The sequence below is a fragment of the Gobius niger genome, assembly GCF_951799975.1.
Source record: "Gobius niger genome assembly, chromosome: 22".
NCBI classification, from domain to species: domain Eukaryota; kingdom Metazoa; phylum Chordata; class Actinopteri; order Gobiiformes; family Gobiidae; genus Gobius; species Gobius niger.
The window spans coordinates 6,705,973-6,972,751 of NC_136873.1; the positions used below are offsets into that span (position 1 = coordinate 6,705,973).

At 37.9% G+C, this 266,779-nt stretch overlaps 3 protein-coding genes across 3 annotated transcripts in view; all 3 read left to right on the forward strand.

Moving 5' to 3' along the window:
• The window catches only part of LOC306981569 (putative voltage-dependent N-type calcium channel subunit alpha-1B), a gene marked incomplete at its 3' end in the record, with an annotated part of 221,568 nt that extends 132,177 nt beyond the window's left edge, over positions 1 to 89,391 (forward strand). Inside the window, exons 23-45 of the mRNA XM_079581177.1 lie at positions 13,466 to 13,562; positions 20,463 to 20,623; positions 22,747 to 22,884; positions 25,801 to 26,002; positions 32,675 to 32,839; positions 35,895 to 36,005; positions 38,639 to 38,722; positions 42,871 to 42,987; positions 46,865 to 46,930; positions 53,247 to 53,338; positions 53,415 to 53,565; positions 55,623 to 55,750; positions 59,492 to 59,588; positions 70,577 to 70,682; positions 77,685 to 77,792; positions 77,896 to 78,002; positions 78,106 to 78,338; positions 79,568 to 79,697; positions 79,839 to 79,940; positions 81,171 to 81,209; positions 84,961 to 85,159; positions 86,630 to 86,850; positions 89,017 to 89,391. Of these exons, the coding sequence (XP_079437303.1) occupies positions 13,466 to 13,562; positions 20,463 to 20,623; positions 22,747 to 22,884; positions 25,801 to 26,002; positions 32,675 to 32,839; positions 35,895 to 36,005; positions 38,639 to 38,722; positions 42,871 to 42,987; positions 46,865 to 46,930; positions 53,247 to 53,338; positions 53,415 to 53,565; positions 55,623 to 55,750; positions 59,492 to 59,588; positions 70,577 to 70,682; positions 77,685 to 77,792; positions 77,896 to 78,002; positions 78,106 to 78,338; positions 79,568 to 79,697; positions 79,839 to 79,940; positions 81,171 to 81,209; positions 84,961 to 85,159; positions 86,630 to 86,850; positions 89,017 to 89,391 (3,229 nt within the window). The remainder of the gene's footprint in view (positions 1 to 13,465; positions 13,563 to 20,462; positions 20,624 to 22,746; positions 22,885 to 25,800; positions 26,003 to 32,674; positions 32,840 to 35,894; positions 36,006 to 38,638; positions 38,723 to 42,870; positions 42,988 to 46,864; positions 46,931 to 53,246; positions 53,339 to 53,414; positions 53,566 to 55,622; positions 55,751 to 59,491; positions 59,589 to 70,576; positions 70,683 to 77,684; positions 77,793 to 77,895; positions 78,003 to 78,105; positions 78,339 to 79,567; positions 79,698 to 79,838; positions 79,941 to 81,170; positions 81,210 to 84,960; positions 85,160 to 86,629; positions 86,851 to 89,016) is intronic.
• A 13,599-nt stretch (positions 89,392 to 102,990) lies between these two features.
• On the forward strand, positions 102,991 to 242,210 carry LOC306981570 (uncharacterized protein; the record flags this gene model as incomplete). The annotated part of the gene is made up of 30 exons (XM_079581178.1): positions 102,991 to 103,123; positions 156,183 to 156,327; positions 157,803 to 157,961; positions 164,282 to 164,474; positions 170,833 to 170,976; positions 171,093 to 171,170; positions 198,293 to 198,880; positions 203,176 to 203,220; positions 207,460 to 207,579; positions 212,603 to 212,641; positions 212,724 to 212,777; positions 212,839 to 212,892; positions 216,947 to 217,054; positions 217,129 to 217,182; positions 217,260 to 217,313; positions 218,914 to 218,958; positions 219,162 to 219,215; positions 219,999 to 220,043; positions 220,121 to 220,174; positions 223,180 to 223,224; positions 225,008 to 225,061; positions 225,133 to 225,177; positions 229,580 to 229,633; positions 232,670 to 232,723; positions 232,800 to 232,907; positions 235,575 to 235,628; positions 237,850 to 237,903; positions 237,989 to 238,033; positions 238,775 to 238,820; positions 242,165 to 242,210. 30 exons carry the CDS (start codon positions 102,991 to 102,993, stop codon positions 242,197 to 242,199), a joined length of 2,760 nt encoding a protein of 919 aa, XP_079437304.1. The 3' UTR covers positions 242,200 to 242,210.
• Positions 242,211 to 247,198: 4,988 nt separating this feature from the next.
• LOC306981627 (uncharacterized protein) overlaps positions 247,199 to 266,779 on the forward strand; it is a 37,313-nt gene continuing 17,732 nt past the window's right edge. The window contains exons 1-22 of the mRNA XM_079581245.1: positions 247,199 to 247,248; positions 247,540 to 247,593; positions 247,712 to 247,765; positions 250,785 to 250,829; positions 252,425 to 252,469; positions 252,893 to 253,000; positions 254,040 to 254,093; positions 254,167 to 254,220; positions 255,689 to 255,742; positions 255,821 to 255,928; positions 256,818 to 256,871; positions 256,940 to 257,047; positions 257,159 to 257,212; positions 257,324 to 257,377; positions 258,356 to 258,409; positions 258,484 to 258,537; positions 261,443 to 261,550; positions 261,638 to 261,691; positions 261,854 to 261,907; positions 261,990 to 262,043; positions 263,245 to 263,298; positions 265,539 to 265,592. Of these exons, the coding sequence (XP_079437371.1) occupies positions 247,201 to 247,248; positions 247,540 to 247,593; positions 247,712 to 247,765; positions 250,785 to 250,829; positions 252,425 to 252,469; positions 252,893 to 253,000; positions 254,040 to 254,093; positions 254,167 to 254,220; positions 255,689 to 255,742; positions 255,821 to 255,928; positions 256,818 to 256,871; positions 256,940 to 257,047; positions 257,159 to 257,212; positions 257,324 to 257,377; positions 258,356 to 258,409; positions 258,484 to 258,537; positions 261,443 to 261,550; positions 261,638 to 261,691; positions 261,854 to 261,907; positions 261,990 to 262,043; positions 263,245 to 263,298; positions 265,539 to 265,592 (1,380 nt within the window). The 5' untranslated portion in view covers positions 247,199 to 247,200. The remainder of the gene's footprint in view (positions 247,249 to 247,539; positions 247,594 to 247,711; positions 247,766 to 250,784; positions 250,830 to 252,424; positions 252,470 to 252,892; positions 253,001 to 254,039; positions 254,094 to 254,166; positions 254,221 to 255,688; positions 255,743 to 255,820; positions 255,929 to 256,817; positions 256,872 to 256,939; positions 257,048 to 257,158; positions 257,213 to 257,323; positions 257,378 to 258,355; positions 258,410 to 258,483; positions 258,538 to 261,442; positions 261,551 to 261,637; positions 261,692 to 261,853; positions 261,908 to 261,989; positions 262,044 to 263,244; positions 263,299 to 265,538; positions 265,593 to 266,779) is intronic.

Sequence of the window (266,779 nt, forward strand, 5' to 3'; positions counted from 1 at the left end):
GATGCGTTTTCATCACATATTTTTGTCACTTTGTCGTCACTATATTGTTACTGTTTCAGCACTTTTTTATCACTTTTTCGTGAATTTCTTGGCACTTTACTGTTGCTCTGCTTTGTTGCATTTTCATTCTCGTTTTCATCTCATTTTTGTTGCTATTTTGTCACTTTTTCTTCACTTTTTTGTCATTATATTGTCACTTTTCCTTCACTATTTTGGTCACTTTTTTGTCACTGTATTGTCATTATATTGTCACTTTTCCTTCACTATTTTGGTCACTTTTTTGTCATTATATTGTCACTTTTCCTTCACTATTTTGTCACTTTTTTGTCATTATATTGTCACTTTTCCTTCACTATTTTGTCACTTTTTTGTCGCAATATTGCCACTTTTTCATCACTTGTTTGTCATTTTTTCATCACTATTTTGTCACTTTTTTTGTACATTTTTTTGTCACTTTATTGGCACTTTACTGTTGCTCTGCTTTGTTGCATTTTCATTCTCGTTTTCATCTCATTTTTGTTGTTATTTTGGTCACTTTTTTGCCACTATTCTGTCACTTTTTCATCACTTTTTTTGTCACTTTTCATCACTTTTTTTGTCACTTTTTCGTCACTATTTTGTCACTTTTTTGTCACCAATTTGTCACTTTTTCATCCCTTTTTTGTCACTTTTTCATCCCTTTTTTTGTCACTTTTTCATCCCTTTTTTGTCACTTTTTCATCCCTTTTTTTGTCACTTTTTCATCACTTTTTCGTTACTATTCTGTCACTATTTCATCACTTTGTCGTCACTTTCTGGTCACTTTTTTGTTACTTTTTTGTCGCCTTTTCATCACTATTTCATCATTATTTTGTCACTTTTTTTTCAATATAGTCACTATTTTGTGTCTATTTTGTCACTTTTTTGTCACCTATTTGTCACGTTTTTTAATATAGTCACTATATTGTCACTATATCGTCACTTTGTCATCACTATTGTCACTATTTCATCACTATTTCATCACTATTGTGTCACTTTTTTCAATATAGTCACTATATCGTCACTTTTTCATCGCTATTGTCACTATTTCGTCTCTTTTTTGTCACTTTTTTTCAATATAGTCACTATATTATCACTACATTGTCATTTTTTCATCCCTTTTTTGTCACTTTTTTGTAAATGTTTCGTCACTTTTTCATCACTTTTCTGTTGCTCTGCCTTTTTTGCTTTTCATTCTCGTCATGATCTCATTTTTGTTTATTTTTGACACTTTTTTTAAGACTCTTTTAGATTTGGGTAAAGCTGAACTGGAGAAAATGTGCTCGGTCCAGGTCGGTGCGACAGACTGATTATAAATATATATTATCTATGGTGCATTTAAACCCTGATCCTGAAGGAAACCTCATTATTCCACAGTTCTTTAACCATGTCATGACTGCAGCAGAAATGACAGTCGGGCTTGTGTTTGCAAACAGCTCTACAGGCCGGTCCCAGAGCCAGCGTTATTTGCCTCACGCGTTCTCACCGGATGAGTCGGTGTTTGCGCAAATCATCGCAAACTATGAGTAATCAGGAACATTTCGATGACGGACAAACCCTCAGCCACTGGAGCGATATCAAAGCCTGGTTTCAGCCACTCTCAAGCTCAAGTTTTAACAACAGACATTTATCAGTTGATTAGATTATAGATATACCGAACTATATATATCTCATTGTTCATGGGGTGAACTCAAAAACATACATATTCTCTGTCTAAATCTGTCACCTCTCCTTTGCTAGAGAATGATTTCAAGTTTGCCTCGAGTAAGAAGAGGTCTCTGTTTCACACCTGCCCCCTGCTGGCCGGCCCTCACACCTGCGCAAGCAAACTGAGCGGCGCGGCCTGATGACATCACCACACAGCGCCAAGTCTGTTTGCAAAAAAATTATATACATAGAAAAAAATTTAAAAAAATAATAATCTTTTTTTTTCCGATTATGCTAGTTTTGTAATCGTTTAGTGTAATAATCGAAATTGTAATTGAATTTCGATTAATTGCACAGCCCTGTCTTGATCTGTCACTTTATTCGCCGCTCCTTTTGTAAACTTAAAGGGATATTTCAGGATTTTTGACATAGGGCCTCATTTCCTAGTTATCCAGATCCTGATTTCTGGAGATATTTTTTTTTGTAATTCACGCAGTTCTTATATTTGAAGAGTTTCGTGGCGCTAGGCTAATGCTAGGCTAGTGCATTTCTATGGTATCAGCTAGCCTGCATTAAAAACAGTCTGAGGCAAATCACTTATAACGCCAGACTAACCATATAAATGTCTGTGTCCATATAATTTTAACCATTTTACATTTAAAATAGCTTATATTTGAGCAGCATCAGCTTCGTGGTTGTATAAGCTACGCGGCGGCGGAGTGATCTGCGAGAAAATAGTCCCTCAAAATGCGATGCAAGGTCAGTTATATTCCAAAAATTACTCTATGGACACAGACATTTATATGGTTAGTCTGGTGTTATAAGTGATTTGCCTCAGGTGCTCTGTGGAGCGGGTCACACTGTTTTTAATGCAGGCTAGCTGATACCATAGACATGCACTAGCCTTGCATTAGCCTAGCGCCACAAAACTCTTCAAACATAAGAACTGCATGAATTACAAAAAAAAATATCTCCAGAAATCAGGATCTGGATAACTAGGAAATGAGGCCCTATGTCAAAAATCCGGAAATATCCCTTTAAGGTCAGGATTAGTGTTAGCTTGGGTTAGTTTAAGCTAGTAGAGAAGTGGTGCTAGATAATTTGCAGGACACGTGCAATAACTAACTAAGACAGACTCATGAACAATCTTTCAGGGATATGAGTCTGACAGATTGCCCCATGAAAAATGAGAGCAAAAACAAAAGTGTTACTTCTGTGTTGAGTATAAACACAAACAACTGGCTCTAACCATTAGCTAGAGTCATTTTTATGTGAGTAATGTACAGGAATAGGTTCAAAATTATATCTCGGAATACATTTTTCCCCCCTTTTCACCTGCAGTGTCTCGCCTCGAGCCAGATCTCATGGAGTTTAAAGCGAACGTGCCCCATGAGAGGATACAAAGAGGTTATATAGTTTCCCAATTCCGCAGAAAGGGGGTTTGAAGCCGTCAGTTTAACACGAGCCCTGGGGTGGCCCTCGTCCTGTGAACTCCTCTGCTGTGTTGAGCTGATGCGGTGGAAGTCTCAGCCACGACGTCTTATATCACACAGTAACCCCCCCCCCCCCCGTCCTGACCCCACGTGTCACCGGACGACGGGATCGCAGTCCAGGGCCGGTTTTGAAATGTGATCAGACGAGGCGTGTGTGCCGGGGCCCCGGGAGACTGACGATGCTGGATGTTTAAGCTTTGTTTTATCATTTCTGTTGTGCCACCTGAAAGTATGTGGCAAAGCATCAACAGCTTTTCCTCTTCCTTCCGAAATACGTCTTTGGTCAACGTTAGGGCTGGGTACCGTTAAACGATACCAGTACGATATCGAAGGTACTACCGGTATCGGAAAAATAAAAGTATCGAACGCAGGTACCGAAAAGGAATATAAAATCGTTATATTCGAGTTTTTATGCTGTTGGTTATACAAATTTAAAAAGAAAAAAAGAGTGAAAGACAAGTAAAAAATGCAAATAGTGGGGAAAATTTGGGTTAAATTTGGCAAAAAAAAATTGGGGAATCAAAAATATCAAAAAGGGAAATAACGTGGGGAAAAATTTGAAAGAAAAAAAATTGGGAGTAAATTTGGGGAAAATTAGAAAAAAAAGGGGAAAATTGGGAGAAAAAAAAAAAAAATTGGGGAAAATGTTGAAGAAAAATATACAGTATACAGTTGTTAAAGGGACTATAGGGAGTTTAAAAATGTTAAAATTATGTATATTCCTCCATTGCCGTCATGCACGAGCTTAATATAGAAGGTGCAGTTACACGTATGGCCTGAGGTGGCAGTAGTGAGTATAAAATGGCCAACTTGCATCTAGCCCCTTTAAGGAAGTTTCATCTCAAACAACTAATACAAATGTAAAAGAAATTAAATGGAAGGAAAATAATAAATTAACATTATTCATCAGTTTTATGGTTCTAAATGACAAATAATTAAGTATCGGTACCGAAAAAAAGTATCCTTCAGGTATCGGTACCGAAAACTAAGTATCGTTAAAGTACCGGTATCGGAAAAAATTTAACGGTACCCAGCCCTAGTCAACGTTGAGTCGAGCTGCAAAAAAGAGAGATATTTACAGTAGCTGGGACGTAAACATGTACTTCCTGTAGAGATAAAAAAGAAGAGGCGGCGTTCGATCCTAACCAGGGTTTCCGTTAGCCGGCTATGAAAAGCAAATGTCCGGTAAATATATGGTCGGTGACTGGTGTAACAAATCGCTCTGTCCCTCAATAATATTCCAGCAGTGATAGAATGAATCGCTTATTGCTAACTGCTAGCATGCTAACTCTTTGCAAGATTGGCTATGAATGAAAAGAGTTGGCGCATATTTCCCATGAACTTGAACAGTCTTTGAGGATCCTGACCAAAAATCCAAGCGTAGTCCTACAGCTACACCTAAAAAACACATTGCAAGTTTTCTGTCATTTTATCTTTTCATATAAGAACAAGATGTTTTATGCCTAAAAATGCCCCAAATTTCCCATCTTTTCGGCGACGAAATCTGAATAATGGATAGAGCTACATTCAAATTTATGGTTTAATTTTATTAATGAATGAGTTGCCAAGACTTTCTCAGAGGGGATTTTGGATTTCTTGTTTAGTTTTAAAATAAGCTGTTTTTTAGTGGAAAATTTTGTAAAAATGTAGTTTTCGCCTTATTTTTTGACATTCAAAACTACATAAATGGGGCTTAAGGGATTAAATAATAAAAAATCCCTCTGAAAAAATCTTCCAAATATTGTTCGGTCCAAGGCTGGAAAATGTGAAGTCTTTAGGTCCGACTGACGTGGACATAGTGTCGCCACAATGACAGAAAAATGTGTTTTGAGAAAAAGGCCCTTGAAATTGCGTTCTCCCATATAAGTCTACGGGGGAACATTGAATCAGCGCAATATTTAAACATGTTTTGGTGAAGATTAGGCATATTTTCTGTTTCCGGGTGAAAGCTTATATGTTCAGAGACCAATTTGGCCCAAAACCTGAAAACTGAAAAAATTGAGTTTTGCCTGTAGTGTCTCCCCTTAAAAAGGACAAGCTCTAACAAAGCATTTTCGTTCTCGCCTCATCTGTGACCGAGCACGTATTTCGGAAGACATTAGGACTCACAAGTTGTAGTTTGGTAAAAAAAAGACCCTAAATGCTATTTTGCTTAAATATGCCCCTCCCCCTCCCTTCTGAAAGCTATTGTGCAACAACAGATTTGGTCAGTGCTCCTTGACTCGTAAGGACAAGCCCTGACCATTGATGTTTTATCATTTTCCGACTGCATGCCACAGCAGCCAGGTCATCCGAGCATGAGAGCCGCATGTCATTTCCTTAAGACCTGGCAGTACGTTTTTTTTTCTCATCACTGACATGGAGAAACCCCCCACCCAAGCTGCGAATGTATGGAACCGTGCTTCTCTCCACAGGCTTGAGTAAAAATAGCCCCGTCGGGACTGGGCGCGGGGCTCTGCACGCGCTCCAGTGGAAATCAGGTGTCTCAAGTCATGTGTGAGCTTCCCTCTGACTGACTCTCATGTGCAGCTTCATTCTAGGACATGAGAGCAATTTTGTATTTACTCTTGATTTGAGAAGGTAAGTGAAAAAAGAAGTGGAATAAGAACATCTTTGCTCTTAAATCAAGAAAATACAAAATCTAAATGCACTTAAAATCAGATCCTCCTGCATAATTGTGGCCTATAAACATTATTTGGTAATAATATTTCATGTTTTATAACCTGATTTGTGTCGACACTGTGGAAGGGACAATGGAGCGCCCTCTATTGACAACAGTGGGAATGACATGTGGTAAAACAGTGGATACAGACGGCATCTCGTCATAGAAGGGGGCGTGGCTTCGCCGAGGGGGGAAAGTAGAATCTTTAGAGAAACACAATTTTCACTCTTTTTAGCCATTTTCTGGTGGAATATGAACTTATTTATCACATACAAATAAAGTCAAGTGTAAATCGGGCCCATATGGATATTTTCTCACAGCAGATTGTTCAGTAGAAGTGAAAAAACGGCAGTTGTAGCTAGCGCTAGCTAACTGTTGGTATTAGCCCGATGCTGTGTGACAAAAACTCAACAAAAATGTGACAAAAATTCAACAGAAATGTGACAAAAAAATGACAAAAATGTGACAAAATTCAACAAAAATATGACAAAAACTCAACAAAAATGTGACAAAAATTTAACAAAAATGTGACAAAAATTCAACAAAAAAAAGACAAAAATTCAACAAAAAATGACAAAAATTCAACAAAAATGTAACAAAAATTCAACAAAAAAATGACAAAAATTCAACAAAAATGTGACAAAAACTCAACAAAAATGTGACAAAAACTCAACAAAAATGTGACAAAAACTCAGTCTAAACTTTCTCTAATTATTCAAAAACTGCTTTTACAAATCGTTAGCCACATAGCATAATTGCCTCTCAGTTTTGTTTTGATTTTGGAAAACATGTAAAAAGACGTTTTATAGGAAACACATTGTTTTTCTCTTATTGCCATTTTAACAATACAAAATGACTTAGGCAGTTATGCTATGTGGCTAACGAAATGCTGAATTATGAACATAGTTTTCGAAGAATGCTAACATGAAGCATCAAGTTAGCATTCTCCGTTATTCATGTATCTATGGGCTGTTGAACCACTTTGCTCCTCCCCATGTCTTTGTATCTTTATTTAGAAGAAAACTATATTCATAATTCAGCATTTGTTACAGTAGTTTTTGAATAATTAGAGAAAGTTTAGATTTTTCTCCAATTTGTTTTTCCCCTTAACTGTTTTTCTACATGACCATATGTTAACAAACGCTGAATTATAAATATAGTTTTCTACTAAATAAAGAAACAAAGACATGGGGAGGAGCAAAGTGGTTCAACAGCCCATAAATACATAAAAAAACGGAGAATGCTAACCTTGATGCTACATGTTAGCATCGGGCTAACGCTAACGGCTAGCTAGCGCGAGCTACAACTGCCGTTTTTTCACTTCTACTGAACAATCTGCTGTGAGAAATGTATCTATGGGCTTTGAAAACAAGTAGCAGAGTCAGCAGTAGAAGAAGAAACTCCCGAAGTAAAGATGAACTTGACTAAATGTTCAGAAGGTTTGGTTTTGCTGGACATTTCCTTCAAAATCGTTTGTCACAGTTGCCTTGACAACGCACCAGTATGGGGTATGTTTCGGCAGACAAAAAAACCACCCTCCGTGATTTATTATCCGAAATGCGTTTCCCCCGTAGGGTGTCTGAGCGCCTTCGCCGGAGACGTGCGAGCAACTTAATTACCCAGAAACGGCTCATGGTAGAGCTGCTGTTCCACCATATGGAGAGGATTCGGCTGAGGGGCTCACGTCCCGATGGGAGGGTGACCAGGGGAGCTCTATAGGGACTGGTCTCTCATGTGGTGCCCCCCCCCCCTGTGAGAGCAGAGGAGTGAAAAGCCGAGCTATCTCTCCGACTGATTCCCCCACAATCTGCTTCGTCGTTGCATGTGCGGTGCTCCATTTGGAACCGATACCAGTTTTGTCTCGCAATGCCTTCAAAACACAACTTTTACCACCTCAATCTAAGTGAATATGGGCATTTTTAAGCAGTACTAAGTAACGTGTTTACCTTAATAACTCCTCTCCCTTGTCCCTGTGGGGGTGATACAAGTGTTTATGGGATGATTGGAGGGTCTTTCATCTCCCCCTGGTGTCTCTGGCCAGAAAACCATGTTTGCAACTTGTCTGCCACTGGACCGGAGTCACCAATACACACTAATAGAATCACGAAGAAGAAGCTAACAGGCTAACGGGCAAAGCTAACTGTGGGCTAGCGTCACTTTAAACAGTATTTACAGCCAAGTTTGAGTGAAACTGTGTACTTGGATGGATGTACAATATCCTTCTGTCCCTTTCTGTCGGCGTAGTATTTACTCTCCAAGACAATTAATAAGTTAAAAAATCGTAACTTGCTACGACACCTGCAGTTGCGCTTATGGCCTCTAGGGGCAAGAGTTACTTAGTGCTGCTTTAAAGGAGAGAATTTGTATTTATTTATTGACCTTTATTTAACCAGGATAGTCCCACTGAGATTAAGAATCTCTTTTTCAGGGGCAAATGCGCAAAATTCCGTGCTTAGCATCAGTATGCTAAAGCTAGCGGGAGCGAACGCTAATGCTAGCGAAAACTAATCAAGGCTGGGTCCGAAACTATGATAGAAATACCTAAAGTAGCCTAGTAAGGAAAACACTGATCTAACATATTTGTAATCAGTGTTAATTTTGACAACATATTTTATTTTAGTTTTAGTCTTAGTCTTTTTCAAAAAAAAACTTTCAATTTTAGTCTAGTTTTAGTCGACTAAAATTGCATGTCAATTTAGTCGACTAAATTTAAGACTAGTTTAGTCGACTTATATTTATAGTATTCATTATAATCATATTTAATCAGGTTCCTCGACTTAATGGAGCTTCTTCCACATGAACAAAGCTCAGACCTGTTCATTTGGCAGAGAATTTACATGATCTGAGGCTCTTTCAGACGGTTAATAGAAGTTTGGATAATTTTAGTCTCTCCTTTTCATTTTTATTTAGTCTTATTTCAGTCGACTAAAATATCTGGACATTTTAGTCACAGTTTTAGTCTCATGAGAAACTTTTAATTTAGTTTTAGTCCAATTTTATTCGTCAAAAATATCACTTTGACTAAAATTAAGACTAAATATTTTAGTCGACGAAATAAACACTGTTTGTAATGATCGGATCACTTTAAGTGAGTTGTTTATATTAATATAACCTAAACCCTGTCATACACTCAAGGATATTAAGTGTAGGAAAGTCCAGTGATCCTTGTTAAATTTTATCCAAGAGTTTATCAATAGATATTACTGATAATTGATCTGTAATATCATGACAACAAAATATTACTTGAATCTTAAAATGGAGAAAAGAATCAATTCAATTTTTCACTTATAAGAAAGTCTGTAGTATCGGTAAATATCGGATATCGGCAGATCCTCAAACAAAAAAAGCTGGATCGGTGCATCTCGACTTTTAATTTTGCCCCCTTGTCAATAAACGTTCCCCGAGTGGGAGTATTTTTGCTTCATCCTGGCACTTTGAATAATCTCTTTTACTTTGATCATTTCTTCTTCTTCTGCTGCTTCAATTTGTATTTTCAACATGGCCGTCTTCTTCGTATTTTTGAACTGAACAAATCGGCACACTTAGCTAAAAGACTCCAAAAGCAGGTTCATAAGCCACAATTATGTTTATTTCTCTGCTATATTAAAGTCCGTTGGAGACAATCCCCGAGTGAAACTTCCCCGCGACATCTGATACTCGGGCCTGGAGGATGTTCTGCCAAACTCTGTAGGAGGCTGCGAAAAGGACAGGCAGCCAAAGACGCGCCGGTCCACACTTTAAGAGAGGCCTATGGGACATGGCAGGACTTCACTGTGCAATTACTAATCAGCATAATCATCTGTTGAGCCAGCGAAGTTCCCTTTGCACAAGGACGAGAGCGAGTTGACATTGGAGATACACGTGTGGGTTTGTCTCTCCGAAAAGTCCAAAGATGTATATTCTCGTAACGGTGCACAGGCCTGCCGATAACCAACGTGAGGATTTTGCCATGGTTTGCTTCAAGGGTATTTATTTATCCGCTTTCCTCACACCGTGGAGACAAAACCGCTTAACTCTCACCTGAACCGAGCACATTTTCTCCAGTTTGGCTTGACCCCAGTCCAAAAGCTTCTGGGAAAAAGCGGTGAAAATAGCAACAAGACTGAGAGGAAAACAATGATGGAAATGTGACCAAAAAGTGAGAAAACATTGACAAAAAAGGGACGAAAAATTGATGGAAAAGTGGCAAAAATGTCACAAGAAATTGACAAGAAATTGACAAAAATGTGACAAAAATGTGACAAAAATGTGACAGAAAAATTCACAAATTGACAAGAAATTGACAAGAAATTGACAAAAAATATGACAAAAAAATGACAAAAATGTGACAAAAAATGTGACAAAAAATGACAAAAATTGACAAAAAAAAGGACAAAAATGTGATAAAAAATTGACAAAAAATTACAAAAAATTGACAAAAAATTGATGAAAAAATTACAAAAATTTGACCAAAAAATTATAAAAATGTGACAAAAAATGTGACCAAAAATGTGACAAAAAATGTGACAAAAATGTGATAAAAATTTGACAAAAATGACAAAAAATGTGACAAAAATGTGATAAAAATTTGACAAAAATGCTACAAAAAATGACAAAAATGGGACAAAAAAATGTCAAAAAATGGGACAAAAAATGACAAAAATGGGACAAAAAAAATCACTAATTGACAAGAAATTGACAAAAAATTGACGAAAAAATTACAAAAATGTGACACAAAAAAGGATAAAAATGTGACAAAAAATGACAAAAATGTGACAAAAAATGGCTAAAAAATTGACAAAAAATGACAAAAATTTGATTAAAAAAATGACAAAAATGTGACAAAAATTGACAAAAAATTCACAAAAAATGATGGAAAAAAAAATTCTGATGACGTGAGGAAAAAGATCCTCGGTTCAGAGTTAAGAGGTTAAAGGGACGAACACGGCGTGAAGCCAAAAACACTGTCAAACTTGTTTATTCCCAGAGTTAAGCCAACAAATCTAAGAAGATCATTCTCTAAAATGCTGCTGTTTGAAATGATCATGGAATGGATCAACCAGAAAATGATGCCTTATGTCAAAAAATCCTGAAACATCCCTTTAACTCGACTAAATCTCTTAATAAAGTCCCACCACTAACAAAAACCGTAGTGGAAAGCGTCCATGTTGACAGGCGGTGTCTGTTGTGTGCCTGGTTAATTGGGGGCCCTTTTGTCCTCGGCCCCCCTTCCATGTCAGTGTGTGTGACTGATGGCTCTGCTCTCTTGTTATTAGTGGACTGACAGCACGGGTTCCTGCAAAGAAAGACCCTCCCTTCTTTGCATTTTGGAGAAATTCTACCGACTCGGGTGTTGTTCTACAGAGATCGCATGTGGGGCTTGTGTAAAAGAGGATGTATTTGAATTAAGTATATCAGTTAAATTAAACTAGCGTCACATCCTGGTTACTGTGTATGCAGCCGACTGGGCAGTGCCGTACTGATAGCGGCAGCCATTTTGAATTCCGAAGCAGCATTATGCAGTACTACAAACATGTAACAATATCTCTACTCAGGATGAAAATGAAAGATTGACAGTGGCATTTTAATGGCCGTGGGAACCCAGGGTGCTGAGGGCGCTGCAGCACCCCCCCCTGGTGGATAGTTTGTGAACTACAGGCAATATCAACCCCTTAACTCCGGCCTGAACCGAGCGCATTTTCTCCAGTTTGGCTTGACCCCCAGTCCAAAAGCTTCTGGAAAAAAGGTGGGAAAATAGCAACAAAACTGAGACGAAAACAAGGATGGAAATGTGACAAAATAGTGAGAAAACATTGACGAAAGATTGAGAAAAAATGGACGAAAAAGTGATAAGAATTTGACAAAAAAATGCGAATAATTTGACGAAAAAGTGACAAAAAATTTACAAAAAATGACAAAAATTAACAAGAAAGTGAGAAAAATTTGACAAAAAATTGAGAAAAAATGGACGAAAAAGTGAGAAAAAATTGACAAAAAAGAAAGAAAAAATTGACGAAAAATTGAGAAAAATTGGACGAAAAAGTGACAAAAAAGTCATGAAAATTTGACAAAAATGAGATGACTGCCCTACAAAAAAAGTGATGGAAAAAAAAGGATTTACTAAAGATCTGCTTCACTCCTCAGACTAAATTAACACATCAAAGAGGAAACAGAAAACCTTTCTCTGTGATTTTTACAGTTTGTCATGTCGACAGAGTCTCAGTTTGAGTCAGTGTTTAAGCTGCTCAAGAAGTTAGCATGCTACCGGTTAGCAACTGTCATCAATCAACTGTCAATGGCTTCAATTATGATTACAGAAAAACAAGGAATCCTGGAAAGTGGAACCTAAAGTTTGGTTTGAACATCATCTTCCAAAAGTCACGGTTAACCTGTTACCACCCGCCTAAACCAAATGCATTCTGTCCTCTTTTGGCTGTGCAACACCTCATTTGAAAGCTAAGACCAACAAAACTGACCTTTTTGTTGCTGTGTTGTGTCACCTTTTGTATGTTTTTTTTTTTTTGTCACATTTTTGTTGAGTTTTTGTCAAATTTTAGTCAAATTTTTGTCAAATTTTTGTCACATTTTTGTTGAATTTTTGTCACATTTTTGTCAAATTTTTGTTGAGTTTTTGTCACATTTTGTTGAATTTGTGTCACATTTTTGTCACATTTTTGTCACATTTTTGCCACATTTTGTTGAGTTTTTGTCACATTTTTGTTGAGTTTTTGTTGAATTTTTGTCACATTTTGTTGAATTTTTGTCACATTTTTGTCACATTTTTGTTGAGTTTTTGTTGAATTTTTGTCACATTTTTGTCACATTTTTGTTGAGTTTTTGTCACATTTTTGTTGAGTTTTTGTCACATTTTTGTTGAATTTTTGTCACATTTTTGTTGAATTTTTGTCTGAATTTTAGTCTGAGTCAGTGTTTAAGCTGCTCAAGAAGTTAGCATGCTACTACACTGAGGAAATACTACAGTTCTGCTCTACAGCTGAAGCTAAATGCTAACCGGTAGCATGCTAGCGTCTTGAGCAGCTTAAACACTGTTTTTTTTCACATAAATGTGCGTCTCTAGGGTCATGTTTTTACTGTTATCTTGAGCAATGATTACGAGTAAATAAAAACGTCACTGTCAATCAGTTCATCCTGAGTAGAGATACTGTTACACGTCGAAGTACTGCATAATTCTACTTCGGTATTCAAAATGGCCGCCATAACAACAAAAGTCACATGACTGAAAAGCATGTATAGCTTTTTTCACTCTTTTTAGATGTTTTTTTTGGTGGACTATTTGACACACACACAGATAAAGTTGAGTCAAAACCTCACTGAATGTTTTGTCTCTGGCACTGGCCTGAAGTTAGCGTTAGCATTATGTTTAGCATTCTCTGTTGTTTACGTTTATATGGGAAGATAAACCACTTTGTACCTCTCTCTGTATCTTCATTTGGTTGAAAATACTAGTTGTGGAGCAGTAAGTGTAGTTCTTTTTCATCCTAGTTTTGAATGAAATATGGTTGAACAAAAATAGTCCAGACCACATGGGATCTCTGTAGAATAACGTTGCTAACCCAGAGCATGCGTTTACTAACTCTTGTTCCGTGTCGGCTCCTGAAATGTGTTGTGTTTTGTGCCTCTCTAACTAAACTGTGGATCCGCACAGAGGGACCAAAGGGAAAGACATCAACACCATCAAGTCCCTGCGTGTGCTGAGGGTTCTGCGGCCGCTCAAGACCATCAAACGCCTGCCCAAGCTCAAGGTCAGACACCCATTCACCGCTCAGTCATCGGGTTTACACAGCCGTGGTCAGAGATTAACCGAGTCTATGATACAATGCTAGGACATGCACGACCTAAACAAGCGTTATGATTACAGAAAAGCAAGGAATCCTGGAAAGTGGAACATAAAGTAACATCATCTTCTTAAAGTCACGGTTAACCTCTTACCACCCGCCTAAACCAAATGCATTCTGTCCTCTTTTGGCTGTGTAACACCTCATTTGAAAGCCACAAAACTGACCTTTTTCCCCGTGTTGTTGCTGTGTTGTGTCACCTTTTGTATGTTTTTTTTGTTTTGTTTTTTCAATTTTGTCACATTTTTGTTGAATTTTTGTTGAATTTTTGTCACATTTTTGTTGAATTTTTGTTGAATTTTTGTCACATTTTTGTTGAATTTTTGTCACATTTTTGTCACATTTTTGTTGAATTTTTGTCATATTTTTGTCACATTTTTGTTACTTTTTTTCAGAAATTTTGTTACATTTTTTGTTGAATTTTTGTTGAATTTTTGTCACATTTTTGTTGATTTTTTGTCACATTTTTGTTGAATTTTTGTCACATTTTTGTCACATTTTTGTTGAAGTTTTGTTGAATTTTTGTCACATTTTTGTCACATTTTTGTTGAGTTTTTGTTGAATTTTTGTTGAGTTTTTGTTACATTTTTGTTACATTTTTGTTGAGTTTTTGTCACTTTTTTTGTTGAATTTTGTCACATTTTTGTTGAAGTTTTGTTGAATTTTTGTCACATTTTTGTCAAATTCTTGTCACATTTTTTTCACATTTTTGTTGAGTTTTTGTCACATTTTTGTTGAGTTTTTGTCACATTTTTGTTGAGTTTTTGTCACATTTTGGTTGAGTTTTTGTCAAATTTTTTTTGCATTTTTGTCACATTTTGTTGAATTTTTGTCACATTTTTGTTGAATTTTTGTCACATTTTGTTGAATTTTTGTCACATTTTTGTTGAGTTTTTGTCACATTTTTGTTGAGTTTTTGTTGAATTTATGTTGAATTTTTGTTGAATTTTTGTTGAGTTTTTGTTGCATTTTGTTGAATTTTTATCACATTTTTGTTGAATTTTTGTCACATTTTTGTTGAATTTTTGTCACATTTTGGTTGAGTTTTTGTCAATTTTTTTTTGCATTTTTGTCACATTTTGTTGAATTTTTGTCACATTTTTGTTGAATTTTTGTCACATTTTGTTGAATTTTTGTCACATTTTTGTTGAATTTTTGTCACATTTTTGTCACATTTTTGTCACATTTTTGTCACATTTTTGTCACATTTTTGTCACATTTTTGTCACATTTTTGGTGCTTTTTTTCCCAAGAATCTTTTTGATTAGGGTAAAGCCAAACTGGAGAAAATGGGATCCGTTCAGGTGGGAGTCAAGACATTAACGAGTGAATTGTTTGCAATAAAATGACTTCTCGACATTCCCCTGAGCGCGCCTCATGAGAAAACAGTCAAAGTGATTGGCATCTTACAATATCCAAATGCCACATCCTAACGAGGTTGTGTTCATTAGCAGTGACGGGCCGGTTCGCTGGACTCCGTGTGCTTCGTTAGTCCTCATCAGAGCTTACAGTGTCATTGTCTGGATCCTGTTCATAATGAGCTCTGTCAGACAAGCTAACGAGGGTGCAGTACTTTTATAAATTCCTGACCAGACATAAGGCCGATATCATTTCATCATGGCATTGCAACAGAGCATTGTTATTGTTGGATTTGACACTCATTACGGAATGTGTGGGTTCTATTTAGAAATAAAACCACACATAACCTCCATAGTTAGAACCAGCTATGACAAAATGTGACAAAAAATGACAAAAATGTGACAAAAAAATGACAAAATGTGACAAAAAATGACAAAATGTGACAAAAAAATTACAAAATGTGACAAAAAATGACAAAAATGTGATAAAAATTTGACAAAAAATGGAAGAAAAAATGACAAAATGTGACAAAAAATTACAAAAATGTGACAAAAAAATTACAAAAATGTGATAAAAATTTGCCAAAAAATGGAAGAAAAAATGACAAAAGTGCGACAAAAAAATGACAAATATGTGACAAAAAAATGACAAAATGTGACAAAAAAATGACAAAATGTGACAAAAAATTACAAAAATGTGACAAAAATTTGACAAAAAATGGAAGAAAAAATGACAAAAGTGCGACAAAAAAATGACAAAAATGTGATAAAAACTTGACAAAAAATGGAAGGAAAAATTACAAAAATGTCACACAAAAAATTACAAAATGTGACTAAAAAAATTACAAAAATGTGACCAAAAAATGAAAAAAAATTGATAAAAATTTGACAAAAAATGGAAGAAAAAATGACAAAATTTGACAAAAAATGACAAAATGTGACAAAAAATGACAAAAATTTGATAAAAATTTGTCAAAAAATGGAAGAAAAAATGACAAAAGTGCGACAAAAAAATGAGAAATATGTGACAAAAAATGACAAAAATTTGATAAAAATTTGTCAAAAAATGGAAGAAAAAATGACAAAAGTGCGACAAAAAAATGAGAAATATGTGACAAAAAAATGACAAAATGTGACAAAAAATTACAAAAATGTGACAAAAAAATTACAAAAATGTGATAAAAATTTGACAAAAAATGGAAGAAAAAATGACAAAAGTGCGACAAAAAAGTGACAAAAATGTGACAAAAATTTGACAAAAAATGGAAGAAAAAATGACAAAAGTGCGACAAAAAAATGACAACAATGTGATAAAAATTTGACAAAAAATGGAAGAAAAAATGACAAAATGTGACAAAAAATTACAAAAATATGACAAAAAACATTACAAAAATGTGATAAAAATTTGACAAAAAATGGAAGAAAAAATGACAAAAGTGCAACAAAAAAATTACAAAAATGTGATAAAAATTTGACAAAAAATGGAAGAAAAAATTACAAAAATGTCACACAAAAAATTACAAAATGTGACAAAAAAATTACAAAATATGACAAAAAATTACAAAAATGTGACCAAAAAATGAAAAAAATGTGTTAAAAATTTGACAAAAAATGGAAGAAAAAATTACAAAAATGTCACACAAAAAATTACAAAATGTGACAAAAAAATTACAAAATGTGACAAAAAAAATGAAAAAAATGTGACCAAAAAAAGACAAAAAATTGATTAAAAAAAATGACAAAAATGTGACCAAAAAATGAAAAAAATGTGTTAAAAATTTGACAAAAAATGGAAGAAAAAATTACAAAAATGTCACACAAAAAATTACAAAATGTGACAAAAAAATTACAAAATGTGACAAAAAAAATGAAAAAAATGTGACCAAAAAAAGACAAAAAATTGATTTAAAAAAATGACAAAAATGTGACAAAAAAATTACGAAAATGACAAAAAAGTTGTTTTTTTTTGCACTAAATTTCTACAGTTGTTGGTTTTGTTCTACTAAAACTCGGCTTCTTCCATAGTTACCATTTGTTTTAATATAGCATGTTATTTGCATAGATAGTTAAAACAAAAATTACACCGATACTTCAGAGCAAAACTGTAAATGTCCACCCCTGATTAGATCCTTTTTAGTCCTTGCTCTTCATCTGTTTGTCTCGGACAGTTAGTCGTATGTGGTTTTCGACATCCCTGCTCTGAACAAAGGAGTTTTGGGAGGAGTCTATTTTTAACGTCCGGTGTTGAGCGGGACACAAGCTGAGCGTGATGACGAGGGGAAAACAGGCTGTGGCTCTGGTTCATTATTTTGTAGCACTAACTTTTCATTTGGGCTCAGAGTCCCAGAGCTACAGCCAAATCTAACCAACAGCCTGTGATTAACAACACTTTAGATTTATCCTTCATTTACTAGATCATTTAAAAATATTTATTGTACAATTTAGTCTATATTTGTATTTTACCTCCCATGTATTAAATGTGAGCAAATTGGAAATAAATTCACAGTAGTCTCTATATATAGGCCATATAACATTTTTACCTACATAAGAGTACCTTTAAAGTACTGGATCCATATGGAGTATCAATAAGAGTAGTAGTTTTGATAAATCCTTAACCCCTGAACTCCCACCTGAACCGAGCACATTTTCTCCAGTTTGGCTTTACCCCAATCCAAAAGCTTCTGGAAAAAAGGTGTGAAAATAGCAACAAAACTGAGACGAAAACAATGATGGAAATGTGACAAAATAGTGACAAAAAATTGATGAAAAAGTGGCAAAAATGTCACAAGAAATTGACAAAAAATGGAAGGAAAAAAGATAAAAGTGCGACAAAAAAATGACAAAATGTGACAAAAAAATGACAAAAAATGTGACAAAAATGTGATAAAAATTACAAAAATGTGATAAAAATTTGACAAAAAAATTACAAAAATGTGACGAAAAAATTACAAAAATGTGATAAAAATTTGACAAAAAATGGAAGAAAAAATTACAAAAATGTCACACAAAAAATGACAAAAATGTGATAAAAATTTGACCAAAAAAATTACAAAAATGTGACAAAAATGTGACAAAAAAATTACAAAAATGTGGCAAAAATGTGACAAAATGTGACAAAAAAATGACAAAAATGTGACAAAAAAATGACAAAAATGTGACCAAAAAATGACAGAAATGTAACAAAAAAATGACAAAAATGAGTTGAATACCCAACAAAAAAAAGATGTTAGTGATAGTTGAGTAGATGATAGATGATAGTTAAGAGGTTAAAGGGACTAGATGGAGTTGTAAAATGAGCCCAGACCTAGTCACCACAACTACTGCGAAAATCCTGCACTGCCACTCAAAACGAGCTTAATATAGAAACTGCAGTTACGCTTAAGACCTGAGGTGGCAGTAGTGAGTATAAAATGACAACTTGCATCTAGTCCCTGTGACAATAAAACCAAGACAGCCTCAATCTGAGAGTCAATTTGACCCAAAGCAACACATTTTACTGAAAAATATAGCATTTCCTATAAAAGTTATGTTACATTTTCCCCTTTTTTCAATCTGAAATAGTTCCCCGTACCCCCTGCTAGGTCCTCAAGTACGCTGATGTCTTTTGCCCCTGATCCAGTGCGTTACAGAGGAAAAGTGATGTCACAGTCTGGTTGCGCTGTGCAGGCCCTGAGTTTAAGCACAGCATTATTGTGTCAGTCCGTCAGTGCAGCAGCGGTGACAGAGGCTGTGGGTGTGAATGGGGGAGATGAGTGATTCAGATGGGACGTGGCAGCTCTGTGACGGACGGACGGACAGACAGACTGACTGGTGCAGGATTCACCATCGCACGGCTCACTCATGTCAACACGGAGCCCGGACGACTGACAGAGGGAGGCTGACAGGGGCACACGCGAGGACAAGGATGCATATGTTCAGAAGATCGAAATGTAGAGCTTCGATAGGAAAACATTCACAGGAAACGGCAGATGATGCTACAGAATCTACTCCTCGTCTGTCCTTTAAAATATCAGTGCTGAGGTGTATGATTAGTTATGTGTGATGTCTCCACTTTAACCTCTTGACTCCCACCTGAACGAATCCCATTTTCTCCAGTTTGGCTTTAATCAAAAAGGTGCTTGGGAAAAAGCACCAAAACAGCCACAAAAAAATGAGAAAATAACAAGGATGTAAACGCAACAAAAAAGTGACAAAAACTCAACAAAAATGTGAAAAAAATTCAACAAAAAATAACAAAAATTCAACAAAAAAGTGACAAAAATTCAACAAAAATGTGACAAAAATTCAACAAAAATTCAACAAAAATTCAACAAAAATGCAACAAAAAAATGACAAAAACTCAACAAAAATGTGACAAAAAATCAACCAAAAAATGACAAAAATTTTTAAAAAAAGTGACAAAAATTCAACAAAAAAGTGACAAAAATGTGACAAAAATTCTACAAAATGTGACAAAAATTCAACAAAAATTCAACAAAAATGCAACAAAAAAATGACAAAAACTCAACCAAAAAATGACAAAAGTTCAAAAAAAATGTGACAAAAATTCAACAAAAATGTGACAAAAATGTGACAAAAAATCAACCAAAAAATCAAAAAAAATCAAAAAAAAAGTGACAAAAATTCAACAAAAAAGTGACAAAAATTCAACAAAAAAGTGACAAAAATTCAACAAAAAAGTGACAAAAATTCAACAAAAATGTGACAAAAATGTGACAAAAATTCAACAAAAAAGTGACAAAAATTCAACAAAAAAGTGACAAAAATTCAACAAAAATGTGACAAAAATGTGACAAAAATTCAACAAAAAAGTGACAAAAATTCAACAAAAAAGTGACAAAAAGTCAACAAAAAAATGACAAAAAATCAACAAAAATGTGACAAAAATTCAACAAAAATGTGACAAAAATGTGACAAAAAATCAACCAAAAAATAAAAAAAAATCAAAAAAAAAGTGACAAAAATTCAACAAAAAAGTGACAAAAATTCAACAAAAAAGTGACAAAAATTCAACAAAAAAGTGACAAAAATTCAACAAAAATGTGACAAAAATGTGACAAAAATTCAACAAAAAAGTGACAAAAATTCAACAAAAAAGTGACAAAAATTCAACAAAAATGTGACAAAAATGTGACAAAAATTCAACAAAAAAGTGACAAAAATTCAACAAAAAAGTGACAAAAAGTCAACAAAAAAATGACAAAAAATCAACAAAAATGTGACCAAAAAAAAAATCCATAAAGGTGACACAACACAGCAACAACGCGAGGAAAAAGATCAGTTTTGTGGGTCTTAACTTTCAAATGAGGTGTTACACAGACCTATATAACAGCCTAAGAGGACAGAATGCATTTGGTAAGAGGTTAAAACCCGTGTTAATCCAGAAATCACGCACCCTAGTGTTCGCTCCAGTCGTGTCCAGAGTGCGTGAGTGTCCGTCTGTGTTGCAGGCGGTGTTTGACTGTGTGGTGAACTCCCTGAAGAACGTGCTGAACATCCTCATCGTCTACATCCTCTTCATGTTCATCTTCGCCGTCATCGCGGTGCAGCTCTTCAAAGGCAAGTTCTTCTACTGCACCGACGAGTCCAAGGGCCTGGAGAAGGACTGCAGGTAAACTCACCTACACTCGCCTATTTTTACATGATTATAGACCAGACATTTGGAAATATCAGTCAAAAATATCGGCCAAGCAATATCGGCCTGAGAAAAACCCATATGTGCTCCACCGTGTGCCTTTGTTTATTTTCTCAGCCTAGTTTAAGGTGTGCAGTTTATAATGAAGCCACCGCTAATGTTATTTCTTTTCTTTGAGTTGGCTGCCGCACATATCACTCCATTCAGAGTCCCGGGCAGGGTTGCCAGATCTGGGCAGCCAAACTCGGCCAATAAATATGACTTATTTTCAGTATTGTTTACTATTTAACCGAGCCTTGATTTTGTCATTCAAAATAGTGATTTTGATCAAAAATGATAAAATAACTTTAACCTCTTAACTCCCACCTGAACGGATCCCATTTTCTCCAGTTTGGCTTTGCCCTAATCAAAAAGCTTCTTGAGAAAAAAGCGCTAAAACAGCCACAACAAATGAGAAGAAAACAAGGATGTAAACGCAACAAAAATGTGACAAAAATGGAACAAAAATGTGACAAAAATGGAACAAAAATGTGACAAAATCTCAACAAAAAATGACAAAAATTCAACAAAAATGTGACAAAAATGTGACAAAAACTCAACAAAAATGTGACAAAAATGTGACAAAATCTCAACAAAAAAATGACAAAAATTCAACAAAAAAGTGACAAAAACTCAACAAAAATGTGACAAAAATTCAACAAAAATGTGACAAAAATTCAACAAAAATGTGACAAAAATTAAACAAAAAAGTGACAAAAACTCAACAAAAATGTGACAAAAACTCAACAAAAATGTGACAAAAATTCAACAAAAATGTGACAAAAATTCAACAAAAATGTGACAAAAATTCAACAAAAAAATGACAAAAACTCAACAAAAATGTGACAAAAATTCAACAAAAATGTGACAAAAATTCAACAAAAAAGTGACAAAAATTCAACAAAAATGTGACAAAAATGTGACAAAAACTCAACAAAAATTCAACAAAAAAGTGACAAAAACTCAACAAAAAAATGACAAAAATTCAACAAAAAAGTGACAAAAACTCAACAAAAATGTGACAAAAATTCAACAAAAATGTGACAAAAATTAAACAAAAATGTGACAAAAATTCAACAAAAAAATGACAAAAACTCAACAAAAATGTGACAAAAATTCAACAAAAATGTGACAAAAATGTGACAAAAATGTGACAAAAATTCAACAAAAAAGTGACAAAAACTCAACAAAAATGTGACAAAAATTCAACAAAATGTGACAAAAATTCAACAAAAATTCTACAAAAATGTGACAAAAATGTGACAAAAATGGAACAAAAATGTGACAAAAATTCAACAAAAATGTGACAAAAATGTGACAAAAATGTGACAAAAATGTGACAAAAATTCAACAAAAATTCAACAAAAAAGTGACAAAAACTCAACAAAAATGTGACAAAAATTCAACAAAAATGTGACAAAAATTCAACAAAAAAATGACAAAATTCAACAAAAATGTGACAAAAATTCAACAAAAATGTGACAAAAATTCAACAAAAATGTGACAAAAATTCAACAAAATGTGACAAAAATTCAACAAAAATTAAACAAAAAAGTGACAAAAATTCTACAAAAATGTGACAAAAATGTGACAAAAATGGAACAAAAATGTGACAAAAATTCAACAAAAATGTGACAAAATCTCAACAAAAAAATGACAAAAATTAAACAAAAAAGTGACAAAAATTCTACAAAAATGTGACAAAAAAGTGACAAAAATTCAACAAAAAAGTGACAAAAACTCAACAAAAAAAAGCCGCCCACCTGGCACCCCTGGTCCCGGACTGCTGCGTGCGTCTCCTGCACTGCTCACACAATCTCCTGTCGTGCCAATAATCTAGCCTCCGACTCGATCCACATGTACTACGTCCTACACACAGATGAAGATGAGCCGTGTGCTGCTTGTAAAGAGTAAAGAGTTGTCTGCCGCTTGAGGTCGTCCATTGTGTTTGTTTTGGATCATTTGTAGACGCCTTCTTTCTTCCACATGCGGTGTTACGTTCAACGACCTCCTTTTGCATGTTTGTACGATCCGTTAAACTCCGCCTGTGTCCGTGTCAGGGGGCAGTTCCTGGACTATAACCGCGACGACGTGGCGGCTGAGCCCAGAGAGTGGAGGAAGTACGAGTTCCACTATGACAACGTGCTGTGGGCGTTTCTCACTCTCTTCACCGTGTCCACCGGAGAAGGCTGGCCCCTGTAAGTGCAGCTTCACTCTCTTTGCAAACAGATACTTTACATCATGTTATTATGTCATTCCCTCATTAAAAACATGCCTGAAGTGTTGCCTTGGCACATTCACGTATTTTTGAGTAATCTGTAAAAACTCTGATGGCGGCCATTTTAGGGATAGGTTTGCCTGAGTCCTCCTAGGAACGCCCCCACCTCCTGGAGACGCCTCCGAGCTTTCGTCACCAGCCGAGTAACCAACCACTGCTCCTCAGTAGAACCCCCTCCCCACAGTGTCCAGCAGGGCCGTGGGAACCCAGGGGTACTGAGGGCGCTGCAGCACCCCCTGGTGGATAGTTTGTGAACTGCAGACAATATCAACCCCTTAACTCCCACCTGAACCAAGCACATTTTCTCCAGTTTGGCTTTACCCCAGTCCAAAAGGTGTGAAAATAGCGACAAAACTGAGACGAAAACAAGGATGAAAATGTGAAAAAAGTGAGCAAACATTGACGAAAAAGTGACAAAAAATGGGGGAAAAATGGACAAAAATTTGACGAAAAATTGAGAAAAAATGGACGAAAAAGTAACAAAAAAATTACAAAAAAATACAAAAAAGTCACGAAAATTTGACAAAAAAAGTGACAAAATGTGACAAAAATGTGATAAAAATTTGACAAAAAAATTACAAAAAATGACAAAAATGTGATATAATTTTGACCAAAAAATGACAAAATTGTGACAAAAAATTGATAAAAAATGACAAAAATGTGATAAAATTTTGACCAAATAATGACAAAAATGTGACAAAAATTGGATAAAAAAATGACAAAAATGTGACAAAAAAATTACCAAAAAATGACAAAAATGTGATAAAAAATTGACAAAAATGTGACAAAAAAATGACAAAAATGTGAAGAAAAAATTGACAAAAAAAAGACAAAAATGTGATAAAATTTTGACCAAAAAATGACAAAAATGTGACAAAAAATGACAAAATTTTGACAAAAATGGATAAAAAATTGACAAATAAATGACCAAAAAATGACAAAAATGTGACAAAAAATGTGACAAAAAAATGAAAAAAATGACAATAATGTGATAATAATTTGACAAAAAATGACAAAAATGTGTCAAAAAAATTACAAAAAAATGACAAAAAAGTGACAAAAAATTGACAAAAAAATGACAAAAATGTGACAAAAATGAGTTGAGCACCCAACAAAAAAATGATGGAAAAAAAAAATCTGATGACGTGAGGAAAAAGATCCTCTCGGTTCAGGCGGGAGTTAAGAGGTTAAAGAGACAGAGGCCTATTTCAAGACATTCAGCACCGCCATTTTGAGAGAGCAATTTTACACAAGGCAGTTTCTTTAATCTCCTGCATTTACAAACCAACAGAAGGCTGTGTCATCAAAACTCACAGTGATGTTCTTCTCTTTTATCGGTGTAACTGTCTGCCGTGAGTCATTCGCAGCCGTCTCACCTGCTGAGTGTAAATGATGTCTGGGTCGTAATGAGTGTATTCTCTGAAGTGGCAATCAGGACTCCTCACAGCTGCTCTTGTGTGGCTTTGTGAGAGCACTGAACACAGTCATCAGCAGCTTTTTGTTTACGTATCATCACCTGTAACACAGCTGCACACAGAGCCCTCAGTGCAGAGCTAATCAGTAATAAGACTGAGGCCCCAAGAGGACTAATGTTACCAAACTTTAGGTACTACGTAACTTGTTTACCTTAACCTCGTAACTCCCACCTGAACATGTTTTCTGCAAATTCTCCAAATCTAAAAGCTTCTTCAAAACAGAGGCAAAAAGCGAGAAGAAAATGAGGATGTAAACGCAATAAAAAAAAAGGTAAAAAGTAACCAAAGGAAGCGATAAAAATGACAAAAACTCAACAAAAAAGTGACAAAAATCCAGCAAAAAAGTGACAAATATCGAGCAAAAAAAGACAAAAATCCAGCAAAAAAAGTGACAAAAATCCTGCAAAAAAGTGACAAAAATAGGGTAAAAAAAGACAAAAATCCAGCAGAAAAAATGACAAAAATCCAGCAAAAAAGTGACAAAAATCCAGCATAAAAAAGACAAAAATTCAACAAAAAAAGTGACAAAAATCCAGCATAAAAAAGACAAAAATCCAACAAAAAAGTGACAAAAATCCAGCAAAAAAAGATAAAAATCCAGCAAAAAAAGATAAAAATCCAGCAAAAAAAAAGATAAAAATCCAGCAAAAAAAGACAAAAATCCAGCAAAAAAAAGATAAAAATCCAGCAAAAAAAAAGATAAAAATCCAGCAAAAAAAAGATAAAAATCCAGCAAAAAAAGATAAAAATCCAGCAAAAAAAAGATAAAAATCCAACAAAAAAAATGACAAAAATCCAGCAAAAATGTTGCAAAAATCCAGCAAAAAAGAGACAAAAATCCAACAAAAAAGTGACAAAAATCCAGCAAAAAAGTGACAAAAATCCAGCATAAAAAAGAGAAAAATCCAACAAAAAAGTGACAAAAATCCAGCAAAAAAGTGACAAAAATCCAGCAAAAAAGTGCCAAAAATCCAGCAAAAAAGTGACAAAAATCCAGCAAAAAAAGTGACAAAAATCCAGCAAAAAAGTAAAAAAAAATCCAGCAGAAAAAATGACAAAAATCCAACAAAAAAGTTACAAAAATCCAGCAAAAGAGTGACAAAAATCCAGCAAAAAAGTGACAAAAATCCAGCAAAAAAGTTACAAAAATCCAGCAAAAGAGTGACAAAAATCCAGCAAAAAAAGACAACAATGCCAAAGAGGAGAGAATGCATTTGGTTTTGGCGGGTGGTAAGAGGTTAAGGATGTGAGTAAGTCATTGTGATGTTTGCTGAATTATAGACACAGTCAGATCTGAGATGAGACGCTGAAGTTTCCACTGTTCTGATCCTCTGATATCTCATGGTTCCGTCTCTGTCCAGGGTCCTGAAACACTCCATGGATGCCACCTACGAGGACCAGGGCCCCAGCCCGGGATTCCGCATGGAGACCTCCATCTTCTATGTGGTCTACTTCGTGGTCTTCCCCTTCTTCTTCGTCAACATCTTCGTGGCTCTGATCATCATCACGTTTCAGGAGCAGGGGGACAAGGCCATGTCCGACTGCAGCCTGGAGAAAAACGAGGTATCGTGTGCGCAATAGTCCGCAAAGGTCTAAAACTAATCATTGATGCTGTGTTTGAGGAAATTGTTAATGTGGTAATAATGTTGCTGTCTTTGTTGGACATTATGGACTGATTTGGGATGTGAGAAAAGTGTGATTGTCCTCACTCCTTTTTAACCTCTTAACTCCCGCCTGAACCGAGAGGATCTTTTTCCTCACGTCATCAGATTTTTTTTTTCCATCATTTGTTGTTGGGTGTTCAACTCATTTTTGTAGCTTTTTTGGCCTTTTTTTGTCATTTTTTGCCACATTTGCCATTTTTTTGTCATTTTTTTATCACATTTTTGTCACATTTTTTGTCAAATGTTTTGAAGGTTTTTTTGTCAAAATTTTATTGCATTTTTGTATTTTTTTTTGTCACATTTTTGTCACTTTTTTTGTCAACTTTTTATTAAATTTGTGTCATTTTTTTATCGAATCTTTGTCATTTTTTGTCAAATTTTTATTGCATTTTTGTATTTTTTTTTTTAATTTTTGACACTTTTTTGTCATTTTTTGTCAATTTTTTTCGTCAATTTTTTATCAAATTTGTGTCATTTTTTGTCCAATTTTTGTCATTTTTTTAGTCAAATTTTTATCACATTTTTGTCCAATTTTTGTAATTTTTTTGTTAAATTTTTATTGCATTTTTGTAATTTTTTTGTCACTTTTTTGTCATTTTTTCGTCAATTTTTTATCAGTTTTTTGTCATTTTTTGTCAATTTTTGTCATTTTTTTGTCAAATTTTTATCACACTTTTGTCATATTTTTGCATTTTTTTGTCACATTTTTGTCACTTTTTAGTCATTTTTTGTCACATTTTTTTGTCAATTTTTTGTCAATTTTTTGTCATTTTTTGTCATTTTTTTTAATTTTTCTGTCAAATTTTTCTTGCATTTTTGTAATTTTTTTGTCATTTTTTGTCACATTTTTTCGTCGATTTTTGATAGAATCTTTGTCATTTTTTGTCACATTTTTAATTTTTTTTGTCACATTTTTATTGCATTTTTGTAATTTTTTTGTCACTTTTTTGTCATTTTTTCGTCAATTTTTTTATCAGTTTTTTGTCACATTTTTGTCATTTTTTTGTCAAATCTTTATCACACTTTTGTCATATTTTTGCATTTTTTTGTCACATTTTGTCACATTTTGGTCATTTTTTTTGTCAATTTTTTGTGAATTTCTTGTGACATTTTTGCCACTTTTTCATCAATTTTTCGTCACTTTTTTGTCAATGTTTTCTCACTTTTTTGTCACATTTCCATCCTTGTTTTCGTCTCAGCTCTGTCGCTATTTTCCCACCTTTTTTCCAGAAGCTTTTGGACTGGGGTAAAGCCAAACTGAAGAAAATGTGCTCGGTTCAGGTGGGGGTTGAGGGGTTAAACGTGTTAGAAGACGTCATTGAAAGTGAAGGTTTGCCCTCGTTGTGTTACCTTGTATGAGGCGGCACAGTCATGATGGTGTTGTTTGGAATGAAGAAAACAACAAAGAAATCGGCTTAAACATGAAGTCCTGTTGTCATATCAGGTTTGAGATACAAGCCAAGTGACAACATGTTCTATGGCTGAGTCCGTGTCCACAGGTTTGGCTCATAAGCAGCTCTGTCTGGCTAAAATAAAACTTCTTCCACCACTGATACCATTTTACAAGCTGCATAAAATGTCCCTGAAAAAGTTGTGATGTAAGCTATTCTATAATTCATAATCATCTATGTTCCTCAGCTCCCTCTGTGCTGATGTTCCCCAGAAGAGAGAATGTGGGAAAAGGCTTTGGTTATTTTTGAATAGGCCGTTTGAGATCAATATTACATTTTCTAACCAACGAAGTGTAATGATTTAGATGTGTTTGAGGTGATTACCAAATACCTGTAAAAAGCAAAAGTGTCACGCAAGACCAGAAACATGATGCACATTGACGTCATCAGATTTTTTTTCCATCATTTTTTTGTTGGGTATTTAACTCATTTTTGTCATATTTTTCTCACATTTTTCTAATTTTTTCGTCATTTTTTATCACATTTTTGTCACATTTTTGTCACATTTTTTGTCATTTTTTTGTCATTTTTTTGTCATTTTTTTGTTAAATTTTGGGACATTTTTGTCATTTTTGGTCTTTTTTTTAATTATTTTTTCATCCATTTTTTACAAAATTTTTGTCATATTTTTGTCACATTTTTTGTCATTTTTTTGTCATTTTTGTCAAATTTTGTCAAATTTTTGTCATTTTTTCGTCCATTTTTTATCAAATTTTGGTCATTTTTAGTTAAATTTTTGTAATTTTTTTCTCGAATTTTTATCACATTTTTGTCTTTTTTTTTGTTAATTTTTTGTCACATTTTTGTCACATTTTTTGTAATTTTTTTTGTCAAATTTTGTCAAACTTTGGTCATTTTTTCTCAATTTCTTTTTTGCATTTTTTTTTGTCGAATTATCACATTTTTGTCAATTTCGTGCAACATTTCTGTGACATTTTTCCCACTTTTTCATCAACTTTTCATCTTTTTTTTCTCACATTTCCATCATTGTTTTCGTCTCAGTTCCGTCGCTATTTTCCCACCTTTTTTTCCAGAAGCTTTTGGAACTGGGGTAAAGCCAAACTGGAGAAAATGTGCTCGCTTCCGCTGTGAGTTAAGGGGTTAAAAAATATCTGGCTCAAGAAGGCGGGCTCTTATTCTTACAGCAAGTTCAGAAGAAGCTCCAAAAGCCAGTAAGTCGGCGGCGCCTGAAGGGCCAGATGGACGCCCGCTCTGGGGGGGGGGGGGGGGGGGGGCTGGATTTGGTTCTTGTTTCACTGTTATTTGCATTCGCTCCCTCTCATGACACTGCTTTAGCGCCGTCACATTTTTTTCCATCATTTTTTTGTTGGGTATTCAACTCATTTTTGTCATTTTTTTTGTCATTTTTTCGTCATTTTTTGATCACATTTTTTGTCATTTCTTTTGTCTTTTTTTTGTAATTTTTTGTCAAATTTTGTCATTTTTTTGTCATTTTTTGTCACTTTTTTTTTTTTGGGTCAATTTTTTATCACATTTTTGTCATTTTTTTGTCATTTTTTTTGTCACATTTTTTGTCATTTTTTTGTCTTTTTTTGTCATTTTTTCGTAATTTTTTATCACATTTTTGTCATATTTTTAGTCCTTTTTTTTTTTATTTTTTTTATTTTTTCGTCAATTTTTGTATCAAATTTTGGTCATTTTTTTGTTACATTTTTGCAATTTTTTTCTCAAATTTTTATCACATTTTTGTCATTTTTTCGTCCATTTTTGTCACATTTTTTGTCATTTTTCCGACATTTTTTTATCACATTTTTGTCATATTTTTTGTCATTTTTTGGTCTTTTTTGTCATTTTTTGTCAAATTTTGTTTAAATTTTTTTCATTTTTTGTCACAGTTTTTTTCATCTTTTTGTCAATTTTTTATAAAATTTTGGTAGTTTTTTTGTTACATTTTTTCATTTTTTTTTGTAATTTTTTTGTCACATTTTTTCATTTTTTCGTCAATTTTTTGTCAATTTCGGGCGACATTTTCATCAACTTTCCGTCACTTTTTTGTCACATTTCCATCATTGTTTTCGTCCAAACCGGAGAAAATGTGCTCGTTTCCGCTGTGAGTTAAGGGGTTAAAAAATATCTGGCTCAAGAAGGCGGGCTCTTATTCTTACAGCAAGTTCAGAAGAAGCTCCAAAAGCCAGTAAGTCGGCGGCGCCTGAAGGGCCAGATGGACGCCCGCTCTGGGGGGGGGGGGGGGGGGGCTGGATTTGGTTCTTGTTTCACTGTTATTTGCATTCGCTCCCTCTCATGACACTGCTTTAGCGCCGTCACATTTTTTTCCATCATTTTTTTGTTGGGTATTCAACTCATTTTTGTAATTTTTTTTGTCATTTTTTCGTCATTTTTTGATCACATTTTTTGTCATTTCTTTTGTCTTTTTTTTGTAATTTTTTGTCAAATTTTGTCATTTTTTTGTCATTTTTTGTCACTTTTTTTTTTTTGGGTCAATTTTTTATCACATTTTTGTCATTTTTTTGTCATTTTTTTTGTCACATTTTTTGTCATTTTTTTGTCTTTTTTTGTCATTTTTTCGTAATTTTTTATCACATTTTTGTCATATTTTTAGTCCTTTTTTTTTTTATTTTTTTCATTTTTTCGTCAATTTTTGTATCAAATTTTGGTCATTTTTTTGTTACATTTTTGCAATTTTTTTCTCAAATTTTTATCACATTTTTGTCATTTTTTCGTCCATTTTTGTCACATTTTTTGTCATTTTTCCGACATTTTTTTATCACATTTTTGTCATATTTTTTGTCATTTTTTGGTCTTTTTTGTCATTTTTTGTCAAATTTTGTTTAAATTTTTTTCATTTTTTGTCACAGTTTTTTTCATCTTTTTGTCAATTTTTTATAAAATTTTGGTAGTTTTTTTGTTACATTTTTTCATTTTTTTTTGTAATTTTTTTGTCACATTTTTGTCATTTTTTCGTCAATTTTTTGTCAATTTCGGGCAACATTTTCATCAACTTTCCATCACTTTTTTGTCACATTTCCATCATTGTTTTCGTCCAAACTGGAGAAAATGTGCTCGCTTCCAGTGGGAGTCAGGGGGTTAAAAAATATCTGGCTCAAGAAGGCGGGCTCTTATTCTTACAGCAAGTTCAGAAGAAGCTCCAGAAGCCAGTGAGTCGGCGGCGCCTGAAGGCCAGATGGACGCCCGCTCTGGGGGGGGGGGGGGGGGGGTCTTCATTTCCGACGCTCGCTCCTGCTGCTTCACTTGTTTGTCTGACTGCCAGCCGAGCGTATTGAACCCCCCCCCCACCCCCCCGTCTCATCTGTCTCCGCTTCACAGGGATGGCCGTGCTCAAAATCACTCCGCTTTTGTCTCCCGCCGGATCAGACGGCGGTAATTTGCGGCCCCGTCTTTTGATATCGCCAAACGCCAGGGATTTTCGAATACAGCGCCATTGTGCCGGCCGGGCTTTCATGTTTTGTGAGAGTGGCTGTTTCGGCAGGATAAAAGATGACGGGAGCAGCGTTTATTCTGTCGGCTAATAATTTGGTCGTGGTTCGGTTTAACCCCTTACCGAACTGCCTGAACCGAGCACATTTTCTCCAGTTTGGCTTTACCCCAGGGCAAAAGGTTCTGGAAAAAAGGTGGGAAAATAGCGACAGAACTGAGATGAAAACAATGATGGAAATGTGACAAAAAAGGGACGAAAAATTGACAAAAAAATGATGAAAAAATGATGAAAAAATGATGAAAAAATGGCAAAAATGTCACAAAAAAAGACAAAAAATTGACAAAAAAAATTGACAAAAAAGAAATGACAGAAAGTGACAAAAACATGATGAAAAAAATTGACAAAAAATTATGAAAGAGGCAAAAATGTCACAAAGAATTGACAAAAAAATTGACAAAAAAAATTGACAAAAAAATTGACAAAAAAGGACCAAAAAAATGACAGAAAGTGACAAAAACATAATGAAAAAAATTGCAAAAAATTGCAAAAAATGACGAAAAAATGATGAAAAAATGATGAACATGTGACAAAAAGTGACAAAAAATTTACTGTTTGACAAAAAAAATTACAAAAAAGTTACAAAACTTAGTTGAAAACCCCCCCATAAAATGATGGAAAAAAAATCTGATGACGTGAGGAAAAAGATCCATTTAGATGAGTTTTGTAGGTCTTAGCTTTCAAATGAGGTGTTACACTGGCCTACAGGATATGGGTAAAGCTGAACTGGAGAAAATGCTCTCGGTTCAGGCGGGAGTTAAGAGGTTAAAAATATTCCATTTCATTTTTTCATTTATTTATTCATTTGAGCAGAAAAAAGTATGTCAACATTTTACAGAAAGAAAAAATACAAAACAAGACTTTGTGCTCAAAAGGATGCAAGAAAGCGATGCATGAGTCTGTGCTCACATATTGATATAAATGGTTTATGATCGTACAAAATGTCAAAGAATTTCATCATTTACAGTTACCAAAAAATGAAAATAAAGGATTCATCATTTACAGTCGTGAATAAATAAATACACCATATGGTACATAAGAGTTATACCAAGGCACATCTCTCTTTCGTTCTGATCATTATATATCGTGTTGATAGAATAATTTTAACCATTTTGAATTTAAAAGACCTTATATTTGAGCAGCATCAGCTTCGTGGTTGTATAAGCTACGCGGCGGCGGAGTGATCTGCTAGAAAATAGTCCCTCAAAATGCGATCATTGATGTGATGCAGGTCAGTTATATTCCAAACATTACTCTATGCACACAGACATTTATATGGTTAGTCTGGTGTTATAAGTGATTTGCCTCAGGTGCTCTGTGGAGCGGGTCACACTGTTTTTAATGCAGGCTAGCTGATACCATAGACATGCACTAGCCTAGCACTAGCCTAGTTTTAGTGTAGTTTAGTTTATTTGAGCAATTCCAAGTTCCAAGTTGTGAGACAAAAAAGAAAGATACACAATAATGCCCACAAAGGATTAGGCTGAAGCCAACAGTGCTTATTTATGCCGACTCCATCACTACTTTACAAACTTTACAGGTGCCGTTTGTTTACATTCTGGTTTGTTCTATGAAACCAACTCCTATGTTTCCGACCTTAAGCAGGGCTGTATTTCATCGTCTCTTTTTGTGTCTTCGCTTGCAGAGGGCTTGCATTGATTTCGCCATCAACGCCAAACCGCTGACCCGATACATGCCGGAGAACAAGCAGTCGTACCAGTACAAGATGTGGAAGTTTGTGGTGTCTCCGCCGTTCGAATACGCCATCATGACGCTCATCGCGCTCAACACTGTGGTCCTCATGATGAAGGTGAGTGCGGGTTACTGGTGTTGTTATTCAGGCCATTTTGAATACCAGAGTAGAATCATGCAGTGCTGAGAAGAAACCAGTGAGTCAGTGTTTAAGACCCTAGCATGCTACCGGTTAGCATCTAGCTTCAACAGCTCAGCTCTGACCGCCTGAAAGCCCTGAACCAAACTCTAAACATCTAGCCTTGGATACAACATGTGACAGAGGTCAGAGGTCACACATGTGTTTATGGTGTTGACAGTTGCTAACCGGTAGCATGCTAGCGTCTTGAGCTGCTTAACCTGTTAACTCCCGCCTGAACTGAGAGCATTTTCTCCAGTTCAGCTTTACCCAAATTTTGTAGGCCAGTGATTTCGCCTCATTTGAAAGCTAAGATCTACAAAACTCATCTAAATGGATCTTTTTCCTCACGTCATCAGATTTTTTTCCCCATCATTTTATTTTGGTATTCAAGTCATTTTTGTAACTTTTATTTCATTTTTTTTTTTCATTTTTTTCCACTTTTTGTCACATTTTTGTCATTTTTTCACATTTTTTTAGTCAATTTTTAGTCAATTTTTAGTCATTTTTGTCAATTTTTTTGTCAATTTTTTGCACTTTTTTTGTCAATTTTTTGCACTTTTTTTGTCATTTTTTTGTCATTATTTCGTAAATTTTTCGTCATTTTTATCATTTTTTTGTCACATTTTTGTCATTTTTTCACAAATTTTTGTCCATTTTTCGCCATTTTTGTCATTTTTTGTCATATTTTTGTCATATTTTTGTCATATTTTTGTCATATTTTTGTCATTTTTTCACAATTTTTTAGTCAATTATTGGTCAATTTTTCGTCATTTTTTGTCAATTTTTTCGTATTTTTTTTTTATCATTTTTTGTCATTTTTTTGTCATTTTTTTGTCAACTTTTTCTCACTTTTTTGTCACATTTCCATCATTGTTTTCATCTCAGTTCTGTCGCTATTATCACACCTTTTTTCCAGAAGCTTTTGGACTGGGGTAAAGCCAAACTGGAGAAAATGTGCTCGGTTCAGGCGTGAGTTAAAGGGGTTAAACACTGACTCAGACTGAGACTGTTGACGTGACAAACTGTAAAAATCACAGAGAAATGTTTGTAATGTAATTCTACTTCAGTATTCAAAATGGCTGCCAGAACTATGATGTCAGTGGAAACTCATGCATGTGACAGCATAGCCTGGTTTATGCTTTCTTGAATTATTATAATACTTTTCAATCAAACAAAGCTTCAATCAGGTCTTCTATCATATCATTTAACACGATTTTTTCCTGCCTCGATACATGGAACTTCTCATTCTGTCTGTGTGACCTGGTGTGTGCGAGCCGGACTCTGATCATCCGTACAGTCACAACAACACTCTGTCTGTTCCACAAACTCCGCACTAATGGAGCACAGTGGGCTTTGGCAACGCTTGATTTTTCCCTTTACACGGTTGCAACTAAAGGATTTGTTTTTTTTTCTTTCAAAACAGTGACCAATTAGAGCGTCCTTGCACTGCCTGACCCCCCGAAAAAGTCGCCATAAAGTCACGTAATGTAGCTGAACCTAGACCTAGACATATATATTTTTCAAACACCAATAAAGTCAAGACAAAATCAGGTCCAAATGGATGTTTTTTCATAGCAAATTGTTTAGTAGAAGCAAAATTACACTCTAAGCTAGCGTCAGCATATATAGCATAAAGCTAACCTCTTAACTCCCGCCTAAACCGAGAGCATTTTCTCCAGTTCAGCCTTACCCAAATCCTGTAGGCCAGTGTAAGGCCTCATTTGAAAGCTAAGATCTACAAAACTAAATTGATCTTTTTCCTCACGTCATCAGATTTTTTTTCATCACTTTTTTTGTTGGGCAGTCGTCTCATTTTTGTCAAATTTTCGTGACTTTTTTGTCACTTTTTCGTCAAATTCGTATAACTTTTTTGTCCATTTTTTCTCAATTTTTCGTAATTTTTTTCTCACTTTTTTGTCACTTTTTCGTCAAATTTTTCGATTTTTTGTTTTCAATTTTTTTGTCACTTTTTCGTCAAATTATTTGCATTTTTTCGTCAAATTCGTATCACTTTTTTGTCAATTTTTTCTCCATTTTTCGTCAAATTTTTCTCACTTTTTTGTCAAATTTTTGTCAATTTTTTGTAACTTTTTCGTCAAATTTTTCGATATTTTTTTTGGTCCATTTTTTTGTCAATTTTTCGTCAAATTATTCGCTTTTTTTCGTCAAATTCGTATCACTTTTTTGTCAATTTTTTCTCCATTTTTCGTCAAATTTTTCTCACTTTTTTATAAAATTTTTGTCCATTTTTTGTCACTTTTTAGTCCTTTTTTTTGCATTTTTTTGCCAATTTTTTGTCACTTTTTGTCACTTTTTGGTCAAATTATTTTCATTTTTTCATCAAATTCTTATCACTTTTTTGTCCATTTTTTCTCCATTTTTCCTCAAATTTTTCTCACTTTTTTGTCAAATTTGTGTCCATTTTTTGTCACTTTTTCGGCCGTTTTTTCTCACTTTTTTCACATTTTCATCCTTGTTTTTGTCTCAGTTTTGTTGCTATTTTCACACCTTTTTTCCAGAATGCTCTTGGTTCAGGCGGGAGTTAAGAGCTTAATAAATAGCATTTATGCACAGAAAAAGTCTTTTGGGGGGTACATTTTGTCCCTCAGCGCCCCCTAACTAAAATATCTTCCCACAGCTCTGCACCTGCCCTCAAACTGTAACAGAATTATGTAACGTGAAAGCATCCCCATTCCAAAGATGTCGTCTCTGGCCTGTCTCTATGGGGTTCGTTAAACAACAAAACTCCAAACAGAGCAATCGTGGCTCCTTTTATTCCACCTTATTAGCGATAGACGACAGACCGGACCTGCACAGATGCTTTCCTCTGCCTCGGCTGCTGCTCTCGTCCCTCCCTGCAGAGCTGACAGTGTTTTCTGCTCATCACATTACAGTGTTGTGTTGTTTTACTGTTGACTGTCTGACTGTTGTGTGCTTTGGTTTGCTTGGTGTGGTATATAATAATAACTCTCCACACACGTTGTTGTTCCAGTTCTACGGGGCCCCGGACTGGTACGTGCTCATGCTGAAGTATCTGAACATTGTGTTCACGGCCCTGTTCACGCTGGAGTGCATCCTGAAGATCATCGCCTTCGGGCCCCTGGTATGAGACGAGCACACGACCCAGACCAGGCTCCATACAGAACACATGTACATGCACAGGCTCGTCTACCCGGGGAGCTGCTTTTAAGCTCTGAACTCCCGCCTGAACCGAGAGCATTTTCTCCAGTTCAGCTTTACCCAAATCCTGTAGGCCAGTGTAACGCCTCATTTGAAAGACCTACAAAACTAAATTGATCTTTTTCCTCACATAATCAGATTTTTTTTCATCATTTTTTCAATTTTTTTTGTCCATTTTTTGTTCACTTTTTCGTCAAATTATTCAAATTTTTTTTGTCAAATTCTTATCACTTTTTTGTCCATTTTTTGTCACTTTTTCGTCTATTTTTTCTCAATTTTTTGTCAAATTTTTCTCCCTTTTTTGTCATTTTTGTACATTTTTTGTAAAAAAAAATCGATTTTTTTTTGTCACTTTTTTGTCAAATTATTCACACAATTTTTTGTCAATTTTTTGCCATTTTTTGTCAATTTTTTGTATAAAAAAAATCGATTTTTTTCTCAATTTTGTGTAATTTTTTTGTATATTTTTTATAATTTTTTAGATTTTTTTGTCACTTTTTCGTCCAATTATTCACATTTTTTTTGTCAAACTCTTATCACTTTTTCATCCATTTTTTCCTCAATTTTTCGTCAAATTTTCCTTTTTTGTCATGTTTTTGTTCATTTTTTTGTAATTTTTTTGTCACTTTTTCGTCAATTTTGTGCCACTTTTTTCCACATTTTCATCCTTGTTTTCGTCTCAGTTTTGTTGCTATTTTCACACCTTTTTTCCAGAAGCTTTTGGACTGGGGTAAAGCCAAACTGGAGAAAATGTGCTCGGTTCCGGTGGGAGTTAAGGGGTTAACCGTGTTATTTTATTCTAAAGTTAAACACTGGACAAGTAGATTTGGTTGTGGGGCACGTGAAAAGAAAGAATGGAGGTGATGGGAGGCGCTGATGGCAGATTGTGTGCAATGAAATGAGAGTAGTTACATACTTTTTACATTTTATTGAAAAAGATCGACCTCTTTAAAACGATAACTCTGAAGTCAAAGCTTTGTGCTGTGAGCTAAATCGTCCGGCAAAGAAGTGGAGTTTTCCTCTGGGCCCTTTAGATCAATAGGTTTCCTCACACTCCATTTGGCCCCACCTGTTCCTCTGTGCCCCCCCCTGACCCGCACGTCTGAGCTGGTCTTCAACATGCAGCTGTGGGACTCCGGCAAGAGCTCGGGCGTCTGCTCATCACCTGTTGGTTTGACCCTTTGTTCTAAATGGTGAAGAATCCAAAGTGTAGAAAGTGCAGACATTCAGACTTTTTAGACAGTTTGGCTTTACCCCAGTCCAAAAGCTTCTGGAAAAAAGGTGAGAAAATAATGACAGGATTGAGACGAAAACAATGATGATGATGTGAGAAAACTTACAAAAAGCTGACAAAAATTGACAAAAAAATTATGAAAAAGTGGCAAAAATGTCACAAAAATTTGACAAAAAATTTACAAAACAACTGACAAAAAAAATGACAAAAAAGTGACAGAAAGCGACAAAAAAATGACGAAAAAGTGGCAAAAAATGATGAAAAAATGATGAAAAAGTGGCAAAAACTGACAAAAACTGACAAAAAATGTACAAAAAAATTACAAAAAATTGACAAAAAAATTATGAAAAAGTGGCAAAAATGTCACAAAAATTTACCAAAAAAATGACAAAAAAATTACAAAAATGTTACAAAAATGTGACAAAAAAAGTGACAGAAAAAATGACAAAAAAATAGAAAAAAGTGGCAAAAAATTGACGAAAAAATGATTTTAAAAAATGATGAAAAAGTGGCAAAAAGTGACAAAAAATTTACAAAAAAAGGACAAAAAAATGACAGAAAGTGACCAAAACAATGACGAAAAACGTACCAAAAAATGACGAAAAATAGAAAAAAGTGGCAAAAAATGATAGAAAAAATGATGAAAAAGTGGCAAAAAGTGACAAAAAAATTACAATTTGACAAAAAATAGCAAAAAAAGACAAAAAATTGACAGAAAGTGACCAAAACAATGACGAAAAACGTACCAAAAAATGACGAAAAATAGAAAAAAGTGGCAAAAAATGATAGAAAAAATGATGAAAAAGTGGCAAAAAGTGACAAAAAAATTACAATTTGACAAAAAATAGCAAAAAAAGACAAAAAATTGACAGAAAGTGACCAAAAACGTACAAAAAAATGACGAAAAAATAGCAAAAAAGTGGCAAAAAATGATGAAAAAAAATGATGAAAAAGTGGCAAAAAAATTACAAACAATTTGACAAAAAATGTACAAAAAAGTTACAAAAATGAGTTGAAAACCCCCCAAAAAATGATGGGGAAAAAATCTGATGACGTGAGGAAAAAGAGCCATTCAGATGAGTTTTGTCGATCTTTCAAATGAGGCTGGCCTACCGGATTTGGGTAAAGCTGAACTGGAGAAACTGCTCTCGGTTCAGGCGGGAGTTAAGAGGTTAAAGTCGTCTTCCAAACGACCTCTCAAGTCGGAGGAAATAAGATGAAACACGTAATTAATGAAAACACAACTTGATGAGTAATAAAGTCGAGTTTATGTCCCTGTGTCCATTTTCCCTGACCATCATGTGACCGTGTTGTTGTTTCAGAATTACCTGAGCGCCGCCTGGAACGTCTTTGACTTCGTGACTGTGCTGGGCTCCATCACCGACATCCTGGTCACTGAGATCAAGGTCAGAGCCACACCTGCACATCCCTGTTTGTCTACAGCCTCCGAGAGCAATGAAGACAGGACACACACTCACTTTTACTGTGGATGTTCTGGGGAAGGTTGCTCTTTTAAAATGAAAGATGCTTGCAGTATAATCACAGAATTTTAAACATCGCTCTAATATAATGCAGAACAAATGCAAAAGACCTGAAGATGCTGAACCTGGTAAGAGTTTGTCATTATCCAGAGTGAAACAAGTCCTGTACTGAGAGGGAACTCTGCCAGGAAGAAGCTCTTACTCCAAAAGAAACATGAAAAAAACAGATTGGTTTTTCAAATAATAAAAAAAAAGGGATGAAGACTTGCATCCTGCCGTATGGTGAAAAAAACAAAAAAATGTGGCCATAATGACCATTGTCACGTTTGGAGAAAAAGGGGGAATCTTGCAAGTAGGGCTGTGCAATTAATCGAAATTCGATTACGATTTCGATTACAACAGTAAACGATTACAAAATTAGCATAATCGCAAAAAATCGATTATAATTTTCTTTTTTTTTTTCAATTTTTTTTTTCTATTTTTTTTTTTTTCAATTTTTTCAAGGTTTTTTTTTCTTCTAATTTTTAATTTTTGGATTGTTGTCACTTTTTTGATGGATTTTTGTCTTTTTTTGATGGATTTTTGTCACTTTTTTTTAATGGATTTTTGTCACTTTTTTATGGATTTTTGTCTTTTTTTTATGGATTTTTTGTCTTTTTTTGCTGGATTTTTGTCTTTTTTTGATGGATTTTTGTCTTTTTTCTGCTGGATTTTTGTCTTTTTTTGATGGATTTTTGTCTTTTTTTGATGGATTTTTGTCTTTTTTTTGATGGATTTTTCTCTTTTTTTGATGGATTTTTGTCACTTTTTTGATGGATTTTTGTCTTTTTTTTTGATGGATTTTTGTCACTATTTTTGCTGGATTTTTGTCTTTTTTCTGCTGGATTTTTGTCTTTTTTTGCTGGATTTTTGTAATTTTTTTATGGATTTTTGTCTTTTTTTTAATGGATTTTTGTCACTTTTTGGCTGGATTTTTTTAAAGGCAACAAATAATCGTTTGAATAATCGTGATTTCAATTATGACAAAAATAATCGTGATTATTATTTTTTCAATCATCGAGCAGCCCTACTTGCAAGCACCATAACAAGTGTGAAATACGGGGGGGCAGCCTCATGCTGTGGGGTTGTTTTGCTGCGGGAGGGACTGGTGCATTTCACAAAATAGTGGAAATATTGGAGCAACGGGAACCAGGAAGTTAAAGCTCGGGTGCAGATGGGTCTTCCAAATGGACAATTCCCAAAGCGTGTGGCCAATACTGGTTACAAAGTGGCTTAAAGGGACTATATTATGCTATTTTAGCCATTCGAAAGTAAACTATACGATGCCCGGTGTCCCGAGAGAAACAGATTAGTTTTCTTCCGGATTTAGTATTTTTTTTAAGTTTTCTCATAATATGCAGCCCCAGAAGTAGTAAAACTAATCCCTTTTTTACTTTCAGGTATCAAAAAGTCTAATTTCGTGATACGTTTTGCTTGCATGGACTGCTTTCTCGAGGCTTCCGCTGTCTATGCTGGTCTTCACTGTCTCTTCCTCCTGTGGTCACTGCTCTCGTTGTTTCTCTTTTTTCTGCCTTCTCATCGTGTGTGTGCGTGGTGTCGGTGTCGGTGTTGTGTGTCCGCCGCCGCTGCCGCCGCCGCTCGGCCTCCTCACGCACCTGCAGACGGTAAGTGGCTTCTCTTGTCGCGCTCTGTTTCCCGGCGTCTCCGCTCTGCCCGCTCTGAGGGGGTATCAGACGTGAAGCGCCGCCAAAGCAGGTCTATTGTTGGGGTTTTGTCGGATCAGCCGAGGAAATGTCACTCTAGGCCTCTATCCTAATCAGGGATGCACTAATCCTGTACTGGTGTCAGATATCGGAGCCGATACTGGAAAAAATAGGATATCGGTTTAACCTCTTAACCACCTGAACATGTTTTCTCCAAATTCTCCAAATCGAAAAGCTTCTTCAAAACAGAGGCAAAAAACGAGAAGAAAATGAGGATGTAAACGCAACAAGAAAACGCTAAAAAGTGACTGAAAAAAGTGACAAAAATCCAGCAAAAAAACAGCAAAAAATCCAGCAGAAAAAAGATAAAAATCCAGCAAAAAAGACAAAAAACAAAAATCCTGCAAAAAAATTACAAAAATCCAGCAAAAAAAGACAAAAATCCAGCAGAAAAAGTGACAAAAGAGCAGCAAAGAAGTAATTAAAAAATGACAAAAACACATAAGGGAAATAAAAAGTGTGGAAAAAATAGGATATTGGTTATTTTTTTTTATATTTAACCCCTTAGCCACCTGAACATGTTTTCTCCAAATAGGATGAGAAAATGGAAAGAAAATGAGGATGTAAACGCAACAAAAAAAACGCTAAAAAGTGACCAAAAAAAGCGACAAAAAGACAAAAGCTCAACAAAAAAGTGACAAAAATCCAGCAAAAAAAATGACAAAAATCCATCAAAAAAGGACAAAAATCCAGAAAAAAAGACATAAAATCCAACAAAAAATGACAAAAATCCAGAAAAAAATGACAAAATCCAGAAAAAAATGATAAAAATCCAGCAGAAAAAAGACAAAAATCCAGCAGAAAAAGGACAAAAATCCAGCAGAAAAAAGATAAAATTCCAGAAAAAAGTGAAAAAAATCCAGCAAAAAAAATAACAAAAATCCAGCAAAAAAAGACAAAAAAACAGCAAAAAAGTGACAAAAATCCATCAAAAAAGTGATATAAATCCAGCAAAAAAAAGACAAAAATCCAGCAGAAAAAAGACAAAAATCCAGAAAAAAGTGGAAAAAATCCAGCAAAAAAAGACAAAAATCCAGCAGAAAAAAGATAAAAATCCAGAAAAAAGTGAAAAAAAATCCAGCAGAAAAAAAAGACAAAAATCCAGCAAAAAAGTGACAAAAGAGCAGCAAAGAAGTAATTAAAAAATGACAAAAACACATAAGGGAAATAAAAAGTGTGGAAAAAATAGGATATTGGTTAATTTTTTTATATTTAACCCCTTAGCCACCTGAACATGTTTTCTCCATATAGGATGAGAAAATGGAAAGAAAATGAGGATGTAAACGCAACAAAAAAAAACGCTAAAAAGTGACCCAAAAAAAGCGACAAAAATGACAAAAGCTCAACAAAAAAGTGACAAAAATCCAGCAAAAAAAGGACAAAAATCCAACAAAAAAATACAAAATCCAGCAAAAAAAATACATAAAAAACAGCAAAAAAATGACATTAAAAACAGCAAAAAATGACAAAAATCCAACAAAAAAAATTCAAAAATCCAGCAGAAAAAAGACAAAAATCCAGCAGAAAAAAGACAAAAATCCAGCAAAAAAATTACAAAAATCCAACAGAAAAAAGACAAAAATCCAGCAAAAAAGTGATAAAAATCCAGAAAAAAATGGACAAAAATCCAGCAGAAAAAAGATACAAATCCAGAAAAAAGTGAAAAAAATCAAGCAGAAAAAAAAGACAAAAATCCAGCAAAAACGTGACAAAAGAGCAGCAAAGAAGTAATAAAAAGTTGACAAAAACACATAAGGGAAATAAAAAATGACGACAATGGCAAAGAGGAGAGAATGGATTTGGTTTTGGATTTGGTTTTGGTTTGGAGATTTTAAAGCAGTACTAAGTAACGTGTTTACCTTAATAAGTCCTTTCCGTAGAAAACCATGTTTGCAACTTGACTGCCACCGGACCGGAGCCACCAATACACACTAATAGAATCACAAAGAAGAAGCTAACAGGCTAACGGTCAAAGCTAACTGCGGGCTGGATTAATGACAAAGACCTGGGGAATTTTCTGTGTTTTAAGGCGTTCTCTCGAAAGTTACAGGAGAGGAGAGACAGGCCTCAACTCTGACCGTGCATATGACTGAAAGTATTTTATCTGCACTCTTGCCTTTCACTGTAATTGATGAATTTTATGTTGATGTTTTTATTGATTCTACTTGTTTTCTGTGAAGCACTTGTGTATGAATTGTGCTCTACAACTAAACATGCCTTGCCTTTCCAGTACCCTTTAACATGAGTCCTGGGAATTTCTTCATTGGAGATGATCAACCACATTGTAATCGTAGCCATTCTGTCTTTTAGGACAAGGGGATCAACCTGAGCTTCCTGCGTCTGTTCAGGGCGGCTCGTCTGATCAAGCTGCTCCGGCAGGGCTACACCATCCGCATCCTGCTGTGGACCTTCGTACAGTCCTTCAAGGTGAGGAAATAGGAAAAGATCGAACTCACACATTTGAACAGTTGCTTCGAAGGGGATTCAGTGCCTAAAAGCACCTCCTCCAGGGGTCAGGACGGATTAAAGAACCTTAGATGAGAGGGAACCACTTTGCGTCATTGTTACATTTAACCCCTTTACTCCCGCCTGAACCGAGCACATTTTCTCCAGTTTGGCTTTACCCCAGTCCAAAAGCTTCTGGGAAAAAGGTGTGAAAATAGCGACAAAACTGAGACGAAAACAATGATGGAAATGTGAGAAAAAAGTGAGAAAACATTGACATAAAAAGTTGACGAAAAATTGATGAAAAAGTGGCAAAAATGTCACAAAAATATCACAAGAAATTGACTAAAAATGTATGAAAAAATTACAAAAATTTGATAAAAATTTGACAAAAAAAATGACAAAATGTGACAAAATATGACAAAAAATACAAAAATGTGACAAAAATGTAAAAAAAAAGACAAAAATATGATTAAAATTGTACAACAAAATACACAAATTTGACAAAAATGTGACAAAAATGTGATAAAAAAGTGACAAAAATGTGACAAAAATGTGATAAAAAAGTGACAAAAAAGTGACAAAAATGTGATTAAAAAAGTGACAAAAATGTGACAAAAAAGTTGACGGAAAATGGATGTAAAAATGGCAAAAATGCCAGAAAAATGTCACAAGTAATTGACAAAAAATGGACGAAAAAATGACAAAAATATGACAAAATATGACCAAAAAAATTACAAAAAAATGAGAAAAATGTGATTAAAATTTATAAAAAAATTACACAAATTTGACAAAAAAAAGACAAAAAAGTGGCAAAAATGTCACAAGAAATTGACACAAAATATGACAAAAAAAATTACAAAATGTGACAAAAATGTGACCAAAAAATGACCAAAATGTGACAAAAAAAATGACAAAAATGTGATAAAAATGTGACAAAATATGACAAAAAATAAATAAAAATGCGATAAAAATGTGATAAAAAATTTGACCAAAAATGTGACAAAATGTGACAAAAAAATGACAAAAATTTGATTAAAAAAATGACAAACGTGACAAAATATGACCAAAAAAAATGTGATAAAAATGTGACAAAAATGACAAAAAATTGATAAAAATGTGACAAAAAATGACAAAAATGTGATTAAAATTTGACAAAAAAATTACACAAATTTGACAAAAAAAATGACCAAAAAATGACAAAATGTGTGAAAAAAAAAAAAAAATTAGTTGAATACCCCCCAAAAAAATGAGGAAAAAAAATCTGATAACGTGAGGAAAAAGATCCTCTGGGTTCAGGCGGGAGTTAAGAGGTTAACAGACTCACAGTTTTTACATAACTCCCCTGTGTTCCAGACAGACAGCTGTGTGAGGGAGAGACACAGAGTAGCAGACAGGCCCCCCCCCCCTCACACAGCTCTGATCTGCTGGTAGCTCACAGCTCAAATCCCGCGGGACTGCTGCGGTTAAGCGAGCCGGGCTAAGTGAACCCGGCCTGCCGCTCGCCTGGGAGCTTTAAGGCTGATGGAAATTGACACAAACGGCAATTTGTTGAATCGAGCTCGTTTTAGTGTGAAATCCCATTTGCTGTATGGAAGTGTTTCACGAAATGCTATTGAAGCGCCAGCCACGGGTCTGATCACAAACCAGCCACTGAACATGTCCCAGTACATACAGTGAACGGGCCATGGATCGAGCAGGTCTTGTTTTCAGTAGACCCTGATGACCTTAATTAACCCTTTCTACTCTTTGTTTATTATTTTTATTCTTAGAGCTTGGATCTTGGCGTTTGGTGCAGATTTGAGAACACTCTGAGTCTCTGTGGTCTGATTGGCTTCACTTCTCGATCACAGACTGAGAAGTGAAGAAGGAAGTCATGGAGATTCTGCTTTAGAATATTACACTTCTGCTGGATTTAACAATAAAAGATTGAAATTTGATAATTCCTTAGTAGTGAGTGTGAAAATCCTGAATTTATGTGATTGAAATGTCAATGTCATGACCCACCATGACCTACCACGACTCAGACAAACTGGGACACACATGACCCTACATCAGCTAATATATATGGATATTTCTTCAGCCTTTATAAGCATCAATTGTGTGATTTAAATAGTACGTAGAACTTTCATTTCATGTATTTACTACATACTTTAGTTTCAGAGTTGTCCACTTACAAGTTCTGTCTAAAGCAGAATCTCCATGACTTCCTTCTTCACTTCTCAGTCTGTGACTGAAGAGCAATGAGGCTTCAGCCTTTTACTGGAATCAAAGAGCTCACTGTATTTAGCGTCATGTTACTGTTACCTAAAGTCTAAGGCCCAATCTCAATTCTCTTTTCTACCCCTACCCCTTCCCCTAGTCCTAGCCCTTGCCCTTTCCCTACACCCTGAAACCAAGGGCGAAGGGCGAGGGTTGAAAAGACAGCCCTAAGAAATGGGAGAGCCCTCCACTTTACTGCATTTACTATTAACACAGATGATTATGGTTATGTAAAAAAAAATACAAATAATTAAGCCTACTTGTCTCTACAGCACGTTTCTACTGAACCAGTTCATCACTTGACTGACACTGTTTTGTAACGCCGAAACAACAGGACTCGTCTCATCCTAAACCCAACAGATTTTCATCCGTTTCTGCTTCATCCGGCGCTACATGCTCCTTCCCCGTCCGTGTGTTGGTGCTTCTACCGCGAGTCGCTGTGGCTGCTGCCAGAGCTGCAAGAGATCTGCTCATGTAGCGCACTCAGCGGGACAGGCACCCACAGCCTCCGCTATGAGCCCGGGCCTGAGCGGAGGCTGCCGAGGTGCGCTCAGACCAGGGACAGACGGCCTCGGACCCTCAGAGCACAGCGGCACGTTTAACGCAGTGGACTGTTCTAGTTGTTACACAATGCGAATAGTCATGAACGAAGAGTTCTGCAACTTTATAAATGTTGTAAGAGTGCTTAGTGATGATGTTCGTGAATTCATTTTGCAGCTTAGTTCCGTGTTTCGTCAAACTCCTCCTACCCCTTCGTCTGAAGTGTGCATCAGAAAAACCCTCGCTTCAAGTGGCCTCTCCCTCACCCCTACCCCTCACCACAAACTAGAATTGGGACACCCCTTCGTCTCTCGTGAACGTGCAAAACGAAGGGAAAGGGCTAAGCCAGGGGTGTCCAAACTTTTTTCCTGTGGGGCCGCATACTGAAGCATACACAGGGTGAAGGGCCATAGATCAGTAGTTAGTGCCGCAAAACCTTTGACTAGCAGAGGTTTAAATTGCGCCCCACACCTTTATTTCTGCTCAAGACCTTCATGCCAGCTCTGTCTCACAGTAAAAGGTTAGTTGTTTGGTTAGAATTGTATAGAATTATTACATTTCAAATAAAAAGGACCATCTCTGATGATGTGTCCCGATTCAGCAAGAAGGCAGAGGGCCGCCAAAAATTGGTCTGAGGGCCGCATTTGGCCCCCGGGCCGCACTTTGGACACCCCTGGGCTAAGCGGACGGCTAAGGGGGAGAATTGAGATTGGGCCTAACTCTGAAGAAAGTCAATTAACATTTACACTGAGAAGGTTGGAAGGGCGCCCCCTTGTGTCCCTTTGTATCCAAATAACTGGAACTGTGGCTCTTTAGAGTAGAAAGGGTTCTGTAGTAGTTGTCTTTATGGCCTGAAAAGAGATTCTCAAACACTTGCCCACAAATGCAGCCTGTCCTGGATGCAGTAAACCATCTCGGCTAAATCATGACCTCGCTGTCGTCAAAAGATGAAGCCGACACCAATATTTCCTCAGTGACTGTACACTTTCATGTTGTTTTACTGTGCTGCCACGACGTGCATCCCCTGAAAGGAAATGATTCATGACTTTGTCCACAGGCGCTGCCGTACGTGTGTCTCCTGATCGCCATGCTCTTCTTCATCTACGCCATCATCGGAATGCAGGTCAGTCTCCAAAGGTGCCACAGTGGGGTTAGAACAGTGAACTGAGCGATATACATTTCTTTGTCAGCTCTTGCCGTGCCGTTGCAGAAGATTGCGTAAGGTGAAGCTCATTAAAATAAAGGCAGAGACTTTACAGACATCGCAGCTCACTTTTTATCCTTACATCTTTTTTCTCCCTTGATGCATTGAACACTAAACGCCCGACTGCACCAAGAGCACAAACTGACTGAACCCAATTCTTAAAAGCATGTCTCTTGTCAAAAGCGCTCATGACTAACCTGGTCAGCCAGTTTAGCAAATAATTGACCCTGTGCACGAGAGCTAACGGTAACAACACTGCCCAAGAAGTAGCTTCCGGTTCCAGCACGTCAGAATAAAAGCACACTGATCATCTTATTCATTAGTTAAGCAGGTACTTGTTACATAACAAGAATATAATTAAATAGACACATTTTAAGTGCCGCTGTAACGCTATAGAGACACATGTCCGCTCTGACTTCATCCAGTGACAATAATAAAAAGAGGTGAAGCTCAGCAGCATGTTAAAGGAACAGGCCACCGTTTTTACATACTGAGATATGTTCTTACCTTAGCTTTGACGAGTTCTTTAGGACCTGTCTGGTCTTCCCCCGTGCCTTCAGTCACGTAAACGCAGCGCAGACGGCGTTAGCATTTAGCCTCTCCCTCTCTCCTCTATAGCTCCAAAACAGGTCAAGATAGAAGCTACCAAGCTCTTCCACGTTTTCCCTATTTAAATATGGTTACGTGAAGTGTTCCACTACAAAGTATAATTACACAAAATTAAACAATGTGGATTTTCTAAGCGGATAAAAGGGGGGACTATATTGTAAGGCGTAATAATACCAGGAGTAGTTCGAAATCCGCGCAGTAATCTTCACTTTACTGCGCAGATGTCAAATATTTCGCGACGATATCATATTATACATTTTTGGAAAGCTTTCAACGCACCCGTGGGGCTCTATATACCCCCCATTCACACTATATACCCCCATTCATTTTAATGCAATAATAAGTATAAAGGGTCTTAGTCTTAGCTTTCAAATGAGACGTTACACTGGCCTATAGCTCTCCAGTGAAACCTTTAGATGGTAAATGGTCTCAACAAAGCACTTTTCAACCTATGTTTGGTACTCAAAGCGCTTTACAACAAGGAACCATCACCCAGTCACTCCCTCATTCATACAGCAGTGTGCACAGACACTGGAGGCAAGTTGGGTGAAGTGTCTTGCCCAAGGACACAATGATACCTCGTCAGGAGGTGAGATTCGAACCCCTGACCTTCCGATCACGAGACGACGCGCTCTACCACTGTCGCCCCCATGTGGTGGAGAAAAAGCGCTCGGATAAAGGCTGTTTTAAGTAGTTTCTGACTTTATTGACATTGATCTACATGCAGGTGAACTTGTGTTGAGTCTCCGTGGACCGTTTGGCGTGAAAAGACTGCATAGTTTGACTCTCAACAGTCGTCTTCATGAACGTGTGAGACTCCTGCTGTTTTGGGGTCCTGGAGGGTCCTGCAGAAATGACGCGAGTCTCGGCACTAGGCGATTTTAGCCTGACTAAAAAGCTTTCGCACGATCCTGGGAGGTTAAACTCCACGACGTCCCCGTAGAAACGTGCCGTCTGTGGCCTCTTGGGGAGGTTTGAGGCTGAGGGTCTCCAGCGCGGCACATCACGGTCGTCTAATTGTTCATCCGTGTCTGACAAATCCATGACTTCTGTGACCTCTGTGAAAGATCGTGAAGATAAAAACAGAGACATTTTGTGCTAAAGGCTTAAGTGGCGTCGAGGAAGGGCTCAAAATGGCGGATCTGTGACTGAACTGATACTGAACTGATACTGTAAGTGAGTGCTGAGGGGCCAAGTGTCCACAGCAACAGAACTCACCATCCTAGTAACCAGCTCCACCACCTGCTATGACATCGCCACGTTCATCTCTGGAATCGCCCGAATATGGTCATGTTCAAAACAGCCAGAAAGGGAAATAAAGATGAAAAAACCACATATTACTCCACCGTTACTTCAACAAACACTGAATTATGCATATATGGGGGAGCAAAGTGATTCAACAGCCCGTAAATACTTAAAAAACGAACGTCGCTAACCAGGAAGTTAGCTTTAGCTCCATGCTACATGTGCTAACGTTAGCTACGGCCGCAGCTTCTGGGAAAAAGCAACAAAACTGAGACGAAAACAATGATGGAAATGTGACAAAAAAAGTGAGAAAAGATTGACAAAGAAGTGACGAAAAATGGATGAAAAAGTGGCAAAAAATGTAACAAGAAATTGACAAAAAATTGACAAAAATGTGACAAAAAATGACAAAAAATGGATTAAAAAAATGACAAAAAATTGAGGAAAAATGACAAAAATGTGACAAAAAAATTACAAAAATATGACAAAAAAAAATTATAAAAATGTGGCAAAAAAATTATAAAAATGTGGCAAAAAAATTACAAAAAAGTGACAAAAATGTGACAAAAAAATGACAAAAAATTGATAAAAAATTGACAAACAAACTGACAAAAAAAAAAGACAAAAAAGTTACAAGCCCGAATTCAGGTAGTTTGGGACATCAGATAATTTGGGACGGCACAAGCAAATGACCTATTATTAAGATATAAATGAGATATGGAATTAGAACATATCGCCTATAGATACAGACGGCATCTCTGGAATCGCCCATATATGGTCATGTTTGAAACCAGTTAAGGGGGAAAATGATTTTGAAAAAATGAAAATTTTCTCTAATTATTCAAAAACTACTGTAACAAACGCTGAAATATGAATATAGTTTCTACTAAATAAAGATACAAAGACATGGAGAGGAGCAAAGTGGTTCAACAGCCCATAAATACATCAATAACGGAGAATGCTAACTTGATGCTACATGTTAGCATCGGGCCAATGCTAACGGTTAGCTAGCGTGAGCTACAACTGCTGTTTTTTCACTTCTACTGCACAATCTGCTGTGAGAAAATATCCATATGGGCCCGATTTACACTTGACTTTATTTGTGATGTGATAAATAAGTTCATATTCCACCAGAAAATGGCAAAAAAGAGGGAAAATTGTGAAAAAAGATTCTATTTTCCCCCTTTTTCTTCTATGACGAGATGCCGTCTGTATCTATATCGGGATATTTCAAATTCAGATAAGCTATTAAGTTAACAAAGAGAAATCTCAAGCTGATTTATTTTATTTTAAAGTTTATCCTAACTGAGCGCTTGATTTTGTTATCCAGTTGAGAAGCTTTGAGATTTGGGTAAGGCAGAACTGGAGAAAAGGTTTAAGCTGTACTTTCCAAACTGAGTGAAAATAACCCACAATGAATCTTTCACGCTGAGACGCCTTTCTGCCTTTTTGTCTGCTGTAATCATCACAGTGGTTTATATCCACACGAACACTTACAAGTCCACTTCAAAGTGATCCTGCAGACTGATGGTTGGGACTTTAACAGCGTGCTTCTCACTTATCAGAGAGTTAACCTTCAAAAGCCCATAATCAAACGTACTTCTGGCAAGTGTAATTGGCAAGCACAGTGTTGAATAAAACTACAAAAAAGCCTGTTAAGAGTTTCCCTCCTGCGCTGCCAAATCTAACCCCATCTGCATTTTACAAAGACATGAAAATATAAGTATAAATCACAGCAACCAAAAAGGTTAGAAAGTTCATGAGACTTTTTTTTTTACACATGGTCATCTGGTGCATGATGGTAGGTCCAAATATTTCATACAAAGAAACATAGAATGGGCAGAATAGACTCTCTGGAGTGTTTTTTTGTAAGTCGGTCTCCATCTTTAGTGGATTCTTGAATGTGTTGTAGGGCTGTGCAATTAATCGAAATTCGATTACGATTTCGATTACAACAGTAAACGATTACAAAATTAGCATAATCGCAAAAAATCGATTATAATATTTTTTTTTCTTTTTTTTTCAAATTTTCTTTTTTCATTTTTTTTTCTAATTTTAAATTTTTGGATTTTTGTCACTTTTTTGATGGATTTTTGTCATTTTTTTGATGGATTTTTGTCTTTATATTTAATGGATTTTTGTCTTTTTTTGATGGATTTTTGTCTTTTTTTGATGGATTTTTGTCTTTTTATTTAATGGATTTTTGTCTTTTTTTTGATGGATTTTTGTCACTTTTTTGCTGGATTTTTGTCACTTTTTTGCTGGATTTTTGTAATTTTTTTGATGGATTTTTGTCTTTTTTTTGATGGATTTTTGTCTTTTTTTGATGGATTTTGTCACTTTTTTGCTGGATTTTTGTCTTTTTATTTAATGGATTTTTGTCTTTTTCTGCTGGATTTTTGTCATTTTTTTGATGGATTTTTGTCTTTTTATTTAATGGATTTTTGTCTTTTTTTTATGGATTTTTGTCTTTTCTTGCTTGATTTTTGTCACTTTTTTGCTGGATTTTTTTTTTTTTTTTGCTGGATTTTTGTAATTTTTTTGCTGGATTTTTGTAATTTTTTTGCTGGATTTTTGTCTTTTTTTTGCTGGATTTTTGTCTTTTTTTGCTGGATTTTTGTCACTTTTTGCTGGATTTTTTTTAAAGGCAACAAATAATCGTTTGAATAATCGTGATTTCAATTATGACAAAAATAATCGTGATTATTATTTTTTCAATAATCGAGCAGCCCTAATGTGTTGTATTCCGCATATTTTTAAGGTATTGTGGTAGATATTGTAGTGCATAGCCACGCTGACAGAAAAGACAAATGGACAGAGGGATATTGTTCATCCAAATTCACAATGGAGATTTTTTTCACTCAAACTTGGCTGTAAATACCGTTTAAGTGGGTTAGCATGTTAGCTTCTTCTTTGTGATTCATTAGTGTGTATTGGGGCTTCTGACCCGGTGGCAGGAAAGTTGCAAGGGCGGTTTTCTGCCCAGAGACACCAATCATCCCATTAACACTTGTATTACCCCCAGACGGGCTACGGAAAGGATTCATCATGATAAATAAGTTACTTAGTGCTGCTTTAAGGGAGGAAACAATCTAGACTTTCTCTAATTATTCAAAAACTACTTTAACAAACGCTGAATTCTGAATATAGTTTTGTACTAAATAAAGACACAAAGACATGGGGAGGAGCAAAGGGGTTCAACAGCCCATAAATACATAAATAACGGAGAATGCTAACATCATGCTTCATGTTAGCATCGTGCGGATGGTCACGCTTGCTAGCGCTAGCTACGACAACAATCTGCTGTGAATAAACATCCGTATGGGCTATATGCACAGTGACCCCACGTGATTTCCGCCTGGACAGTCAGCCAGAGGCTGTCCTTCCTGTCTGTCATCTCTTCCCATTAAAAATTAGCAGGTCCCACAGAAATGAAGCAATAGCTTAAGATCTGGTAAAGGACAGCGAGTAAAAGTTCGGATGTGGCTGGAGCAGGTTAAAAAATATTACGTGAGACGTAACGACTTCACTGGAGGAAACCTCCGTGTTCATAACGGTGGATGTTTTTGTCTTGAAGCTAACGCGGCTAACAAAATAAAAAATAAAACTAGCGCAAAGTTTTGAACGAGCCAGCGCAAAAAAGAATCGTCCTGTTAGTAGTTTAAATAATATTTACTTGTTTACATGTTATATTATCATTTTTCAACACTAGCCTTTAGCTCTAAGATAAAAGCTCCTACCTTACGACAGCTGGCGTTTCCTTTGGGTGCTGGATTCACAGCGAACATGATGTTTGTAATACGTTGCTGTGACTGTCCATCAGTAACTCGTTGTCCTTAACCAGATCCTGAGCTACCGCTATTTTTGTGTGAGAACCTGCTAATTGTGAACGTAAACGACCAGCGACAGGAAGTGCTGCGTCTGGCTGACTGTCCAGGAAGACGTCACGTGGGGAAACTGTGCATATAGCCCATTGACCCGATTTAGACTTGACTTTATTCGTATGTGATAAATAAGTTTATATCTCGCCAGAAAACGGTTAAAAAGAGTGAAAAATTGTGTTTCCCAAAAGATTCTGTTTTTCCCCTCGGTGAGACCACGCCCCCTTCTCTGACTAGTGCCTCAGTTCAACAATCTTTCAAAATGGCCGCCATTTATTCTTGGCATTTTCTCAAAGTGCGCCTCAAAGTAAGGCAGTCGACTGAAAAAGGCGGCCATTTTGAAGAATATATTTCACCTTTTTGTCGTTTCAAACATTATCTTCCAGAGAATCTACAATGAAAAAAGTCTTGAAATAAAGGAAAAAACAAAACGTGCTGACTTTGAAAGCTTGATGCTAACAATATTATCGCTCATCGTATCTTTGAACTGATTTTCACAGGTTTTCGGAAACATCAAGCTGAACGACGACACCGCCATCAACCAGCACAACAACTTCCAGACCTTTTTCCAGGCGCTGACCCTCCTTTTCAGGTCAGCCCCGAACCCGCTTCTCATCAGGGCATATTTACTGTTGTTTTTTTTTACCCCGCTGCTTCCGTGTCTGCAGGAGTGCCACAGGCGAGGGCTGGCAGGACATCATGCTGGCCTGCCTGAGCAACCGCCCATGTGACGAGAAGTCGGGAACCACCGGGAAAGAGTGCGGCAGCGACTTTGCGTATTTCTACTTTGTGTCCTTCATCTTCCTCTGCTCTTTTCTGGTGAGGGCGGCGCTCGACAACATACAACACTCCACTATTATATGAAAAAGCTTCATATGTGTATTTTATTTGGTGATAGAGTAGCTTAGGGTTTTTCAATTCCTTATTGTGTTTCAGTACTTTCTTATTCAAATCCTGCTATTTTGTGCAATCAAAGGTGTTTTATTTCCTTAAGGCGAGACACTGCAGGTGAAGAGGGAAAAAAAAAAAATGCGGAGATATCAATTTGAAACTTTTGCTGAACATCACAGATATAAATATGAGAAAAAAATGTATTGCATTTTTTCTGTCATTCTGTCAACGAAATCCAAATAATAAATTGAGCCAGATTAAATGTTATGGTTTTATTTTATTGACATACTAGTAACTAAGATTTTTTCCGTCAAAAAAGTGACAAAAAATTTACAAAAAAATTACAAAAAAGTGACAAAAATTTGACAAAAAAATGAGAAAAATTTGACGAAAAATTGCAGAAAAAAAGGACGAAAAAGTGATAAGAGTTTGACAAAAAAAAATGTGAATAATTTGACGAAAAAATTACAAAAAATTTACAAAAAATTGAGAAAATTTTGACGAAAAAGTGAAAAAAATGGACGAAAAAGTGTAAAAAAAATGGACAAGAAAGTGATGATAATTTGACGAAAAAGTGACAAAAAACATCACGAAAATTTTGACGAAAATGAGACGACTGCCCAACAAAAAAAGTGGTGAAAAAAAATCTGATGTGAGGAAAAAGATCCATTTAGTTTTGTAGGTCTTTCAATGACACTGGCCTAGATTTGGGTAAAGCTGAACTGGAGAAAATGCTCTCGGTTCAGGCGGGACTTAAGAGGTTAATAAATAGGATTTATGCACAGAAAAAGTATTTTGGGGGTAAATTTTGTCCCTCAGCAGCAAATTGTTCAGTAGAAGCAAAAAAACGACGTTAGCTAACGTAGCATGAGGCTAGCATAGCTTCCTGGTTTTATTTTATTGACATATTAGTAACTAAGATTTTTTCAGAGGGGATTTGGGATATTTTGTTTAGTTTTTCAATAAACTAATCATCAGTGAAAACATCTGTAAAAATTTCGCCGTTTTTTTTGTTTTGTTTCAAAGCTGAATAAATTAGGTTTGGAATTAGATATTAAAAAATCCTTCTGAAAAAACCTTCAAAATCTTGTTGTGTCTCAGACTGTAAAGTTTGGAGTCTGTGGGAGCTTCTATAAGGGCTCAGGCTCTGCCCGAGTGCGGCTTCTCTCATTCAGAGAAAACCAGCCCTGAAGTTTTGTAGCGAGTGCGCATGCTCGGCCCGTTCTCCGACTTTTCCGCTCCAGCGTCTTGTAGGAGGAAAAACACCATATTTGGGTGAAAGCGTCATCACGGGGCCCCTTAGCAGGACACGTGGATGTCAAATCTGTCAATATTTATGAATGAAAACCCGCGGGAAAGACGGAGTTTTGACGTGTCGCAGCAGCTACTTCCTGGTTAGCTCCGCCTCGCAGACAAAACATCATAAAATAAACATCATCATTTTTATATCTGACATGAAAACTAAGATGTAAAGGGAGGAAACTATATGAAAATCTCCACTTCGACCACTGCGTGAAAAATCAATACTTTCACCTGCCGTGTCTCGCCTTACACGTAGCAAAACTGTTTTGACGAAAATGGTGAAAAAACATCCTCAGGTTTGAGTTTGGCGAGCTATGGTTACCACGGTAATATTCACAGAGTAGTACATGTGGGTTCAAATGAAACACGACAATGTCTTCTTCACAATGATACCAAACGCAATGGTGTAAATCATTACATAATGGGCTGGAAATGGCCTCAACCAAAATATGGACCAGTGTCAAAAGCGACTTTTTTTGACATGGCGGTGGTTCACTTCAACAGCTGAAAACTAGGATAAAGCTGTAACTCTGAAAAGGCTATCGTCCAAAAATAAAAACCTCAGATATGCGCCTACTTAAAAATCAATGGTGGCATTAACGATTCATGATGTCGTTGGAAAAAACATGTCGGAAATATTCACAAAACATCTCACCCCCCCGTCCTTTTCAAAATGCTTCCAGATGCTGAACCTGTTCGTGGCCGTCATCATGGACAACTTCGAGTACCTGACCCGGGACGCCTCCATCCTGGGGCCTCACCACCTGGACGAGTTCATCCGGGTGTGGGCGGAGTACGACCCGGGCGCCTGGTAGGTTTATCGCGATCGGGGATCTCCTTGTGCGTTTCAGCTGAATGACTTTGTGACAGGAAGCTGAGGCTTTATCCCAGATATTGTCAGAGAAGAGTGTGGGGGGAACGATGGGACCCCTCTGTTCGGCCCAAGCACAAATCCACGCTCGTGCTCATTCACCCTCTCTCGCTAATCCTCCTCACTTCCACCACAGGAGATAAGATATAGATATAGGACCAAGCGTGTCTCCATCGGGTCTTTTACATATAAACCTGCTAAGCCTGAAGTTTGGTCCTCCACCAGTGCGGTTTGAAACTACGAAAGTCCCGCATGGATTCAGAATGTGTTTTTCAATGGGATTCCTGGCACCAGTTCTTCACGTTTATAGTGTAGGGCAGTACTTCCCACTATCGGGCAGCGTGAAGCCAAATAAATGAAGGCGTCACTTAAAGACTTTACACCCCAGTCACGCTGATGATCCGCTTGAGTTTTTTCAGGGAAAACGTGCCAAATATCGGCAACAATTATCTCGTTTTCTTGTGAAAGCTCCGGGGTCGGTGCCAGCTTCAGCCCGCGCTCCTCAAAGCAGAGGGGATTCCCGGTAATTTAGGGGAAATAATACACATTAACTGTCCGCATTTAAAGGGGGGGGTATTATGCAAAATTGACTTTTTTTTCTGAAAATAGCGACAGAACTGAGATGAAAACAAGGATGAACATGTGAAGAAAGTGAGAAAAAATTTACAAAATAATTTACAAAAAAGTGACAAAAAATTGACAAAAAATGAGAGAGAAATTTGACAAAAAAAATGTGAATAATTTGACGAAAAAAATGACAAAAAATTGAGAAAAATTTGACGAAAAAGTGACAAAATTTACAAAAATTTACAAAAAGTAATAGAAAAATTTGATGAAAAATTGAGAAAAAATTGACGAAAAAGTGATAAGAATTTGACAAAAAAATGTGAATAATTTGACGAAAAAATGACAAAAAATTGAGAAAAATTGAGAAATTTTTGACGAAAAAGTGACAAAATTTACAAAAATTGATAAAAAAATTTACAAAAAGAAATAGAAAAATTTGATGAAAAATTGAGAAAAAATGGACGAAAAAGTGAAAAAAATGGACGAAAAAGTGATAAGAATTTGACACAAAAATGTGAATAATTTGACAAAAAAAAGACAAAAAATTGAGAAAAAATGAGAAAAAATTGACGAAAAAGTGACAAAATTTACAAAAATGTACAAAAAATGTACAAAAAGAAATAGAAAAATTTGAGGAAAAATTGAGGAAAAAATGGACGAAAAAGTCAAAAAAAATGGACGAAAAAGTGATAAGAATTTGATCAAAAAATGTGAATAATTTGACAAAAAAATGACAAAAAATTGAGAAAAATTTGACGAAAAAGTGACAAAATTTACAAAAATTGATAAAAAAAATGTACAAAAAGAAATAGAACGAAAAAGTGAAAAAATGGACGAAAAAGTGATAAGAATTTGACAAAAAAATGTGAATAATTTGACGAAAAAATGACAAAAAATTTACAAAAATTGAGAAAAATTTGACGAAAAAGTGACAAAATTTACAAAAAATTACAAAAAATGTACAAAAAGAAATAGAAACATTTGATGAAAAATTGAGGAAAAAATGGACGAAAAAGTGATAAGAATTTGACAAAAAAATGTGAATAATTTGACGAAAAAGTGACAAAAAAAGTCATGAAAATTTGACAAAAATGAGATGACTGCCCAACAAAAAAAGTGCAGAAAAAAAATCTGATGTGAGGAAAAAAGATCAATTTAGTTTTGTAGGTCTTCCAAATGAGGTGTTCCACTGGCCTACAGGATTTGGGTAAAGCTGAACTGGAGAAAATGCTCTCGGTTCAGGCGGGAGTTAAGAGGTTAATAAATAGGATTCATGCACAGAAAAAGTATTTTGGGGGTAAATTTTGTCCCTCAGCAGCAAATTGTTCAGTAGAAGCAAAAAAACGACACTTGTTGCTAACGTTCGCTAATGTAGCATGAGGCTAACACAGCTTCCTGGTTGTTATTTATATATATATGGACAGTTGAGCCACTTTGCTCCTCTCCATGAATTAAAATACTTACACAGAGAAAATGAAGCCTATATGGGGCAATACCTGACTGACCTCCTCTCGACGGAATGAAATGATAAAACCCTGAGAAGAAGCCGGTAAAGAAGACGTGGAAAGGAATGGAAATGCCGACACAATTATCATATAAATGCGTAATAAACTGGAGGAGGATTGGAGAGGCTGAAAGGTGGAATGAAGCGAGCGAGGAAATGTGATGCAGAACATGATTGGGTGATTTAAGGGTTTAGACCAGCAAAGAGATGGAAATGTGGAGAATGGATCAGAAATGACGTCACTTGGGATTAAAATAGTTTGTTTTTGTTGTTGATTTGGCAGATTTTCAGTGTGATGTTTCTTGTCTTAAGTTATGTGATGTGGTGAGATGCTGACATGAGAAATTAACCTCTTAACTCCCACCTGAACCGAGCACATCTTCTCCAGTTTGGCTTTACCCCAGTCCAAAAGCTTCTGGAAAAAAGCTGTGAAAATAGCAATAAAAGTGAGATGAAAACAATGATGGAAATGTGACAAAAAAGTGAGAAAACATTGACAAAAAAGTGACGAAGAATTGATGAAAAAGAGGCAAAAATGTCACAAGAAATGGACAAAAAAATGGACACAAAAATGGCAAAAATGTGACAAAATGTGACCAAAAAAAAAGGTCAAAAAAATGACAAAAAAATGACAAAAAAACGACAAAAAAACGACAAAAAATTGATAAAAAATGACAAAAATGTGACAAAAAATTACAAAAAATTACAAAAATTTGATTAAAAAAATTTCAAAAATTGATAAAAAATTGATAAAAAATTGACGAAAACATGACAAAAAAATGTCAAAAATGTGACAAAATGTGACCCAAAAAAAACAAGAATTTGATTTTTTTTTAAATGTCAAAAAATGACAAAAAATTGACAAAATTTGATAAAAAATTGACAAAAAATTGACAAAAAAATTCATTTAAAAAAATGACAAAAAAACAACTAAAAATTTATAAAAATTGACAAAAAAATGACAAAAAATGACAAAAAAATGACAAAAATTTGATGAAAATTTGATTTAAAAAATTGACAAAAAATTGATTAAAAAATTGACCAAAAAATGACAAAAATGTGACAAAATGCGCTAAAAAAAAAAAGACAAAAATATAAGAATTTGACCAAAAAATTACAAAAATTTGACCAAAAAGAAAAAAAAAAAAAAAATAAATGTGAGAAAAAATTACAAAAAAATTACTAAAAAATTACAAAAAAATTACAAAAATGAGTTGAATACCCAACAAAAAAATGCTGAAAAAAAATCTGATAACGTGAGGAAAAAGATCCTCTCGGTTCAGGTGGGAGTTGAGAGGTTAATAACATGCCGGACCAAGATGGCGGCGTGCCGTCTGTATTCCGACAATGGAACGAAACCACTAAGGACATTTCACCTCTTTATTTCTCTGCTCTACTGTATAAGCCCAAATGTTTACAGAACTGAAAGGAAATGCACGTGAGTCATCAAGCGTATGCAGAAATGTAGAAAGTGTATCTGACCTAGAAAGGGCTGGAGAGCTGGAGATCCCTGCTCTGGGCGGACCAGGCCTCTCCTACACCACTTCTCTGAAACGGCTTCAAAAGAAGATCCTTCGTGCTCTGTCTAACACCATGTTGTTCTCTTGCAGCGGGAGGATTTGCTATCGGGACATGTACAAACTGTTGCGCTTTATCTCCCCTCCCCTGGGCCTGGGGAAGAAGTGTCCCAACAGAGTGGCCTATAAGGTTTGAGCTGCAGCGCCTCTCGCTCCCTTTAGATCCTAACGGCCCCCTGCGACCGATCGATCGATTCCTCCACTAACAAGCTGGCAGAAAACCGCCGCAACGGGCAAAACAATGCTCGCCGCGAATGTCGGGAGGGAAGGGATGAGGCGAGCAGCTTGAGCATTGTTTCCTGCTCGGTTTCTGCCATCGTCTGAGCATCGTCTTAAAGGGGCGGGGCCTCTCAAAGCACAAGGAGACTTTTGAAGGTTGGCAATCGTAAATCCACAAATGGTGCATTTTTTGGTAAAGGCCTGAGAAATATAGATGGAAAATGCTAAAATGAGGCAAAAAGCAGCTTATTTACATTGTGTGATTCTTACTGGAGGCGTTACATATGAATGAACACATGGGATTATGTATTTAAAGCAGTACTAAGTAACTCTTGCCCCTAGAGGCCATAAGCGCAACTGCAGGTGTCGTAGGAAGTTGCGATTTTTTTTTACTTTTGACAATGAAACAAATGACAAAAATTTGACAAAAATGACTAAAAAGTGATAACAATTCGACAAAAAAATGTGCAAAAATGTGACAAACAAATGACCAAAATTTGAGAAAAAATTGATGAAAAAATGAAAAAAATGTGACAAAAAAATTACAAAAAATGTGACACAAAAAAAAGACCAAAAAATTACAAAAATTTGATAAAAAATTGACAAAAATTTGACATAAATTTGACATAAAAAAATGTCAAATATGTGATAAAAAATGACAAAAATGTGACGAAAATTTGATTAAAAAAATTGCAAAAATGTGACAAAAAAATAACCAAAATTTGATAAAAAATTGATGAAAAAATGAAAAGAAATTGACAAAAAAATAACAAAAATGTGATAAAAATTCGACAAAAAAATTGCAAAAATGTGACAAAAAAATTACCAATATTTGATACAAAAATTGATGAAAAAATGACAAAAATGTGACAAAAAAGTTGCAAAAATGAGTTGAATACCCAAAAAATTACCAATATTTGATGAAAAAAATTGATGAAAAAATGACAAAAATGTGACAAAAAAATGACAAAAAAATGACAATAAAGTTACAAAAATTAGTTTTTTTTTACTTTTTAATTGTCTTGGAGAGTAAATACTACGCCGACAGAAAAGGCGAAGGGAGAGAGGGATATTGTACATCCAAATATACAATGGAAATAATAACTCAAACTTGGCTGTAAATACTGTTTAAAGTGACGCTAGCCCGCAGTTAGCTTTGCCCGTTAGCATGTTAGCTTCTTCTTCCTGATTCCATTAGTGTGTATTGGTGGCTCCGACCCGGTGGCAGTCAAGTTGCAAACATGGTTTTCTGGCCAGAGACACCAGGGGGCGATGAAAGACCCTCCAATCATCCCATAAACACTTGTTTCACTCTTGTCTCTGGCCAGAAAACCATGTTTGCAACTTCGCTGCCACCGGGTCGGAGTCACCAATACACACTAATAGAATCACGAAGAAGAAGCTAACAGGCTAGCGCCACTTAAACAGTATTTACAGCCTCTAGGGGCATGAGTTACTTAGTACTGCTTTAAACCCTTCAAAATGGCCACCTGTTATTCTTGGCACAAAAAATACTCAGTTTTTTCCAACACCTTCAAAAGTCTCAAAGTGGCGTGGCTCCTCCCTTTAAATTAACAAAAACATGCTCTTGTTTCCAACCTCATTTCTCCTCCAGGACCCTCCCATCCAGCCCGTTCCGAGGAATCCATTTTGGGATGGTATTCCAAAATCCAAAACCTAGAAACCTTTATTAACAAGGCTTTCTGTGTCTCCTCTTCTTCCTCCCATCTGACGGTTTTCCCCCGCACTTCCTGTCTTGCCGTAAACCCCGCCCCCTTTCCTCCGCCTTTGCCCCGGGAAGTGGCCGCATCCTTAACCGGGACATGTACCGCATGCTTCGGGACATGTCTCCTCCTCTGGGTTTGGGGAACAAATGCCCGGCTAGAGTGGCCTATAAGGTAGACACTCATTCTCCTCCTTTTTTTTATTTAACCCGACATCATCATGAAAAACACTTTGTTGTGGCTTTAACCCCTTAACTCCCACCTGAACTGAGCACTTTTTCTCCAGTTTGGCTTTACCCCCAGTCCAAAAGCTTCTGGGAAAAAGGTGTGAAAATAGCAACAAAACTGAGACGAAAACAATGATGGAAATGTGACAAAAAAGTGAGAAAACATTGACAAAAAAGTGACGGAAAATTGATGGAAAAGTGGCAAAAATGTCACAAGAAATTGACAAAAAATTACAAAAATGTGACAAAATGTGACAAAAAAATTACAAAAATGTGATAAAAATTAGACAAAAAAATGGCAAAAAAATGACCAAAATTTGATAAAAAATTGACCAAAAAAATGTGATAAAAAATGACAAAAAAATTACAAAAATGTGACAAAAAAATGACAAAAATGTGACAAAAAATCACAAAAATTTGACCAAAAAAATGACAAATATGTGAAAAAATGACAATAATGTGACAAAAATGACTAAAAAAATTAAAAAAAAATTACAAAAATGTGATAAAAATTCGCTAAAAAAATTGTAAAAATGTGACCAAAAAATGACCAAAATTTGATAAAAAATTTATGAAAAAATGAAAAGAAATTGACAAATATGTGAAAAAATGACCAAAATGTGACAAAAATGACCAAAAAAATTACAAGAAATGTGATAAAAATTTGACAAAAAAATCACAAAAATGTGACAAAAATGACCAAAAAATTACAAAAAAATTACAAAAATGTGACCAAAAAAAAGACCAAAATTTGATTAAAAAAATGATGAAAAAATTAAAAAAATGTGACAAAACTTACACAAAATTGACAAAAAAAATTACAAAAAATGTGACAAAAATGTGATAAAAAACTGACGAAAAAGTTACAAAAATGTGACAAAAAATGACAAAAAAAATGACAAAAAAGTTACAAAAATGAGTAGAATACCCAACAAAAAAATGATGGAGAAAAAAACCTGATGACGTGAGGAAAAAGATCCTCTCGGTTCAGGCGGGAGTTAAGAGGTTAATTATGATATAACATTGTTTATTTGTCAAAACATTCCTGGAGCAGTGTTTATCTTCCTCACTTTTCAATAATCCTGATCCCTACTAGAGAGTTCAATCGTTAAAGTCTTTGTAGTCCGTTCCACTTGTTCCTGTGTATCTCTTTTTTCAGAACTAAACAGTCATGTGACCTGGTGCTGTAGATACTTGAGCTGTAGTTCAGTTCAGATACTCTGGAAGCCTCCCAACAAGTCCTATAAAAATAAAAATATAAATACTAGCCAGGCTCAGAGTAGCAAATATGTTTAGGTTGTGCCCTTTATACATCCTTCTGTATTTCAAAGGTCAAACACTGTATATTGCTGGAGATCTAAGTAGATATAGATAAAAGAAATACAAACCAGACGTAGAACCTCTGCCATGAGACAAAGCCATGAGGAGAAACAGGCCGATTGCATTAGACGGTCCCGGGGGAGTGACGTCGGAGGCCACATTTACAAGAAGAGAAGCTATAGAACCGGCTAAAGAACATGTCGGTTTTTCTTCCCCCAGGCTTTATGCTTTTATATCAACTGGGGAATGTCTGTAAAGTCAGAGAACGCTGTCAAAATATGACCTTGACATGAACATTCACACTTTTCATCTACAAAATTCTGGCAGGCTTTGGATACACACTCCAGACATGTTTTAGACAAGGGAACACTTTGCTTTATCATATGCATCGACTCTCTATACTTCATGTTAGGCTTTCACTTATTAGTTTCCTGAGAGCATCAAAATGAAGGCCTTAAAGGGATATTTCAGGATTTTTGACATAGGGCCTCATTTCCTAGTAACCGAGCACAGTTTCTCCAGTTTGGCTTTACCCCAGTCCAAAAGCTTCTGGAAAAAAGGTGTGAAAATAGCAACAAAAATGAGACGAAAACAATGATGGAAATGTGACAAAAATGTGATAAAAAATTGACCAAAAAAAAATTAAAAATGTGACCAAAAAATGACAAAAATTGACAAAAGTCTAGCAAAAAAAAGACACAAATCCAGCAAAAAAAAGACAAAAAATCCAGCAAAAAAATGACAAAAATCCAGAAAAAAAGAACAAAAATCCAGCAAAAAGTGACAAAAATCCAACAAAAAGTGACAAAAATCCAACAAAAAAATGACAAAAATCCACAAAAGACAAAAATCCAACAAAAAGTGACAAAAATCCAACAAAAAGTGACAAAAATCCAACAAAAAAATGACTAAAATCCAACAAAAAAATGACTAAAATCCAGCAAAAAAATGACTAAAATCCAGCAACAAAATTGGCAAAAAATCCAGCAAAAAAGTGACCAAAAAGTGACCAAAATCCAGCTAAAAAAAGTGACTAAAATCCAGCAAAACTGTGACAAAAATGCATCAAAAAAGTAACAAAAAAAGCAACAAAAGTGCCATTAAAAAAGTGACAAAAACACATAAGGGAAATAAAAAGTGACGACAATGGCAAAGAGGAGAGAATGCATTTGGTTTTGGCTGGTGGTCAGAGGTTAACAGCGGAGGAATAACAGCTCATTTACATTGAGCACATTATGTCCAGATCCGTCATGTAATAATAATGTAGGCTCATCTAAGCAAGTTGTGCCATCTTATTTTCTCTGTTTAAATACAGTAAAACTTGTCAGAGAAAGAGGGAGAGATTAATTAGAGATTAGTGCCACCGTAATGCCCTATGACTTGGATTAAATATATGTCACAGTTTGTATTGGATTGTTAAGTACTTTAGTGTTAAAGACATACAGTGTTCTCTTGTAGAAGTGTCTCAGTCCAAAAGAACAACCACCAGACGCACCAGTTTGGCTTTACCCCAGTCCAAAAGCTTCTGGAAAAAAGGTGTGAAAATAGCAACAAAACTGAGACGAAAACATTGACAAAAATCCACCAAAAAAAATGACAAAAATCCAGCAAAAAAGTGACAAAAATTCAGCAAAAAAAAGACAAAAATCCACCAAAAAAAGACAAAAATCCAGCAAAAAAATAACAAAAATCCAGAAAAAAAATAACAAAAATCCAACAAAAAAATGACAAAAATCCAGAAAAAATAACTAAAATTCAGCAAAAAAAAGACAAAAATCCAGAAAAAAAATGACAAAAATCCAGAAACAAAATGACAAAAATCCAGCAAAAAAGTGACAAAAGTACATCGAGTACAGTATGTCCAAATCCATCATGTAATAATGTAGACTCATCTAAGCAAGTTTTGCCATCTTATATTCTCCGTTTAAATACAGCAAAACTTGGCAGAGAGAGAGAGATTAATTAGAGATTAGTGCCACCGTAATGCCCTATGACTTGGATTAAATATATGTCACAGTTTGTATTGGATTGTTAAGTAGTTTAGTGTTAAAGACATACAGTGTTCTCTTGTAGAAGTGTCTCAGTCCAAAAGAACAACCACCAGACGCACCAGTTTGGCTTTACCCCAGTCCAAAAGCTTCTGGAAAAAAGGTGTGAAAATAGCAACAAAACTGAGACGAAAACATTGACAAAAATCCACCAAAAAAATGACAAAAATCCAGCAAAAAAGTGACAAAAATTCAGCAAAAAAAAGACAAAAATCCACCAAAAAAAGACAAAAATTCAGCAAAAAAAAGACAAAAATCCACCAAAAAAAGACAAAAATCCAGCAAAAAAATGACAAAAATCCAGGAAAAAAAGACAAAAATCCAGCAAAAAAATGACAAAAATCCAGGAAAAAAATGACAAAAATCCAGCAAAAAAATGACAAAAATCCAGGAAAAAAATGACAAAAATCCAGGAAAAAAATGACAAAAATCCAGGAAAAAAAGACAAAAATCCACCAAAAAAAGACAAAAATTCAGCAAAAAAAAGACAAAAATCCACCAAAAAAAGACAAAAATCCACCAAAAAAATGACAAAAATCCACCAAAAAAGTGACAAAAATTCAGCAAAAAAAAGACAAAAAACCACCAAAAAAAGACAAAAATTCAGCAAAAAAAAGACAAAAATCCAACAAAAAAAATGACAAAAATCCAGAAAAAATAAATAAAAATTCAGCAAAAAAAAGACAAAAATCCAGAAAAAAAATGACAAAAATCCAACAAAAAAATGACAAAAATCCAGAAAAAAATAATAAAAATTCAGCAAAATAATGACAAAAATCCAGAAAAAAAATGACAAAAATCCAGAAAAAAAATGACAAAAATCCAGCTAAATAGTGACAAAAGTACATCGAGTACAGTATGTCCAAATCCATCATGTAATAATGTAGACTCATCTAAGCAAGTTTTGCCATCTTATTTTCTCCGTTTAAATACAGCAAAACTTGGCAGAGAGAGAGAGATTAATTAGAGATTAGTGCCACCGTAATGCCCTATGACTTGGATTAAATATATGTCACAGTTTGTATTGGATTGTTAAGTAGTTTAGTGTTAAAGACATACAGTGTTCTCTTGTAGAAGTGTCTCAGTCCAAAAGAACAACCACCAGACGCACCAGTTTGGCTTTACCCCAGTCCAAAAGCTTCTGGAAAAAAGGTGTGAAAATAGCAACAAAACTGAGACGAAAACATTGACAAAAATCCACCAAAAAAATGACAAAAATCCAGCAAAAAAGTGACAAAAATTCAGCAAAAAAAAGACAAAAATCCACCAAAAAAAGACAAAAATTCAGCAAAAAAAAGACAAAAATCCACCAAAAAAAGACAAAAATCCAGCAAAAAAATGACAAAAATCCAGGAAAAAAAGACAAAAATCCAGCAAAAAAATGACAAAAATCCAGGAAAAACATGACAAAAATCCAGCAAAAAAATGACAAAAATCCAGGAAAAAAATGACAAAAATCCAGGAAAAAATGACAAAAATCCAGGAAAAAAAGACAAAAATCCACCAAAAAAAGACAAAAATTCAGCAAAAAAAAGACAAAAATCCACCAAAAAAAGACAAAAATCCACCAAAAAAATGACAAAAATCCACCAAAAAAGTGACAAAAATTCAGCAAAAAAAAGACAAAAAACCACCAAAAAAAGACAAAAATTCAGCAAAAAAAAGACAAAAATCCAACAAAAAAAATGACAAAAATCCAGAAAAAATAAATAAAAATTCAGCAAAAAAAAGACAAAAATCCAGAAAAAAAATGACAAAAATCCAACAAAAAAATGACAAAAATCCAGAAAAAAATAATAAAAATTCAGCAAAATAATGACAAAAATCCAGAAAAAAAAAGACAAAAATCCTGAAAAAAAATGACAAAAATCCAGCTAAATAGTGACAAAAGTACATCGAGTACAGTATGTCCAAATCCATCATGTAATAATGTAGACTCATCTAAGCAAGTTTTGCCATCTTATTTTCTCCGTTTAAATACAGCAAAACTTGGCAGAGAGAGAGAGATTAATTAGAGATTAGTGGCACCGTTGTGCCCTATGACTTGGATTAAATATATGTCACAGTTTGTATTGGATTGTTAAGTACTTTAGTGTTAAAGACATACAGTGTTCTCTTGTAGAAGTGTCTCAGTCCAAAAGAACAACCAGCAGACGCACCTGTCCGTGACCTCCATAGATCTCTGGTGGGGGAACTGAGTTGAGCAGAAGCCCAGATGCTCGTGCTCCCCGAGCGTACTGAGCTGTCCCGAACGATCACGTCTCCGGCCGCGCTCGCCTGTTGCCCCAGTTCTAAATGTCCGCGAGTGACGTGCCTCCGTCTCCAAAAATACTCCTGCTTTTGTCAGCGGACGGAGGAGACATCGGAGTGACACGAAGCAGAAAGGCTAGCAGCGCTGGCTCTTTTGTCCCGGCGCAACTGGCTTTTCAGGAACCGTTATCAGATCGGTTTGTCGGATCGGAGACGTCATTTGCGTAATTACCTGGAAGAGCTTTTTTGTGTGACTTAATGGGTTGAAGTAAGTAAGTGCAAGGACGGATTTCAGCAAGGATTTCCGGCTGTAATCTCTGAGAGTAAATCCTGCACTGACAGAAAAGATGGATATACAAAAGAGGGATATTGTTCATCCAATTACACAATGGAGATATTTTTTTTTCACTCAAACTTGGCTGTAAATACTGTTTAAGTGGCGCTAGCCCGCAGTTAGCTTTGTCCATTAGCCTGCTAGCTTCTTCTTCGTGATTCTATTAGTGTGTATTGGGGCCTCTGACCCGGTGCAGGGAAAGCTGCAAGTGTAGTTTTCTGGCCAGATACACAGAGGGAGATGAAAGACCCCCCCAATTATCCCATCAACACTTGTATTACCCCCAGAGGGACGACGGAAAGGATTTATTAACCCCTTAACTCCCACCTGAACCAAGCACATTTTCTCCAGTTTGGCTTTACCCCAGTCCAAAAGCTTCTGGAAAAAAGGTGTGAAAATAGCGACAAAACTGAGACGAAAACAATGATGGAAATGTGAGAAAAAAGTGAGAAAACATTGACAAAAAAGTGAAGAAAAATTTATGAAAAAGTGGAAAAAAAGGCCCAAAGAAATTGACAAAAAATGTGATAAAAATTTGACCAAAAAATGACAAAAATTTTGACAAAAAAAATGACAAAAATGTGACAAAATGTGACAAAAAAATCACAAAAATTTGATAAAAAATAGACAAAAAAATGACAAAAATGTGAAAAAATTACAAAAACGTGACAAAAAAGGACAAAAATTTGATAAAAAATGTACGAAAAAATGACAAAAACGTGATAAAAATTTGACAAAAAAATGACAAAGAATTGATGAAAAAAATTACAAAAACGTGACAAAAAAATGACTAAAATGTGACAAAAAAATGACAAAAATTTGATAAAAAATAGACGAAAAAATTTGAAAAAAAAATGACAAAAAAATGATAAAAATTTGACCAAAAAAATACATAAAATTGATGAAAAAAATGACTAAAATGTGACAAAAAAAGGACAAAAAAGTTACAAAAATGAGTTGAACACCCAAGAAAAAAATGATGAAAAAAAAAATCTGATGACGTGAGGAAAAAGATCCTCCCGGTTCAGGCGGGAGTTAAGAGGTTAAAGTAGTTTTTATTTTCAGTTCAATACGTTGTGTTTTCAGCCAAGCCATTCATATAGCACATTAAAAAACAAGAGAGTTCCACCAGAAAGTGGAACTCGTTAACACATGAAGATCATAACAAACAAAGAGATGAGAAATAAAAGCCAAATCTTAAGCTTGAATGAACTTCCAGCTTCACCCCTGAGCCCTGCGTGGCGTGTGCTGTCACCACGGCTCTCGCTCACATTAACCGTTACACCTGTTGTTGTAATTATACAGCTGTGTTCGTCGTGTTTCGCAGCGCTTTGTAATTCAATGAGTCAACACTGCTCATTCAGTCAAGGATCTTCGACCGTTTCTTCCCTCATGAGCTACTAAACAACACATGCAAACGAAAATAATCCTTTCAGATGCATCCATAAATAGCATCCGGCTAACAAGCTTGGTGCAAATCTACAAATACCACGTGGAAATCCTTATCCTTGTTGATTAAGGCCCGATTTTCAGCATTCTCAAAACACCCGAGGGCCGAACCTCAACATTGTAAAGTAAAGAACTATTTTTTGCCAATGTTTTACATCAGTGGTTCTCAAGTGGCTTTGGGTTCCACCACTACCCTCGGATGACGAGCCAGGACGCAAATAAAATTGCAATTTGTCATATATCATATCAAATATTGAGAAGAAATTGACAAAAAATTCTCTAAAAAATGACCAAAAAAATTACAAAAAAAATGACCAAAAATGTGACAAAAATGTGACAAAAATGTGATAAAAAATTGACCAAAAAAATGACAAAAATGTGACAAAAAATGACAAACATTTGATTAAAAAAATCACAAAAAAATGACAAAAATGTGACAAATAAATGACAAAAATAATGTCACAAAAATGTGATGAAAAAACTGACGAAAAAATGACAAAAATGTGCCAAAAATGACAAAAATGTGACAAAAATGTGATAAAAATTTGACAAAAAAAATGACAAAAATGGGACAAAAAATGACAAACATTTGATTAAAAAAATGACGAATAAATGACAAAAAATGTGACAAATAAATGACAAAAAATGTGACAAAAATGTGATGAAAAAATTGACGGAAAAAAATTGACAAAAAATTGACAAAAAATTGACAAAAATGTGATGAAAAAATTGACGAAAAAAAATGACAAAAATGGGACAAAAAATGACAAACATTTGATTAAAAAAATGACGAAAAATGACAAAAATGTGACAAATAAATGACAAAAAATGTGACAAAAATGTGATAAAAAATTGACCAAAAAAATGACAAAAATGGGACAAAAAATGACAAACATTTGATTAAAAAAATGACGAAAAATGACAAAAATGTGACAAATAATTGACAAAAAATTGACAAAAATGTGATAAAAAATTGACCAAAAAAATGACAAAAATGTGACAAAAATGTGATAAAAAATTGACCAAAAAAATGACAAGAATGTGACAAAAAATGACAAAAAAAATGACAAAAAAGTTATAAAAATGAGTTGAATACCCAACAAAAAAAATTATGGAAAAAAAAAATCTGATGACTGGGGGCCAGGGGTTCTGTGCTAGTGGGCCTGACATTGCCTCCCCCTGACTTAGATGATGAATGTGTGAAATGCTGCCAAAGTTATTACTGTGTGTCTATGAGCCCCCTCTTCCGGTGCATGTTCCTCACTGTGGGGGATTTTTTTACAGCCTCACCACTCACTATCACGCCATTTTCGCTGGTCTCGTAGCAACAGCAGCAGCATTAACGCCGGCAGGACCTAGACCTGAGAATAACTCCAGTGATGATCATTGTCTAAACTTGGACAGCAGCAGTTCATTTAATGTTAAGAGCAAACTTCTACCATTATTTAAAGCCACTCCATTCCACTCTCCTCTAAGAATGTTGATATTATTATTACTCTTCTTCCCCTCCCCCTCTTCTTTTCTGACTGTGTGCTTGTGTCTCTCAGCGCCTGGTGAAGATGAACATGCCCATCGGAGACGACAACACCGTGCACTTCACCTCCACCCTCATGGCTCTGATCAGGACCGCGCTGGGCATCAAACTCGCATCAGGTCAGCCAATCACAGCACTGTAAGAAACACCAGGTTAGCCAATCACAGGACTGTAAGAAACACCAGGTTAGTCAATCACAGGACTGTAAGAAACACCAGGTTAGACAATCACAGGACTGTAAGAAACACCAGGTTAGACAAAATGTGACAAAAAAATTACTAAAATGTGACAAAAAAATGACAAAAAAATGACAAAAAAATGACAAAAAAATGACAAAAATGTGTCAAAAATGTGACAAAATTGACGAAAAAATTGACGAAAAAATTGACGAAAAAATTATGAAAAAATGAAAAAAATGACAAAAATGTGACAAAAAATTGACAAAAAAATTGTCGAAAAAATGATGAAAAAATGATGAAAAAATGAAAAAAAATGAAAAAAAATGTGACAAAAATTGACAAAAAAAATTGACGAAAAAATTGTCGAAAAAATGATGAAAAAAATGACAAAAATGACTAAAATGTGACAAAAAATGTGACAAAAAAATTACACAAAAATGACGAAAAAAATGAAAAAAAAATGACGAAAAAATGATGAAAAAATGATGAAAAAATGACAAAAATGTGACAAAAAATGTGACAAAAATTACAAAAATGTGATAAAAATTTGACAAAAAAATTGCTAAAAAATTACAAAAAAAATATTACAAAAATGTGACAAAAATGACGAGCCCAGGACCCAAATAAAATTGCAATTTGTCATATATCGTATCAAATATTGAGAAGAAATTGACAAAAAATTCAATCACAGGACTGTAAGAAACACCAGGTCAGAAAAATCACAGGACTGTAAGAAACACCAGGTCAGCCAATCACAGGACTGTAAGAAACACCAGGTCAGCCAATCACAGGAGTGTAAGAAACACCAGGTTAGCCAATCACAGGACTGTAAGAAACACCAGGTCAGCCAATCACAGGACTGTAAGAAACACCAGGTCAGCCAATCACAGGACTGTAAGAAACACCAGGTCGGCCAATCACAGGACTGTAAGAAACACCAGGTTAGACAATCACAGGACTGTAAAAAACACCAGCTTAGACAATCACAGGACTGTAAGAAACACCAGGTTAGACAATCACAGGAGTGTAAGAAACACCAGGTTAGACAATCACAGGACTGTAAGAAACACCAGGTCAGCCAATCACAGGACTGTAAGAAACACCAGGTTAGACAATCACAGGACTGTAAAAAACACCAGGTTAGACAATCACAGGACTGTAAGAAACACCAGGTTAGACAATCACAGGACTGTAAGAAACACCAGGTTAGACAATCACAGGACTGTAAAAAACACCAGGTTAGACAATCACAGGACTGTAAAAAACACCAGGTTAGACAATCACAGGACTGTAAGAAACACACAAAAATAACAAAAATGTGATAAAAATGTGATAAAAATGTGATAAAAAAAATGACAAAAATGTGACAAAAAAATGACAAAAATGTGACAAAATTGACGAAAAAATTGACGAAAAAATGATGAAAAAATGCAAAAAAAAGTCAAAAATTTGACAAAAAATTTGACAAAAAGATTACACAAAAATTACGGAAAAAAATGACAAAAAAATGACGAAAAAATGATGAAAAAATGACTAAAATGTGACAAAAAATGTGACAAAAATTACAAAAATGTTATAAAAATGTGACCAAAAAATTACAAAAAATTACAAAAACAAAATTACCAAAATGTGACAAAAAAATTACAAAAATGTGACAAAAATGACGAGCCCAGGACCCAAATAAAATTGCAATTTGTCATATATCGTGTCAAATATTGAGAAGAAATTGACAAAAAATTCGATCGCAGCACTGTAAGAAACACCAGGTCAGCCAATCACAGGACTGTAAGAAACACCAGGTTAGCCAATCACAAGACTGTAAGAAACACCAGGTCAGCCAATCACAGCACTGTAAGAAACACCAGGTTAGCCAATCACAGGACTGTAAGAAACATCTCTGATTACCTCACGGTCAGAATGTATGTTTTTTGCAGAGCTAGCATAAAGCTAATAGCTACAACCTGCTACATTCACGTTATTGTCTTTGTTTTGCTAACCCCTGTCCCGAGCAGCATCATTAGTCCTGCATTTCATTTAGGTTTCTCTGTTTTAGGGAAACAGTTAGAACCATACGATGTTATAATCAGTGATGTGTGTGATGAATAAGATATACTTGACAGTCAAAATATATATTGTTTAAATATTATACTACAAGGGATTGAGATATGTAAATTGTGTTGCCAATACATTTCAGTCAGAGAACAGCAGCAGTGCACTACAAAAAGTAAATATCAAGCGTTGGCTTAAATGACTTGAATTGAGGAAACGTATCTTGTTTTGAGCGGTTTTCACTCATTTAGACACTTTTCCTGATCGGACCGAGTTTGCTTTGCTTGTTTGAGGACATTTCAGACCAGTTCTAGGGTAAATCTCGCATGAAATAAGAAAGTAAAATTGCCAATGAGATAAGACCAATTTTCTTACCCCATTGGCTTTTTTTGGGGCATTTTTTTGTCATTTTTTTAGTTTTTTTTTTTTTTTTTTTTTGTCATTTTTTTTGTCATTTTTTAGTCATTTTTTGTCTTTTTTTTGTTATTTTTTTGTCATTTTTTGTCATTTTTTGTCATTTTTTTGTCATTTTTTTGTCATTTTTTGTCATTTTTTTGTTATTCTTTGTTATTTTTTGTCATTTTTTTGGTCATTTTTTTGTTATTTTTTTGTTATTTTTTGTCATTTTTTTGTCATTTTTTGACATTTTTTGTAATTTTTTTTGTCGTTTTTTTTTGTCATTTTTTGTCATTTTTTTGTCATTTTTTTGTCATTTTTTGTCATTTGTTTGTCATTTTTTTGTTATTTTTTTGTTATTTTTTTTGTCATTTTTGTCATTTTTTGTCATTTCTTTGTCATTTTTTGTCATTTTTTGTCATTTTTTGTCATTTTTTTGTCATTTTTTGTCATTTTTTTGTCATTTTTTTGTCATTTTTTGTCATTTTTTGGGTCATTTTTCTACCAATGAGATGAGACCAATTTTCTTGCCCCATTGGCAAAGAAAATGACCTGAAATAAGGACGAAATGTATCGAAACGAGTCCGAAACATCTCAGAACCTTCTCATAACCTTTGACTATTTTTGCCTTCCAGTTCACAAAATGCAAAATAGTCTCAGGGTTAGTGTTTTGAGCCAGTTTTGGGGGCATTTCCTGAAATTCCGCACTCGAACCTTCTCAAAACCTTAGACTATGTTTTCTTTTTGGTCTGTACATTTCCTATTGCTCTCTACCTTATTATGAGCCTTCTAAGGACGATTCCTGTATAATCGTTTCAAGGGTTTGATCCAAAGAGACAAACGGGGGTGATTATAGCATCCCTACCTTACCCCTTACCTTTTCTTTTTCTTACACTTATACTACATTACTTCAATCTTATTTCAAACCTGTCCAAACCTACTCAAAATCGGCAGAAATTGTCCGAATTCAAGCTCTTTTTAAGCAGTTAATCTAAGATAAAACAGACGACAGGTGAGAGAAGGTAGTGTTAGTGAATAGAGCCCAGTGGATAGAGAGTGGTGTGATAAATGGAGAGGCTGATACTCTCCGTGGATGGATTTGATGACTGCTTGTCCTGCTGTGATGGACAAACAGCACCTATTTGTGGTTCCAGGTTAATGCTAGGTGATTGAATGGCGTTGTTTTTTATGCAGCTGTATCATCAATTCAACAGGGAACATGTGTTGTCTTTTAGTCCGTCGTTCCCAAGCTAGTTTGGACCGGAGTCTGTGTCTCATTTGATCTCTCTTTTGGGACAAAGGGTATTTAAGCTGCAGACACACATGGATAAATCATTAATCCTGGATCTCCTTTAACTGTAGATCACATCTACAGGATCTCCTTACATTTTAAAAGGGACTACACAGAGTTTAAACATGTTAAAACTAAGTATTTTCACCCCCCTACATGTTCCAGCCATGTCCTCGGATATATGCAGGGGCTTACAGGGGAGAATACATAAGGAGAAAAGGAGAGACTTCCCTCTCTCTTTGCAGACTCCCTCACATGTAAGGATAATCCGATGACTTTGTGCCCAAGACTAAACCAGGTCTAAACCAGGAATAAACTAGGACTAAACTAAGACTAAACCAAGACTAAACCAGGTCTAAACCAGGAATAAACTAGGACTAAACTAAGACTAAACCAAGACTAAACCAGGTCTAAACCAGGAATAAACTAGGACTAAACTAAGACTAAACCAAGACTAAACCAGGTCTAAACCAGGAATAAACTAGGACTAAACCAAGACTAAACCAAGACTAAACCAGGCCTAAACCAGGACTAAACTAGGACTAAACCAAGACTAAACCAAGACTAAACCAGGTCTAAACCAGGACTAAACTAGGACTAAACTAAGACTAAACCAAGACTAAACCAGGTCTAAACCAGGAATAAACTAGGACTAAACTAAGACTAAACCAAGACTAAACCAGGTCTAAACCAGGACTAAACTAGGACTAAACCAAGACTAAACCAAGACTAAACCAGGTCTAAACCAGGAATAAACTAGGACTAAACTAAGACTAAACTAAGACTAAACCAGGTCTAAACCAGGAATAAACTAGGACTAAACTAAGACTAAACCAAGACTAAACCAAGACTATACCAAGACTAAACCAGGCCTAGACCAGGAATAAACTAGGACTAAACTAAGACTAAACCAAGACTAAACCAAGACTATACCAAGACTAAACCAGGCCTAGACCAGGAATAAACTAGGACTAAACTAAGACTAAACCAAGACTAAACTAAGACTAAACCAAGACTAAACCAGGTCTAAACCAGGAATAAACTAGGACTAAACTAAGACTAAACCAAGACTAAACCAAGACTAAACCAAGACTAAACCAGGCCTAAACCAGGAATAAACTAGGACTAAACTAAGACTAAACCAAGACTAAACTAAGACTAAACCAAGACTAAACCAGGTCTAAACCAGGAATAAACTAGGACTAAACTAAGACTAAACCAAGACTAAACCAAGACTATACCAAGACTAAACCAGGCCTAGACCAGGAATAAACTAGGACTAAACTAAGACTAAACTAAGACTAAACTAAGACTAAACCAAGACTAAACCAAGACTATACCAAGACTAAACCAGGCCTAGACCAGGAATAAACTAGGACTAAACTAAGACTATACCAAGACTAAACCAGGCCTAGACCAGGAATAAACTAGGACTAAACTAAGACTAAACTAAGACTAAACCAAGACTAAACCAAGACTATACCAAGACTAAACCAGGCCTAGACCAGGAATAAACTAGGACTAAACTAAGACTAAACCAAGACTAAACTAAGACTAAACCAGGAATAAACTAGGACTAAACTAAGACTAAACCAAGACTAAACTAAGACTAAACCAAGACTAAACCAGGCCTAAACCAGGAATAAACTAGGACTAAACTAAGACTAAACCAAGACTAAACCAGGTCTAAACCAGGAATAAACTAAGACTAAACCAAGACTAAACCAGGTCTAAACCAGGAATAAACTAGGACTAAACTAAGACTAAACCAAGACTAAACCAGGTCTAAACCAGGAATAAACTAAGACTAAACCAAGACTAAACCAGGTCTAAACCAGGAATAAACCAGGAATAAACTAAGACTATACCAAGACTAAACCAGGCCTAAACCAGGAATACACAAGGTTTGCGCCATTTAATATGTACCTATTGGTCTGTTAAAAGGTTCTTAAACTGATTTAAATCATTCATTTATCTTTTCATCTTAGAGACATGGGGGGCCCTGAAAAAACTTTAGCCCCAGGGCCCATTTTACTTAAATCCGGCCCTGCTAATTTGTAGAATGAGCCCAGACCTGTTCACCACAACTGCCTCTAAAAATCCTCCACTGTTGCTCAAAAAGTTGTTACTTTGGGTCTGAAGTGCCGTCATGCACGAGCTTAATATAGAAGCTGCAGTTACACATAAGGCCTGAGGTGGCAGTAGTGAGTATAAAGTGACCAACTTGCATCTAATCTCTTTAAAGTAAATTGTTATCACATTTTTGTCATTTTTTGTCAATTTTTTGTCATTTTTTTGTCAAATTTTTATCTCATTTTTGTCATTTTTTGTCATTTTTTTGTCAAATTTTTATCTCATTTTTGTCATTTTTTGTCATTTTTTTGTCAAATTTTTATCTCATTTTTGTCACATTTTTGTCATTTTTTTGTCGATTTTTTGTCAATTTTTTGTCAATTTTTTATCATATTTTTGTCATTTTTTTGGTCAATTTTTTTTATCTCATTTTTGTCATATTTTTGTAAATTTTTTGTCAATTTTTTATCACATTTTTGTCATTTTTTGTCATTTTTTTGTCCAATTTTTATCTCATTTTTGTCAATTTTTGGTCATTTTTCTGTCAATTTTTTATCATATTTTTGTCAAATTTTAGTAATTTTTGGTCAAATTTTTATCACATTTTTGTAATTTTTTCGTAACATTTTTGTCATTTTTTCATCCATTTTTATCACATTTTGTCACATTTTTGTCATTTTTTTGTCAATTTTTTATCACATTTTTGTCATTTTTTGTCGTCTAATCTCTTTAAAGCAAGTAAGTAAGTGCTTTATTTGTCGTTGTACAAGTGTGCAACAGAATTGTGTTCAGACGTCGGGTTCGTCCTGAGCATGACATCAGTCAGAACAACAGTAGTGATAGAGTCTTGCCCGGATGCCTCCTCCTTTGTCCCGTTCTTGTTTCCTGCTGGGCGACGCCTCCACTGTGCTGCAGGTGTGGGGGCCTCCAGAAGAAGAAATTTGTAAGTCTAAAATGTCACTAGCTCCAATAAAACACCGTGGAACCTAGAAACTACAAGTGCAGTTCGCATAAAAAGGCAAAAAAACGGCACTGTACCAAGAGAGAGGGGAGGTTGCTGCTTGTTTACGCGTCGCCATGAGTGTATTAAACCTGCATCTGGATAATGTTTTGTGTATCTTGTGTCGTGTCAGGGGTCCTGGCCCAGCACCTGTGTGACGCCGAGCTGCGCCGGGAGCTCAAGAAGGTGTGGCCCAACCTGTCGCCGAAGAACATGGACCTGCTCGTCACCCCACACAAATGTAAGGCGGAAAATGGAGGGAAAAAAAACCTCTCAAATGTGCTCATGCTCCTCTGCTGCCATCTGGTGGACGCTTCTGTGAACTGCCGCTACTGTATTTCCAGATAATGAGCTGACAGTGGGGAAAGTCTACGCTGCGCTCATGATTTACGACTACTACAAACAGAATAAGCTGAAGAAACTGCAGGCGCTGCACCCCACGGGACCACAGGTAATCGGAGCAGTAGTTTTATGGAAATCCACCCTATTTTGAGCTTATATTATACATGTTTTCTCTCTTTACTACTTGGTTTGTTAAACTCTTTCTTCGACAGTGCAAATTGGGCGTTCTGTTCCGCTCCGTGCTGCCGTTTGCACATCTTCAAGACCTGGACTCTCGCAGCACCGGCCCCAAGCTGCTGCCGTCCAGCCCCATGCCTCCTCCTCCTGAGCCTGAGAAGAAGCCGGAAGAACCAGCGCCCACTACCTCCACGGCCACAGCCACCGCGCTGAGCACCACGGACACGACCGCCGCCTCCGTCGCCACAGCGACGGACAGGGACGCCATGTGAGTGACTCAGGGGCGGTCTAGGCGCATTGAGTTGCCTTGTGTACGAAATGCGCGGTATAAATAAAGTTGTCTTGCCTTGTCTGGCCGAGAGGATCTTTTTCCTCACGTCATCTGATTTTTTTTTCCATCATTTTTTTGTTGGGTGTTCAACTCATTTTAGTCACATTTTTTTTATTTTTTTTGTCAATTTTTTAGCACATTTTTGTCATTTTTTGTCCATTTTTTGTCATTTTTTTGTCAAATTTTTATCTCATTTTTGTCAAATTTTTGTAATTTTTTGTCAAATTTTTGTCACATTTTTGTAATTTTTTTGTAACATTTTTTCGTCAATTTTTCATCAATTTTTCAGCAATTTTTTGTCATTTTTTTGTCACATTTTTGTCACATTTTTGTCACATTTTTGTAAATTTTTTGTCATTTTTTTGTCAATTTTGTATAAAATTTTTGTCACATTTTTTTTAATTTTTTGTCAAATTTTTGTCACATTTTTGTAATTTTTTTGTAACATTTTTTCGTCAATTTTTCATCAATTTTTTGTCACATTTTTGTCATTTTTTGTCACATTTTTGTCACATTTTTGTCACATTTTTGTCACATTTTTGTCAATTTTTTGTCAAATTTTTATTTCATTTTTGTCACATTTTTGTAATTTTTTGTCAATTTTTTGTAATTTTTTTGTCCATTTTTTGTCAATTTTATTTCATTTTTTTGTCACATTTTTGTCACATTTTTGTCATTTTTTTGTAACATTTTTTCGTCAATTTTTCATCCATTTTTTGTCACATTTTTGTCATTTTTTGTCACATTTTTGTCACATTTTTGTCACATTTTTGTCACATTTTTGTCAATTTTTTGTCAAATTTTTATTTCATTTTTGTCACATTTTTGTAATTTTTTGTCAATTTTTTGTAATTTTTTTGTCAATTTTTTGTCAATTTTATTTCATTTTTTTGTCACATTTTTGTCACATTTTTGTCAGTTTTGTAATTTTTTTGTAACATTTTTGTCATTTTTTCGTCAATTTTTCGTCAATTTTTTGTCATATTTTTGTCATTTTTTTTGTCAAATTTTTATTTCATTTTTTGTCACATTTTGTCAAATTTTTATCACATTTTTGTCATTTTTTCGTCAATTTTTTGTCATTCTTTGGAGACTTTACTGTAGAACAGAAGTAGCGGATGATGGTTTTGTGTCATCCTTCTGCCCACGTGTGTTGTTCTGTTCAGGCAAACCAAGAGAAGTGCCATCAAACACTCCCAATCTGGAGATGTGTGCCAGGCTGCGCAGGGGCCCCGGGGCCGGAGGAGACTGCAGCGGGGCCAGTCCGAAGACGTGCCCTACTCCAACAGACCTCAGGTACGCTCAGAGTGACAGTCTAAGCTGGAGCATGAGGGCGGTAGGGATGGATCATGTCCGAGGAAAACCTGATCGCAAAAGTACGAGAAATAGAGAGTGTCCCCTGTGTGGAATCAATAAATAATGTTGCTGTTGTTGTAGGAATCGGTGGAGCTGAAGCCAGTGGAGTCTGATTCAGAGGGATATCCTGTCCTGGAGGGCCAAAGAGCCGCCTCTCTGCCACGCCTCAACGCTGAGTACTATGTAAGGGACTCTCTGCTATAGGATCTTCTCATTTTTTGGTGGCAGTTAGGAATACTCCCAGCGAAGTAGTTGCTTTTCTATCATCTAAGTTGCAATAGAGCTCAATCACACTGGTAATAATAGTCTATGGCCAATGTGTGCTTGTTCCCCCTACAACAGCAGATCTATTGTTATATATTGTTACTGTTATATATCTTGACCCTCTCTAGTGACCCGACCGCAGGTCGGGTCACTAGAGAGGGGTTCGGATTGGGGGGAGCTACCCCGCTGGGTTTGTCTTTCAGAGTTTGCTTTTAACATCTTAACTCCCGCCTGAACCGAGAGCATTTTCTCCAGTTCAGCTTTACCCAAATCCTGTAGGCCAGTGGAACGCCTCATTTGAAAGACCTACAAAACTCATCTAAATGGATCTTTTTCCTCACGTCATCAGATTTTTTTTTCATTTTTTTGTAATTTTTTTTTTTCATTTTTTTGTCACATTTTTGTCATTTTTTTGGCTTTTTTTTTGTGGCATTTTTCGTATTTTTTGTCATTTTTTTGGCATTTATTGTATTTTTTTGTAATTTTTTGGCATTTTTTGTAATTTTTTGACTTTTTTTTGTCATTTTTAGTAAAAATTTTTGTAAATTTTTTTGTTAAATTTTTTGTAATTTTTTTTCTTCATTTTTCGTCTTTTTTGTCATTTTTTGTAATTTTTTTTGTAAATTTTCTTTGTCATTTTTTTTGTCATTTTTCGTCTTTTTTTTGGTCATTTTTTGTCATTTTTTTGTCATTTTTTTGTCACATTTTTTGTCATTTTTTTTGGTCTTTTTTCTCACATTTCCATCATTGTTTTCGTCTCAGTTCTGTCGCTATTTTCCCACCTTTTTTCCAGAAGCTTTGGGACTGGGGTAAAGCCAAACTGGAGAAAATGTGCTCGGTTCAGGCGGGAGTTAAGGGGTTAAATGAATATGGGGGCAACCTTGTCTCTCACCCCTAGCCAAAACACCTTCCCACGGCCCTGCTGTGGCTGTTCCGTCATTAATACTATGGTGTGCTTTAATGATTTCCTTTCAGTGTTTTTTTACGTGTTTGTCTTCCTCGTCTGTGCTCAGCTGTCTCTGTCTAAATCTGCTGGTCAAGTAGTTTGGCGGCACAGTTCTAAAACCAGGAACCGCTTCCATTTATTTTGTCCCGTCCTTGCCTGCTTCACGATGCTAACCTTATCCCCTCCTCTGATTTGTCCCGTAGCGGAGTCTCTCCCGTCACAGCCCTGCGACCCAGCTGGCAGTATGTACCACCTGTCCTCCTCCTCCTCCCCCCTTTCTCTCGATCTCGCCTCTGTGATGTGTTTTCCCTCTTGTGTTTCTTACCCTTTTGCTTTATTGATTTTCTCTCTCTCTTGTTTTCATATTCTGGTTGAAGGTGGTTATACTGTACTTGTGTGTGGCAGCAGCTCTTACAAAATGTGTTTTCTGCAGTCGATCGATATTGAATTTTCTAACCAACAAAGTGTAAAATAGTGATAAAGATGTGTTTGACGTTATTGCATCATAAGCACAATTCTAAGTGGAGAGAAAAATGGATTTTGAATTTCAATCTTCCCTTAGAAATCTGTGGAGAAATGTTGAACTAGTGCCAAGATTAGGCAATGTGTTTGTTTCATGGTGGAAGTCCACATGTCTCTCTTTAAGATAAAGAATACACTCTGTATTTACAAAGCATATTTATGTGTTGTGACGCTGTATATCAATGTTTAACCAGAGCTACAACCAACACAATGAGATGTGTGACTAATACAAATCCTCCTAACATTACTCACAATCAAAATTGTTTGAATTGCCTCATCTCATGTTTGGTTGTGGTTTGTTTGATCAGTTGTTGAATCAGGTGAAGGTGCTGATAGCTGTGCAATCCACAACAAGAGATAATCTAGACCAGTGGTTCACAACTGGTGCACTATTTTCAACATCGATCTTCTATAGAAGGATAGAAACATCTAAAGGAACAGGCCACCGTTGTCCCATACTGAGATATGTTCTTACCTGAGCTTAGACGAGTTGACCTGTCTGGTCTTTGTGCGTGCGCTCAGACACACAAAAAGACCAAAGATGTTGTTAGCATTTAGCCTCTCCTCTCCTCTATGGGGACAGGCAGGGGTGAAGTTAGAAGTGACCAAGCTCTTCTACTCTCCTGGAACAACTGACTTGTGACACTCTGATGTGTTTCACGTCATAGCATCAAACAGGAAGTGCCCGACCTCTGTATTGTAATTCCTCACGGCCTGATTTAAAGGTTCTATATCCTGCTATTTTAGCCATTCCAAAGTTACATATAGGCATTTATATGAATGATTGTACCTCTACCATTATGGAGCACTCATTTTTGTGATAAATATGTGTGTTTTCTGGAGGTATTTTTCAAACCCGGAAGACACAACGCTTCGATTCAGTTAACTCCGCCCCCTCTCTCCGCACATACTTTACCGTAATATAAATAAACAGCAATAAGTGAAGATACTTCACAATGCAGTTATAAGGAGTTGACATCTGCAACACAGCTTCATAAATGGCAAACACATGCTAATATGCTAACACACAAGCTAACACACATGCTAATATGCTAACACACAAGCTAACCCGTGTTTGGATTGACTCACCCTCTGCTCCATCGCTGTTTACATTATGGGACTTGCGTTGGTTATAAAAGTTAATCCACTTTGATTCTGGTGAAGGTTCACCAAACATCCATCAGTGACAGTCACAGAAAAACAATATTTTGGTGATAGTCGCTGAATCCCAGAGAAAAAAACAACTTCAAGTGGCCTCTTCTTGAAAAAGGTTGAATAAACTCCCGTCCTCGTAGCCAAACACGCTTCTTTTTCTCCGTGACATTATCGTTAGTTAAGAATAAAGAACATGTGTGTCCAGAATAGGTTATAACGAGCTCCATCTTCAGCTGCAGCGCAAACATGACTGATCTGTTCAGACGCTCAGGGTTTGTTTTGGCCACAGCTGACCTGGAAGCACCTCGGGCACATCCTTTTTTATTTTCTCTTTGTTTCTCTCTTACGACAGAAATAATGAAAAAGCTGTTTTACAAATTAAAATCCGTCCGTAAGCATAGAATTAAGACATTGCTTTACAGACGTCGAGCACTTCCATTCCGCTGTGACGACACAACTGAACACTCAGTCGTTCACCAGGAGAGGGCGGAGCCTCAGAGAGCAGGATTCAGGAGGATTACTGAGAGCTGCGTGAATGAAGCCACAAACCACTCTGGGGGTGTTTTTGATAAGGAAATAGCATAACAACATGGCTAAAAGCTCTAAAAAGTCTATTTTGCATGATATAGGACCTTTAAATTGTTTGAACAGCTTTTTCATTATTTCTGAGCATCTGAACAGATGTCATGTTTGCACCGACAGGAGCTCTTTCTAACCTACTCTGGACACCTGTTCTTTTTTCTTACCTAATGATAATTTCACGGCAGCGCGTTTGGCTGCGGGAGGACAGGACTTTATTCAACCTTCCTAAAGAAGAGGCCACTCGCCAGGAGTTGGAATTTCTTTCCGGGATTCAGTGACTATCAGACAAAATAGTGCTAATCTATGACTGTCTCACAGCAATACGTAAAGTTACTTCACAATACAGTTATACGGAGTTGACATCTGCAACACAGCTTCATTATGGCTAACACACACGCTAACACACACGCTAACACACACGCTAACACACACGCTAACACACACGCTAACACACAAGCTAACACACAAGCTAACACACACGCTAACACGCGTTTTGACTCACCACCGCTCTGTCCTGGCCTCTCCATCACATTGGGGACTCGCGTTGGTTATAAAAGTTAATCCACTTTGATTCTGGCGAATGTTCACCAAACATCCATCAGTGACAGTCACAGAGAAACACTATTTTGGCTGAAAGTCGCCGAATCCCGGAAAGAAATTCCAAATTGTGGCGAGTGGCCTCTTCTTTAGGAAGGTTGAAAAAAGTCCTGAACCTCTCGTAGCCAAACGCGCTTCTTTTTCTCCGTGACATTATCGTTAGGTAAGAAAAAAGAACAGGTGTGTCCAGAGTAGGTTAGAAAGAGCTCCATCTTCACATCCTTCAGTGCAAACATGACGTCTGTTCAGACACTCAGGGGTGCGTTTGTTTTGCGTTTTTTAAGCTGTTTTATAAATTAAAATCAGACCATAAGGCATTACATTACAGAAGTTGTGCTCCTCCTGTTTGACACTATGACGTAAAAAACATCAGAATGTCACAACTCAGTGGTTTTCCAGCAGAGGGCGGAGCAGCTGCTCAGAGCAGGATTCAGGAGGATTACTGAGAACTGCATGAATGAAGCCAAAAACCACTCTGGGGGGGTTTTTGATAAGGAAATAGCATAACAACATGGCTAAAAGCTCCAAAAAGTCGATTTTGCATGATATAGGCCCTTTAACTGAATCAAAGCGTCTTGTCTTCCAGTGCTCCACAGTGGTAGAAATACAATACATCATATAAATGCCTATACTTTACTTTGGAATGGCTAAAATAGCAGATACAGATCCTTTTAGTAAACATATTTAAATAGGGGGAGCATGGAAGAGCTTGATCACTTCTATCTTCACCCCGTGTGGCCCCAAAGAGGAGAGGAGGTGAGGCTAAATGCTAACAACATCTTTTTGCGTGACTGAGTGCACGCGTAAAGACCAGACAGGTACTCATCAACTCGTCTAAGCTCAGGTAAGAACATATCTCAGTATGCAAGAAATTCCACAATTCTACGCCTAAATGAAGTTGCAGGGAACTCATCAGCACCTCATCTGTGTATCAAAGCTTAACCTGCTTTGTCTATCTATACTTTATTTGTATTATTTCTTCCTCTGTGGATTTCTGTTTCAAACGCCGACCTCAAGGTTTCTGTCCAGCAGTCGTGTTGTGCTTGTGAAGTGTTTATTGTGGAGCCAACTCGGTCTCATAGCTTCTCGACACGATCCTAAACGAAAATCCAACACGCTCTTGTTCTCGTTCGTCAGCCCATCGTGGACCTGAGCCCGGTGCGGCGGTCAGTGTCCTCCCTGACCCCGCAGCGCCCCCCGGAGGCCGCTCTGGGGGAGTACGACCTGCAGCGCGTGGAGCAGGTCGAGGTCAGGGGGCATCACCACCACCATCGCTGCCACAGGAGGAGAGAGAGGGACAGGAGGCAGGTCTCACTGGAGCAAGCGGAAAACCTCGGTGAGAGACACTGTAGGAACAACACAAGCATGGGAGGTTTGTAGTTATTAAAGAGGGGGTATTATGCTTTTCTCATTCCCATCGCACCAGTCTATATCACACTACAATGATGACCAAACCTCCTGTTGGTCTGTAAATGCAGTAAATTAGAATAACTGCCTTGTATAAAATGTCTCAAAATGGCTGTAGTGAATGTCTTGAAATAGGCCTCTGTCTCTTTAAGAACCTCTGACCCTTTCAGACACGCCCCCTCCACACGCTGTCTGTGGCATCAGTGGGGAGGGGGTTCTGCTGAGGAGCAGTGGTTGGTTACTCGGCTGGTGACGAAAGCTCGGAGGCGTCTCCAGGAGGTGGGGGCGTTCCTAGGAGGACTCAGGCAAACCTATCCCTAAAATGGCCGCCATCAGAGTTTTTACAGATTACTCAAAAATATGTGAATGTGCCAAGGCAACAGGAAAAGTACAGTTGAATGTGTTCAGCATAGAGATGATAAAACACATTTTTAAAGCGGTTAATGATTTTTCCAAGAGGGCTGATGTAGAACAAAAACAAAATTGGCCCCAAGACGGATCCCTGAGGAACAGTCTCTGTAGCAACAATTTATGATCTACATCAGGGGTGTCGAAGACGTTTGGGTCGAGGGCCGAAGTTCAGCCCCCACAGTGGTTCGCGGGCCGAATATATTGTGTGGCCTCATAAGTAACAGCTCACACTTATTGTGCTTCATCAGCCTGTGTCACATGATTCTCAAAGTGCTACATGAAGTCATCATTATCCACTCCACATTCGATGGCAGTAAGTTACTTTTGTAGCTACAGTCGCCCTGGGGCAGACTGACCATCTACCACTTGGCTATAATATGCTGTTTATATCCTGTTACTATATTTATATCCTATTATTATGTCAGTGCCCTCTGCTGGACAGTGTGGAATTCTTTCCTTTTTTAATTTAAGCTGCCCCCTAGTGGCTGGAGTGAGCACTGGTTATTTCTTTAAAGGGGGGGTATTATGCAAAATCGACTTTTTCAAGCTTTACATCATGTTATTATGTCACTCCCTCAGTGTTGCCTTGGCACATTCACGTATTTTTGAGTAATCTGTAAAAACTCTGATGGCGGCCATTTTAGGAACAGGTTTGCCTGAGTCCTCCTAGGAACGCCCCCACCTCCTGGAGACGCCTCCGAGCTTTCGTCACCAGCCGAGTAACCGACCACTGCTCCTCAGCAGAGCCCCCTCCCCACTGATGCCACAGACAGCGTGTGGAGGGGGCGTGTCTGAAAGGCTCAGAGGTTCTTAAAGAGACAGAGGCCTATTTCAAGACATTCACTACAGCCATTTTGAGAGAGACATTTTATACAAGGCAGTTATTCTAATTTACTACATTTATTCTACACCAATTACTGAATGTGTCAAATACTCCAAGTCATTACTACTCGTTTCCCTACAACTCTCTTTCTGCTTTCTGATTTAGGCTCTTTCCCCGAGGCGGCAGCTGAAGCCGAGTTGCGGGACAGGGCGAGGGACCGCGAGCGCAGCCGTCCGGCGGAGAGGAGGCACCACTCGTCGGCGGGGGAGAAGCAGAGGTACTACTCGTGCGAGCGCTACGGCAGCAGGGAGGCGCCCCACACCAGGTCAGCCGGGCCCAGCTGCACCACCTCGCCGGGAGAGGGGCCCGACCAATACCTCAGACAGGTTTGTACACGAGACCCAGGTTCCTCAGGACATCGGGAAAAGGAACATAATGTAGAAATACCCTAGGGCACAGTTACAATATCAGTTCATACTTACATAAATAACTCTAAATAAAGCATTATCAACACTAAAGCAGTGGTGACAACATATTTCTATTTGGTTTTAGTCAAGATTTAGGAACATACAGAAATTAAAGGGATATTTCATGATTTTTGACATAGGGCCTCATTGAGTGTTGTTGATTTCTGGAGATATATGTGTTTTTAATTCATGCAGTCCTTATATTTGAAGAGTTTAGCGGTGCTAGGCTAGTGCTAGGCTAGTGCATGTCTATGGTAACTAGTAGCCTGCATTATAAACCTCTTCAAAATCATGGGGTCGTCCTCCAAACGTTGCAATATCTGATTTGTAAAAAGCTCCTTTGTGAATTCCACATGTAGTAATGAGGCCGCAGGTAAACAAACTACTGTAGATCCGGTAACCGAGCAGATCACTCCGCCACCGCGTAGCTACAACCAGGAAGCTGATGCTCCTCAAATATAAGCTCTTTTAAATGCAAAATGGTTTTGTTTCAACAATTATTCAGTCAACACAGACATTTATATGGTTAGTCTGGTGTTATAAGTGATTTCCCTCAGGTGCTCTGTGCTTGGGTCAGACTGTTTTTAATGCAGGCTACTAGTTACCATAGACATGCACTAGCCTAGCACTAGCCTAGCACCGCTAAACTCTTCAAATATAAGGATTGCATGAATATAAAATACTATATATATATCTAAAAGTCAACAACACTCTAACTAGGACATGAAGCCCTATGTCAAAATCCTGAAATACCCCTTTAAAAAAGCAGGGTTTTCATCCCTTGAAATATATATCGTCTGTTTCTTGTTCTAACTGTGTATTTTATATGTTGACGGCTTTACTACCTCATGCAAACATACTTACCTGAAGGTACCAATAAAGCAACCTTGAACCTCGAAATGTAATTGACTAAATCAAGAATTAGTTGAGTCAACTTTACATTCAAATTGTTATTTGTTCTTTCTTGTTATTTTGTTTTTATGACTTGACAATGATAGTGGAGATTTGAGTGATATAGTTGTAGTCTCATTAAGTCCATTTGATTCCGTTTTTGTATATACCGTAAATTCTCTAATACTGGCCTGTATTTCATTAGCGGCCGGGTCTCTGACAGAGGCCGGGTTTGCGGCTGGCGGAGGCAAATTAAAGCCGGTCTCTAAAACAGGCCGGGGCTTTTATTAGAAACTATAGCGGTAGAAATATTCCCCATGTTAGGAATTTGTCTCATACTGGTGTAAATGAAAACTCACGTGCAGGAAGTAACAAACAGAACCCGGGCCGAGGGCGACGCTGCGGAGGAGCTGATCCGAGCGTAACTTTGACACAGATTTAGCCACTTTTCAAACCTCCTGTGATTATATTTGGAAACGGGGGAGAGTTGTGTGACCCTCCAGGGTTTTAATAAAGTCTCCATCGCGTCTTCAAAGCACGTCCAGCTGCTCCGTGTGCAGGTCAGTCCCACGCCTCAAAATAACTCCTCCCATCAGCGCGAGCGTCTCGTCTTCTCTCGGGTCAGTCTCATGATTGATCACAAACACAAACGCTCCGTCTAAACTCGCCTTTTACACAAGATTACAACAAATAATCCGGTCTGTGGTAAAAACGAAACAGAAACCTGCAGTGACACTGATGTCAAAGCTCCGCTAACAGCAACGAAACACTTCCTGTTGTCCCGACAAAATAAAAGGCGTCAATGTTCCAGCCGCTGGGAGAGGGTTTGAAATTTTCATTAATAAATGAACCTAATATTTTAGGTGCAAATGGACACAAATCTCGTTTTTCTTCGTTTTCCTGGTCGTCCGTTTTGCTCAAATAGAAAGAAAGGCCTGTCTCTAATTGTGGCCTGGTTCCAATAAAGGCCTGGTCCTAGATGCCCTTGAGTAAATAAAGGCCCCGGCCTAAATTAGAGCATTTACGGTATTATTGACATTTTTAGTCAGTGAAATTAAAATGTGTTTGCTTTTTGGAACCTAAATTCCAGAAAAGGTTTGGCTTTACTCACTCACAATATTCCATTAATGTACTTTTCTTCTTCTCTACTTTTGTCTCTTATTTACTTTCGACTTTCCTTCCCCCGTCCTCCAGCTCAGCGGCGGGGCTCTCAAATCCGGGACGCCCCCCTCTGCTCCACCCGCCACGGCGGCCCGAAGCAGACGCCAGCTCCCTCAGACCCCCCTCACCCCCCGCCCGGGCGTCGCCTACAAGACCCCCGCCCCGCTGCCCTCCACCGCCCTCACCACGGCACACCACCCCCTCCCGGTCACCGGCACGGGCGCGGACCCCGTCCTCAGCCCGCACCGGGAGAGGGACCTCCAGGAGCGGCCCCTCAACAGGACCACCCCCACCGGGCAGTCGGTCCCCAACGGGTTCCACTTTAGACTAGGGGTGAACCCTGCGCCCAGTCCCGCCGGAAGAGGGACGGGGGCTCTCAGGGACAAAGAGGACAAGGATTGGTGCTGACGGGACACGACGTGAAGGACATGTAGGGTAGGATTGTAATCGTGAAGAAGATCCACATTGGAGAAGTCAGGCTCCAACAAAAGCCAGTCGAAAAAAGAGAAAAATCATTCCAAATTTATTTAACAAAAGCTTTTTTCTATGACTGAATCTACTGTCGAGCCCCTTTATTACTCTGCAGTCAAAGCACATGAAGTATTTGACCTGTGACTAAAGCCAAAACTCTTCTCTTTTTTCCCTCTCGAGTAAACATTATTTGGACTAGATGAACATTTTACTCAACTTAATGTCCTTTTTACCTCAAAACTATTTTGAAAAGACAAAAAAATAACATAGATGTTTTCTTGGTAGTAGAAAAGGTTTGCCAAGTCAATAAGAGTTTACATTTTTATATATATTTTTTTTGTGTTTTATCAAATGCTTGGGTTCTCAAGGGATGGGCAGGCTGTGTGTGGTTATTTGTGAGATACATGTAGCTGTAAATGTGGAGGAACCACGTCGAACAAAGAATGCCTGAGGGTTGAACTAGGGGTAAAAGGTTCCTGTATCTTTCAACTTATGAGTAGAATTCGTCGCGACCGCCATAATAAAATGCACAAACAGCAGAAGAAGAAGAAAGTAGACTGTGTGTGCTGTAAAATGATCACAGTCCTGATGCCTTGGGATTTGTTTTTCTGTGTCTGTCCGTGCATAATCAATCCAGGATGTTAGAAACGAGTTGGGGCCACAGCTAAATGCTCAAATTCATCTTCCTCCTTCATTGTTTAAAGAGCGGGTATTATGTCTACTAGTTTCACTTCCTGATTATCATGCAGTCTCCCGTAAGCCCCACCCACCCCCCTCATCTTGCGCCCTTTCGCTGCAGGATTTAATGCTGTTGAAAATATGATTTATTTAAATGGATAACATCTGTTATAAGTAATAATTAGCATGTTTTTCAGTGAAGCAGCGAGTTAATGTTGGGCAGAAAAGTTATTTTTATTACAGTAGATAGAAGTTCCATAGTAGTTTGACTCATGGCACCAGTTTAAGCTTGTTTGCCTCCGTCTGAATGATGTCACTTCCTGTCAGTGTCCAATCGACACAGACAGTGTCAAAGAAGGGGGCGTGGCCTCGTCGAGGGGGAAAACAGAATCTTTTGGGAAACATAACTTTTCACTCTTTTTAGCCATTTTCTGGTGAAATATGAACTTATTTTCACATACAAATTAAGTCAAGTCTAAATCGGGTCCATGTGGATGTTTATTCACAGCAGATTGTTCAGTAGAAGCGAAAAAACGGCAGTCGTAGCTAGTGCTAGCTAGCGTTAGCATTAGCACGGTGCTAGCATTCAATTCAATAGAGTTCGGGAATGTGACGCCATATCGCTAAGCATTATGGGATTAGCAGCCATTGTAAACTAATGGAGATTTTAAAAGTTAAAGTACTGGAGTTATTGTTCACATTTAAACACTTGGACACCACAGTGAGTTATATGTATTTACCTGCAGTAACTCAGCAGCTAACGGAGTCGTTCCACTGTTTTTTTTCTCCACTTTTTATACTGTTTTTAGCTAATGTTAGTCTATGTAAATGTACGCTAACAGCTGCAAAGATGGCGGATCTCCATGGTAACTGTGGACATTCCCGAACTCTATTCATCAATTCATCTTTTTTATTTGAGCATCTGAGTTCCACAAAGTTCTTCATAGAAACAGAGTTCAGCAAAGTAATCAAAGCAAAAGAAAGATACATGCGTAGGTGAATAGCTAAATAGATAAATAAATAACGTGGATATAATAACATGAAGCATCAAGTTAGCATTCTCCATTATTTATTAATTTATGGGCTGTTGAACTGCTTTGCTCCTCTCCGTGTCTTTGTATCTTTATTTAGTAGAAAACTATATTCATAATTCAGCGTTTGTTAAAGTAGTTTTTGAATAATTAGAGAAAAAGACTTTAGATTTTTCTACAAATTGTTTTAGCTCTTAACTGTTTTCAAACATGACCGTACATAGGGGATTCCAGAGATGCCGTCTTTAGCATCGTGCTAATGCTAACGCTAGCTAGCACTAGCTACGACTGCCGTTTTTTTTTTTTTTTTTTTTCTTCGCTTCTACTGAACAATCTGCTGTGAATAAACATCCATATGGACCCGATTTAGACTTGACTTTGTATGTGACAAATCAGTTTATATTTCACCACACAATGGCTAAAAACCAGGCATTATAAGTGTAAACTACAACTAAAAAATATGGTCCTGTTGTGGCTTAAGGTGCCAGAACAAGAGGAATTTGAGCATTTGAGACGATAAAATAAGGTTTATCTGATATTTCCAACAACAGTTAGACATCTGTTTATCGTTACTATGACAACAGCTACAATGGAAACAGATAGGAATCTAGTTTCCTGCCTTTAAGCCCAGAAGGTTTGCAAACAATCAAAGGGTCTATAAGGAAGTGAAACTATAAACATCACAAAAAGTAGTTTGAGTAAATGTTTTAGCAGAATCTTAAATATATCTGTGTTAAATGAGTCTTCAAAAGAGATTTCAAAGCAGCCAAGGACTGAGCTGTTTTTCTGCTCGTGGGAGGACTTTTCCAAAGCGTGGGATTAAGTGTAGCAAGAGACGGAGAAGTGAGGGATACGTAAGGACCTCACGAGGAGCTTTGAATATGAATATGAATGATGACTCAAATAAAGAAGCAAAAAGCGCTAAAAACGTGCATAATACCCCCCCTTTAAGCTGAATCAGGGATACACAAATTGGGTACAATATATAAAGGTGATTTTTCTGCCGAGTATTGTGACTGAGATTAGAAAATTCAAACAGTTTGTCCATCGGTGGCATTTGATAACGAAGCGATTACAGCTACAATGTACAGCCATCCCAAAAAACGTCCATGTATATTTTTTGAAATGATCATCGAGTGTAATAGTTTGGTCGTATCTGTGCGCGGGATGTCGCCGCTAACTTCCTGTGCGCTCACGACGGTTTCCTGTCCATGCCTTTTCAAAAACCAGACCCAAAAATAGAAGCTTCTTGAACAGAAATAAGACAAAAACAAGCATGAAAACCCAATGAAAAAGACATAAGGAACGAAAACGCAAGGGGAAAGATCCATTTACATTAGCTTTGTAGGTCTTAGCTTTCAAATGAGCCGTTTATTACTCTGGCCTATAGGTTGTGGTGACCTTGTGGATTTGAGTCAGGCTGAACTAGGTTAGAAAGTAGTTTGTTTCAAGCAAGTTAGTCCAAATTGTGGCGATGTTTTGCTTCACATTAGCATTATCCGTTAGCGTTAAAACAACAACAACAGAACTACATTTGTAAACACAGATGTCTTTAAAGATTTTCCTGTCCATGTCTTTTCAAAACCAGACCCAAAAATAGAAGCTTCTTGAACAGAAATAAGACAAAAACAAGCATGAAAACCCAATGAAAAAGACATGAGGAACGAAAACACAAGGGGAAAGATCCATTTACATTAGCTTTGTCGGTCTTAGCTTTCAAATCAGGCGTTTATTACTCTGGTGTATAGATTGTGGTGACCTTGTGGATTTAGGTCAGGCTGAACTAAGTTAGAAAGTAGTTTGTTTCAAGCAAGTTAGTCCAGATTGTGCCGATGTTTTGCTTCACATTAGCATTAGCATTAGCCGTTAGCGTTAAAACAACAACAACGGAACTACATTTGTAAACACAGATGTCTTTAAAGATTTTCCTGTCCATGTCTTTTCAAAAACCGGACCCAAAAATAGAAGCTTCTTGAAAAAAGTGAGACAAAAACGAGCATGAAAACCCAACAAAAAAGACATAAGAGAAAAGGGACAAAAGAAGTGATTACAAAAACGCAAGGGAAAAGATCTATTTACATTAGCTTTGTAGGTCTTAGCTTTCAAATGAGGCGTTTATTACTCTGGCTGTGATGACCTTGTGGATTTGGGTCAGGCTGAACTAGGTTTGAAAGACATAAGATTTGTTTCAAGCAAGTTAGTCCAGATTGTGGCGATATTTTGCTTCACATTAGCATTAGCATTAGCCGTTAGCGTTAAAACAACAGAACTACATTTGTAAACACAGATGTTAAGAAATGAGGCGTTTATTACTCTGGCCTAAAGGTTGTGGTGACCTTATGGATTTGAGTCAGGCTGAACTAGCAAGTTTCAAGCAAGTTAGTCCAGATTGTGGTGATATTTTGCTTCACATTAGCATTAGCATTAGCCGTTAGCGTCAAAAAACAACAACAACAGAACTACATTTGTAAACACAGATGTCTTTACATATTTTAACATGTTGTGATCATCCATTTTGGGCGTACTGTCAACAAAAATAATCTTTTTGACCTCAAAGCAAGGACAGGAAACGGTTGTGAGCGCGCGATGCTAGCCGGAATTAGCTTCTTCGCACTACGGACCATTGCACGGAACCTACTCCTTTTCTGTAAATTGTAAATTCGAAGAGCACACCAACAGTGGGACCTAGACAGACCTTTCGGCTGAATACCAAGTGCCTCTTCTCTGTTTTATTTCAGCGTGGACCAACAGTGGACTTCTGAAGCACACGTCGCTCGAGAAAAAAAAAAAAAAAAAAAAGAAGCTCATAGCCTAATACTACAAAATGTCATGAACAGAATGCAAAAACAAACACTTTTTTTGTACTGAATCGTGTGATATCCAAAGTCGTGCATGCAGGGTCTTGTCTCTAATAGTGTGTTTTTTGCCTGAAGGTGTGAGTTGAGCATTTTTGCCTTTCTTTTTCAAATATAGCAGATCTCAATATCAGGCCAGTGTACCAGCATTTGGTCAGTGTTCATTAGATTCGATCATTTTTCAATTCATTTTTATTTTTAACCCCTTAACTCCCACCTGAACCGAGAGCATTTTCTCCAGTTTGGCTTTACCCCAGTCCAAAAGCTTCTGGGAAAAAGCTGTGAAAGTAGCAGCAAAACTGGGACGAAAACAATGATGGAAATGTGAGAAAAAAGTGAGAAAACATTGACAAAAAAAGTGATGGAAAATTGATGAAAAAGTGGCAAAAATGTCACAGGAAATTGACAAAAAATTGACGAAAAATTGACAAAAAAATGACAAAAATGTAACAAAATGTGATAAAAATTTGACACAAAAATTACAAAAATGTGACAAAAAAATAACAAAAATTTGATAAAGAATTGACGGAAAAACAAACAAACAAAAAAAAAGTGACAAAAAATGACAAAAAACATTTACAAAAATGTGACAAAAAAATGACAAAAATGTGATAAAGAATTGACGGAAAAACAAAACAAAAAAAGTGACAGAAAATGACAAAAAAATTACAAAAATGTGAGAAAGCATTGACAAAATAGTGACGGAAAATTGATGAAAATGTGGCAAAAATGTCCCCAAAATGTCACAAGAAATTGACAAAAAATTGACGAAAAATTGACGAAAAATGACAAAAAATGACCAAAAAATGACAAAAATGAGACAAAAATGTGAGAAAGCATTGACAAAAAAAGTGACAAAAAATGGATGGAAAAAGTGGCAAAAATGTCCCCAAAATGTCAAAAGAAATTGACAAAAAATTACAAAAAATTACAAAAAAAATTACAAAAATATGACAAAAAGTGACAAAAATTTGACACAAAAATTACAAAAAATTGACCAAAAAATGACCAAAATGTAACAAAAAAAAATGACAAAAATTTGATAAAGAATTGAAAAAAAAAAAAAAAATGTGACAAAAAATTACAGAAATTTGCTAAAAATTTGACCAAAAAATGAGTTGAATACCCAACAAAAAAATGATGGAAAAAATGATGACGTGAGGAAAAAGATCCTCTCGGTTCAGGCGGGAGTTAAGAGGTTAAAGGTGCATTATGGAACATTTTATTTGTAAATTTGTTTTGATTTTTGTTTGAAATTGACCTTATTGTGATCCAATGGCTGTGCGTGTAGTTAGCGGCGCCTTCACTTTCCATCACAGAGGCCTCTACGATGCTCCAGGACACCTTTCCTTTTTTTACGCTAATTTATTCCATAAAACACCACAGCTTTTCCATCTCCCTTTGGACTTGAAGTAGCTGAGGCAGGTTTTTGCTATATGTTAAAGGAACAGGCCACGGTTGTTCCATAGTGAGATAAGTTCTTACCTGAGCTTAGACATAGCTTAGGCATATATTGTCTAAAATGTATAGGAAAATATAGGTCTGAGGTTCTGTGGGTCCTGGAGAAAGTTACAATAAACTATTTCCCCTTATATTGGCAATGTGAGGGGTATGAGTGTTAAGTCTGAGACGCCCATTGCTCATTATACGAGATTATCTGGGAACTAGGGATGGGCGGATCGATACCAAAGAATCAGTATATCGATACCAAACGGCTACTTTTTAAGTATCGATATTGGGCAAAAAGTATCGATACTAATTTGCATATGTAAAAGGAAGGCGGGGCAGCAATTGTCAACACAAAAGGATGATTTATTTCTTTGTTCTGAGCCAAAACTGCTCACAACAGCAAAGAATTGAACTGTTTTAGGTTTTGTTTGCCATTTAACCACTTCAACCCTGAATTTATTTCCAATTATACAAAAAAATATATTATCAGTGTTTTGCTTAGCTGATGGTAAATTAAGTGGAGATTGTTAATTTATCAGTAGCACATAGTACAGATATAGTTTTAGGTATGTCGTAAATTAGTGACAACAGGCATTTTTTTTAATGTATTCAAATTACAACATTTATTTGTTCTAAATTAATACAAATGTAAATGCACATACACTGAACACTTGTGTATTCAGGTTAGGATATTAGAACAGTAAACAGATGGACTGACGTCGCTGATTCATGACGTACTGAAATCTTCAAATACTCACACGAAGTTCATTACAATCAATAATCTAAAGATGGAAACAATGAGCTGCTACATAATTTTATTTTAGCACCACTCAACTTACATTACATGCAGCCTTGATATGTAGTAGCTACCATGACCTGGATGTGGTTCCTGCTCTGACCAGTCATACGAGAAACTAGTGCTTACAAAACGTTCCTGGGTACGGCATGGATGTGCGCACACAGGCATCAAGGGAAAACATGCGTTATTTTAGCCACAGTCTTGCAAGAAGAGGTATGTCATGAATTAGTACCACTAGGCGTTAAGGGGTTAAGTATTAATTAAACATTTTGATTATGTATTTAATTTCACATTAGTATTGTTTCATTAACCAGTTAAACAGTTAAAGTAATATAATTTTAATTGACCAGTTAATTATATAAAATAACCAGTTTTAGAAATGTATATTGATTGAAACATATTCACCCATATGAAATGACCAGTATCGGTATCGACAAAAAATGACCGCAAAAGTATCGGTATCGTATCGATTCCAAAAAATGTGGTATCGCCCATCCCTAGTGGGAACCATAACTCAAGAAAGCGCCTCCAGAAGGGTATAAAAGGCGTCACATCCCTCTAGTGGAGGAATTGTGTAATTGCATCTGTATAATGATAGGGATGCTTTTGGCGCTAAGTGTGGGCCAGTGTGAGATATAACGGGGCTTGTTTCTCGATCTGACCGGCCCAAAAGACCAGAGAGTTAAGCATCAACTTGTCTAAGCTCAGGTAAGAACATATCTCAGTGTGGAAAAACGGTGGCCTGTTCCTTTAAGGTGCTTCAAATGATTGAAACCCCAGAGAACCAGGGCCCACTGAAATAGACTTGTTCCTGCAGCTCTTGTTTTAAATTTCAACATAAGTGGCTCTGTTTTAACACAGCGGGGCATTTTCCTTCATCAGTCAATGCTCTGCTTGCCCTTGAGCTTCATTTCCATCATTTGATCATTATTGAAGTCAGATCCTGTTCATCATCATCATCATTTATGACCAAAGGCAGAGGAAAAACTACTCTCCATTCCAGTAGAACTTGAGCTGGAGACCTGGGTGTTGGAGATCCCGGTTGTGCGAGGCCTGCACTGCATATTCTCTTTCTTATTCTCCGTCGTAATCAGGGTAAAATTCTGTGTTCGGTCGATTTAGGAAAACGGAAGCAAAGCCATAAAGTGAAGGAAGACAGGAAGATCCTTTTTTTAATCTATAGTCGCTGATTTCAAAATGAAGAAGTGACCAAATGCTGGTATATCCCTCCTCTCTGTGAAACCCTTCTCCTCTGCTGCCATCTGCTGGGGGAAAGCCGTCACTGCGCAGTTCCCTCGGTACTGTGTGAGGCTGTGGTGTTGCTGCTGACTGTTGCTGTGAACCATAGGGCTATGCAACATGTGGACCCCCCCCCCTCCTCCCCGTCCTCTGTAGCTTTATGCTTTAAACCACCGGGTTCAAGCTTTAGTGGGACCGAACCAGTGTATGAAACCACGTGTCAAATGTTCTATACAGGGTTATATTGAAATACACAATTCTTATCGAACTCAATCAAGGGGCCAACTATTCATTTGTTTTGTGTGTATGAAGCCATAAACTAAAATTATGTACATTCCTTTTCATCTGAATGATGGTTGCAACTATATGGTAACTTTTTGAAGAACCTGTACTTGAGTAAAAACACTTGTGCTACTGTGAGTAAGTTTTAACCTCTTAACTCCCGCCTGAACATGTTTTCTCCTGTTCTCCGAATTCTCCAAATCTAAAAGCTTCTTCAAAATGGCGACAAAAGGCGAGAAGAAAATGAGGATGTAAATTGATAAAAAGTGAGAAAAATGCTGGAAAAAAGTGAGAAAAATGCAGGAAAAAATTGACAAAAATCCAGGAAAAAAGTGAGAAAAATCCAGGAAAAAAGTGAGAAAAATCCAGGGAAAAAGTGAGAAAAATCCAGGAAAAAAGTGAGAAAAATCCAGGAAAAAAGTGAGAAAAATCCAGGAAAAAAGTGAGAAAAATCCAGGAAAAAAGTGAGAAAAATCCAGGAAAAAAGTGAAAAAAATTCAGGGAAAAAAGTGACAAAAATCCAGGAAAAAAGTGACAAAAATCCAGGAAAAAAGTGACAAAAATCCAGGAAAAAAAGTGTCAAAAATCCTGGAAAAAGTGACAAAAATCCAGGAAAAAAGTGTCAAAAATCCAGCAAAAAAGTGACAAAAATTCAGGGAAAAAAGTGACAAAAATCCAGGAAAAAAGTGGCAAAAATCCAGGAAAAAAGTAACAAAAATCCAGCAAAAAAGTGACAAAAATCCAGGAAAGAAAGTGTCAAAAATCCAGGAAAAAGTGTCAAAAATCCAGGAAAAAGTGACAAAAATCCAGGAAGAAAAAGTGACAAAAATCCAGGAAGAAAAAGTGTCAAAAATCCAGCAAAAAAGTGACAAAAATCCAGCAAAAAAGGGACAAAAATCCAGGAAAAAAGTGACAAAAATCAAGGAAAAAAATGACAAAAATCAAGGAAAAAAATGACCAAAATCCAGGAAAAAAGTGACAAAAATCCAGGAAAAAAGTGACAAAAATACAGGAAAAAAGTGTCAAAAATCTAGGAAAAAAGTGACAAAAATCCAGCAAAAAAAGTGACAAAAATCTAGGAAAAATGTGACAAAAATTCATCAAAAAAGTAACAAAAGTGCCATAAAAAAGTGACAAAAACACATATGGGAAATAAAAAGTGACGACAATGGCAAAGAGGAGAGAATGCATTTGGTTTCGGCGGGTGGAAAGAGGTTAAAGCTACAAAAGCTTCAAGTCGACCTAAAACATCTGTAGTTGAATCATGTACTGCTAAACAAATACTGATTTTCATTTGTTTTAATCACGCAGCCCTACGTGCCAAGGCTTTATCAGCATTTGAACTGATCGATTTCTTCCCCTCTCCCCGTTCTGTGCCGGTGAATGAAAGGTCTTCCCTTTTGTCCCGCATGTTGTGAAATGTGCATGCGCAAGAAAAGAGATGCGCCTTTTTTTACTTTCCTCCACGATTAGGTCGGACTCTTTCCTGCATTTAACGGTTTAAATGCACGCACACAATTTTCTTTTTCAGATTCTTCTCAAAGAGGAAACGACATCGCAGACGCCAAACGTGTCGGATAACGCTATTGGACGAGGGATCGCGTATTGAAATGTTGTTCTTGGATGTGTTTGGGGGGTTTGGCTGAGTTCGTTCGCTGCCTGATCTGTCATGTTACTTGACTGTCACTTGGACTGTACCTTTAGATTTTGTATAAATATGAGTCTATAAATAAAGAGCTATATGACAATGACAGAGGTGATGTCTTCTTTTGTAGCCTGCACGGTGAAGCTCATTGAGAAAGAAGCTGTAATCAAAGCAAAAGGCGGCCATTTTGAAGAATCTATTAAAGGTTATTGACGGAAGTGAGCGGGGGAAGTCTTTAGGAGTTACTGCGCGGACGTTTTGCTCCTCGTATCATTACGCCTCACAATATAGTCCCCCTTTTTATTTGCTTATAAAATCGACACGTTACATTTCTGTGTAAATATTCTTCGCATGAAAACACTTCACGTAACTTTATTTAAATGGGGAACACGTGGAAGAGCTTGGTAGCTTCTATCGTGAGCTTTTTTGGAGCTATGTGACATGTGGGAGAGGCTGCGTATGTGCTCCGTTTGCCTGGCAGAGCGCACGGACAAAGACCAGACGGGGATATATTAACACGTCTAAAGTGAGGTAAGAGCATATCTCAGTATGTAAAAACGGCGGCCTATTCCTTTAAGAATTATGTAGGCTACTATTTCTATTTCTCACGGTGTGATCCGAGCGGGGGTCACGAACCCTTTAACTGTTAAAATGAGGGTCGCGGCGCCAAAAGGTTGAGAACCACTGCTCTAGGAGCAGTTGCTCAGAGAGCAGAAATCAGGAGGATTGCTCAGAACTTCGTGAATGAAGCCAAAAAACACAAACAAAAAACAGGTGTTTTTGATGAGGGAATAGCATAACAACATGGTTGAAAGCCCCCTCCAGGAACCGCCAGCTTAACATGATGGAGGGGTTTGAGCGCCTGAATGATCCTGGGAGCTCTGTTGTCGGGGGCTTCGTGCCCCTGGTAGGGTCTCTCATGGCAAACAGGTCCTATAGGTGACGGGCCAGACCAAGAGCGGTTCAGAAGCCCCTCATGAGAGACCAACAGTCCCGGTTTGAATCGTGAGGCCGTCCTTCTGTGGACCCACCACCTGCAGGAGGAGCCATAGGGGCTGGTGCAATGTGATTTGGGCAACTTCAACAGCTGCCCCCAATGACCCGGCAACGGAAATGTGGAAGAAAATGGATGGATGGATGGATGGTTAAAAGCTCTTTTTTTTTGCATGATATAGGACCTATAATTTATAAATAAATCACAATGTGATTGGTCTTGAAATACAAAAGAAAAAAAGAATTTCCAAACTTTTGACAGGCATTGTTCATAAAACGTATTTTTCAATCTCTTACCACCCACCTTAAAGCAGTAAGTAACTTGTTTACCTTAATAAATCCTTTTCGTAGTCCCTCTGGGGGTAATACAAGTGTTAATGGGATGATTGGGGGGTCTTTCATCTCCCCCGGGCGTTGGCTGCCTACGGGTCGGAGTCACCAACACACACTAATGGTATCACGAAGAAGAAGCTAACAGGCTAACGGGCAAAGCTAGCTGCGGGCTAGCGCCTTTTAAACAGTATTTACAGCCAAGTTTCAGTGAAAAAATGATCTCTAATTGGATGTACAATATCCCTCTGTCCCTTTGTCTTTTCTTTCAGTATTTACTCTCACAGACAATGAGTAAAAAAACACAACATGCTACAGCACTTGCAGTGGCGCTTATGGCCTCTAGGGGCATGAGTTACTTAGTTCTTAAGTGCATTGTCTCCAGTTCTGCCTTAACCAAAGCTTCTTGACTGGAGCTCACAGCCCATAGCCCAGTGTAACGCCCTATTTGAAAGCTAAGGCCTACAAAACGGATGTAAACAGATCTTTTGTTGTTGTTGACGTGTTGTCGTCACTTTTTCATGTTCTTTTTCAGCTCATTTTTGCCACTTTTTTTGACGCTCTTTTGTTTTCGGCATCTTTTTGCCACATTTTTGTTTAGTTTTTCTATTTTTCTTTTTTCAAATTTTGCCACTTTTTCACGTTTCTTTTTTTGTTGTTGCATTTTCATGATCGTGAATATTATTGTTGCGTTGTCGCCGCGTTTATTTCACATTTTTGTCACTTTTTTGTCGATTTATTGTCATTTTTTGTTGATTTTTTGTCACATTTTTGTTGAATTTTTGTCACTTTTTTTGTTGAATTTTGTCACATTTTTGTTGCATTTTTGTCCCATATTTGTTGCGTTTTCATCCTCGTTTTTGCCGCTATATATTTTCAACACTTCAAGAAGCTTTTAGATTAGGGTAAAACCAAACTAGGCTAAAATGCGCTCGGTTCAGGTTCAAGAGATTAAACCGTATTTAGAACAAGTTTAGTGTGGGAACCCAGGGTGCTGAGGGCGCTGCAGCACCCCCTGGTGGATAGTTTGTGAACTGCAGGGAATATTAACCCCTTAACTCCCACCTGAACCGAGTACATTTTCTCCAGCTTTACCCCAATCCAAAAGCTTCTGGAAAAAAGGTGTGAAAATAGCAACAAAACTGAGACAAAAACAAGGATGAAAATGTGAAAAAAGAGAGAAAACATTGACGAAAAAGTGAGAAGAATTTGACAAAAAAAATGCAAATAATTTGACGAAAAAGTGACAAAAAAAGTGACAAAAAATGACAAAAATGGACAAAAATTTGACAAAAAAGGGAGAAAACATTGACGAAAAAGTGATAAAAATTTGACAAAAAAATGTGAATAATTTGACGAAAAAGTGACAAAAAATTTACAAAAAATTGACAAACAAGTGAGAAAAATTTGACAAAAACTTGAGAAAAAATGGATGAAAAAGTGAGAAGAATTTGACAAAAAATGCAAATAATTTGACGAAAAAGTGACAAAAAATTGACAAAAATTGACAAAAATGGACTATAATTTGCCAAAAATTGACAAAAAAATTAGAAAAAATTGAGAAAAAATTGAGAAAAAATGGATGAAAAAATGGATGAAAAAGTGATAAGAATTTGACAAAAAAATGTGAATAATTTGACGGAAAAGTGACAAAAAATTGACAATAAATGAAAAAAATGGACAAAAATTTGACAAAAAAATGAGAAAAAATGGACGAAAAATTAAAAAAAAATGGACGAAAAAGTGAGAAGAATTTGACAAAAAATGCAAATAATTTGACAAAAAAGTCACAGAAATTTGACAAAAAAGTGATGAAAAAAAAGCTGAACAGGAGAAAATGCTCTCGGTTCAGGCGGGAGTTAAGAGGTTAATAAATAGCATTTATGCACAGAAAAAGTATTTTGGGGGTAAATTTTGTCCCTCAGCGCCCACTAACTAAAACATCTTCCCACGGCTCTGAGTCTAGTCCACTTTTCGACCTGGCTGGTTCGGTCGTGAATCTCGTGGGCCTTCTGATTGGTCCACACGAGCACACGGGGGCGTAGCTCGTGCAGACTCCTCGGGATGCTGCGCGCGCGCGGGCCACACTGACCCCACGAGGACACGGGAGGAGGATGAAGCGCTTCTGACTCCGCACCAGCGACCCTACGGAAAAAGTACTTTAACTTAACGTGTTCACGCGCAGATTTTGTGACGTTTCTCTCCAGAACTAACCGTGTTTGAACCCGTCAGGACATGCCTGGTCGCTGCTGGCTTCCGTGGACCCTGTGCCTGTGCCTCTCCCCGGTGATGCTGCGGACCGGGGCGGCTCCGGACGACGCCGCGGTGGGCTCGGGAGCAGAGTCCGGCTCCGGGATGCTGCTCGCGGGTAGGAAAAAGTGCTCGGAGTAATCGCAAAAACGTGTGGTTGAAAGAAATGTGTTTTTTTTTTTCAAGTAACTGTAAAAAGCTCAGGTGAGTTGAAGCGCGTGAGGATAAAGTCTAATAACGTATTGCTTTTGGAAGTTTGTGAACTTGCATTGCACGTGCAGGTGTGGCTAATTAATTGTTCACGCGCAGAGATGCCTCAACATCTGCGAGGTCTCGTGTTTTATTACTTAAAATCTTAACCAAGCACAATTTCTCCAGTGTAAGCAACAGTGTAATGCCTCATTTGAAAGCTACACTTTTTTTTTTTTTTTTTTTTTTCATAGTTATTTTGCCAAGTTTTCATGTTTTTTTGGGCAAGTTTTTGTGTTTTATTTTTTGTCATGTTTTTTTATGTCGAGCTTTCATCGTTTTTTTTTTTTTTTTTTTTTTGTGTTTCTTTTTTTGTCGAGTTATGTGGTTTTTTGTCATGTTTTTCATAGTTTTTTGTCGCGTTTTTGTGTGTTTTTTGTCATGTTTTCATAGTTTTTTGTCATGTTTTTTTATGTCGAGCTTTCATCGTTTATTTTGTTATGTTTTTTGTCGTGTTTTTCTGTTGTTGTGTCTTCGTGTGTTTCTTTTTTTTTTGTCTTTTTTTTTTTTGTCACGTTTTCATATTTTTTTTGTCAATTTTTTTTTTGTTGTTGTCATGTTTTCAGTTTTCATAGTTTTTTTTGTCGCATTTTCGTTGGGTTTTTTGTCGAGTTTTGTGTTTTTTTGTCATGTTTTCAGTTTTTTGTCGTGTTTTTTTTTTGTTGAGTTGTCATGTTTTTTTTGTCCTGTTTTCATTGGTTTTTTGTCGCGTCTTCGTGTGTTTTTTGTCGAGTTTGTGTTTTTTTTCTCATGTTTTCAGTTTTTTTGACATTTTTTCATAGTTTTTTGTCGCGTTTTCGTGTTTTTTTTTAGTTTTTGCGTCTTTTTTTGTCGAGTTTTCATTCTTTTTTTCTCTGTTTTTGTTACTTTTTCTGTTTTTTTCTTTGCCTTTTCCTCGTGGTTTCGCCAATTTTTCGCCACATTTATGTCGCTCTTTTCTTGCTTCCTTTGTCACGTTTCGTTGTGTTCTCATCCTCGTTTTCGTCGCTATTTTCACACTTTAATCAAGAACTTTGAAGAACAAGATTTGGGTAAAGCCAAACTGGAGAAAATGTGCTCAGTTCAGAGGTTAACACAAAACATGACTCTCAGCCTGGAGAGAATCAGTAACACAGGTGCGGTTCTTATTCAAGTGCTTCAAAAACAAAAGTATTGCGGCTGTTGTTTTTGTTCGCGCCTCATGAGTGTCTCAAAGAACTTTCCAGGAACTGTCTCCGTGCTACACACTTTGTTCTCACATTTCTCTCATAAATCTTCACACAACCATGTAGAAAATTAGCCGGTGGGCTTTTTTTCACCTGTCTACACAAGTTTAGAAACGAAACAAACTAAATAAACAGCTTTTGATGGAATTATTTGCTTAAACAGTTGTAGGAATAACATTTCTGTTTCTTGTTAAAGGGATATTTCAGGATTTTTGACAAAGGGCCTCATTTCCTAGTTATCCAGAGTGTTGTTGATTTATGGAGATATATTTTTCTTTTTATTCATGCAGTCCTTATATTTGAAGAGTTTAGTGGTGCTAGTAGAGCTGCTCGATTATTGAAAAAATAATAATCACGATTATTTTAGTCATAATTGAAATAACGATTATTCAAATGATTATTTGTTGCCTTAAAAAAAATCCATCAAAAAAGTGACAAAAATTCAACAAAAAATGACAAAAAAGCATCAAAAAAGTGACAAAAATCCAGCAAAAAATGACAAAAATCCATCAAAAACATGACAAAAATCCATAAAAAAAAGACAAAAATCCAGCAAAAAAGTGACAAAAATCTATCAAAAAAATGACAAAAATCCATCAAAAAAAATGACAAAAATCCAGCAAAAAAGTGACAAAAATCCATCAAAAAAATGACAAAAATCCTGCAAAAAAGTGACAAAAACCAATCAAAAAAACGACAAAAATCCATCAAAAAAAACAAAAATCCAGCAAAAAAGTGGCAAAAATCCATCAAAAAAATGTCAAAAATCCAGCAAAAAAAGAAAGAAATCCAGCAAAAAAATGACAAAATCCAGCAAAAAAATGACAAAAATCCAGCAAAAAAATGACAAAAATCCAACAAAAAAATGACAAAAATCCAACAAAAAAGTGACAAAAATCCAGCAAAAAAATGACAAAAATCCAACAAAAAAATGACAAAAATCCAACAAAAAAGTGACAAAAATCCAGCAAAAAAATGACAAAAATCCATCAAAAAAAGACAAAAATCCAACAAAAAAGTGACAAAAATCCAGCAAAAAGACGAAAATCCAGCAAAAAAAGACAAAAATCCCCAAACTAAAAATTAGAAAAAAAAATGTGGAAAAAAAAATTGAAAAAAAAAATTGAAAAAAAAAAAAAATTATAATCGTTTTTTTGCCATTATGCTAATTTTGTAATCGTTTACTGTTGTAATCGAAATCGTAATCGAATTTCGATTAATTGCACAGCCCTAGGCGCTAGGCATAGTGGCATGGCATTACTACACGTGGATTTCACAAAGGAGCTTTCTACCCAAAGTAACACGGTTTTAAATACATCTGATTTTCTATTTTTTCCAGAGAAAACACTAGACAGTTTTGTCCTGGTTAATACTGAGATGCTTGATAAAGTTTTCTCCTCAGTGAGGCCCTCCACATGTCTTTTAGACCCGGTCCCAACACCTTTTTAAAAACATTTTATGGATCTTTTAGAGATGATCTTTTAAACATGCCCTGCCTTTTAAAGGGGCGGTGGTGAGGCCCCTGTTGAAGAAGAGCAATTTGGACTGTAATGATTTTAACAATTTCAGAGCCGTGTCCAACCTGCCATTTTGGTTGAGGTGTGGTGTCTCTGCCTTGTGGGTGCTCAGGTGGAGGTGTCCTCTTTGGCTATTATATAGGCCTGTGTAACACCTCATTTGAAAGCTAAAACTGATCTTTTTCCTCGCATTGTTGCTGTGTTGTGTCACCTCTTGTATGTTTTTTTTTTTTTTGTTGTTGTCACTTTTTGGTTGAGCTTTTTGTCACATTTTTGTTGAATTTTTGTCACTTTTTTGTTGAATATTTGTTGAATTTTTGTTGAATTTTTGTTGAATTTTTGTCACATCTTTGTTGAGTTTTTGTCACATTTTTGTTGAATTTTTGTCACATTTTTGTTGAATTTTTGTCACTTTTTTGTTGAATTTTTGTTGAATTTTTGTTGAATTTTTGTTGAATTTTTGTTGAATTTTTGTTGAATTTTTGTCACTTTTTTGTCACTTTTTTGTTGAATTTTTGTTGAATTTTTGTCACTTTTTGTTGAATTTTTGTCACTTTTTTGTTGAATTTTTGTCATATTTTTGTTGAATTTTGTCACTTTTTTGTTGAATTTTTGTCACATTTTTGTTGAATTTTTGTCACATTTTTGTTGAATTTTGTCACTTTTTTGTTGAATTTTTGTCACATTTTTGTTGAATTTTTGTCACATTTTTGTTGAATTTTTGTCACATTTTTGTTGAATTTTTGTCACTTTTTTGTTGAATTTTAGTCACATTTTTGTTGAAATTTTGTCACATTTTTGTTGAATTTTTGTCACTTTTTTATTGAATTTTTGTTGAATTTTTGTTGAATTTTTGTTGAATTTTTGTTGAATTTTTGTCACATTTTTGTTGAATTTTTGTTGAATTTTTGTCACTTTTTTGTTGAATTTTTGTCACATTTTTGTTGAATTTTTGTCACATTTTTGTTGAATTTTTGTTGAATTTTTGTTGAATTTTTGTCACTTTTTTGTCACTTTTTTGTTGAATTTTTGTCACTTTTTTGTTGAATTTTTGTTGAATTTTTGTCACATTTTTGTTGAATTTTTGTCACTTTTTTGTTGAATTTTTGTCACTTTTCTGTTGAATTTTTGTCACAATTTTGTTGAATTTTTGTCACATTTTGGTTGAATTTTTGTCACAATTTTGTTGAATTTTTGTCACATTTTTGTTGAATTTTGTCACTTTTTTGTTGAGTTTTTGTCACATTTTTGTCACATTTTTGTCACATTTTTGTCACATTTTTGTTGAATTTTTGTCGCATTTTGTTGAATTTTGGTCACATTTTTGAATAAAGTCACTGGCACTGACTTTATTCTGTCCCAGATAAAGTCAGTGCCAGTGCAGCCTCCAGTCGCTACAGCTCAGTGGCTGAACTTAGGAGGTTCTTCGCTTTCAAACGAGGAAAGTCCTGCTCACAGAAACTGTTTGTGTTCATGTGCAGCCTTTTTTTTTCATGGGCTTTTCACAGCCAAGCGATGAATCTTAAAAACCACATCTGCAGAATCCTCAGATGAATGGATTACTGAACTAATGGTGAGCTGCAGCCTGTAGACACAACATCCACGCTGGATCAGGCCTTTTTGTGTTGCTGGGGGTTGAACGGAGCAATTATGGAGTTGAAAAATGTCATATGAAGCAGTCACATCAAATATGAAAGCGACATCTGGCGCCAGTGATTTCCCTGTTATGTCTTCTGTCAATCTGATGAGTTGTGTGCGAGTCGTGTGAATGCGTCGAATTAGCAGATGACGCCAGATCAGACGAGCAGATGTTTTGAATGTTCGATTGTTGAAGATGATTTCTGCTGATTTAATGGCAGCGCTGAGCCGGACGTCGTGCTGGATGCTGGTAGATCCACAGCAGTAGATCCACAACAGCAGATCCACAACAGCAGATCCACAACACATATTATTCCAAGAAATCTGTGTCTCCTGGAAAAAAAACAGGAAAAATAGTGAAGAAACAGGGGGAAAATTGCCTGTTCAGGACAACTATCTTTTTGAGCAGAGCCGTGGGAAGATGTTTTAGTTAGGGGGCGCTGAGGGACAAAATTTACCCCCAAAATACTTTTTCTGTGCATAAATTCTATGTATTAACCTCTTAACTCCCGCCTGAACCGAGAGCATTTTCTCCAGTTCAGCTTTACCCAAATCCTGTAGGCCAGTGTAACGCCTCATTTGAAAGACCTACAAAACTAAATTGATCTTTTTCCCTCACGTCAGATTTTTTTTCATCACTTTTTTTGTCGGGCAGGCGTCTCATTTTTGTCAAAATTTTTTTGGTCCATTTTTTTGTCACCTTTTCATCAAATTATTCGCATTTTTTTTGTCAAATTCTCATCACTTTTTTGTCCATTTTTTGTCACTTTTTCGTCAATTTTTTCCTCAATTTTTCGTCAAATGTTTCTCACTTTTTTGTCCAGTTTTTGTCAATTTTAGTCATTTTTTTGTCATTTTTTTGCCCATATTTTGTCACTTTTTCATCAAATTATTCGCATTTTTTGTCAAATTCTTATCACTTTTTTGGCCATTTTTTCTCGATTTTTCGCCAAATTTTTCTCACTTTTTTCGCCAAATTTTTCTCACTTTTTTTGTCCATTTTTGTCATTTTCTGTAAAATTTTTTGTCACTTTTTCATCAATGTTTTCTCACTTTTTTCACATTTTCATCCTTGTTTTCGTCACCTTTTTTCCATAAGCTTTTGGACTGGGGTAAAGCTGGAGAAAATGTGCTCGGTTCAGGTGGGAGTGAAAGGGTTAATATTGCCTGCAGTTCACAAACTATCCACCAGGGTGTGCTGCAGCGCCCTCAGCACCCTGGGTTCCCACGGCCTTGTTTTTGAGCAACAAAGCAATGTCAATTTAGATGTTTACAGCACATTTCTACATATTCCAGATGGTTTATAACAAAACCGCTTCATCATTTTCCCCCCAAAATAGTGATTTATTTTGTCAATGTCTTAAAGTTCATTCATCTCTGTCCTCACTCTTAGCAGGAGCGATCTCATCTTTTGGTTTGCTGAAATAGTTCTGAAGTCATGCTTTTACAAGTACCAATTATATACGAGACTAATGACCAGAAACAACAGGATCTGACAAAGTTTATTCACAGTGACCTCAGTAAAGGTTCATTTTAATGGGGTGATGATCGCTGCAATGTGTTCCCACAACTGTTCCAGACGGCTCACCATGACATGTTTCAGACTCAGGATCACAGTAAGACTTTTGCTTGTTAAATTTGATGTTTGATAACAAGTTTCAAGGATGTAAGTTCATAAAATAGTGTGCAATAGGCCTCACATTCTCTGTACTGCCGACTGATTGAGATTGCAGTCGATATAAATTGATGGTGAGGCACATGTTGTAAAGACTCCAATGTAGAGTAAACAAAACTGAATGTTCCTTACATTGAAATAACGGCAGCATTTTCCATTTAAAAAGCGCATTTTCAACTTAAAATGTGAAATACAAATGAAAAGGCAACACAACCTTCACAGCCAGGACTCATGCCCCGCCTTTAACCTCTTACCACCCGCCTGAACCAAATGCATTCTGTCCTCTTTGGCTTATTATATAGGCCTGTGTAACACCTCATTTGAAAGCTAAGACCCACAAAACTGATGTTTTTCCTCGCATTGTTGCTGTGTTGAGTCACCTTTTGTATGTTTTTATTTTTAATTTTTGTCAGTTTTGTTGATTTTTTTGTCAATTTTTTGTTGAATTTTTGTCACATTTTTGTTGAATTTTTGTTGAATTCTTGTCACATTTTTGTCACATTTTTGTCACATCTTTGGTTGAGTTTTTGTCACATTTTTGTTGGATGTTTGTTGAATTTTTGTCACTCTTTGGTTGAATTTTTGTTGAATTTGTGTTGAATTTTTGTCACTTTTTTGTTGAATTTTTGTCACTTTTTGTTGAATCTTTGTCACATTTTTGTTGAATTTTTGTCACATTTTTGTTGCATTTTTGTCACTTTTTTGTTGAATTTTTGTCAGTTTTTGTTGAATCTTTGTCACATTTTTGTTTAATTTTTGTCACATTTTTGTTTAATTTTTGTCACATTTTTGTTGAATTTTTGTCACTTTTTTGTTGAATTTTTGTCACTTTTTTTTTTGATTTTTTGTTGAATTTTGTCACATTTTTGTTGAATTTTTGTCATTTTTTTGTTTAATTTTTGTCACTTTTTTGTTTAATTTTTGTCACTTTTTTGTTGAATTTTTGTCACATTTGTGTTGAATTTTTGTCACATTTTTGTTGCATTTTTGTCACATCTTTGTTGAATTATTGTCACTAGTTACCATAGATATGCACTAGTCTAGCACCACTAAACTCTTAAAATTATAAGAACTGCATGAATTTAAAAAAAAGAAAATATCTCCAGAAATCAGCAACACTCTGGATAACTAGGAAATTAGGTCCTATGTCAAAAATCATGAAATATCCCTTTAAGGTAGCAGCGCCATGCGGATAGAGATAGAGATTTTCCCCATCACATTTCATCCTGAAAAATCAAAGAATGGTGTCTCTTTTTGGAAATACTATATTTACTATTTGAGAAAAGCAAAAGGAATTTCAGTATGATGCTGGCAAGTTCCCCCAGCTCCACTCAAACGACATGCAGAGGACTAATCTTATCTAAAAGTCTGGAAATTCCTTGTTCCTAACCCCACGTGTCGCTTCTGCTGAACTGTGGAGTGTTACGTGTCGGCCCGCAGCAGGAGGTCAAGGTCAGTGTGGTGATATGTGACTCCTGTCTTCTCCCGAGACCTCTGTCACCCCTGATGCTGCTCTGAGTTACTGCAGTAGTTTGGTTGCACAACAGAAGTGTCCTCATTTCTCTCAGTGTGGAGTTTTCCTCTATGAGCGTCGTTTCCAATGTGAGGTCTGGGGTCACTCCGGAGGGACACTTTTCCTGATCGGACCAAGTTTACTTTGCTTGTTTGAGGACATTTCAGACCAGTTCTAGGGTAAATCTCGCTTTGAAATAAGAAAGTAAACTCACCAATGAGACAAGACCAATTTTCTTTCCCCATTGGCAAAGAAAATGACCTGAAATAAGGACGAAATGCATCGAAACGAGTCAGAAACATCTCAGAACAAGTGAAATAATCCAGGACAAATGCCCAAGAACGTCTTAACCAGTCAAAACAACTAAAATTTGGATTATTGTGCTCAAATTGAGATGTTTATACTGATCTAGTTAAATACTTTTTGCAGTGAAACCATGACATTTACAAGTTTCGGACGCTACTGGTCTGATTAAAATAAATAATCTTTTGTGATTTGTTTGAGAGGCCGAATGAACCCTTTCAGAGGGATAATAACAGTATATATTTAGCCTCCAGAGATTGCTCTTTGTACAATCCCGAGTTCAAGGTCAAGGTTTATTTATATAGCACATTTAAAAACAGAGTACTGCCCCAAAGTGCTTTCCATGTTCAGTGCAAAAATACAGACACACAAAAAACATATTGCTTCAACAATGTACAAAAAATAAAAACTGCAGCATAATCAAATGTCCAGCTCAACTTGGCAGAGGCAGAGAGTTCAGAGTTCAGAGTTTAGGGCCGGCAACAGCAAAGGCTCGATCTCCTCTGGTTTTTCATTTGGACCGTGGGCTAAAGTCAAAGAGCATCTGGTCCGAGGACCTCAATGATCTGCTGGGAGTCTGCAAATTCAGCAAGTCTTTTAGGTACGAAGGTGCTAAGTCATAAAGAGATTTAAAAACAAACAGTAACATTTTAAACTGGATTCTAAAAGTCACAAGAAGCCAGTGGTCTGGTCCCTGTGAGCAGACGAGCTGCCGCATTCTGGACTAGCTGGAGTCTGCGCATGGACGACTGGTCAAGGCCGTAATATAATGAGTTCATGACTTTGGGAATGGCTCCTCTGCAAATTCCTAATGTCGATCCATCCTAGGGCTGCTCGATTATTGAAAAAATAATAATCACGATTATTTTTGTCATAATTGAAATCACGATTATTCAAACGATTATTTGTTGCCTTTAAAAAAAAACATCAAAAAAATGACAAAAATCCATCAAATAAGACAAAAATCCAGCAAAAATAGTGACAAAAATCCATTAAAAAAGTGACAAAAATCCATCAAAAAAAGACAAAAATCCATCAAAAAAGTGACAAAAATCCATCAAAAAAAGTGACAAAAATCCAGCAAAAATAGTGACAAAAATCCATAAAAAAATGACAAAAATCCAGCAGAGAAAAGACAAAAATCCATCAAAAAAGTGACAAAAATCCATCAAAAAAAGACAAAAATCCATCAAAAAAAGTGACAAAAATCCAGCAAAAAAAAGACAAAAATCCATCAAAAAAAGACAAAAATCCATTAAAAAAGTGACAAAAATCCATCAAAAAAAGACAAAAATCCATCAAAAAAGTGACAAAAATCCATCAAAAAAAGTGACAAAAATCCAGCAAAAATAGTGACAAAAATCCATAAAAAAATGACAAAAATCCATCAAAAAAGTGACAAAAATCCATCAAAAAAAGACAAAAATCCATCAAAAAAAGTGACAAAAATCCAGCAAAAAAAAGACAAAAATCCATCAAAAAAAGACAAAAATCCAGCAGAAAAAGTGACAAAAATCCATCAAAAAAAGACAAAAATCCATCAAAAAAGTGACAAAAATCCATCAAAAAATTACAAAAATTCATCAAAAAAGTGACAAAAATCCATTAAAAAAAATAACAAAAATCCAGCTAAAAAAGACAAAAAACCATCAAAAAAGTGACAAAAATCCAAAAATTACAAATTAGAAAAAAAAATTGCAAAAAAAAAAACATTTGAAGAAAAAAGAAAAAAAAAAAAAAAGAAAAAAATAATTATAATCGATTTTTTGCGATTATGCTATTTTTGTTATCGTTTACTGTTGTAATCGAAATCGTAATCGAATTTCGATTAATTGCACAGCCCTAATCCATCCATCCATTTTCTCTCTGAGCAGAGCTGCTCAGACTTCCCAGTCCACGCACACTTCCTCCAGCTGTTCTGGGGGGATCCTGAGGCGTCCCCAGCTCCTGAGCGTGACCAGGAGGCTTCAGAAACAGATGCCCGAGCCACCTCAGCTGGCTACTCCGAGCTCCTCCCGGGTAACTGAGCTCCTCACCCGATCTCGAAGGGTGCGCCCAGCCACCCTGCGAAGGAAACTCACCCTCCATCCGTCCCTCACTGGCCGTTAACTTGATTGAATCACTCAACCTCTGTTTACTTGGATGACTGAGACCCTTGTTGTAAAGTCAGTTCCTCATTATAAAGACTGGACTAGTTCTCTCAACTGTGTGATAAACCCTTACGTCGTTTGTTGAAATCATATCCTGGAAGTCTCCGCTTTACTGTTGGCTGAATTTAGCGTTTAGATTAGACTTAACCTCACGAACAAGCCGTCGAGCCTCCTCAGCTCTGTAGTGAGGCCAAATGGAAGCAGCTGCAGATGTAACGCGCTGATAGCTCGAAGACAAAAGCTTTCAGATGTTCGGAGTCAGACGGGGAATTAGAGAACGGCTTTTATTTAGTGTGTGCGAACATTTACCCAGCATTACATCACGGTCTGCGGAAATGTGGATGTGAGTGTGGACAGACGATCCACACGGACGAAGTGAAAGATGGGTGTGGATAACGTCCCAGTGAGTTTTACATCATTAAAGTTTCCTGAAGCTTTACATCTACTTAGAACGGTTAGGAATCTGTACAATTTTTCGCCTGGAGTTGCCACCACTATGTGACAGTAGATACTCAACATACTCAATATATGATACCTGACAGATCATTTCAGGGGTGGCTCTTTGCTTCACTGGGCTCATTTGATGCATTTTCTACAGATTTAAAAGTTTCCACTCCCTCGAAACCACTTGAGTTAGAGTCCATCCCTCTCTCTGTGTGTCTTTCCTGGTTCTCTAAAAAAGAGTAATAAAGCATGAATACCGTAAATGCTCTAATATCGGCCGGGGCCTTTATTTACTCGAGGGCATCTAGGACCAGGCCTTTATTGGAACCAGGCCACAATTAGAGACAGGCCTTTATTTCTATTTGACGACCAGGAGAATGAAGAAAAACGAGATTTGTGTCCATTTGCACCTAAAACATTAGGTTAATTTATTAATGAACATTTCAAACCCTCTCCCAGCGGCTGGAACATTGACGCCTTTTATTTTGTCGGGACAACAGGAAGTGTTTCGTTGCTGTTAGCGGAGCTTTGACATCAGTGTCACTGCAGGTTTCTGTTTCGTTTTTACCGTGGGCCGGATTATTTGTTGTTATCTCGTGTAAAAGGTGAGTTTAGACGGAGCGTTTGTGTTTGTGATCGATCATGAGACTGACCCGAGAGAAGACGAGACGCTCGGGCTGATGGGAGGAGTTATTTTGAGGCGTGGGACTGACCTGCACACGGAGCAGCTGGACGTGCTTTGAAGACGCGATGGTGACTTTATTAAAACCCTGGAGGGTCACACAACATTTAGGGATGCACCGATACCGATACCAGTATCGGGTATCGGGCCGATACCACGTGCTTGTACTCATACTCGTACTCATTCATGAGGTCCCGATACCAGGAACCGATACCATTTGACGTGCGGCCAGCGCACCTACGAGGCGCACCTCTCAGCTGAGGAGAGAAAATAGCAACAAACTGGAGAATTCTTTAGTGGAAATACAATAATCCACATAGAGCTGACTTTATTACAGACTGCGCTCTCTAAATCAGAGTCTGAGCTGGATTTAACCAGAGCTTGATGTTGTTCGTGCTGCAGCGTCTGCAGTGTTTACAACATACAGGCTAACGATGCTAACTCGCGGCTAGCGCAGTTTTGGCCATTCTGACGCCGTTTTATGCCCAGGGGTTTATTCATCTGAAAAACTAACCCAGCGACTAAAAAGTCCTCAGAAAATCCAAAATAAAGACATACAGCATGTTTATATTGAGCGAAAATGAGCTGCAGCAGAACAATGAAAACGCCGTAGCTTCTCGCTAAGTTACTACAAACACACGAGAAAATCTACAGGAGCTGAAGTAAGGACGAAAAGAGACCATTTAAGAAACATCTCAATACTATTGTTAAATAAAAATACATAAATGAATAAAGCACAGGCACTGGGAAGCTCTTGGATATGGGCTTTTCTGTCTATGATGGACAGTGCAATAAAAATTAAACATTATATTGAATGAAAATAAAAATAAATAAATAATAAATGGCATCAGCACAATTCTAATATAACTGCTCTTAAATGTGTCGCCCACTTTACTTAAGGAAATGTACATGAGTAAATTAACTAATTACAAACCAATCTGCTGTGAAAAAATTAAGAATGTTGAAGAAAATGCCTTGTACTCGTATCGGTATTCGGTATCGGCGAGTACTTAAATCCAAGTACTCGTACTTAAATCCAAGTACTCGTACTTAAATCCAAGTACTCGTACTTAAATCCAAGTACTCGTACTCGTATCGGTTTTAGAAAAAGTGGTATCGGTGCATCCCTAACAACATTTGTTGCCCTGTTTCCAAATATCGTCACAGGAGGTTTGAAAAGTTGCTAAATCTGTGTCAAAGTTACGCTCGGATCAGCTCCTCCGCAGCGTCCCCATCAGCCCGGGTTCAGTTTGTTACTTCCTGCGTGTGAGTTTTCATTTACACCAGTATGAGACAAATTCCTAACATGGGGAATATTTCTACAGCTATAGTTTCTAATAAAAGCCCCGGCCTGTTTTAGAGACCGGCTTTAATTTGCCTCCGCCAGCCGCGAACCCGGCCTCTGTCAGAGACCCGGCCGCTAATGGAATACAGGCCAGTATTAGAGAATTTACGGTAAATACATGAAATGCTGTCCCAGTCTGAGCAGAACAGCATAAAATGTACATTGTCCTCTTTCTTTGCCAGGAATAAAACCATTAAGTCTGATATAATAGCTACTGGAGGACCGTGAGCAGCTCATATATCGAGTCCTAGTCTCTACAAGATCAATTGTTTTGTAGGTTTTCTGGTGAGCGGGTCCATCAGCAGTGAAAACCTTCCAAACATTTGATCCTGGAGGCCACTGTGATTGAAAGTAAAGGCGCCTGACCACTCATACAAGATCTTTTCCCACTTATAAAGTTGCATAATGCACCTTTCAAAAGAGATTATAACATAAAGAGATCTGTGTGTTTGAATGTGGCTTCAAAAGAGATGTTTCTGGTGCTTATCTGATCTTTTAGTCATCGTCATTCGTCATTGTGAATGAATGCAAACGATAAACATGCCCAGTGCCCTCAGTGCTGAATGTGATCTCAGATTGGCGTCGTTCGGCCGCCATTATCCCAGTGGGACATGTTTAAACCATCAGGTCGTGGTAATTCTCCGTAAAGAGAGCGGAGCCGGGCTAAAGGCTGCAGCTGCCACATGTGGAGCCGCTCCAATACATCGTGTTCTGGTAAATCGATGCCAGATGAGGCGAGCTTTCAAATCAGTGTCTGTCATGGAAGTTACTCATCAGCCGGCTTGGTATTTCTATTTATAGCTATTGACTTTAGATCAGTGGTCTCCAACATTTAGTACTCGGTGTTTGGAGCTACGAGTGTTGTCACGATACTGCAATTTCAAACTCAATTGCAATACTGAAAATAAAAGTCGATTCCCCTTTTAAACATCATATTTGCTGTAGAAAACTCTTGTCTCTTTCCTTCTTCACTGTATTGTCTACGTTGCAGAATGCTCAACATTATACTAGTCTATTCAGATTTACCATGTTCTTGAGACATTAAGTAATAAAGGGTCATTTGTTTTTGCTGATTAACTGTTTTGCACATAGTCAAAAGCTTATACTGTATTTGGTGATTTAAAGAACAATATAAAGTGTTTACAGGTGGATTTGTCCCATGACCATCAGGTTAAACACTGTCAGTTTCTGCCTTCATGAACAGTAACAGTCACTGCTGTCACATTTAGGAGCAGAACAGTGCATTAATAAAGCACAGTGTTAAAACTGGCCTTTAAAAAAAATCATCTAAATATATTCATGAGTTAAACACTACAAAAAGTAAATATCAAGCATTGGCTTAAATGACTTGAATTGAGGAAATGTATCTTGTTTTGAGCGGTTTTCACTCATTTAGACACTTTTCCTGATCGGACAAAGTTTACTTTGCTTGTTTTGAGGACATTTCAGACCAGTTCTAGGGTAAATCTCGCTTGAAATAAGAAAGTAAAATTGCCAATGAGATAAGACCGATTTTCTTTCCCCATTGGCAAAGAAAATGACCTAAAATAAGGGTCACCAAAGCATATAAAAAGTAGATCAAACACCTTATTGTGTGTAGATGAAAAAAAAGGTTTTGAAAATAAACAAGAAATGAATAAAAAACAATAGCAGAGTCTCCCCTTATGGCTGTAGTCGTCTTGCGAAGTGCTGTTCAGGTAAGAAAAAAGCGTCAGGGCTGAAAACTCCATTGGATTTTCTAGATTAGCAGCAGTTCACATCTAAGAACATCTCAGCGAGGCTCCACAGGGGACGGTTCTTGCGCCCCTGCTCTTCACTCTGTAATATCAAGCATCGGCTTAAATGAATTGAATTGAGGAAATGTATCTTTGTTTGTTGTCATTTAGACACTTTTCCTGATCGGACCGAGTTTCCTTTGCTTGTTTGAGGACATTTCAGACCAGTTCTAGGGTAAATCTCGCTTTGAAATAAGAAAGTAAAGCAAAGACAAAGAAAATGGTAAAGAAAATGACCTGAAATAAGGACGAAATGTATCGAAACGAGTCAGAAACATCTCAGAACAAGTGAAATAATCCAGGACAAATGCCCAAGAACTTCTTAACTAGTCAAAACAACTAAAATTTGGATTATTATGCTCAAATTGAGATGTTTATACTGATCTAGTTAAATCCTTTTTGTTCAGAGGATGTTTCTACTGTGTTCAATATGTTTAGAACCTAAAGCAAGCCTTACTTTAACAGGACTTGGCTGTTGGTCTCTCACAATCTACTGGTTGGAGATCCCTGCTTCAGATAAGCCTCACTCTCAGCTTCATATCAATACAATTTGTTAAACATTCAAGGCAAAAACAGAAAAATAATGCACTTTGAACTAGAATCTGCCTGGACAGACGCGTGTTCTGGAAGCAATCGCTGCATTCAATCATAATAAACCAATGACAGAGCTGGCGTTGATGATGGATGATGGATTTCTCTGGCAAAGTTTAATTTACAAATCCCAAACTCTACTTAAGGGACCTTGACCCGTTGAGCTCGTCAACTTCAATGAGATGCTCTTCTCAAACCATGCGTCTTTGCAAATAAAAAAAACAAAAATGTACGTAGAGAGCTCACATCTGCCAGCCAGGCCGCATTCTTAGTTAGCCTCTAGTTTCAACAGTGCCATGCTTTGGATAACCACAGAAAAGCATCGGCCGTGAAGTATGTGACTGCACGTAGTGTAGGGCGGCATGCTTTTGTGAATGAAGAACCAGTTAAAAAAAACAATGGATGGATATACGTACCTTCAAGAAAAGACGAAATACAGTATAATCTGCTAAACTAATATAAGAAGCGCAGTGCAGACCTGCTGGAGAAGTTTTAGTACATCTTTGTAGGACTCTAAACTACAGACTGTAGCTCTGTAGTACACTCTCTAACGTATACGTTTGTGAAGTGTGACGTCACGGCTTCCAGGTCCCAGCAGACCGGCAAATATGAGAAAAACTCATAAAAACAACCATCAATATTTCTGAAACTCAACAGAGAGTTACTGAATCTGTAAGGATTAAACAACTCGGAGCCGTGCATTCGACGGTTATAATGCACGACACGGAGTCAAGAACACCACGACGCGCAGCTTATACCAGGGTCACACAAACGCAACATTTATAATAAGTATTTGTTTCATTTACTAAAGTCACTAAATATGCCAGACTACGGGACTATTTTGTGTGGGTTATTAGCCGGTCACTGAAGGCTGGTCTCAGAGCGAGTCATTCTCCGCAGTTACGAGGATCTCAGTCAGGCGCAACCAAACAACATAAGCACACGCTGCATCGCCAGAATCACAACACAACAGGACTAACCCGGCACTTTTCCCTGGAAGTAAACACAGATATGCGGCACTCATGGGCAGGAGTTATTTCACTTTTACGCTGTTTAACCTGAAGCTAAAGCTAGCTAGCTCAACCAGCTCAACTGTTTATGGAAACAGCTGCGGTGGAGTCGCTCACACCTGGGCCCCCCCAACTGAAACTTTTATGTTTGACTTTACTAATCCAGACAAATATGCTTCAATGCAGGATCATTTTATGTACGCCTGAAAATGATGAATAGCCTTAACCGTTTTCAATAGAAATGTAAAGCTCATATGTTATTAACAGTAGCTAACCTAGCTGCTCACTCTCCTCTACAAACATTTAGCAAACATTTTGTTTTGGCCAAAAACGTTGAAATGAAAAACAAAATCCATCTCATACGTTCCTGTCAGTCACTAATTACGTGTTTATCTGATGCAGCTGTGTCATGCGTTGCTATGGCGATGCCCACAGCGGAGTGATATCCCAGTGATTTAACTACCGGACTACGTGTGCGGTTATACGAAAATAATGCACGCTTGTTAGCACCCACCAGCCAATCAGAATCGAGTATTCACCCAGACCATGGTATAAATTTATTTAATAGTATAAGCTCTAAACAAAAGATAGTCTTGGTCAAAACATTCACTTTCTTACCTCAAAATCATTTTTTTTCCTCTATAGAATCTGCATCCACCTGTTTACAACCTTGACAAGTGGAGGAAGTGGGTAAACACGTAATGCCGTAATGCTCCGGTATGCTTGTGTTCTTTAGTTTTTCTGACATAAACAACAGAAGTCATTTCCTGAACTCCGTGTGGCAGGAGCGCCATTGTTAATGTCCCAATGATACAACTTTCTTGTCGCTGTTTCTGTCGTCACATCCGCTATGTTCTCATTGGCTGCTGCGCTTCGGTCGTCCCACATTAGTCCCGCCTCAAGCAGTAGCTTTTCTACGACAGGGTCCCCAGACTAGTCTCCTGTTTATTAATTAATAAACATCAGGGATTAGTCTGGATGCCAGGCTAGGAATTGGTGGTGATACAACCATACCCGGTCTCCCCTATATTTTTCTGCTAAATAAAGATAAAGATACAAAGACATGGAAAGGGGCAAAGTGGTTCAACAGCCCATAAATGCATAAATAACGGAGAATGCTAACGTTTTTTTCACTTCTACTGAACAATCTGCTGTGAGAAAATATCCATATTTGCCCGATTTACACTGGACTTTATTCATGCGTGATAAATAAGTTCATATTCCACCAGAAAATGGCTACAAACAGTGGCAAATTGTATAAAGTAATGCTTAATTTGTACCCTTTAAGTTTTGTTTTATCGTATTTTACGTTTATTGTGGGATATTTAAGATGAAATACTTTTCAAACAAAGCTTTCCAGCTATTTTTAACCTTAAAAGTTCTTTAGGTCCTCAATATTATCGTATTATCGCAATTTTCCTGTCTCGATACATCTTCAAATGTCGTTATTGTTATTATCCAGGCCTAGTGTGATGTACTGATATAACGTCAGTGATTTGATCCTGTCCATGGTTTAATTCATGCTGTGAGATGAGATAGGCAGGGCTTGAGGAGACGTATGGCATGTCATCCAGTCCAGTGTGCTATTAAGAGTTGAAAGAGCGGGAGGAATGTCGGCTGCATGACTGACTCTTATCTGCAGCATGTCAGTGTCCAGACCCACAGTCTCTCGTCCACATCGCTCTCATGTACATCACGGTCCACACACTGTCATTTTAACAAGGAAATGTGTAAAACCGTAGAGACACGAGTTCATGAGATGAGATTATGACATATTTTTGTTCATATGTTTCCTTTGTATTGAGCTTTTAGGAAGAGCTACGTTGAACATATGAAACAGATTGTTGTTAGTGATTGTTAGTGATTGTTGTTGCGACCTCTCCCTTCGTTCCTGTGCCCTGACCTTTAGATCCTCTGACTCCTGAGTTATGTCTCCATGGAGATCGCTGTCAATCACAGACAGCAGCTTGTAAAAAAGAAAATATGCAGCTCCATTATGACATATGAAGAGTTTAGGCTCCTTAACGTTATCATGAATAGATCAGGCCTTTTATGGCTCATATTAGAAAGGTAAGGTAAAAGGTCTGTCTGTCTGGTCCAGTCTGAACGATATGGATAAAATTTCATATCTTGATATTCATGCCAGATATCTCCATATAAATATAATAAGATATAACTAGGGGTTCAGTGAAAACCAGAAAAATATAAACATAATACAAAAGAGTGCAGTTTTATTGATGAGAATCTATATTGTTTATGTCTTGCTTTTTCGATATTAATATCTTGAACGTTCATATCTCGATATCGATACGTTAACGATATATCTTTCAACCCTAGTCTCGTCTGTCTCGTCTGTCAATATATGGAAATTATGCTGTGAAGGAGACGTATCCTAAAATTTACTTTTTAGGGAAGTATCAGTTTCACTTGATTTAAGGGCATGTATTTTTTTGTGTTTACTGAGCACGGATGTCTTCAAATTGCTGTTGAAGACTATGCTGAACCTCTGGGTACCTGACGATTCGATACGATACACAATACCTGGTCACGATAACATTGCGATTCGCCGAAACTGCGATAATTTATATATTGCACAAAAATAACCTACGAAACGTCACGATTTGTTTGTATGTTTTTTTTAAACACACTACATATTATTCATAATTTGCATTTCAATCAATCAATCAAACTTTATTTATAAAACGCTTTTCATACCGAAAGGTATCACAAAGTGCTTTACAGATTACAACATTTAAAACTATATGCCTGGCGCAACCTCCCATATATATATTTTATATATTAGGAATAAATAAATAGATTAGTCAGTTAAAAGCTACGTTAAGAAGGACCAAGACCATTAAGACTTTTAGAAAACCATTAAAAGAACTTTAATTAAAATCGATCCTGAAACACACGGGGCCAATGCAGCGATTCTAAAACCGGTGTAATGTGGTCCCGCCTCCTGGTCTTCGTCAGGACACGAGCTGACGAATTGTGTAAAAGTTGTAAACCTGAGATCCTCTTTTTGGGAAGACCAGAAAGCAGGGCATTACAGTAGTCGATACGACTGGTGATAAAAGCATGCATGAGCGTCTCCGTGTTGGCCCGAGAGAGAATGGGGCGACTCTGGCTATGTTCTTTAGATGGTAAAAACCTGTCTTTGTGATATTCTTAATGTGTGGAATAAAAGTCAGCTCAGAGTCAAAGATCACACCCAGGTTCTTCACCTGTGAGGAAGGATTCATAGGCAGTGACTGTAGTTTGGGTAAAAGTCTCTCTCTCAGGGCCGATGATTAACATTTCAGTTTTGTCCTGGTTAAGCTGGAGAAAGTTTTCTGCCATCCAGGATTTGATATCTAAAATGCAGTTAAAAAGTGCATCTATTGGCCTGGTGTCATCAGGAGACATGGAGATGTTTGTTTTCATGTGCTTTGTTCCCCTTTCTCTCCAAAAAATAAGTGAATGGATATAATTATCATTACTCTGATCTGTCAGTGGCATCACCTCATTTACATTTGAATTAACAAGAAACCATAGTCATGTTTCAAAAGGAAAAAGTCAGACAAATCAGTCTTATTTATAATTATAAAATCTATCATTTAAAGTTATATATTTGTGTGACAGTGTGCTACCCTCTGCTGTTTTGACTGAATTCTTGATCATTATCGGCATCCATTTCCACTTCCACTTCCACTCCACTTCCACTTCCACTTCCATTTCCATTTCCATTTCCATTTCCATTTCCATTTCCACTTCCACTTCCACTTCCACTTCCACTTCCACTTCCACGGGTCGTGGGGGCAGCGGTCTGAGCTGCCCAAATCACATTGCACCAGCCCCTTATGGCTCCTCCTGCAGGTGGTGGGTCCACAGAAGGACGTCCTCATGGTTCTAAACGGGCCTGTTGGTCTCTCATAAGGGGCTTCTGAACCGCTCTTTGTCTGACCCGTCACCTAGGACCTGTTTTGCCCTGGGAGACCCTACCAGGGGCACAAAGCCCCCGACAACAGAGCCCCCAGGATCATTCGGGTGCTCAAACCCTTCCACCACGTTAAGGTGGCGGTTCCAGGAAGGGATTATTGGCCTCTATACACTATAAAAACAATGGAGCACTGCTGCCTCATTAACATGCACGACGTCATCAAAAGTATCACTATCGGAATATTGTATCGTCCCGCAAATAATTGTGATATATCGATATATTGTCCCACCCCTAATGCTGATTTGAACTCTCGCGTAGCTGCCCTGGTTATTTTAAAGCTCACATCACGATTTGTTTTTTTCCCCAAAGTCGTTCACCCGTAGTAGAAACTTCCAAACAGATCACTCAGGAGAACGTAAACAGAAGGCGAGCCGAGCGGCGGGCCCCGACACGCACAGGCTGACGGGAGTCTGACAGCGCCGCTCTGGGTCAAACGCAACAGAAGTAATTAAGAGCCGTTCCTTCTGGCTGTCTGAGGAGGGGAACGTGTAACATGGCTGTCACGGGGCGTATCAGATCTGTCACTTTCAGCCAAACCAATAAAGATAAGCATCGACGGAGCAGCGACTTCAATACGTTTACCGAAGACAGCTGAGCGTCCCACGGATATCCACGTTCTGATTAGGATTACACATATTTCTCAGACACCGGGAAGACTTTTACTAAGACGTATGAAAGTGTAGAAGTCCATTAGTGTGGAGCGAGGTCAGGAAAGTTGAAACAGTCTACAGGGAATTCTGCTCCATTTACCCGTCAGTCAGGCCGGTCTCTGCACTACAGGCTGAGGTGGAGGCAGTTCACTCACCTGCACTGTGGTGTCAAGACATCGAGTAATGTACACAACTTTTTTTTGAAAATTGCTGACCTAACCTTTTACAGGGTAGTGTGAAGCAGTGGTTTTGCTTGGGATAATTTCTCTCCTTCATTTCCTTCAGAGTTATAAAATGGGTGATCTTGCATTAAAAACATTGTTCAAAGACACTTACATAGCCTATATAGCAGGGGTAGGCAAGTAGTCTTCATTGCCAAAACACCAAGAGCCAAAACTCACTATTGTAGCCCAAAGTAAAGCACCTTTTTTCTACAAATATAAGTTTTGCAAGTAATATATGACCTAATGGGGTGATTTGCTGGGAAATGTGAAAATATTGGTAGTATTTTCCACATTTTATTGGCCTTTTTGCGCATTTGGTCTCTAATTTATGAATAAATGTTTCTTCGAAATTCTCTTGGAGGCCGAAGGTTTTATGCTGGAGGGCCGAGGGTTTACATGAGTTTAAGTTAAAGAGCGGCTCCAGATGGGAAGGATATTATTAGCCTTTGATCGCATTTGCATTGTGATTTTCTTCCCCGTGTTGTTGTTAGCGCCCAGAAAGTTAGCTACGCTGCAAAATGTATTTAACTAGATCAGTATAAACATCTCAATTTGAGCATAATAATCCACATTGTTGTTGTTTTGACTAGTTTAGAAGTTCTTGGGCATTTGTCCTGGATTATTTCACTTGTTCTGAGATGTTTCTGACTCGTTTCGATACATTTCATCCTTATTTCAGGTCATTTTCTTTGCCAATGGGGTAAGAAAATTGGTCTCATCTCATTGGCAATTTTACTTTCTTATTTCAAGCGAGATTTACCCTAGAACTGGTCTGAAATGTCCTCAAACAAGCAAAGTAAACTTGGTCCGATCAGGAAAAGTGTCTAAATGAGTGAAAACCGCTCAAAACGAGATACATTTCCTCAATTCAAGTCATTTAAGCCAATGCTTGATATTTACTTTTTGTAGTGTAGTTAGCTCTGCAGTGATACAAGTGAAACAGTGAAGCTGCTTTTAGAGAGAGCGCCCCGCGTGCTTGACGGAGAATTTTCGGTTAATGTACCCAAAATGGATCAACTTTATATCATCAAGGAATGCCTGTAAGGTTTTCCTCTCCATGTGTCGATTAAAGTGCTTTTTTCCTCCGTCTCGTGCTGCAGCCTCACTGTGTTTTGACCACGAGAGAGAAATGACCATGGAGTGATTCCAGAAAAGTGTTCACTGGGGATGTACCGATCCGATATTCAGTATCAGTATCGGTAGCTGAATTTTGAGAGTATCTGCGGTCATGGATCTATCGCAGCACAGTGGTAAACCGGCAGACTGGAGCAGATCCAGGACCACAGATTCACAGCCTTCATGGTGTCGCTAAGCCAGGATGCTGATTTGATTTATTTGATTAATCCTTATTATTGTGTCTTGCAAAACAGAAATCAGATGCTGCCAAAATAAAATCACACATCAACTGTACAATCAATCATAACAGAACAACATCCACACCACACAGGAGGATATAAATGAATGTGTCGTTAACCTGTTAACCTGGTGTTCCAGGCATGTCCTAGTGGGACAAGGCCTCGTGGAAGGCCCAGGACACGGTGGTGGGACTATGTCTCCGAGCTGGCCTGGTGTCGCCTCGGGGTCCCCCCAGAACAGCTGGAGGAGGTGTGTGTGGATTGGGAAGTTTGGGCATCTCTGCTGAGACTGCTGCCCCCATGACCCGGCCCCGGATAAAGCGGAAGAAAATGGATGGATGGATGGATGTCGTTAACCTGCCGCTAACACCTACTTCTGAAAAACCTTCTAATATACGATTCAAAGCTAAAGCCAAAACCTCTTGCATGTTTATATTTATATATATCAGTATCGGATCGGTATCGGCCAGATGAAGTGTTAAAATATCGGACCGGGAGCTCCAAAACGGATCGGTACATCCCTAGTGTGCACGTGCCTGTAGTCGCATTAACAGGGCACAGAGGAGATTGTTTTGAAGTTAAGATTAATTTATACTTTATTAATCTTGAGGTTAGTGCTTGGATTGGCTTTGTCTCCATCTCAGCTATGGATTTGCCTCTGCTCGACACTTTTTCATCTTCTTGCTGCCCGTCAAGAAAAGATGGTTGTTTGAGCCCTGACCTTACAGTTGAGAACCACTGTTTTAAAACCTGATTTATACCAAGTTAATTGTTCCCAATGAGAAAACGAATCTAATACTTTTGCTTTAATTAATCAATCTTTATTACAGACCCAAAAAGGTCCATAAAAACATGTAAAAACAGACAGACAGACGAAAAACAGAGAGTACTACCACTGTTACAGTCCATATACAGTGTCTCCAAACCACGTTAGCCGAAATTGAGATAACCACCTGAAAGGATTGACACTGCGGGGCTTGTAAACCTCGGCGCAAGTCCCTAAGGTCAGGATTCACACGGACAGCCAGTCTTGTAAAAGTCTTTTACAAGACTGTTTAACAAGCGCTTTAATGACTGAGTGTAACCACAGCACTCACCGGCCGTGTTCACCAAAGGCTCTCCAACGCCAAGGCCCAGCAAGACATCAGGACAGGGAGCACAACCCGGACAAGCTCAACGAGATGATGCTGAATTCTACTGAAGGGGCTGAAGTCATGCTCATCTTCACACAATGGGTTTTAGGATGTTTTGACTTCAGTTACGTTTAGTCATACATTCTGACAGGGCTGGACTGGCCATGAGGAGCATCGGGAGTTTTCCAGGTGGGCAGATGAGTGATCAACCACCTCGCATTGTCTCACAAAGATCACCCAGTTTAAACAACATGCTGGTCAGAGCGGACTGGCCTTGACTCACCCAACCTCATTTTCTTTCCACAAGGGAATTGCACTCAACGTAATTTTACTCAAAAGACGAAAATGTTCAACCATCCCAGGACGGGCAAGACTTTCTATATCAGAGGGTGATCACCTGCAGTACCAGTAATGTAATATACATGCTGAAGCGGCCACGCATACGTTGCTAAAAATAACATGTCATTTGAAAAATTTAATTTCTGTTCTCACCAGGATTTCTTCACAGTGTAGGGGCAGGCTGAAGTGTGGCGAAAAAACAAACAAAAATCCCCCTTCGTTGGTTGAAACACAATGTAGAAATTGCATCGTGGAGGAAGAAATTCACGTGGCTCAGAGGGCCCTTACGCACCATTGTACTGGCGAGAACACTACCGCTCAAACATCCGCAATACGCAAAGATAATAATAAATAATAATAATAATGCATTGGTTTTATATAGCGCTTTTCTGGACACTCAAAGACGCTTTACATTGCACTATTCATTCACTCCATACTCGGTGGTGGTAAGCTACTATTGTAACTACAGTCTGCGCCATCGGCCCCTCCGACCACCACCAACCACTCACTCACTACATTCTCTAGGCTTCCTGGTGTTTCCAAACGGTCTCCCATCCAAGTACCGACCAGGCCCTTCCCTGCTTAGCTTCCAAGGTCTGACGGGATTGGGCAGAGCAAAGGCGGTATGGCCACAAAGATAAGAAAAGCCCCAGCAACAAATTTCACACAAGCGACACATAATGTCAGCACTCTCAAATAAACTGTGATCAGACAAGTCAACTTACCAAAAAGAGGTGGTTTCATTAACCATGTGTAGGGCTGTCTAAAAACATGCCCTGAGTAGCGATAAGTCGTCTAAAAGAGGGCGTGGCATGGCAAAACTACAACTTATCTGACCCAAACTGCACTCATAAGAAGTAACAGTACACAAGCTCAGGCTGTAACTACATAGAAGGAACGTAAACACGCATTTATGTGTAAAAAGAGAGATTAATCTCACCTTTAATCTCAGACTCCAGCTCCCTAATAAGCGCAACTGCGGGTGTCGTAGCAAGTTCCGATTTTTTTACTTATTAATTGTCTTGGAGAGTAAATACTACGCTGACAGAAAAGGCGAAGGGAGAGAGGGATATTGTGCATCCAATTATACAATGGAAATATTATTTTTCACTCAAACTTGGCTGTAAATACTGTTTAAAGACGCTAGCCCGCAGTTAGCTTTGCCCGTTAGCCTGTTAGCTTCTTCTTCGTGACTCCATTAGTGTGTATTGGTGACTCCGGTCCGGTGGTTTTCTGTCCAGAGACACCAGGGGGAGATGAAAGACCCTCCAATCATCCCATAAACACTTACGGAAAGGATTTATTAAGGTAAACACGTTACTTAGTACTGCTTTAACAACTCGGAGCCTGTAGAAGTCTGGCCTATTGAAGGAAACATCTCGCCAAGACACAGAGCCCCTGATCCCAGCTGCTTATGCTCCCGTCCTCATTCCTCTCCTCGAAGTTTCATTGTTTGTGTGGTATCGCTTATACGTCTGTGATGAACAGCCCTCGTCCTGTACATGTCGAGACCAGCGCTTCCCTTCACTTTGACTTATGCTTTGTGGAAACTCAGACCTCTTGCCGCTGTTCCTATTGTTATTCCTGGCGTTCCGTTCATCCCCCGTGAAAATACATCAACAGATCTTCAGAGAGCATCGATTAAAAATTACTGTTCCGTACGACATTGTTTTTAGAGGAAACACAGAAGCGTCCAGATTTCCCCCCGACCGTCGCCCGCTGGTACGTCAGCACCCGCCTCGCAGAAGATTCCAGGGTGATTCCTGGACAGTGTTTGGTGTGTTGGTTTTCCTCTTAGCTGATACTCTCTGTTTTGGCATCACAAAATGATGGCGTGGCTGCTGTTGTTTTTGTCTGGTGTCTAGACCCGGTTTGTTTCCCTTTTCCCTCTTTGTTCCTGGAGTTTCCTATAAAACGCTCACTTATCACTGCTTCGCTCTTCACTTGCTGCAAGTTTATTGATAGCTTGTCCCTTGATATTGGACAAAGACATAAACACAGACCCACAAAATCACCATGTGCCTGAAAAATGAGATCAGCTGACGACCTGATCATCCTGAATGACCCGGTTATTCCATCACTTCTTCCCTGATGGCTCGGGCATATTCCAAGATGATGATGCCAGGATTCATCAGGCTCTTGTTGTGAAAGAGTGCTGCATGCTCCATGAGATGGATCGGCCGCTCCAGAGTCAGATCTTAACCCCTTTTAGAATCTTTGGAAAGGCACTTTATTTTGTGAGAAGAACTCAATGTAACAGTTCACAGTTCTGTCCAAAATGCATTAACTCTACCAAGCCATATACAAGTGTATAAATATAAATCAAATAATGAGTTTTACTTTGGGTTTGAGTCTCCACCTTTTTCTAAAGCTCTGTTTTTTTTACAGTTCCATCATCTGAGCAGTTCTGTCTCTGCTCATCTGTGTCACATCTTATTAAAAAGACAATAACATTACTACTATTGCTACTTCCTTCCTAGTATTTTTCTTTTTGTTGACATCATACTAATTAATTCTTATTTACAATAGTGGAATATAGACAGTATTATAGAATTTCACTGAGTCTAGAGGCGTGTCTGACATGAGAGAGAAGTGATGCCAAATCTGTGACAGATTCTGACTAATAATACGAAACTACAGAAACAACAAAAACAAGACTCTCTCTCTGCATTTGTGCCTCGTGTGGCAGCGCAGCTCATTTCATCAATATAAAACTTCTCTCGTTCATAGCGCTTCAATCACGGGGCTATTGTGTTTATTTGATCAGAAATGCTAAGATAATACATGGGTTTTTAGGTCCCGCTCTGTTTCAGTAACTTACCTGAGTCAGAGGTTCACATTTCCTCGTCTTTTTCTCATTTTGTTGCGGTGCTAATGTTGAAGTAACTTCGATGTAAAAAGTCGAAAAACTCTTCCTTCACAGAGAGCGCCTGCACAGCTGTTTCGCTGGAATACTCGTCGTATTTTTCAGCTAAAACGGTGCAGAAGTCGGCCGTGGAGAGCGTGTATCTGCTGCTGTAAATGTGCTGTCCTGAGTCTGCAGCAGCTCCGGGCTGCAGGACGTGCGGGGCGCCGCCGCCAAGAGAGAAAGCAGCGAGCTGGAGCCGCAGATTCAATGTAATTTGAGCTTATAATTATCGGCCGAATTTTTTTTTTATCGGCTTTATCGGGGATGGCGCCAAAATGCCGATAAATGCCAATAAATAAATGCCGATATTATCGTGCATCCCTAATCATATCATCAAGTTCTTGGTGAAAAATTCATTCTACACTGGATATTTTGACTTTGCAGAAGCCAATATGTGATGTAAACAAAGCTAAAGGTCCAACCAGATATTGTGACTTTTTTTTGGTGCGACCTGTTTTTGGTCAGGGAGTGTACATTCATAACTCATTTATCTAAACACTTGGAAAAGCTGCTGCAGGAGAAAAGACACTGTAGATAAGTGGTCAACATTTCTAAAAGATCAGCCCCATTTTAAGGGTTAGGCAACTGTTGGTGCTGGCGACCCCCACAGGGCATGTTTTTCATTTCAAATTAGAGAAACTACGCTCCCCATATGAACTTGTGACACCCTGAACTTAACCCGCTGCACGTCAGGTAGGTGAACTTTATGGTTTCCTTCAGTAATAGATTCAAACCAGGGAATGCAGACAGTAATGCACACATGGTGCTCCTTTGTGAAACGGGGCTGTCCAGACGTACAGTAACTCATGAGTGAAGAGTCCACGCCTGGTGTTTCCTGACTCAGTGTGAAGCGAGGCAGAACACACCATAGTTACTGCTTATACTCTGTCAGTGTATCATGGTACACTACAAAAAGTAAATATCAAGCATGAATGACTTGAATTGAGGAAATGTCTCTTGTTTTGAGCGGTTTTCACTCATTTAGACACTTTTCCTGATCGGACCGAGTTTGCTTTGCTTGTTTGAGGACATTTCAGACCAGTTCTAGGGTAAATCTCGCTTGAAATAAGAAAGTAAAGTTGCCAATGAGATAAGACTGATTTTCTTTCCCCATTGGCAAAAAAAATGACCTGAAATAAGGACGAAATGTATCGAAACGAGTCAGAAACATCTCAGAACAAGTGAAATAATCTAGGACAAACGCCCAAGAACTTCAAAACAACTAAAATTTGGATTATTATGCTCAAATTGAGATGTTTATACTGATCTAGTTAAATACTTTTTGCAGTGATAGAACCATGATACACTCAGAGTATGAGTATGAGCCGTCGTCCCTGGATTCAAAGGACAGGGGTTAAAATCCGGTTTGTGAATAAGTGTTGCCATGACACTAAAATTTCAAACTCCATTTCAGTGCTAAAAAAAAAAAGAAATCTCTTCAAGTATATACTACATTTGCTTGCCTCTGTTTCCATCTGCACTGTTTTATCTACATTGCACTTCACTCAACACTATAGGCCGGGGTCTCCAACCAGTGGCTCGGGAGCGACCAGTAGCTCTCCAGCCCTTTCTGGAAGCTCGCCAACGCCTTTCTACATTTCTATAATGACTTCATATGTCATTTTAGAAGCATTTTGTATTTGTTCTGAATCTGCAAACCAGTTAACTAAAGTCACGTAAAAGGATACAATTAAAGCAATTTCTTTCATTTTGTTGAAATGTTGTGACTGAATATACAAACTCTCCAAGGTGAACTCAAAGGTGCATTATGAAAGTTTTTATTTGGAAAAAAAACAAAACACCTTTTTGGCAGAGCGTATTTTACCTTTTAGTGACCTAGTGGTTAGCATTGCACCTTTAATTTCGATTATGGTGGCATCTATGATAAATGGTCTCAACTTATAAAGCGCTTTTCCACCCACATTAGGCACTCAAAGCGCTTTACAGCAAGGATCCACTCACCCATTTATACGCCAATGTACGCAGACAATGTGGGTGAAGTGTCTTGCCCAAGGACACAACGACAGTGTACACTTCCAGGAGGTGGGATTCGAACCCCCGATCATGAGACGACCCGCTCTACCATCTGCGCCACTGTCGCCCGCATGATGCTCCAGGATCAATTAAGATGCGACCCATACAGCTAATCGGTTACAAAGAGGTCAATTACACACTTAAAGCAACTTAAAACTAAAAAGTTGGTTTGGTTTCATAAAAAGTTACATAATGCACCTTTAAGTCACATAATTATACTAGTGTCTTCGAAGCTTAAGCAGCTCTCCAATGGTTTTGTGATGTAAAAGTAGCTCACTGGGTAAAAAAGGTTGGAGACCCCTGCTATAGGCCTATTACTGTAAATGCTCTAATATAGTCCGGGGCCTTTATTTACTCAAGGGCATCTGGGACCAGGCCTTTATTGGAACCAGGCCACAATTAGAGACGAAAACGAAGAAAAACGACATTTGTGTCCATTTGCACCTAAAATATTAGGTTCATTTATTAATTAACATTTCAAACCCTCTCCCAGCGGCTGGAACATTCACGCCTTTTATTTTGTCGGGACAACAGGAAGTGTTTCGTTGCTGTTAGCGAAGCTTTGACATCAGTGTCACTGCAGGTTTCTGTTTCGTTTTTACCGCGGACCGGATTATTTGTTGTTATCTTGTGTAAAAGGCGAGTTTAGACGGAGCGTTTGTGTTTGTGATCGATCATGAGACTGACCCGAGAGAAGACGAGACGCTCGCGCTGATCGGAGGGGTTATTTTGAGGCGTGAGACTGACCTGCACACGGAGCAGCTGGACGTGCTTTGAAGACGCGATGGAGACTTTATTAAATCCCTGGAGGGTCATAAACATTTGCCCTGTTTCCAAATATCGTCACAGGAGGTTTGAAAAGTGGCGAAATCTGTGTCAAAGTTACGCTGGGATCAGCTCCTCCGCAGCGTCCCCCCCTCGGCCCGGGTTCCCGTTTGTTACTTCCTGCACGTGAGTTTTCATTTACACCAGTATGAGACAAATTCCTAACATGGGGAATATTCCTACAGCTATAGTTTCTAATAAAAGCCCTGGCCTGTTTTAGAGACCGGCTTTAATTTGCCTCCACCAGCCACGAACCCGGCCTCTGTCAGAGACCCGGCCGCTAATGGAATACAGGCCAGTATTAGAGAATTTACGGTAGTTTATTTATTAAGCACTTGTAGAGTCCGCCTCCACAATCAGAAAACTGTTTAGTGATTTTGTTTCAACCCGAGTTCACTCTAATTTCCTCGAGGTCAGAAAGAAAGAAGAAAGAAGTTTTAGCAGAGAGAAGTTGTTGTTGGAGTCATGGCCCCCACCCCCCTCAGCAGTAACATCACTACAGACGGCATCTCTGGAATCGCCCATATATGGTCATTTTTGAAAACAGTTAAGGGGGAAAACAATTTTGAAAAAATGTAGATTTTCTCTAATTATTCAAAAACTACTTTAACAAACACTGAATTATGAATATAGTTTCTACTAAATAAAGATACAAAGACATGGGGAGGAGCAAAGTGGTTCAACGGCCCATAAATACATAAAAAAACTGAGAATGCTAACCTGATGCTACATGTTAGCATCGGGCTAATGCTAACGGTTAGCTAGCGCTTGCTACAACTGACGTTTTTTCACTTCTACTGAACAATCTGCTGTGAGAAAATATCCATATGGGCCCGATTTACACTTGACTTTATTTGTATGAGATAAATAAGTTCATATTCCACCAGAAAATGGCTTAAAAGAGTGAAAATGTTGTTTCTCTAAAGATTCTATTTTCCCCCTTGGCGAGGCCACGCCCCCTTCTGTGACGAGATGCCGTCTGTATCTATATCCATATATTGTGGTTTATTATAATAAGGTAGAATTTCACTGGCCTTTGTGCTTGACCAGTGTGATGAATTGCTTTCTTCGAATCCGCCCCCCTCATCTGGTGAGTTATTTGCGTCAGATGCTAATGTTACATGGCTCTGAGCTCTCCACATCTCTCCCTCTCTACCTGTCCGGACTTAACAGACAGATGTTTGGAAACGACTGTTGACTCGCCTCCAACGAGAAAATCACTCCTGGCTCATGTGTTTACAGTAAATAGTGGAGTTTCCCTCTCGGTGTTGGACCGCTTCCTGCCCTTCTGTGTCATTCATCATCATTAAGACGTTTGCCTTTGACATGAGGCGACCCCTGTTTTCTGGAGGAATGTTTTGCAGAGGAATGGTTTCTGAAATCTGAAAGTTATACCTGTGATATCCTCGATCTGCCTGTTTATGTTCTGCATAATATTGTTTTTATAGCCTGCGATTAGTGCAGTTGAGCTTGGGGCACGTTCATCAGTGTAAGCTCTTCCTGAACTGTCTGGAAGGAGATGGTGTTGATGGATCATGTCCGTAGCCGTGAGCTGCGTCTGCTTTTCGGTGACAAACATGGCCTGGATGCTACTGTGATGCTGTAGGGAGGGCGTTACAAGACCTGCACTACAAAAAGTAAATATCAAGCATTGGCTTAAATGACTTGAATTGAGGAAATGTATCGTGTTTTGAGCGGTTTTCACTCATTTAGACACTTTTCCTGATCGGACCAAGTTTGCTTTGCTTGTTTGAGGACATTTCAGACCAGTTCTAGGGTAAATCTTGCTTGAAATAAAAAAGTAAAATTGCCAATGAGATGAGACCAATTTTCTTACCCCATTGGCTTTTTTTTGGGCATTTTTTAGTCATTTTTTTGGTCATTTTTTGTCTTTTTTTTTGTCATTTTTTGGTCATTTTGGTCATTTTTAGTCATTTTTTTGTTATTTTTTTGTCTTTTATTTTGTCATTTTTTTGTCATTTTTTTGTCATTTTTTGGGTCATTTTTTGTCAATTTTTTGTCGTTTTTTTGTTGTTGTTTTTGTCTTTTTTTTGTCATTTTTTGTCATTTTTTTGTCATTTTTTGTCATATTTTTTTGTCATTTTTTTGTCATTTTTTTTGTCATTTTTTGTCATTTTTTTGTCATTTTTTTTGTCATTTTTTTGGTTATTTTTTTGTCATTTTTTGTCATTTTTTGTCATTTTTTTGTCATTTTTTTTGTCATTTTTTTGTCATTTTTTGTCATTTTTTTTGTCATTTTTTGGGTCATTTTTCTACCAATGAGATAAGACCAATTTTCTTACCCCATTGGTAAAGAAAATGACCTGAAATAAGGACGAAATGTATCGAAACGAGTCAGAAACGTCTCAGAACAAGTGAAATAATCTAGGACAAATGCCCAAGGACTTTTTAACTCGTCAAAACAACTAAAATTTGGATTATTGTGCTCAAATTGAGATGTTTATACTGATCTAGTTCAATACTTTTTGCAGTGTGTAAGGGGTTTTCTTAGCATCGAAGAACTGAGAGAAGCTCTGTCCCACCATACAAGTGAATATAGTACATTTTAACAGCTTAACACTTGTAGAGCTGCACTTATTTGGAAAAAAATATCTACTTGTGACTTCAGTTTTCAACAAAGCTCCGTGCTAAGTTTTATTCAGACTTCACACAAAGTTTACGGATTTGTGAAATTAATGCATATTTCACCTGCTTCATGTTCGAATATTAAAAACTGCACAATGGCTCGCTACAAAATATTGATAACCTTTGATTCTACCTCCATTTAGTACATTTTGACCAAACTTTGCCCTGTGAACAGATCGGAAAAATGCAAGACACTAATTAGAATAAAATGGGGAGTTCTGGTCATTGCAACACTGACAAATATTTCTAGGGATGCACCGATACCGATATTAGTATCGGGTATCGGGCCGATACCGAATGCTTGTACTCGTACTCATCCATGAGGTCCCGATACCAGAAACCGATACCATTTGACGTGCGGCCAGCGCAGCTACGAGGCGCAGCTACGAGGCGCAGCTCTCAGCTGAGGAGAGAAGAAGCAACAAACTGGAGAATTGTTTAGTGTAAACACAATAATCCACATAGAGCTGACTTTATTACAGACTGCGCTCTCTAAACCAGAGTCTGAGCTGGATTTAACCAGAGCTTAATGTTGTTAGCACTGCACCGTCTGCAGTGTTTACAACATACAGGCTAATGTTGCTAATGCTGCTAACTAGCTGCTAACTCGCGGCTAACAGTTTTGGCGATTCTTACACCGTTTTATGCCCGGGGTTTATTCATCTGAAACACAAACTAACCCAGCGACTAAAAAGAAAATCCAAATGAAAGACATACAGCATGTTTATATTGAGGGAAAATGAGCTGCAGCAGAACAATGAAAACGCTGTAGCTGCTCGCTAAGTTTCTACAAACACACGAGAAAATCTACAGGAGCTGAAGTAAAGACGAAAAGAGACCATTTAAGTAACATTAATTGGATTCAAACTGGCATTTAATCTGGATTACTTAGAAAATATATTTGTTCCTAAGAGACGAAACCCGCTCAATGTCATCGCTCAACTCTACTTTTGTAAAAAAAAAAACTATGGTGTCCAGTTGGGTTTTTAATATCAAAATTCCTCTCAGATTTCTAAATTCTCATTGGATTACCACTGTTCTTCTGCACTGTTCCCGTTTCGGCCTCGCCTCACCATGTCCAGGCACCTTCTTACTTTTGTCTCTGTCCTTCAAACACAGTAGCACATCTTTACATCTGTTTCGCCCCAGCAGCAATGTGGCTCCCATCAATCCTTGCGTCGTCAAAATGCCCTGTTCCGCGAAGTCACTGATGAATATTAATCCCAGCTTTACAGTGTCCTTCTAAGCGATAGCACCTGCGCAGTAACACAGCACATAAAGCAAGCCCTCCTGAAGACTTCACAGCGCCCTCGCCACTCACATCTGGGCCGCATTACCCAGGCCGAAGGTAAAGGCTGCTGTAAAAGTCATTCCAGGTATACGTTCTGGATGGCTGGCTCCCCTGCGCTCAAAAGCATCTTTAAAGGGATTACTGCGGCAGGCTAACTGGACACAGGAAGTATTTATGTGCTGTTTACCCCAAGGACTGTGTGATTAGTTCAACTGCATAATCGCTCTGGATGTATAGAGCGATTAGCTGGCTGTACGTCCTACTGGAGAGAGGTTTTTCCACAGTTGTTACAGGGCAATCGGAATAAAATGGGCTGTTATGATGAAAATGTAATAGAGGAAGTAGGAGCAGTGGGTTGAGTGTTTAGTTGCCCACAAGAAATGTTTATTTTGCTTTGTCCCTTAACCTCTTGCCACCCGCCTGAACCAAATGCATTCTGTCCTCTTTGGTCGTTATATAGGTCTGTGTAACACCTCATGTGAAAGATAAGACCCACAAAACTGATCTTTTTCCTCGCGTTGTTGCTGTGTTGTGTCACTTTTTATGTTTTTTTTTGTCACTTTTTGTTGAGTTTTTGTAATTTTTTTTGTTGAGTTTTTGTCACTTTTTTGTTGAATTTTTGTCAATTTTTTGTTGATTTTTTGTTGAATTTTTGTTGAATTTGTTGAATTTTTGTCACATTTTTGGTTGAATTTTTGTCATATTTTTGTTGAATTTTTGTCCCTTTTTTGGTTGAATTTTTGTCACTTTTTTGTTGAATTTTTGTTACTTTTTGGTTGAATTTTGGTTGAATTTTTGTTGAATTTTTGTTGAATTTGTTGAATTTTTGTCACTTTTTTGTTGAATTTTTGTCACTTTTTGGTTGAGTTTTTGTTGAATTTTTGTTGAATTTGTTGAATTTTTGTCACTTTTTTGTTGAATTTTTGTCACTTTTTGGTTGAGTTTTTGTCACTTTTTGGTTGAGTTTTTGTTGAATTTTTGTTGGATTTTTTTGAAAATTTGTCACTTTTTTGTTGAATTTTTGTCACTTTTTGGTTGAATTTTTGTCACTTTTTTGTAGAATTTTTGTCACTTTTTTGTTGAATTTTTGTCACATTTTTGTTGAAATTTTGTCACATTTTTGTTGAATTTTTGTTGAATTTTTGTCACTTTTTTGTTGAATTTTTTTTGAATTTTTGTTGAATTTTTGTCACATTTTTGTCACATTTTTGTTGAATTTTTGTCCCTTTTTTGGTTGAATTTTTGTCACTTTTTTGTTGAATTTTTGTCACATTTTTGTTGAATTTTTGTCACATTTTTGTTGAATTTTTGTCACATTTTTGTTGAATTTTTGTCACTTTTTTGTTGAATTTTTGTCACTTTTTTGTTGATTTTTTGTTGAATTTTTGTTGAATTTTTGTTGAATTTGTTGAATTTTTGTCACTTTTTTGTTGAATTTTTGTCACATTTTGTTGAAATTTTGTCACATTTTTGTTGAATTTTTTTTGAATTTTTGTTGAATTTTTGTTGAATTTTTGTCACATTTTTGTTGAATTTTTGTCCCTTTTTTGGTTGAATTTTTGTCACTTTTTTGTTGAATTTTTGTCACATTTTTGTTGAATTTTTATCACATTTTTGTTGAATTTTTGTCACATTTTTGTTGAATTTTTGTCACTTTTTTGTTGAATTTTTGTCACTTTTTTGTTGATTTTTTGTTGAATTTTTGTTGAATTTTTGTTGAATTTGTTGAATTTTTGTCACTTTTTTGTTGAATTTTTGTCACATTTTGTTGAATTTTTGTCACATTTTTGTTGATTTTTTGTCACTATTTGCTTGAATTTTTGTCACTTTTTGGTTGAATTTTTGTCACATTTTTGTTGATTTTTTGTCACTATTTGCTTGAATTTTTGTCACTTTTTGGTTGAATTTTTGTCACATTTTTTTTTTACAATTTTTTGTTGAATTTTTGTCAAATTTTTGTTGAATTTTTGTCACATTTTTGTCACTTTTTGGTTGAATTTTTGTCACATTTAAAAAAAAAAAATTGTTGAATTTTTGTCACTTTTTGGTTGAATTTTTGTCACATTTTTTAATTTTGTTGAGTTTTTGTCACTTTTTTTTTGAATTTTTGTCACACTTTTGTTGCGTTTACATCCTTGTTTTCTTCTCCTTTTTTGTGGCTGTTTTGGTGCTTTTTTCCTCAAGAAGCTTTTTGATTAGGGTAAAGCCAAACTGGAGATAATGCGATCCGTTCAGGTGGGAGTTAAGAGGTTAATCATGACAGCAGTGTTTTAAAGTCAAAACATTTCTTCTTGTGACTCTGAACTGATCTAATTCACTCTTGTAGCTCGAATTCCACTTTCAGACTTTGCTGCGTTTCGAAAATCCCTGTGGACGCTGTAACTTTCCCTCCAGACCTCACACACGTTTGACTTTTCCAGATGAGGAAATTGACGACGAGGGCCCATAATCCTTTTTGCCTTGTTACACATTTGGCACTGCTGTTTTATCCATCGACTTAAAACCCCCCCTGTGTCCTTCGCCGGCCCGACGATCTGACTAACGAGCCGTAACTTACAGAACAGGCTACGAATGTTAGCTGCACGCTGCTTTGGGTAACTTAGAATGGCAGTTTTCAGACTATGTAACAGTCACAAAGTTTGCAAGACTTAACCCCTTACCTCCCACCTGAACCGAGCACATTTTCTCCATTTTTTTTGATGACTTTTTGTCACTTTTTTGTTGATTTTTTGTCACATTTTTGTTGAATTTTTGTTGAATTTTTGTCACTTTTTTGTTGAATTTTTGTCCTTTTTTTGTTGAATTTTTGTCACATTTTTGTTGAATTTTTGTCACATTTTGTTGAATTTTTGTCATTTTTTTGTTGAATTTTTGTCACTTTTGTGGAATTTTTGTCATATTTTTGGTTGAGTTTTTGTCAGATTTTTGTTGAATTTTTGTCACTTTTTGTAGAATTTTTGTTGAATTTTTGTCACTTTTTGGTTGAATTCTTGTTTTGTGACAAGGTGACAAAAAATGACAAAAATGTGACAAAAAGTTGAGAAAATTTTGACCAAAAAATGACAAAAATGTGACAAAAAAATTCTAAAATATGACAAAATGTGACAAAAAAAATGACAAAAATGTGAAAAAAAGACAAAAAACTGTGAAAAAAATTACAAAAATGTGATAAAAATTTGAAAAAAAACAAACATAAATTTGACGAAAAAATGACAAAATTGACAAAACATTGACAAAAAAGTGACGAAAAATTGATGAAAAAGTAGCAAAAATGTCACAAGAAATTGACAAAAAATTGAAGAAAAAATTACAAAAATGTGACAAAAAAATGACCAAAAAAATGACAAATATTTGATAAAAAAATTCCGATAAAATGACAGAAATGTGACAAAAATGACCCCAAAAAAATCGCAAAAAATGTGGCAAAAAAAAATACAAAAATGTGATACATTTCCCCCCCAAAATTTTATAAAAAAAAAATAAAAAAAAATTACAAAAATCTGACGAAGAAATTACAAAAATGTGACAAAAAATGACAAAAAAGTTACAAAAATGAGTTGAACACCCACAAAAAAAATGATCTGATGACGTGAGGATAAAGATCCTCTCGGTTCAGGCGGGAGTTAAGAGGTTAAAGGAGCTTTTGCACTAAATGGCGTCATTCAGGTCTGTTTGAACTGTTTGTAAACCCACTCTTTGTTACATAAGCCAGTGTTTTCTACTCCATGGCCTGTCTCCATCTCCATCTCTTGTCCTTCTACACCGCTAATCCTCTGCAATCCCCTACAAATCGGCAAAGTTTGATCTCTATTCTTTCAAAACGGAGGAATCTTCCCAACCCGATTGCGTTAAGTGGATGTCTTTAATCTCGTCCCCTTTTCATGCCCAGAGGCAGAGCAGTAATTGTCTTATCTTTATGCATTAGGCAGAGTAAGGTGATCCTCCGCCACGCTTGGCTCGGTCTCCCTGATTACCTCAGCGCAGCAGACGGCGGTGAGGTTTGATTGGAGAGGGGATGTCCTGCATGGATGCTGAGCTCCAATGATCCAACACTAGAAGAAGAAGAAGAAGAAGAAAAGCTTGAGTTAATGTCTTCTCCATGTGTCCTGGGTGAAAAATGTCATGCATGTTCTAATAGGAGCAGGTGGTAGAAAACTGCATTTGAGAGAAGAAGACAATCCCACAAAGGCTTTAAATGGAAACATGACACTAAAGGCTTTACTGGATGTTTTCATCAATAAGCCTGGCATGGTGGCCACTGTAGTTTGGGTGTATTTTGAAAGAGTGGAAGCAGAAAAATAGTCCGTCCTGCACGGTTTGTGTGAGGCGTCTGATCAGCTGAAACACCAGCGCAGCGACAGAACTGTGAATAACATCGTACTAATATTTTTTATACCTAACTCTTGAGATGACACCACTGTTCAGAGCTCTCCTTGTTCTGAAAGGAGAACAGCTGTTTTAGAAGCCTCGATGTCCTTTGCTCAGGCCCTGGTTTTGTTTGTAGAAAAGTCTAAAACTCTTCTTCAGGAGCAGATCAACGGAGCTCAAACAAACTCTTATTACTTCATGCCACTGAGATGATTGTTTCTGTTCCCTTTGCATTTCACGAGCTAAAGGCTCAGGCTTTGGTCCGACAGCTCTGTTGGACAGGTGTGAGGACTGGCCAGCAGGGGGCAGGTCTATCTTATAGAATTAGTTTTTATTGTCCAAAGAAAATGTAGTCGTTTTTTAAAATAATAATAAAAATGAATAAATGAATTAAATATTTTTTTTTAAGGCAACAAATAATCGTTTCAATAATCGTGATATATATATATATATATATATATATAATGAATGTATATATATAACATACATTAGACCTCCCGCCTGAACCGAGCACATTTTCTCCAGTTTGGCTTTACCCCAGTCCAAAAGCTTCTGGAAAAAAGCTGTGAAAATAGCAACAAAGCTGAGGAAAAAAAAGTGAGAAAACATTGACAAAAATGTGGAGAAAAAATGACAAAAATGTGACAAAAAAATGACAAAAATGTGGGAAAAAAAGACAAAAAAATGTGACAAAAAATTACAAAAATGTGATAGAAATTTGAAAAAAAAAATACAAAAATTGGACGAAAAAATTAATTAACGTGACAAAAAATGACAAAATTGACAAAAAAGTTACAAAAATGTGACAGTGAGAAAACATTGACAAAAAAGTGACGAAAAATTGATAAAAAGTAGCAAAAATGTCACAAGAAATTGACAAAAAATTGAAGAAAAAATTACAAAAATGTGACAAAAAAATGACAAAAAAATTGACAAAATATTGATAAAAAAATTCCGATAAAATGACAGAAATGTGACAAAAATGTGAAAAAAATCACATCTCGGTCTAGAAAAGTGCGGTTCTCAGAACAGCAAAGATACTGCGCAAAACCCTCAAGCTCCCAGGCCCGCCCGCGGAGTTTAAAATAAAACAAAATAAATATATATACAGTATATATATATATATATATATATATGTCCATCCTTTAAAGTCACATTTCCTGACCCATTCTAGTAGAAAATCACACGTGTCTGCTGCGTTCAAAGGGACTAGATGTAAGTTGTAATTTTTTTTTTTAGAATCACCACTGCCACCTCAGGTCTTACGTGTAACTGCAGGGATATTTCAGGATTTTTGGCCTATGTCAAAAATCCCGAAATATCCCTTTAAGCTCATGCATGACGAGGAGATAGTCGGTATTTCGGCCCAAACCTTTTGAGTGACAGTGCAGGCTTTTAGTGCCAGTTGTGGTGAATAGGTCGGAGCTCATTCTACACATTAGGACATGGCTGTAGCGTGTAAGGGTGGAAAATAAACAATTTTTAAATTACGTCAAGTCCCTTTAACACCTCAAAAAGGGATATAAACTAGAAATATTATGACTAAAACATATTGTGCCTTCTTGCGGTGATTAGGTATTACCACTACTATATAACTTAATGTAAATCTGCATTACTTCATATGTTATTGACATTTAGAGCCTACGTAGCTGATCTGCTCATGTGAGAGGGTTAACAGGCGAGGCCATGTTGTAGTAAAAACCTTTTAATGTCTCTGCGACTGTGTGAAAATGACCTCCCCTCGCACGTCTTAAACTGCAGCTGAGTTTCCACACACCGCCTCCTGCTGTGAGGAGTAAGAGCTGGGTCTGAGGGTCAGGCCTGTGGGGTCGACGGGTCACCGGTACAGCACATAAACATCAGGTCCATCTACACGCGGGACGGGGCATTTATGAACTGCTCTGAAGTCCGCTTCCTCCCCGCAGTGATTGACAGCCTTTCAGTATTTGCCTACAAACCCCGTGGGAAGTGCACTGTAAATCACTCGCCAGGTTTACATGTGGAGGTTCTGACTCTGCTCCGGTCTGTAGACGCTGAGGAGAACCACGTTAGTTACCCCCTCACTGCTTACATCATCAGTGACATCAGCAGGAGGCAGGAAGTGATCAAGAGGAATAAGATTACAATGGAAATGGATAGATACAGACGGCATATCTGGAATCGCCCATATATGGTCATGTTTGAAACAGTTAAAGCCGTACTAAGTAACGTGTTTACCTTAATAAATCCTTTCCCTAGTCCCTGTGGGGGTAATACAAGTGTTTATGGGATGATTGGAGGGTCTTTCATCTCCCCCTGGTGTCTCTGGCCAGAAAACCACAATTGCAACTTCACCAATACACACTAATGGAATCACGAAGAAGAAGCTAACATGCTAACGGGCAAAGCTAACTGCGGGTTAGCATCATTTTAAACAGTATTTACAGCCAAGTTTGAGTGAAAAAAAATATTTCCATTGTATAATTGGATGTACAATATCCCTCTCTCCCTTTGCCTTTTCTATTTACTCTCCAAGACAATTAATAAGTTAAAAAAATCACAACTTGCTACGACACCTGCACTTGCGCTTATGGCCTCTAGGGGCAAGAGTTACTTAGTACTGCTTTAAGGGGGAAAACAAAGAAGAGAACAATCTTAACTTTCTTCAATTATTCAAAAAAAGGGACTATACAGAGTATTTTCCTCCCTCTACATCAGTGTTTTTCAACCTTTTTTGAGCCAAGGCACATTTTTTCATTGAAAAAATCACGAGGCACCACCACCAGCAGAAAATGTTAAAAAAATATATTCAGTCGTTCTCATCAAAGTGTCTTGAATAGGAACACCGTATAGTCTCACTCGCCACAATGCCCCAATGCATCACTAATTCTCTTGTCTCAAAGAAATTAACTACCTGATATGGAAGAGTATCATATGGTTACTCTGCTGATCACTAGACAGCACAGACACTCAAACGGTTAATTATTTGTGGATAATAATGCATTTGTTTAAAAAAAAAAAACAAATAGGTGAAATTGGATAATTTCTACCCAATAAAGATACAAAGACATGGAGAGGAGCAACGTGGTTCAACAGCCCATAAATACATAAATAACGGAGAATGCAAACACGATGCTTCATGTTAGCATCGTGCTACATTCTAACGCTAGCTATTGCTTGCTATGACTGCTGTTTTTTTGCTTCTACTGAACAATCTGCTGTGAATAAACATCCATATGGACCCGATTTAGACTTGACTTTATGTATGTGATAAATAAGTTCATGTTTCCCTAGAAAATGGCGAAAAAGATTGAACTGTGTTTCCCAAAAGGTTCTGTTTTCCCCCTCGGTGAGGCCACGCCCCCTTCTATGACTGTCTGTATCCGTAGGAATCTAGTTTCCCGCCTACAGCTAAGCCCAATTAAAGGGTCTATACTGTGTGTTGGTTGCTTTATAGCCATAGTTGCCCTGGGGTAAACTGACAGAAACGGGGCTGCCAAATTTGTGCCATACAATCATGAGTACAAAGCTGGAGGATGAGCCTATCTTGTATGTTTTAGGTTGATGGATGTTGAAGCTTGTTTCCAAAATCTGGTCTCATATTGGAGGGCTTGAACTACACACAGTTGCAGAGTCTTATGGATCGGATTTTGAATCTGCTGCGCTGCCAAAACCGATCGGCTTAATAGAAACAATTGTTTGGACGACGTACAAAGACAACGCACTTAACCTAAGCCTTTTGTCTCCGAGAAACATTTCCAAGCTGTTTCATAATTGCGCGGCCGTTGAGAATGCAGAGCGCTGACTGTCAGCTGGACACGGACCAAGAGTTGTTAAGGACTGACTTCATCAAACACAAGTTCACAGGCTTTCTCTGGACCCACTTGAACAATCACAGACTTGAGAAGCGGTCCTGCTAGGGCTGCTCGATTATTGAAAAAATAATAATCACGATTATTTTTGTCATAATTGAAATCACGATTATTCAAACGATTATTTGTTGCCTTTAAAAAAATCCATAAAAAAAAGACAAAAATCCATTAAAAAAAGACAAAAATCCATAAAAAAAGAGACAAAAATCCATAAAAAAAAGACAAAAATCCAACAAAAAAAAGACAAAAATCCAGCAGAAAAATGACAAAAATCCAGCAAAAAAAAGACAAAAATCCAGCAAAAAAAAGACAAAAATCCAGCAAAAAAAGACAAAAATCCAGCAAAAAAAAAGACAAAAATCCAGCAAAAAAAAGACAAAAATCCAGCAAAAAAAAGACAAAAATCCAGCAAAAAAAAGACAAAAATCCAGCAAAAAAAAGACAAAAATCCAGCAAAAAAAAGACAAAAATCCAGCAAAAAAAGACAAAAATCCAGCAGAAAAATGACAAAAATCCAGCAAAAAAAAGACAAAAATCCAGCAAAAAAAGACAAAAATCCAGCAAAAAAAAGACAAAAATCCAGCAAAAAAAAGACAAAAATCCAACAAAACAAGACAAAAATCCAGCAGAAATATGACAAAAATCCAACAAAAAAAGACAAAACTCCAGCAAAAAAATGACAAAAATCCAGCAAAAAAAGACAAAAATCCAACAAAAAAAGACAAAAATCCAGCAAAAAAGTGACAAAAATCCAGCAAAAAAATGACAAAAATCCAGCAGAAAAAAGACAAAAATCCAACAAAACAAGACAAAAATCCAGCAGAAAAATGACAAAAATCCAGCAAAAAAAAGACAAAAATCCAGCAGAAAAGTGACAAAAATCCAGCAAAAAAAAGACAAAAATCCAACAAAACAAGACAAAAATCCAGCAAAAAATGCCAAAAATCCAGCAGAAAAATGACAAAAATCCAGCAAAAAAATGACAAAAATCCAGCAAAAAAAGACAAAAATCCAGCAAAAAAAAGACAAAAATCCAACAAAAAAAAGACAAAAATCCAACAAAAAAAGACAAAAATCCAGCAGAAAAATGACAAAAATCCAGCAGAAAAATGACAAAAATCCAAAAATTTAAAATTAGGAAAAAAAAGTGATTTTTTTGTTTTTGAAAAATTAATTTGAGAAAAAAAAAAAAAAAAAAATATGATCGATTTTTTGCGAATATGCTAATTTTGTAATCGTTTACTGTTGCAATCGAAATCGTAATCGAATTTCGATTAATTGCACAGCCCTAGGTCCTGCTTACTAATTATACATAAACATTGATTTTTTTTAGCTCGCGTTGATGCTCGCGCTAAACCCACACCGCTCCCCCAGCATCGTTCCCATTTTTGAGGCTTCGAGGGAACTTTTAACTCACTGCAGACTCTCCCATGTTCTAGTTTGCTCCATGTGTTGTTTGGCTGGACCGTTTCTCATAGCTGTCTGAGTGATTCCATCAAAGAATGCATGACAGCATCGGAGGACAGCTTGCGTTTCCAGAAGCTAATTAAAGGGGCAGAGTTTGGGGGATGATTTATCGTCTGTGGTTTCGGGAGACGTGATTGGACACATGCTGCGCTCTCGGATACAGCTGGAGGGGATTGGAGTCTTTGTAGTGGACGTCTTCCAGAGAACTCAGACAGGTTACGCTGCAGCTCCGTCCTGATTCACATCGGAGATACTGTCGTCCCTGAAACTGATATATTTGTTGAGTCTATTGCTGCAATTAAGGCAACCTAACCTGTCTGCGGAGAAAAAAGGACTGCAGGTTATGTAAGACTTGATCGGTCCTGGGAATGGCACAGTAGACAGTAATAGTACTCGGAGACAAAACTTGATACTCAATACCGGTTTCGATACCAAATCCCACTTTCATTTTGACAGTCAGGTGTTTGTTTGATTGTTGTTACGTCAGTGTGATGAGCCTGGACACCAGAGTCGGGAGAAAGGGTCAGGTTGGCAGGGCAGTGCTAATCACCGATCATTAACACAAGCATCTTTACCAAATCTGTTCCGCTAATTGATTCCAGTTTGTGTTTTATGAAGTACTAAGCCTGCTCAATCCAGTCCGAGTCCATGCATTTTGTGCTCAGTGATCTGGCCTTGCTGTGTTTATTTGGGTAAAACATCGAAAAAGTAGAAACAGGAGCTGCCGCTACAACACGAATAAGCTTAACTAGATAATAATAAGCCCTTTAGCACTTTGTAAATTTGGAAATCCAACTCAAGCTACGTGTAACAGTTGTGTTTTTAGGTGAAGTTGCAGGGGTCGGCAAGTCTGCGTCATGGAGGGCCTATTTTCATAATTGCTAAAACACCATGGGTCGAACCTTACCGTTGTAGCCTAAAGTTAAGAACTATTTTCTGAAATGCCAATGTTTTACATCAGTGGTTCTAAAGTGGTCCGGCTCTGAGACCCACCATTACCTTAATGGCAAGCTATATAATAAAGCTATAATTTGTCATATATCGTATAAAATTTTGTATTTGTTGCAAAATGTTTTGAGTCCCGACCCACCAGTTGAGAATCACTGTTTTACATTACATATGACCAAGTGGGATGGTCTGCAAAGACATTTAAAACTAAATACACTATAAAAAGACATTATTTCTCTCATTTTTAGTGTACTTTAACAGGTAATTGATCCCTTATTTGCATAATAATATTTCTCAAAATCATATTGGGGGCCAGAGGTTCTCAGCTGGAGGGCCGGATTTGGCCCCCGTGCCTGACGTTGCCTACCCCTGCATTATAGGGCTGGGATGATCCACTTTTGTCACGATCCGATATGTACCAAGATACTCGGGGCCAATCCGATATGTATTGCAATCCAGTAACTAATTATGATAAGTAATATGTTTACTTTAAAATGTGTACAAAGTCATGTATCCAAAGTTTGTAAATCAAATGCCATTTGACATTTACTGAAGTGTTAAGATTGAAAAGTGCATTAACACAATGTAACAAAGTGCTGTGTAGCTGTTACTGGAAAACAAAGGAGTGTGTGATAAAAAGGCCTCCAAACACAAGTATTGAATGTATTGTGATACTTGATAAAGTATCGATAGGTATTGCAGCGCAAAGTATTGCAATCCAAATCCGATCCGATATTTTGTCCCAGCCCTAAAGCATTATCTGTTTCACATCAGTCACTGTCATGAGCTCTGCTTGGATTTTGTAGAAAGTCCTGTGAACTTAGCCTTAAATGCTGATTTTGGCTCCTCTTGTTTTACGCCGAACACAGACCTATTGTATGTGTCCTATTAGATCATAAACTCCCTGATAAATATTAAAGGGGGGTTATTCTGCAAAATCAACTTTTTCAAACATTACATCATGTTATTATGTCGTTCCCTCATTAAAAACATGCCTGAAGTGGTGCCTTGGCACATTCACGTATTTCTGAGTAATCTGTAAATACTCTGATGGCGGCCATTTTAGGGATAGGTTTGCCTGAGTCCTCCTAGGAACGCCCCCACCTCCTGGAGACGCCTCCGAGCTTTCGTCACCAGCCGAGTAACCAACCACTGCTCCTCAGCAGAACCCCCTCCCCACTGATGCCACAGACAGCGTGTGGAGGGGGCGTGTCTAAAGGCTCAGAGGTTCTTAAAGAGACAGAGGCCTATTTCAAGACATTCACTACAGCCATTTTGAGAGAGACATTTTATACAAGGCAGTTATTCTAATTTACTGCATTTACAGACCAACAGAAGGTTTGATCATCATTGTAGTGTGATATAGACTGGTGCTGTGTGACTGAAAAAAGCAGAATACCCCCTCTTTAAACCCCAAAATCCACCCAATGGGAACATTTTATAATGGAAGCCTACATCAATCTAATGATAGTATACATTACAAACTCAAACATAGTATTGTTGCCTACATCATCTACATCATCGTCCTAGTTACTTAAACTGAATTAAATATGTATTATGAAATTCAAACTATCAATTGTTGCAAATAATAACATTTCTTCAAACACTTTATTGCCCTCGGCAGCGTGAAAAAAGCTGAATCATTGTAATCAACAAATTAAAAACACATACAAAATAAGATTCAACACTGAAAGGTCAAAGTGCAAGAAATTAAGGCCCTGCGAGACTAATGTACAAAGCATTTCCAGCTCTCCTCTCCTGCTGCTCCCTGAAGCTGCTGAGTTCAGGCAGTGGCTCTGATTGGAAACGATTGTCCTGATTCTCCACAGAGTCCAGGCACAGTCCGACCGCCTCTTTACGAGCTGGTTCAGTCAGAGGCTTGATGGGTTACAGCGAGGATGGCGCCTGATGGAAATCCAGCACCACCTCGTTGGTTTTCGCTGGCACCGCTCCACGAGTCCTTCACCAGGCCCTTGTGCTCCCCCTCTTCACCCGTCTGTGATACATGCCACAGTTGCCGCGTCATCAGAGAACGTCCGCATGTGTCATGTATCTGAGTTATAATTGAAGTCAGCCGTGTAGAGGGTGAAGAGGAGGGGCCAGAGCGCCGTGCCCTGAGGAGCTCCAGCGCTGCAGGTCCACAAATCCTGTTCACAAGTTAGACCAGAGCCGTGATGATTGGTCTCTCCTGGAGATGGATTGTATTGAAAGCAGTGGAGAAGTTTAAGAGACCCACCTTCTCCTCGTAGGCATCGACAGACTTGAAAAATGTTCTCTTTACAATGCGCTATATTAAATAAACTTTGAGCTTGAGGGTGCATGCAAAGGGTGCTTCAGGAGGATGACGTTGAGACCCACTGATCTCACAACTATTGTATTCTTCAATTATAGAGAGCAGACTGTAAACTAGGGCTGCTCGATTATTGAACAAATAATAATCACGATTATTTTTGTCATAATTGAAATCACGATTATTCAAACGATTATTTGTTGCCTTTAAAAAAATCCAGCAAAAAGTGACAAAAATCCAGCAAAAAAAGACAAAAATCCATCAAAAAAAGACAAAAATCCATCAAAAAAAAGACAAAAATCCATCAAAAAAAGACAAAAATCCATCAAAAAAGTGACAAAAATCCATCAAAAAAAGACAAAACTCCAGCAAAAAAAAGACAAAAATCCATCAAAAAAAAGACAAAAATCCAGCAAAAAAAGACAAAAATCCAGCAAAAAAAGTGACAAAAATCCATCAAAAAAGACAAAAATCCATCAAAAAAAGACAAAAATCCATCAAAAAAGTGACAAAAATCCAGCAAAAAAGTGACAAAAATCCATCAAAAAAAGACAAAAATCCATCAAAAAAATGACAAAAATCCAGCAAAAAGTGACAAAAATCTATAAAAAAAAAAGACAAAAATCCAGCAAAAAAGTGACAAAAATCCAGCAAAAAAATGACAAAAATCCAGCAAAAAGTGACAAAAATCTATAAAAAAAAAGACAAAAATCCAGCAGAAAAAAGACAAAAATCCATCAAAAAAAGACAAAAATCCATCAAAAAAAGACAAAAATCCAGCAAAAAAGTGACAAAAATCCAGCAAAAAAATGACAAAAATCCATCAAAAAAAGACAAAAATCCAGCAAAAAAGTGACAAAAATCCAGCAAAAAAATGACAAAAATCCAGCAAAAAAGTGACAAAAATCCATCAAAAAAAGACAAAAATCCATCAAAAAAATGACAAAAATCCAGCAAAAAGTGACAAAAATCTATAAAAAAAAAGACAAAAATCCAGCAAAAAAGTGACAAAAATCCAGCAAAAAAATGACAAAAATCCAGCAAAAAGTGACAAAAATCTATAAAAAAAAAAGACAAAAATCCAGCAGAAAAAAGACAAAAATCCATCAAAAAAAGACAAAAATCCATCAAAAAAAGACAAAAATCCAGCAAAAAAATGACAAAAATCCATCAAAAAAAGACAAAAATCCAGCAAAAAAGTGACAAAAATCCAGCAAAAAAATGACAAAAATCCAGCAAAAAAGTGACAAAAATCCATCAAAAAAAGACAAAAATCCATTAAAAAAAGACAAAAATCCAGCAAAAAAGGACAAAAATCCAGCAAAAAAGTGACAAAAATCCATAAAAAAAAGACAAAAATCCAGCAAAAAAAAGACAAAAATCCAGCAAAAAAGTGACAAAAATCCCAAAATTTAAAATTAGAAAAAAAATTGAAAAAAAAAAAAATTGAAAAAAAAAAAAAATTGAAATTTTTTTTTGGGAAAAAAATTGGCAAAAAAAATTCTGATCGATTTTTTGCCATTATGCTAATTTTGTAATCGTTTACTGTTGTAATCGAAATCGTAATCGAATTTCGATTAATTGCACAGCCCTACTGTAAACGCCTTCCATAAAATCTAAAATGGACACAAAGCTTCATGTAAAGCTTGCCTGGTATTGGATTTTGTTCTACACAGCGATTCTAAAGTCGAACAACTTCACTTATCGATTCAGTGCTCAGATTTCCTTCACTACAAAGCATGTCTTACCTTTTTCTGTACTCTATAAAAACAGCCTAATTGTATTTTGAAATCTATCCCATAAAAGTGAAGGAAAATGTAGGAAAAATGGTGAAGTTTCCTTGTTGGGAACCTCACGGACAATCACAAAGCTCTTGTCGTTAGTAAAGAAAAATGTATTCTCCTTTTTGAACATAACATTTGATGAGACACACGGGAAATCGTCTTTTTGAAGCAATTTCAATAAAAGACTCCGCTCTGGAGGCGACACACCCCTGGCAGACCTTGTCTTCAGGAAACAGACATCTCCGAGCGTTCACTTTAAACTGCGCAGGCCGAACGCACGAGAACCATATGCGTCTCATAAACAAGGATTTCAAAAAGATAATAAATGAGTTGCATATGATCGCGCATGGCACTTCTCCCAGTGACATTTGATTACAACAAGAAGCGTGAGCTCTTCTTGGACTCGTATCAACGGGGAAGTCGTCCACTCAACGCTCGGCGGATGTAATTTACGTCGTCTGGCAGAGCGAGCCTTAAGTTGTACGATGTCCAATCCCAACTGTGTTATCTGTAGCTGATCCATATACGAGGAATGAGATTAAGCTCAGCTCGGTTTGGATTTATTTTTAGGACTTGGGTCTTGAGTCCTACCCAAAAATCACTCCCTTTGTGATAAAAGCATCAGAGTTTGTGTGGATGCTGTGTGAGGTCTGTAGTTAAAAGGAAAACATGGATCTAATCTAACATTTGGCCTGTTCACAGTATAGGTAAACACAAAGTCCAAGGCAACATTTAGGCCAAATTTGGCTTAAATGACTTGAATTGAGGAAATGTATCTTGTTTTGAGCGGTTTTCACTCATTTAGACACTTTTCCTGATCGGACCAAGTTTGCTTTGCTTGTTTGAGGACATTTCAGACCAGTTCTAGGGTAAATCTCGCTTGAAATAAGAAAGTAAAACTGCCAATGAGATAATTTTTTTGTCACATTTTTTGTCATTTTTTGTGTTTTTTTAAATCAATTTTTTTGTCATTTTTTGGGTCATTTTTCATAATTTTTTGTCACATTTTTTGTCATTTTTTTAAATCAATTTTTTTGTCATTTTTTTGTCATTTTTTGTCATTTTTTATCCATTTTTTTGTCAATTTTTGTCGTTTTTTTAATCAATTTTTTTTGGGTCATTTTTCATTATTTTTTGTCACATTTTTTGTCATTTTTTTTAAATCAATTTTTTGTCTTTTTTGTATCAATTTTTTGTCATTTTGTGGGTCATTTTTTACCTCAAGCATTGGCTTAAATGACTTGAATTGAGGAAATGTCTCTTGTTTTGAGCGGTTTTCACTCATTTAGACACTTTTCCTGATCGGACCGAGTTTGCTTTGCTTGTTTGAGGACATTTCAGACCAGTTCTAGGGTAAATCTCGCTTGAAATGAGAAAGTAAAATTGCCAATGAGACAAGACCAATTTTCTTACCCCATTGGCAAAGAAAATGACCTGAAATAAGGACGAAATGTATCGAAACGAGTCAGAAACATCTCAGAACAAGTGAAATAATCCAGGACAAATGCCCAAGAACTTCTTAACTAGTCAAAACAACTGAAATTTGGATTATTGTGCTCAAATTGAGATGTTTATACTGATCTAGTTAATTACTTTTTGCAGTGTGTGTCATGATAAGGGTGAAGCTGAAGCAAATCCAGTTCGAGAAACGGTACAGTTTACATATTCGATGGTGCATGGATGCCTCTGGCCCCTGCTAGCATGCCTCTTCCCCGGCTGGCCCTAAGGTGTAGCTTGCCTATAGGCACCCTGCCACTGTTTTTAACGCATCACATTAGCTCAGGGAGAAAAACAAACAAACAAACAAAAAGAAAAAAGAAAACATAAAGACTAGGGTAAGCTCAATGCTTATTTTAATGCACCTCACCTTACTTAGGGACATACCGAGAAACCCTGTAAAGGGGAAAACACAAAGAATAGGATGAGCTCGATGCTCATTTTAATGCACCTCACTCTATTTAGGGACACACTGGGACCTACTGTAAAGGGACAAAGCAAGAATCAGGATTGACGGGGGACCAACAGTGGGCGGCCGCGGGTGCCGGCCTGGGCGTCGCAGGCGTGGGGAACAGTGTGCGGACATTGCCCTTGTATGAGATGTATGAGAAGAATGCCACACATTTAATTACAACCACATTATTTACAAGAAATAATTAATGGAACCCATTCATTTATTTATATATATATATATATATATATATATATATATATATATATATATATATATATATATATTTCTTTTTTTCTTTTTTCACTTTTTTTTTTCTTTTCTTTTTAAAAAAAATTCTCTTCTCTTTATTTGTTATCTGTTCCGTTCTATGAATTTACTCTACTCTAAACTCAAATCTTTTATTTTAGTAGTGGTGGTTCAAGGTTCAACTTTATTAATGTCCCAAAGGAAATGATTATGCAGCAGGAGACCGCACTCCGCACATAATAAAGCAAAAACAAACAAATAAAACACAGTGAGACAACAACTGTGCTTGGGACAAAGATCATGCAGTCACAGCATCATCAGTCCGGCTCTGAAGCTTAGAGACAATCAGAATAAGATCAAGTAAAGCCTAATTTGGTAGTGATAGTGATGGTGGTGCTGCAGTGGCGTTGGTGGTGGCAGCAGTTGTGGTGTTTGTAGTGACGGCGGCACTAATGGTACGAATTGTAGCTCAAACTAGTCTATCGTCCTATGTCATACCTCATGTGTGTTGTTTTGTCTCTCTTATCTTTTCTTTAAATGTATTGTGCCCCCTCTGCACATTTGTAAAATATGCACTTCTTGCAATAAATAAAGGAAAAAAAAAAAGAAAAGAAGAAATGGTACAGTACTGACCTAACACTAAACTCCCACTACTGTCATGAAACCATCTGCAGGCGAACACGGTCTGGAAGTCTGGAATATTTAGGCAAAAGACAAAGCCAAAGACCAGGGGTGTCCAAACTTTTTCCCCCCCGAGAGCTGCATATTGAAGCAGACTGGTGGCATCTAGCAGAAGTTTTCCTGTTCCCCAGACCTTTAATTGGGCTTGGATCAATAATAGCAGCTCATTCTCGCAGCTTTTTCAGGTTCTAATCATGTAGAATTGCCAATTAGAGAAGAAGCCACTACCACTAAACTGCAAGAAGAGCAGCGAAAGCAGTGGGTGTAACTAAAACTTCTGAGCGTAAGACTTTTGCAGAACTGTGGAGGGCTTTGGCGCTCCTGCTCCACAGCACGAAGCTCCTGCACTGATGGATCTACCACGCTCAGTCCACACTCAGCCATGCGCACTAACTCAAAGTCTGTTCAGAGTGTCAATAAAACACTGGCCCGCTTCCAAACATCCACAGTTGTGTTCACATGTACAGCGTGCGCCATTTTGGAAAAAGTCCTTTGTAGTTTCCACGCACCATTGATCACTGTGTAGCCTTTAGTTCCCTGCTGGGAGAGGGGCGTGTGTGCAGATCTTACTTTGAACCGGCATCAAAGACTCGTGATTACAGTAAAACACGCACAAAGGTTTTAATAAAAAGAAAGGGAAAAAAGAAGAAAACCGGTGGACGCTGTCAGACTGCTTTACACCAGGCGGTAAATAAATGATTTTGCTGTCATGAAAGAGGGAGACATGTTGGCTCTGGTAAAAGGTGTATGGTCTCGATAAAGAGGGAGGAGCCTTTTCACCACCATGACAGAACAAAGCATTATCGTCAGTCCAGAAGTTTGAGGCCTCGGCTTCCCAAATTGCTCCTAAAATGAGCCGGTTGAATCGAGTAGCTATGGTGCAATTGGCTTGTTGCACAATGTGGCTACGCTAGTTCCTCTGAGCTGAAGCTGTGGGCGCTAGTACTTCCTGTCCGTATTCATTTCCATTAAGATTAGCTTAGACCAGTGAGTTTCTGGTAGAAATATTTCCATATAGGAGACGTTTATGCTTATAAGGATCATTCATTTTTTCGTCAATTTTTTATCACATTTTTGTAATTTTCTTGTCACATTTTTGTAATTTTTTGGTCATTTATTGGTCACATTTTTGTCACATTTTGTCACATTTTTGTCATATTTTTTGTCATTTTTTGGTCACATTTTTGTCATTTTTCGTCAATTTTTTGTCAATTTCTTGTGACATTTTTGCCACATTTCCATCATTGTTTTCGTCGAGAAAATGTGCTCGGTTCAGGTGGGAGCTAAGGGGTTAATGCATTACCCAACTTGAAATAGTGCCTTTATGTATATTTTTTCATAGCATGTTAGCCTTTAGCTTCAAGACAAGCTATCAATCCTTCATGATCACAGTTTTACTTTCTTATTTCAAGCGAGATTTACCCTAGAGCTGGTCTGAAATGTCCTCAAACAAGCAAAGTAAACTTGGTCCGATCAGGAAAAGTGTCTAAATGAGTGAAAACTGACAAAAACAAGAAACATTTCCTCAATTCAAGTCATTTAAGCCAATGCTTGATATTTACTTTTTGTAGTGCAGGCCTTAAGAGTGTGACAGAAACAGAAAATGTTCAGTGAGACACTTCAAAATGATGTTTCCGACAAGTGCTACAATTGCAATGAGGTTTGCAAGCTTTGTTTGTGTTTTTGGACCCTATATTAACTCCTCTACCCGGGTAGAGCCTCAGAACAGGCTCCGAGGGACCAAGGCATGAGGTAAGAGTGGGACAGAGATGCAGACCAGACTCTCTGTGGGCCGTGTAAAACCTCACTTGTGGTTTTGAAAAAAACATTTAGTGGTTTTCTGCAGTTACCCTCAGGCCTGTTAACATGATTACAGTCACCACAGAGAGTCAAGCTGAGAGCCCGTGCACCTACAGCTCACATCTGCTTTCTCCAACATCATGGCTTTAAAATGAAATGTTGATGTATTCCGGCGATTTCAAAATGATTCAGCCTGATTTAACGATTCTGCCGTCTCTGTAGTTTAGTTGTTAACAAGTCAAACAAACATTTACCCAGTGCTTTATTTGTGATTGGTGCTGAGTTTCTCTTGTGTCTGTCCCTTTAGACGAGCTGAACGTCCTGCAGGAGCTGTGGCCCCAGGTGTCGAACCGCACTAACTCCTCCGTGAGGCTGGAGGGCGGCTGTCCCGTCCTGGAGGTGGGACAGTACTCCACCCTCGCTCTGTCCCTGAGGCTCGTCCTCTACGACAGGTAACTTCATATTAGCCCATCTCTTAGCCCAACGTGAGACAACAAACGGCCTTGATGACATCCTGTGACCCGCAGGTGTTAGTGCAGGCCAGCAGGGGGCAGGTGTCTCTGATGGTGCACAGTCTCTATACATACCTTTCAGTCATGCCTTTGTTGTTTTGGCGGCCATTTTGAACACCAAAGTAGAATTGTGCAGTACTACAACATGTAACAGTATCTCTACTCAGGATCTAAAAGAAAGTGATGACAGTGGCATTTTTATGTACTTGTAATCATTGCTCAAGAAGATAACAAGAAGATAACAGTAAAACACGGCCACAGAGACGCATGTTTATGTGAAGAAACCAGTGAGTCAGTGTTTAAGATGTTAGCATGCTATCGGTTAGCATTTAGCTTCAACAGCTCAGCTCTGACCTCTCCAAGAGAAAGACCTGAACCACACTCCAAACAACTCCTCAGTGTTCATAGATGTAAGACACACATGTGTTTTATGATGTTGATTGGATCAACTGTCAATTGCTAACCGGTAGCATGCTAACGTCTTGAGAAGGGCTGCAACTAATGATTATTTTGTAATCGATTAATCTATCGACTATTTTTACGATTAATCGATTAGTCGCTTGGCTATGAATAGTGTTGGAAAATTTCATTTTTCTATTTTTTTATCACATAAAGCTAAAGTGGATCCGCTTGAGGACGTGTTGATGGAGTAAACGTAAAGTAAATGTTTGTTGGAGGCTCTTGGCCTTAATTCTGTTTCTGATCGGATGAGACACAAACAGATATTCATGAAATTTACAATGTACAAAGTGAACTACATACACTTGCTATGAAAAACAAAGTAGGTTTTCATCAAAAATACAACATTTTCATGTAATTTTTGCTCTATTTGAGTCTGTGTGAACCAGAAAACCATTAATCGATTACTAAAATAGTTGTCGACTATTTCAATAATTGATTAGTCGTCGATTCATCGATTAGTCGAGTTGTTTCAGCCCTAGTCTTGAGCAGCTTAAACACTGATTCAGACTGAGACTCTGTTGACATGACAAACTGTAAAAATCACAGAGAAAAGTTTTCTGCTTCCTCTTTGATGTGTTAGTTTAATCTGAGGTGTGAAGCAGATCTTTAGTAAATCCTGCTGTAGCTCGAGCTGCTACGTCTGTGACACATTTGCTGGTTGTATCACATAAATGTGCATCTGTGGGGGCGTTTTCTTCTTGAGCAATGATTACGAGAACATAAAAACGCCACTACCAATCAGTTGTCTTTCATTTTCATCCTGAGTAAAGATTGTTACATGTTGTTGTACTGCATAATGCTACTTCGGTATTCAAAATGGCCGCCGGAAGTATACGTGATGTCATGTAAGAATCCTTTGCACATTATGTTTCATGAAAACATTCAACATTTCCACTTCATTCTTTGACAACAGGACAAAAAAACGAATTCCCTCTTGTCCTATCTTTGTTTAGGTTCCCGGATGACTTCAGTTTGCTGGTGCAGTTCAGGAGCAGGCAGAAGGAGGAGCGCAGCGTGATCTCCATCCTCAGCCCGGAAGGTCACGTGACCCTGCAGCTGCGGATCAGCTCCACGGCCATCACCTTCATCGGCTCCCAGGACAGACACTATGAGTGAGTGGCAGGTCCATTTAATCAGTACCTGAGAAATGGGAACGAAAGAAGCGAATATATTTAGTTTAGATTGTTTTGTGTTATTCTCAGCCACTAGAGGGCATCAGACCCCTTGTGTAATTGGCTTGTTGCACAATGTGGCTACACTAGTTCCTCTGAGCTGAAGTTGTGGGCACTAGCACTTCCTGTTCGTATTCATTTCCATTAAGATTAGCTCAGACCCGTTCCAATCATGGTATTTCCTACAGATTCTGTGGTGGACAGTGAGTTTCTGGTAGATGATCGCTTCCTGCAGGTTAACGAGTTGCTGCACAGTGTAAATGTTTATAATTATGAGGATCAGTGAGTTTGTCTTGAAGCTAAAGGCTAACATTAACTTCATGCATTGGCCCCTTAACTCCCACCTGAACCGAGCACATTTTCTCTAGATTGGCTTTACCCCAGTCCAAAAGCTTCTGGAAAAAAGGTGAGTAAATAGCGACAGAACTGAGACGAAAATAAAAAAGTGAGAAAACTTAGACAAAAACCTGACAAAAAATTGACAAAAAACGGACAAAAATTTGACAAAAAAATGAAGAAAAAGTGACAAAAATTGATGAAAAAATGTGACAAAAAAGTGACAAAAAATGACGAAAAATGACAAAAAATGTATAAAAAAATTGACGAAGAAATGATGAAAAAGTGACAAAAATTTATGAAAAAATGTGACAAAAAAGTGACAACAAATGACGAAAAATGACGAAAAATGTATAAAAAAATTGACGAAGAAATGATGAAAAAGTGACAAAAATTGATGAAAAAAGTGACAAAAAAGTGACAAAAAAGTGACAAAAAATGACGAAAAATGTATAAAAAAATGAACGAAAAAATGGACGAAAAAATGGACGAAAAAATGATGAAAAAACGATGACAAAATGTGACAAAATGATGACAAAAAGTGACAAAAAAATGACAAAAAAGTTAGTTGAAAACCCCCCCAAAAAATCTGATGACGTGAGGAAAAAGATCCATTTAGATGAGTTTTGTAGGTCTTATCTTTCAAATGAGGCGTCACACTGGCCTACAGGATTTGGGTAAAGCTGAACTGGAGAAAATGCTCTCGGTTCAGGCGGGAGTTAAGAGGTTAAACAATTTGAAATAGTGCGTTTATTCAGTTCTTTCATAGCATGTTAGCCTTTAGCTTCAACAAAAACTATCAATCCTTCATGATCACAGGCGTCTCCTCAAGATTTGAACACACAGTAAATGATCGTCTACCAGGAACTCACTGCCCACAACATAATCCTTAGACAATATGATGATTATTCCAGGACAAGGATACAGACAGGAAGTACTAGCGCCCACAGCTTCAGGTCAGAGGAGCTAGCATAGCCACACCGTGCAACAAGCCAATACGTGTGGCTATGCTAGCTCCTCTGACCTGAAGGTGTGAGCGCCTGGACTTCCTGTCTGTTTTCTTTTCCTGGAATAATAATCATATTTTCTAAAGATTATGTTGTGGGCGGTGAGTTCCCGGTAGACGATCATTTATTGTGTTCAAATCATGAAGTTCAGATCAGAGACGATAGTTTGTCTTGAAGCTAAAGGCTAACATGCTATAAAAATATATGTAAAGGCACTATTTCAAGTTGTGTAATGCATTAACCGCTTAACTCCCACCTGAACCGAGCACATTTTCTCGACGAAAACAATGATGGAAAAGTGGCAAAAATGTCACAAAAATGTCACAAGAAATTGACAAAAAATTGACGAAAAATGACAAAAATGTGACAAAAATGTGACAAAAAAATGGCAAAAATGTGATAAATTGACAAAAAAGGGACAAAAAATTGATGAAAAAGTGGCAAAAATGTCACAAAAATGTCACAAAAATGTCACAAGAAATTGACGAAAAATGACAAAAATGTGACAAGAAAATTACAAAAATGTGATAAAAAATTGACAAAAAAGGGACAAAAAATTGATGAAAAAGTGGCAAAAATGTCACAAAAATGTCACAAAAATGTCACAAGAAATCGACGAAAAATGACGAAAATGTGATAAAAATGTGATAAAAATGTGACAAAAAAAATTACAAAAATGTGATAAAAAATGATGGGAAAAAAATCTGATGACGTGAGGAAAAAAGATCCTCTCGGTTCAGGCGGGAGTTAAGAGTTTAAATTAGCCTTTAGCTTCAAGACAAACTCACTGATCCTCACAAACATAAACGTCTCCTCTATGGAAATATTTCTACCAGGAACTCACTGGTCTAAGCTAATCTTAATGGAAATGAATACAAACAGGAAGTACTAGCGCCCACAGCTTCAGCTCAGAGGAACTAGCGTAGCCACATTGTGCAACAACCCAATTTCCTCCATGCAACACTTGCTATACATAAAGTGAAATACTGTTTTGCGAAAGTGTCCAAAAAGTCAGAGCGAAGCACATTGTGTCCATTACATTTGATCTCGGGCCGATACATATGCTTTACATTTCGACAGAGACAGACTCGTCGTTCTAGTTAAATGATACATGACACAAGTGCGTTGCAGATTGCTATAGAGGACTATGAATAGACAATAGACAACAAATATGTCGATAGAATTGGATACAAAAGTTGATTGAATCCCACGAGACGGGATTTTGACATAATTTACTATTCTAAATGATGTCTTGCGATTATGTTTCCTTTGTTTTGGAGCCATTCTATTGTATTGTTTGTATCAAAATGAAGAATAAGAATGGGAATTGATACGATTTTTACCAATATCATTAGAACAAGGCTGATACATTAAGGTATTCTGATTCAATTTCCTATTTTAATTGTAATCATGAATAATTAAACAGAATTTGAAGCTTTTTGATAAAGGGCCTCATTTCCTAGTTATTCAGATTAACACCAGACATGCTCAAGGCTTTTCTGCATTTTTTCCCATTGAAAAACCTAATTGACAAGACGATAAAGTAGCGAGGTGCGTGTGTGTATCTGCGGGCGTGAACCAGGAGCGGTGGTGCAGGTTTAAACACTGAGGCAGCGGTCCCAATCGACTGAACTTGAAAACTTAGCAAAGTTATCTTTCTTTTTAAAGCAGTACTAAGTAACGTGTTTGCCTTAATGAATCCTCTCCGTAGTCCCTGTGGCGGTAATACAAGTGTTTATGGAATGATTGGAGGGTCTTTCATCTCCCCCTGGTGTCTCTGGCCAGAAAACCATGTCTGCAACTAGAGGAAGAAGCTAACAGGCTAACGGGCAAAGCTAACTGCAGGCTAGCGTCACTTTAAACAGTATTTACAGCCAAGTTTGAGTGAAAAAAAATATTTCCATTGTATGATTGGATGTACAATATCCCTCTGTCCCTTTGTCGCTTCTGTCAGCGTAGTATTTATTCTCCAAGACAATTAACATCTTAACTCCCGCCTGAACCGAGAGCATTTTCTCCAGTTCAGCTTTACCCAAATCCTGTAGGCCAGTGTAACACCTCATTTGAAAGACCTACAAAACTAAATTGATCTTTTTCCTCACTTCGTCAGATTTTTTTTCATCACTTTTTCATTTTTTTTGGTCAATTTTTTGTCGCTTTTTCGTCAAATTATCCGCATTTTTTTGTCAAATTCTTTTCACTTTTTTGTCCATTTTTCTCACTTTTTTGTCAATTTTTTGTCCATTTTTGTCATTTTTTTGTACATTTTTTGTAAATTTTTGTCACTTTTTCGTCAATTTTTTGTCACTTTTTCGTCAAATTCTTATCACTTTTTCGTCCATTTTTTTTCACTTTTTCGTCAATTTTTTGTAATTTTTTGTCATTTTTTTGTACATTTTTTGTACATTTTTGTCACTTTTTTGTCAATTTTTTGTCACTTTTTCGTCCATTTTTTCTCACTTTTTTGTCAATTTTTTGTCAATTTTTGTCATTTTTTTAAAAACATTTTTTGTACATTTTTTGTCACTTTTTCGTCCATTTTTTCTCACTTTTTTTCACATTTTTATCCCTGTTTTCGTCTCAGTTTTGTTGCTATTTTCACACCTTTTTTCCAGAAGCTTTTGGATTGGGGTAAAGCTGGAGAAAATGTGCTCTGTTCAGGTGGGAGTTAAGGGGTTAATATCGCAAAATGGCAACTTGCTACGACACCTGCAGTTGCGCTTATGGCCTCTAGGAGCAAGAGTTACTTAGTACTGCTTTAAGCGCCAATCAGCAGATTAAATGCCCAACGTCAGAGATGAAAGAAGAAGAAGAAAAACATATCATGAGATTACTTTACACCGTGACGAGAAATCTCCTTTATATAAAGCCTTGAGATCATCTATTGCTTCTACTCAGTCTGTGCCGTTCCTATAATCAGCTATGAAAAGTTGGAAGGTTATTGTTTCTACATGTGGCCTGTGGTTTCCCCATATTGGAAAAAGTGCAGCAAATGCAAATCACCGAACTCCGGGATCGGGAGCGTTCGTTATTTACGACTTGTTGGACATTTGTATGAAGGAAAAGTCTTCATCTGTGTCAAGTCACGCTTTCCCTAAACTGTCCAACGAAAAGGTGGGGTGTCAAGTCTTTCTAGTATCAAATTTTAACAAGACATCGTGGAGTATTTATTGATGTTTCTTGGCGAGTGTGTGTCTGGGATATTCTGAGCCGTCACTGAGCCTTACGCAGCTCATGCAGAGAGATTTCCCTCCGCCGGCAGCAGTTTTACAGGCAGACGTATCGTTTTTATGTGAGAGTTGTTTTACGTTGATATCCACAGGACTCTCACAAATCTCAACCTGCGAACTGGATCCAGAAATGTATGGGGCACATCTCACTCTGAAGCTTGTAAAAGTGTTCTATAGGGAAGGGAATCTTGTTTGTTTAGAGCTTTTCACATAGATTTTTCATTCACTCCATACTTGTTGGCACATATCTATAAATCTCTGTTGTAATAATACTAAACCATGGCTTCTTTCGGCCCTTCATGATACACAGAGAGCAGAGAAAACAATGCATCCTCCCAAATCAGCTTTTAATATTTCTACAAAGCCCCTTCAGGCATTTAGAGATCTCAAAATGCCTTTATTGGATCTGATTGGATCGGGTCTGTTCCACATGAATCTGCAGTTGTGAATCTGATGCGTCTCCAGTCTGCAGGTTTACTGCTATCGTTACCCACAACTGCTAATGGAAGCAGCTTAAACACTCACTCAGGACATAATAATAACAAAGAAAAGACTCTTGTTACCTTTGCAGTGCTGTTATTTAGCCTTTACTGAGTGCCCAGAAGCTCTAGCAGAATCAAGTTTTTATGATAATACATTTTATTTGTAACGCACTTTTCATTCAGAGAATCTCAGAGTGCTACTAGAAAACACACACATTAAAAAACCAACAATTATAAGCTTTCTTGAAAAGGAAAGTTTTCATTTTAGCTTTAAAAGAGTCCAGGTTTTGTATTTCTCTCAGCTCCACGGGAGGCTGTTCCAAAGCCTTGGAACTATCAAGCATTGGCTTAAATGACTTGAATTGAGGAAATGTATCTTGTTTTGAGCGGTTTTCACTCATTCAGACACTTTTCCTGATCGGACCGAGTTTACTTTGCTTGTTTGAGGACATTTCAGACCAGTTCTAGGGTAAATCTCGCTTTGAAATAAGAAAGTAAAGTTGCCAATGAGATGAGAGCAATTTTCTCACCCCATTGGCAAAGAAAATGACCTGAAATAAGGACGAAATGTATCGAAACGAGTCAGAAACATCTCAGAACAAGTGAAATAATCTCGGACAAACGCCTAAGAAATTCTTAACTAGTCAAAACAACTAAAGTTCGGATTATTATGCTCAAATTGAGATGTTTATACTGATCTAGTTAAATACTTTTTGCAGTGTGAGCTCTTATTTGCATAATACTGTTTCTTAAAATCCTCTTGAGGGCCAGAGGTTTTGTGCTAGAGGGCCGGATTTGGTCATTGATTGTTCTTAACTTATTGACTGCCAATGACGTCTATAGGCCTCAATCAGGTTTTTCAATAGGAACAGCTGCAGCAAAGCCTTGAGCATGTCTTGTGTTAAAATCTTAGTTGTGCTGCCTAATGCTGCCTATTTTCTACGGACGATTACCAAGAATGGAAAGAGGTACAAGCAAACTTTTTTCTTCAGATGAAAGAAGAGAGTCTAATCTTTCTTTTGGTGGGTTTCGTGTTGACATAGACCAAGGCCTACATTTTCTGTGGGTCTTGAAAAAACAGTAAAAATCCTGAAAAACCTGTCAGGTGCCAGCTCTCTGATTTTAAAATGGCTGACAGTCAATGAGTTAATCTTTATGCACCATGTCTTCTCCATTGTTATGTTTTCGTGAATATGTGTGCTCAGGTTTCCCGTCGCGGGCCTCTCTGACGGGTCGTGGCATCGCGTGGCCGTCGGCGTCTCACTCAAACGCCTGGCTGTGTTCGTGGACTGCTCCCTGCTGGAGACCGTGGACTGGGTCTCCTTTGGACTGGGCATCGGCCTGGACTCGCTTCTCATGGTGGGAGGGACCACCGGCGCCTACGACACTCCCTTTGAGGTCAGTGATTAAAGATACAGCTGTTTAGACACGTATGACCTGCCTTTTCACTCAACACACTCCGAAAAAACAGGCAAGTGGAGACCTGTGACGGCGCTCTTTTAATCTTACCACACACACTGCTTAGAAACCACTGTTTGTTTTTATGATCTAAATCCTGGAACCTGCTCCAGCCTCTCCGCGATACATCAAATTATACAAGTGAGTGTTTGAACAGGGGCAGCACTGAGTCAGCGGAAACTCTCTTTTATAGAAAGGATGACTCTGGAGCCATAACTGTACTTAACCTGAGATTACAGGCGTCTGGACTGATGAGGGAGCAGGTGCAGTTTCACACATTTCGCCCCTTTAGACCTGGAATATTATGGGAGAACATGGTGGTGCTTTACTGGAAAGACAATCCAGTCCTCCTGTTTTTTTGTTTATTTCTGGATTCTCTTCTTATGCAAAAAACATAAACGGGGAAATCAACTAGATCTGTATAAACATCTCAATTTGAGCATAATAATCCAAATTTTAGTTGTTTTGACTAGTTAAGAAGTTGTTGGGCATTTGTCCCAGATTATTTCACTTGTTCTGAGAAGTTTCTGACTCGTTTCGATACATTTCGTCCTTTTTTCAGGTCATTTTCTTTGCCAATGGGGTAAGAAAATTGGTCTCATCTCATTGGCAATTTTACTTTCTTATTTCAAGCGAGATTTACCCTAGAACTGGTCTGAAATGTCCTCAAACAAGCAAAGCAAACTTGGTCCGATCAGGAAAAGTGTCTAAATGAGTGAAAACCGCTCAAAACAAGAAACATTTCCTCAATTCAAGTCATTTAAGCCAATGCTTGATATTCAGTGATGGACTGTAGGACGCTTAGTCACCCAACAATATTGAATAATATGAAATAAGCTGCTAACCGCTCGCCCGGAGCTAACCAGCTCCTTAGCAGCGCATAGATCCGGTGAAAACAAGCATTATGCAATAATAACATCAATACAGCCGTAACTATATAAAGCAGCCTTTGAGATGATCACACACTGAGCCGGGCTTGATGCATTAGTGGTTTATTGTGGACTTTTCATCAACAATGAGCTGTAGGCGATTGTAACAAGCTAACGGGGCTAACCTGGAATAACCATTGTCCACTGGCACAAATAATAGTCCTTTATTCAGACATATGGGCTGTATATGAGCTTAAATACTAGGGAGATCCTTGCGTAGATCGTGTGTATAGCTATAGTTGAAGATCCAGAGGACATGGCAGTAACAAAGAGGGACTAGTTGGAACCAAAACCGCAGTTCTTTTTCAGTCCAGAGCTCCTTCCTACGCTTCAGAACACATTCAAAATCACTCGCCCCTGACGTCTAAATCAATCAGTGGTTTTGTAAAGCCCAATATCACAATAGGAGTTTCCTCACAGGGCTGCACAAACCATTAAGGCAATAACTTTGCTTTAAAATGCTTGTAGAGACCCTTATTTGTCCCATTTTTGTCCCTTCTGACTTGTATCATCGAGGAGAGAATATATATTTCGAGAGCAAAGACATAATTGCTTTGTTTTTGGAGAGATTCTCATTTTAATCTTGCAATCTGAAGCATGTTTCATTAAAAACGCCACATAATTCTGCAAAAGAACTCTCCCCATGCACCTGCTTTCCCCCTTCCACATGTTTTATCACCGCGCAGAGCAGACAGTCTGGCTTCATCTGGGCGACCTCTAGACAATGCATTAACACTCGAACATCTGGAATCGTTCTGGCGCTCTCCGACGGACCCTCCATCTTTTCGGTTTCCTCTGGTGACAGGTGTTCACGGGGCTCTGAGGACACAGGCCTTTCCTTCGCCCGGGCGCTGACAGGCTTCTCTTTAGGTGGTGCTCCAGACACAGGCAGGAGGACGGAGCGAGGGGAGATGAATGGTGTATTAGATGTGCAGGGATGATGATCGGGGAGGGATTTAGGGGTGTTGATGGTTGTTGGTTCTGCTGCTTTGGAGATGTGGAGGAGGTAGGGCGGGAAATCATTCAAAAAAACTAGTCTGGTACTGAATAAGATCGTGACTGGGGCCGACTGAGGCGTGGTTCATTACAAGCAGCACTCGGAGCCGTTCTTCTATGGCACCTTCACATTATGTTCCTAGTAAGTAAGTAAGTAATCTTTATTTATATAGCACCTTTCACAGGCAAAGGCCACAAAGTGCTTCACAACACGCTCTGCCTCGTCTTCTTCCTTAGAATCGATGTGAAATTGAAAACAAAAGCGAAATTGCCTTGAAATGTCTGTTTGAGCGGAGTTTACTTTGATACAGTAGATCAACACACACGCCCCTAGCACCAAAACAACAACAGTTTTCCATAAATAAACCACACCTGCCTTCAAGTGCCACAACACCAGGTCTAATCTGAGTTTTAAGGAGACGTTTCCATCGTGTGTCAGTCTTTACCTCCTGATGATGCTCCTTGTGCAGCCACAGCTCAGTCCAAAAGAAAGAAGCACATTTTACAGGAGGCAGAGCAACTTTTTTTTTTTTTTTTCCAATTCAGCCGCTCCAAGAATCCTGCAGCTGTAGCGCAAATGTTCCAATACGCTACAGTTTTCTTGCAACTGCTGCATAACTCTGCAACTCCTCCACAGCCGATATGACAGTTTCTGATCAATTAAGGGGAGACGCTACAGGCAAAACTCCATTTTTTCAGTTTTCAGGTTTTGGGCCAAATTGGTCTCTGAACATACAAGCTTTCACCCGGAAACCAAAAATATCCCTAATCTTCACAATAACATGTTTAAATATTGCGCTGATTCAATGTTCCCCCATAGACTTATATGGGAGAATGCAATTTCAAGGGCCTTTTTCTCAAAACACATTTTTCTGTCATTGTGGCGACACTATGTCCACGTCAGTCGGACCTAAAGACTTCACATTTTCCAGCCTTGGACTGAACAATATTTGGAAGATTTTTTCAGAGGGATTTTTTATTATCTAATCCCTAAGCTCCATTTATTGAGTTTTGAATGTCAAAAAATAAGGCGAAAATTACATTTTTGGAAACTTTTCCACTTAAAAAAATGAAAATTTTAAAACATTATTTTAAAACTAAACAAGAACCCTAAACCCCCTCAGAAAAAGTCTTGGTAACTCATTTATCAATAAAATGAAACCATACATTTGAATGTAGCTCTTTATCCATTATTCAGATTTCGTCGCCTAACAGATGGGAAATTTGGGGCATTTTTAGGCATAAAACACCTTGTTCTTTTATGAAAAGATAAAATGACAGAAAACTTGCAGTGTATTTTTTTCTCACATTTATGCCAGTGATCGACAGCAAAAGCTTCAAATTGATATCTGTAAATATACATTTTTTCCCCATTCACCTGCAGTGTCTCGCCTTAAATCCTGTACATTTCGTAACTTTGCGCATTCTGTCCCGCCCGCTCACCTTGGATCTGCAGCAGCGGAGGGACACTTTTATTTCTTTCATCTTTATTAAACATTGCGCTGTATCCCGCATGTTACGCGTTTACAGGAGAACCCCCCCCTCGCAATCAACCGCCTTCCGCAGGTCTGGGGAAAGCATGGGGAGGGGGCGGCACCACAACATCACAATGCGAGTCTGTCCCCCCTCCTGCCCACTTTTTGCGCCAGGTATGACACTGAAGATTGCAAGGAGCGCCACACGTCTGCTCTACAGCCTGCCCTATGAACCACAAGATCTGGCCCTCTGTGTTTTGATGCCTCTTTGGTCTTGAGATGGCTCTAAAGAAAGTTATGTGGTTGTCCTAGCAGTCTCCCACAGAGTACTCGCTTTAACATGAGCAGTACAGTAGTGCTTAAAAAAGGAGGAAATATGAAATTCCTCCTCGTGTTTGGGTGCCTTGATTTCCCTTATCAACAAAAATAGAACAAAACACTCACACAAACAGGTAATCCTATAATGAGATGTTCCTGACCAGATTCACTGACAATTTATCTCACCTTCTTTATTTCATCTATGTCGTCTGCCACACGCTCTTTGTTTATACGTAAGTTTTATTTTTTTTCTCTAAATCATGACCAGGGAAGCGTGAGTCCAACTGTTCTCCACCTCGTCTGGTTCCAGTGTTTGGATCCCGTCTGTTTTACGCCTATTATAGGATTACTGTGTCTCAGGCTCAGTTTTGGGACAGTGAAAGCGAAGATGTTATCCACGACGGCTGGATTTAGAGGATCAGCTCGGACAATTGTATCTGTCAACAAGGCTGCAGAGAGACTCGCACCAGTCGCCCGTGAGTCAGACCTCACACTGCTTTAATTATATCAAAGTGAGCAACAGTGTAACGATCTTGGACACAAAAGGGTGTATTTAGTGCTTTTTTTAATACCATCAGCTTTAAACTGACAGGACAGACAAACATGGAACAAATCGTTATGTTTCTTGTAACTTTATACAAACAGCTATTACTATGAGCCAAATCACTTAATTATACACTCACTAAAGCAATATTTTCCAAACAGTGTCAAACAGACGTGGCTTTGTGATGCACAGACATTCCTGAACAAAAGATGGAGGAATGTCACTACGAGGGCTGGGTTTAATTAGTCGAGGCAGATTTTAAAAATCACTTGAATCGATTCTAAGGAAATGTATTTCAATTGGCAATGACTTTGGAACTAAATGAGACAAAGCAAAGTTACAGCGTGGCAAAAAACAAAGATTTTGTGGTTTATTTCCATTAATCTTGCCAGACTTCAGTCTGATGTTTATGGTGGCAGCCATGTTGTTTACTGTCAAAGGCCAGGGCGTCACGACACACATGGCCACGTGAGGCCCTCAAGTCTTAATGTAAATATTTTAGTGATGAGACTCGATGAAAACATTTTGATCAAGTTAATTACAGGTCTGTAATTAATTAATCACAATTAATTGAAAACCAAAACTAAAAATGTTTTTGCACCTAAATTACAGACAACAAACACATTTTGGGCCAGATGTTGTGGCGGCGTTCACGTCTCAAGAGAAAACGAGCTTCAGCCTCCGCTGTGGTGCGGATCGGCGTGAACGCCAAACAAAACAAATGCACATGTTCACCCCCCACTCCCCCATAACCGCTCTCCAGGCCACGGAGTCGATCTGGTTGGAGGAAAATGTGTGTCTCCACCCACTGAAATACGCTAAGTCTGGAGTGGCAAGATCACAACATTTTTTTAACAGAACACGTAGATTCTATGATTAATGAACTCCACTTTTGTGAATGATTGGCGGCTGAGGTCGAACCAATCACCACCGTCACAGAGACATAGTTACGTCACTCGCGGCTCCACTCTGTAGTTCTATCAGGGCCGGCCCTAGTTTGGCGCCCTTGGCAAGATTGAACTTTGGCGCAAAAAAGAGGACGGTTAATCTGCGTGTTTCTTCTTTACCCTGTGTGTTATGGACAGGGAATAGTATGGTAGCGCAAGGAAATCGCTGAATAAGAACCACAACTGCGGGGGAGACATGGCCACTGCAGCCCATAGCAGTGGCGTCTTCAGCTCCTGTGACTTTAGCAAGCTAGCTAACCAATGCTAACAATGCTCATCATTTTTCAATCCTATACACTAAGATAAGAAGTGAACTTATCCGGCAGTACAAGAGCATGACTTGTCCACACAACCTTGCTGGTTCCATTTAAGAAAGCTTGAGTTTTTTTTTTCCAATTTCTCTGGTGCTTGAGCTTCGTTAGCTGTCGTGTCCCCTTCGTTGCATATTTTAAAGGGGGAGGTGTTATGCAAAGTGGACTTTTTCAAGCTTTACATCATGTTATTATGTCATTCCCTCATTAAAAACATGCCTGAAGTGTTGCCTTGGCACATTCACGTATTTCTGAGTAATCTGTAAAAACTCTGATGGCGGCCATTTTAGGGATAGCTTTGCCTGAGTCCTCCTAGGAACGCCCCCACCTCCTGGAGACGCCTCCGAGCTTTCGTCACCAGCCGAGTAACCAACCACTGCTCCTCAACAGAACCCCCTCCCCACTGATGCCACAGACAGCGTGTGGAGGGGGCGTGTCTAAAGGCTCAGAGGTTCTTAAAGAGACAGAGGCCTATTTCAAGACATTCACTACAGCCATTTTGAGAGAGACATTTTATACAAGGCAGTTATTCTAATTTACTGCATTTACAGACCGACAGAAGGTTTGGTCATCATTGTAGTGTGATATAGACTGCACTAGTATTGCACCAAAAAGAGTCACACACTTCTCCCCTTTATAACATGTCGTAGCTCTGCTTCTTGACGGAGCTAGCGATAATTAAGGAGGCGAGGCTTTTGTGAAAGGTCAACTGCATCACGGTGGTTGGGAGCGCTCCTCCGGCTGACTGATGCTGGACATATTTCCTCTTTGTCTGCAGGGCGACCTCCGGCAGCTGGGCTTCGTGATGGGCGATCCCGACGCGGCGCAGAGCCAGTGCAGCCGGCGCTCGCCCCGCTGTGACGGGACCAGCTCCAAACCTGTCCGAGCCCCGCGCACCGACAGCAGCAACAACAGGCTGGAGGTGAGGACAGGAGACGGCACATCCATCATGTTCTTGCTGCGTCTGCCTCGTCTTCCTCAGGTGTTAGTGGCTCTTTCAGTTCAATTTCATCTAAAACATTTCTTTCTTCTCTCTAGAATTTACTGCTGTCCTCAAACGACCTGGAGGACCTGCTCGGGAATCACGAGGAGTCGTTTCTGGGCTTCAGCCGACCTGTGAGTAGGTTCTGGTGGACATGTGGAAAACACTGCTCTCTGCAACATTAGGTGTCACACATAAACAAAGGGGATTCGATCCAGCTGCTGAAGCACAGGCAGATGACGGAGGCTCACAGCGTTTTCTTCAAAGACATGCATGTAATCTGTCTGTGAAAACTTTTATGGATGTTCAAAAACAGCACAACTTTGATGGAGAGCAGGGGTGCCCAAATTTGGCCCACCGAAACAATTCTGTTGGCCCGCCAGAGAGTGACCTACTTTTGCGCTGCGTGTGGTAAATACTAACTCTCTTCCATTCATCCTCAATGGTAAACATGGATGCAGTACACTTTTTGGCCACCAGCGTCAAATTGGGGGCGCTGTTTCACTCCTTTCGCAAACGTTAAAGGAATAGGCCACCGTTTTTACATACTGAGATATGTTCTTACCTAACCGTAGCCGAGTTAATATATCCCCGTCTGGTCTTTGTCCGTGCGCTCTGCCAGGCAAACGGAGCACATACGCAGCCTCTCCCACATGTCATATAGCTCCAAAAAAGCTCACGATAGAAGCTACCAAGCTCTTCCACGTGTTCCCTATTTAAATAAAGTTACGTGAAGTGTTTTCATGCGAAGTATATTTACACAGAAATGTAACATGTCGATTTTATAAGCAGATAAAAAGGGGGACTATATTGTGAGGCGTAATGATACGAGGAGCACAGCGTCCGCGCAGTAACTCCTAAAGACTTCCCCCGCTCACTTCCGCCAATAGAAGCTGCGTGACTTGTACAGAGCCTTTTACAACAAGCAGAAAATATATTTTCGGAAAGTGCTCTCGCATTCCTACCTCATGGTAGAGGTCCTGAGTCCTGTGTCGTCGTCCGGGGTGAGTTGTAAATCTGTGAAACATTACTACACTATATACTTTCTGCTTGTTATCACAGCCCGGCACGATGCACGTAAAAGGCATTGTTCACAAGTTATCTACGCTCCTTCAACTGTTCTCTGCAGCTCTCTACAAGTCACGCAGCTTCTATTGACGGAAGTGAGCGGGGGAAGTCTTTAGGAGTTACTGCGCGGACGTTTTGCTCCTCGTATCATTACGCCTCACAATATAGTCCCCCTTTTTCACCAGGATCTCAATTTGTAAATAGATCGGTGCTCGTCGAGGTTCCAGCGTGGGTCAAAAATATATAAAATTAAAGAAAGTGGGAGTGAGGCACGCGAACACTGTTGTGGTGTCTTGGTGTTTATCACAGAGCGTTGTAGCATTAACTTTCAAATCAAATCAAATTCACTTTATTTATCCGTTAGGAACTTCATTTGCAGGAGAAGTGCCAGTACGGGCCCGATAAAAACAGTACATCCACAGACATTCAACAACATACAGCAATAATAAATACATTAAAAAAACAATATGATGGGCCTTTGATAGACCAAGGTCCACACAGTCATTTATTCAGCAGGCGGATGGAGGTCGGGAGGAAAGTGGAGGTCGCCCTCTTTGTCCCCAGAGGGAGGGACCTGAACCTGCGCCCTGACGGCAACAGGGCGTAGTGAGAGTGTAGAATATGTGAGGAGTCTGTGGAGATCTGGGTTCCTTTCCTCAGAACTCTGGAGTCATAGATGCTGCTGAGTGAGTCCTGCTCCTGACCCATGATTTTATTGCTGATTTTGATTATTTTATTGAGCGTGTTGCGGTGGGTGAGAGTGAGTGAACCAAACCACACAGTGATGTTGAATGTAAGGATGGATTCAATGAAACATTTATAAAAAGAGGCGAGAATGGACGGGTGGACTTGGAGTTTGCGGAGTTTACGGAGAAAAAAAGAGGCGTTGTTGTTATTTTGAAAATATGTGTTCAGCGTTGAGTTTGAATGTGAGTTTATGGTCGATTATGGAACCCAGGTATTTTTATGAATGAACCTTTTCTATTATTTCGTTGTTGACAGTGAGTGAGGGAGAGCTGGAGTGGCCATGTTGGAAGTTGATGGTCATCTCTTTGGTCTTGGATACATTCAAATCCAGACAGTTCTCCCTACAGCACCGTGAGAATGAGTCCAGTTCAATTTGCAATAATCCGTGTGTGTTTGTAGTGTCCATGATAACTGTGTCGTCTGAGTACTTGAGTAGTAACTTTCCCTGTTTTCCAACTTTTATTGCAAAAGTTGTTGATGTCAACAAAGGTACGTGTTCAAAAATGACTTATAAAATAATTGATGCTGAACTGACACTTTCAAAATGATCTAATGTTGCATTTTCTTTTTGTTAACAAATGAATGAGGCAAAGTCACTGTCGGTGCTGTAGATACTGGTGTTTTTTTTTTACATTTTGTTCCACTAAAACTAGGCTTTTGGCAGAGTTAACATTTGTTTTAGATAGAATCTTAGATAGATAGAAATGCAAATGTGTAGGCTATTGATAAATGAAATAAAGCAACTATTATTATATGCAGTTACAGTGGGGAAAAAAAGTATTTGGTCAGTTTCACATAGACATTCAATTGGATTTTGGCCAAATATTTTTTTTACCCACTGTATATGTGCTTCACGCCCTCTTCCCACAGCCACTTTTTCATTTCGGCCCTCGGAGACCAAAAGTTTGGGCACCTCTGATGTAGAGCAATAGAGAAGCAGGTTGCAGAGACAGTGACAGGAGATGGGAAATTCAGCCATCCGGGTCAAATTTACCTTGACTTTGGGTATGGTCCAAGTAGAAGGAAGTAGAAAAAAGTCAGCTTGGTTTACTTGCACTGCAATTAACTAGATCAGTATAAACATCTCAATTTGAGCACAATAATCCAAATTTTAGTTGTTTTGACTGGTTAAGAAGTTCTTGTGCATTTGTCCTAGATTATTTCACTTGTTCTGAGACGTTTCTGACTCGTTTCGATACATTTCGTCCTTATTTCAGGTCATTTTCTTTGCCAATGGGGTAAGAAAATTGGTCTTATCTCATTGGCAGTTTTACTTTCTTATTTCAAGCGAGATTTACCCTAGAACTGGTCTGAAATGTCCTCAAACAAGCAAAGGAAACTTGGTCCGATCAGGAAAAGTGTCTAAATGAGTGAAAACCGCTCAAAACAAGAAACATTTCCTCAATTCAAGTCATTTAAGCCAATGTCCTTTTCCTATTTACCTGGATGATAGTTTTCTCAAACCTGTTTTGATGCATTGTATGTTGGATAAAGCTTTTTTTTACTCTTCTTGACCAAAATCCCTCTGGGCTCAGCCGCTGCCGCCTCCTTCGTGCAGTCAGACTGTGTTCAAGATGTGTTAAGATCCAGGACAGGGATGTTTTCAGCTTGTACAGATGCAATAATTTGATTTTACTATTGTGTTACGGTGTTAGATCTTCTGTAATTGAAAAAAATCAACACATTGAAGCCCCGTCGAGAGGGTTAACCCCCTCAGGCCCATAGTGGGACATGTCTCTGTGTGTCTGACCTGACTGACTGCAGCTCTATCCTTCTCCACGGGTTCATCTGCCAGCGCTCCCTCATTACGATGGTGTAATAACAGGGCGCGCTCTGTTGTCACTCCGGGGCCCGGGCCGTATATATATCTGAGTGGTAAAAAACGAGATTAAAACCGCACAAACAGTAATACAAACGCAGAAGAAAGACCGGCTTTCATCCAGCGCCGCTTCTCTGTAATTTGGCCTCTTTGCTCCGATATTTACTGCGTCTCAGTCAGTCATTTTCATTCTTTCTTAATCCTTTGGGGATATTTCAATTGTATTTGCAGTATGTACGATGGGTGTTCGTCTTGCGTGGTGGGAAGATCATACTTTTCAAATGAGTAGAAGAAAATCATGATGAATATACGGCTGTGTCAGTGGTGGTACAGAGGAAGGCAAAGTTTACAGTCCTAGTGCAGGTTGTGAATACATGCGTTTCCAATGACATCACGCATAGGTCCGGCGGCCATTTTGAATACCGAAATATCATTATGCGGGCTAAACTAACTCACTGAAGAGGAAACAGAAAACTTTTCTCTGTTGACATGACAAACTGTAAAAATCACAGAGTCTCAGTCTGAGTCAGTGTTTAAGCTGCACAAGACGTTAGCATGCTAGTGGTTAGCGACTGTCAACAGTTTATTAATCAACTGTCAATGGCTTCAACACAAACACATGTGTGGCTCATATCTATGAACACTGAGGAAATGCTACAGTAACAGCTCAGCTCTGACCTCTGTCACATGTTGTAGTGTGGTTTGGAGAGGTCAGAGCTGAGCTGTTGAAGCTAAATGCTAACCGGTAGCATGCTAACATCTTAAACACTGACTCACTGGTTTCTTCACATAAACGTGCGTCTCTGGGGCCGTGTTTTTACTGTTGTCTTCTTTGAGCAATGATTACGAGTTCATAAAAATCCCACTGTCAATCGGTTGTGTTTCATTTATAGAGTAGAGATATTGTTACATGTGGTAGTGCTACATAATGCTACTTCGGTATTCAAAATGGCCGCCATAACAACAAAGGTCACATGACTGAAAGACTGAAAGTCCCGTGCAGTGGGTGGGAGGTGTCCATGATGGAGGTGAGCTTAGCTAATGCCCTCCTGCCCCTCACCTCCTCCACAGAGTCCAGAGCTGGCCCTCCTGACCAGCTTCAGTCTGTTCTTGTCCCGCTCTGTGCGGCCCGGGGCCCAGCACACGGCAGCGTAGTGGAGAGCAGAGGCCACCACAGAGTCATAAACAGTCCTGCTCACTCTGAAGGACCTCAGTCTCTTCAGAAGGTGGAGGCGACTTTGGCTCTTGGTGTTGTGGGACCAGTCCAGTTCATTGTTGAGGTGTTGAGGCTGGAGTCGATCACCATCTCTTTCATCTTACTGGTGTTCAAGTGTTCAGTAAATATGGCCTTTTCTTATATGGTTCATGAGATAAATGTTTCAAAATAAACTTACTTACCGACCGTGGTATCTCTGGTACAAACTAGAGGTCGACCGATATATCGGGCCTATATTTGGGTATTTTACAAGATCAGCTGTAGGGGCTGTGAAACATCGCAATGAAAATCGGTCACACCTCGGATCGTTTTCTATATTTTATGTTTTACTTTTGCTTATAATTTGGGAACCATAAAAGATACAGTCTTACCGTTTTTTGTTTTGGAATATGCTGATTTCTGTCTTTAAACCAAGCGTTGAAGTATCTCCTAAACTGTTGAATAAATCAGCCCTGTGCCTTTAATAAAGCGCCCCCTGCTGTCACAGTTCAACAGTGACACATTTCACAGTTTAGAAGCTTCACATACACAAGTCACTCGGAATAATCGGCCGTGCATATTGGCATCGGCAAATAAAACTCCCCAAAGATCAGCATCAGCCTCTGTTTCAGGCTGTATCACCATGCCCATGATTAGGACTGACCCAAGATCAAATAAAGTGTCATCAGCTACTATACTTGTAATCAAACACAGTATTTTTTGCAATGTGGGTGAACACATGTGTAAAAAGCAATAATATACAATATTTAGTTACTTGAGATAGACTTACCGATTTACTTGCTGACCTGTTGATGTCACAATGGACAAATTTACATGCACGACATCTCGACTCTACTAGTTCACTGCAAAAAGTATTTAACTAGATCAGTATAATCATCTCAATTTGAGCATAATAATACAAATTTTAGTTGTTTTGACTAGTTAAGAAGTTCTTGGGCGTTTGTCCTAGATTATTTCAGTTGTTCTGAGATGTTTCTGACTCGTTTCGATACATTTCGTCCTTATTTCAGGTCATTTTCTTTGCCAATGGGGAAAGAAAATTGGTCTTATCTCATTGGCAATTTTACTTTCTTATTTCAAGCGAGATTTACCCTAGAACTGGTCTGAAAAGTCCTCAAACAAGCAAAGCAAACTCGGTCCGATCAGGAAAAGTGTCTAAATGAGTGAAAACCGCTCAAAACAAGATACATTTCCTCAATTCAAGTCCTTTAAGCCAATGCTTGATATTTACTTTTTGTAGTGTGAGCAAAGAAGTTAATGTCCAGGCCTGGCTACATCCTCACAGACACTGCACTGACTCCACTGAAATCAGTATCTTTTTTAAGTCTTCTCCTTGATCATGAGAATGAAACAATCCTTGAGCCACAACATTTGTTCCTTCCTGCCAATGATTTGCCCTCACAGACATTAATCTCTGTCCAGACGGACGGTTGAAAAGTCTAACTCATTTTCTTTATTTGCTGATGTTAAGTATTTAAGATTAGTGGCTGTAATTCCCCTGGTGAGGTGTGATTATGGCGCGTGTGTCTACTCGCAGTGCCATTCGGTGACGGCGGAGAGATTTTGTTTACATTGGCCCTCACTCCGTAACACATGTTGGAAATAGAAACACCGGCCGCCTAAAGGCTCGGCTGGTTTGAATTTACTCTCTCGGGTCAATGAAAAGTGTTTGGGCCAATCAAAACCATTCGGACAGCCTTACACAGCCGACAGTAGGGCTCTTTCTGGTAACATGCCTTCATGCTGATGTAGTGCTCACGATCTGTGTCCACAAGAACTAAAGGAGAAACACTGTCGTCAGTCGACACATGTGGTTCAGATCTGTCTGTGGCAGTTATTGTTTTAGAATAAACCCATCCATGTTCTAGTGTTGTGTCTGATTTGTGGGGAATTGTGGATATGCAAAACAGGCTTTGACCAATTACACATTATGTTTGGCATTAAAAGGCTCCTAAACAGTGCAGGCGTTTGTAAAGTGATCGTTCTCAGCCATGGCCCACATAGTCTAGTAAGAAAATCTGAAAAAGGGCTCCGTTGACACTTTTGTGGTTTCTGGAATGTTAGGGGTTGGCAACCTTGTTTTTTTGTTAAAGGGGGGGTATTATGCAAAATCGACTTTTTCCACCTTTACATCATGTTATTCTGTCGTTCCCTCATTAAAAACATGCCTAAAGTGTTGCCTTGGCACATTCACGTATTTTTGAGTCATCTGTAAAAACTCTGATGGCGGCCATTTTAGGGATAGGTTTGCCTGAGTCCTCCTAGGAACGCCCCCACCTCCTGGAGACGCCTCCGAGCTTTCGTCACCAGCCGAGTAACCAACCACTGCTCCTCAGCAGAACCCCCTCCCCACTGATGCCACAGACAGCGTGTGGAGGGGGCGTGTCGGAAAGGCTCAGAGGTTCTTAAAGAGACAGAGGCCTATTTCAAGACATTCACTACAGCCATTTTGAGAGACATTTTATACAAGGCAGTTATTCTAATTTACTGCATTTACAGACCAACAGAAGGTTTGTCATTGTAGTGTGATATAGACTGGTGCTATGGGACTGAAAAAAGCATAATACCCCCTCTTTAATATAAGATGTTGGGAACATATTTCATGAATCGCCTTCGTTTGTTTTTTATTGAAGAAATAAGAAGAGAATGATTACCAAAAAGTCGCACTTTAAGTCAGATAAAATGAAATATCTGCAAGTTTTTTCATGAAATTTGCACTGTATGTGTAGTTTCACATTATCTCACCTCGCTGGTAGTCTTAGATTTATAAATTTAAAAATAAACAAATTATGTCCGTTTTTTCATAGTGGAAACAAGATGGCTGCCGTAACTGAACTGGCTGATAGTCAGTTCAGTTGTTGTGTCTTCAAAACTGTACCAGATTTTCTGAAATAATTTACACTGTATATAGACTATATCAACCTCATGAAGTGTGCAACATTTCATCTTCATCGGTTAATGAATAAATAAATTACATTAAATTTAATCTGTGAATGTTAACTGAAATGGCTCATTTCCATCCATGTACTGTTGTCACATAAAATGAAATATCTTCAACATAAAATTAGATTTTCTCATGAAATTTGCACTGTAGGTGTAGTTTGACATGATATCACGTCACAGGAAATTTTTGCTTTATAGGTTTAAAAATGAACTAATTATGTCGTTTTTTTCATAGTGGAAACAAGATGGCCGCCGTAACTGAACTGGCTGATACTCAGTTCAGTTGTTGTATCTTCATAATTATGCCAGATTTTCTGAAATAATTTACATTGTATATAGACTATATCAACCTAATGCAGTGTGCAATATTTCATCTGCATCGGTTAATGCATAAATAAATTACTTGAAATTTTGTTGGTGAATTTTAACCAAAATGGCCCATTTTCATCATGTACTGTTGTCACATAAAATGAAATAACTTCAATATAAAATAAGATTTTCTCATGAAATTGGCACAGTGTGTGTGGTTTGATGTGATACTATCAACTCTCAGGATATTTCGGCCTTACAGGTTTGAAAATCAACAAAATATGTGAGTTTCATTAGTTGAAGAAACAAGATGGCCGCCGTTAACTGAAACGACTGCTATTCAGTAAAGTTGTAACATCTTCAAAATAACACCAGATTTTCAGAAAAGAAATTCACAGTATATAGAGTTAATCAACCTAAAGCAGTGTACAAAATGTTATCTTCATACATTAATGCAGCTTTGAGAGAGTGGGGCATGTATGTTTACTGTGGAGGCGCAGGCAGGTCGGCGGATGGGGCCCCTGACTGCCTGATGTCCCACGTTATGCTTTTGGACGAGTCCCGACAAATGAATACACTACAAAGAAATCCGTCTGGAGTGTGCCATAACGCAGACACAGGGAAAGTGAATTAGCTGCCCTGACTTTGCTCACGGCGGCCTGGCTTCCATTAGGTCCTGTCACAGTGAGTGCTGAGGGCTTTGAGCGAGTGGTGCCGCAGCTCTTTGAAGCCTGGCTTTTGTGACTGTGGCGTTTCCCGTGGCCTGGTCTGACAGGTGCTCCCCTCTGAGACGGACAGAGATGTTAAACACTGGTGAGGTCAGGACCTTCGCTAAACACTTAATCACAGAGCCACGGCGATGAACTCTAGACCCGTCGATGGTTTGCAGTAGGGCTGCTCGATTATTGAAAAAATAATAATCCCGATTATTTTTGTCATAATTGAAATCACGATTATTCAAACGATTATTTGTTGCCTTTAAAAAAAATCCAGCAAAAAAGTGACAAAAATCCATTAAAAAAAAGACAAAAATCCATAAAAAAAATTACAAAAATCCAGCAAAAAAAGACAAAAATCCATACAAAAAATTACAAAAATCCAGCAAAAAAAGACAAAAATCCAGCAGAAAAAAGACAAAAATCCAGCAAAAATAGTGACAAAAATCCATCAAAAAAAAGACAAAAATCCATTAAAAAAAGACAAAAATCCATAAAAAAAGACAAAAATCCATAAAAAAAAGACAAAAATCCATAAAAAAAAGACAAAAATCCATAAAAAAAGACAAAAATCCATAAAAAAAGACAAAAATCCATTAAAAAAATTACAAATATCCAGCAAAAAAAGACAAAAATCCAGCAGAAAAAAGACAAAAATCCATTAAAAAAAGACAAAAATCCATAAAAAAAGACAAAAATCCATAAAAAAAGACAAAAATCCATAAAAAAAGACAAAAATCCATTAAAAAAAAGACAAAAATCCATTAAAAAAAGACAAAAATCCATAAAAAAAGACAAAAATCCATAAAAAAAGACAAAAATCCATAAAAAAAGACAAAAATCCATTAAAAAAATTACAAAAATCCAGCAAAAAAAGACAAAAATCCAGCAGAAAAAAGACAAAAATCCAGCAAAAATAGTGACAAAAATCCATTAAAAAAAAGACAAAAATCCATTAAAAAAAGACAAAAATCCATTAAAAAAAGACAAAAATCCATTTAAAAAAAAGACAAAAATCCATTAAAAAAAGAAAAAAATCCAGCAAAAAAGTGACAAAAATCCAAAAATTAAAAATTAGAAGAAAAAAAAAAAAATGAAAAAAAAATTGAAAAAAATTGGGGGAAAAAAATATAATCGTTTTTTTGCGATTATGCTAATTTTGTAATCGTTTACTGTTGTAATCGAAATCGTAATCGAATTTCGATTAATTGCACAGCCCTAGTTTGCAGGTCTTTAATGGATCTGCCCAGAGCACTCAGTGTGTGAGGAAACCTGTTTAAAGGGGAATTATGCAAAATCAACTCTAGTTACATTGTTGTAAAGCTAATACTAGCGCCATTGTCTGACAGTGGCGACTTCCACTGAGGGGAGCTGATCAACATGGCACTTTATAGTCAACAATAGGGTAAAAGTTCAGCTTGTTAACAGGAGGAACCATTACATTACGGGCCGGTAAGTCCTTGGTACTTAGAGGTAATTCTAGATACTTATGGTGGTACTTACAGTGGTAGTTACTAGTGATTATAGTGGTAATTCTGTGTACTTATTGTGGTACTTAAAGGATGCTATAGTGAGAATTGCAAGGTATGTACTTCTAGATACAGTGGTAACTCTTAGTAATGAAGGTTCTTGTTTTCCCTAATGCTGTTTTATGTTGTTTTATAGTCACACAATCCTAGAAATTACTTCTGTTTGTAGAAGTACCATATTTGCTACCTATGAATTGCTGCTGTAGTATCCTTGGATTACCAATAAGTACCGTAGATGTATCACTGAAACGACTAGAAACTATCAATTACTTTCCTTTCCTTTCCCTTTTCCTTCCCTTTTCCTTCCCTTCCCTTTTCCTTCTCTTTTCCTTCCCTTTTCCTTCCCTTTTCCTTCCCTTCCCTTTTCCTTCCCTTTTCCTTCCCTTCCCTTTTCCTTCCCTTTTCCTTCCCTTTTCCTTCCCTTCCCTTTTCCTTCCCTTCCCTTTTCCTTCCCTTCTCTTTTCCTTCCCTTTTCCTTCCCTTTTCCTTCCCTTTTCCTTCCCTTCCCTTTTCCTTCCCTTTTCCTTCCCTTCCCTTTTCCTTCCCTTTTCCTTCCCTTTTCCTTCCCTTCCCTTTTCCTTCCCTTCCCTTTTCCTTCCCTTCTCTTTTCCTTCCCTTTTCCTTCCCTTTTCCTTCCCTTCCCTTTTCCTTCCCTTTTCCTTCCCTTCCCTTTTCCTTCCCTTCCCTTTTCCTTCCCTTTTCCTTCCCTTTTCCTTTTCCTTCTACATTTTGAATGAAGTATTTTCTAGACGGGCACAATATTGTAAGTTATACGACAAAAACATTCGGGCTGAGGTGTCCAGAACTCGTCTACAAAGGCCCCAAAACTTCGCTTCTCTCCGTGCTCGCCCCACTGCCTTGAGGTTTCCCCGCCGTTCAAACACGAGCACCTGTCACGGCGAGCCCGTAAATCAGGCCCGGGCGGCGTGATTGTGCGGCGCTCCCTGTTCCGTGTCCCGGCAGCTCTCCGGAGGGGCCTCCTTCATATAAGAGCTGTCAAACAATGGCTCCCCGCTGCATGCCGCGGCACACACGCTGGGCCAAGCGGCGCTCACGACCGAAGCAGGCGCAGCAAAAAAGTGATAAAAATTCAGCAAAAAAGTGACAAAAATCCAGCAAAAAAGTGATAAAAATTCAGCAAAAAATGACAAAAATCCAGCAAAAAATGACAAAAATCCAGCAAAAAATGACAAAAATCCAGCAAAAAGTGACAAAAATCCAGTGAAAAAGTGACAAAAATCCAGTAAAAAAGTGACACAAATCCGACAAAAAAGTGACAAAAATCCAGCAAAAAGTGACAAAAATCCAGTGAAAAAGTGACAAAAATCCAGTAAAAAAGTGACAAAAATCCGACAAAAAAGTGACAAAAATCCAGCAAAAAATGTGACAAAAATCCAGCAAAAAAGTGACAAAAATCCAGCAAAAAACCGACAAAAATCCAGCAAAAAAGTGACAAAAATCCAGCAAAAAAGTGACAAAAATCCAGCAAAAAAGTGACAAAAATCCAGCAAAAAAGTGACAAAAATCCAGCAAAAAAGTGACAAAAATCCATAAAAAAAAGACAAAAATCCAGCAAAAAAATGACAAAAATCCAGCAAAAAAGTGACAAAATCCAGCAAAAAAAGTGACAAAAATCCAGCAAAAAAGCGACAAAAATCCAGCAAAAAAAGACAAAAATCCAGCAAAAAAGTGACAAAAATCCAGCAAAAAAGTGACAAAAATCCAGCAAAAAAATGACAAAAGTCCAGCAAAAAAGTGACAAAAATCCAGCAAAAAAGTGACAAAAATCCAGCAAAAAAGTGACAAAAGTCCAGCAAAAAAGTGACAAAAATCCAGCAAAAAAGTGACAAAAGTCCAGCAAAAAAGTGACAAAAATCCAGCAAAAAAGTGATAAAAATCCAGCAAAAAAGTGACAAAAGTCCAGCAAAAAAGTGACAAAAGTCCAGCAAAAAAGTGACAAAAATCCAGCAAAAAAGTGACAAAAATCCAGCAAAAAAGTGACAAAAATCCAGCAAAAAAGTGACAAAAATCCAGCAAAAAAGTGACAAAAATCCAGCAAAAAAGTGACAAAAATCCAGCAAAAAAGTGACAAAAATCCAGCAAAAAAGTGACAAAAATCCAGTAATAAAGCGACGAAAATCCAGCAAAAAAGTGACAAAAATCAAGCAAAAAAGTGACACAAATCCAGAAAAAAAGTGACAAAAATCAAGCAAAAAAGTGACAAAAATCAAGCAAAAAAGTGACAAAAATCAAGCAAAAAGTGACAAAAATCAAGCCCTTTTTTTAGGGCACTTTTGTCACTTTTTTGCTGGATTTTTTTCGCTGTATCCTTGGGCAAGACACTTCACCCACATTGCCCCCAGTGTCTGCGTACATTGGTGTATGAATGACAGTGGAAAAGCGCTATATAAGTTGAGACCATTTACTTTTTAACCCACTGTAGCTTCAGCTTCCCCTGGGGGAGACTGACATCTGCGCCAACGGACCCTCTGACCCCCCTCATCATTCATCCTGGCCTATTGTACATGTTTTTGTACAGGGGAGAACATGTACGGGGGGGCATTTAAAAACAAACTGAAGCTGTTTATAATGGCAGTGAAGTGAGGGTAAAATGGGGGTGAAACGCTCAGTCTTTTAAGAGACGTGCTGCTGCATTTTAAGCTGGAGACACGAGTGCCAGCCCCTAAAACAACCTGTTTTCCTTGTTTCCTTAGTTTCTCTGGTTTGTTTTTCCTGCTTCTTCATTGGGAATGAGCACCAGATGTGACATAAAGATGTGAACATTGCATAAATGTTGTTTCAGGCTGTGCCCTGAGTTGCAGACTCCTGACATATAGGCCAACAGACAAGCGGTGCATTTTAGTACATGTAGGCCAATTGTTTTGATTGATAGTTGTATTTGAAGTATGTAAAAGTCATTATTGAGTGTCTCTAAGGGCTGTGGGCTATACATCACCTTGTCATAGTGCAGCTAATCCCCTGAGTATGATGTACATGCCCCTTCGTACAGCGTCACCTCTCAGCCCTGTGATTAAGTCCGGTCATCTGGTTTTCTGCAGTGTTTGTAACCAAATGCTGTCGTCATCGTGGAAATATGAAATGATCCGAACAGGTAAGTGTAGATGGAGTAATCGACCAGTGGAGCAGAGCCGATTGAGCTCCAAAAATCCAGCAAAAAAGTGACAAAAATCTAGCAAAAAAGTGACAAAAATCCAGCAAAAAAGTGACAAAAATCCAGAAAAAAGTGACAAAAATCCAGAAAAAAAGTGACAAAAATCCAGCAAAAAGTGACAAAAATCCAGCAAAAAAATGACAAAAATCCAGCAAAAAAGCGACAAAAAAGTGACAAAAATCCAGCAAAAAAGTGACAAAAATCCAGCAAAAAAGCGACAAAAATCAAACCAAAAATCGACAAAAATCCTGCAAAAAAGTGACAAAAATCCAGCAAAAAAATGACAAAAATCCAGCAAAAAAAAGACAAAAATCCAGCAAAAAAGCGACAAAAAATGACAAAAATCCAGCAAAAAAGTGACAAAAATCCAGCAAAAAAATGACAAAAATCCAGCAAAAAAGTGACAAAAATCCAGAAAAAAGCGACAAAAATCCAGAAAAAAAAGCGACAAAAATCCAGCAAAAAAGTGACAAAAATCCAGAAAAAATGACAAAAATCCAGCAAAAAAGTGACAAAAAGCAACAAAAATCCAGCAAAAAAGTGACAAAAAGCAACAAAAATCCAGCAAAAAAGTGACAAAAATCCAGCAAAAGAGTGACAAAAATCCAGCAAAAAAGTGACAAAAATCCAACAAAAAACACAGTTACACAATTGTATTGAAGATGGCAACTTTTTTTTTATTAAGTTGATCAAAGCACTACAAAAGTGAGACAGACAGAAATGACAAACAATGCAATACAATAAAGCATCAAAATCTGAGGCTGTGTCAAAGTGTGTTTTCAGAAGAGATTTCAAAACCATCTAAATTTGACTCGCCTTCCACCCCACGTGAGTTAAACAAAACCAAAGTGTTAAACGTATTCGGTGAGCGAGCCGTGGAATGTGACCCCCATGAGTCATAAATGAAGCTGAAGATGGTCGGAGTCTGCGGGCTGTGCAGATAAATCAGATGTGGATAAAGGAGGATAATGGTACATTGTCAGACAGCCCGTCAGCATTTCAGGCTCCTCCATATATTACGTCCCATCTTGAGCGTTATTTAGATGTTTTAAACTACTTTGGATGCCTTACTGTTACTGTTTCATGTGTTGGGTCATGAAAAGATCCAGCAAAAAAGCGACCAAAATCCAGCAAAAAAGCGACAAAAATCCAGCAAAAAAGTGACAAAAATCCAGCAAAAAAAGCGACAAAAATCCAGCAAAAAAGTGACAAAAATCCAGCAAAAAAGTGACAAAAATCCAGCAAAAAAAATGACAAAAATCCAGCAAAAAAGTGACAAAAATCCAGCAAAAAAGTGACAAAAATCCAGCAAAAAAGTGACAAAAGTCCAGCAAAAAAGTGACAAAAATCCAGCAAAAAAGTGACAGAAATCCAGCAAAAAAGCGACAAAAATCCAGCAAAAAAGCGACAAAAATCCAGCAAAAAAATGACAAAAATCCAGAAAAAAAGTGACAAAAATCCAGAAAAAAAGTGACAAAAATCCAGAAAAAAAGTGACAAAAATCCAGCAAAAAAGTCAAGCCTGGCTTCCTTCGGCCTGCTGCCTGGAAAAAAGTGTGAGTGAATGTAACTATTTCCTTGAGATGAAGTGCCTCAGTAGGTAAAGTAGGTGCACGGTAGCGCAGCGGTTAGCGCCTCCGCTTCACAGCTAGAAGGTCCCGGGTTCGATTCCCACCAGGACGGGGCCTTTCTGTGTGGAGTTTGCATGTTCTCCCCGTGTCTGCGTAGGTTTCCTCCGGGTACCCCGGTTTCCCCTACCACTAAAAACATGTGCAATAGGTGAATCCTCCAGCCAGGTGATTCTGACCATCAGCCTGGCTCCACATCATGGAGACGGGTCCCCGGGCGCGGCACTGCTGTCGACCACTGCTCCTTACGGGCTGCCCCAGTGGCATCGAAGGATGGGTTAAATGCAGAGAACAAATTTCCCTACGGGGACAATAAAGTTAACAAACAAAAAAAGGGACAATCTCACAGGCCTGGAGACTAGTTGGAAAATCTCAAAGCGACGTATGGATTTTCTTGGTATCTCTCCGGTTGAGGACAACAAATGGTGTTTCTAACATTGCCACAACTGCTTGCGACCACATAGACCTGTGGGAGACCTCTCTGGCCTCCAACGAGTCTCCAACAAGTCTCCAGGCCCCTTTGTCTGCAGCTCTCCTCCTGTGAGATGGGCCTTTAAGAGTAGAAATACTCTGTAAAGCAGCTCAACTCTTTCCATCTTCGGCGTCTCTTTCTGAAAACGAAGCGCATCACATCGTCACATCTGTGCTTGACTCTCTGTGCCCTTCATCGGTCTCATTAACACACGCCGCTCGGTTCAGGACCGTGTAAATCATGGACCTCCGGCGGTGTGGGCTGCTTACCCCATCGACGTTTCCTCAGCTGTGGCTCTGCGGCTTCACCAATCTTCCTTCTGAGATTTGTTTGATTTCTCTCATGTGTGAAACGATGGGGGATTCCTTCTCTTGGCTGGAGGCGGGGAAAGATCGCCCAAGTGAAGCTTACAGTTTGAAGCCTCCGTTGGTTTACTATGGGAAATGTAAAATACTGGAGATTAAAGGATTTGGACTCGACAGTGTTGGATATAGCAGTTGAGATACTGTTTTCTTTAGCAAATGTTAGTCCATAAACAATCTTGAGTGGCAATGATTCCACATTTTTTTCCACATTTTTTGAATCTCACTGGGCTGATATCAGGACTAGGGCTGGGTAATGGTTTTTTTCCGGTACCGGTGCCTGAACAATACTTAACCTCTTACCACCCGCCTAAACCAAATGCATTCTGTCCTTTTTGGCTGTTATATAGGCCTGTGTAACACCTCATTTGAAAGCTAAGACCCACAAAACTGATCTTTTTCCTTGTTTTGTTGCTGAGTTGTGTCACCTTTTGTATGTTTTCTCTTTGTTTCTTTTTTTTTTTCATTTTTGTCACATTTTTGTTGAATTTTTGTCACTTTTTGTTGAGTTTTTGTCATTTTTTTGTTGAATTTTCGTCATTTTTTTGTTGAGTTTTTGTCATTTTTTTGTTGAATTTTTGTCATTTTTTTGTTGAATTTTTGTCATTTTTTTGTTGAATTTTTGTCACATTTTTGTTAAATTTTTGTCACATTTTTGTTGAATTTTTGTTGAATTTTTGTCAAATTTTTGTTCAATTTTTGTCACATTTTTGTAGAATTTTTGTCACATTTTTGTAGAATTTTTGTTGAAGTTTTGTCACTCTTTGGTTGAGTTTTTGTCACATTTTTGTTGCGTTTACATCCTTATTTCTTCTCATTTTTTGTGGCTATTTTGGTGCTTTTGTCCCAGAAGCTTTTTGATTAGGGTAACGTCAAACTGGAGAAAATGGGAATCCGTTCAGGTGGGAGTTAAGAGGTTAAAACCTAAAACAGATTAATTATGTTCATTCATTCCTTTTCCTTTCATTTAATTTCCAAATAAGGCGATCGTTCTCCTCTTCCATCATCGTCCATGATCTCAAACACCCCCCGGCGGCCGATGACGTCTGCCACATGTCACACTTCACTGTGAAATACGGGCGCTTCTGTGTCAGACTTCAGATTTATGCTTTCTTGCGTCTTCTCTTTTATGTCATGTGTGGATTAAACAACTCCTAACCTGTAGGAGACTGTCACAAACATCTTGATTGGTCCAAAAAAGCTCTTGGATTTACTCGACCAATGAGAATTCCCACCGTCCGAATAGTCAAAGCTTTTTTCATCGCTTTGTCGTCACGTTTTCGTCACATTTTGTTGTGTTTTTGTCACTTTTTTGTCACTTTTTTGTTGCTTATCCAGCGCGTTTTTGTTTTTGGATGCTTTTCTTTTAACCCCTTTAACTCCCGCCTGATCCGAGCACATTTTCTCCAGTTTGGCTTTACCCCAGTCCAAAAGCTTCTGGAAAAAAGGTGCAAAAATAGCGACAAAACTGAGACGAAAACAATGATGGAAATGTGACAAAAAAGTGAGAAAAGTTTGACAAAAAAGTGTCAAAAACAAAATGACCAAAATTGATAAAAAATTTGACCAAAAATTTTATAAAAATTAGGCGAAAAAATGACAAAAAAATGTGACAAAAATTTAATAAAAATTTTATAAAAATTAGACGAAAAAATGACAAAAATTAGGCGAAAAAATGACCAAAAAAATGACAAAAAAGTGACAAAAATTTTATTAAAAATTGGACCAAAAAATGACAAAAAATAGCCGAAAAAAATGACAAAAAAAATGATAAAATGTGATAAAAAATTTGACCAAAAAATGACAAAAAAATTAGGCGAAAATATGACCAAAAAATGACAAAAATGTGACACAAAAATTAGACGAAAAAATGACAAAAATTAGACGAAAAAATGTCCAAAAAAATGATAAAATGTGATAGAGAATTGACAAAAATGTGACACAAATTTGATAAAAAATTTGACAAAAAAATGACAAAAATTAGGCGAAAATATGACAAAAAAATAACAAAATTTTTATAAAAATTAGATCAAAAAATGACCAAAAAATGACAAAAATGTGACAAAAAATGACCAAAAAAAATTGAGTTACAAAAATGAGTTGAATACCCAACCAAAAAATTATGGAAAAAAAATCTGATGACGTGAGGAAAAAAAGGCGGGAGTTAAGAGGTTAAGCTTTTAGATTTGGGTAAAGCTCGGTTACGCCCGGGGGTGAGGGTAAGGTTAAAGTGAGAGGCCGGACCGGTGGCCCTCGAGCCAGTGGCCCTTCTGTGCTCTTCCAGAACGGACACATGGCCAGTCCGCCCCTGAGTCCAAGTGTTTTGTTCGGGGAGCTTCCTTGTTACGGGTCTGGATTTCTCAAACTAAAGCAGTAATTTGATTCCACTCAGTGATTGTCGAGCTATAATAGAGTTATTGTTTCAAAACCCTTTGGAATTCAGATTGCACATCCACCTGCCTGACACATTGGCGCTGCTCTTTTACGGCTTCCCTCTCGCCTTTCACTGCTTCCCAGCTCTCTCAGCCCCAGGCCAGTGTGTCGGGTTTCAAAGCCTCGCATATGCCAGATTAGTGCATTGTTTTTCCCCCTGGATGTGTGTAGGGGCCGGGGAGCGCGGTGGGCGTGGCCTCCTGTGGGTACGGGCTGGCTCCGCGCTCCCCCGGCCTCAGAGCTGCTGTCCTGCGGCCCCGCGGTCATGCTCTGTCAGGCGGGGTGGTACGCGCTGGTGGGCTGCGTCCTGCTGGAGCTGCACGGGGCAAACGCCGGGGGTCAGAGGACACGCAAAGACAAGGTACGGGACGTTTACTTTGGGGAAAGACTGAGGGAAAATCATGACTTCAGTGCTGCACGTTGGGAAAGTTATCTTGTACAAACTGTATTGTTCTTTGTAACATCATCAAAGCTTATTTTCTTTAGACACAAGTAAAACCTAAACTCTTTTCCCCGATACCCAGACTGGTGTCGTTTAACGGTACCCAGCGCTACTCACGTACAAACAACGCTGGCATTTGTAGAAAATGGTGCTTAACCGCTTAACTCCCGCCTGAACCGAGAGCATTTTCTCCAGTTCAGCTTTACCCAAATCCATCTTTTTTTTTTTGTCATTTTTTTTGTCACTTTTTTGTAATTTTTTGTCGCATTTTTTGTCATTTTTTTGTCTTTTTTTGTTGTTGTTTTTTGTCACATTTTTTGTCACTTTTTTGAAATTTTTAGTAATTTTTAGTAATTTTTTTGTCTTTTTCTGTCACATTTTAGTCATTTTTTTTGTCATATTTTGGTCACATTTTTTGTCTTTTTTTGTCATTTTTTGTCACATTTTGGTCATTTTTTTGTCTTTTTTTGGTCAAATTTTTGTCACTTTTTTGTCTTTTTCTGTTACATTTTTTTCACATTTTTTGTCATTTTTTTGTCACATTTTTTGTCACTTTTTTGTCATTTTTTGGTCATTTTTATGTCATTTTTTTGTCATTTTTTTGTCATTTTTATGTCATTTTTATGTCATTTTTGTGTCATTTTTGTGTATTTTTTTTGTCGAATTTTGGTCACATTTTTGTCATTTTTTGTATTTTTTTGGTCAAATTTTTGTCACTTTTTTGTGTTTTTTGTCACATTTTTTGTCACTTTTTTGTCACTTTTTTGTCATTTTTGTGTCATTTTTGTGTCATTTTTTTTGTCAAATTTTGGTCACTTTTTTGTCATTTTTTGTATTTTTTTTGTATTTTTTTTTTGGTCGAATTTTTGTCACTTTTTTGTAATTTTTTGTCTTTTTTGTCACATTTTTTGTCACATTTTTTGTCACTTTTTTTGTCACTTTTTTGTCATTTTTGTGTCATTTTTATCATATTTTCATCACTTTTTTATCAAAGTTTTCTCACTTTCTTTGTCACATCTTCATCATTGTTTTTGTCTCAGTTCTGTCGCTATATTCACACCTTTTATTCCAGAAGCTTTTGGACTGGGGTAAAGCCAAACTGCAGAAAACGTGCTCTGTTCCGGTGCTCGGTAACGGCTTAAACTTGCATCTTCACCTCCTGTTAGCATCTGGAGCACTCACAACCTCAACTAAATGAAATATCACCAGGTCAGTTTTCGAGTCTGTGGGAAATCGTTCCTGACAAAGGCTCTTCTTTCTGCCCAAAGACGTCGGGGCTAATTTCTTGTTTGAAAAGCTGTGAAGTTATTTGTAGAATCTTATATCCCGCACCGCCACTTGTGATTGGCCGCTCTGATCCAAACCAACATCGGCGTTTGTTGCATGGGTGGTCCGCTGGAGACTCAAATCCCCTGACCTTGACCCCGTGTAATGCCCCGGGCTCAAGAACAAGTCACATGACGCGGAGCCACCGTGAGCTAAAACAAGCGAAACCCGGCTCCGGCGCAAATTCGGTCATAGATGAGGAGACAAATCCGGACCAAAATGTGCACTTTCCCAAACGTTTCTGTGTTAGAAATGTCTTTGTAAACCTCAAAAACAACAATCCAGCAAAAAAAGACAAAAATCCATCAAAAAAAGACAAAAATCCATCAAAAAATGACAAAAATCCAGCAAAAAAGTGACAAAAATCCAGCAAAAAAGTGACAAAAATCCATCAAAAAAAGACAAAAATCCAGCAAAAAAGTGACAAAAATCCATCAAAAAAAGACAAAAATCCAGCAAAAAAATGACAAAAATCCAGCAAAAAAGTGACAAAAATCCAGCAAAAAAAAGACAAAAATCCAGCAAAAAAGTGACAAAAATCCATCAAAAAAAGACAAAAATCCAGCAAAAAAATGACTAAAATCCAGCAAAAAAGTGACAAAAATCCATCAAAAAATGACAAAAATCCAGCAAAAAAGTGACAAAAATCCAGCAAAAAAGTGACAAAAATCCAGCAAAAAAAGACAATAATCCAGCAAAAAAAAGACAAAAATCCAGCAAAAAAGTGACAAAAATCCATCAAAAAAAGACAAAAATCCAGCAAAAAAAAGACAAAAATCCAGCAAACAAAAGTGACAAAAATCCATCAAAAAAAGACAAAAATCCAGCAAAAAAAAGACAAAAATCCAGCTAAAAAGTGACAAAAATCCATCAAAAAATGACAAAAATCCATGACAAAAATGACAAATGACCTCAAATGGAGCCAAGATTTTATAAGATAGGACTTTATTGATCTCACAATGGAGAAATTCACTTATATAACCTTTAAAAGAGCAAATAATTAAAACAGAATAATATCTAAATATCAAACATATCAAAAGTCAAAGTCTGTTGTGGCATTGCTTTACCCAATATTACAATAATTTGGCGACACACTATGTTAAGAATGATTATGCAACTTCAGTTCCATAAACAACACTGTTAAACAAGGCTTTGGAGGGTCCTACACCTTGTTTGCGGCTTTGTAGCAGCTGTTCTCTTAATCGGATGTATTTGTCTGGCTGAAACCGTCCTCATTGTGCCTTTATCTGCACAAACCCGAGTGTGTCTGAATCAGCCACAAATCTTTTATCAGTACGATGATTACGCTTAATGTTTCATGAAATATCGAAGGTTTTCATGCCTAGACCAAGGCATTCAACTATTTCACGCTTTTCATTAGGGATGGGCGGATCGATGCCAAAGTATCAATATATCGATACCAAACGGCTACTTTTTAAGTATCGATATTGGGCAAAAAGTATCGATACTAATTTGCATATGTAAAAGGAAGGCGGGGCAGCAATTATCAACACAAAAGGATGATTTATTTCTTTGTTCTGAGCCAAAACAGTCATTCCATTTTTTTTTCTTCCATTTTTTTTCCCCACGTTTTTTTTCCCTTTTTGCTTTTTTTTTTTTTTTACTTGTCTCTCACTTTTCTTTTCTTTTTAAATTTGTAGAACCAACAGCATAAAAGCTTGAATATAAAGATTTTGTATCTCGTTTCGGTACCTGCTTTCGATACTTTTATTTTTCCGATACCGGTAGTACCTAAACACAAGGAAGTATCGTCAGGGTCACCAAGAGAACCTATAAAGCGTCTCTGCTTTATATACTGTGTTTACCCGAGGTTATTGAAATGCCACAGTCTTTCATAATAATCTGTGCAGCCCTGTGTAATCGCACCGTAAGTTAAACAATAATGAAAGGTGCACTTGTGATGAAATGATGGATTGGACAAGTTCAAGCTCCGGCGCGTCGGGGCCAGATCTGCCCCGCAGGCTCCGAACGCTCAGCTCCGAAACACAACCGGGTAAACTGTTTGTCCTACAGGTGAAGAAGAACGATTTACACTTGGGCCGCGGGGCATTTATTGGATCATTTTTACTACAAGTTAATAGAAAATACCCAAATTATGGACTAAAACATGTTCAATTGCAGTTTTTTTGTTGAAATGTTGCCTGTTTAGTCCGATTCTGATCATTTTTAATTGCATCTGTGGCATTAAAGGCCCTGTTTCTGATTTTTTTTAATCACAAACTAAGTCCAAACTAATTCGTAACTTTACTAATATATTTGTTGGATCTATATTCCTTACAGGGAGAGGTTTAAAGGCACATTTCACAACTTGCAGGGTCATTTTTCAGGGTCACTTTAACAAAAATGTGAGAAAAATAGCCAAACTTTTGAGTTTATTATACACTAAAGGAGGACAAAGTACATTTCACTCCATTTCTAGAAGTAAAATCAGGTATATCTCCTGTAAACCATCGAGCTAAACTATTCAGAACACTGTCTAAAGCTTGATCGAAAGATGGCGTCACGTCTGCTGCTGTCATGTTTGATCCTTAAATCAACTTTTTTTTTAAATCTGTAGACAAACTACAAGCTTCCGTATATATCGAATAGTGCGTCATCGTCTCGTTCTGTGATTGGTTCCCAAATCCATGAGAAGATTTCGACCATGGTCCCCAGGCTATTAAGTATTTCAGCATCAAAAATTGAATTAAAAAGCATTAAATTTGACTTGCTTCTGCCTGTATAAACCCTGAATATAGTCCAGCATTAACCTCTTACCTTGCACCTGAACAGAGCACTTTCTCTCCTGTTTGGTTTTACCCAAATGTAGAAGCTTATTGGAAAAAGTGTAAAAAAAATAAATAAATAAAAAAGCGACAAAAATGTGACAAAAAACAATAAAAAATGTGACAAAATTATAAAAAAATGTCAAAAAATAATAAAAAATGTGACAAAAATAACCCAACAAAAATGTGACAAGAAATAATAAAAAATTTACAAAAAATAAATGACAAATTGACAAAAAATAATAAAAATGTGACAAAAATATAAATAAAAAATGTGACAAAAAATAATAAAAATGTGACAAAAATATAAATAAAAAATGTGACAAAAAATAATAAAAATGTGACTAAAAAATGTGACAAAAATAATAAAAATGTAACAAAAAATAATAAAAATGTGACAAAAAGTTATAAAAAAAATACAAAAAATAAATGAAAAATGTGACAAAAAATAATAAAAAATTTACAAAAAATATAAATAAAAAATGTGACAAAAATATAAATAAAAATGTGACAAAAAATAATCAAAATGTGACAAAAATCTAAATAAAAATTTGACAAAAAATAAATAAAAATGTTACAAAAAATAAATAAAAAATGTGACAAAAAATTTACAAAAAAATTAATGAAAAATTGACAAAAAATAATAAAAATGTGACAAAAAAAGCAAAAAAATGTGACAAAAATAAAAAAAATGTGACGACAAACAACAAAAATGTGTCAAATGTGAGATGAAAAAGAATGTGAACAACGAGACAGCGATATGAGGAAAAGGATCTGTTTTGTATGTCTTGACTATGAGGCGTTAAGTGCCAGGTGAGAACATGTTAGATTTGAGTAAAGTCAAACTGGAGAATCTGCGCTCGGTTTAGGCGGAAGGTAAGAGGTTAAAGACATTCTCAATAGTCGATGTCCTTGCCCTTGTTTTCAGCTGCAGTTCAGTGAAATAACCCCACTAGCAAAAGACACTGACAAAAATAAAGTATAGGGAAGATGGAGGAAACAGTGTTTAAGGTTAATGAAGGAACGCTTTATTGCATATTTGTTTTATTGAGATTTTATGATTTTTCGCCTGCTCTGACCTCGCTATTGAACTTTTCTGTTTGATCCGATTTTGACCCTTTTCTTTCTTTGACTTCTCATCAGCGGAACATCTGTTTCTTTTCTGTACGGTTCAGTCCTGATGCTGATGCTGTCCAGGCTCGTTCAAGTGTTTCATTTAGATCCCTCGTCCGGTCGACTAAAAGCGGAACTGAAGTCTTCCTGAAAACGTGACATCATCTGTTGTGGCAAAATGCTTTTCAAGTAATTATAAACATGACGCTGTTTGAGTGGAATCCATTTCCTGTCAAATGTTCCTATAGTTTAATCAAGCTTGCGACTGTTTCCTGTCCTGGTTTTATTCATATGGAGACTTAATATTGAAACTACGTGGCTGAGAACATGTGGCTGTAGAATTATTGGCTACAATATATTAAAAAAAAATTCCACAGGATGTCAATTCTTCAACTAGACTTCCACGTTTTTAAATGTAGGAGTTTGAGCCTTGAAGCTAAAGACTAACATCAGTTTGATGCTAGCAAATGTTCAAATAGCACCAACAACTGAACACATCTTATAAACAAACTCGGCTCGATGTTTTCTTTCTTTCTTTTTAAAATTCTTTCCTCCCCCTTTGCCCTTGCCGTAGCCTTAAACACAGGGCTAAGGGCTGAGAAGACTCAGAAGTGGGACAGCCCTCCATGTGTCTGCATTTACTACAAGCAAAGATATGGAGGGGATTCACTACTTTTTGTGATTTTGTTCAATTTAAATGAAATACATTTTTAAAAGCCTTTACTTGTATCCATAGCACGTCAGTCGTCATTAAACAGTTCATCAGTTACTAATCAGCAACATTTTAACAGCAAAAACAAGGGGATGTATATATATATAGGCTGCATATTATTTATGTTAGTAATAATGTGAGATTGCAGGATAAATGGAGCTAAACTAAACCTGATCTGAACAGTCTTGGTACATTTTGCAACAGAAATGTGTATAAACTTGTGCGTAAAAGTCTCAGAGGAGACGACTTTCAGAGCGTCACCTGCTCATCAATATCAAGGCTCAGGTTACGCTCATACAAATGTGGAGCTTACTATTTGGATTTTCTCAATTTTAACGGAATGTGAGAGATGGTGGGTGAACGGGACAATGTTTACTAGTTCACATCACTGCACTACGCACTAGGGCTGTGCAATTAATCGAAATTCGATTACGATTTCGATTACAACAGTAAACGATTACAAAATTAGCATAATCGCAAAAAATCGATTATTTTTTTATTTTTTTTCAATTTTTTTTTTTTTTTTTGGTCAAACTTTTTTTTTCACATTTTTTTTTCTTTTCACATTTTTAATTTTTGGATTTTTGTCACTTTTTTGATGGATTTTTGTCACTTTTTTGATGGATTTTTGTCATTTTTTGCTGGATTTTTGTCACTTTTTTGCTGGATTTTTGTCACTTTTTTGATGGATTTTTGTCTTTTTTTGATGGATTTTTGTCTTTTTTAGATGGATTTTTGTCTTTTTTTGATGGATTTTTGTCACTTTTTTGCTGGATTTTTGTCTTTTTTCTGCTGGATTTTTGTCACTTTTTTGCTGGATTTTTGTCTTTTTTTGATGGATTTTTTTAAAGGCAACAAATAATCGTTTGAATAATCATGATTTCAATTGTGACAAAAATAATCGTGATTATTATTTTTTCAATAATCGAGCAGCCCTACTACGCACCGCCGCTACGCACATGGGGAGGGAAAGAGAGAGAGACATAGATGAGCTTGTCCTGAGACTTACGTGAGAAGAGCGGCTTCATAAGGATATTATTAGTCTTTAACCGCGTTTGTATCGTGGTTTTCTTCCCCGTGTTGTTGTTAGCGCCCGGGTCAGGAAAGTTAGCGAGCAAGGCAGTGATACAACTTGTAAGAGCTCATCCAAGACAAGACACGGTGTGAAACTTTAGAGAGAGAGAGAGCCCCGCGCGCTCTGAAAAACAGCAGAGCTGCGTCTTTATTTTCAATCCTTCAAAATGACGGACGGCCTTTGAAATTTTCCGTCAAAGTAAAAAATATTCCATAAATGACGGAGAATTTTCGGTTAATGTAACCTCTGCTCATAGCACCCAGAGCGACAAGAGTCAGTGCCATAGACATTTCATTGCCTGCCCTGCCAAACTACAAGCGTTTTCATAGATATTTCAAAGACATATAGTCTGGGAGCAATCATGATCTCAACGATTCCCCTGTGGGCGTGATTGACAGACGGCATCAACCAATCAGAGCAACGCTAGATACGTCGCAGCAACAAGTGTCAGGAAGCCTTTCCAAAAACGTCCTTTTTTTACGAGGAACGCTTCGAACGCTGCTCCGGTTTTAGGGATTTTCCAAATGATTTAAAACAGACGAAAGAGCAGAAGAAAACAGTGTATCGGTCGCCGCGCCGCCATCTTTAATGTTTTGGAAGAGTGCGCGGTGGTGACAGGTGACGGCTTCCGTCTCTTGGTGCGTGATTGGACCGATGTGGGTAAAATCGTGAAAAGATAGGCTGCGAGGAGCCGCCCCGACTGTTCTTCTTTTGAACAGAAAGGAGAAGTGTCTGACAGTCATTCCTCACTCCTCCCGTTTACCACAATGACCACGTTCGAGGGGGAAAATCATGGCGGATTTACAGACTCCTCCTCCCCGGCTCTGACGAAGCATGTTCCTAAAAAGGGCATAAGGGCGGGATCTTCACTGTAGACTCCGCCCTTGTGTGACGTGTAGTTAGCGCAGAACCAATGCTAACTGTCCGACCCTCATTAGTATGAGATTTCTAAAAAAAAAAAAAGTATCACCATGGTTTCCTTAACTGTAACTAACCAAGCACAGGAGGAATATCCGGCTGTAGAAAGTTTAGGACAATTAGAAACCATGCTTTAAGGTTGTTTTTAACGTGTCTAAACCACCTCCTCCTTCCTCTTCCACCTGCTCAGCTCCCTCCACTCCACAACAGCCTTTCACCATCTTCTGAAAGACAGTTGCGCTCAAAGTCAGCGCAGATGAACAAAGCAAAGCAAAATTCATCCAAGATGTCGCTGGATGTTTGCCTCTTTTGTCACATCCTGTTCCTTTGACCAATGTTAAGAAAAAGGGAAAAAATAAGTTAAACAAAGGAAGAGCAGCATTCTATTTTTGCTAAATCTTAAATATAATTGCGTTCACAAACCAGTCCTTTGCACTTTCCTGACTCTGGCCTGTGCTTTTGCCTCCACAGGGCGTGTTCTCTCGGCCCGGGGCGTCTCGCGGCGATGGGACGGTGCCCTCCGGACCGGACCGCAAAGGCTCCGTCACTCGCGGGGACGTCTTTCTGGTGGACGAGGACACCGACCTGCTGGACCCCGTCTTCCATAACGGCGGACTCGTCAACCCCGGCTGGAAACCCCCCAGGAACGGCCGCAAGAACCCGCAGAAGGGCAAGCCCGACGCCTCGAAGGGCGCGGAGGAAAACATCACCACGGACAAGAAAGCCGACGCGGGGGGGAGGACTGTCCCGCTGTTTCCCGGAAAACCTTCGGAGGATATTATTGATTTGGATTCAGGGGCGGCCCCCAAGAAGCCTGTGATCCCGAAATCTTCCGATAAACTTCTGAGTGTGTCGTCCTCGCCTGCCCCGCCTGTGACATCCAGCCCAGAGGAGGCAGAGCCCACTGTCACCCAGCGAAGTGCCGGACGGGGGGTTCAGGAGCGGCCCGGAGTGGTCAGCGTGGTGTCCCGGGAGGGAGACCTGGTCCTGGGGTCGGATGGGAAGTGGTACAAGCTGCGGAGAGGAGCGAAAGGCCGGATGGGACCTCCCGGACCGGAAGTGAGTGTGATTATACAATGTACTCTGTGGATTTTAATGCACAACAATTTAAAGTTTATGCAGTGCCTCTCGAAAGTATTCATACACCTTGAACTTTTGCACATTTTGTCATGTTTACAACCATAAACATAAAGATTTTATTTTGATTTTTTTACTGAAAGTTCAAACACAAGGAACTGACAACTGTGAAGTGAAAGCTAGACACAGAAGTTCCTTTTCAGCTGAACTCTCTCCCTGTCCTGCCCTTCACAAACTACGCTCCTCTCCAACCCCACTTAAGGACACTGAGCCATGACCCCCAGCATATACAGCACTTTTTATCTAATCCTCCATAGACTTCACAAGTATGAGTCGAGGATGCTTTTCGTTTCTTCTGGTTCTAAAGACGTTTAATGACATCAGGCTGCTCCGTTTGCCGGGTAACTTTACAACTTTCTCACCCTCAACTCATTACCTTCTGATCTTTTGTTTGTTCGGACTTTTATGTTCATGATCAAAGCCGTGCGGGACATCTGTTTATCCGTTTATTGCAGGACAGGGCTAAATTTATCCCATCAAGCTTCACTGTGTCTGGCGCCCTCTGCTGGCCTCCCGTCGCACCTGCACCGCATACGATTTGAAACCACAGTCTAATCTGTAGCATTAGCACAGATTATTGCAGGAGAGGTGCTAAGTCCTCATTCAGGCTTCTGTATGGGAGGGGACACAGATCTTCCAGCTCCAGACCTGCTGTTTTTGCATTGGATAATCAAAGAATGGATTTGGAAGAGGAACTAACATGCTGAAATCTTAAACACTGCTGACTTTAGTCCATAGATAGAATATAATAAAGATGAGCGGGTCCCATTCAGCCCCATTCATTGTCGTTTGTGAACCTTAATGGCCGCTCCATCTCCTCCTACACAGCCTGTGCCTTTAAAGGGCAAAAAGGCAAGAAGCCCTGCGCTCATGGGGCGGGCGGAGCCTCCACAGAGTTTGATTGATTGGTTAATGCACTGAAAATGCTTCAAATTTTTGGGCTTTTAGACAAAAAACAGTGTGGTTAAAAATATTTCACCAAACCCAGCGTGGTCACATTGGTCATAGACATTTTTAGAAAAAGAAAAACTCTTTGGAGCCAGGCTTTTAAGGCAGTACTAAGTAACTCTTGCCCATAGAGGCCATAAGTAGCAAGTTACGATTTTTAAACTTAATTGTCTTAGAGAGTAAATACTACGCTGACAGAAAAGGCAAAGGGAGAGAGGGTTACTGTGCATCCAAGTATACAATGAAATATTTTTTTTTCACTCAAACTTGGCTGTAAATACTGTTTAAAGTGACGTTAGCCCGCAGTTAGCTTTGCCCGTTAGCCTGTTAGCTTCTTCTTCGTGATTCCATTAGTGTGTATTGGTGGCTCCGGTCCGGTGGCAGTCAAGTTGCAAACATGGGGGGAGATGAAAGACCCTCCAATCATCCCATAAACACTTGTATTACCCCCACAGGGACTACGGAGAGGGTTTATTAAGGTAAACACGTTACTTAGTACTGCTTTAAGCTGTTCTTGGGACGTTTGAAGTCCCATTAGAATCAATCCTCCCAAGTGTCTCTTTGAGTCGCCCCTGGCCACCAGGGGGTGGTATTACAGCAATGTCAGCTCCCCGTCATGAGGACCATAGGGTCACATCTCCTTGGAGACAAAAGTATTTAACTAGATCAGTATAAACATCTCAATTTGAGCATAATAATCCAAATGTTAGTTGTTTTGACTAGTTAAGAAGTTGTTGGGCGTTTGTCCGAGATTATTTCACTTGTTCTGAGATGTTTCTGACTCGTTTCGATACATTTCGTCCTTATTTCAGGTCATTTTCTTTGCCAATGGGGTCAGAAAATTACTTTCTTATTTCAAGCGAGATTTACCCTAGAACTGGTCTGAAATGTCCTCAAACAAGCAAAGCAAACTTGGTCCGATCAGGAAAAGTGCACTCCCGGTACTGGTTGTCTGATGGATTTAGCGATTATCTTCTAGCACGATAATCAAAAAACAAGGCCGTGGGAACCCAGGGTGCTGAGGGGGTTGCAGCACCCTCTGGTGGACAGTTTGGGAACTGCATGCAATATTAATAAATAGGAAATATGCGCAGAAAAAGCGTTTATGGGATAAATTTTGTCCCTCAGCACCTTCTAACTAAAACATGCTCCCACGGCTCTGTCAAAAAATATGGCGATTGATTAATTGCCGCATTTTTGATCACAATTAATGATATTATTGTTTATAATCCAAACACATTGCTTGTAGATTGGCGCTACTTCTCGTTTACTTGTCTTTGCAGAACTATCGAGCCAGTATAATAGTCCTGCTTGTAATAAACCACACCTCAGCCTCCCTCTTTTTTCATAAGCGACCCCCTCTCACCAGTGTCACAGGCACTTAGCACAACAGCTGTGCCCACGCAACACATGAAGCAACGCTGTCTTTACACCAGGCTTTTATGCTTTTTTCCTGCATCGATGAAAATGCAGTATTTGTGTATTAAAAACGGCATTAAAAAGCATTCAATTTGACAAGCCAAGCAAACAAAGTGAAGCACCATCTGGCCCACGCTGAGTCATAAATAGGGCTGCTCGATTATTGAAAAAATAACAATCACGATTAATTTTGTCATAATTGAAATCACGATTATTCAAACGATTATTTGTTGCCTTTAAAAAAATCCAGCAAAAAAATGACAAAAATCCATCAAAAAAAAGACAAAAATCCATCAAAAAATGACAAAAATCCATCCAAAAAAGACCAAAATCCAGCAAAAAAAGACAAAAATCCAGCAAAAAAGTGACAAAAATCGATCAAAAAAGTGACAAAAATCGATCAAAAAAAAGACAAAAATCCAGCAAAAAAATGACAAAAATCCCTCAAAAAAAAGACAAAAATCCATCAAAAAAATGACAAAAATCCAGCAAAAAAATGACAAAAATCCAGCAAAAAAATGACAAAAATCCAGCAAAAAAAAGACAAAAATCCAGCAAAAAAATGACAAAAATCCAGCAAAAAAAAGACAAAAATCCAGCAAAAAAATGACAAAAATCCAGCAAAAAAAAGACAAAAATCCAGCAAAAAAAAGACAAAAATCCATCAAAAAAAAAGACAAAAATCCATCAAAAATTGACAAAAATCCATACAAAAAATGACAAAAATTCAGCAAAAAAATGACAAAAATCCAGCAAAAAAATGATAAAAATCCATCAAAAAATGACAAAAATCCATCAAAAAATGACAAAAATCCAGCAAAAAAATGACAAAAATCCAGCAAAAAAATGACAAAAATCCAGCAAAAAAAATGACAAAAATCCAGCAAAAAAATGACAAAAATCCAGCAAAAAAATGACAAAAATCCAGCAAAAAAAAGACAAAAATCCATCAAAAAAATGACAAAAATCCATCAAAAAAATGACAAAAATCCATCAAAAAAAATGACAAAAATCCAGCAAAAAAATGACAAAAATCCATCAAAAAAAATGACAAAAATCCATCAAAAAAATGACAAAAATCCATCAAAAAAATGACAAAAATCCAGCAAAAAAATGACAAAAATCCAGCAAAAAAAAGACAAAAATCCAGCAAAAAAATGACAAAAATCCAGCAAAAAAATGACAAAAATCCAGCAAAAAAATGATAAAAATCCATCAAAAAAAGACAAAAATCCAGCAAAAAAATGTCAAAAATCCATCAAAAGAATGACAAAAATCCAGCAAAAAAATGACAAAAATTCATCAAAAAAAATGACAAAAAATCATTTAAAAAAAATGACAAAAATCCATCAAAAAATGACAAAAATCCAAAAATTAGAAGAAAAAAAATAATGTGAAAAAAAAAAAATAGAAAAAAAATATACAAAAAAATATTATAATCGATTTTTTGCGATTATGCTAATTTTGTAATAGTTTACTGTTGTAATCGAAATCGTAATCAAATTTCGATTAATTGCACAGCCCTAGTCATAAAACCCCAGATCCAAGCCACTCGTTTAACATTAGGAAGACATTTGGCGAGCTCAGCCTCCTCCCTGTGTAACGTACATCATCTCTTTGTCCTTAGCACTGATAGAAGTATTATCTTTAGAGGCTACGGTCACATCAGGCCAAGCAACGTGTTTCAGAGCAGCTGTTCTTCATCAGTAGGTCATGCAGCGCTGAGATGAAGGAGATAAGGTTCTGAATCTGGAGTTTTTCACAGAGCGTGGTCTTGTACAGGATGTGAAGTAAAGTCAAAAGCTTCTGTCTTTTTTGAACTGTGTTAATTCTGATCATGTTCTCGGCAGGGCTGTCCCGGGGAGACGGGGTGGACGGGATTCAAGGGAGATAAGGTAAGAACCGTATGGAGCCTTGTTTGAAGTTTCTGCAATTAAATTCTTTTGGTTAGGCAGTGTAGGATAAAAGATCGGACACATTCTGCTCGAGAACTCGTGTAAACTAGTAGACTCTTCTTTACCATTTATTAGGGCTGCTCGATTATGGAAAAAATAATAATCACGATTATTTTTGTCATAATTGAAATCACGATTATTCAAACGATTATTTGTTGCCTTTACAAAAATCCATAAAAAAAGTGACAAAAATCCATAAAAAAAGACAAAAATCCAGCAAAAAAAAAGACAAAAATCCAGCAAAAAAAGACAAAAATCCAGCAAAAAAGTGACAAAAATCCAGCTAAAAAAAAAAGACAAAAATCCAGCAGAAAAAGACAAAAATCCAGCAAAAAAAAGACAAAAATCCAGCAGAAAAAGACAAAAATCCAGCAAAAAAAAGACAAAAATCCAGCAAAAAAGTGACAAAAATCCAGCAGAAAAAAGACAAAAATCCAGCAGAAAAAGACAAAAATCCAGCAAAAAAAAGACAAAAATCCAGCAGAAAAAGACAAAAATCCAGCAAAAAAAAGACAAAAATCCAGCAGAAAAAGACAAAAATCCAGCAAAAAAAAGACAAAAATCCAGCAAAAAAGTGACAAAAATCCAGCAGAAAAAGACAAAAATCCAGCAAAAAAAAGACAAAAATCCAGAAAAAAAAAAGACAAAAATCCAGCAAAAAAAAGACAAAAATCCAGCAGAAAAAGACAAAAATCCAGCAAAAAAAAGACAAAAATCCAGCAAAAAAGTGACAAAAATCCAGCAAAAAAGTGACAAAAATCCAAAAATTAAAAATTAGAAAAAAAATTGTGAAAAAAAAAAAAATTTAAGAAAAAAAAAAAAATGTGAAAAAAAAAATTATAATCGATTTTTTGCGAGGATGCTAATTTTGTAATCGTTTACTGTTGTAATCGAAATCGTAATCGAATTTCGATTAATTGCACAGCCCTACCATTTATCATCTTCCATTGTATTTGTTTCATTTGCGCGTTGGAAGCTCCCAGCGCCTCCGCGGGTTAAATCGAGGGCTGCTGCTGCTGCTCCGGCCTCCTCTCACTCACCTCGGTGTCTCCGCTACTGGATCTTTATTTAGCGATAGGCTTTAATCTGACTAAATGCACAGCGTGTACATTTAGTTTTATAGATAATTTTACTGTTTAAAATAATGGTATATTTTATCTTATTCCCCACAGCTGGGGACTGGTCTGAAACGGTCTGAAATGGCTCTTCGGATGTTACAGGTTGAAGACCCCTGGTTTAAAAGAACAGGCCACCGTTTTTCCGTACTGAGATATTAGGGCTGTGCAATTAATCGAAATTCGATTACGATTTCGATTACAACAGTAAACGATTACAAAATTAGCATAATCGCAAAAAATCGATTATAATTTTTATTTTTTATTTTTTTTTTTAATTGTTTTTTTTCAAATTTTTATTTTTGGGATTTTTGTCACTTTTTTGCTGGATTTTTGTCTTTTTTTCTGCTGGATTTTTGTCACTTTTTTGATGGATTTTTGTCACTTTTTTGATGGATTTTTTACCTTTTTTCTGCTGGATTTTTGTCATTTTTTTGCTGGATTTTTGTCACTTTTTTGCTGGATTTTTGTCACTTTTTTGCTGGATTTTTGTCATTTTTTTGATGGATTTTTTACCTTTTTTCTGCTGGATTTTGTCACTTTTTTGATGGATTTTTGTCACTTTTTTGATGGATTTTTGTCATTTTTTTGATGGATTTTTGTCACTTTTTTTGATGGATTTTTGTAATTTTTTTGATGGATTTTTGTCTTTTTTTGATGGATTTTTTGTCTTTTTTTGATGGATTTTTGTCTTTTTTTGCTGGATTTTTGTCACTTTTTTGATGGATTTTTGTCACTTTTTGCTGGATTTTTTTAAAGGCAACAAATAATCGTTTGAATAATCGTGATTTCAATTATGACAAAAATAATCGTGATTATTATTTTTTCAATAATCGAGCTGCCCTACACAAAAGGGAGAAAAAATAAAATAAAAAGTAGCATTCTAGCTCGAAAAGGAGTGGGAAGAAGACACGCTTGTTAACTCCCATCCCCATTCATATACTTAAATAATAATGTGGTTGCAACAATAACAATGTTTAGTTGGTTACATATTTACAACAAATGCAACAATCCATTACATTAAGTCAACAATCACAGTATGCTACACTTTATAACAAGTGTATAGTTTTTATTTCTTATGCCTAATTTATTACCATGTTAGTATTACTGTTATTCATCATCATCATAACCCATGTGGCAGTACTTTGTGTCAATGTGCATGAATGATACTTGACGCACTCATGAAGGGTATTGTATTACTTGACTGATTGGCGCTCATGATAGCAAGATTATTCTTAATGATGTGTATTAAAAAGGAATCGAGGCTCTGTTTTCTTTTTTTTCCTGCGTCTGGACCTGCTGCCAGAGGGGGGCAGACCCTGAGCAACCGGACCAAAAGCAAAATACCTCAGACGCATAGGCCTATGTAAACTACGATTTGAATACGTCCTGAATAAGCCAATGTATTTCCGTCTCTTTATGAGTAAACGGGGAATATTGTACTGTATCATTCCTTATTGGGACTGGAGGCATCTCTCAAATGACGCTTGAATCGATATCAGGAGAAGCAGTGCAAACTTCACTGAAACTGCTGAAAGCGAATCATCACCGATCCAGTGTTAATTTTGACATGTTTTAATTTAGTTTTAGTTTTAGTCTTTTGACGAAAATGTAATTCAATTTTAGTCTAGTTTTAGTCAAAAAAATATCTTCAATTTTAGTCTAGTTTTAGTCGACTAAAATTGCAAGTAAATTTAGTCGACTAAATTTAAGATGAATTTAGTCGACTTGATAATATTGATTATAATCATATTTAATCTTGTTCCTCTGCTTCATGTTTCTGCTCCACATGAACAAAGCTCAGACCTGTTCATTTGGCAGGGAATTTAAATGATCTGAGGCTCTTTCAGACGGGCAATAGAAGTTTGGATGATTTTAGTCTCTCCTTTTCATTTTTATTTAGTCTTATTTTAGTCGACTATAATATCTGGACATTTTAGTCATAGTTTTAGTCTCATGAGAAACTTTTAATTTAGTTTTAGTCCAATTTTAGTCGTTAAAAATATCACTTTGACTAAAATTAAGACTAAATATTTTAGTCGACGAAATCAACACTGCACCGATCTCGCAAAATACAAAACGCAAAGTCACAAAAGCAACGTCAAGCACGTCTTTAACACGTCCCCTTCTGGCAAAGGAGTTTGGATTGATCTGGAGTGAGGAGAGTGAAGGTGCAGAGGAGGCGACATGTAGTGAGTGCAGTGAAGCAGGGGCGGAGCAGAGAAAATCAGGGGTTGGGGGAGGCACAAAATCTGGTGCCCCGTTTACAGTGTTAGAATATCTGAGTTTTGTAGATTTGTATCAATGCAAGCCGCTAAAAATATATATATCTAAAACACAACAGAATGCTGAAAGTTGTGTTTTATTAATTAAAAAACAAAGCATAATTTTTTTACAGTAATATTCTGTTTAATCAAATTTTAACTGTAAGTTTAAAAGTATTTAAGTATTATACTGTTGGAATATTGACAGAAAAGTGCTGTATTTTGTACAGTAATATACAATTTATACTTTTACAGAAAAACACTGTTGCTTTTTATAAGTTTTTTCCGTAAAATTTGCAAACTTTTGACTGTTATTTATATGGAAATTAATCATAAAAAAAAATACAATGAATGTATGTTTTAAATAACAGAATTTAGTTTTTTTTATAAGTAATAATCTGTTTTTTTAAAATCAAATTTTAACTTTAACTTTATACCGTTGGAATATTGACAGAAAAGTGCTGCATTTTGAACAGTAATAAACAATTTCAACTTTTACAAGCGAATACTGTTGTTGTTTAACAGTATATCACGGTAAATTTTCCAGATTTTTTTTATAGATTGCATTATTTTGAATGTTGAAACTATTGTGGCTCTTTGAGACTTTCATTTGGTCTGAAACGGTCCGAAATGGCTCTTCTTTTCTCTTTCTTGCCGTGAAATATTCCAAACCAGCTCCATAACCACTACCAATGGCGTGTTTTAGATGATCACAATGAGTTCATCTTCAACATTAGGCTTTAACAAACTGTCTTTAAGTGTGTCATGTTTTGTTCCACCCTTTATCTGACGAACTAAAGGGTAAGACTGGTCCTGAAGGAAGACCTGGGAAGAGAGGCCAGCCAGGACCTCCGGGACCAGCGGGGCTCCCTACGCTCTACCTGTGGAGGAACACAGCAGAGGAGTGGGCAGCCTTCCAGGTAACACACTGGGTAATCAAAGAATGGACTTGGATTAGGAATTAGGACCTGACCTCTTTAAGTTTCCATGGTGACGAGCTGGAGATGTCCCGCTCCCGGTAAAGTTGCAAAGCAGGTCTTCAGAGTGGTGAACGTTCAGCTGCCTTAACCCCTTAACTCCCGCCTGAACCGAGCACATTTTCTCCAGTTTGGCTTTTACCCCAGTCCAAAAGCTTCTGGAAAAAAGCAGTGAAAATAGCGACAAAACTGAGACAAAACAATGATGGAAAACATTGACAAAAAAGTGACGAAAAATTGATGAAAAAGTGGCAAAAATGTCACAAAAATGTCACAAAAATGTCACAAGAAATTGACAAAAAATTGACAAAAAATGACCAAAAATTGATTAAAATGTGACCAAAAAAAAGACCAAAAAAATTGATAAAAATTTGACAAAAAATGACAAAAATGTGACAAAAAAATGACAAAAAATTAATTAAAAAAATGACAAATACATTTTCAAAAATGTGATAAAAAATGACAACAAAATTTCAAAAATGTGATAAAAATGTGACAAACAAATGACAAAAATTTGATAAGAAATTGACGAAAAAATGACAGAAATGTGACAAAAAAATGACAAAAAATTGGTTAAAAAAATGACTAAAATGTGACAAAAAAATGACAAAAAAAAATCCAAAATTTGACAAAAAATGACAAAAATGTGACAAAAATGAGTTGAATACCCAACAAAAAAATGATGGAAATAAAAATCTGATGACGTGAGGAAAAAGATCCTCTCGGTTCAGGCGGGAGTTACGACGTTAAAGGGGCTAGATACAAGTTAGTCATTTTATGCTCACTACTGCCACCTCAGGTCTTCTATATTAAGCTTGTGCAGGATTTTAGAGAGATTTTGGAATATAACGGACCTTGCATCACATGAATGATCGCATTTTGAGGGACTATTTTCTAGCAGATCACTCCACCGCTGCGAAGCTTATACAACCACAAAGCTGATGCTGCTCAAATATAAGTTATTTTAAATGCAAAATGGTTAAAATTACTCTATCGACACAGACATTTATATGGTTAGTCTGGTGCCTTATGTCAAAAATCCTGAAATATCCCTTTAATACATTTGTAAAGCATTCTACAAAGCTTTTTTCACTCTTGTTATGGGATTCTTGTGTGTGGATTGATGAGATAAAAACCCCAACTGTAATACATTTTGGAACGAGGCTGCAACATAACAAACTGTGGGGAAAAGTGTGTAGATTTCCCTTTCCACGGTATGTTTTAAAAGCAAGCCCAAAAAGGTAGTAATAAAATGAACGCTTGTATTGTACGGTATTCCCATTATTGGATGAAATATTACGCAGTGTGGCTTTAAAAAATGCCCTAAAGCTGCCGGCCCCGTCGTCAGCCCCAGCAGAGCTCCGTTCTGCAGTAAAACCACGACTGACAGCAGCTCACGCCGTAAAAGAGCTCCGGCGTTTCACCCAGGTTTTTTGTGGTCTCTCAACACTTTTCGCTCATGTTTTGTGGGACTTTCCAGCCGCAAATCGTGTTTTTGATTACCCGGACTGATGACTGACATAAGATAGGACTTTATGGGTTTATAGGGTCCATGAAGGTGCTCCAGGGAACGCCGTCTTTATTATGTGCGTACAAATATATGTCGACTTTGGAGTTTTGCTGAAATCTGAGAGGAGAGAAAAGCCTGTAAAATGTGGGAGGAAACGTGACGTCAGTGAGAGCAGCTTATGCTAATGTGGTTCAGGAATAAACGCACGATTCAAGGCGAGGGAAGTTTGTTTGTTGAGCAAAATGTGTACACAAGGCCGTTCAAATTGCAGCTACGTGAAATCAGGAATTGAAAGCCACACTGTGCTCAAAAACATTCATAAAGAGGCGGTATTGTGCTTTTTGCAAAAAAGTGACAAAAACTCAACAAATAAGTGACAAAAATCCAGCAAAAAGTGAAAAAATTCCAACAAAAAAAATGACAAAAATCCAGCAAAAAAAATGACAAAAATCCAGCAAAAAAAATGACAAAAATCCAGCAAAAAAAATGACAAAAATCCAGCAAAAAAAAAAGACAAATTTCCAGCAAAAAAAGACAAAAATCCAGCAAAAAAAGACAAAAATCCAGCAAAAAAAAGACAAATTTCCTGCAAAAAAAGACAAAAATCCAGCAGAAAAAAGACAAAAATCCAACAAAAAAAATGACAAAAATCCAGCAAAAAAAAGACAAAAATCCAGCAAAAAAAAAAAGACAAAAATCCAGCAAAAAAATGACAAAAATCCAGCAAAAAAATGACAAAAATCCAGCAAAAAGTGACAAAAATCCAGCAAAAAAAATGACAAAAATCCAGCAAAAAAAAAGACAAAAATCCAGCAGAAAAAAGACAAAAATCCAGCAAAAAAAAGACAAAAATCCAGCAAAAAAAAGACAAAAATCCAGCAAAAAAAAGACAAAAATCCAGCAGAAAAAAAGACAAAAATCCAGCAGAAAAAAGACAAAAATCCAGCAAAAAAAAGACAAAAATCCAGCAAAAAAAAGACAAAAATCCAGCAAAAAAGTGACAAAAATCCAGCAAAAAAAGACAAAAATCCAGCAAAAAAAAGACAACATTCCAGCAAAAAAATGACAAAAATCCAGCAAAAAAAAGACAAAAATCCAGCAAAAAAAAGACAAAAATCCAGCAAAAAAGTGACAAAAATCCAGCAAAAAAATGGCAAAAATCCAGCAGAAAAAAGACAAAAATCCAGCAAAAAAAGTGACAAAAGAGCAGCAATTAAGTAATAAAAAAGTGACGACAATGGCTCGGCGGGTGGTAAGAGGTTAAGTATTATTGTTGAATCATTACATGGTGTCATTCTTCAACAAAACAGTGACACTTTGACTGACAAAGCTCTGTTATTAAAGCTTGTGTGAGCTGAAAAGTGGCTGCAAACCGGGAGTACAGCCAAAAATATGCTTCAATCAGACTAGGAGTGAGTTTACCAATGTTTAATGTAAGTCTATATTATATAAGTTTTCCTATACAGTTGGGTAAAGATGGGGTTTTTCCATTGTTTGCTGTAGATGTTCCTGTGAGTGAGCGATGGACATGTGTAGATGCAGGATTAGAAAAAGCTGCAGCGCCTGTTCAAATCTGTTCTGTGTTTGTGCAGCCATGACTCCGCTCTGCTTTGAACTCTCAGCGTCCCACTGCAGCCGCCCCACAAACACGCTTTCATGTTGTCGTCGATGAGGTGCACAGGAAGTGTCGACGCTGCTTTTGTCCCTGTTTGCCCCAGATGCTGCTTTACTGATTGAAAAAGTGGGATTAAAATGAAAATCTTTGAAGTGGTCTTGTAGACATTAGATCCAATAGGAACGGTCACTGAGCTTTAAAGTGCATATGTTTGTAGTTTTACTTCCTTACACTGACAGGAAGTGACATAGATGGAGGCCCACAATTATAAACTGTTGCCGTGCCGACCGTGTTATGTGATAAATGTGCTAAAAATGTGACAAAAAAATGACAAAAAAATTGACAAAAATGTGACAACAATGAGTTGAACACCCAACAAAAAAATGATGGAAAGAAATCTGATGAGGAAAAAGATCCTCGCTGTTCAGGCGGTAGTTAAGAGGTTAAGAAACGTTGTAGAAAATAAATAAAATTGGCAAATGTTCAAATTCTGTATGATGTATATACTGTGCACCGGCGGCGCCAGGGGGGGTCTTGGGGGGTCTCAAGACCCTCCCAAAAAACGCCTTGACCCCCCATTAGACCCCCCAACCCCTTCTTGATGAAATACATATAAATCCCTCCTCCGTGAAGATGACGGGCCTGATGATCTCCGCTGCTGCGGGCGGCTCTATGTGCTCTGCTGTGTCCGTCTCTCGTGCGCAGTGACTGTCACGTTTCTTTCCATGCGCTGAACGCCACGAGTGGCGCATGTCTCGCTGTTTACAACATGCGCTGAACGCCACGACTGGTGCATGTCTCTGTTTACAGCATGCGCTGAGCGCGGGGCTGACAGAGGGAGAAAGCAGTTGCAGCGACGTTAATGAAAGTGCACCGGGCGGATGGAAGTCTGTAAACTCCACAGCGGAATCAGGATCTGGTCACGCACAAACCGCGTGTTCATTTAGACTCGTTACTGTCGCTGACGGACACAATGTCCACCTTTTGCTTTGACCGGGCTGTGCTCTGGCCCGCCTGCCCCGGGGCAGCTGCTGCTACAGAGGCAGCTCAGCGCGCTCTCTCCGACCACACAACGAGGCCACCGCTCACAGGCACAGAGCGAGCGCCCTGAACAGAAGGGAAGAGACAGGTACCACGCATTCATCACTCCGTTTGTCTGAGTTCTTCACAACATGGACCAAATGAGAGAGCGAGTCAGCCCCTCCCCTCAGCGTTACCATAGAGACCTGTTCCCACCAAATGCATTATGACCACATAATGTGAAAGAGCTTAAAGTTACAGTCCTGCTTTTCAGTGTGATAGAACTGGTGACCCTCGCTGAGGACCAGCACAGCCAGGGCAGGCTCACAGACTGAAGAGAAATGTTTTGACCTTTTTCAAAGCCAAAGTAAATTCTAGTCAGGAGATTTTAGGCAGTTCATGAAGGCATTTATAATTAGATTTGCAATTAATTTGTAAACATTTTGTAAAAATCGATTCCCGGCCCTAATAATATTTAATAATTTATTTGACACATAAAAAAATATAAACATAAGAATCCCTGCAACACCCCATAAACTTCGCTGCACCCACTATTTTGTGTCATGGGCGTGAATTTGGCAATTAAAGTTCGAGCGTATTGTTTGCAAACTGCAATTGATTCATTAATTAAAAACAAAGTAGTTGATCTGCTGTGTTGTTTTTATGGTTTAGCAGCAGTAATATGCAGTTATTAGCCGTGTCCACTATATTTTTTGTTGGCTTTCATGAGACCCCCCTTGAAATGACCAGGACCCCCCATTGCCCCCCCAATCAAAATTGTCTGGAGCCGCCACTGATACTGTGTATTGTTTTTCTTTCAGCAAAGCAGCTTCTACCAGCTGCTGCGCGCCGGCTGGCCTGTAAGTATCATCTTACTGCTATTACTTTCTGAAAAGCGTTTCATGTTGACCAGAGATTGGTTTGTTGTTTGTGAGCTTTCAGAGTAAAGAAGGCGCTGAAGGACCACTCGGAGAGATGGGCAAACCCGGTTTTCAGGTATTTAGTACTGAAGTGCCATTTTGTTGAAACATTCAGTTATGTTGTCTAAATGTCGTAGGGTCCACCTGGTGAAGCTGGGGAACGAGGACGACCAGGAATTCCAGGAGAAATGGTTTGTCTCTTTATTTTTTGTCGACAGAAATGGTGATATGATCAAATGTGAATTGGAGAACCCTTTCATAATCGACAGGTGACCAGCAGCATCTAGGCTTTCATCAGGCAACTTATCTTTTTCATGTTGATTTAAAGCAGTACTAAGTAACTCTTGCCCCTAGAGGCCGTAAGCGCAACTGCAGGAGTTGTAACAATTTTTTTAACTTATTAAAGGGGGGGTATTATGCAAAATCGACTTTTTCAAGCTTTACATCATGTTATTAAGTCATTCCCTCATTAAAAACATGCCTGAAGTGTTGCCTTAGCACATTCACGTATTTTCGAGTAATCTGTAGAAACTCTGATGGCAGCCATTTTAGGGATAAAACGCCTGATTCCTTCAGGAAACGCCCTCGACCTCCAGGATACGCCTCCAACCTTTCGTCACCAGCCGAGTAACCAACCACTGCTCCTCAGCAGAACCCCCTCCCCGCAGTGTCTAGCCCTAAGACGTAAACAGAGTCATCATGGAGGATTAGCTTCATGTGTTGTGAACCGGAGCCACAGCAGACTTTTACAAAGACACACATCAGTGTTTCTGTTACCGAAACACCCAGGATTAAAACCGGTGACAAGAACACTTATTTCAGTGTCTGGTTCTGCTCTGGGCCTTGATGATGCACAGAGCCTCCGGAGAAAGCTAATGCTAAGCTAAACCTCGAGTCATCACGTGAAAACGAGAAATATGCACACATAAAGTCAATAAAACCACCACACACATAAAGAACCGTTTAACAATGATCACACACGGAGCCTGGCTTGTTGATTTGGAAGTTTATTGCTCACATTTCATCTACAATGGGTCATAGCCGAGTGGTTTTCTCCCGGAGCTAACAAGCTAGCCGCGATAAGCTAACGGGAAAATTCACTGAATACAAGCAGCATATTATGCATTGAAAACGTCACTAAAACAGGCAACTGCTTGAAGCAGCCTTTATGATGATCACACACGGAGCCTGGCTTGTTGATTGTGTAGTTTATTGCTCACATTTCATCTACAGTGAGTCGTAGCCGAGTGGTTTCTCCCGGAGCTAAGGCACTATTAGCCACGACAAGCTAACAACCTTCACCTTCACAACATTCATTGAAAACAGGCAGCATATTATGCACAAATAACGTCAATAAAGCAGCAACTACTCGAAGCAGCCTTTACGATGATCACACAATGAGCCTGGCTTTACACATTTGTGGTTTATTGTAGACTTTTCATCAACAATGAGCTGTAGTCGATTATAACAAGCTAACGGGGTAACCTCGAAAAACCATTGTCCACCTGCACAGATAATGTCCGTCTTTGAATCGTATGGGCTCCTGCAGATCCTGGTGTCGTCCATGGGGGTATAGTTAGAGATCCATAGGGCATGGCAGATGCAAAGAGAAAGCCTCCAAACAGCAGTTATTTTTCAGGCAAGAGCCCCGTCCAAGCGTCCGGTGTGGAAGGTTTGTCTCCAAATAATATCCTGTGTGGCCATTGTTCACAAAGTGATAAACAGTAGCTCCTTTCCAACAATAAAAAGTAAAATGCACCGATCGTAGTTTCAATACAGTTGAGACAACGAGCGCAGTGTTGTGATGCCACAGACAGCGTGTGGAGGGGGCGTGTCGGAAAGGGTCAGAGGTTCTTAAAGAGACAGGGGCCTATTTCAAGTCATTCGCTAACGCCATTTTGAAAGAGCAATTTTATACAAGGCAGTTATTCTAATTTACTGCATTTACAGACCAACAGACGGTCTCGTCATCATTGTAGTGTGATATAGACTGGTGCTATGTGGCTGAAAAAAGCATAATACCCCCTCTTTAATTGTCTTGGAGAGTAAATACTACGCTGACAGAAAAGGCGAAGGGAGAGAGGGATATTGTACATCCAATTATACAATGGAAATATTTTTTTTTCACTCAAACTTGGCTGTAAATAATGTTTAACCTCTTAACTCCCGCCTGAACCGAGAGGATCTTTTTCCTCACGTCATCATTTTTGTCATTTTTCCGTCAATTTTTTATCAATTTTTTGTCATTTTTTTTGTCATTTTTTTGTCAAATTTGTATCCATTTTTTGTCATTTTTTCATCATTTTTTCATCAATTTTTTATAAAATTTTTGTCATATTTTTATCACATTTTTGTAATTTTTTGGTCACATTTTTGTCATATTTTTATTATTTTTTTGTCACATTTTTGCCATATTTTTGTCATATTTTTGTAATTTTTTCGTCCATTTTTTATCACATTTTTGTCAATTTTTGGTAAATTTTTTGTCATTTTTTTGTCATTTTTTGTCATTTTTTAATCACATTTTTGTAATTTTTTCGTCATTTTTCCGTGACATTTTTGTGACATTTTTGCCACTTTTTCATAAATTTTTCGTCACTTTTTTATCAACGTTTTCTCATTTTTTTTGTCACATTTTCATCATTGTTTTCGTCTCAGTTCTGTCGCTATTTTCACAGCTTTTTCCCAGAAGCTTTTGGACTGGGGTAAAGCCAAACTGGAGAAAATGTGCTCGGTTCAGGTGGGAGTTAAGGGGTTAAAGTGACGCTAGCCCGCTGTTAGCTTCTTCTTCGTGATTCCATTAGTGTGTATTGGTGACTCCGGTCCGGTGGCAGTCAAGTTGCAAACATGGTTTTCTGTCCAGAGACACCAGGGGGAGATGAAAGACCCTCCAATCATCCCATAAACACTTGTATTACCCCCACAGGGACTACGGAGAGGATTCATTAAGATAAACACGTTACTTAGTACTGCTTTAAAGGCTTATTGCAGAAATGCTGCTGCTCACCTTTAAACTAGAGTTACAAACACATCACATGCAAACTTCCCTGCGCATCTGTCTGGAAACATGTGTGAAGCACCTGCTAATTAAGGCCCTTGCTACATTTTTGGAGACATACCCTGTGGTCTGACGGAACAAAATTATAATCCTTTGGCCGTAATGACCATCACCATGGAGGAAAAAGAGTGAATCTTGCATCCCCGGTGTGAAATACGGGGGTGGCAGCATCATGCTGTGGGGTTGTTTTGCCCTTGCTACATGTGTCCTGATATTTATCCTACAACCGTATCAAAAACCTCTCTGTCCACATGACATTTTGCAGAACCCTTGACCCAATGTTCCACTTGCATTTAAAGTAAAGTTAGATGTTTACATTTTAAAGGGGGGGTATTATGCAAAATTGACTTTTTCAAGCTTTACATCATGTTATTATGTCATTCCCTCATTAAAAACATGCCTGAAGTGTTGCCTTGGCACATTCACGTAGTTCGGAGTACTCTGTAAAAACTCTGATGGCGGCCATTTTAGGGATAGCTTTGCCTGAGTCCTCCTAGGAACGCCCCCACCTCCTGGAGACGCCTCCGAGCTTTGGTCACCAGCCGAGTAACCAACCACTGCTCCTCAGCAGAACCCCCTCCCCACTGATGCCACAGACAGCGTGTGGAGGGGGCGTGTCGGAAAGGCTCAGAGGTTCTTAAAGAGACAGAGGCCTATTTCAAGACATTCACTACAGCCATTTTGAGAGAGACATTTTATACAAGGCAGTTATTCTAATTTACTGCATTGACAGACCAACAGAAGGTTTGCTCATCATTGTAGTGTGATATAGACTGGTGCTATGTGACTGAAAAAAGCAGAATACCCCCTCTTTAAGGAGAGGTGTCTGTTTCACACCTGCCCCCTGCTGGCCAGCCCTCACACCGGCGCAAGTAAACTGAGCAGCGCGGCCTGATATAATCACACAGCGCAGTTTGTTTTTATGTCCGGCAAAAAGGATGAGCCATGGCACGAGAAATGCGAAGGGAAAGTAATCCCAGCGCCGTGAAATAATACAAGAATAAATAAAATATAAAATAAAAATAAATAAATAAAACTCATGCCTGTTCTAGAGCTGGGAAATGTGATCATTTGATATTGAATGATGATATTGCCCTGTGTCAATCTGCAGATCTTATCCAATATCATCTCCTTTTGTCTACTGTGTTGTAATACTTTATCATCTTTGCATATGTTTGGTCTTTCAGGGGGAGATGGGTCCAAGGGGGCCCCCGGGAGCAGCAGGGCCCCCAGGACGAGACGGGGAGAACGGGGAGGATGGTCAGCCTGGTCCTCCCGGAGCTCCTGGACCGACGGTTAGACGCAGGATCTCTGTGTAAATGAAACGTCGGTGTGTTTATAACGAGGTGGTGTCTGTGATCTTCTGTAGGGCATGTGGGGGTACAGAGGAGAGCGAGGCGCTAAGGGAGAGAAAGGCGATGAGGTGGGTGTCACGGCACAGTCTGATGTTTTCTTCTTTTGCCTTGTTTTATGTGACTGGTTTGTGTTGTTTCTGGAAAGGGTCTGATGGGCGATAAAGGACAAAGAGGAGATGCTGGAGAACCTGGAGAGAAGGTACACATGTGCTACAATTAAAGGGATGTTTCAGGATTTTTGACATGGGGCCTCATTTTCTAAAAACGCCTGTGTCGATAGAATCATTTTAACCATTTTGCATTTAACCTCTTAACTCCCGCCTGAACCGAGAGATCTTTTTCTCTCAATTTTTTATCACATTTTTGTCATTTTTTTGTCACATTTTTGTAATTTTTTTGTCATATTTTGTAATTTTTTCGTCACATTTTTGTCAATTTTTGTGACATTTTCATCATTGTTTTCGTCTCAGTTTTGTCGCTGTTTTTACACCTTTTTTTCCAGAAGCTTTTGGATTTGGGTAAAGCCAAACTGGAGAAAATGTGCTCGGTTCAGGTGGGAGTTAAGGAGTTAGAATACCTTATATTTGAGCAGCATCAGCTTCGTGGTTGTATAAGCTACGCGGCGGCGGAGTGATCTGCTAGAAAATAGTCCCTCAAAATGCGATTGTTCATGTGATGCAGGTCAGTTATATTCCAAACATTATTCTATGGACACAGACATTTATATGGTTAGTCTGGTGTTATAAGTGATTTGCCTCAGGTGCTCTGTGGAGCGGGTCACACTGTTTTTAATACAGGCTAGCTGATACCATAGAAATGCACTAGCCTTGCGTTAGCCTAGCGCCACAAAACTCTTCAAATATAAGAACTGCATGAATTACAACAAAAAAAATATATCTCCAGAAATCAGCAACACTCTGGATAACGAGGAAATGAGGCCCTATGTCAAAAATCCTGAAATATCCCTTTAAGCTCCCAGTGACATCTCATTTAATTGACGGAACAATAGGATTTACAGCGTTATGTTTCCACGATGAGGCAGGCGTTTGTTGCTGTTTTGAAACACCAAGAGCAACCAGCCATCCTCTGCCTAGTATTGTGGTTTTCTGGAAGCACTATCTTGAATTAGCTTATGCTACGCTCTGACAGTGCTGTTGAGGTGAAGCTATTAGCTAACTCATGCTAACGCTTGTTTTCCACTTGTGTTTCTCTGGGTGACAGTTGGTATGTTTTTTTGTACAGTGCACCAACCAAATTTATAAATCTTATGCGTGCGAGCTGGGAGTTTGTGATGAAATAAAACAGCTGATCCCACTAGTGCCTTTTTCTCCAAATGAATTTTTCTCACGTTGTTGAAACCTAATTTGTAATTTTAATAGCACCAAATGTTCCTGTGTGGCTTTATGATATTCTGAAGGTTTGCCCCACGTAGGATTTTACAATATTTAATCCCTATTCTGAGTTATTGAGCTTTGAACCACCAAAAACGACTTCTTCACTATTAACTAGCTTATTCCAAACTAATCATTTTGGGAATATAACTGACTTTGCATCACATGAATGATCGCATTTTGAGGGACTATTTTCTCCGCAAATCTTCAACCAAAGATAAAAAATCGGCCTGTAAAAATCCCCAAGCATCGGCCTTAGAAAACCCCATATCGGTCGACCTCTAGCCTTAATAACTCTATCTTGAGAGGAGAATGTACATTGTGAAAATCAGGCTTGTGTCTCCAGATCTTAGCGAAAGAGTTTTCCAATTTTGCTCTTTTTGAACCGACTTCCTCTCATGTTTCCAGGGCTCTGTTGGTTTACCAGGCCCTGTAGGATCCACTGGACCTTCGGTAAGTTCAAATATTGTCACATGCATGTTAGTGTTTGCAGATATCAGACTTAATTAAAGGGAAGATTGAATAAATCCAGTTTTTAGTTGATCCCAGAAATGCTTTTGAGGACATAATCCCGAGCTCGCTGCTGTAAGGATCCATTGCCTCTTGTGTATAGTGTGTTATGAAGTGCAGTCATGAGCAGGTTGTTTCTTTTACAGGGACCTCAGGGAATCCGAGGCGCCTCTGGACCCGAGGGCCTTCCTGGACCTGACGTAAGTTCAGCTGTAATTGGAAATATATGTATTCGGCTACTGCAAAATGGCTGCACACTTTGACCTGCTGCAGGAGAACACATGGAATTTAACTATTGTGGTAGGGCTGCTCGATTATTGAAAAAATAATAATCACGATTATTTTTGTCATAATTGAAATCACGATTATTCAAACGATTATTTGTTGCCTTTAAAAAAATCCAGCAAAAAGTGACAAAAATCCATTAAAAAAAAGAGACAAAAATCCATCAAAAAAAGACAAAAATCCATTAAAAAAAAGACAAAAATCCATCAAAAAAAGACAAAAATCCATCAAAAAAAATACCAAAATCCATCAAAAAAAGACAAAAATCCAGCAAAAAAGTGACAAAAATCCATCAAAAAAAAAGACAAAAATCCAGCAGAAAAAAGACAAAAATCCATCAAAAAAAAGACAAAAATCCATAAAAAAAATAAAAAAATCCCTCAAAAAAAAAGACAAAAATCCATCAAAAAAGTGACAAAAATACAAAAATTAAAAATTAGAAAAAAAAAACATTGAAAAAATTAAAAAAAAAAAAAAAAATGATTTTTTTTTTTTGAAAAAAATGAAGAAAAAAAAATTATAATCGATTTTTTGTGATTATGCTAATTTTGTAATCGTTTACTGTTGTAATCGAAATCTTAATCGAATTTCGATTAATTGCACAGCCCTATATTGTGGATTCTCAGCTTTAATACAATTGATTGAACTTCTTTCCTAAACCCTATTACTTTTTTAACTTTTTCTTTTGTCTGCTTCAGGGGGAGCCGGGGCAGGACGGTGCTCCCGGTTTGCCAGGTCCACCAGTAAGTCACTTCTGTTTCTTCTCAAAAGTCTCCATGAGAGCCATAGCTGGTTGTTTGACTGAGGCCGTGCTTTACAGGGAGCCCCGGGTTTCACTGGACGAGTTGGGGCTCAAGGAGTCAACGGCTCAAGGGTGAGATACTAAACACTGCATTAAATGAACCGTTGTCAACAGGTTTTAGAGCTGGAAGACGTTTGTCCACGCTAACACTGGACAGAAATGTTTGAATTATGAATGAATCATCACCACAATTGTAAAGTCAGTTATTGATTTGATGATGTTTATGGATGTGAGTTGCTTCCTACAGCAGGATTAGGCAAGTTTCTTAACGGAGGGAAAAAATTTTTCATTGTAAAAACACCGAGGGCCGAAGCCGCCGATTTTAGGCCAAAGTAAAGCACTACACTGGAAAAATTAGCATCTTAAATGACTTAAAATTGCTTGAATAAAGGTTCTTTGTGTTGAATTTGAGTCTGTTTGGACTAATCTAAGATAAAGATACAAATGCCAATGGAACAAGCATGAAACCCACTTTGAAATCAGACAAATTAATTAAATTGAATTTTTGTCATTTTTTTGTTGAATTTTTGTCATTTTTTTGTTGAATTTTTGTCATTTTTTGTTGAATTTTTGTCATTTTTTGTTGAATTTTTGTTACATTTTTGTTGAATTTTTGTCACATTTTTGTTGAATTTTTGTCACATTTTTATTGAATTTTTGACACATTTTTGTTGAATTTTTGACATTTTTTGTTGAATTTTTGTCACATTTTTTGTTGAATTTTTGTCACATTTTTGTTGAATTTTTGTCATTTTTTGTTGAATTTTTGTCACATTTTTGTTGAATTTTTGTCACATTTTTTGTTGAATTTTTGTCATTTTTTTATTGAATTTTTGTCTTTTTTTTTTTAGTTTGACAGTAAACTTAAATAAAGGTTCTTTGTGTTGAATTTGAGTCTGTTTGGACTAATCTAAGACAAAGATACAAATGCCAATGGAACGAGCATGAAACCCACTTTGAAATCTTTGAAACTTTTCAGTTCAAAGCCCCCTCTGATTGGAATAGTTCACCTTTATCCATTCGTTCTTTAACATTGTTTGGTTTCTTCCTTATTTTCTCACCTAAAAACACCTTGTTCATGTCTTTAAGTGTATTTGTAATCTTGTACTTTTACCTCATCTCTTGGAATTGTTTCCTTTTGATTATATTTCTGTTGCTGTGTTTTATTTTGTAAATTTTGTCTAAGTATCTTGGAGGGGTTTGGGAGGACTATGGAGCAAGTTTGTTTTGTCTGTGCGACTGTCCTAATGTGTGTTTTGTCCCGTCTGTATCTTGTCTTTTACTGTGTTTTGTTAACTGTAACTACTGTTTTGTGTTAATGGACTTAACTTAAATCAGAGAAATGAACTTTTACTTTTAAACAGATTTGTTTTTCACTTGAAATTATACAATATAATCTGAGTTAAGAGAATAATGGCTTGTTCCATTGGCGATAAGGTGTTTTATCTGATCTAAGACCAGACCAAATCTACTCAAAACTTAGATTGAATCTCTTAAGTCATGTAGGTTTCTGTCATTTCTTCCTTAAAATTATTATTATTTTTCCAGTGCACTTTCTACAAATGCCAGAGTTGTGCATGATATGACCTAACGCGATGAAAACTGGTTCCATCCAGCTCTGTATGCACTGTCTGAAGGCCACATGAAGTTTGGACACATGTAGAACGTGGTCCACCACTTCATGGTTGAGTTGAGGATGTTCCCAATGACTTCCACTTTGTTTTACTATTACAGACAGTTAGTTAGTTAGTTAGTTAATTTATTTTCTTCGGTCATTATGAACATTTAAATCACATATTTTCCCACCTGAACCGAGCACTTTTTCTCCAGCTTTTCCCCAATCTAAAAGCTTCTGGAAAAAAGGTGTGAAAATAGCGACAAAACTGAGACGAAAACAAGGATGAAAATGTGAAAAAAGGGAGAAAAAACAGACGAAAAAAATGACAAAAAATTGACAAAAATTTGACAAAAATGGAGAAAAAATTGACAAAAAAGTGATACAAATTTGACGAAAAAATGACAAAAAGTGACAAAAAATGGACAAAAAAAGAAAAGAAAAATTTGACGAAAAAGTGACAAAATGTCACGAAAATTTGACAAAAATGAGTGCCCAACAAAATAAGTGATAAAAAAAATCTGATAATGTGAGGAAAAAGATCAATTTAGTTTTGTAAGTCTGGCCTACAGGATTTGGGTAAAGCTGAACTGGAGAAAATGCTCTCGGTTCAGGCGGGAGTTAAGAGGTAAAAGCACAAAACTTAAACTTGAAAACAATCAAAAATTATGCTATGTTTCCTAGATCGACTTCTGTTCTAATGGTCTTCATTCAAGTGTTCAATACGTCTCTATCACGTTTAACTTATACATTTTTTGAATGCTTTAATAGTGTTGGAGCCCTTAAGTTGAATAGATAAACCGTTCCATAGATCGACACCTTTAACTGATAAATGATCATGCAATTTGAAGATATTTAGTCTAATAAAAAGTGGATTTGTTGGAGCCAAGTATTCTGCACGGCTGATCACTCTAACTGCTTTCTTTTGCAATAAAAAGATAGGTTGTGTATTAGTTTTATAGGTTTCCCCCCATGTTTCCACACAATAGCAAAGGTGTGGAACGATGAGGGAATTGTACAGTATATATAATGATTCACAGAGGTTTTTATTTTACATAGTATGGCAATAATTTTAGAAATGTTAGTTTTTAGTGTATTTATGTGCTCCCTGATTTTGAGTTGACATGTTTTGTTTACTTCCTTGTTTCCAAATACAATATATTTAGTTTTACGCAGAGAGTTGAGTTTTGCGAGTCAATATTTAGGAGCGAGTACATTTCAGGTCTGGTCTGGTTGCACAGGTGGCTTCCTATCACAGCACGGCGCTGGAATTCCCCGAGCGACTCATTCTTCCACAGATGTTTGTCTGTTTGTCTCTGTGCTTTTATACACCTGTGGCCATGAAAGTGATCGGAAAACGCCTGGTTTCAATTACGCAAATGGACGTCCAAAAATACTTCTGGCAATATTGTGCATCATAGCAAATGTGTGAAGTGTAATTCCACTTTCGACTGTGTTTCAGGGGGAACTGGGCCCTGCTGGGAGCGCTGGTCTACCCGGTCCTCAGGTAAATGTGCCACGCTGTACGAAGTAAAGTACATGTGATTGAAAAAAGCATAATACCCCCCCTTTAATGAGTGAGTAGTTCCTTTGTGGAAAAGTGCTTTGAGTGTTTAATAAGTAAGCAAGTAAGTGCTTTCTTGACATTGTACAAACATACAACGAAACAGTGTTGCGGTGTCAGTCCTGTGCAGGGGCGTAGCACCAAATTCTGGGCCCTAGGTACAAACTATCTTTTTGGACCCCCCTCATATTTCTTGTTCTTTAACCACATAACAGTGGTCTGACAGTGCAGTTGATTTATTTTCTATTATAACTTTATTATATACAGCGACCTAAAAATCTAGATTAGTCCTGGACACTTAGTTCATTGTTTTGTTTTTGTTTGTTGTGAACTCGATGTTTCAGTTACAGAAATTGAATAACCTTCAATTCCGGTAGTGATATAGATATTTAAATTGGTGGTGGAATATTCTGCATAATGATTATTATCAGACCACATTTAACAGGACGACTGCACCAGGGACATGGGATATTTGTGCTGGGAATAACAAATGTGTGACTTTAAAGTAGGCATTAAAATGCTATTTTGCAAAAAATAAATATTATACTATATGTCGTCTCATGAACAAAAAAGCTCAAGGGCTTCAGCCTCATTTAGTCTCGCACCATATTTGAAGCCGGCTCAACCATTTGGCACATTTTTAAATTCATCCATCATTATTGTTTGTGCAAAATTCTGTCTGGCAACCGTTGTATTTCAGCCCGGTTGTGTTCAATTCTTATAGTATCAATTATGAGGGAACTTAGAAAGTACAATACAGTCCGACGCCCCTGGTCCTGTGTGTCAACCTGACCCGCATGACCTTGGAGGGCGGGGAAACTGTCAGCTCCACCTCCTCCTCCTTCCTCCACAACCATCTCCTCGTTTGTCCCTTTTTTGTTTCCTGCGGCTCCTCTTGTGACGCCTCCATTGTGTAGCAGGTGTGGGGGCTCTCGGTGCCTCTTCACTGTCTCAGAAGAAGAAATTTGTAGGACGGCATCTCTGGAATCACCCATATATGGTCATTTTTGAAAACAGTTAAGGGGGAAAACAATTTTGAAAAAATGTAAATTTTCTCTAATTATTCAAAAACTACTGTAACAAACGCTGAAATATGAATATAGTTTCTACTAAATAAAGAAACAAAGACACGTGGAGGAGCAAAGTGGTTCAACAGCCCATAAACACATGAATAACGGAGAATGCTAACTTGATGCTACATGTTAACATCGGGCTAATGCTACCGGTTAGCTAGCGCTAGCTACAACTGCCGTTTTTTCACTTCTACTGAACAATCTGCTGTGAGAAAATATCCAAATGGGCCCGATTTACACTTGACTTTATTTATGTGATAAATGAGTTCATATTCCACCAGAAAATGGCAAAAAAAAGAGTGAAAAATTGTGTTAAAGATTCTATTTTCCCCCTCGGAAAAGCCACGCCCCCTTCTATGACGAGATGCCGTCTGTATCTATGGGTTCAGCTGATAAGATAGCTTTTGTTTACCTTTAAAAAGCTGCTTTCTTCAGGACAAATCCACCAAACCTCCGCAAAAACACAGACAAAAGTATCTTGTTTTTTAATGAAGGCGGAAAAGCACTTTATAAGAGTCAGATTTTCATTAAACCTTTTATCCATCTTTTCCTCATAGAATTGCTACTGAACTGGTGTAAAACTATACTAATGTCCCATCGAACAAAGCAATTATGAGTCAAAACTTGAAACTGTAAATTGCTCTTCTGTCCAGGGGCCCCCGGGGTTAGAGGGCCAGATGGGACCCCCTGGTCGTAGAGGCCCTCAGGTGTGTGCAGCTCCAAGCTTAATTTCAAGCTTTTATCTGGGGGACATACTCATGACATATATATTCCACAGGGATCCCCAGGACTGACCGGTGCTGCTGGGCCCAAAGGAGAGCCTGTAAGTGTGAACTCCTCCTGATTCATTTATGAAACGTGGTTGGCTTTGAGTTCATTATTTCATGTTTTTTTCATTAGATTCTTGCACCTTTTACTCAAAGTATTTTGTAGAAATGACATTCAGTCTCCCTTTAATGACTTTCTAAACCAGGGGTGGGCAAGTTCGTTTGGTGGAGGGGAAATTATCTTCATTGTCAAAAGGACCAAGGGCCGAACCCCCCAATTGTCGCCTGAATTAAAGCATCACTTTTAACAATTGCCAGTTGTACATCATATATGACTTAAAGCAGTGCTAAGTAACGTGTTTACCTTAATAAATCCTCTCCGTAGTCCCTGTGGGGGTGATACAAGTGTTTATGGGATGATTGGAGGGTCTTTCATCTCCCCCTGGTGTCTCTGGCCAGAGTGCATGTGGATGTGGCCCATTGCAGGTTACGCACTATGTCCGTGTTGGTCACATGTCTTCCACTAGGTCTCCAGTTTGGCTTTACCCCAGTCCCAAAGCTTCTGGAAAAAAGGCAACAAAACTGAGTCAAAAACAATGATGGAAATGTGACAAAAAAGTGACGAAAAATTGATGAAAAAGTGGCAAAAATGTCACAAGAAATTGACAAAAAAATGACAAAAATTTGACAAAAATTTGACAAAAATGTGATAAAAATGTGATAAAAATGTGACAAAATGTGACAAAAATTTGATAAAAATTTGACAAAAATGTGATAAAAATTTGACAAAAAAATAACCAAAAAATGACAAAAAATGTGATAAAAATGTGACAAAATGTGACAAAATGTGATAAAAATTTGACAAAAAAATAACCAAATAATGACAAAAATGTGATTAAAAATTTTTTATGAAAAAGTGGCAAAAATGTCACAAAAATGTCACAAGAAATTGACAAAATTGACAAAAAAATGACAAAAATTTGACAAAATGTGACAAAAAATTTGATAAAAATGTGACGAAAAAATGATAAAAATGTGACGAAAAAATTACAAAAATGTGACAAAAAAATGACAAAAATGTGACGAAAAAATGACAAAAATGTGACAAAAATGTGACAAAAATTTGACAAAAATGTGATAAAAATGTGATAAAAATGTGACAAAATTGACAAAAATTTGACAAAATTGACAAAAATGTGATAAAAATGTGACAAAAATGTGACAAAAATTTGACAAAAATGTGATAAAAATGTGATAAAAATGTGACAAAATTGACAAAAATTTGACAAAATTGACAAAAATGTGATAAAAATGTGACAAAAATGTGATAAAAATTTTACAAAAAAATGACCAAATAATGACAAAAATGTGATTACAAAAAATTGATGAAAAAGTGGCAAAAATGTCACAAAAATGTCACAAGAAATTGACAAAAATTGACAAAAAATTTGATAAAAATGTGACGAAAAAATTACAAAAATGTGACAAAAATGTGACAAAATGTGACAAAAAATGTGAGAAAAATGTGACGAAAAAATTACAAAAATGTGACAAAAAAATGACAAAAATGTGACGAAAAAATGACAAAAATGTGACAAAAATTTGACAAAAAATTGACAAAAATGTGATAAAAATGTGACAAAATTGACAAAAATTTGACAAAATTGACAAAAATGTGATAAAAATTTGACAAAAATGTGATAAAAATTTGACAAAAAAATGACCAAATAATGACAAAAATGTGATTAAAAAAAATTGATCAAAAAGTGGCAAAAATGTCACAAAAATGTCACAAAAATGTCACAAGAAATTGACAAAAATTGACAAAAAAATGACAAAAATTTGACAAAATGTGACAAAAATTTTGATAAAAATGTGACGAAAAAATTACAAAAATGTGACGAAAAAATGACAAAAATGTGACAAAAAAATGACAAAAATGTGACGAAAAAATGACAAAAATGTGACAAAAATGTGACAAAAATTTGACAAAAATGTGATAAAAATGTGATAAAAATGTGACAAAATGTGACAAAAATGTGATAAAAATTTGACAAAAATGTGATAAAAATTTGACAAAAAAATGACCAAATAATGACAAAAATGTGATTAAAAAAAATTGATCAAAAAGTGGCAAAAATGTCACAAAAATGTCACAAAAATGTCACAAGAAATTGACAAAAATTGACAAAAAAATGACAAAAATTTGACAAAATGTGACAAAAATTTTGATAAAAATGTGACGAAAAAATGATAAAAATGTGACGAAAAAATTACAAAAATGTGACAAAAAAATGACAAAAATGTGACGAAAAAATGACAAAAATGTGACAAAAATGTGACAAAAATTTGACAAAAATGTGATAAAAATGTGATAAAAATGTGACAAAATTGACAAAAATTTGACAAAATTGACAAAAATGTGATAAAAATGTGACAAAAATGTGACAAAAATTTGACAAAAATGTGATAAAAATGTGATAAAAATGTGACAAAATTGACAAAAATTTGACAAAATTGACAAAAATGTGATAAAAATGTGACAAAAATGTGATAAAAATTTTACAAAAAAATGACCAAATAATGACAAAAATGTGATTAAAAAAAATTGATGAAAAAGTGGCAAAAATGTCACAAAAATGTCACAAGAAATTGACAAAAATTGACAAAAAAATTGATAAAAATGTGACGAAAAAAATTACAAAAATGTGACAAAAATGTGACAAAATGTGACAAAAAATGTGAGAAAAATGTGACGAAAAAATTACAAAAATGTGACAAAAAAATGACAAAAATGTGACGAAAAAATGACAAAAATGTGACAAAAATTTGACAAAAATGTGATAAAAATGTGACAAAATTGACAAAAATTTGACAAAATTGACAAAAATGTGATAAAAATTTGACAAAAATGTGATAAAAATTTGACAAAAAAATGACCAAATAATGACAAAAATGTGATTAAAAAAAATTGATCAAAAAGTGGCAAAAATGTCACAAAAATGTCACAAAAATGTCACAAGAAATTGACAAAAATTGACAAAAAAATGACAAAAATTTGACAAAATGTGACAAAAATTTTGATAAAAATGTGACGAAAAAATTACAAAAATGTGACGAAAAAATGACAAAAATGTGACAAAAAAATGACAAAAATGTGACGAAAAAATGACAAAAATGTGACAAAAATGTGACAAAAATTTGACAAAAATGTGATAAAAATGTGATAAAAATGTGACAAAATGTGACAAAAATGTGATAAAAATTTGACAAAAATGTGATAAAAATTTGACAAAAAAATGACCAAATAATGACAAAAATGTGATTAAAAAAAATTGATCAAAAAGTGGCAAAAATGTCACAAAAATGTCACAAAAATGTCACAAGAAATTGACAAAAATTGACAAAAAAATGACAAAAATTTGACAAAATGTGACAAAAATTTTGATAAAAATGTGACGAAAAAATGACAAAAATGTGACGAAAAAATTACAAAAATGTGACAAAATGTGACAAAAAATGTGAGAAAAATGTGACAAAAAAATTACAAAAATGTGACGAAAAAATTACAAAAATGTGACAAAAAAAATGACAAAAATGTGACGAAAAAATGACAAAAATGTGACAAAAATTTGACAAAAATGTGATAAAAATGTGATAAAAATGTGACAAAATGTGACAAAAATGTGATAAAAATTTGACAAAAATGTGATAAAAATTTGACAAAAAAATGACCAAATAATGACAAAAATGTGATTAAAAAAAATTGATGAAAAAGTGGCAAAAATGTCACAAAAATGTCACAAAAATGTCACAAGAAATTGACAAAAATTTGACAAAATGTGACAAAAAATTTGATAAAAATGTGACGAAAAAATGACAAAAATGTGACAAAAATGTGACGAAAAAATGACATAAAATGTGAAAAAAAAGACAAAAATTTGACAAAATGTGACAAAAAATGTGATGAAATGTGACGAAAAAATTACCAAAAAATGACAAAAATGTGACAAAAATTTGACAAAATGTGACAAAAATGTGATAAAAATTTGACAAAAAAATGACCAAATAATGACAAAAATGTGATTAAAAAAAATTGACGAAAAAATGACAAAAAGTTAAAAAAATGAGTTGAATGCCCAACAAAAGAACTATGTAAAAAAAAATGTGATGACGTGAGGAAAAAGATCCTCTCGGTTCAGGCGGGACTTAAGAGGTTAAGAATTACGTCGGCTACTATTTCTATTTCTCACGGTGTGACCTGAGCGGGGGTCACGAATCCCTTTTTACTGTTAAAATGGGGGTCGTGGCTCCAAAAGGTTGAGAACCACTGGATTAATCGATGGCAAAATACACCTAATCGTACTTGTCTCACGTAAACAAAGAGCAGCAGCATCGCAGTCCTGTTCTCTGAAAGCTCTTATCTGTGTTTGTGTCTGCCTTGTGTTTATTTTACAGGGGCCACTGGGGCCTGGTGGCGCTCGAGGAGAGCCTGGGTTTGAGGGGCCCGTGGTGAGTTTGAACACAAGATGACATCATTGCTCTGCTGTTGTGTTTGTGAGTGAGTGTTGGCCCTGGTCCCAGAAACGGCTTCATGAACCAGACATTACTATGTTCTTTGCAGGTTTGTGAAGGACTGGTGCACAGTGCCCTCTAGTGGACGACGTGTGCACTTGTGTTTTACACCTTTGTTGACTGTGTAACGATCTGATTCTACAGGACTTTTATGATTTGTAGTTGGTTACGCAGCAGCAGAGAAAACATCTAATAGAAAGAATGAACTGTTATAGAGACGGTTATAAAGGTCATTATAGAGCTCCACAGTCCCGCCTCCTCTCCGGTCCGGAAGTAAAACCCCCCATCCTTTGAGACCGTATTGATTTGGAAAAAAGTCTTTAACTCCGTAACTTCCGTCCTCTTGGGCTGAATCCAGCTCTGTGGTTCTAAAGCGACCGCAAAGTCAGACGCAGGTGAAAAAAGCACGTATGAGTAGGGCTGTGCAATTAATCGAAATTCGATTACGATTTCGGACTACAACAGTAAACGATTACAAAATTAGCATAATCGCAAAAAATCCATTATAATTTTTTTTTTTCAATTTTTTTTCTTCAAATGTTTTTTGTTTTTTTCAATTTTTTTTTCAATTTTTTTTTCTAATTTTTTGGATTTTTGTCTTTTTCTGCTGGATTTTTGTCAATTTTTTGATGGATTTTTGTCAAATTTTTGCTGGATTTTTGTCAATTTTTTTGATGGATTTTTGTCTATTTTTTGATGGATTTTTGTCACTTTTTTGATGGATTTTTGGCTCTTTTTTTGATGGATTTTTGTCACTTTTTTGATGGATTTTTTGTCACTTTTTTGATGGATTTTTGTCACTTTTTTTGATGGATTTTTGTCACTTTTTTGCTGGATTTTTGTCTTTTTTTTGCTGGATTTTTGTCACTTTTTTGCTGGATTTTGTCACTTTTTGATGGATTTTTTTCACTTTTTTGATGGATTTTTGTCACTTTTTTGATGGATTTTTTTTAAAGGCAACAAATAATCGTTTGAATAATCGTGATTTCAATAATGACAAAAATAATCGTGATTATTATTTTTTCAATAATCGAGCAGCCTAGATATAGATATAGAATATTCATACTCAGCCTAGTAGTGGGACCACTGGTTGGAAGGGAAGCAGCCGCAGCGTGTTGTGAATGAATGATGTATGATCTTTGTTTACATACGAGCCTTGTTTTATTGGATAATTTATAAACCCTTAACTGTACATCAACCTTAACTCTTTTGACTCAGAGTTGCTTTAAACTTTACTGCCATTTTCCCCTTTCCTTCGTTAACACCCGGTAGTAAAAAAGCTTCTTCTGTTGCCACTCTTCCCCTGGGACAGACAGATAAAAGATAAAACTACACCGCAAAAAGTGCCCGACTAAAAACAAGGAAAAACATCTTAAAATAAGACATTTTGTTTTGTTTTAAGGAAAATATGGTAACATTTTTTTTCTTGCTAAGAATTCTTATTTCTAGAATATTTTTCTCATCATAAAACAGGAAAGAAACACTAAATTTAAGCAAATAAATAACTAGAATTAAGCAAAATGTCCCCAGAAAATGGAATAATTTAAGGAAAACAGTCTTATTTTGTGAAAAATTGTGGTATTTTACTTAAATGTTGCTTGATTTAAGTAAAATGTTCTAAATTACACTCATTTTTGAGCAAAATGTTCTAAATAAATACTAATATTTAAGGGACCCGTCTCCATGATGTGGAGCCAGGCTGGAGGATTCACCTATTGTACATGTTTTTTAGTGGTAGACATGGGGAGAACATGCTCCACACAGAAAGGCCCCGTCCTGGTGGAATCGAACCCAGGACCTTCGAGCTGAGGCTCTAACCGCTGTGCCACCGACTTTAAAGAATGGAATGTATTATCTGTGAGAATCAGTTCTTAAATCAAGATCTTATTGTGATCTTATTTTTTCTTTGTCTAAAACTGAAGAAGATTCAAAAAGTTTTTCTTTCTTGTTACAAGAAAAATTAGCATGTTTTTTAGCAAATTTATCTGAGCAAGAAATGGCTAGATTTTATTTTCTCAAGAAAACTAGGCCAGTGTAACACCTCATTTGAAAGACCTACAAAACTAAATCTTTTTCCTCACGTCCGATTTTTTTTCAGCACTTTTTTTGTTGGGCAGTCGTCTCATTTTTGTCAAATTTTCGTGACTTTTTTGTCACTTTTTCGTCCATTTTTTCTCAATTTTTCGTCAAATTTTTCTCACTTTTTTTGCTAAATTTTTGTCCATTTTTGTCATTTTTTACTCATTTTTTTGTCACTTTCTAACGCCTCATTTGAAAGCTAAGATCTACAAAACTCATCTAAATGGATCATTTTCCTCACGTCATCAGATTTTTTTTCCATCATTTTTTTTCGGTATTCAAGTCATTTTTTTTTCACTTTTTTTTTTCACTTTGTGTCACATTTTTGTCATTTTTTGGTCATTTTTTTGTCATTAAAAAAAAAAAAAAATTAGAACATTTTAATGAAATTTTTGTCATTTTTTGTCACATTTTTTGTCATTTTTTCGTCATTTTTTCGTCACTTTTTTGTCAAAGTTTTCTCACTTTTTTGTCACATTTCCATCACTTTTTTTGTCTCAGTTTTGTCGCTATTTTCACACCTTTTTTCCAGAAGCTTTTGGACTGGGGTAAAGCCAAGGAAAGTTAGCATGTTTTTTAGCAAATATATCTGAACAAGAAATGGCTAGATTTTATTTTCTCAAGAAAACTTTGCTCAGTGAGACATTATTACTTTTTAGGGAAAAAATAAGCACTTATTTCTTAAAGTAGGACATTTTTTACTTGCTTAGAATCCACTTTTTGCAGTGTGTGACCATCCCTCATGTGGCCTCTCGTTCCTCTGTGCAGGGTCCACCCGGACAAAGGGCGATGCGGGATTTACCGGAGCTCCAGTGAGTGAGATGGAACTCAAGAATAATATCAGCAATATGGACTTCATGAGCAGCGTTTGTTATTGTTTTCTTTCCTGCTCAGGGAAACCGAGGTCCCGACGGGGACAAGGGGGAGCCGGGCCCAAAAGGAACCCGAGTATGAAGTCATATTAGACAAACAGTAAACAGCCCACGGTGGGACTGATGAGTGCTGGTTGTGTGTTTCCTCCCAGGGCGTGGAGGGGGCAGGAGGCATTATGGGCCCCCAGGGAGAGAGGGGCCCCACTGGTCTCCAGGGGTTCCCAGGAACAACGGGCCAACTGGGACCCAAAGGCCCAGAGGTATGGAACACTTGGACTACATTTTTATTTTGTACGAAATTTCAAATGATTATCAACGTCATTTGCGAAACCAGACTCTACCTCAGAATTATCTCACAGCTACAATCCAGCGTGGCTTGTTTACATGCGTGAGTTACATGTTTGACTCAAAAACGGAGCACACAAGCGGCCATTTTGTGTGACAAACGTGCACCGATGAGGGAGAGAGGGGGAACTTAGATGCTATGAATAAACTGATTTTTCTCACGTTGGTGCGACAATATCACCGACAGACGTCTGATTTTCCAACTTTGGACTCAGAGACGGTTTTTCCTATAAGTAAACTACGCAAGGTGTAATTGGCAGCGCAGTGGCTTATGGGATGGCACATAGCTCCTAATCACCGGTTAGTTAGCATCAGAGGTCCCTATGCTAAAGTGGTTATGATAGTTAGCATCAGAGGTCCCTATGCTAAAGTGGCTATGATAGTTAGCATCAGAGGTCCCTATGCTAAAGTGGCTATGATAGTTAGCACCAGAGGTCCCTATGCTAAAGTGGCTATGATAGTTAGCATCAGAGGTCCCTATGCTAAAGTGGCTATGATAGTTAGCATCAGAGGTCCCTATGCTAAAGTGGCCATGATAGTTAGCATCAGAGGTCCCTATGCTAAAGTGGCTATGATAGTTAGCACCAGAGGTCCCTATGCTAAAGTGGCCATGATAGTTAGCATCAGAGGTCCCTATGCTAAAGTGGCTATGATAGTTAGCATCAGAGGTCCCTATGCTAAAGTGGCTATGATAGTTAGCATCAGAGGTCCCTATGCTAAAGTGGCTATGATAGTTAGCATCAGAGGTCCCTATGCTAAAGTGGCTATGATAGTTAGCATCAGAGGTCCCTATGCTAAAGTGGCTATGATAGTTAGCATCAGAGGTCCCTATGCTAAAGTGGCTATGATAGTTAGCATCAGAGGTCCCTATGCTAAAGTGGCTATGATAGTTAGCATCAGAGGTCCCTATGCTAAAGTGGCTATGATAGTTAGCATCAGAGGTCCCTATGCTAAAGTGGCTATGATAGTTAGCATCAGAGGTCCCTATGCTAAAGTGGCCATGATAGTTAGCATCAGAGGTCCCTATGCTAAAGTGGCTATGATAGTTAGCATCAGAGGTCCCTATGCTAAAGTGGCTATGATAGTTAGCATCAGAGGTCCCTATGCTAAAGTGGCTATGATAGTTAGCATCAGAGGTCCCTATGCTAAAGTGGCTATGATAGTTAGCATCAGAGGTCCCTATGCTAAAGTGGCTATGATAGTTAGCATCAGAGGTCCCTATGCTAAAGTGGCTATGATAGTTAGCATCAGAGGTCTCTATACTTAAGTGGGTATGATAGTTAGCATCAGAGGTCCCTATGCTAAAGTGGCTATGATAGTTAGCATCAGAGGTCCCTATGCTAAAGTGGCTATGATAGTTAGCATCAGAGGTCCCTATGCTAAAGTGGCTATGATAGTTAGCATCAGAGGTCTCTATACTTAAGTGGGTATGATAGTTAGCATCAGAGGTCCCTATGCTAATGTGGCTATGATAGTTAGCATCAGAGGTCCCTATGCTAAAGTGGCTATGATAGTTAGCATCAGAGGTCCCTATGCTAAAGTGGCTATGATAGTTAGCATCAGAGGTCCCTATGCTAAAGTGGCTATGATAGTTAGCATCAGAGGTCCATATGCTAAAGTGGCTATGATAGTTAGCACCAGAGGTCCCTATGCTAAAGTGGCTATGATAGTTAGCACCAGAGGTCCCTATGCTAAAGTGGCTATGATAGTTAGCATCAGAGGTCCCTATGCTAAAGTGGCTATGATAGTTAGCACCAGAGGTCCCTATGCTAAAGTGGCTATGATAGTTAGCACCAGAGGTCCCTATGCTAAAGTGGCTATGATAGTTAGCATCAGAGGTCCCTATGCTAAAGTGGCTATGATAGTTAGCATCAGAGGTCCCTATGCTAAAGTGGCTATGATAGTTAGCATCAGAGGTCCCTATGCTAAAGTGGCTATGATAGTTAGCATCAGAGGTCCCTATGCTAAAGTGGGTATGATAGTTAGCACCAGAGGTCCCTATGCTAAAGTGGCTATGATAGTTAGCATCAGAGGTCCCTATGCTAAAGTGGCTATGATAGTTAGCATCAGAGGTCCCTATGCTTAAGTGGGTATGATAGTTAGCACCAGAGGTCCCTATGCTAAAGTGGCTATGATAGTTAGCATCAGAGGTCCCTATGCTAAAGTGACTGATAGTTAGCATCGAGGCTCCTTTTCCTAACTCCTTCGTAACTGACAGACCAATTCGGAAGCTTCTTGTCATGGCGGACACTGACGCACATCCGGTTTGGCGTAAGAGCTCTTACCAATTTACTGGTTTCGGACGCAGCACCAGTCTCACAGTGACTAAGTTGGTCAGTGGTTCTCACACAGAGGGGCAGGGCCTGAATAGAGGTCATTATGTTCCACTTCTGCCCTTTAGGGCCCCATAAGCTTCAATGATAAAATAATATTAAAATGTTTTTTTTCAGTTCTGCACAATACGTAGCACTTTTAATAAGGGATATTCACAGAGTACTGTAGGCGTCCATCAGTTCAGCCTCAGTGTCCAGTCGAACAGAAATGTTGACGTGCACTGTTTAGCCTCTGACCTCTTTCTGCAGGGCTCCGATGGAGAAGCAGGAGCTCAGGGAAAGACGGGACCTCAAGGGCCAAAGGTCGGTCATGATGCTCTGCACCCCCTCAACACATTTGGACACATTTTCAGTTCACATGAGCAAATGAAGGACGAGCTCTGAGCTTGTGCAGTGGAATTAACGGACATTTTTACCACTAGACCGCAGCCCCCCTGGTCTCGCACGTGAACGCAGCCGATTTAGTCTCACTCTTCATGCTGAGTAAGAGTAACATGCTGATGTGGTCACTAGTGATGGGCTAAACAAGCCGAGGCACCGATACAGGTGTCAAAAAGCAATGCCTCCGCCGAGCTGTATCACCGAGCAAATCACTCTGAGAAACGTCACATGACCGACACAGACACTGGCTGTTTCCCAATGTCCAGGATCCTCGGCGTCTCGACCACTTCGGACGTCATTCGTGTCATCACGGCGCCGCCAAGTGGTTCCATTTCACCTGGACCACTCGCCCCCTCGCAGCTCGACTCCTCCGTTTGGCTCATTTACGAAGGATACAGCTGTGGATCCTCCGCTGCCTCGGAGAGCTGACATTACCCATGATGCACTGCAACATTGTTTCTTTTTTCTTTTCTCGCAAAACTTTATTAGTTTGAACTCACTTAAAAAAGGTTTTGTTCCACATAAACGGTTTCCTGGCCTCCGTTATTCATAAAACAGTTGTTTAATGACATTTGATTATATAGATTGACATTTGATTATATGATTTGACACCTGACACGATCCGGAGGCCGTTCCATTTGAGCTCAAAGGCGGTGGAGAGAGGACACTCCACTCCGTTTTTGAGGAGCCGCCACCGAGGACGTCAACGAAGTGGCCAAACGGAGGACGGATCCTTGCAATTGAGAAACAGCCAGTGTGTCATTGTGTATCATGTAGAGTCATACGCAGTGAGCAGCAGCGAGCAGCAGGGGGCGCCAGTTGAACGAGAGCATCGCCTGGCTCATGTTGTCATTTGGGATTTATGCGATCCCGTGGGTGCTCCCGGGCTCAAGCGCCCGGCCTGGGCTGCTCAAATCTTTGGGCACGAGGCAATTCTGCCTTGATAACTAAATTATTCAATAGATAGCGAGTAAAGCACAAGAGTCATAGTTTTCTTCTCTTTCATGGCCATATTGAAGTGCAACGCAAACACACAGACTGATAGCCTAGCATCCTACATGAAAGCCACGGATATACTGTTCCTGTAGCTCTGTAAACAAAGTGTCCGGTTTGGAATCATAGGGTTCGAGTCAGATGATGGCCTATGGTGGTTATGTCTTTTGACTTGACATCCACTGGTAAACAAAAGGAGAAATACTTCTGGTGTCATATTATTGTCACAGGCACAATCCTTCATTAAATCTTGGTCAGTGACTTCATTTTTAGAAGATTGTATCACTGATACTTCTCATTAATTCTCATTTATTTGTTTCTACACTACAAAAAGTAAATATCAAGCATTGTCTTAATGACTAGAATTGAGGAAATGTTTCTTGTTTTGAGCGGTTTTCACTCATTTAGACACTTTTCCTGATCGGACCAAGTTTCCTTTGCTTGTTTGAGGACATTTCAGACCAGTTCTAGAGTAAATCTCGCTTGAAATAAGAAAGTAAAATTGCCAATGAGATAAGAACAATTTTCTTTCCCCATTGGCAAAGAAAATGACCTGAAATAAGGACGAAATGTATCGAAACGAGTCAGAAACATCTCAGAACAAGTGAAATAATCTCGGACAAACGCCCAAGAACTTCTTAACTAGTCAAAACAACTACAATTTTGATTATTATGCTCAAATTGAGATGTTTATACTGATCTAGTTAAGTACTTTTTGCAGTGTATTATCCTTGTCCGGAGCAGTTTTCCTTTTTCTAAATTCTCACTCTCAGCTGGTTAAACATCTCAATCCTGGTTCATATTTGTGAATGAGAATAAATGAGCTCAGTCCGTGTTGAGTTCGCTTTTTTCAGGCTCATTGCGGCAATGCTTTTTCACCACCAGATGGCGCCTTATAAGCCGACCAACACTGCATGATACAGTGTGATATATCATTTACCCATCACTAGTGGTCACCATACTCATCAGCATGTTAAAGTGAGGGTGCTCTCCACAAGGATAGACTGACAGAAAGTCCTCTCCTTTCCTTCTTAAATATGAAGTCAGATACAAACCCAAACATTAAACACATTTCCTCCCTCGTACACTCTTCTTTACCACCTTCTTTACAATCCGTCACATTTATTCGTGTGATTCTTGATGTGTGAAGGGGAGCAGAGGAGTGGACGGACGCGGCGGCAAACCCGGACCCCGAGGACAAAGGGTAGAGTCACAAAGCCGTCATTCACGATCGCTGCCGACATCACGCCCTGCAGTGTCGTAACGGATCACGTCTGTCATGTTCACAGGGCCGGGCCGGTGCCAGGGGTCACGAAGGTCAACCAGGCCCATCGGTAAATGGAAACCTTATTCTACTTTCTGATTCAATAGAGCTGTTCTTGAATGATTGTAATAGGGTATTTATTTGTAATGGTAATTCTTTCATTCACTGCATGTTTACAGTACCTATCTTGTAATCTAAATAAAATCTTTATGTTTAGCATTGTAAACATGACAAAATGTGCAAAAGTTCAAGGTGTATGAATACTTTCGAGAGGCACTGTATATGTAAACTTTTGGTTTTGGAAAAAGTCCTAAAAAATTCTAACAGTTAATTCTGTTTTCATGTCAGACAGTGAGGAAAACAAGCACATTTCTTTTTATAATGTGTTTTCATGTGTTTTTCTGTTTTCACTGGGAATGAAAAGGTATTCAAAGTTATTAAATGAATTGTACCAAAAACAAGGCCTTAAATGTCATTAAAAAGCATTCAACTGGATTCAAGCTGACATTAAATCTTACATTTCTTGGAAAATTATGACGTTGCTCAACAATTTTTACTGAAAATACCTGATAATCCTGATCTAAAACATGTTCAGTTGCAGTGTTGGCTGAAATTGCATTACATTGACTTGCTTTTGCCTGTTTAAACCCTGTAATTTAATGTCCTGGTTCTGAAACTGAAGAAAATTTGATGATTTTGACCAATACTGTATACAGCGATGACATTGGGCAAAGGAGAACCATTGTTTCAAGTGTTGATTTAAAGCAACGGCCAAGTTCCAGCATCTTTTGCTTCTCTTTTTTTTGTGCAGGGTTTGCCTGGACCTCCAGGACCAGTGGGAGCAGAAGGAAAGCCTGGTACACAGGTTCCCATTCTCTACCATATTCATAATAATCTACATTCATCCTAACACTTAACCAGACATTTCACTGATTTATTTATCGGGACGTCGTTAAGAAGAGCATTAATGTTTGTACTTGAATTTCGCTGGTTTTAAAGCAGTACTAAGTAACTCTTCCCCCTAGAGGCCATAAGCGCAACTGCAGGTGTCGTAGCAAGTTGCGATTTTTTTTACTTATTAAATGTCTTGGAGAGTAAATACTACGCTGACAGAAAAGGCGAAGGGAGAGAGGGATATTATACATCCAATTATACAACGGAAATATTTGTTTTCACTCAAACTTGGCTGTAAATACTGCTTAAAGTGACACTAGCCCGCAGTTAGCTTTGCCCATTAGCCTGTTAGCTTCTTCTTCTACATGGTTTTCTGGCCAGAGACACCAGGGGGAGATAAAAGACCCTCCAATCATCCCATAAACACTTGTATTACCCCCACAGGGAGGACTACGAAAAGTATTTATTAAGGTAAACACGTTACTTAGCACTGCTTTAAAAAAGGGGGAGACATTTAAAACTCCTTAAAGGCCCTATACCTTTTTTTTTTCTAGCTGTGAAGCGAAATTTGCCTTGTCCTCCTTCAGTATATTGTAAACTCAGACAATTGTGGAAATAATATTGCGCATAAAGCGTTTTTGTATCATTTTCATCAACTTGCAGGTGAGTTTGCTGAAAGGTGACATGTTAGAAATGTGTCCATATGGATGTTTATTCACGGCAGATCGTTACAGGAACACGCCAACGTTTTTTCATACTCAGGCCTCTCCCAGTATATTCCTATAGCTCCAAACGGGGGTGAAGTTGGAGGCCAGACAGGTACGCATCAAGAACATATCTCAGGATGGAAAAAACGGTGGCCTGTTCCTTTAAGTAAAAAAACTGCAGTCGTAGCTAGCGTTAGCATTAGCTCCCTTATTCATGTATTTATGGGCTGTTGAACCACTTTGCTCCTCTCCATGTCTTTGTATCTTTATTAAGTAGAAAACCACATTCATAATTCAGCATTTGTTAAAGTAGTTTTTGAATTATTAGAGAAAGTTTAGATTTTTCTCAATTTTTTCCCCCCTTAACTCATTGACTGCCAATGACGTGTATAGTCGTCAATTAGGTTTTTCAATGGGAACAGCTGCAGCAAAGCCTTCAGCATGTCTGGTGTTAAAATCTTAGTTGTGCTGCCTAATGCTGCCACCTAGTGACTCAATAAAAGAACTATAAGTTATTTTATCGAGTCGCTAGGTGGCAGCATTGCTCTTTCGTTTTCTCAGCTTTTTGGGTGATTTCACCTATTTTCAGCGGACGATTACTAAAGAATGGAAAGCGGTACAAACAAACTTTTGTTTTAGATGAAAGAAGAGAGTCTAATCTTTCTTTTGGTGGGTTTCGTGTTGACATAGACCTAGACCTACATTTTCTGTGGGTCAAAATGCTGAAAAACCTCTGGCAGTGGAGAGCTCTCTGATTTGAAAATGGCTGACAGTCAATGAGTTTTCAAACATGACCATATATGGGCGATGCCAGAGATGCCGTCTGTGTCTATCCCTTGAAAAATGATGGCTACTTTTATTGTGTTTTTCAAAATTACTAAAATATGGTCCAATACGCTGTCATCTGCAGTTTGTTGGCATGTTTGCAAAACCTTAGAAATGAAAACCGTATTTCAACATGAGAATGACGGTGAATTATCTTAAATTACACAACTCCCCTAGTGCCCCATTGACTGGCGTATTGCATCGTATTAAGACAAATGACATTAATGACAAAAAAATGACAAAAAAAATGACAAAAAAAATGACAAAAAAATGACAAAAAAATGACAAAAAATGACAAAAAAAAGGCAAAAAATGACAAAAAAAATGACAAAAAAAATGACAAAAAAATGACAAAAAATGACAAAAAAATGACAAAAAATGACAAAAAAATGACTAAAAAATGTCAAAAAAATGTCAAAAAAATGTCAAAAAAATGACAAAAAAAATGACCAAAAATGACCAAAAATGACCAAAAATGACCAAAAAATGACAAAAATATGAAAAAAAAAAAGACAAAAAAATGACCAAAAAAACAGACAAAAAACCAACAAAAAAATGACAAAAAAATTACAAAAAAAATTGACCAAAAAATGACCAAAAAATGACAAAAATGACAAAAAAATGAGAAAAAAAATGACAAAAAATGACCAAAAAATGACCAAAAAAATGACAAAAAAATGACAAAAAAATGAAAAAAATTACAAAAAAATGACTAAAAATGACAACAACAAAAAAAAAATGGAAAAAAAAATGCCAATGGGGTAAAAAAATTGCTCTCATCTCATTGGCATTTTTACTTTCTTATTTCAAGCGAGATTTACCCTAGAACTGGTCTGAAATCTCCTCAAACAAGCAAAGCAAACTTGGTCCGATCAGGAAAAGTGTCTAAATGAGTGAAAACCGCTCAAAACAAAGATACATTTCCTCAATTCAAGTCATTTAAGCCAATGCTTGATATTCACTTTTTGTAGTGTAAAATTCGAATCCTTGGAGGTTTTGTCGCATATCACAACAACAACAACATCCCTTCCATTTCCTTTGCTCTACAGTGAGTTCGACCTATATACTTCACCTATGATGAGCGATTACTCAGCTGAATGCAGTACGAGCTTTCTATTCTGTGCCCTAAAAATGTCAAGCTGATTTTTCAACGAACTCTGCCTTAAACCGTCCTCGCCAGCAGAGGGCAGTGTTTAGGCACAATATCCCATCTTGCATTCTAGGGAAAAATACTGCCTGTTTGTCTGTTTCTGCCAATCAGAGAGACCACAGACTCCCCGGCTTTGGGTCCTTCAGTCCTGGTTTAGTCCAGGTTCAGATCTGCTGCTGATCAGGAAACAGCGATTGATTTAGATAGTGTGTCCTCAGTTTCAGTCATTCTGCAGCCATTTCTAAAAAGATTAAACCGTGTCAAGGAGTTCAGGGGCTTTCTCTTTCTGTGCATCTGTCGCTCGTCTGAGGGGATTCACGGTCGGATCCAAGGTTCGCCGCTTAGTGACCTCTGTCCTTGGTCATGGCAACCCAGCCTACAGAACTGCATTTTGTTATAACACTAGAAAAATGTATCACAACTGTTCCCTCCATTGTGTAACAAAGCGACAAGGCCTCCCTGACTTTAACCTATTCCTCACCTGACACCTCATACCTCACCTTTTAGAAACAAACTCCACCATATCAGCGTGTTCCTCATGAATCAATGAACTGATTAAAACCCAGTGAAGCTGCAGTTCTGGATCCGGCTCCGTGCTGACTGTTGTTTTGTGGGTGTGTTTCAGGGGCCTCCAGGGGCGGAGGGCTGTGTCGGGAGTAAAGGGCCAGCGGTGAGTGATATAAACCTCATCTAAACCTTTTTTTCCCTCTATTTGTTGAATGAAATGAGTTTTGTTTTCAGAAGGAAAGACGAATAATTCCAGATTCTCGCTCTCCACCACCTTCATTGTCTCAGCAGTTACTTTTGTTTGTGTGTTTTAGGGTTTCGTGGGTGTTTCTGGGGAGAGAGGAGCCGACGGCCCGCCTGGATCTCCTGTAAGTTTCTCTTTATTTAATCCCTAAAAGAAAGAGCAGTCTGGTTAAGTCTGGTTTACCTATGAAATAGACATGTCCTATGACCTTTGATATTTAAAAGAAATGACTTAATGATGTCTCTGGAGTGGTTGCAATTATGCTCTTAAGGCGAGACATGGCAGGTGAAAGTATTGTTTTTTTTGGTGTTCACAGACCGTTAAAAAGAATAGACGATTCCTCCTCACTCCTCCCCGTTTGCCACAATGACTGAGGAGTGAGGGGGAAATCATGGCGGGTTTACAGACTCCTCCTCCCCTGCTGTCAATCAAAGTCCGGCCCTCATTAGTACGTGATGTCTAAATAAACTTCTTACGAAAACCAGCCTTTCTTTAATTGTAAGTTTAATGGTTTTGTACAGCCCAATATCACAACAAAAGTCGCCTCACAGCTGCACCAAACATCAAGGCAATAAAACAGAGCAATAGATATGACAATTTAAAGTTCAGGTAAATCTAATGTCCAATATGAGGTAGCGACGAGCGGCGTGGGCGTCCCCCGTCCTTAGACTCTCCAGCACGGCGAGGAAAAACTCAAAAACCCGCCAGGAGAAAAGAGAAACCTTGGGGAGAACCACAGAAGGAGAGATCCACTCCCATGGACGGACAGGCTATAGAGACCCAGGGCCGAAGGATCCCTCAGCAGACGGGCCGAGATCACACACCGTCCAGTCCTCAGATTCCAGAATGTAGGTTCCTCCGTTCACCCAGGTTCCTCTGTTCGATCTAGACAGGCACTCCCGAGGGGGGTGGACAGGAGACACCATGTGAATAGTGATGAACAGACTACAGATAAATTCAATTTTGCATCATAATAAGACAAAGTCTGCAATAAGAAGAAGAGGATAGCGCTCAGTGGACCGTACTTCCTACAGCAGTGTTCCTCTTGAGGCAGCTTCACTTCAGGCTGCGGGTCAGAGCTTTACCAAACTGACCTGATTATAAGCTAATTCAAAGAGGTACGTTTTGAGCCTAGTCTTAAATGTAGGGACTGTGTCTGCTTCTTTAACGTGGGCTGGGAGTTTATTCCATAATACCGAAGCTTGGTAGCTAAAGGCGCTGCCTCCTACAGTGATTTTGGAGACTCGAGGAATCACTAGTAGCCCTGAGTTTTGAGAGCGGAGAGCTCTGGTTGGCTGATATGGAATGACAGCACTAACCGACAGGAGGAACTTCTAGCTGTAGAAAGTTTAGGAAAATTAGAAACCAGGCTTTAAAGTTGTTATTAACGTGTCTAAAGTGCAGTGTTTTCTAATTGGAGACTAGCGGCTATATGGAGGTACTACAGTAATGGCTCCCCCTAGTGTCAGCAGCCAGCGGCCTGGAAGAGCGGAGAAATGTGTGGCACATGCGAACTCATTACAAAACTTATAAATTATGTTTTTGTTTCACTCATGCAATGAAACAGCCACTGTAGTAGCTCCTACAGACTCCACACTTTACAGTCTTGGACTTAATTTATGTTGAAGTTTTGGGATTTTTTAATATCTTTTTCCTAGCCTTATTTATTGAACTTGGAACACAAAATAACAAGGAAAAATTAGACTTTTTACAGATATTTCTCACCTGGTTTATTCAAAAACTTAAAATCTTTTTTTTATGTGTCAACAAAATGAAACCATGAATTTAAATCTGGATCTATCCATTACTGTATTCAGGTTTTGTCGCTTATTTTATTCCTTATTCTTATACGAAAACATAAAATGACAGAAAACTTGCAATACATTTCCTCTCATATTGACATCACATTATCGTTTCTGTTTCTAGTAACACATTTGACATCGTAATAACCATAATAATATGAGTTTTAATTGAAATAATCTGCTGTAATCTGGATTATATTTCAGTCAGCCTGCTCTGTGGTGACGTGGCTCCTCCTCCCGTCCCTGCTCTTGTTTTGATGCATTGTCTCTCGTCTGGATCAATATTTTTCTGTCCACTGCAGGTGTTTTTTTTCTCTTTTTTCTGTTGACAGGGGCCTCCGGGGAAACAAGGACCTCCGGGTGCGCCGGGCGCTCCAGGGGAGAGCGTGAGTCTATCAGCGCACGCATCACACCAACAAAGAGCCGCTGATTTAACACCGCTTGTGTACGGCGTGTTCAAGGGCACGCTGGGCATTTCAACCTTGTGGCTCCGTCGCGTTCATTTATCGATTGCCATTTTATGAGTTTTCCCATCTCCGCTCTGCTGTGGCAGCCTTTTATTAGCGCTATCAAAAGAGAGGCCTTTGTGTACATGAAGAAGATGCTGATAGCGCTCACATTCTTCTGTCAATTCTTCAAGTATCTACTGTGTCTGTCGAACAGGAAAGAAATATTTGAAATGTCTCGCTTTTAAATTCTGCATGTTCACATTTAGTTTAAAAAAGCCCACTCCCTTCCACAAATATGGCTTTAAGCTGAGCACACAATAAATTTTCAGTCACGTTGGGCATCTCCGAGACCGTGTGTGTGTGTGCGTGTTATTGTACTTACTACTTTGTGAGGACCCGTTTGCGTTTTTAACCAACAGAGTGAGGACACTTTTTGTGAAGTGAGGACATTTTGGGGTGAAGGACTTTTTGAGGGTCAAGATGTGGCTTTAGGGTTAGGTTTGGGATTAAGGTTAGGGTTCAGGGGCCCTCTGGGTTCTCACTAAGATAGAACTACAAGATTGTGTGTGTGTGTGTGTGTGTGTGCGTGTTCTTGTACTTACTACTTTGTGAGGACCCGTTTGCGTTTTTAACCAACAGAGTGAGGACACTTATTGTGAAGTGAGGACATTTTGGGTGGTCCTCACTTGTTTGAAGGACTTTTTGAGGGTCAAGATGTGGGTTTAGGGTTAGGGTTAGAATTGGGTTTAGGTTAGGGTTTGGGTTAGGATTAAGGTTAGGGTTCGGGGGCCCTCTGGGTAATACATTATGCCTATGAGTGTCCTCACTAAGATAGAAGTACAAGATGGTGCGTGTGTGGGTGTGTGTGGGTGTGTGTGTGTGTTCTTATACCTACTACTTTGTGAAGACCCGTTTGCGTTTTTAACCAACAGAGTGAGGACATTTTTGTGACGTGAGGGCATTTTGGGTGGTCCTCACTTGTTTGAAGGACTTTTTGAGGGTCAAGATGTAGCTTTAGGGTTAGGGTTAGAATTGGGTTTAGGTTAGGGTTAGGTTTGGGATTAAGGTTAGGGTTCGGGGGCCCTCTGGGTAATACATTATGCCTATGAGTGTCCTCACTAAGATAGAACTACAAGATTGTGTGTGTGTGTGCGTGTTCTTGTACTTACTACTTTGTGAGGACCCGTTTGTGTTTTTAACCAACAGATTGAGGACACTTTTTGTGAAGTGAGGGCATTTTGGGTGGTCCTCACTTCTTTGAAGGACTTTTTGAGGGTCAAGATGTGGCTTTAGGGTTAGGGTTAGAATTGGGTTTAGGTTAGGGTTTGGGTTAGGATTAAGGTTAGGGTTCGGGGGCCCTCTGGGTAATACATTATGCCTATGAGTGTCCTCACTAAGATAGAACTACAAGATTGTGTGTGTGTGTGTGTGTGTGTGTGTGTGTGTGTGTGTGTGTGTGTGTGTGTGTGTGTGTGTGTGTGTGTGTGTGTGTGTGTGTGTGTGTGTGTGTGTGTGTGTGTGTGTGTGCGTGTTCTTGTACTTACTACTTTGTGAGGACCCGTTTGCGTTTTTAACCAACAGAATGAGGCCATTTTGGGTGGTCCTCACTTGTTTGAAGGACTTTTTGAGGGTCAAGATGTGGTTTTAGGGTTAGGTTTAGAATTAGGATTAGGTTAGGGTTAGGGTTAGGATTAAGGTTAGGGTTAGGGCTCGGGGACCCTAACCTTAGGGTTAGGGTCTGGGTAATACATTATGCCTATGAGTGTCCTCACTAAGATAGAAGTACAAGAGGGTGGGTGTGTGGGTGTGGGTGTGTGTTCTTGTAATTACCACTTTGTGAGGACCCGTTTGTGTTTTTAACCAACAGAGTTTGGACACTTTTTGTGAAGTGAGGACATTTTGGGTGGTCCTCACTTGTTTGAAGGACTTTTTGAGGGTCAAGATGTGGTTTTAGGGATTTAGGGTGGAATTGGGTTTAGGTTAGGATTAAGGTTAGGGGTTCGGGTTCGGGGGTCCACTGGGTAATACATTATGCCTATGAGTGTCCTCACTAAGATAGAAGTACAAGATTGTCTGTGTGTGTGTGACTGGATTTGCGGCAGAAAGACGCTGTTTGATTTTAACGCCGATTTTGAACGCACAGGACGAGCGTGAGTGATTTTACTGTCCCAAAAGTGGCAAAGGGAAAAGAACTGGCCCATAACAGAGCGGAATACACACAGAAACACACCGTAGCTTACCTCCATTTTCATTTCTCTGGCATATCTAATGGCCACAGCGTGCCCCAGATCTTTGCATCACTCAGAGCTTCTTCTCTCCTGCATCACAGGGCTGATTCCTGTCCAACTCCTTTTCTGATTCCACAACAGTGATCACATAACAAACAGCGGCATATCTTTACTCATCTGTGGTCAGTTTATCTCCTCCAAAAAGAGATATCGAGCAGGAAGAGAGGACAGAGCTGCACCACTGTATTAAAAGGCAGCAGCAATCCTCACTCGTTATGTGTGAACCCCCAGTCGTTTGTAATTCTGCTAAATCCAGTCGTGTAGTGTCAGTGTGGACCCCCCAGTCTACACAGAAGCTCGTCCCGAACACTACACCTGTTCCTTCTGTTGTGCAGCGGTGTTCATTGATGTTTTCTGGTCATTAGGGGTTCATGGGGAAGCCGGGAGTGGAGGGACCTCAGGGACCTGTGGGCATGTATGTAAGTGATTACCTGGCAGTCACTCCACACTCTCATGTACAAAGCACATAATTGCTCTACAGGCTCCTCAGTATTCACCTGTCAATAGAGCAAGTCGATAAAAAGCACAGCTTCACAAAATCAATTCTAGCTTGGTCTTTTGTTCATTCAGTCAATTTGTAAAGAAGCCTCTTCGTTTAAACAATTAAAGTTACACACATTACATTTGTAAACGTGAAATCTACATGTTTTTTATGCTGTTGAATGTAACTATGTAACATTTGAATGTGTTTTTTATCCTGTGTTCGTCAGGGAATCCAAGGAACTGTTGGCATGTACGGGCCTCCGGGTCCCACTGGTGAACGGGTAATGTTTGTCAAACGCTGTTATACAATTTAAACTAAATACATTGCAAGGCCTGATGCTACAAAAGCGAGACCTGCCTTCTGTCCACAAATTGACTGTAAATTGGTTTGTGCTGCAGGGAGAGCCAGGAGTGCGAGGTTTACCTGGACCTCCTGGGAAGCCTGGGCCTCCTGTACGTAATTTCTTGACTTTTTTTTTATCTATGCCATGTTTTTGCTTGAGAGGAGTCGTTTGACAAAGCAGTCCATGAAAATCCCGGATGACAATAGAGGGATTCCATTAGAACTAGCAGCACCTCATCTCCATGGACTTACCCCTGATCGTTTCGAGAGCTGCTGACTGATATTAGTGATGTCACCGCTACAGGTGTAACGCTAATCCCAGATTAAAATATTAATACTATGATACTATGACAATTACCTTTTCATTTTAGCTGAAATGCATGAGATGGGGACTTTGTTTTCCAAATTGTCTTCTCACAATGCACAAGAATGAAGAGCACTGTGTCTTCTTTTTTAGACAGCTCAGTTGGGGTGCCACAAGGCTCCATTTTGGGCCCTCTCTTGTTCAGTGCATATATAAATGATCTTCCAGCTGTTTGTCCTGAAGTTCATGTTCAATTATATACATGTCCATGTGAAATCAAGTCAGAAAGCAGCAGTGGAGCTCCAGGGAGCGATGGAAAAAATCTCAGATTGGATAGTGCAGTCTAGGGCTGAAACAACTAATCGATTAATCGACGACTAATCAATTATTGAAATAGTCGACAACTATTTTAGTCATCGATTAATCGTTTTCTGGTTCACACAGACTCAAATGGAACAAAAATGACATAAAAAATTTAGAATTTTTTATGAAAACCTACTTTGATTTTACATTTAGGGTCTGTAGTATTTTGTACATTGTAAATTTCATTAATAGAGCCTTCAAAAAACATTTCCCTGTAGTTTACTCCATCAACACATACTCAAACAGCGCCACTTAAAGGGGCTGGAAGCAAGTTCGCCATTTTATACTCACTACTGCCACCTCAGGCCATATATGTAACTGCACCTTCTATATTAAGCTCGTGCATGACGGCAATTCGGGCCGAAGTGACACATTTTTGAGTGACAGTACAGGATTTTAGAGGCAGTTGTGGTGAACAGGTCTGAGCTCATTCTACACATTAGGACATTGTTGGAACATGTAGGGGGAGGAAAATACTTGAATGTTAACATTTTTAAACTCCTTATAGTCCCTTTAAGCTATAATGTGATTAAAAAATTGAAAAAATAAAATTTTCCTACACCATTCACAGCCAAGCGATTAATTGATCGTAAAAATAATCGATAGATTAATCGATTAGCTGCAGCCCTAGTACAATCATGCATGACACTCAGTTATAGCAGAACTGTCAGCATGTTTTTCTCAATAAGGAAAACTTCTCACTCTGCGCCAGAAAACATTGTAAAAGGAACAAGAATTCTCGAAGCAGAATCTTTAGGTGTTTAGACAGGACACTGTCGTATAAAAAACATGTTTCAAAACTGATGAAAACTGTAAGGTTTAATTTATCGCAGTTCAGATATTCGCCCTCAAATGAGCACAGATGCAGCCAAGCTTTATTTTCACACCTTACAGATTGCATTACAACTTAGTCTCTATCAACCAACACTGTGTTAGATAAAAAACCTGTTTCTTCTACTGTAACATTGTGAAGAAATGTAAATTATTAAAGTTTGAAATTTTAATTTGTTTTCGAATGTCAGTTTAGTGTTTAAAATTCTTCAGGATTTGGCCCCACGGCCCCTGAGAACGTTTTAAATCTTGTGACGAGGCAGGACGTAGAACAACACAAGCTCCTCCAAGCTGCAGGATGTGGAACTCGTTTGGCAACAATTTAAACTTAACCTGAAGAAGTGGTAGAAAGATTAGTGATCATTAGCACAAAACTGGTCAATCTGGGTAGTGTTAAAAATGTAAGTTTAAATTAAAAAAAAATACAATAACGTACATAATTGTAGTTGCTCGTGTAAATACAGTAAATATTGCATCTGAATGTTTGTTGATGTGATCCTTTTGCCGGTGCTTTATATGTATTTACATTGTGAATGGACTGATGCTCATTGGTCACTGTATAAACCTGCTCTCCCTTTGCCTCTGCCCAGCCTGTGCAACACATTTGTGGTGCAATGTCCCTGTCAAATAAATAAATATTGCGGCTGCACTATGGGGTAACAAGGGAGATTGCAATGTGTTACCCCATAGTGCCGCCGCAGTGCCACCGCCAGCATATAAATGGCACAATACATTACGGGCTCCCAGGAGGCAGATTGCAATAGATTCACCCTCACTGCATTGTTTTGAATTTAACAATGATTATGTCTGATGATACTTTCACAAATCTGCAATAGTGCAATAATGCCAAAAAACATGGTAATTTTGGTCACAGTATCGGTGAGGTTATATTTTCATACCGTGACAGCCCGAGCTGATATACAGGCGTGGCAAAAGCAAAGCAGTCATTTCCACAACAACTGCAGTTCTGGTCATTTTTGATTCATGTTTCCGCGCTACTGTGTGTGGACATGGTAGAGCCAACTTTCCCAAAGATAAACTGAAAACGAGAAGGAAAATGTAAAGCGGTAAAGTCTGCTCTTGTAACTAGGGCTGCTCGATTATTGAAAAAATAATAATCACGATTATTTTTGTCATAATTGAAATCACGATTATTCAAACGATTATTTGTTGCCTTTAAAAAATCCATCAAAAAAGTGACAAAAATCCAGCAAAAGTGAAAAAAAAATCCATTAAAAAAATGACAAAAATCCATTAAAAAAAAAGACAAAAATCCAGCAAAAAAAGACAAAAATCCAGCAAAAAAATGACAACAATCCAGCAGAAAAATGACAAAAATCCATTAAAAAAAAGACAAAAATCCATCAAAAAAGTGACCAAATTCCATCAAAAAAATTACAAAAATCCAGCAAAAAAGTGACAAAAATCCCAAAATTAAAAATTAGAAAAAAAAAATGAAAACAAAAAAATGAAGAAAAAAAATGAACAAAAATAAAAAATATTGAAAAAAAAAATTATAATCGATTTTTTGCGATTATGCTAATTTTGTAATCGTTTACTGTTGTAATCGAAATCGTAATCAAATTTCGATTAATTGCACAGCCCTACTTGTAACTCTCTTTGATCCTCAGGGTCATCTGGGTCCGAGTGGAGAGACCGGGCCGCGAGGACCTCAGGTGAGACTCAGCTGCCGTCATTCTGTGGGCTCGGTCACTCTTTATGACTGTAGACTTGTCAGACACTTGTTTAAGTGTATATTCATAACAATACAGGAGACGTTTTCAGGTCGGTGAGGAGTCCTTGCCTTTAGTGCAGGAGTTCAAGTAATGGATGATGGATGATGGATGGATGGATGGATGGATGGATGGATGGAAGATGGATGGATGGATGGATGGATGGATGGATGGATGGATGGAAGATGGATGGATGGATGGATGGATGGATGGAAGGGAGATGGATGGATGGATGGATGGATGGATGGATGGATGGATGATGGATGGAAAGAAGATGGATGGATGGATGGATGGAAGGAAGATGGATGGATGGATGGATGGATGGATGGATGGATGGATGGATGGATGGATGGATGGATGGATGGATGGATGGATGGAAAGAAGATGGATGGATGGATGGATGGAAGATGGATGGATGGATGGATGGAAGGAAGATGGATGGATGGATGGATGATGGATGGATGGATGGATGGATGGATGGATGGAAGGAAGATGGATGGATGGATGGATGGATGGATGGATGGATGGATGGATGGATGGATGGATGGAAAGAAGATGGATGGATGGATGGATGGAAGATGGATGGATGGATGGATGGAAGATGGATGGATGGAAGATGGAAGGAAGATGGACGGATGGATGGATGGAAGGAAGATGGACGGATGGATGGATGGATGGATGGAAGGGAGATGGATGGATGGATGGATGGATGGATGGATGGATGGATGGAAGATGGATGGAAGATGGATCGATGGAAAATGGACGGACGGATGGATGGATGGGTGGATGGACGGATGGATGGATGGGTGGATGGAAGGGAAATGGATGAAGATGGATGGATGGATGGAAAATGGACGCACGGATGGATGGATGGATGGATGGAAGGGAAATGGATGGATGGAAGATGGAAGATGAATGGATGGATGGATGGATGGATGGATGGATGGATGGATGGAAGATGGATGGATGGAAAATGGACGCACGGATGGATGGATGGATGGATGGATGGAAGGGAAATGGATGGATAGATGGATGGAAGGGAGATGGATGGACGGATGGACGGACATTTTGTTGTTGTTGTGCAGGTCTGATTGCAATGCTTGGACCTACTTTCCTTGTGTTAACTCTCGTCCTTCTCATTAGTGCCTTTTCTCGTGTTGCAAAGGGGCGGAAAAGTCAAACAGACACAGCCTGAAAACAATCTCAGTTAAAGGGCAAACTGTACGACACCAGCAGCAGGCAGCTCGTTTACACAGATTTACTTTGGAGGGACTTAACCTCGTCATTGGCAATGTGTTTTTTTACTCTAAAAACTGCGCTGACTTCCATTGTTTTGTGGGTTTTGGCCTCCTGTGGACAATGCAAAGGCTTATTATCTGAATATTGACCTGTGGCTCAGCTTCTTTAGCAGTTTTCATTGTCTGGATTTGTGTCAGGTAGAATCTAACGTAACCCTGCTTGTCGATTCTCGTAGAGTTTTTATCTCTATAATAATCAGAGCTTTAGTAAGGCTTCTCACAGCTGCTCTGGTGCCACAGGGTCGACTTGGAGACGGAGGTGTCCGGGGACTACAAGGACCTCCAGTAAGTACAAAACACAAAGGGTGGGACATGAGAATTTCCTATATATGCCATTGTCTACACACAGATTCAGATTATTTTGAAAGCTTTGGTCCTGGTATATTGGCAATTTGGTTTCAGGTGTTGTTCTGTAGGTCTTCCAAGGTCGGTAAACAATCATTATAAACCGGGGATTTGAGATAACTCCACAGGAACTAAATGAGGTGAGCGTGCAGGGCAGTTTACGTCCCCTCTCAGGGAGATCAGTCGGAAAAAATCAATCCAAATCATTGGGTGAAGATTGAGTTAATCGTGGAGAATTTGATGAAGAAAACATCCCGATTTGCCATGGGAAGCTGAAGTCCCCTACGCCTCACCCTGATTCATACAATACTTGCCTCCTACAAAAATGTCAGCGTCGAATCTTACGCTTTATTCTGTGTTTAGGGACCTCCAGGTTTACCGGGGTCTGACGGAGCGGCGGGAAAGCCGGGCCCAGGAGGAAGCAGAGGCCCCCCAGGAGCAGACGGCGCACCAGGGCCAATAGGAATCACAGTGAGTGGGTACTTACCATTAGCTCGGCTCACAAATCATACATCCTGGTAGGGCTGTGCAATTAATCGAAATTCGATTACGATTTCGATTACAACAGTAAACGATTACAAAATTAGCATAATCGCAAAAAATCGATTATATATTTTTTTTTTCAATTTTTACTTTTTTTTTTTTTTTTCTAATTTTTAATTTTGGGATTTTTGTCACTTTTTTGCTGGATTTTTGTAATTTTTTTGCTGGAATTTTGTCACTTTTTTGATGGATTTTTGTCACTTTTTTGCTGGATTTTTGTCACTTTTTTGCTGGATTTTTGTCACTTTTTTGCTGGATTTTTGTAATTTTTTCTGCTAGATTTTTGTCACTTTTTTGCTGGATTTTTGTCACTTTTTTGATGGATTTTTGTCTTTTTTCTGCTAGATTTTTGTCACTTTTTTGCTGGAATTTTGTCTTTTTTTGCTAGATTTTTGTCTTTTTTCTGCTAGATTTTTGTCACTTTTTTGCTGGATTTTTGTCTTTTTTCTGCTGGATTTTTGTCTTTTTTCTGCTAGATCGTGATTATTATTTTTTCAATAATCAAGCAGCCCTACATCCTGGTTCGTTGAATGGTATAGAAGATTTGTTATTTGCACAATTACACAATCACAAATGCTTCCAGGTATGAATAGGGATGGGTACCGAAACCTGGTATCGTATATAAATATATAAACAAATATGCCTAGACTACACTGCCTAGCGGGTAACTTAATTTGTCTTGTTACAATCAATCCACTTAGAAATTAAGCCATGAGTTTTATACACAGTTGTATTTATTGTTTCAGAAGAGGTATAATATAGGTCCAGATGACTTTTTTATGTGCAGGTCTTGTGAATTGTACTACAGAACTCACTCCCTCATAATCAGATTCAAGACAAGTGCCAGATCCCTCCTTGCACTGTGCATGCCTGTGCACACAGTGACATTCGGAGGTGTGACCGGGCATGTGTTTTATGAAAGATGAAAGTAAATAAAGACGAGTGTATTTGTCTGTGTTTGTCTCAGGGGACGTCGGGCACCGATGGACCGTCAGGAGCAGCAGGAGAGAGAGGACAAATGGTGACCGTCTTTATCCTTCACAGACCAGAGCATGAGGCATTAACAGTCTGATAACACCGTGGTTCTTTCGCAGGGTTTACCAGGCTCACCGGGAGACACTGGACCCCCGGGACCGGACGGCACACAGGTTAGTTTGGGCTTAAACATAAACTTGTGAATCCGTTTGTCATGTTTACAGTTTATTTAATACGACTAAAAGCTTTGTTCTAGCAAAACATGACAATAGAAACAAGCAGTTGGTCATGGGAGCTCCTTAGAACCTTTTAACCCCTTAACTCCCGCCTGAACCGAGCACATTTTCTCCAGTTTGGCTTTACCCCAGTCCAAAAGCTTCTGGAAAAAAGCTGTGAAAATAGCGACAGAACTGAGACGAAAACAATGATGGAAATGTGACAAAAAAGTGAGAAAACGTTGACAAAAAAGTGACGAAAAATGGATGAAAAAGTGGAAAAAAATGTCACAAGAAATTGACAAGAAATGGACGAAAAAATGAGGAAAATGTGACAAAATGTGACAAAAAAATAACAAAAAAATGACAAAAATGTAACATAAAAATGACAAACATTTGATAAAAAAATTGTTGTTTTTTTAAAAATGTGACAAAAAATGACAAAAATGTGACAAAATGTGACAAAAAAATACAAAAAAATTGACAAAAAATGACAATAATGTGATAAAAATGTAATAAAAAATTGACGAAAAAATGAAAAAAAATTGACAAAAAAAGACAAAAATTTGATAAAAAATTGATTAATTTTTTTTTTAAAATGTGACAAAAATGTGACAAAATGTGACAAAATGTGACAAAAAAAATACAAAAAATTGACAAAAAAGGACAATAATGTGATGAAAAATTGACAAGAAAATAAAAAAAATTGACAAAAAATGGACCAAAAAATGACAAAAATTTGCTAAAAAATTGACAAAAAATGGACCAAAAAATGACAAAAAATGGACCAAAAAATGTGACAAGAAAATTACAAAAATGTGACAAAAAAATGACAAAAAAACGACAAAAAATTTGATAAAAAAAAAAGACAAAAAATGGACCAAAAAATGACAAAAAAGTTACAAAAATGAGTTGAACACCCAACAAAAAAATGATGGGAAAAAAAATCTGATAACGTGAGGAAAAAGATCTCTCGGTTCAGGCGGGAGTTAAGAGGTTAAACGCTTCATATTTTAAGTTGTTGAAAAGTCAATGGGAATATGAATGGGATTTTTACTTCTGGACTCCGGCAAAGGACTGGAAGTTGGCGGAACTGTTGATGCTGCCATGTGATTGGCCCAAACCACTGCTGGTTCAAACTTAAAACACATCAGCCCGAGCAGAACAAGATGGATTCTGTTGGAGAACTCACAAATACTGTGAGGACTTGCAGGCGAGGTTACAAGCCCCAGTTACAGACCAAAGACATTCCCTTTCATCGCACCTCATATACTTCATTCAGCATTACGGCTTTATCTTTATATCAGGACAAACTACAAACTGTATTTATCCCACTGCCCAAGAGAAAGAATATACTGATGGTCCTGCTCTTACGCTGGTATAAAGTCATCCTCCAGACATTCAGTCATGTGCCTCTTTTTCTAAGGGTCTGCCTGGTCCAACAGGGTCAGAGGGCCGTCCCGGACAGAAGGGAGACCAGGTCAGTATCTGTGTTACTTGTTCGCTTGTTACTAAATGTGTCCGTACACCTAACACTGTTTTCCGGGCTGTGCTGCAGGGTGACCCCGGGGCATGTGGGACACTTGGAGCTCCGGGACTTCCAGGGGAACGTGGGCTGGAAGGACCCAAAGGCCCCACAGGACCCACAGGGCCCTTTGGCAAAGAGGTGAGTCTGCAAAAGCAACACTGTGTTGTGTGTTAAGACTAAAATGGGAAAAAAGAGAGAGAATTTGCAAGACACATTCATGCCAATGTGCTCGATTATGTACAGTCTATACAATTGCACAATATACATTATATTGGTATTATGTACATTCATGTTGCTTGAACATTTTTAAACTCTGGGAAAAGTAAAGCGTATAAACTCCCACCCCCCTAAGCATCATAATTACTTATATATAGTGGGAGCTAATAGTGGACAATAAACAACAGCATGAGTCTCTCAGTCTGAATACATACTTCAGGTTTGTGTTACTCATCCAAATAGAAGTACAATACTTTGGACTAAGGTTTGCATTTCCAGAAAAGAATGTTAATTTAAAGAGGGGGTATTATGCTTTTTGTAAATGCAGTAAATTAGAATAACTGCCTTGTATAAAATGTCTCTCTCAAAATGGCTGTAGTGAATGTCTTGAAATAGGCCTCTGTCTCTTTAAGAACCCCTGACTCTTTCCGACACGCCCCCTCCACACGCTGTCTGTGGCATCAGTGGGGAGGGGGTTCTGCTGAGGAGCAGTGGTTGGTTACTCGGCTGGTGACGAAAGCTCGGAGGCGTCTCCAGGAGGTGGGGGCGTTCCTAGGAGGACTCAGGCAAACCTATCCCTAAAATGGCCGCCATCAGAGTTTTTACAGATTACTCAAAAATACGTGAATGTGCCAAGGCAACACTTCAGCCATGTTTTTAATGAGGGAATGACATTATAACATGATGTAAAGCTTGAAAAAGTCGATTTCGCATAATACCCCCCTTTAACCGGATGGAGGATGAATGTATTATATTAACTAGATAGTGTGATTGTGATGGTGACAGAGGGTGTTCCTGTCTTTCCTTCCAGGGAGATGTGGGACTTCCTGGTGAGATCGGAGACCCAGGCCCCAGAGGAGAGAAGGTAATGTCATTGTTATCAGGAGTCACTCTGCCTCTCGCCGTTCTCACATCTACTATTGTTTTGTTAAGGGTGAACTCGGACCTTTCGGCTCGCCCGGTCGAGAGGGCCCCTGGGGACCGCTCGGGGCAAACGGAGAGCGGGGCTCGAAAGGCGAGAAGGGCGACGATGGACTCACGGTAAAGGGCTCGCATTCAAAATCAAACTTAGCTCCTCCATTCTGAGATTCCTTGAACTCTGAATTTTGAAGTCTATTATTGATTTTATTGTTCGTTGGTCTTTCTGTTCAGGGGGAACCGGGGCTGATGGGAGATGTAGGACCCACGGGCCTTCCAGGAGCGGCGGTGAGTCTCTGACTGATTCACTATTCCCTGTTATTTGTGGCTGAGAATGAACGCGTATTGACCTGTTGACCTGACACCCCTCGTGCTGAGTGACTTTCCTCTTCCTGTCAGGGCTCCCCGGGACAACCTGGAGCTGCGGGACCAGACGGACCTCAAGGACAAAAGGTATTTTTTCCCCCTTGTGAAACCAGTACACTGTATTTTTACTGAAAATCAATCGGATCAATATCTTCGCGGCAGCACACATGTGACCCGCGGATTGCTTTATGGAAAAAAAAATTTGTGCGCACGTTCAGTCCACACACAGCGGGGTCATGGCGAGCGGAGGAACGGAGGAGCGTCATTTAAATAGGGACATTTTGGCTTCCCTATCAAATTTAATGATGAAGGAAAGAGGTTGGATAGAGCTCCTGTGTTGTCTGGGCACAAAACAAAACCCTGAGAATAGCTGATAATGATAGAGGCTTATTAACGATCCTCATCAGCTCAGCGCCCCCCTTGTCAACCCCACCTTCCCTGTTCATCCCGAGAGTCCATCTATTCGCATTTCTCCGCATCTATGTGTCCTGGAGAAACTCGGGACGGAGCCGCTCTCACGAGGCAGTGACAGTGCGGAGTAGTCAGTATTATACAACAAAACGCTGAAGTCCGCGGGAGACACTGCTGTAGACTGTTCGAAATGACACTGGAGCTCCCCTTCGTTCAAAACATTCTAGAAACAAGTCCTTTAGGTTGGGCTTTTTTCATTTAAAGAGGGGGTATTCTGCTTTTTTCAGTCACATAGCACCAGTCTATATCACATTACAATGATGACCAAACCTTCTGTTGGTCTGTAAATGCAGTAAAGCGTCTCCAGGAGGTGGGGGCGTTCCTAGGAGGACTCAGGCAAACCAATCCCTAAAATGGCCGCCATCAGAGTTTTTACAGATTACTCAAAAATACGTGAATGTGCCAAGGCAACACTTCAGGCATGTTTTTAATGAGGGAGTGACAGAATAACATGATGTGAAGCTTGAAAAAGTCCATTTTGCATAATACCCCCCTTTAACTTTTCGAAAGGAGTGAAACAGCGCCCCCAATTTGACGCTAGTGGTCAAAAAGTGTACTGCATTTATTCACATGCACATATTTGTTTTTGTTCAGGGGGATTCGGGCTCCACGGGGCCGCCTGGAGAGCCTGGTCTGGGGGGCCCTCAGGTAATCTGACATTATCCGGTCACAAATGTCCACACTTTCTGTCCCTGTCCGTGTAATGAGCTCGTGTCCTACAGGGAGCAGCGGGGACGCGAGGAGTCAGAGGAGAGAGCGGCAAACTGGGACCCCCTGTAGGTGTCTGACACATGAATGTTTCATTACTTTATCTAAAAATACGACTGGCAGCCCCGGAGACTTCAAAGGAAAAATAAGAAAAATATATACGTAGATATAGATGTAGATACACTGCTCACAAAAACTTAGGGCACACTCAAGAAACACATCCTAGATGTCAATCAATTTTATTTTTCAGATGAAAATCTTTATTCATAGTGTAGGGCAATGTGTTGAGAACAAAATAACATAAGAATGATGAATGGAAATCAAGTTCTCAGCCCCTGGAGGTCTGGATCCAAAATTATAGTCAAAATCAAAGTGACAAATCAGGTCACTGGTTGATCCAGATTCTGTATAAATTCCTCCAAACGAGTCTGTATCATCCTCAGTGGTGTGTGTGGCCTCCACGTGCCTGAATGCACTCCCTACAACGCCTGGGCATGCTCCTGATGAGACCACGGATGTCCTCCTGAGGGATCTCCTCCCAGACCTGGATTAGAGCATCCGTCAGCTCCTGGACAGTCTGTGGTGCGACGTGGCGTTGATGGATGGACCGAGACATGATGTCCCAGATGTGCTCTATTGGATTTAAGTCTGGGGAACGGGCAGGCCAGTCCAGAACATCAATACCTTCATCATGCAGGACCTGCTGACACACTCTTGCCACATGTGGCCTGGCATTATCAGGCATCAGAAGGAACCCAGGGCCCACAGCACCAGCATATGGTCTTACAATAGGTCTGAGGATCTCATCCCGGTCCCCAATGCCAGTCAGGGAACCTCTGGCTCGCACATGGAGGGCTGTGCGGCCCTCCAATGAAATGCCTCCCCAGACCATCACTGACCCACCACCAAACCGGTCATGCTGGATGATGTTGCAGCAGCAGAACGTTCTCCAGGGCGTCTCCAGACTCTGTCACGTCTGTCACATGTGCTCAGGGTGAACCTGCTCTCATCCGTGAAGAGCACAGGGCACCATCGGCCAATCTGCCAATCGCTGTGTTCTCGGGCAAATGCCAATCGGGCTGCACGGTGTTGGGCAGTAAGCACCGGCCCAACGCCCTCATACCACCCTCATACCCCCCTCATACCCCCCTCATACCACCCTCATACCACCCTCATACCACCCTCATACCACCCTCATACCCCCCCTCATACCCCCCTCATACCCCCCTCATACCCCCCTCATACCACCCTCATACCCCCCTCATACCCCCCTCATACCACCCTCATACCACCCTCATACCCCCCTCATGGAGTCGGTTTCTGACCGTTTGAGGACCAACATGCACATTTGTGGCCCTCTGGAGGTCATTTTGTAGGGCTTGGGCAGTGCTTCTCCGGTTTCTCCGTGCACAAATGAGCAGATAGCGGTCCTGCTGCTGGGTTGTTGACCTCGGTCGCCCCCCCCAGGTCTCCTGGTGGACTGGCCTGTCTCCTGGTATCTCCTCCAGGCTCTGGACACTGCGCTAGGAGACACAGCAAACCTTCTTGCCACAGCATGAATGGAGGTGCCATTTTGGATGAGCATCACTCCCTGAGCGACTTCTGTGGGCTGTAGATGCTCCTCATGATACCTCTAGTGGTGAGAACACTGGACAAATGCAAAAGTGTTCCAAAAATACGGTACAAAGGATGAAGACAGGGAAATGGTCTGTGGTCACCACCTGCAAAACCATTCCTCTTTTGGAGTGATCTTGCTAATTGCCTCTCATTTCCACCTGTTGTCTGTTTAATTTCCACAACACCAAGTGAAACTGATTCACAATAAGCGTGGCTTCCTAACTGGACAGTCTGAGATCCCAGAAATTTGACTGACTTGGAGTTACATTGTGTTTTTTGAGTGTGCCCTAAGTTTTTGTGAGCAGTGTATATGAAATAAATACACATATCATACTCACGAGACAGAGGGAGAGACTGAGAGAGAGAGACAGAGGGAGAGGGAGAGACAGAGAGAATCAGAGGGAGAGACAGAGAATCAGAGGGAGAGACAAAGGGAGAGACAGAGAGAGAATCAGAGGGAGAGACAGAGAGAATCAGAGGGAGAGACAGAGAGAGACAGAGGGAGAGACAGAGAGAGACAGAGAGAGACAGAGAGAGACAGAGAGAGACAGAGAGAATCAGAGGGAGAGACAGAGAGAATCAGAGGGAGAGACAGAGAGAGACAGAGAGAGACAGAGAGAATCAGAGAGAGAGACAGAGAGCAACAGAGGGAGAGACAGAGAGAGAATCAGAGGGAGAGACAAAGAGCAACAGAGGGAGAGACAGAGAGAGAATCAGAGGGAGAGACAGAGAGAGACAGAGAGAGACAGAGAGAATCAGAGAGAGAGACAGAGAGCAACAGAGGGAGAGACAGAGAGAGAATCAGAGGGAGAGAGACAGAGAGAATCAGAGGGAGAGACAAAGAGCAACAGAGGGAGAGACAGAGAGAGAATCAGAGGGAGAGACAGAGAGAGACAGAGAATCAGAGGGAGAGACAAAGGGAGAGACAGAGAGAGAATCAGAGGGAGAGACAAAGAGCAACAGAGGGAGAGACAGAGAGAGAATCAGAGGGAGAGACAGAGGGAGAGACAGAGAGAGACAGAGAATCAGAGGGAGAGACAAAGGGAGAGACAGAGAGAGAATCAGAGGGAGAGACAAAGGGAGAGACAGAGAGAGAATCAGAGGGAGAGACAAAGAGCAACAGAGGGAGAGACAGAGAGAGAATCAGAGGGAGAGACAAAGGGAGAGACAGAGGGAGAGACAAAGGGAGGGACAGGGGGAGAGAGGGGCACAGCCTGCAGCATGTGAGTCCATGTGAGTTCACTGAATAATGACTACAGTTCGGAGCTCAGAGAAACTTGGTCATAAATATGTTCATTGCAGATGTTAAAAGTTGGCCCACCATTAAAGCCTCTTTGAAACTCGATGTCCCTTCAGGGTTCGGTGGGTCCCCATGGACCTCAGGGAGATCAAGGAGCTAAAGGTGAACCAGGACCACTGGGATATAAGGGAGAGCCAGGGCTTCCCGGACCCCCAGGGGAACAGGTGTGTCTGCTCTCTGTGTTACTACTCTCAGGATTTACCATTCTGTACTGTACATGATGAAACCTGGTTCTCCTCACTCTTGTCCAGGGAGAAGAGGGGTTACCTGGAATCCAAGGCCCCCCTGCCCTGCCCGGGTTAGAGGTAGACTCTCTTTGATGATTGAAAAGTTCATCCTCTGCTTGTTCTTAAAGGGACATTTATGATGTTTCCCTCACCCTTTGTTCAGAACTCACTCTGCTCTCCTGTTTCATGTCATTATTGTTATAAATAAGAAACCTAAGTCTCATCTTTGCTCTGTATCAGGGATCACCAGGGGAGATCGGAGCTCAGGGCCCTCCTGGACTCCCAGGGGCTGCAGTAAGTGCCAGACAGCATAAATGACTGCATATTCAGTTCATTCCTGATGGTATTAACCTTAAGAGCGCTGTGTCACATGCAGGGTCCAGCGGGACGAACGGGGCCTGAGGGAAACCCTGGACTGAAAGGAGAAAAGGTGAAAGAATTCTGCAGTCTTTATTTATTTACTGTAGACTCTCTAATTCTGGCCTGTGTTCCATTAGCGGCCGGGTCTCTGACAGAGGCCGGGTTCAATTGCAAATTAAAGCCGGTCTCTAAAACAGGCCGGGGCTTTTATTAGAAACTATAGCAGTAGAAATATTCCCCATGTTAGGAATTTGTCTCATACTGGTGTAAATGAAAACTCACGTGCAGGAAGTAACAAACGGGAACCCGGGCCGAGGGGGACGCTGCAGAGGAGCTGATCCGAGCGTAACTTTGACACAGATTTAGCCCCTTTTCAAACCTCCTGTGACGATATTTACTATATTACTATTATACATCGAGGGTTTTAATAAAGTCTCCATCGCGTCTTCAAAGCACGTCCAGCTGCTCCGTGTGCAGGTCAGTCCCACGCCTCAAAATAACTCCTCCCATCAGCGCGAGCGTCTCGTCTTCTCTCGGGTCAGTCTCATGATCGATCACAAACACAAACGCTCCGTCTAAACTCGCCTTTTACACAAGATAACAACAAATAATCCGGTCCGCGGTAAAAACGAAACAGAAACCTGCAGTGACACTGATGTCAAAGCTCCGCTAACAGCAACGAAACACTTCCTGTTGTCCCGACAAAATAAAAGGCGTCAATGTTCCAGCCGCTGGGAGAGGGTTTGAAATGTTCATTAATAAATGAAACTAATATTTTAGGTGCAAATGGACAAAATTCTTGTTTTTCTTCGTTTTCCTGGTCGTCCGTTTTGCTCAAATAGAAATAAAGGCCTGTTTCTAATTGTGGCCTGGTTCCAATAAAGACCTGAGTAAACAAAGGCCCCGGCCTATATTAGAGCATTTACGGTGTATAAATTCTCACTGACATCTGTAACATCTGAATTAATATTTACTTGAGCAAAGCCTCTGGCATTTCTGCAACTGTGACAACTTGTCCCTATCTCCAAAGTCCATCTCGTCGGGCTCCCGCTGATCTGTTTGGGTCTGCACCGCGGCCAGTCGGAGCTGGGGATGTCGGGACAACTATTTTTAGCCCTACTTGTAAACAACCTGAAGGCTGTTTCATGAAACTGTCCGTAAACTGGGCTTATTTTGTTGTCCTTTTGGTTTCATAAACAAGAATCACTCTGTGTGGCTCGGTTGATCATTTAAACGGCCCAAAACCTGAGTGCTCCTTTTTATTCCTCCAGGGAGACGATGGAGAGGTCGGTCCTCCAGGAAAAGCCGGTCACATCGGAAGGAGGGTGAGAACTCAACCTGCACTCGGCTCTTCTCTTTTTTTTACACCAACACACGCATACAAAAAGACAATAAACAGAATAATAAGAGTAAATAAATCAAAGAAACAAACATTGGCCCATACAAACAACAGCATTTTTCACTTCAAAATGCAACATTAAGAAAAGTTCCCAAGTCTTTCGAAAGACCTCGTCCCTGCGATTCAGTCGACAAGTCAAGTGGTCAAGGGAAATGTAGCTGAAAATAGTTCAACCAAAGAGTGACAAAAATGTGACAAAAATGTGACAAAAATGTGATAAAAATTCATCAAAAAATTGACAAAAATTCAACAAAAAAATGACAAAAAATCAACAAAAATGTGACAAAAATTCATCAAAAATGTGACAAAAATTCATCAAAAATGTGACAAAAATTCAACAAAAAAATGACAAAAATTCAACAAAAAATGTGACAAAAATTCATCAAAAATGTGACAAAAATTCAACAAAAAAGTGACAAAAATTCAACAAAAATGTGACAAAAATTCATCAAAAAAGTGACAAAAATTCAACAAAAATTCAACAAAAGTTCAACAAAAAAATGACAAAAAATCAACAAAAAAAGACAAAAATTCAACAAAAAAATTGACAAAAATTCAACAAAATGTGACAAAAATTCATCAAAAATGTGATAAAAATTCCACAAAAATGTGATAAAAATTCATCAAAAATGTGACAAAATTCAACAAAAATGTGACAAAAATTCAACAAAAATGTGACAAAAATTCAATAAAAATGTGACAAAAATTCAACAAAAAAATTACAAAAATTCAACAAAAATGTGACAAAAATTCAATAAAAATGTGACAAAAATTCAACAAAAAAATTACAAAAATTCAACAAAAAAGTGACAAAAATTCAACAAAAAAGTGACAAAAATTCAACAAAAATTCAACAAAAGTTCAACAAAAAAATGACAAAAAATCAACAAAAAAAGACAAAAATTCAACAAAAAAATTGACAAAAATTCAACAAAATGTGACAAAAATTCATCAAAAATGTGATAAAAATTCCACAAAAATGTGATAAAAATTCATCAAAAATGTGACAAAATTCAACAAAAATGTGACAAAAATTCAACAAAAATGTGACAAAAATTCAATAAAAATGTGACAAAAATTCAACAAAAAAATTACAAAAATTCAACAAAAATGTGACAAAAATTCAATAAAAATGTGACAAAAATTCAACAAAAAAATTACAAAAATTCAACAAAAAAGTGACAAAAATTCAACAAAAAAGTGACAAAAATGTGACAAAAAAAAAAAAAAATGACAAAAATTCAACGAAAATGTGACAAAAATTCAACAAAAATGTGACAAAAATTCATCAAAAATGTGTCAAAAATTCAACAAAAAATGACAAAAATTCAACAAAAATGTGATAAAAATTCAACAAAAATGTGACAAAAATTCAACAAAAATGTGACAAAAATTCAACAAAAAAATAACAAAAATTCAACAAAAAGTGACAAAAATTCAACAAAAAAATAACAAAAATTCAACAAAAATGTGACAAAAATTCAACAAAAAGTGACAAAAATTCAACAAAAAAGTGACAAAAATTCAACAAAAAAATGGACAAAAATTCAACAAAAATGTGACAAAAATTCAACAAAAATGTGACAAAATTCAACAAAAATTCAACAAAAATGTGACAAAAATTCAACAAAAATGTGACAAAATTTGTAACGTAGATACAGAGAGATGTGGGCTCTATGAAGAATCCTAAGTTGCTTTAACTTTATTACAAACACATAATGTTTTCACATTACCCCAAATATTTTCCCATTCATCCTCAGTAATAACACAGTTAAGCTCCTTTCCCCACAGTTCTCTCAAGTGCGTAGTGTTGACTGACGAGTACTCTTTAAGGACGTTATCAAATATCCTAATAGAGCTGGCAGATTTGTTTAAGAAAATGTGTCAAATCTGCAGCATCTCTTCGGATAAAGTCCCTCACCTGTAAATACTAGTAAAAATCACTTCTTGAAATGTCATACTTCTCAGTTAGCTGGTTGAATGACATAAGAGTAAGTCCCTCACATTTGTGGTATGGATTTCTGTAGAGTTTCCAGAGTCTGATTTTAATATGCCCTTGTGCTTGTAGTACAACCGTAAATCTCCTGAAAGCGTCGTGTGCACCTTTATAAATTAAACATGCGCTTATGCTGCTCTCATTGAAAAACATGACACTGATGTCCACAGGGAAAGCGAGGCAAAGCCGGCGTCCGCAGCCGGAGGGGCGACCGAGGACCAAAGGTGAGAGCAAACTGCAAGGAAACACGCACACACGTTCACATTAAATCAATACACGAGACCTGGTGAGTATTTGACTTAGGATTTATCCAGTATTGTTATAGCAGAGGTGCCTTCAGCAAATCCATTTTCTGGAATGGAATGGTTGCGTTCACACATTGCATTGTTAGATCTGTGAAATAATGAGCTAAATGTATCCCATGTCAACACAAACATGTGCAGGGATCACAGAAACATCTGAGCAACTGAAATCCTCATGAAATGTCCGTGTCGTTTGTTAACCCCTTAACTCCCACCTGAACCGAGCACATTTTCTCCAGTTTGGCTTTACCCCAGTCCAACAGCTTCTGGAAAAAAGGTGAGAAAATAGCAACAAAACTGAGACGAAAACAATGATGGAAATGTGACAAAAAAGTGACGAAAAATGGATGAAAAAGTGGCAAAAATGTCACAAGAAATTGACAAAAAATGGACAAAAAAATACAAAAATTTGATACAAATTTGACATAAAAATGACAAAAATGTGACAAAAAATGAAAAAAATATGACAAAAAATGACAAAAATTTGACAAAAATGTGACTAAAAAATACAAAAAATTGATGAAAATTTGACAAAAAATTGATAAAAATTGGACAAAAATGGATTAAAAATTGATAAAAAATTGACAAAAAAATGACAAAAAAAATTGATAAAAAATTGACCAAAAAATGACAAAAACGCGACAAAAAAATGACAAAAAATGACAAAAATGTTGACAAAATGTGACAAAAAAATTGATTAAAAATTGATACAAAATTGACAAAAAATGACAAAAAATTGATAAAAAATGACAAAAAAAATGACACAAATGTGACAGAAAATGACAAAAAAAAGGACAAAAAATTGATAAAAATTGGACAAAAATTTTGACAAAAAAATGACAAAAAATTGACAAAAAAAATGGCAAAAATGTGATTACATTTGACAAAAAAAAAAAGACAGAAATGTGAGAAAAAATAACAAAAAAGTGACAAAAATGAGTTGAACACCCAACAAAAAAATGATGGAAAAAAATCTGATAACGTGAGGAAAAAGATCCTCTCGGTTCAGGCGGGAGTTAAGAGGTTAAAGCACGTACCAGGAAGTGTGTGAGGCTTTCAAGGGTCGTGAATGGTGTGTAAATGTATTCCTCAATAGAACATTAATCCTT